General features: G+C 40.1%; 14 protein-coding genes across 15 annotated transcripts; 8 read left to right on the top strand and 6 right to left on the bottom strand.

Annotated features, from left to right (window-relative positions):
- Positions 1–19,758: 19,758 nt before the first annotated feature.
- LOC307262223 (syntaxin-11-like) lies at positions 19,759–21,096 on the top strand (the record flags this gene model as incomplete). Its single annotated transcript, XM_080043019.1, has 2 exons — positions 19,759–20,277; positions 20,734–21,096. 2 exons carry the CDS (start codon positions 19,759–19,761, stop codon positions 21,094–21,096), a joined length of 882 nt encoding a protein of 293 aa, XP_079899145.1.
- A 1,239-nt stretch (positions 21,097–22,335) lies between these two features.
- stx11a (syntaxin 11a) lies at positions 22,336–26,537 on the top strand. The gene is made up of 2 exons (XM_080042932.1): positions 22,336–22,506; positions 23,898–26,537. The coding sequence occupies exon 2, from the start codon at positions 23,903–23,905 to the stop codon at positions 24,779–24,781; it is 879 nt and encodes a 292-aa protein (XP_079899058.1). The 5' UTR covers positions 22,336–22,506; positions 23,898–23,902; the 3' UTR covers positions 24,782–26,537.
- An 806-nt stretch (positions 26,538–27,343) lies between these two features.
- Positions 27,344–34,269, bottom strand: fbxo30a (F-box protein 30a). Its single transcript, XM_080042812.1, has 3 exons — positions 34,118–34,269; positions 30,569–32,655; positions 27,344–30,193 (listed from the first exon to the last, which is right to left on the bottom strand). Exons 2-3 carry the CDS (start codon positions 32,588–32,590, stop codon positions 29,990–29,992), a joined length of 2,226 nt encoding a protein of 741 aa, XP_079898938.1. The 5' UTR covers positions 32,591–32,655; positions 34,118–34,269; the 3' UTR covers positions 27,344–29,989.
- Positions 34,270–35,540: 1,271 nt separating this feature from the next.
- Positions 35,541–41,559, bottom strand: LOC307261644 (uromodulin; the record flags this gene model as incomplete). The annotated part of the gene is made up of 9 exons (XM_080042227.1): positions 35,541–35,716; positions 35,842–35,956; positions 36,706–36,943; positions 37,620–37,714; positions 38,033–38,168; positions 38,269–38,429; positions 40,539–40,643; positions 40,771–40,859; positions 41,514–41,559. The coding sequence occupies 9 exons, from the start codon at positions 41,557–41,559 to the stop codon at positions 35,541–35,543; spliced, it is 1,161 nt and encodes a 386-aa protein (XP_079898353.1).
- Positions 41,560–42,713: 1,154 nt separating this feature from the next.
- shprh (SNF2 histone linker PHD RING helicase) lies at positions 42,714–55,765 on the bottom strand. The gene is made up of 30 exons (XM_080041804.1): positions 55,632–55,765; positions 53,860–54,462; positions 53,615–53,744; positions 53,301–53,519; positions 53,036–53,114; positions 52,802–52,952; positions 52,464–52,566; positions 52,104–52,363; positions 50,984–51,595; positions 49,910–50,161; positions 49,573–49,651; positions 49,240–49,403; positions 48,858–49,114; positions 48,466–48,587; positions 48,126–48,214; positions 47,768–47,860; positions 47,532–47,639; positions 47,262–47,404; positions 47,000–47,173; positions 46,790–46,852; positions 46,480–46,705; positions 46,097–46,234; positions 45,470–45,571; positions 45,273–45,344; positions 44,626–44,814; positions 44,412–44,504; positions 44,233–44,319; positions 43,739–43,917; positions 43,331–43,411; positions 42,714–43,236 (listed from the first exon to the last, which is right to left on the bottom strand). The coding sequence occupies exons 2-30, from the start codon at positions 54,451–54,453 to the stop codon at positions 43,140–43,142; spliced, it is 4,956 nt and encodes a 1,651-aa protein (XP_079897930.1). The 5' UTR covers positions 54,454–54,462; positions 55,632–55,765; the 3' UTR covers positions 42,714–43,139.
- Positions 55,766–58,122: 2,357 nt separating this feature from the next.
- grm1b (glutamate receptor, metabotropic 1b) lies at positions 58,123–75,037 on the top strand (the record flags this gene model as incomplete). Its single annotated transcript, XM_080042139.1, has 8 exons — positions 58,123–58,837; positions 61,279–61,528; positions 65,886–66,121; positions 69,841–70,087; positions 70,728–70,896; positions 71,035–71,161; positions 72,374–73,301; positions 74,182–75,037. The coding sequence occupies 8 exons, from the start codon at positions 58,123–58,125 to the stop codon at positions 75,035–75,037; spliced, it is 3,528 nt and encodes a 1,175-aa protein (XP_079898265.1).
- A 1,892-nt stretch (positions 75,038–76,929) lies between these two features.
- Positions 76,930–79,066, top strand: rab32b (RAB32b, member RAS oncogene family; the record flags this gene model as incomplete). The annotated part of the gene is made up of 3 exons (XM_080042224.1): positions 76,930–77,143; positions 77,759–78,036; positions 78,908–79,066. The coding sequence occupies 3 exons, from the start codon at positions 76,930–76,932 to the stop codon at positions 79,064–79,066; spliced, it is 651 nt and encodes a 216-aa protein (XP_079898350.1).
- Positions 79,067–84,541: 5,475 nt separating this feature from the next.
- On the top strand, positions 84,542–110,526 carry stxbp5b (syntaxin binding protein 5b (tomosyn)). Of its 2 annotated transcripts, XM_080042766.1 has the most exons (29): positions 84,542–85,045; positions 86,414–86,511; positions 90,838–90,919; positions 91,075–91,175; positions 92,717–92,851; positions 94,897–94,960; positions 95,819–95,902; positions 96,710–96,833; positions 97,105–97,183; positions 97,834–97,988; positions 98,112–98,184; positions 98,599–98,746; positions 98,914–98,981; positions 99,103–99,143; positions 100,104–100,324; positions 100,995–101,179; positions 101,573–101,698; positions 101,982–102,133; positions 104,079–104,141; positions 104,255–104,311; positions 104,416–104,463; positions 105,570–105,620; positions 105,870–105,992; positions 106,887–107,126; positions 107,959–108,316; positions 108,585–108,750; positions 109,082–109,193; positions 109,746–109,966; positions 110,383–110,526. In XM_080042766.1, the coding sequence occupies exons 1-29, from the start codon at positions 84,902–84,904 to the stop codon at positions 110,422–110,424; spliced, it is 3,561 nt and encodes a 1,186-aa protein (XP_079898892.1). In that variant the 5' UTR covers positions 84,542–84,901; the 3' UTR covers positions 110,425–110,526. The 2 variants fall into 2 exon arrangements, with proteins under 2 accessions (XP_079898892.1, XP_079898893.1); XM_080042767.1 differs by lacking the exon at positions 105,870–105,992.
- Positions 110,527–115,486: 4,960 nt separating this feature from the next.
- sash1b (SAM and SH3 domain containing 1b) lies at positions 115,487–163,751 on the top strand (the record flags this gene model as incomplete). The annotated part of the gene is made up of 17 exons (XM_080042952.1): positions 115,487–115,924; positions 152,957–153,085; positions 153,609–153,659; positions 154,196–154,245; positions 155,723–155,763; positions 156,050–156,136; positions 156,292–156,404; positions 156,947–157,048; positions 158,231–158,363; positions 159,114–159,517; positions 160,229–160,303; positions 160,405–160,545; positions 160,676–160,808; positions 161,470–161,639; positions 161,727–161,936; positions 162,220–162,370; positions 162,818–163,751. 17 exons carry the CDS (start codon positions 115,487–115,489, stop codon positions 162,973–162,975), a joined length of 2,586 nt encoding a protein of 861 aa, XP_079899078.1. The 3' UTR covers positions 162,976–163,751.
- Positions 163,752–165,673: 1,922 nt separating this feature from the next.
- On the bottom strand, positions 165,674–167,743 carry ddo (D-aspartate oxidase; the record flags this gene model as incomplete). Its single annotated transcript, XM_080042953.1, has 4 exons — positions 167,475–167,743; positions 167,154–167,262; positions 166,864–167,040; positions 165,674–166,235 (listed from the first exon to the last, which is right to left on the bottom strand). The coding sequence occupies exons 1-4, from the start codon at positions 167,644–167,646 to the stop codon at positions 165,674–165,676; spliced, it is 1,020 nt and encodes a 339-aa protein (XP_079899079.1). The 5' UTR covers positions 167,647–167,743.
- Positions 167,744–170,086: 2,343 nt separating this feature from the next.
- zbtb24 (zinc finger and BTB domain containing 24) lies at positions 170,087–173,691 on the top strand. The gene is made up of 7 exons (XM_080042286.1): positions 170,087–170,602; positions 170,891–171,229; positions 171,557–171,724; positions 171,981–172,061; positions 172,153–172,236; positions 172,375–172,456; positions 172,691–173,691. Exons 1-7 carry the CDS (start codon positions 170,104–170,106, stop codon positions 173,511–173,513), a joined length of 2,076 nt encoding a protein of 691 aa, XP_079898412.1. The 5' UTR covers positions 170,087–170,103; the 3' UTR covers positions 173,514–173,691.
- A 3,832-nt stretch (positions 173,692–177,523) lies between these two features.
- foxo3a (forkhead box O3A) lies at positions 177,524–184,878 on the bottom strand. The gene is made up of 2 exons (XM_080042219.1): positions 184,045–184,878; positions 177,524–179,174 (listed from the first exon to the last, which is right to left on the bottom strand). Exons 1-2 carry the CDS (start codon positions 184,603–184,605, stop codon positions 177,879–177,881), a joined length of 1,857 nt encoding a protein of 618 aa, XP_079898345.1. The 5' UTR covers positions 184,606–184,878; the 3' UTR covers positions 177,524–177,878.
- Positions 184,879–185,871: 993 nt separating this feature from the next.
- Positions 185,872–192,460, bottom strand: afg1la (AFG1 like ATPase a; the record flags this gene model as incomplete). The annotated part of the gene is made up of 13 exons (XM_080041975.1): positions 185,872–186,576; positions 187,270–187,380; positions 187,481–187,621; positions 188,112–188,212; positions 188,346–188,416; positions 188,510–188,592; positions 188,694–188,752; positions 189,072–189,171; positions 189,331–189,461; positions 190,717–190,818; positions 190,902–190,953; positions 191,768–191,994; positions 192,325–192,460. 13 exons carry the CDS (start codon positions 192,458–192,460, stop codon positions 186,427–186,429), a joined length of 1,464 nt encoding a protein of 487 aa, XP_079898101.1. The 3' UTR covers positions 185,872–186,426.
- Positions 192,461–197,466: 5,006 nt separating this feature from the next.
- Positions 197,467–200,408, top strand: LOC307261330 (sex comb on midleg-like protein 4; the record flags this gene model as incomplete). Its single annotated transcript, XM_080041838.1, has 7 exons — positions 197,467–197,703; positions 198,164–198,293; positions 198,706–198,906; positions 199,427–199,585; positions 199,674–199,898; positions 200,007–200,155; positions 200,283–200,408. The coding sequence occupies 7 exons, from the start codon at positions 197,467–197,469 to the stop codon at positions 200,406–200,408; spliced, it is 1,227 nt and encodes a 408-aa protein (XP_079897964.1).
- Between the last annotated feature and the right edge of the window lie 3,175 nt (positions 200,409–203,583).

Raw genomic sequence — 203,583 nt, 5'->3', positions numbered from 1 at the left:
GTCACTGCATGCCTTTTTAGAAGATTAACACTTCCAGTTGATGGTTCTCTCAACAGATATCTCTCATCAATCATACTTAATAATATTAATATAATAATCTTAGAAATAAAGAAATGTCTCACCAGTAAATATTGATACATTGTTGGCCTAACATACTGTCAAATAAAATGAGTAAAATACTTTTTCCTAAAGTTTTTCTCCACTGCAGCTCAGTCCAAACCTTTAATGGCTTTTTTTATTTTTTTATATATATTTTTGGGCATTTTTATGCTATATTGATAGTGAAGAGAGACAGAGGTGAAATGGGCAGAGAGGGGAGTGACATGCAGAGAACGACCGTGGGCGGGAATCGAACCCGGGTCTGCTTCTGGGCCCGGCCCGGGGGGGACACCCTACCAACTGTGCTAAGGGCGCCCCTTGAAAACTCTTCTTGAGTGACATCCTATTTGATTGTCCAACCTTGAAAGAAAAAGAATATAACATGATATTAATAACTTAGGAAATTCCAATGAATGTGATACATATGCATAATTTCAATGTAAAAGCAAGTAAGGGTACAAGAATAAAGGCTTACCGGTTAGCGACAAAGAAGTTATGTGGAGTTAATCCCACTCCGTTGACGTGATGCTCGAAGATGCAGTGTCTGTATGCTCAGGTGCAACTGCAAAATCTTCACTTTCACTCTCAATTCCAATTTGTCCGTCTGTTTTGTGCATATCCTGTTGACTTTCTTCTTCATATGTACTTGGATTAGGAGCCATTTCGTCCTCCTGTTCAAGTCCTACCTTTTCCTCATGCTCACTTTCTGTGTGAGGCTTAAGAGGTTCCGCTACCTCAAGATGGGACTCCTCTGTTTCCCCTTGAGTGTAAATTACTTCCTCAGCATCCATCCACACATCCTGGTCAGTTTCTTCTTCTAATTGTTTAACAGGCTCCGCTGCTTTTTCTCCTTGGTCGAATGCTACAGAGAGTACTTGCTGACTCTGGAAAACTGCTCTTTCCTCTGCTTGCATTACTAGTTGTATTGTCTCTGTGGCCTGGACACTGGAGGTTACTCTCTCTGTTGATAATATTTGTTCTTCTAGTTCTATTGTATTGATAGCTTGTGTGCAGACATCCAGCATTATTGGTTTAGCCGTGACTACTTCTTCTGTTGAATCTGTTGAAATGTTTGCTGCTGGTTCGATGATTTCTGTTGCCCAAACAACGACTTTGGTTAGCTCTGCCTCCTTCTGGCTCTCAGCTCTTTGTGTTGGTGTTATTAGCTTCACAGGTTCTACTACCTCCACTGCCTGAACTCCAACCTCAGCCATCTCCGTCAGTTTCACAGTTTCAATTCTCTCTGCTGTAGGCTGTGGGCAATCTAGTGCCTTTGCCTGACCAAACTGGATGTTAAGTTTGAATTCTAAAGAAATACTTGATGGGGACTCAACAGTACCTATGGATGAGATCATTCCAGTGTTTTGGGGGACGATTAATCCAGTGTTACTGGAAGTTACACTCTGACTTTGCGCAATTTCTGTAATTTGTGCTTGCTCATTCATTTCTTTAACATTTAATTCCTCCGATGACAATTTGACCTCTTCTGCTGTGACACGTAATTCCGATATCTCACATTCAGCTTTAGTTTCCTCCAAGTCTTCTTTTTGATCATGGATTTGTGCCTCTAAAGTTTCTGGAAGATCAGGTGTTTGTTTGAGATCTTCGGACATTTGCTGTTCAGTTGCAGAGTTATCAGCAGGCACTTCATAAAGTGTTGTTCCAGTACTATGGTTGGATTCACTTTCAACAAACTCACTCACTTCTGTCACAACATCTGGCTGTTTTGTAACATCTTGTTCCAAGTTCACAACTACTGATTCAGCTACTGTTTCTGGTATATTCTCCTTAACATGCTGACTGACTTCCTTGATGACCACCTTCTTTTCCTCAATCATTAATTCCTCTTCAATCTCTGGAGTTGAGGAGAGATTGTCTACCTTAACCGTTGCATGACAAACATGTATGACTTCTTGGGTTTCAGTTACCCCTATTTCTAGCACTTTGTCTACAATTGTCTCAGCTGATTGTATATCGAAATTGACCACCTGCACTTGAATTCTGTGATTTTCCTTAAACTCTACTGATGGCACCTGCATCACCATGACCACAACGCCTTCCTCATCATCCCTCACTGATGGTGTGAAACTGTTGTCTTCCTCTTTGAACACTCCCTCACTTGCCACTTCTTCTATCAAGGGTTCACAGATGCTTGATGTTTTCTCTATCAAAACATCAGGTATTGCAGCTGAGACCTCTTTGATATTACAAGTGACTAATTGTTCCACTACAGCATAGTCAACTGAAGCAGTCTTTATCTCAGTGCCTGGAAGTTCCCTTTCTACCTCTATTTCAACATTTTCTTGCCCTTCACAGAGATTCCCTTTATTTTTGGGTTCATCTGTAAATGCAGCATCGTCTACACAAGGTGCTGGGGTTTCTTCAGAAAATACAGTTGTTTCTATGACCTGGATATAACTTGCTTCCTCATTAACGGATACATGATCTGCTGTTAATATTTTTAACTCATCTACAACTTCAGTGATGTTGTCTTCCTGTTCAACTAAATGATCTTGCGGGATACTCTCTGTTTTCTGATCCTCTGTTATCTCGAAAGTCTGATCCGGTTGTGTCACAACTTTAGTCCCACTCTCATCTGTAATTGAAAGTTTGGTTTTGGCTGCTTCAACTGGTATTTTTTCTTCTGGCTCAACACTTACTTCAGTTTCCTGTTTGTGTTCATCTGAAACTGTTTCCACTGAAGAAACAGTATCGACAGTATCAATATCAGTTAGAAGTACACTTCCCTCTTTCAGTTCATTTACAACTGTTTCGGCTGCTGGGATGTTCTCTGATATAACTTCCTTTTCAAGTGATTGAAAACTTCCCTCTGAATCCAATATGGAGGCTTGCAAAGTCTCAAATTCTTTTGGTGCTTGAACTTCTTCAGTTTTGCCAGCTGTTTGCAACTCTCCGTTCTGTTCTGGCTCAGTATCGACATCAGTTAGAAGTACACATTCCTCTTTCAGTTCAGTTACAGCTGTTTCAGCTGATGGGATGTTCTCTGATATCACTTCCTTTCCAAGTGATTGAACACTACCCTCTGAATCTAATGTGGAGGCTTGCAGAGCCTCAAATTCTTCTGGTGAACAAACCTCTTCAGTTTTAGCAGCTTTTCGATCTGTTTGCAGCTCTTCTGTCTTTTCTGGCTCTGTATCGACATCAGTTAAAAATACACTATCCTCTTTGAGTTTATTTACAACTGTTTCCACAGCTGGAATATCCTGTATCACCTTTTCAAGAAATTGAACTCTAGCCTCCTCCAAATCTAATGTGGAGGCTTGCATAGTCTCAAATTCTTCTGGTGGTTGAACTTCTTCAGTTTTGCCAGCTGTTTGCAGCTCTTCGTTCTGTTCTGGCTCAGTATCGACATCAGTTAGAAGTACACATTCCTCTTTCAGTTCATTTATAGCTGTTTCAGCTGATGGGATGTTCTCTGATATCACTTCCTTTCCAAGTGATTGAACACTACCCTCTGAATCTAATGTGGAGGCTTGCAGAGCCTGAAATTCTTCTGGTGAACAAACTTCTTCAGTTTCAGCAGCTTTTTGATCTGTTTGCAGCTCTTCTGTCTTTTCTGGCTCTGTATCGACATCAGTTAGAAATACACTATCCTCTTTGAGTTCATTTACAACTGTTTCCACTGCTGGAATATCCTGTATCACCTTTTCATCCACTGCTGGAATATCCTGTATCACCTTTTCAAGAAATTGAACTCTAGCCTCCTCCAAATCTAAAATGGAGGCTTGCAAAGTCTCAAATTCTTCTGGTGGTTGAACTTCTTCAGTTTTGCCAGCTGTTTGCAGCTCTTCGTTCTTTTCTGGCTCAGTATCGACATCAGTTAGAAGTACACGTTCCTCTTTCAGTTCATTTACAGCTGTTTCCACTGCTGGAATATCCTGTATCACCTTTTCAAGTGATGGAACTCTAGCCTCCTCTAAATCTAATGTGGAGGCTTGCAGAGTCTCAAATTCTTCTGGCGGTTTAACTTCTTCAGTTTTGCCAGCTGTTTGTAGCTCTTCGTTCTTTTCTGGCTCAGTATCGACATCAGGTAGAAGAAGACTTTCCTCTTTGATTTCATATACAACTGTGTTGGCTTCTGCAATGTTCTCTGATATCACATCCCTTTCAAGTAATCGGACACTACACTCCTCTGAGTCTAATTTGGAAGCTTGTACAGCCTCTAATTCTTCTGGTGCTTGAACAGCTGTTGGATCTATTTGCAGCTCTTCTTTCTTTTCCGGCTCAGCATTGACACTTTCCTCTTTGAGTTCATATATTTCCACTCCTGGAATATCTTTTGTCACTCTTTCAAGTGATTGAACACTGCCCTCCTCTGAATCTAATGTGGAGGATTGTACAACCTCTAATTCTTCTGATGGATCTGTTTGCAGCTCTTCTTTCTTTTCTGATTCAGTCGTGACATCAGTTAGAACTACACTTTCCTCTTTGAGTTCATATAAAATTGTTTTGGCTGCTGGGATGTTCCCTGATATCACTTCCTTTTCAATTGATTGGACACTAGTGTCCTCTGAATAAGCTTGTCCAGCTGCTATTTCTTGCAACTCCTTTTCCTCTTTTGGTGGTTCATCTTTATCCTCAGCCTGAATTTGATCTTTTGGTAGTTCATCGTTTTCCTCAGCTTGAATTTGATCAGTAATATGTTGCATGATCTGATCTTCTTTTTCTGCCAGAGTTTGGACTTGCTCCTCCTTAGCCCCATCCTTAGTCTCATCAGCAATTGTAGCAACTGTTGAACCTTCATCTAGGACAATGTTATTACCTTCAGGTGATATATCCGCATCTACCTCAGAAACAGATTCAACCAGATGATGCTCCTCATAAGTACTTTGTAATTCTTTTACACTTTCTTCTAGATGTGAAACTTTGACCTTATGTACTTCATCTAAAGTAATTTCAGCAGCACTGTTAAACTCCTCAGTAAGAACTTCAGATATAATCTCTGTTGAAACAGAGTCATTCAGTTCAGATAGGCTCTCTGTTTGGGCTGTAGCTGAAAGTGCATTAACTGTGTCCAGTTCTTCCACATTTAAGCATGTTTCCGATATTTTGTCATAGCTTAGCTCCTCTGAATAAACTTGGACTGCCTTTGGGCTTGTGGAGATGGTTTCAACAACTTGTTGCAGGAGCACATCTGTTTCCTTAACATCGTATTCCGCTGGGACTGGTGTTGTGTTGCCAGATGTTTTAGAAGACTCTGAAGATAACTGAGACACTGCAGAGATCATCTCAGTGTCATCCGTCAGGGTAATGTCTACTGGTTCTGGTGCAGTAATGGCCTCAGATGTAATCTCTATAAAGTCATCTGCTATAGTGTCATCTCTAACTGCCTCATCAGGGACCGAAGCTGGAGTGGCCATGGTTTCTGTAATGATGCCCTCTTCTGGAATGTCACTGAGTTGTTGCTGTTTACTGATACTTTCTGAAAGCTCATCGGGATCTTCATTTGTAGCGGGGATTATAGATATCTGTTTTCTTAAAGCTTCATCATCATCTTGGACTTTAGTTGCGTCAGTTTGCATACTATCACATGGTAGTACTGCTTCAGCCATCTGATCAAAGAGGTCCTTCCATACTTCATTGACTCCTTCCTCATGTATTTGACTTTCTACATCTGCCTGTGTTTGTATGTGAACATCTGTCTCAACTGTATCGAACTCAGACAATGGAACCACAGCTGGTGTTTCAGAGTCTTCATCCTCTGAAGGTACATCCTTATCAGCCTCATCTGAAGATACATGGTCTGGCTTTTCGTTAGACTTCCTCTTTTTTCGCCCTGGTAGAAGTCTCTTTATTGAAAAGGAGGATTCATCTTGAGAGAGTTCACTGTCAGATTTTATATTTTCCTTGCTTTCATCCTCATCCTTGGATTTCCTTTTCGGGGTGACAAGTCTTTTCAAAGATTTCCATGTTGACTCGCCATCGCCCTCTGAAGGACTTTCTGCCTGTTTGGGGGATGAGGCTAAAATGTCATTCTCATTAGAAATGTCTTGTTGTGATTCTACACTATGTTTAGGTCCAATGTCTTCCTTGTTACAGTTATCATTTTGAGGGGTTTCGTCTTCAGAGTCCGATGTTTTTCGGCTTCTTCTCTTTCCAGAGCCACACAAAACAGCTTCCCATGAAACAGATGAGTCTTTCCTTTTTTTACCTTCTTCTGTGCTGTGATCTGATATTTGCTCTCCTTCACTTGGTTTAGGTTCTTCTACTGTAACTGGGATTTCTGTCTCGTCGTTGGTCAAGGAAGGTCTCTTTATGCGCCTTTTCGGAGTCAGGAGCTTTTTAAAGGAAGTCCATGCACTATCCTCCTCTCTTGCTGCCTGTACAGAGGGTTGTGCTGGACCTTCTTCTTTCTGATTCTCAGCTGACTCAGTAGATGACAAGAGGTGATCAGAAACATGTTCTCCAGAGTCCGACAACTTTCCATCACTTGACCTGCTGCCTCTTCGCTTTTTGGATAATTTCTTTAAGCTAGACCCTGAAAGCAGTCTTCTGAGAGGACTTGCTTGAACTTTGTCTTTCTCTTGAGAATTCAGAATTTCAGAGTCAAGGACAATAATTGTTGATCGATCTGTGGTAGGTGGTTTCCCTTCATCGGTTGTCTGAGCTGATGCAGGAAACTGTGTCTCCTCCTTAAGTTCATCTTCTTTATGTTCCGTCTCAATCACAGCTGCCTCAACACCTTGAATAATCTCATCTTTATCCTGTTGTTGGCCAGTTTGTTCAGTTGTCTCTTCTACTTCCCCTTTCCCCATGTTTACTAGTTCTTTCTCAGTTTTAGTCTCATCTTCTGCAGATTTCTTTTTCTTACGCATTCCAGAAAAGATTCCAGTTGTAAAAAATCTCTTCAATGGAGACGCGACCACCTCTTCTTTACAACTAGATTGAGGTGTAAGATGTGGCTCTTCTTCAGGCGTATCTTGGTGGGCCTCTTGTCCTTCATGTGAAGTTGTGTCTGCATGTGCATTAAAAGATTCTTCTTCCACTTTGGTTTCAGTTGTTTTCTCCCCTGCATCTTCTAGAGCGTCATCCGATGTAGCATCTGTCAGGGTAGGACATGTGGTTGAATCATTATCATAATTCTGTTCGGCATTCTCACTTCCAGGTTCATTTGCCATATCCTCAATGTCTTCTGGTCTGTTTGGTTCGTCCTTGTTGTTCTCATCAGTCATATCTGGTGGTATTTCACCTGAGCCCCTCTTTACTGTCAGTTTCAAACCAATGGTACCGAAAAATCTCCTAAAACTTTCATTGATGTCGTTTTGCTTTTCATCTAACTGTATCATTTCCTGAAGTACATCCTCATTATCATCAGCTTTCTGAGTTGATTCCATTTCATTTTTTTCAAAGTTTCCTAATGGTGTTTCTTCTTCTGTAAGTGGCTTTTCTGTTTCTGAAATATCTTCGGCTGGTGAAAGGATAGCTAAACAAGGAAAGAAATGTAAATTGAAACACATTGATTGCAAAAACTCTACAGGACTGACAGCAACATAAAACTATCTGATGAAATCCAACACCTTTTGCATCGGTTTAAATTATGCTCAAATTGTATGCTTATAAACAGTCATTCACAATTATACCCACCCTCAGCAGCAATCTCATCCTCACAGTCACCATTAACTGCTCCTATCGAGTCGTCGGCTTTCCCATTTATCTCAGAGATCTGCCCATTGTTTTGGAGAAGCTAAAATAAAGCACAAAACATTAAATGTATAATGTATATTGGCAAACATTAGATTTAGTGAAAATCATCAGACACTCTAGCCATTTACCATTCTTTAGCAATCAATCTTTTTTATTTTTTAATGGTAATTTCACTCAGCACTAAATATATATTTAAAGCAACAACCATTTGCTCACATGCTTATAGCTGGACAATAACTAAACAAATCCATTAAGAATTTCTGCTCCAAAGTCCTTTTTTCTATACAAACAACAAAGTGTAGTCACTGTTAGATGTGTGTGCTGACGGTTTTACAGCTAACAATCTTAATTGATTGAAAAAATCTCAAATCTGTGAGCCAGATTAGTCGGCCTAAGCAGGGGAAACAAGAACTGCATGTCCTTCAACTAGTGTGGAGTAATACAGTGAATAAATTGCTGTGAGTGTTATGTAGCAGCTGCTAAGAACGGCATTGTTAGATAAATTTCCCACCTAGATATTTTACATGTTTTGAAACTTTATTTAACCTCTTTAGGTTGCTTGAAGCCAAACATTTTCTAATAATGTAACCAAATTGAATGTGTATGGATATGGAATATGGATAATCTGATTATTGATAATTGATAATGAACCAAGAACCAGTTGTTGCTCCCCTAAAAGTAGAGATAAACACTTAAACAGTAAATGTGCAGTATAACATATATGCTAGAGGCTCTAGTCCATAATATGATTATCGATGACTGTTAGCTGATTTTCAGGTCAAAAGTTCATCATGCATGTACCCAGCCATTAGACGATGTAAACAGACATCTCTTTGTTTTCAGACATCCAGAACCAAAATGGTTGAAATGCCCTTATACAGGTAAGTATTAGCCAGTTGAATTTGAGGCAATACAGTCAAACTTTTTGGGTACCTGAAATAACTCTGCAAGCTCTGTGACACAGAATATCGCTCATCAATAATTTTTGCGATTTTTTGGGGGAAAAAGAGAAAATGTCAGATAATTGTACATGATTAAAGTAAAGGTAACTTATTGAAGAAACAGAGTGGAATTGGTAAAACTTTTTTTCCCTTTTCTTCACAAAAGGAAATTATTCATGCTAACAGTGGCATACTTTTCCACCGTCTTGCACCCAACTAATCTACTCACTTCAGTCACAAAGGTCAACAGTGGCATTAAATCAACATAACGCCATGAGTATCGTTCATAAGACAATAATAGCTATTTTAACTCAGTACATCACTGTCTAACAGACGTCCTGCTCTGTTGTACACAAGCAATCGATGTTGCCTGCTGCTGAGTGCAGCAAAGGAGAAATTCCATCTCTCCCTTGGGCCTTTCTTGAGTTCCTCTAGATAAAAGGTCATAATTCCTCTACTCTGTTTCCTTTTTCATCTACAGTAAATGCAAACCATTGGAACAATGAAAACACTGCTTTTAGAAGGTCACTGACAGCTCTTTTAAGACTAGACATTGTTAGCCTCAAACTACCAAAACAAATGTCAACAACCAGAGGGCATTTATTAAAATAAGAAAAGTGGCCCAAAGCAACTTTAAGTCAAATCAGGATTCAGGAAGAAATGTATCATCCATTTATATTGATATGTTTACAAACAGCACCAGGTTGCATTGTCCTGACGACAAAATCCAGCCTCAGCGTTTTATTACCCACAACAACCACCGACTTATTTTGAAAATGTAAGAGGCTTTTAACCAAATGACGTGTAACTGCGACTACTGGAAATCATTCATGAGTAGTTAATGAGGAAACACAATATAGCCTACATAAGTTTGTCCGTAAACGTTAAAGGAGTTATTTGTAGAATGTCAACCGTCTGGAGCTGAAAGAAATAAGATAATACCTTGTCTTCAATATTCTCCTTAGGCTGATCATCATCCACTTTTGTGCTCTCCTCGGTCGCTGCATCCTTTTTGCCCTCCCGTTGCGCAGACTGAGCGTCTCCCATTATCGGAACTGCAGCGCGTCACTATCCGGTATGAGCCGCACAAGTGATGGAAATATCCCAAACATGCACCGAAGGAGCCGAGTCGGTAGCTCCGTGAGAGCGCGCGAGAGACCGTCAGCTCTCAAATGCTGCAGCATGGATGTTGAAAAAGACTTTTTTTTCTTAGCCAAACACCTCCCTGCAGGATCACATGAAGTCTATGAGCCGAGCCTGGTCTGGCCCGGCTCGGCACGCCTCTCGCTGCATCAAAAAAAAAAAAAAAAAAAAAAAATGCAGAGGGGAAAGAGGGGAAACGGCATGTCCCGAGATGACAGAGAGTCAAATAAGGTCCGAGCAACAAGCGTGGACCTTCATCACTGTACATGCTTTCTCAGGGCACAGACATGTTTGAAGCGATGTTGAAATAAGTGCATTAAAGGTTTGACTCGATATTTTCACATTATGCAATGCAGCTGCATCAGATGAGTTGCAAGGTTAATGCAAACTGACTTAAAGAAAGGCTATATGTTAAAAAAAAACTCCTCGCAAATTGGAAGAGACTTAATAATTTTCCTCAAAAATTTAATTACAGGTCTAAACGGGAGCTACTTTATTAAATGTTGCCTACACGCTGCACATTTGCCCATTACTCGGAAAATTGTATCCAGACATTTTAGTTGATCTTATTAAAAGATCAAAAGCAAACTGCATAATAAAGGAACATTGATCATAAATAAAGTTAAAAACTTTTTTTATTAATTTTTTTATTTATCTTTTAGGGGGGAGGTTAGATCTTCATGTTTAGTATGACAAAGTGCGTAAATCTATTATGATGTCTGCTGTTTTAGTTTTTCTGATTAAGGATGCATTTACCAACAACTTATTACCATTTATAACTGTAGAATTGGTGGCCTATTAGAAGGCCATGAGCAATAAGCATTACCAGCCTTTACAATAACATCTTTTATGAGCATACCTTTATAAGAATATAAAGTATAAGTACCTGCACTGGGATTTTTCTCACAACTTGCCAACCCAAAGTAGTTCTTATGAACTAAAAATAAAGCTAATATAGTTAAAACCTATGAGTCCTATGTAGAAAATGTTGGGAATTGTTCAGTATTGTTTAATATTTCTAAATAAAGAGCTGCAAAATTAAACATTAAAGTATGTAAAACATGTAATAGATTGTTGTTGATTTAATAATATGTTGATTGACTTTAACATGACTTCAATATTCAAGATATTTATTTTCATATGGACAGTAAAACAGGCAATTGCACTGACATTTCAATTCTTTCTGGTTGCTCTCTCATAAACACTATAAGATGTTAAAAAAATATATTACAAATATACACTCACCGGCCACTTTATTAGGTACACCTGTTCAGATGCTTATAAAAACAAAAAGCTAATCAGCCAATCACATAGCAGCAATTTAATGCATTTAGGCATTTAGACGTGGTCAAGACAATGTACTGAAGTCTAACCGAACATCAGAATGGGGAAGAAAGGGGGTTTAGGTGACTTTGAACATGGCATGGTTGATGGTGCACGGCAGGATGGATCCATACTTTCATGTTGTTAACGCCAAATTCTGAACCTGCCATCTGAATGTCACAACTAAAATCGAGACTAATCAGACTAGGCATGATCTTTCAATCTTCTATTGTCCAATATTGGTGATGCTGTGAGAATTGTAGCCTCATTTTCCTGTTTTTAGCTGACAGGAGTGGCACCCGGTGGGGTCTTCTGTTGCTGTAGCCCATCTGCTTCAAGGTTGGTCGTGTTTTGTGTTCAGAGATGGTATTCTGCATACCCTGGTTGTAACGAGTGGTTATTTGAGTTACTGTTGCCTTTCTATCATCTCGAACTAGTATGCCCATCCTCCACTGACGTCTGACTTCAACAAGGCATTTTACATCCACACTGCATATTTTTTTCTTTTTCGGACCATTCTCTGTAGGCCCTAGAGATGGTTTAGAGTGAAAATCCCAGTAGATCAGCAGTTTCTGAAATACTCATACCAGCCCTCCTGGCACCCTCGACATTGCCATGTTCAAAGTCACTTAAAACCCCTTTCTTACCCATTCTGTTGCTCAGTTTTAACTGCAATAAGTTGTCCCGTCCAGGTCTACATGCCTAAATGCATTGAGTTGCTGACATGTGATTGGCTGATTAGTTATATGTGTTAACAAGAAAATGAACTGCTGTACCTAATAAAGTGGCCGGTGAGTATACCTGTATAAAAAATAAACGTATGTGCTGTAATGTGCTTCAATATCTTATTAAAGAAAAAAACTTGTTGAATAATTTATGTATTATATTTTTTTAAATGTATAGGTTAATTCAAAGGTTATAGAGGTCCCATAAGTTGTGTCTCTTGTAAATCATTGATTTGATTCAGAGTATATGAGACATCAGGAGGTATGGTGTATGAGACTTGTGCTGTTAGTCACACTGAGACGATAGACGTTTCATGCTTTTCCTCCATGATATGAAAACATTTACAGCACTCAAGGTATATCTGCTGATTAGCCACTGACACTCTGTAATTGCAGCAAAATTGAACCATAACAATCATGAAAGCTAATTGGAGACATTTTTCTTCAAAATGGAAATCAACTGACTGCTAAAATGTAACTCTGGAGCAAACCAGACTTAACGTGATTCGGAGATTAAACTGAGACATGAGGTTAGAATATCATGAGCACAGCATGACAGACAACACACAGGACAGTCTTGACAGGTTTGCTCAACTGCAGGACTTTCAACTTGAAAGTATAGGCTACAATGCTGCTAGAAAAGCTTGCATTGAGCTTGATAACTGGGCTGACTTCAGTCTCTACATTGCATAGGATAGTTTTTTTAAGTCTTCTGTTCAAAACCTTTAAGGAATCTGTGGCTGTTGAGGCATGTATTTGATCAAATTCTTGATTTTGTGATTGATAGACAGATGGGTTACTAGTTCAACACACTAATTAAGTAAGTAAGTTAAAAGGGACTTACCTCCTGACGGGACGCAGTGACTCGATTTCCACTAATTACATGTTAACCTCACAGTGACAACAAGACTATCAAGGCCCCAAAAAGTACTTGTTTTTCTATTTGGGCGTTGTGTTGACCGTGAAGGCCATACATATACAACTTTTGAAACTTCTCGTCATGTTGTTCCAACCATTCATACAAGTTTTTTTTTCATCACCCATAAGTACAGTATGTCCTTATTTGTATCCAATGTTAATTCAGTCAAACTTTTTGTTTTTGTTGAAAAAGCTAATATTACTCCACAATTCCTTTTATAACAACCCCTCCCTGTTGTAATTCCCTGTGTTTTCCAGTCAATAATCAAGGCAAAAAAACAAATTTAGCCATAAAGCCATACACCATGAGTGTGCCAACCTCACGTCGGCACGTTTCTCCAGTAGTCTGCTCCACTTTTGTTTAAACTGAATTATCTAAGAAACTCTAAAGAGAATTGTGTTTGTTACTATGTCCTCCAAATGGGTTTTGATTCCCAGGCAGCCTATGAGTAAAGGCAAAGACTCAAAGTTCTTAGCCCTTACTTTAAAACTGTAAAGTAGTGGAAGGAGTGAAGGAGAAATATATTTATTGTGAACAATATAGTAAGCTTCTAAGAGTCAAACAGCTCAATTGTATAACTTTGTAACTTTGGATTTGGATTTACATAAAGCAACAGTACAGTACGGTAGAAGAAGCTGCTGTCGTCCAGTACATCAGCAGTTTTTTGCATTCCTCGAGAAGGCTGAGGACAGGTTAAGATTTAAAACAAGAGTGTCATGTCATGTTAAGTTGAATTAAAGTGAGACTCTGGGAAATCTAAGGGGCAGAGAAACATCTCTGAACACCGCGTGACATTCTTGTTGATTTGATCAGATGCCCCCGAGACACAGATGCTGTTATGTGAACTTTGGTCTGAAGGCTAGTAAGTTGAATTAATTAGAGTCACGACTTTGGGTAACTAGAAACAGCTGATGTTTGCTCCACCGATTACAGCAACCTAGCTCTGGAGGCCTGATGCAATTTAATCTAATAAAACGCAGGGGGTCTCGATGAGTCAGTCCACATGTTGGGTACATGTCCTTTTCTTGTACCTTCACTTCGGGATATCCAATATCAGCACATAATTATAAAATAATTGAATGATAAATGAGTCTTTTTATGCTTGGCCAAAATGTCTCGCTCTGCAACTAATTATTTGTGGATTATGTTGGAAAAAAGCCAGGACGTATTGGTCGTGTGTGCCACTTTAGTTTAACAATGATCATGTAATTATATTTTTAATTTACACATACTTGGAAAAAATGTCCCCAAAAAATTCAATCTGGCATAGTGAAATGTTGTAAGGCTGTCGGAGGCAAAAATTAGTTAAATTTACAAGTGCACAAACTGGACCTTTGTCCTCAGGTTTAGCATTTTTACAATCCTTGATTAAGAAGAAATTCTTGGCACATTCACAATCGGGTAGTGCTCAACCTCTGATAAAGAGCGAGGAATGTATTCAAGGCAAAGATAGATTTTACCTGATCCCATGCTCGGCTTATGACTAATGAATAGAACATTCAACTAATTCTACTCTATTAAGTGAAAGAAATGTAAAAAATTACATTATTTATCGAAAGATATTAAATCAGGACCAGCTGACTGAAACGGGAAAACTAAATTTAAACTAGGACTTTCAACTCATAATGTTTTTTGGGGGAGTTGCGTTTGGTGCAGGAAGTCATTAATCTAATCAATGAATTTATGGAAAAGAGTGTTTTGATACTCAAAAAATAGAAAGCGTTTCTATCCAAGAACAGTGGACTCATTATTTTCTAACATATTTTGACTGATAAATACTTCACATTCAATAAGATGTAATCATCTGATATCCAAAGTGACTTACAATAAGTGCATTCAACCATGTGGACACAAACCAAAAAATACAAGAATCTCTCAAGTAAGCCAAACTCCATCAAATATGCTAAACTGCTTCAAGTGCTACATTTAGAAGTGTAAAACAGAATTTAAAAAAGCTAATGCACTGCATTTTACAGAAAGAAGGCCTTCTGTTGTAGCACTGACATCTGCTGGACAAAATAAATTATCCACCATTGTACACCGTGTCGAGAGATGAGAAGGGAGCTGCAGGAGTATAGTAAGATCACCACACCCCTATAGAATGTTCTTCATTTTCTTACTGGTAGTCCTAGATGGAAGTCAGAGTATTACATCACACGAGGCAACTGAGCTTAGAACTCTCAGAGACGCAAAAGGCTTTATACATATAGTTATTTGTGTGCAGTGCAGTAGTACTACTCTTCAACGCCTGTAAACAGACTTTGATGAGCAGTTTTGATGGAGCTCCACTTTAAAGTAACTTCTAGCAGCAGGTCACATTCAGGGTGAATACAAGCCTATCACTCTCTCAAAGCTTTTGAGTCCCAATGTGAGAAGAGCCTGTGTAACCAATGGGTGCCATCTGGTGGTGAAAGGTTTAATTAGCTGAAAGGTCACGTGAATTTTTAGCTTTTAGATTTGAAAATGATTTGCAGTCCTTTATGATTCAATCCTTTAACTGGGCTTAATGTTATGGTTTGAGATGTAAATGAAAAATATATATATAATTTTTTTCCTCCTTTTCCTCCTAAACTAGGTTAACTACGTATATGAACATGCAAAGTCATGAGCTAGATTTTCACACTATAGGGGACATAATTGAAACAGAAAGACTAAACTTTACTTGTGGGTGCAGCTTTTATTGTGGTTTTTGGGGTGGATATTTTTACCTTATTCACGCCGTATTCTTTTCTTCTTCAGAATCAAGTGTCACAAACACATTGAAGTGTGTGGAGTGTGCATCTAGAGCTTAGTTACACATCAAATTTGCTTTATTAATCCCCTTTGAGAATTTAAGCCATTGTGACTCAAACTCATGGAGGCCATTGGAAATTATTATTCACATATAAAAAACAAATGCTGGCTGTGGAAATAACTATGTTGCGGAGCCTCCACCTCCTACCCTTCAACCAAACCACTCATGTTTCTGGTTCAAATGTACTTCCACTTTTTTTTTCTGGCAGCATGACTGATAATCAACTGACAGTTTTGGGGGTTTCACGCAACATGCAGAGCCTTTGGCCAGATTACATTTCATGGAACTAAAGGAAATGATTTCTGAGTGTAAAATGAGCAAAGCAAACTGACTCCTATACAAGACTTTGTATCACATGAACACTTCAGTCCCTCCCCTTTGGAAGATAACATGTCTGAAATACTTGCTCTCTATTTTTCCGATGCTTCTGATGTCCACTGTCTTCTGTTCTTGATGTTATCTTGACATTTTGTTTTTCTTCTTTGAGGTCTCAGCTTAACATTAGTATCTTTTCACAAACTCTTCTTAGACATGTATTCATTTAAATATATCAAAATATCTTGAGAAAACAGAAACATGTAAACACAGACAATGACAGTATGATGATCCTCAGGAGGCTTTGTTTGACCTTAGTGTGTTAACGTCACTGTGAGGACTGGGGGGAGGGAGGGTTTGGGACACAGGTGCGGACCAAGGGGTTTCTAAAAGTTATCCCCAGAGGGATAACCACTGAATCGCTAAAGCGAAGAAGGGGAGGGGGAGAAAGCAAAAAGCCACACAGGCTACTTTAAAATACCAAACTAAAGTGAGAACAAAACCATCACTGCCAAGCAGCTGAACGGACAGACAAACACTTCAACAATTATATTCTCTTAAACTCAGAGGGCACTAGGATACAACCTCTCACTACCTCTTAAGGTGAGACAATGAGCAGCACAGAGCACTGGGGTCTCAGGGCATATATAATCTCTTCACACCTGGGTTCAATCAGCCAATCAGTGCACACACACCTGATTGCAGTGAGGAAATCAGTCACCATTCTCACGGAGGCGAAAGATTCCGTGGACTCACAGGGCTGAAATCTACCGTTTCCTCACAGTCACTCCTTGCCTCCATGTGACAAGGTAGGAATGCAGAAAGTTTTGTTTTCTAAAATCCTTTTCCTCTTAAACCGGTGCATAAGCGATGATGGTTTAAAGAAAAAAAAGTTTTAAATCATTCACTCTTCGCAGTTGATCGCTGCCTGTTGGACCTTTTGTGTGATCAGCTTTTGACGCTAAAGGAAAAGAGACTACAATACCAGTAAGGTTAATTACTTCTCTTACGGGTTTACATATATTTATTTGGCTTGTATGAAATGGCATTTTAAGTGACATTTTAGAAGTATAGAAACTGAAAATACTGAACACCCTGACCTGAAACTGAGTTCCCTGAGGTCCTATTATATAAGATATTTTTTGGCATTTTTATGCTTTATTGACAATGTAGAGACAGAGTTGAAATGGGCCAGAGAGGGGAGTGACATGCAGAGCACGACCGCGGGCTGGAATCGAACCCCGGTCCGCTGCTGGCCGAGGCCCATGGGGGGGACGCCCTACCAACCGAGCTAAGGGCGCCCCCTAAACTGAGGCCTTTTTACCTGGACTATTTGTGGATAAGTTTGATAAAAAAAATTGTAAAAATAAATGAACCAGACTTCCTTAAAGTACTGGGTCATAGGTGATTTTTTTGTTCAGGATTACATATTATGTGTACTGTGCTGTTTTTGTTGAATTCCACTTGGAATTTCTAAACTCTAAGTATCCCCACTTACTTAAAATCAAATTCCATACATGTACAGTATAATACATTTAAAACTATACTTTTCTAACTGAAAACTTGTTTGATGAGTCCTGATAGGAAGATTAGATGTCTGGGCAGTTGATGTGCATTCATCTAAGATTACATGATACTGAAGAGGTAGAAAAAAAACTTTACACATGCTACAAATATCGGTGTCAAACGTTTTACATTTTCCAGCTTTTTATTAGACCAATAGCATACGCAAAATATAAGATGAAATGTCTTGTATATCACATTTATATCTATTAGACCAAAATGAGATGTTTGCAAGACCAAAGACAGATTTTTTTCTATTTTCTCCTTCATGTCAATTGTCGCTCCTAAGAAATAAACATGGTTCAAATATCTGTAAATGTTCTTACAGGTTTCTCATTTCTAGAGTCTTAGCTAAAAGGAAAATCAGAGTATAGTGTAGATTAATGAATTATACTCAATACAATACCAACAGTAAGATGCACAACCTAAACTATGTCTCAGTTCATCACATACAAATCAAAGTCACAGTTTGTGTGCATTCTGTAAATGTTCTGTGGTGAGAAAATCAAGCACAGAGATACGTTGTAGATAGGAAACAGGTTTATTTTCAATCAATAAGCGAGAAGACTCCGCGGAGTGGCGCACTAGATCCAACACATGTGATTGTGTAACAAAGAGTGGCAAAGTTTCCTTAAAGTCATGAACTATTTAAGGACATCATAGGAGACAGGAAGGAGACAGGTAGACAGGTTCAAATATACATACTTAAGGAAGCTGGGTGGGGGAAGGCGTCTGACAGTGGTTCGGAGGGGAGACAGGCTGAGAGGCAGACAGTTCTAATGTACATAACTTAACCATAGGAGGAGTTTGAGCATAGGACAATAGAAGAGCAGACAGAGTAATTGTGCATAAGTTAACCATAGGCGTGGCTGTCCGAGTGGTCTGTTGGGTCACTCACATTTGAGGAATCTACATTTCAGTTTACACTAAAACACATTCAATATATACATATATCATTGCACTAAGGTCTAAACAAGTTTATAGCAAATGTTTCCTATTGCATTAATAAGTATTCCAACATTTGAGTCCAGAGATGTATCATATGCAAAAATGCCACCACAGTTCTCACAGGAGTCCCAGTTAAAAGAAAAATGAGTAAAGGTCAAGTTCTCAAATGAGTCCAAAAGGTTTTCTACTTTCATTTTCTAAGTCTTGCTAACGTTCAACAACGTAAACACTAGCAGCAGTGAGAGTTAGCATATTAACAAATAATTCCCTCCATTGAAACTAAAGCTTAGTATTACAGCTAAAACTAAATTTAGCATGAACAGTAACTTGGTGTGTGTGGACTAGTCGCTGGAGAGGTGCCAGTGCTCTTCCTTGGCACTGCTAAGGTGCCCTTGAGCAAGGCACTGAACAGCCGAATAGTCTGGCCTTTTTCCTAATATCATATTTCTCCGATTTTTCCAATGAAAGTCTCTGACTAATCTCATCTCTGTTTCTCTCAAGACATGAATGAGATCAGGGGAAAACAATGACAAGATCTTCTTTGTTATACTTCTCAATTATTGCTAAAAGGATTATCTCAATTCAACTTAATTTGACTTAGACGATCCTACTAATTTGTCTCTTTTTCATCTCTTTGTTGTTCCTAAGGGTCCCTTAAGAGAATTTAATCAGACACGTGATCCCAGAATAAATCAAAAACAAGTACCTCCAGTTAATTTCAAGAGATCAGACTGATCAACAGATAAGCAACATATTATTACCATATCGTTCTGAGCCCGACTGACTGAACATAGGCCTGTTTGAAGTCTTTCGTCACGCTCACAACACTGAACACAAGTATGGGCTTGTTTGTTGCAGCCGATTGCTCTCCTAAATTTCAATTTAGCAACCGGCTGGAGGACTTAGTGAAGCCTTTACCAACTATTGAGCCATATATTTCCCTCAGGCTAAATACAGGTATAAGGGAGTAAATGTTGGAATCATTTCATCAGCTGGCCTGCATGATAATGCTGCTGTATGTCTAAATGAGCAACTTTTTGATAACAAGTTCAGCGTGTCAAGTATTAGTGTCTTACTATAGGGATCTGCATTATGGGAAATGTAGGATTTAGTGTTTTTTTGGAGCTCCTCTGAAATCACATACAATTATAATTTGAACTAAAAAAAATGTTTGGTAACCTTTCGTTCACAAGTCCCCTGACTATATCAAAGTGCAATACTGAACCACTGGATGACCCCAGCCTGGAAATCTGTCCGTTATTTTTCACTCAGTTAAGTAAATCAAAATCTTTTTCTCTTGTTGTCTAATTTGGTCTTTCAGACATGAGAGACCGGCTGACGCACCTCCATCAGGTGCAGACTGACCCAGAGGGTTTCAGCACAGTGGAGTTGGCCACTATTCCTGAGCATGACGAGGCAGCATCAGCATCAGCATCAGCATCACACCCGTACCGAGACCTGGATCTGGATGGAGTCTTACATGAGGCCCAACAGATCCGCCTGGACATCCAGCAGATCCAGAATGACATCAGTGAGCTGAGAGATGTGAACTACCAGGCCTTAAACAAAACCTCACACCCCACTGAAACAAAACGGGACTCCAGTTCAGTCGGGGCGGATATTAAACGCAGAGCAGAAGCTGTGCTGCAGAGGCTACACACTATGAATGCTCTCAGCAGGGAACTGGAGGAGCAGCGAGGCAGCTCTGACCCCACAGCACGCATTGCTCAGACACAGTACCACTGTCTAAGCAACGAGCTGAGAGAGGTGATGTCCAGCTACAACCAGACAGAGATGAGCCATCGGGACGCTTGTAAACAGCAGATCCAGAGGCAGATGGAGGTGATTTTATTGATATTCGATTCATTGATTTGCACACATTAAAGGTGGAGTCAGCAATTCTGGACAATACTTGTTGACAAAATCACATTTTGTCAGACATCAGTGAATAACTCCTCACCATCTGCTACTTGCATGTACTGTATGAACGCTGCAAAAGCCTGGGCTCTGTAAATGGACATGTTGCTGTTTGCGGTAGGCCTGCCTTGTTGACATACCCTGAGTTTACATACCACTTTACAGAGCCTAGGCTGTGTATTAACACCAGTTTTTTTTCAGCAAATACACTACACGGCCAGGTGGCAGGAGATATTCACTGATTTAGACCAAAAATTATTTTGACCAAAAAAAGCATTCTCCAGAATCGCTGATTTAAAGGGAGGACATGTAACTTTTTTTTTAAAAAGGCAAAAAAAGAATAAAAGCTGTTAAATAATTAGAATTATTGCCATTGCCTAGGTGGTGGGCAGGGAGGTCACCAAGGAGGAGCTGGAGGAGATGATGGAGAGCGGGGAGTTGAACGTGTTTGGCGTCCAGCTGGAAGGCAAGACGGCCCGGTCGGCTTTCCTTCAGATCGAGAGCCGTCACAAGGAGCTGCTGGAGCTGGAACAGAGGATCCAGGGCATCCAGGAGCTGTTCCTGGATGTAGCCGTGCTCACACAGGAGCAGGGGGCAGCGGCCGATAGCATCCAGAAAAACGTACAAAACACTGAAGTGACTGTTGAGGATGCCGTCTACCAGCTGGATAGAGCCGTTGCATTAGATAAGAAAAATCCATTCAAGCAGATGTTCTGTTGCTGCTTTCCGTGTTTTAACAATTAGATCTAATGGGGGTTCGGCCAGTGGTTTTTGGATCCATTCCACTGTTCCCTGTGGTTAAAGCTGCGCTATAAAATAAAGGAACAACCCTTTAAGCCCTTGCGTTCAGTTGTCAGCCTCTTAAAAAAAAACTGTGTAGTCCCACCACAAGCTCCATTGAGTAGCAGTTTCTGGAACTTTTGATCATTGTGGAATATAGCAAGACTCTAATTGAACTGAGGGTAAACGTTGTCTGTTGAAGTTAGATATGCATGCCTTGTAGGGCCGCCCAAGACTTTTGGGGTCATAAACTGGATCTGTTTTGTCCACATTGTAATGTGTTGCCACTTCACATTGTGTATTGTAAATATTACAGCTGACCTAAAGTGTCAGTTTCACTGTCTCTGAGATAACTGTTTTGTCACTATTTGTTGGCAAATGTCACAAAAAAATTTCAGTTTTTGTTCAGGTTGCTCATTTTATATTTCCCTATTTATCTCATCTTTATTAAAAATATATTTGAAAGGGACGCCCCCGGAGACCAGGGGGCCCTAAACAGCTCCTTTTATCAATTAATTTGTAGGGCCAGCTCTGACTTGCCCCTATAACTTTTGCAAAAGAAAAATAGAAACTTCTCCATATTCACCAAGGGTATACACGGTGTGATCTAATAAGTACCAACAAAATAACATAGCTGATGGGGCGCCCTTAGCTCAGTTGGTTGGGCGTCCCCCCCCCCCATGGGCCTCGGCCAGCAGCGGACCCGGGTTCCATTCCAGCCCGCGGTCGTTCTCTGCATGTCACTTCCCTCTCTGCCCCATTTCAACTCTGTCTCTGCACTATCAATAAAGCATAAAAATGCCCAAAAAATATCTTAAAAAAAAAAAACATAGCTGATGGTCAGGTAGAAACTTTAGATTTATATGTTTTTATTTTTGTGCAAGTGTCTGAAGGTTTGGTCATGCTGAACATGTTTTTTGTATTGTATGCGTGTGTATATTACATTCTGACAATAAATTGGTCTAAGTTTTTAAGTTGAGTTGAGCTAGAGTTAGGTATTAATATTATACACACAGACCGTGAGAGTGAGGTTGATGGTTCGCCTGCCTCCTTCCTGGAATCAAACCACACATCGGTGAAGTTGCCGAAATGATTGACAGGGAAGAAGGCGTGATCTTCCGCGTTAGAACCTGCTGCATGCAGCACCAGCGGCTCAGTGTCATCATTCAGGCAGTTAGGCCTATTGTTAATGTGTGAGTTTGTGAGGGAGTGCAAGACCTGTGCGTAACACTTGAGTGGCGGTTGACTCCTTTGCATGTTGAAATTTGGTGATATAAAGAAGAGAAAAAGAGGAAATGAGTCTTTCCGTGGTCGACCCTTCTGCTGTAGCAAGTTTCAAGAAGTAGGTCTGTCGGAGGAGGAGAACACTGTAAGGTATGTGCGCTCTGTGTTTTATGTATGCGCTTAAAATGTATTTGGACTGAAATAATAGATGGGCGGATGTGATTCATAGAGTCATAATTCGCCACAGAAGAGACTCTGCACTTGTGACGTTTTCATCTTTCCTCGTGAAGAATTTTCCTTGTCATGGTTACCGATGGTTTGGAGATTATGTAGCTGTGACTTAGTTATCACTTATGTGACTTTGAGCATCAAATCCACCAAAGCCGCGTAAAACGTTTCTATCGATAGGAAATAATGTCTGAAGTCGACGCCCTGGCCTGTAATCAATCTATCTGCGATAGAAACGTCACTGCTGAGGAAGTTCTCTGTCAGTTTCCTCTGGAGGATCTCATACAGATACTGTTAAGAAAGTACATCTAAACTACTAATTAATCAATGTTCTAAATCAAAAGGGGAAACATGTATAAGGATAAAGAGTCATAAACGTCTATTTCAAAATATTCTCTCTTAAATCAATAAGATCCCAAATACAAACATGAACTTGAGCACTTCATGTTTTCCCCTTTGAAACAACAACATAACATTACTTTGAAAAAAATTGCAATATAAACAAAAGCAATACTTCTCATACAATTAATACAGCTCATTCACAAAAGCTAAAATCCCTTCACATAAATGTGATGCATATTCACTATGATTTAAAACGTGTTTTTTATCGAGAGGGTTTTCTCTTGTGGTAAGTTTGATTTTCTCTGAATGAATCTTGATATCTTTCAACCATAGGGCTTCAGAGGAGAACATGTGGCTGATTACTATATAATAATGTTATTATATTTCACAGAATTGTTAATACTGTTGCATTAATGTGTTGTTTAATTGTTGCTGGTCCACTCCACCGAGTTAGGTCTTTTGGTCCACTGGTTCCCAAGCTGAGGGTCTGGCCCTTCCAAAGGGTCAACAAAATATGATATGAAAGTCACATGAAAGTGATATCAATCTTCTCATCTGAGCCTCCTTCAGAAAGCAAATAAGCAAATTCCCCAAAATGTCCTTTTGAAGGCATACTAGTCTGTAAAGAGTTTGTATAGGCGAGAAATGCCCGGATGAGTACTAACTTCCGGTGAGATTTTGTGTATGGATCGATAGGATACTTTTCCTACTCAACCGCCCCACAATGTATTGCGTCTTTTCAAACGGCATGGAAGGTTTTTTCAAAATTCTTTATTGCTTCTGTATACTTCAGTGTAAACGGTCAGACGAACCCCACTTACTCAATCAATTGTTAAGTAGACAGTATGGAGTATATACAGTACATGTTGAGTATGTAGGAGGGAGGACGTTAGTATGGCTTTTCGAACACAGGACTTATCTTCACACTGCACCTTTAAAAATGTCTTAAAATCTCCTGACATCTCTTGCAGGCGAGATGAGGGACCGACTGGCTGAGCTGCAGATTAACCCCTCAACGCCTGCAGGGGAGGAGATCCACCACAACCAAAGCCATGACGATGACACCGATCATCTGGAGCAACAGGCCATTGTGTTCGAGGGAGAGGACGTTATGGACAGAACCTACAAAGAGGCCCAGGCCATGAGGAAGGAGATGCAGCTGTTCCGTCTGGACGTGAGGCGTCTGGGGAAGCAGAACACCAGGTTCCTCACGTCGGTGCGGAGGATCAGCAGCATCAAGCGGGACTCCAACGCGCTGGGACGGGGCATCAAGGCCCGAGGGGAGGCCATCTACGCCCGGCTGGAGAAACTGGGCAAGCTGAGCAAAGAGCTGGAGGAGGAGCACGGGCCTACATCGGCCGTGACTCGAATGGTGCGTTCCCAGTACATTTCACTCACCGCAGCCTTCCACGGCGCCATGACCGAGTACAACGAGGCTGAGATGGTGCAGAGGGACAACTGCAAGACACGCATCCAGAGGCAGGCGGAGATCATGGGCAAGGAGGTGAGCGGGGAGCAGATCGACGAGATGATCGAGACGGGCAAGTGGAACGTCTTCTCGGACAATCTCCTGCTGGAGGGACGGACGGCGCGCTCGGCTCTCAATGAGATCGAGAACAGGCACAAGGAGCTGCTGGAGCTCGAGGCGCGTATCAGGGACATCCACGATCTCTTCTTCCAGATGGCCATGTTAGTGGAGGAGCAGGGCTGCAAGCTGGACAACATAGAAGCAAACGTCTGCGGGACTCAGGACTACGTCGTCAAGGCCACGGCTCACATCAAGCAGGCCGTGAAGTACAAGAAGAACAATCCATGCAAGAAGCTGTTTTGTTGTTGCTTCCCCTGCTGCAATTGAGACAGCATCAGTGTTATATTTTCTTGATTTCATGAGAATAATTGAGATCAGATTGAAAATCAAATCAGCTTTACTATGCAATGATGCCTGTACTATTTGTGCCCTAAGTTGTGTATTTATTTTTGCTCAAATTAAGCGCTGGTTACATTTTTAGGAAGTAGAACCAGCCAAAGTTCACACGTTGAGCTGGTCTAAGAGAAGCCCCTACATTTCAAACCACACGTACACATGCAAATGTCTACAGTGAGATATGGGTGTTACATTTCCTTATTGTTACTGAGAAAAGCTTTGCATGCTTACTGTAAAGCAATAATTTAATGCTGAACTCTGAACTTTTAAAATTCAGCTTACACCTTTGTAATGTTATGTTAGATATTTAAGTTATGTAAATGAATGCCTCATAGTGGCTTCTTTAATATATAAATTGTATACTACTTTTCACAGGCTGGATGTTGCTTCTCTGGAAGCCGGAACTAAAGTAGATCTATTTCTTAGTGAAGCCATTGCCTAACACGTCTTAGGAAACACGGTGAAAACAACACAGCCTCTAATTGTGGTTAGCTGTTGAGGCGAGATAGATTTGGGTGGATTGTGTAAATGTGTGTTACGGACCACCCCCCCTGCCCCGGTGTATAGTTGTCACCATTTATAGGCCACAGCCTTTAGTTTCTAAAGACTTGTTGCTTAACATAAAAGAAAGCTCTCTTTTTATTGCTTCCACTTTTAAACATATGGTGTAATCTTTTTATTGTAGCTTAATTTAATATGCCTGACTATCACCGGGACGCACAATGACACAAGAGGATACCTGAATCAGTGCGTACATGGATGCTCGCTTATATGCGGTGTGGGAACAAAACAAAGGAACGGGAAACTGATCAGACCACTTTCTGTTTGTACAGCAGGCAGCTATCTCATTGTCCTGTGAGAGTAATGATGATAAAATTCAAAAGACCTTTTTTCCCTGTGTGTAGGAGCCATCACCCACTGGGGGATTCCCAGATATCACACAGTTCAAACCGAAGCTGAGAAGCTCTCTGACTGAGACTGTGATCGCACTTCATACTGAACATGAGAGACACCAGTGGGTGTTTGCAGAATGACTGCCTCCCTCTGCTCTGTGTGGAAATGGGTTTCAGGGCTGTAATGATTGCACTTACTGGTGTGGTGTGTTGTGGGCATTTACTGGCATAGTAAAGTAAACACACTGCTGCATCACAAGTTTACTCAGATAGATGTAAATGAGAATGTGACACTGGATGGACATATGTGTTAACCAGGATGGCCGAGTGGTTAAGGCGTTGGACTTAAGATCCAATGGACATATGTCCTCGTGGGTTCGAACCCCACTCCTGGTATAAACAGAAATTTTAATCTGAATATTCCTAAACATGTTAATAGATGAATCTGACGGAACATTCCCCAAATGTACAGTTGTAATCAGTGTCTACTGCCGTCCGGCTGAGCGTGTGCACTGCATGTGTTTGTGCATACCACTGGGAATGATATATCAGGACAGACTTTCACCCTTGTCTGTGACTCAAAAGTTGCGAAATGTTTGCTAATAATAGCTATAGGCCTATGTATATATAGCAATACGTAGATCTTTCAGTCTTATTTGAGTAACAGTCTACTTCCTTTGTAATCTGCTCAGATAAATATAGCAATCTTCCCTTTGCATCTCGCCATTTAATCAAAAGATTTGAAGGCACAATTTGGTCAAGGCATAAACAAAACTGTATTAGAGAAAGGTTTGCTTACATCAGATGTGATGTTCTTAACTAGAGGAACAGTGACCTGTGATTCCAATTCATGTGATTAGGTGTCACATGACCTCATCTTTAGATGATGCTTGAATCGGCCTTTATCCTATTTACTGTAAACTGCATACACAAAAATGACACAAAGTCAAATGCTGATACATCACAATGGAGGGAGTGCGAGAACATGTCTGTCTTGACTGGTAACATTGTTTCGATAGGGTGCTATGCCATCTAGTGGTAATGTTTCAACATTCTGCCATAAAATTGGTCATTGAAGCTTTTCCCTTAAGGTAGTCCTGTCTCCACAAGCCATTATAAATAGTTAATGATTTTAAATTGAGGGAAACATTGATTTGGAGCTGGATGAGTTTGTGAAACGCTATTGGCCCAAAAGGCAATGTTTCAACACTTTAAAATGTTTGCAACTTATTGTTGAATATTTCAATACTTGACACTGATATCAACATAATTGTATCTGTGTCTGTTAGCCCTTTAAATACCCCTAAGGGTGGAGTTGATTTGAGTCCAAGGAAGTTTTGGAAGCTTTTTATTTAACTTTTACTGCATTTTTAAACCTGTACCAGACCAAATGGTCCTTCTCACAGGCTTCGATGTGACAGCTACCTCACAAGAAGTTTTCTGTTGACCCTTTTGTCAGATGTAAACCTATTAATGAGTCAAACAAAACACTGAAGTAGGTGACCCATTTTCATCAGGAACAACTTAACCTTTTGGGCCTGGAATGTACATGATATAATACAAAATGAAATCAAATCAATTTAAAAACAAAGACGTCTTTATTAAAATGATTCAAAAGTCAAACAAATGAAACTGGCATATTGTGGTGAAAAATACACTTCAGCATGAGTGAAAACAAAACTTATAATGCTGACAAAGGTGTTGATATGCTGCAGATGAAAATACATTTGTCTTAATGTTGTATAAACCTCAACAGAGCAAAAGACGGTTCTAATGTCAGGTAATCCATTTCACTATGAGAGCATCTGATCAGATCTGGCTGAATTTCATTACGAGATATTATTTTTTGTACCTAACTGATGCATTGTGCCTGAGAGATACACTGTATACATGTGTTTTTAACAGAACCAACTGATAATTTTTTCAAAGAAGATCAAACTCATGCAAAAAATTAGGGAGTAAAGACAAAGACAAACCCTCATTAGGATTTGAATTTTACAGTACATGCCTTCATGTGCAAATCAATAATTCAAATACAAATCTAAACATTACAGAGAGATTCCTTTTCCCCCCTCAAATAAACGTACCAGTACAAAAAAAAATTAAATAAACCACAAATGGATTGGGACTTATAAGAGTAAAAAGACAGCTTATTTCCATCATTGCTTGGGCTTTACATCAAAATTCAAAAATATAAAAACAACAAAAGCAGTTTTTTTTCAAAGGAATAACCATTTTTTTAACCATTTTTCTATATAACTTTACGAAACATTTCCCACACCAAGGAGCCACATCATCTTCATGTGTTTTTCCAAACTAAAAATAGACTTTAAAAAAGGTGTTCAAGAAGACTGATCCATCCAAAGAGCATTTACGAATTTTTGCTGAGAGCCTATTTTAGTAACTCAGTTTTAAACACGATTGATGAATGGATGACAGACATGAAAGAAATGTAATTTACTAGTCCAGCACTGCAACACACACTGTTATAATACTGAGTGGTACACAAGTCAGTTTCTAAGACCCCACAATGATCAAGTAGCTGACAAGTTGACATGTCCTTCTAAGTCATTTTAATTGAGGAAAAACAATCTACTGCGAGACAAAGCTTCATGCTATAACCCTGAGACGCCATGTAGTGCCAAAAAACATACAACCGTGAAAAATAATGAATAGGAACATAATTAGTGATGCTCATTACTGGAGGGAAACCCGTTATATATTTCTTAACCCTAACCTGCAGGGTTTAATGAGGTCTGACACTGTTACAAAACGTTCTGCTCACTAACCAGTCGCTGATGGATTCTTATATTCACTGAGTACATTCATCATTTTCCTTGCTACATTTTAGATCTTTGTATAAAACAACACACAAACAACTGCTGGTTACTTGTAAAAAAAATAGCTGGTAGAGCAGACAAACCACAGCAAGAAAATGTTTTGCCATTTGGCTGGTGAATAGGGTTACTTCATCCCTCACCCGAATAACATGCCGGCCCCTTACTAAGAGAAAGATGGAGCACCTTTGTTACTGTTGTGACGAGGGCCTGGCCATACCACAAAACACACACAATAATGGTGACATGCTAATGCTGATGATCAAAGGTCAAACCCCAAAGTGAATACAGTATGACCATCCTGTAAAATGGCACACATTGTGCACAGCTACCACAGATGTTTGGTCAGTCTTATTATGTAGAATGAAAGCCATTAAATCCTAAGCATTACACACATGCTCACTCTAGATATCAGGATACGATATAAAACCGTGAGAGATAACTGTAAACTGTTCCAGCTAGAAGCAATGGAGATATCTCAGTGAGACATTCTGAACTTCCTTGTGACAAGAAAATCAAGTGTATCATAAGTTAAGGCTCTACGCTTACCTCCATTGTAGCACAGTACTGACTTTTTGATATAAAAATAAAAAGTTCTACATCAAAAAACCTGATTATTTACACAATGCCAGAGAAGATTTTAGGGCCACACAATTAATCGTAAAAAGAATTGTAATCTAGATTCATATATCTACGCGATCTCATTTCTAAATGATGACAATTATCTTGCTTATATTCCCGTAATGCAATAACGGCACGCAGAATGTTCTCTTCTTTGCTTGAGAACAATTCCAGCTGCTATATAAATGACATTAGGTTACACAATGTAAAACAAAACAAGCTATTAATGTATCATTCAAGCAAACAGATGTTTTTAACTAAAAAGCTTTAAATACGGTGGTTGGTTGTCCATACGGACTGGGTGCTAGGTTTGATTTATTAATATCATATATGCTAAAGCCGTTATTTTACATTTTATTTTATTAGGGTGTCCGTGTATCAGTAAATTATATTTTTTTTATTACAAGAATTGTATGAGAAAATCGTGATACAAATTCTTGAGAAAAATCTTGATTCACATTTAAACGAGAATTGTGCAGCCCTAGTAGATATGAGTACACTGTTAATAACAAATTCATCAGAGCGGAAGGCTAGAAATGTAATTGGCTTGTTCACAGTCCTCATCAGCCTACACTGAAGTATAAATCAGCCCACTACTGGCTTTGCCTTATTTATGGGAGTGATATTTTCCACTGTGGACCGACAGTTTAAAAGGTTCAAAGGAGTTTTCTATCTTTTTTGAGGATGGAAGAGACTTATCTGTAAACACTGGAGTAAATACATGTGTATTTGACTAGTTCTAATGGTCTCAAAAATGTCCAAAAGATGACTCCCTCTTTAGAAGTCCCTTATGCTACTGGTTTGAGAACTGAACGCAAACACCTCCCCTCTTTCGTGAGCTCTCTGGTGAAACACATGCATGGCAGGGGGATCGCCTCTTCTCGCCGAGTGATCTGATTGAACTTGCACTTCTTGAGGTGGTCGGCCATGCTGGAGATGTTGGCAAACTTCCACTCGTTCACTGCACCAAACGCTGTGCTGAATCGCCACACCTGAATGGCACACAATAGAAAATCCATCAATTACTGTGCATGCTGTGACAGTGTATAGGTGCACATTGGTTCGACAAGTAAAACTGGTTGTTAAAAGGTGGAGTCAGCGATTCTGGAGAATGCTTGTTATTATCAAATACTTTTTTTGACATGTTGCTAGCTAAGGTGGGCCCCTTTGTTTACATACCCATGTACATGGCCTAGGGGTTGTGTATTAACACTGGAGATTCTTTCAGTGCACACACAGTAAAGGCAGGGAGTGGATTGTGAAGAGACATTCACTGATTTGCACAAAACATTGTTTTTACAAGCATTCTCCAGAATTGCTGTCTCCACCTTTAAATGTGTTCTTTTACATAGCACAAACAGACTAACCTTGTCTGTGATCTGCCACGAGGGAGAGCCGTCGGCACGTCGTGTCTTCTCCCACAGCAGGACGACCATGCCACGCATCTGCAGCAGACTGGCACACACATCCCTCATGGTGCGAGACACTCTGGACAGTTGGCACAGGCTAAAGCTGTCCAGGAAGCTTGCTACATATTGCAACACTTCAAATGGAAGATTGCTGAACTGATCACACTCAGAGCCAAAGTGGCAGGTGTTTCTTGGGAGACGACCCCCAGTTCTTAAAGGTGTACCGGGCTTAACTCCAAACGAGCCGAGGTGCCTGTCGTGGATGATCCTGAAGCCCTGTACGGACGGGCAGAATCGTCTTTGGGAGTAGGTACAGCCGTAGTAGGCCAAGGGACAGCGATGTTCCATCCAGCCGTTGAGTCCGGCATGAATATCCCCGTGGACATTTTTGAAATGAGACGAGAACTCGTCCCGCCGAAACAGCTGCCCGCACACAAAGGTGAACATGGAGCGCTGCTTTGTTTGGTATCGAGCTACACATTCCAGCACCAGGTCCAGCCTGAGCGTGTGGAAGGGGCTGGGATTGGAAAGCTGCGGGCTGGCGTGATCGCAGGCCGAGGCTGAAGCAATGTCTCCCACCATTGTGTTGGTGGCGAGAATGGCTGAAGGGAAGGAGAATGTCTGAGTACCAAAGTCAATGTGGTAGCCATCCACAAACCTGCTGTCTGAGATTCCCCTGCCTCCTGGAGAGTCCCCGAGGCAGAAGAGCAAAGCTGCTGTGATGAGGTCGATGCCGTGGAGGCCCATGGGGTCATCAGCTACCTCTAGGTCAGACGTGTCCACTGACTTGTCCTCCATCTTTGCTCGAAACAAGTAAGGGTCCGACAGCAGAGCCCGGCGCCCGTTAAATGTAAACATACTTATTCCTCTAAGCACTTCCACAGTCTGTAATTTACGCTCCAAACACCTGTACCGGAGTTCTGTAGGTAAGTGTTGTAAGAAGTTATTCCTCACGTGATCGGACAGCAGGAATGGCATTGGACGTGCAAGTGGTGCAAGCGGTGCTGGTGGAGGCACGGGAGGTTCCATCGCTAAAACCGGCATGTAATCCTGAGGCATCTCTGGCCATGCAAGGTTGGAATTTATCGGCTCCTCGATAATGTCTTCCTTCTCTTCAAAAAACAACTCCACAAAATCGTCCTCTTCTGTCCATCCGATACCATCTACATCTCCATCTGTCCCCACTGCACAGTCCACTCCACCCACTGCTCCGAGCTCACACTCTGAATCAGAGTCGCTCTCTTGCATATCCACATTCTTCCCACCCTCAGCAACATAAACACTACCATGCCTATCACCATTCTCTCCATTGTGGAGCGCTCCATTCTTCTCAGTTTTTTCCCCATTCAAATTTCCAACGATAACACTGAGATCCTTAGAATTAGAGAGGATGTCCAAGGCCACCGCTAGACTCCTGCTGGTCTCCACCGAGGCTCTATACAACTCGTTATAGGGCTCCTCTTCCATTTCCACCGCACCGTTAGCCAACAGTGCCTCCGGTAGACTTGACGCTGTGGCCATTGCCTCACTTTTGTGTTCTTTCTTATCTCCGTTCTTTGACACAGTGGTCGTGACCTTCAAAGACTCCAACAACATCCTCTGATCCTGCAGGGCCAAAGCCATGTCTAGCTGCTCCACCTCATCAACGTCTTTGCTCAAGTTCTCGTAGGACTTGCGATCCGAATAGCTCACGGGCCAGCGATTCCACTCCATAGTACAACATACGATACTCGCCGGGCATGTCTCAAGGTGTTTTGCCATTTTGATCCTCGGAATACTGAACGGGCAGCCGAATCCGCTGTTAAGGCATGGCGGCCGTTCGTATGGACACAGGAGACGGTGTTCGTCCAGTTTGCATGAGTGAAAAACCGCCCCGCAGACGAGAGGGCAGCCGATGAGGTCACAGCAAACGTCCGCCTCCGGTCTCACCATGCATCTTCTGTTGATGCATTTAAGGCAGTGGGAGTGCAGGCTCTCCATTTTCACTGTATAATACTCCTTGGCCAAATGGTTCTGGCAGGGGAATGGGGGTAAAAAGTTCAACCCTGAAACAAAAGTAGGAAAAGAAGAATGAGTTCACAAGCCAAGCATTGGTAATTGTAACAGCCAATAATGTAATAACGGCAGACAACTTAGAAACTGCCATAACATTATAGTTTTTTAGTTCTCAGTGTAATAAAAGCCAACAATAAAAAATGTTTAACACTGCCAATAATGTAGGACCTATTATATTATGGCAAAAATATGTTATGTATTCAGAAAATGTATTAAGTGGCAAGTTACTACATTATCAGTCTTTAACACTAAAAAGTGAAAAATTATAAAGTTATTGACAGTCATTACATTATCAGCCATTATTTGCTTATACAACAACAATGTTTCTAGGTAAGCACATGAAGCAGTTAGCTGGAAGGGAGTGTGGTGCTGGTGTTACATTATCCTACTGACATTAATGCAACTCTCAGACATCACACACTGGAGGTCCCATGCCTTTGAATTTAGTCTCGCACATGTTTATCACTGTGCATACTCAAAACCTTCAAGCTGTTTTGTAACATTTCACAACAGCTCTTATGTTTCACAGTGACACGGGTTCTTCTCAGACTTCAGGCCAACCCTGACCCCTCACCTTTACAGTGAAACTGCGCTTCACTTATAGAGATTGGTGAAATGTAAGACTCAAGAATTCTAACATCTTATGCGAGATGTTTGTCTACCAGACCCAACAGGACCCCCCCACGGGTAAATACTAAATCATTAGCCCCTGGCTTATGCTGGTGGTGTTTTCTGTGGAGGGATTTGTAGCACAATGAATGCTGGCTGAAGGGACAACAAGCAATAATTTAAAGACCCACAAAAATGCTGCAAGTCCAAACTGCAAAGCAAGACAGGAGAGCTATTGTTCGAGCTGCAACAGCCTAAGATAAAATCACAATCAGGTTTAATAACAGGTATGTTCACACATCAAAGGAATTTGCCTTAATCTGATGGTGCAATCAACCAACATCAACATAGAGAACAAAAGGAAAGGCATGTCACATCATATGAACAGTACATTTATAATTCAAAAAAGAGAAATATGTGCAGTTACCTATTTAACAAGGTCCATACAATTGTCAGGCGTGAGTGAGCCAAAATATGTAATAATAATTCTGGATACGTTTTTTAATGTGACATATTGAGGAGATGTATGTACAAATATATTTCGCAAGTATAGCTGGTAGGTTAGCAAACAGCTAAAAACACAAACAACACAGCAACAGCAGGCTTTAATAACTTATTATAACAAGTTGTATTGTTAGTGCAAATAATATCGCCATAGTGTGTTAAACCGTGAGGGGTTATTGTTAAAAATGCACAAAGGAAAGGTGTCAATAACTAAGTCGCAAAACTTTTTAAAAAGTTAAACAAAAGAGCATCAACAACATGGCCAGTTAGCATTAACAGCTACACTTCGTTAGCCTACTCTGTTAGCTCGTTAGCCGCAAGCTTCGAGAAAGTGCTTACCCGAGTTACGGGGGGTTCTTCAGGTAGATCCTTTCAATATTTATTTACTTGTATAAGCCTCGTCGACACCAGCAACATGGAAAATGCAACTACACAAGCCCTGCACGGAAGTTACATGCGTCCAAATGCTGTAAAGATGTGAACTGGCTACAGCTGGTTCCTCGTCTCAGCTGTGAGTCGGCGTTTGTGTTGATCCAGAGAGGCACGCCGCGGCTTGACGTCATCACGTAAACGGGCCGAGTCATATTTTAGGTGTTGTGGAGTGGACGCAGCCCATGAGAGAGCACTGAAATAGACAGGGGGAAAACCCTGACGGACAGTTTAAAATGCAATCACTCCTGAAATCAGTGTCTCTACACATCCTTAAAAGGACTTAAAAGTAATTGAAAAAGTGTATCATTAAATAAGACCTTAATCGGTATTAAGAGGTCTTAAATCAATCTTTTATAAGTCTTAAAAATGCAGAGGCATGGGGATTTGGATTTTATCAACCATTTTTATACAATTACTAGGATCTATTTTTCTTTATGTGTACAAATGTCAGAACAGTGTGGCATGACCCGATGTTGTCACATTTTCAGTAACATTTGCTAACAAATAAAAAATAAACCTACAGGGCCCAGCTGGTTATGGGGATTATTTAATTTTTATTACAAAGAAAACTATACATCTGTGACTTGATTTTAAGATTAACATCTTAGGTTAGAACATAATTGACACATGCACTTGATTTGAACAGGGTGGAGAAAAGTTTGGAAGCCAAAGTAGTAACTAATAATACATTTTACTACCATACAAGTGGAAGTCCAGTATAGTTTAACTTAGACAGTGTAAATTTAACTTAGACATACAAAAGCATTATAAAATGTATTTACAGATCAGTGTATATCAGAAAGTACTCATTTAAAAAAGCCCCTGTCAAAGTGTAATAGATCATAGGAATATTATTCTATTGCTGTGCAAGCAGCATTGCAATACTGTAGCTGATCAAATTGGAAGTAATTGTGACAACTTTATACTGGTTGATAGTTTCAAGCACCACATTTCTAAAAGGATAATCTGCTCTTCACATTCAGGCTTTAAATAAAAAGAGACTACATCTGAACATAGCAGTTGAGTAAAAATAGCCTACCAATATTTACCTCTGAAATGTAGTCAAGTTGAGGTATAAAGCAACATAGAATGGAAATACTCAAGTAAAATACAAATACCTCAAAAGGGTACTTTAGTCCAATGCACTTTTTAACCACTGACGAAAGAAAATCACTCTAGGGAGCCCTTTATTAAGTGGATTTCTTACAATTCAAGACATTTGTTTAAAGAAGAGAACATATGTGTGTGTGTGTGTGTGTGTGTGTGTGTATGTGTGTGTGTGTGTTTTTATGTCCATATCTTTGTTCAGAAGTGTCCCTGATACCATGATTCATGAGGCCACCTCTGAGATGTGGTGAATGTTGGACAGGGTGAGCTGTGCTTCCCGCGCCGGGTAGAAACGTCTGGAGCGAAGCCACAGCCTCCCAAACACTCCTGTGATCAGCAGCAAGACGAGCAGCAGCCCCCCGAGGACAAAGGTCTCCACAGGAGGGACTCCGCCTGGAGCTACACACAAAGGCACAGAGGTGGAACCATACTTTGCACATGAACTGGATGCACTTATCAAGAATTTACACATCTTGCTAGGACATGAATTAGAGAGATAAATTATACAAACAGTAGGAACATACTCAGATTGGGCTTTTCACTTTTGTTTAGTTGTCGTCTGATTGGTCCATAGGACACTGTGTGGGACAGAGGGACGTCTCTCCGTATCCTCAATAGTCCGTCTTCACCGGAGCAGTTCTGTTTGGCAAATACATGAATAAAAAATTAAAGAATGAAGGATAAAATAAGTCTCTATGTCATAGGTCATTTTTTTGTGAAAGGCATGCAAATTTGTTTTCTCTGAAAATGCTAGATTCAGTGTACCATGCTGCATTACGATTCGTCTCTGTTTCTGATTTCCGAACATATCATTGCAATCTGTATGAGAAAGTTGGTCTGTCTTCCCGTAAAATAGAACACTAGTACATTTTCTTTATAAGGCTGTTTTGCATGTCCTTATCTGTGCTTTTTACTCGCACCTAGAACCAACAGTAATTGCAACACTTTATCTAGCAGTCTAATTATGTATAATATTCCTCGGACAGCACAGCATTTGGTGAAAGTGCCTTTAAAACTTTTGCACCTTCATCATGGTGTCAGTTACAGGATCACTTTAAATTGGAATCCCTCATCAGCATGGACCATTATACAAGCAGGATTAAGGACTATTTAACCACAAATAGCACTTGCCGTGTTGCTGAGTACTGGCTGGTTTTAGTTTGTTGTTTATTTTGTAATGTAAAAGTATGTCTTAAATGAAATGAAACTTTTGTGTTATGTTTCTGCTGCTTCCTTGACCAGGACTCCCTTGACAAAGAGATTTTAAATATTGAAGGGAATATTCCTGGTTAAATTAAGGTTAATGAGTGCACATATAGCTTAATTACAAGCTGAAATGCAATTCTGGGCCGACGGGTCTATATTAAGGACATAAGCTGCACATATACTAGGGCTGCTTGTCTGAACTGGCCCGTGACTACCATCATGAGGAACGGCTGTCGCATGAGCTCACTCACAGGCTGGCACAGCCCCATGGTGTTGTGGCAAATCTGGACGTTGCAATGAAGGAAGACATTGGTGTAAGAGGAGCCCACAAACTTGAACATTTGTATCCTGAACGTGGCCTCTGGACCCTGGCCATTCTTCAGCACGCTCAGGGTCTGTTCATTTGACAACACTGGGCAGCTATATGGGGAGAGAGACAAAGAGAGTCAGGGAGGCCTGGAGGTGTCAGCCAGATTTACAGTCTTGTATACTTTAAAAATAGAGGCAAGGAACAGATTTCAACTCATGTGATAAACTTCAAGTCATAAGAAAATAATGTAAACGTTAAATGAATTCACACATCAGAAAGTCAAATTTGTTTGAGTATTTTTCCTCTCTTCCCTCTTGCAGTGTGAAATCATTGTCTGTTTCATTGCTCTGCTGTTGCCAACAGTGCCAAATACTGCCTTGGTTTTCAAGGCCATGCACAGCTGTTGAACTGAAACGCATATGTCTCAGACAGGAGTCACATGACCCGGTCCAGCTCTGAGAGCTGTTGTCTGGCTGGCTCTAAGCAACAAATTCTCTTATTTCAGATTTCAACAGCGCTCCTTCAAGAGGGCTTAGAGCTGTTGGTAAGTGTGGTGAAATAACATTGCAGGAGGGCTTTCCATAAGCAGGTTTCAACATACGATCTATCGAGTTTATGGTGTAAACATATCAATCTCACCCTGTACATTCTTACTCATTTAGCTGCAAGGTGGCATATGGAAAAGAATAAGCTTTGCAAATCCATTATGGGACGTGTATGTTTTTTCCTATTCTACTCATGATACAAAATAAAAGCACTTTTGTTTAAGTTGTTCGCGAGGCAGACCTGTCTCTGATGAAGGTGTACTGAATGTTGCTGTAAGGATCACTAGTTGGCGTAGCCCAGCATCTCTCCATACGCAGCATCAGGTGAGCCGGTATCTATGAGACAGACAGTCCAGTCATTCTTTCATACAATAGGATTTACTTTTGCATACTGGGTCACTAAAATGATGATTCATACTATGTAAACAACAGCTGTACCTAGAGGTCATAACAACGCTGAAGAGAAGAGAAGCAGCACTCATATTACTGTCACAACATATTGCTTAACGTCTTGTAACAACGTGATTAACCTATTCCAAAAATAGCTGTCAATGAGAAAAATATTTGTGTTTTTCAAAGCTCAGCACACAAGCTCATGACTAAAAGACAGTTAACAAAACATAGGGGGGCGTGGGGGGGGGTTTGGCACTTTACCATGAAAACCTTCACAAAGATGTCATCGTCCAGTGTCAGCGAGGGCACAGTGTTCCATCTGTCCTCGAAGGCCTCATCCTTGTACAGTAACATAGACACCGAAAAGTTCCCATCCTCTGTGTTCAGAAAGATGGTTCTGTAGAGAGAAGGGGGGATTTAAAGGGAGCCACATACATGTTAAAAACAGTTTTTTTTTATGGCCCACTCAAATTATATTAAAATATTAAGTACCGTACCTGACGTCAACTCTTATCATGTTGTCACCATTGGGTTGTTTCACCAGATAGTTGATGGGGTAGCGGCAGACAAATGTTATGTTGACGTAGTTTCTCGTGATAATATCGGTATCGTTGTTGTGTATGGTGTTTATGAACATGATGTGAGTATCATCCGAGGACTAAGGAGGAAACAAAAACAGAAAAATACATAATGTCAATGGAAAAGAATCAAGCTAGAGACATACGATTGCTTAGTTCGAAACATTTCTAAAAATCTTATATTATTAATTTTGATTTAAAAAATATTTTTTCTTTTTTGCCAATACAAAAATAGATAACCATTTTGCTTTTTTGTGTGAGAACCGACGCAGAAATCTGAAATGGATGTTGGGTGAATGGGAGCTTGAAGAGAGCTGTCAAATATCAAGAGCATGTGTCTCCTTACATGATACAAACCTTGATACAATCATTACACAACAATGCTCATTCACACTTTTGATTTGATAACAGTATGTTAACTGGGTGAGGGTCCTTGCCAATACAAACCACCTGTTCATTAGTGAAGAGAATTACTTTTATCAGCATTCAGGTAATGCAAAAAAAAATCTTATTTCATTATTGATTAAAAAGCAGATTATTGCCTTGTTTCATTTAATCTGTCAGAAATGATTTAAAATGACTATATTCTAAAGCCCAAGGTGATGTCTTAACAGTCTTAACAGTGAGGGCTTATTTTGTCTGACTAACACTCGTATGTGTGTGATGTATGTGCCTTATGTATGTGTGTGTGTGTGGTCATTGAGGTTCCTTTATGCAACACCTTCCCCAAGCTTTAACCTATCATCCTTTCACACACTGTGCATGTGAATGACACAATTCAACATTAACTACTGTCTGCAGCTGACGTAGGTGACACAATAGAAAGGGGACGAGTGAAAAGGTTGTGTCGGAGGTTTGTCTGGGATCCTGCCGAGTGCAGACGGAGGTGTGGCTTGTGTGGTCACAGTTCGGGATGATCTGCCTTGAGCTCCGACATTTGAGGAACTTTTTACTACCTCTTGGTAAACACACCACACCATCCCACCATAAGGGCCACTGACAGGTCCTCATTTCCCCATACAGGGAGGTTCAGAGTCTCACAAATTCACAACACTCCTTGAAACGTGAAGCAAATGACGCTATGGTGTTCAAATGTAAAAAGTCTGACCTTTTAAACCCAACAATTCAGTCACTTATGACTTCTCTGACGGTCGCATTTGAAAGCACTCAAAGTTCAAGGTGAAAGTGAGATTGACAGCTATGACATTCTTCTCCTTTAGCAACTCATCTAGAGCAGGCTTACTTTTCTTCAGACGCTAACGCAATAAAAACTTGTGAAACTGCTGAGGTGAATTCTGGAGAAATTTTCCTTCCCATAAAAAGCTGCGTTAACCTTTTGCTATCTTTATGGGGGGGGGGGGGGGGGGGGGGGGGGGGGGGGTTCAAATTCAAGGACACTTGTGCAGCGGAGTAGGGATTGAAACTTGGCCAAAGTTTCATGAAATCCATGAGGGTGGGCTGGATTTAAACAATCCGGGTACTAGTTGGCCAGTGATTTGCGGCCCTTCCTATTCAGTGAACATAAACAAATAATCATCATTTCCATGTAAATCCGTAAATGTAGAACTACAGGGCCATTCAGGGTCCCCTTGCTGCTTTGAATAGTGTCCTGTGCTGTTTCACGGGACAAGGAACAACGCCAGCCTTCTTTCTTGACATACGCGCTACTCCCTCCCACGGTCACCCCCCCCCCCCCTTTTCTCTTCACCCCTTTTCTGTCTGGCCTCAGTATATGTGCCTTTCTCTGTCCATCTTATTATACTTGCTATGAGCTAATTCCACAGAGCCTCACAGTCGACATTTACGTCACAACAGACAAAAGTGTTTTATTCAAGGTTATTTTTTCATAGTTATGTAAAGTGCAACCAACCAACTAGAATGGTTCCTTTTTTGGGGGGCACTATAAAGATCCTGATTTAGTGGTAGGGTAGGGGCCAGTTCCTACAACAACCGTAGACATCGTAAAAAGGTAATTTATTTTGATGGGGATCTCATGTTGTCAATAAAGGAGAGGTGTAGTTTGTCTTCATAGCGTTAAAAGCTGGTGTCTTCATCTTTTGTTAAGAGTTGTTCTAAATGTCTGACTTCACGTGCAACATTTGAATAGTTAGACCCTCCGACAAATGCGCTCTAAGAAGAAATCACAGACTTTAATGCAAATGTTGAGCTGAAAAGGTCGAAGGTGATACCATTATAGTCCCGCAGTCTGAGAGATTTGTCTTTATGCTGAAGACGTAGTCGTCGCCGACCTCAACGCCACGGCACTCTGGATCATTTAGATGCAAATCCCAAACCTAAACATGAAACAAGACAAAAAAAATACAAAAAGTACTGTGAGCTGAATCGGACTCTAAAATCGTTTAGGATATCAGTACTTCATTTAGGAAAAATACTCTTGGGGTTTTGTTAATGCTGACTTACATGAAGTGGAGGCTCTTTGTTGAGGAAAAATGCGCTGGGAATAACCACCTCCATATGGTCGTTGGTACAAAAGACAGTTTCATTGAGCTCTAATAGAAAGAAGATAAAAACAGAAATGAATATCTCACAAAAAGTTCTCTTTTAGATAATTTGAAGCGATGTTGATTTTTTAAACTCTCGCTTTTACACTTCAAAGATAGATATTGTAATTACTTTGTGTATCTTCACATATATTAAGTCTCATAGACAATCAATATTTTATACACAGTAAGTCCAGCCACCGATATCTATTTGTCAGCGGTGAAATGTAATATTTATTGAAGTACTGTAGTATTTCCATTTTTTGCTATTGCTAGAGGAAAATATTGCAAATTTCAATCCACTTAATTTAAAGTCACTTGAGAGATTTGACAAAGCTTATGATGAATTCTCAAATTCTTATTTTTGTGGACTACAAAACAGTATAAAAAGTAGTTAAAATCATCTTAGACATTTTATATATTTTTTTTAAATAAGAGCATCTGCTGAATACTTCAAGCTAGCACAGAAAGAAACTTGACTTGATGCATTATATGGTCCCTCTTGAAAGGACGTTGCAGACAGAGAAACCCATGAACCAATTACTACCAATTAAACCATCAATATGATATGTTACTCTCTAATGACTTCTTGAAGGAAAAAAGCAGTTAGTTTAACCCTGGCCCCTTAGTGCAGGTTGTGTGATGTGAGGTGTGCGAGCTCACCCTCCTGCTCCGGCTCCAGATACTCCGCTGAGGTGACCGTCCTCATGGTCAACAGTAACCAGGCAAAAAGCAAACTGGCAGGTGCCATCATCATCTTCCCAGGTCTCTCTCCCTCTTGCTCTCTCTCAGCCACTCCACTACCTTTTGGCTATTGCCTCCAATACTCTGTGAATCTTGTTGGGAAAAACTATTCACCACAACTCGCCTGTCACCGCCAAGACGTAGTGCCCCCCTCTCTTACTCCAGCCTCTCCAAAACGCACAGCTCTAATGAACTGGGAGCCTCCCTCTGGCCTTAAAACACCAGCTTGAATGATGTCCCCAGCAACAATGAGATTCCACACATGAATAGGGGGAACTGAGGGGAGTCCAAGGTAACACGTATGTTACGGCCTACAGCGGCGATGTCCTCTTAGTAAACATCTTACAACTGTTTCTTACTACAGGGCGTCTGGTAACCATGTAAAGAGGAACAACAGCACAGGGCTGGCACTCTTTTGTTGTCTACATCCTTTGTGTGTGGACATTTTAAAATCTTTACTAGTGCGGGAATCCCAGTCAGTCAGGAGGAGATAAAAAAGAAAAAGTCATTACCAGTCAAGGGCAATTGTAGCCACGATGCCAAAGACCTGAGGTTGTATGTGTGTGGTGGAATAGACCATAAAATACTCAGGTATGCAAAGACAACAAAGAAAAGATTATTTTCATCATATTTAAAAGGACATTTGAAGCAGGAGGATGTAATATAAAAGCTGTATATCTGTTACACGTGTCCAGTCAATTTGTCAGCGGTTGCACGAGAAAACGATGAGATAATTGGCGCTATGAGGCGGAAAACCTCTTCACACTTTCCGACTTTTATGAGATGAATTTACAAGATCAGTTTCCAAGACGCTGGATGTTGTGTTTTTTTGTCTTGCAAATAAGGCAGGCGCAAGTGTTAAGGCCGAATTGTGCCGCATTGTTTTAAACAGACAAATGGCTTGAAGAAGATTGTCTGGTAGAAGAAAAATCTCTCAGTTCTGCTCCTGTAAAAAGGTCAATGGCTTCCTTCCTGCTTCCACTTTTACGACACAGAAATAATCCGTAATAAAAAGTACTGGACAAAAAGAGTTGGTCATAACAGAGTGAATGCCCCTACTTTGAAAAAAGTTGTTTATTTCCTAAAAGTTGGGAGAATATCTCAATCACACTGATGGGATCCTAGCATCTGAATTCCTCCATGTTCTACTGTTTTAACTAACATTGTAGTTGTATATAAATGCATATGCTCAATATTATATCAACACAAGCAACGATATTGTACAGTGTAGTCAAATGTGATCATCAAACATGTAGTTGAAGACGTAGGTACTGTGCCAGTCAGTTACAATTATGACAAAAATTGATCCAAGTACACAAATACTCCAAATATTTAAAATTAAATATAGTTAGGAAACATGTAGTATTCTGTCATCAGAGACCGGCTAAAATATCTTTTTGGAAATGCATTCGATAACTTTAGCATAATTGTATAAAAAAAAGGAATGTGCAAAATCGGTGTTCATCCATGATCATTGTGTAAAGAGTGAGCTGTTTTTGCCTGTGAGCTTCAGCAGGTTTCCCCCTCCTCCCAGTGTGTCCAGACTCACTCCAGATGTTCTGTGTCTTCAGTAAATAGATCAGCCAGGTCGGCTACTGTCAGTACTGCAGCCTCCGAGTGCTTCATGGTTGTGCCTGTGTGACTAGAACAACAACAACAAAAGCTTTTATCAGAACTGATTTCAATGGGTTTTAAATACATAAAATTAATATTTGACTGTATTCTGTGGCTCACACCTTTTCTCAGCCGTCTTCAGCATTGCCTGCATTCTCTCCTCAATAGTGGATTTGATTAAGAACCTGTGAACAAATGTTGGCCTGGTGGACAAAAGAAAACAAAAACAACAAAATAATTCAAAACATGTACGAAATAGTGAAGGCATTTCTTTTATATACTATACACTGAATAGAAAACAGCCATGACTGCCGCTTATGGACCCCACCAGGTTACATTTTAACCACAGGTGGAGAAGGTGTGAACCATTTTTACCTCAACAATTTGTCATACAACCTCCAAAGCAAAAACAAATTACTTACTAATATTACTTTCAATGTGTAAAGGTGGAAACATCGACACATCCATATTCTCATGTCTTGGTTAACATACAGGTTTCCACTAACAGACTGAACCTTTCTGTTTCTTACTTGGTCTGGCCGATCCGGTGCACTCTGCCGATGGCCTGGAGTTCATGCGCCGGGTTGAGGATGGGCTCCACCAGCAGAACGTGAGTGGCTTCAATGATGTTCAGACCATTGGAGCCGGTGTGGAGGGGAAGCAGGAGGATGTTGATCTTTTCCTCGTATTTGAAGGAGCAAAGGTTCTCCTGGAAAAATTGGAGTCAATGCACTAGTTACAAGCACACCATCAATCTTTTTTATAGCTGTGTAATTATGGTTTAATCAATATGGAAGCAGATTTGAGTGTTTACCCTACAAACCTTCTGTATGTTTTGTTTTGTTTCTCAATACATGGTGACCAGTTCAAACTCAATCATTCTTAGTTTGTAATAAAATCTAAACACTTTGAGTAATATATAGGGAAGTTTCCTATGATAAGTTAACTGTCCTTGAGCGGTAAACCCTCCTTGTTGAAGTAATGGGGTTTAGCGTGGTGAGCACATCTAGCAGAAAATTCAAACCTGGAATTTGTGAATGCCATTGATTTGAGAGAACTCCATGTTGTTGTCAAACAAGGCCTTCGCAATGATGTCAAGGACGTTCAGCCACTGAAAAGGAAAACATTGGACCAGATTTAGACTCGATATCATCTAAATAAATCAATATCTCAGAGCCCAGGGAGATTTTTTTTTACAGTTACCGTGGAGAAGACGAGGCACTTTGCCCCGGGGTAGGTCACTTGAATCTGCTTCAGTGTTCTCACCACCGCCTCCACTTTGGTAGAGTGGCTTCCCTGTCAAACACAGGAAGTGGAAAATCAAGCTATGGCGTTAATTACAGATAGTAAGGCCTTAACAAAAGCTGTGTTAAATTACAATACCATTCATTACAAGAAAAGAATGTTGTTGGCTGACCTTGACCGGTATTTCCTGGTCCTGGCTGGACGACTCTGCGGTGAACACATAGGAGATCTCAGTGTGGGACGTGGTCTGTCTGCATATGGCGCATTTGATGGCACGCCGCCTCGAGCCTGTGCTGTACTGCTCCAGAATGATCGCAATGCACTCGTTGCAGAAGCAGTGGCCGCAGATCAGTACTGCCCACTGGAAAGGAGGGAGAGAGGTGAGTTGAAGATAGCAAAAGAAGAATACAGTGCTCGGGATTTTTTGCTGGAAAAGTGGTTAACTATATCTGCATTAGACTTAACGGTGGGGTCAGTGATTCTGGAGAATGCTTGTTGTCAAAATCCCTTTTAGTCAAAATCAGTGAATATCTCCTCACCATCCATTACCTGTCCATACTGTGTGTGCACTGGAAAAAAATCCAATTTTAATACACAGCCTAGGCTCTGTAAATGGGTATGTTGCTAGCTATGGTTGGCCCCCCTGGTTTCAATACCCGTTTACAGAGCCTAGGCTTTGTAATAACAATTTATTTTTTCCCCCAGCGCAGACACAGTATGGACAGGTAGTGGACCATGACGAGATATTCACTGATTTTATCAACAAGCGTCCTCCAGAATTGCTGACTCCACCTTTAAGGAACAACATCTAAAGCTCACCTCCTGTCCTAGGGGCCGTGCACAGATGGGACATGGCTCTGGGTTCAGCCCTCCAGTAGACTTGTCCTGGGACTGGAACAAAGGAATGTATGTTATTTGGAGTGAGATTGCATCACACAGTTTGAGATAAACGCCTCTGAATGAGATGGGGAAGAAGAATGAATGCACTTTGTAGTCGCCATCAAATGTAAAATGACCTTCTCCAGATTTGAGAGATAGAGAAACTGGCCGAGCTTCTTTTGGAGTTGAGACTTGGCCACTGCCTGGTCGTTCAAAAGCTTGACTCTGTTCTGCTCCACCTAAAAGCAAAGAGGGCAGGAATGCAATAAAAATAGTTTAGGCAGTATATTAAATCCTTGGAAACCTTGGAATATGCACCGACAAAAACAGAAGAATTGTGCCCATAAAGTGGGTCAGAGGTGCCACTTGAGCTTTGGTGGGTCTGCAGGGTCGAAATATGGCTTTTTCTCAATAGTTTCTTATTTAAGTTATCATGTTTACGTTCTGATTTTTTAGAAAATGTCAAAGGAAGTTCACTTTCTTAGGTGATTAGTCAACCCAATTTGTTACATACATGACAATGCAGGTCATTTTGAAACAATCAACTTAATCACATTACAATATCATTGTAAAGCACTTTGAGCTACATTTCTTGTATGAATGGTGCTTTACAAATAAAGCTTATTATTATAATAATTATTAATCATCAAAATTGCCCCAAACAAAACTCTAAAAGCTATTATTTTTTATTTGAAGAACCTTTTAAAACAGGACAGACTGACATGAACTTGGTGCAGTAACATGGTTTGTCGTCTTCAACTCACCTCATGTGGTTCAATGATGTGCAGCAGTTTGGGCTTAGGTTCATCGGGCAGACGCACACGTAGTCTCTCTGTGGCCATACCCAGCTCATCAATGGCCGACACGTGATTCCTCAGCACCATCCAGTACTCGTGCAGCACCTACGGGAGAGATGACGCTTTCATTCTGGTCTGTTTCTCTTATTGTTCATATTCGCATTTAAAAAGGGATGTGTATTTTGTCTCAACAAAAATAAGTTATTGTCTTCCACAGTCATCATTTTTAATGCAAAAGAGGAGCATTGTGCAGCTTTTTTAATTGCTGGAAAATTAAGTGAGTTTGTGTATGTGTGTGTGTGTGTGTGTGTGTGTGTGTGTGTGTGTGTGTGTGTGTGTGTACTACAAACCTTGTACTCTTTCTTCCAGTTCTCAAACAGTTCCATGAAGGTGTTGCCCTCCTCCACCAGCTCTGGGTCCATGCGTTTCACTTTGGCAAAAGACAAGATGGCCTTCAGAGTGCGCTCCGTCTCGCTAGCTGCCCACAGACCTCTGCTGGTGGTGGGGAGACGGTCGTCCACCATGCCGTCTTCATCTTCGATCATTTCTTCAAAGATGGCCGTTTGACCCTTCACCCTGTCGGAATAATATATTCCTTATTAATCAACTATTTAGTTTGCAAACAGTTTGATTGATACTCTGACAGGTCTCTCTGCTTACGTGTGAGAAAACAGCTTGGACTCATAATCTGTGAAAAGCTCATCTGCTTTGCAAAACACACAACTAAAAGATGGAAGAAATAAGAGGGGAGTATTAGTGATAATAAAGGCACATTTTCATGTTTGCAAGGCTTTTAAATTTGTGTATTTTTCATGGGAAAAATAGGGGGTCATGTTCCTGAAAAAAAGCCAAAAACTGCTGATGCCTTACTTATTGAGGGGCAGTCTCATAGGCCTGAGGTGACAAATGGTGACCTCATCGATCACTTTCTGCGACGCCGGGCCTTCGAGGCTCTTCACAGCGTCTTGCACCGTCTTCTGGGATTTCATCAAATCTTGCATTTGCGTTGCGAGTAGGAACTGCAGACCACAGCCATCACGGAACCTGTGGGATACACCCATTTATCTTTTAGCACCTTTGTGTAAGGGATTTGCCATAACCCTTTTTTAATCTAAATAAATGAATGGCGTACTTGTCTGCCATGGAGAGCTTGTTGGCCTGTTGCTTGTAGCTGCACGTCAGCTCATTCTTGACGCGCGACACCAGATCGTCGTCGTTGGAGCTTCGGATGGCTTTCTGGATGACGTCCAGCCACCACGGAGAATTAAGCTTGACCTTCAGAAAATAAAATGAATTGTGTTAGGTTTTGTATTTATTTTTGATCCCTTTCTCTTTCTATATGTTTAAATGATCATGCACAGTTTGATCTTTATAAATATCAGTTTAATTTCAAAGTTCTCACTTTGCGTTTCAGCTCCTTGATGTTCTGCAGCACCGGCTGGAGACCCTGAAGGGCGTCTGCAACCTCCGAGTCGTATTTGGTCATGTAGTGCTGACGCAGCTGCTCTGCCTGTAGAGACAAGGACAACGATAAGAGCAGCCTACAATGGCATTTTTCTTACAAAAAATAAATAAATAAGAAATGTATTAACAAAACTAACAAGTTTCGAATTCTTATTGGAATGAACGTGTTCTGACCTCCTCACTCAGTCGGTCATCTCTCAGCGTAGGAGGTATCCCAGGATGCTTTGCACTCAGCAGCTCCATCAAATTGTGGGTCGCATGAAGCCTCTGGTTCACCACAATAGTAAAATTGAAACAGGTAATTAGATTTTTTTATAAAAACTCACAACATAGAAACTCTCCATTATGATACATTTAAAGACCTCAAAAGGAACTGTATTTAAAACCTATTGGTATTGTTTAAATGTAATGCTGTCAGTCATTCTACTAGATGTCTATTGAGTGATGAAGGCTGTTTAGGTTCAGAAATGAAACCCTTCATATGTTAATCACAGACATACGAAAGCGACATGAATACGATGAGGCCTTTTACCTGTAATGAATCTGTTTTCAGTCGGCCTTTGTGCTCCTCTGATGAACGAAGCACTTCTCTATACATCTCTGTTGCCTCTAAGAACTCATCTGCGGAAGGGAAATGGAAACGGGGACTATTAGTGACACAATACCTCTGTCTAATGTTGAGTTAATGAGACGCGTAATACAAACCACCACACCACAATATATACACACATATACATATAGCATTGGTGAGACCTGCAGCAACAAAAACCTCTCGATACAAAGCTGAGATCATGGCTCGTGTTTTGTTTGAACTGATTCCCATGGGAAAGCGAGAGCAGACGGAGCACAGGAACAGAGGTGGGGATTAATACCTCTGATGATGTGGATTCCAGCCAGGCCGTTGAGTGCGCACACCAATTGTCTGTGGGCTTCTTCACACTCCACTCGACATTTCTTCTGCAGAGACTTCAGGAGCTCCTCCATCGTCATGGTGCTGGGGAACGGCACAGACAAGCCCCACTCAATGAAAAAAAAACCCTCCAATGCAAATTACACCGAATGGGTCATCTTTAAATAAACAACAAATGCACACTATGTAATTGACAAAAAGGTTGCTGCGGTCTATTACGGCTACTAATGCTGCGATACTCTTTTTAGCCGGGCGGGATTGTTAATTAACCGACACAGCTGCCTTGACATAAAAGCCCTCTCCTCTCGCCTATGAGCTCCTTGAGAACACAATGCCAAGTGTCTGTCTGTCTACCTTTTCTGCAGAGGCAGGAACTCCCCCCTCACCGCCTGTGGATGGCAGCAGGCCTGGCGTAGCCTCAGCAGAGGGTAGAGGATGGTGTGCACGGTGCGACGGTCCAGGCTGCCCAGCTTCAGGCTCCAGTCAGAGATCTTCCTGAGTTTGAGCAGCAGGTCCTGGGAGCAGACCTCATGCTGCCGGTGGTAGAAGTGTCCCTCTACTGGGGAGAAGCGCAGCCAGTGCACCTCCTCCGTCTGAGGGGGAATCTGGATCTGCAAAAACAAAGACAAGATCGTTTAAAACAAACCTTAACTACAAATTATAATGTCTTTGTCTAATGTCTTTTTAAATGGCCATCAGAGATTCTTGTAAAAACATTATGTTTACTTTGTCCTACCTGATCGATAACGTCTTTTTTAGCCGATCGCCACAATATTTGAGCGACCATATAGTAGAGCGGCTCTGTGTTTCCACGGCGATAAGGGCGATAAAGCAGCTGGTCCCACCAGTATTTCACCCAGTACGGGTCAACTCCCAGGAACAGTACAAGGCCATATAGATCTGTACAGAAAAACAACATCAGTGTAGAGACTCAGTTTGTGTTCTTAGGCAGGTTTTGAGAGTTTTGGAACGTTGTTGAAAGTCTTAAGAGAAAAATGACTGAATGGATGGTCTTAATACAGCACTTGAGTTTTTCTTTTTGCTATGTAATGATTTGTTCTGGTATTACCTTCTAAGCCTCTCTGGACAGGAGTGCCACTGACGCACCAGCGGTTAACCGATGCCAGACGTAGAGCCATTTCTGCTGCCTGGATGTAAAATGAGGGGGGACATCATTAAAAGTTTCAATAAGAGGAACTGAAATAAAACCCAATATTAAACACAGTCGCACATCTCTCATGCAACCTATGAATACATTAGATTATATTCACACAGTCCCATAAGTGTGGTCAAGTTCAATATGGTATTATAGAAAACACAAAAATGACCGGTGCGTAAACCCCAAAATGCTGTATTACCCTTTAATGGCCCTAACTGATTGAGTAACTGATCTTCCCTCAACTCACCTTGGCAGTGGGACATTCAACCATCTGAGCCTCGTCCAGACAGATGCGCCACCACTCCACAGCCACCAGGGGACTGGGTACGGCCATGTAACGCTTCTGGTTCCTGAAGCGCCGTCCGTCTTTGCTGTTGCTGTGTGGGATGTCGACGTAGTTGAGCTCTGAGCGCAGCACATCATACGTAGTGATGACCACATCCTGCTGGGCCAGGATATGAGGCTGGATGAACCCATGCTTCTTCACACCCTGATAAACCTAATGTGAAGAAAATCATATTGATCAGCAAACTACCTTAAATTCAACCGTTTTGACAGTGTGTGCTTTTTGTTAAGTAGAAGAAAATTCAAACAGAAAACCACAATTTTGACATAAGAGGATGTGAAAATGAGTTACTAAAGAATAAATCTGCTGCAGAGCGTCACATTTAATTTGCCTTCATCATGTAAAGCTAACACTTGAGATAAAGAGCTTGCATGCAAATAATGTTATCTCTTAATGTGTGACTGTAATCTCAACACATATCAGGATTAGCAAAAGTAAAGTTGAAAATGATTAGCTGTGTTTTTATGGTGCCTACTAACACACCTTTTTAATCTTTGATTTGTAATCCCTCTCCAGAGTGTCAAATACTGAACACTTTTACAAAGCATTGCTACCCACACTTTATGATTAAAAGAGCAACATATTTGGCTTGAACATGCTTGTTTATCTTTGTTCAGATTTAAGACACAGTTTTGCTGATGTAGTTTTGCACTTATTTGGCCCTTAACAAAAGTATTATATATGATGAAAGTTTTGACTGGTAGATCTTGAAATATTTCACAGGATAGGGAAAAACTTGACCTACTGGTGGCGTCAGAGGGGAAATCGAGTGAGTTGGGTCTACTTCAATATTAAATCCACAGCATGAAAATGACCAAGTTGGAGCCCATTAGAGGAAAAACAACATCCCAACATTCGTCAATGCGTGTCTATTTTAAATTACGGAGCTGGTTTTGTGTGACATTTCTACCTTTGTGGATAAAAAATAAAAAAATCCACCAAAAGACTCTAATATATCCATCTCCTTTCTCTCACCAGCACTCTCAGCGAGGAGGACCTGATGTGGCGGTTGATCTCCTCTACCCATTGGTGGCAGATGGAGCTGGGTGAGATGATGAGGGTGGCACCGGTGGAGACAGGCTTCATGGCTACCAGGCAGTGAGGGCAGTAGAACGGTGTGGTTTCAAGGCTTTCTTCTTTGTAGTTGACACAGTGTGCGTGCTGCCACAGCTGGCAGTTCATACACTGGACACGGGCCTTGTAGTCAACAATGCCCAGCTCACCACAGATGCACTCGAAGCGGTAGTCAGCGGTGTTGAAAGGCACGACGGATGCTCTAGTTGGGGTTTCTGGGGTTTCCCTTTCTTCAGGTGTATCATCCATCCCGGGTTCGTCCTTCGTATTTGATTTACTCTTATCCCCAGACGTCTGTGAGGTTGCCGTAGTCGCATCGAGAACTGACTGATCTGCTGATTCGTTCAAACTTTCATCCCATTCCGACTTTGTGTCGTTTTCCTCTGCCACCAGACAGTCGGATGTAAGATCCCTTTCATCATCTGTGAGAGAGTTTTGCAGAGCTGCCTCCGCCTTCTCTTTTGCTCGTCTCTGAAACATTTTCCTGGGCGTGCTCTCTGTGCTTTTGGAAGTCTAAGAAAAAAAGGAGAACAGAAAAAAGTTAAAGCCTCTGGAAACCTAGTCTGAAATAGTAAAATCAATAAATGATATCAAAGTTGGGTGTCTCAATAAGATTGTACAACAATCTGAATGAAAATAATAGTAAATATTATAAAACTTAGTTAAAAAGACCCCTGTTTACCGTCTACACTACACCGCTTTACTGGACTGTGTGGGCGTGGCCATATCTAATGGTCTCCAACAGTCATTGTGTTTATAGAACTTTCGGGTAGAGAACCTCAGTGATTGGTTCCAAATACTGATTGTGTAATAAGAACCAGAGTATAGCCCGCCTCATCTTAACCAACATTATGTAAAAGTTTATCAAACTTAATTGACAATATCTTTCATTTGGATTGATAAATGTCTTACTCTTTTCAGTTGCTTACTATCATGAAATTAACTCCCTATAGCTTTAAATAATACAATGCGGTACAAGTTGGGGCCTAAAACATTCACGTTTGAAGCTAATTGTCCTTACCGACTTGGATGCTCCTGCTAATGTCTTCTTGGTTTCTTTGTACTTCTTCCCGAGTTTAAACGACCCGGCCAAGCCTCGACCTTTCACCCGGTCGACCAGGCCTTCATCTATCAGCTTCACCAGCGTCTTCTTCATGTGGTTGCGGTTCTTTAAAAGGTCATAACCGTAGGTGACACGGATGTAGGTGAAGATAGCATTGACGGAGGCTCCTTTACCCGATCTCATCTCTTTGATTGCAGTGAGGAGCATGACGCGCACGGCTGCACACAAATAATGTAAAGCATCTGAATCAACAACTGTGGTCGCAATAAAAGTGGTGGTGTGTGTGTGTGTGTGTGTGTGTGTGTGTGTGTGACATACTTGGGTAGGATATTTTTATTTTGGGCTGAGCTTCAGACTTGCAGTGGATGACTTTCTTTCTTTCCAGGGGAGGAGGAGGTACGTAATAATTCACCGATTTCCCCTGCAACAACAAAATAGTAGATAAATAATTTAACACATTCACGCACAATGTAGCTGATTAGCTTCTACACAGAAAATATTGGAATAAATAGAACTGTAGATTAAAAAACCTACATCCTACATTACATAAAGATTCTTAAGACTGATAAAAAAATCATCCAATAGTGTAGCTGTAACGAGAAAAGAAGGGAAGTGAAATCGGGTATTTTTGACTATAGCTGGATACTGATCCTTACCACAGGTAGAGTGAGGGCTTCCTGCTCAAGGTTCTGTCTGGGGTGGAACAGGATGAGAGCCAGAACTTCCACTGTCTTACCCAGCCCCATTTCATCAGCCAAGATCCCACCAGGCCACTGCACGCCCGCCAGGGGAAATTCTCGAATTAAGCTGAAAAAGAAAAAAGAAATGCTTTCAGGTATCACAAAAACAAAACAAAAAAATGATTGTTGAACAAAGGATTAAGTTCTCACCAGCCGGTAAAGGGGTTGTAGAACAACTTCTTGCCACACAAAGTGATCAACTCCCGCCAGAGGAAATGCATTGTTTGTTCTGCAAAGAATTGAGATATTTTGACAATGTCAATTACATAGCTATAAATAAGGTTGGTAACAGTAACTCAAAGCAGCATCATTCTGCATTTAAAAAAAGTTTTACATCTCACAAGGAAAAAAGAAAAATGATTTTGACGATGATGTGCAGCAGGATATAAGGGGAGTGATGTACAAAAGTGAGCACCTTTAGGTGAAGTGTTCTTGCATTTCTCTTTCTGCAGCATCCAGTTGACGGCCTGGCTCTGATAGGGTCTGAGAACAGGGATAAGGGCTTTGTGCTGGACGTCATAGGTCACCTCCGGGCTCTGTCTCAGGTGCATGTGTCTCACGTAATCATAAAGCTCCTCCACATTCTGCCTCTCCAGGTCGGTGTCACATTCCTCCTCCTCATTTTCTACATGTTCTACATGGAATAATACAGATCTTGATGAAGTATTATTATTACTACACTACAACATGGATCACAGAATGCATAAGACATTAGGACCAGACACTTACCGGGGATTATAAAATCATAGAAATACTCCATTAGCTTCTGCATTAGCTGATTTGCTTTCTTCATTCGAGAATTTCCCTCGCTGAGGAACTCGGGCATCCCAAGCCCAGTTTCAAGGAAGTAAATCCCCACCTGCCAGACGCAAACAAAACAACAATTGATAGAACAAAATTCCATATATTCAACATTTTGATAGAACTTTAACTTTTAAGCATCCCAACATACGAAGCAGATAACACATTCATACCTTCACTGCCCCCTCCGTTGACTGGTGACAAAGCTGAACCACCCTTCTCTTCTGTAACCAGTCGAGGTCTTCCGGTTGGATCACTCTGAGGCTGCACTCCACCGTGCATGTGTCCCCATCACACTTCCACTGCCCCGGCACCGAGCCCTCACCCTGATCACAGCTGCTGTAGCTCATGCACAGCTGCTCACCCATCCTGTGGAGCACGAACGCTCTCTGTTCACAGTCGGATGGGATCCAGGCTGGCCGAACGCTGAACTCCCCGATAAGAGCCTTCCAGATGTGGCCTAGTTTCAGGGCTGGCTCCACTGCGAGGGCCAGGGAGGCAGAGGTAGAAGTGCTGTCTGATGATGTACCAGGGATCTCCTCCGTTAACGGGACAGAGCCGGTGCAGGCAGCTAAAGGGACGTTCTCTGGGGTCGGGAGAAAGGAGCTGCTGGGGGTTGGGACAAGGGAAACAATGGAGCCAGTCGGAGTTTGGTCATCTGCCTGGATCACTTCATTCTGACGATCCTCTATCATGTTCCAGTTCAGCTTCTTCTTGTCTTCTTCATCCACCCTCACAGGAGGGGCCCTCTTCCTTCGGCTACTCATGGTTGAACTCTACATGAGGAGTTAATTACAAAAAAAGTTTGACTTTAAATTCATTTAAGTTTACATCAGCAGCAATCACTATATGAAAGATATTTTCATTTTCTTAGAGTTAAAAAGTAATTGTTTAACGCAAAACTGAAACTTTCAAATCTAAAATAAATCTGTCCATTGTAAGGCTCAGTGTAGAAACCTATTATTTACTATCTATGGTAGAAACATATGAAAAAATATACAATTATACTGATATATAATTAGTATAATTGTTTTTTAACCTATTGACTGACACCAACATTTCCTTTATATACTGTGGTTAGAGAAAAGTAAGCACCTTAACCTTTCGCCTTCCTACATGAGTCAGATGTGAGAAGTTCAATCTCAGAAATAATTTTTTTCCTTGTCCGATTATCATTTGATTGGATTGGATTTGAACAGACCTGAAGAAGTAAATGTGGTTATACAGTACAGTTGGGTCCAAAAGTCTGAGACCACTAGTCTTAATATTTTTTAATCCTCAAACTGTATTATTCTTTAAGTTTAAGTAGTATTTCCAAGTTAACGTGAAACTATTAGGGATTTTCAATGTGGTTTCAGACATCTGATCGCCACTGTTCAGAAAAAATTAACTCAATAGTTTTGTACAATAGATTTCCCTTGCTTTAATCCTATGGGCCCTTTATCTGGGGACCCTTTGGAGCCCCCCAGACGGGAAACAATGTATCCCAATTAATATGAACTCCAACCCCCCTTTGCACCACAGGGGCTTCTTGTCATATTGTGTATCAGGAGACTAATGCAGGTAGTAATAATGTAGTAGGCATATTAAGCTGTCAGAAATGTGAATGCCAGTTATCGAACAATGTAATCCATTTCAACTCATACTAATGCCAATTCCTGCTCCAAAGCCATGAACAACGAACGTTTAAGTTTAGATTTAAGCAATTTAAGGCTTATATTTTAGCAAGTGCTAGCTGGCTTCTTAGTGTATCAGTTAGTATGCATGTTGGCTAACAAGTGGCTGTCTTAAAATGTTCTCCTTTTTATCGGTAAACGTTTTCGTTGCCCAGGGGAAAAGGCAGCCATGTATGAACAAAACACTTCAAGGCTGTGCTGCGGCGTATTTTATGTTTCCTTTTTTAATCCTGTATCCGTACGAGAGAATAAAAACAATCGGGATTTACTTGTCGAGTCTCCAACAGATCAATATGGTTCCTATCGCCGTATCAGAAGTCGTTTCAGGTCCCAGCAGCAGCAGATAATCAGGCTGAAAGGCTCCGAAACTCACTCAATTCACCGACTCTTGTATTGCTGTTCGCCATTTTTAAATACAGGAAGTGACGCTAGAGCAGAGCGGATGTTTTGAACTTCTTTGACTACATTTTTCATTACGTTCACTTTTTTTTCACTATTAAACATACAAAAAAAGAATACAAAAAAACTACTGCCGTATTTTACAATTTAGTATTTTTCCATACATGTGTTTGCTTTCATTATTTCAATATAATTTAGAACTTTTGATGATATTTAATATTAATATTTTCAAATTGTATTCAGTTTTGCTTAAAAAAAAGTTGTGATCATTGTAATTTTTATTTTATTTAAAATATATTCAAAATTTATCTTAACACAGAATAAATGCATTAATTTACTTATCATTAATCAGCTATTTTTTTATTTCTCCATTTCTGTTTTTATTTAATTCGTTTCTGTTTTAATCCTGTATAGTATTCCCTTTAGGTTTCAAGGCGCATGTATTTTATGGCCTTATTTTTCAATTGTGCTTATTAAACATATTCGTATAGCCTATAAGCCTACACTTAGGCCTACCTATATACATAGGCCTAATTGTACCAAGCGTGTTTGGAACAGTGGTTAAATTTGAGAAAAAAACGGGGTTAAATTCATTGTTTGTGTAGGCTACATCACTAGGTTCATGGTGTAGGCTACTTTTGTATTTTTTCAAATACAATTTAATTGTAATAAGTATGGTGCATGCGCAGTACCAAAAATAGGCCACACGGTGGCAGCAGATCACGATCTTTGTACGACTGCAGCGGTCCAGTGATGGACTTTCCATCACTGGTGTGACCGGCACGACGCAGCTGTACTAATTATGTGAAGTTTGACCTGTCTCTTTACAGTTTTCATTAAGAGAATTAGAAAAACATTCCACTTCACATAAATGTGGAACATTTATGTTAGCTTTTCAGGCGACAATCTCTCCTAAAATGCCTATATTTCCCCCATAAGCACTTGTATATTCTCCATCAGAAAATGCCATTATTAATCGGTGTTACATTGACTAAAAACACCCTCCCGACGCGTAAGAATTGTGGCTCAGAATCAGGGGCACTGCAGTGAGTGTGACCCGCTTTCAGAATGCAGTGAGGAAGAGGAGAAGAAGGGGGCACCTCATGATCAGTGCAGAGAGAGAGAGATAGAGAGCTTCAGTCCCACAGTGTTTTATCGGCAGAAGAGTCCAGTCTGGTTGCTTCAGAACAGATACAGACCTGCTATGTCTCGAATTCGTCTGGTGCAGGTAGGTAAAGTACTGCCAGTTACTACACGCGTTGCTTTGCAGACACGTAGGCGTAGCTATTGTTAACATGCACGGATATTCAGGTTGCTCTATTAATTAAGTCTAACCCCTTTAATTGGAATGCATGTGCATATAGATGACAATGATGGTGATGCATATTATGTTGTCCTGTAAATGACACCGGTTGTAGAGCTGCGACTGAAGAGCTAGAATCAGCTGTCAGAGGGTTACAAAAAAAATTGGGTTCAACTGGAGCACGTCCCAGTGTGTTTAATGTGCTTTGAGGCGTAAAAGTTGAAGTCGCAGGTTGAAATAGATAAGCTTGAATGAACGAGATAAGATGGGACCCGGAGCTACAGCAGAGGCAGCTGTCCGTGGTGCTGGAAACTCAGAAGGTTTGCCTGTTTTCCAGAGAAAACTTTTAATCTCTCAGATGGGGCATTTAGTTTCGTTAAAGCCTTTCTTATATGATCATAGGTGATGTCACTTTTTTGACGGTCCACCATGCACTTTATTGCAATAGGACTCCAATGACACTTGTCTTTTTGCATGCTTTTGATGCAACGTGTGTGTGTGTGTGTGTGTGTATCTGTGTTCACCATCCTTTGCATGAGGGAGGTATTCAATCTTTCAAAATTTTTATAATTATGATGTCACCGGCTTCATTGGGCCACAGCAGTATGACAATATAAATGAGCGTCACATGTAGAGCTGCCTGCAACAAAGATTATTGGTGCATACTACGTATATATGCTGATTAGTTTCTTCATAATTCGATTAATCATGTTGCTATGAAAATGTCAGTGACTGAATAGGACATTCTCAAATGACTTAGATAGATACAAAGAGTGGGGTCAAATCTTCACATTTGAGATGCTGGATGCAGAGGATGGTTTATAGGCCTATTTGTGCTTAAAATCATAACCATTTGTGTGTTGATCAACTCATTGCTTAATCGACTGCAGCCATGGTTGCATGTGTGAAAAACCGGCATTAATACTCCATGTCTCACATGCAGGGTGACAACAGTGAAGGCGAAGCAACTGAATGAACTGTCATGTATCCAAAGGTGGATTGACAACGCTCCATTATGGCCATGTGGACATGATTCTTCATTCAACACCTGTGGCACAATGTTGAATATGATTTACCTGACTGCCATCAGCATTGTGTACCTGCCTGTTCTAGTCTTCGAGGCGTTTGTGTTGTCTAAAAGCAAGTATGAGAGGTCGGTGGTGCCCAGCTCGGCCTCCCGCCTGGTGGCCAGGATGGACGGGGATATTATAATCGGTGCCCTCTTCTCTGTCCACCACCAACCGTCAGCCGAGAAGGTCGCGGAGAGGAAATGTGGAGAAGTCCGCGAGCAGTACGGCATCCAAAGAGTGGAGGCCATGTTCCACACCTTGGATCGGATTAACTCGGACCCAAACCTGCTACCCAACATCACCCTGGGCTGTGAGATCAGGGACTCCTGCTGGCATTCCTCTGTGGCCCTGGAGCAAAGCATCGAGTTCATACGAGACTCTCTCATCTCCATACGGGACGAGAGCGATGGTTCCAGGTGGTGCATAGAGGGGGTGCCTTCCAGTCAGCCGCCCCCAACCAAGAAGCCCATAGCGGGGGTCATCGGGCCGGGGTCTAGCTCAGTCGCTATTCAAGTCCAAAACCTACTGCAACTGTTCAACATCCCACAGATCGCCTATTCTGCCACCAGCATCGACCTGAGTGACAAGACGTTATTCAAGTACTTCCTCAGGGTGGTTCCCTCGGACACTCTTCAGGCTAGGGCCATTTTGGACATCGTCAAGCGATACAACTGGACCTATGTGTCTGCAGTGCACACAGAGGGTAAGACACTGTTTCTTTTTACAGGGGTTCTCAAGTGACTTAGTAATGCACCGACATGAAGATGTGGGACCCAGAAGAGACAGATGAAAAAGTGAATTGTCAAAATTGAAGCTGTTGTAGTACCCGTCTCAAGAGCACTCTTTAAGGTCTCAGTCTTGGAATTGATTGCATTTTTGTCTTGTCATGGTTTGAGATACAGAGAGGACTTGAATTTTATTTCAAGACCACAACTGCAGGCATATCACTCAAAACATACACACATAGAAACAGGATATGGCAATAAAAGAGGTGAATGAAGCAATCTTTATTGTTTGGGATTGTGGATCTTTCAGATCAAGTTGTGGAGTGCCTCAATGTCTCATGCAGTGTGGGACTTGCACTGGTCCTGGTCCTGGTTTCAATACACTCTGGTCTTGGTCATGACTTGAAAATCCAAAAGGAATCCAAACTTCTTGTTTAAAATAATAGTGTAATGCCCCTTTAATGAATCAACAGAATGGTCCTCTTTGTGTTTTCCCTTTCTGTTGAGGCAAAGGTAAGACACAAAGAAGATGTAACAAACCCAGGAGGAAGGAGTTTCCTGGCATAGCACACATTAATTCATCGCTTTGCTCCAAGATTCAGCTGTTGTTTTTTCCCTTGTGAATGACACTTGTAAACTGCTGTTCTGACAGCAGGTAGCTGCAGACAGTTGGTCTCTTGTGTCAGTGGTGTCTTTTGTGAGACTCATCTATATTCATTGGTAAAAATAGAGGGCGAATTCAGAGCAGGAAGAAGAAAATGGTGAAATGTAGAAAAAAATAAAAGCTAAGGCTTACTGCGGGAACACTGGCACGAGCCAAGGATGTTATTAATAAGCCTTGATTGTAAAGAGCATGTCAGAGCAAAAAGTCACAAAAGCGCAAACTGGTTTCGACCTACATTGGATCTTCTTCAGGGCATGACTTAAAAGATAATCAAACAGAATGAACTACTGTGATTCCACATATAGAATCCTAGAGGCTGAACTATGTCAACCAATCATATAGTCATATAGCGTGGGTAAAAAACATATCCTTTTCTTCTATATATGTTACCCTCGTTACTTTTTTTCTTGATTTTCCACAGTAACTTCTGGAGCACTTTGCATTCACCTGGAGTCTGCTAATTCACAACTGAGACCACTTGCGTGTCCTCTCCCAGTGTTAAATAGAAAATGGTGTTTTCTGTAATCCTTCTGAGGAGAACATAGAACTCCTTTTAAAACATCAACGTCCATGAAGAACAACTGCACATTACCAAGACACAAGATTACCTTTTACAGATTTTCCTTTTCTTTTCTTTTCTTTTCTTTTCTTTTCTTTTCTTTTCTTTTCTTTTCTTTTCTTTTCTTTTCTTTTCTTTTCTTTTCTTTTCTTTTCTTTTCTTTTCTTTTCTTTTCTTTCATTTCTCCCTTCAACAGTTTATGCAAGACATTCTCGGTTTTCTTGAAGATAACAACATGATCAACTGATTATGAAAAGTATCCAGCCCTACTGTAGTTGCAACCTGTGTGTGATCTGCATATAAATGTGTTGTTCTTTTTTCTAATTATCTAATTCACAGTCCACGGTCTTCTTATTTAAAAAGATCTGACTGTTGCGTTACTTTTCAACCAATCTTGCACAACACCAACAGACGATAAACTGGAAAAAAAAACATTTTATAAGCGTATAAAAGCTTATGATACGGATTTAAAAAATTAATGTTCAACCCACAGTTTAGAGCAAGAGCAAAATATGACATAAATACTTGAAATGCCTTTAAAGCAGCTGTTGGAATCCCATCTGTGTTTACACTGAGAAAACTGGAGTTTAGTTTGTGATACGCTGATAACAATCCAATCAAAACATGGCAAGCTTTGTGTGTTTACTGTGGAGATCTGTATCTCATGTTGGCAATACAATGAAACAGTGCTTTATACATTTTATTAGCAGTTTCAGAAGCAGACAGATGTCAACCGAAATACTGAATCTTTTTTAATCATTCCAAGGGTTCTTCATTTTCAGTTTTTTTAACCTTTTTATTTATACAGGTATATCCCATTGAGACCGAAGACTCTTTTGCAAGGGAGACCTGTTTTCCTTTCCCACGTTACCATTCACACACACATTCATACACCGATAGCAGGCTAACTATCGACATTCACACATTCATTGATGGTCTAGCACTCCCCTTGTCCTCAGAAACTGCTGCTCATGTCACCGTAACCCAGTTTGCTCTAGTGGCACTGCTCTTGTTTCCATTATAAGAAGTATGGGCACATAACGGGCCACTTAGAAAGCTAGAGGAAGAAGTATTTTCTCAGGAAACTGCTCCCGAGTCAGTTAACCAATTTGTAGAACAGAGTGAAGCCGTCAATCCAAACACATTGATTGTTTCCTGGCCCTCACTAACAGCTCCTCTTTCCTTCTCTCTGTCAGGTAGCTACGGGGAGAGTGGAATGGAGGTGTTCAAGGAGCTGGTGGCGCAGGAAGGCCTCTGCATCGCACACTCTGACAAGATTTACAGCAACGCCGGGGAGAGGCACTTTGACAGGCTGCTGAGGAAGCTACGCGAGCGTCTGCCCAAAGCCCGAGTGGTTGTCTGTTTCTGTGAAGGCATGACGGTCCGAGGGCTGCTCATGGCCATGAGGCGGCTCGGGGTAGCCGGAGAGTTCCTCCTAATTGGCAGGTTTGTTCGCACACATTGTTTGTTTTTACCCACGGGAGCTTCTATTTTTGGATGAAAAAGCAAACAACTTCTCTCTCAAAAAAAAAATGAAAATAATTCTTTCTGTCTTCTTTTATCTTTTTTGAAGTTCAAAGCTTTTTCACACATCAAACTCAGCCGACACAATAGAGATCAGGCTAATTAAAAGTCCAACTCAATAACATCAGAAATATTTGCCATATGATATGAAGATGAATGTAGTTGACAACTGCATTTTAAGTCTCAACAAAATCTCACCTAAACTCCTTTGACAACCGCACCTTCCTCAGAGAATATGTGGTTGGAGGTTCCCAGGTGTAAATGTCGATTTTCAACCTTCCATTTCTCTGAACGTTTTAAGGATTTCTCGTCCTCGTTGCCCTCATAGTTAAGACTGAAAATCCATCCATTCAACCCTAATTATTAAGAGAACTTTACTTCTGACATACGGCAGATAAATAAGAGTGTCTGAGGAGTTTGGTCCATGTACCATGTCTTAAAGTAGAAGTTCATATGACATCTTAAAAAACCATTAAGTTATTCATTTTCAAACTTGAAGACAAAAGTTGACAAAACAGTCTTACTACAAGGACCATTTAGCAGCTGTTATGGAGCTTTTTTTAATTGTAGGTTAGGTAAGGTTAGCTAATGTATTCATACAGCACATTTAAATGACCCACACACGCAAAGTGCTTTATAAATTGCATAATAAGATGATCTATGTCTTGATCAAATATAAATAATAATTCATTTAAAATGTTGTGTGTTATTTTCTGTGTTGAAAAAGTGATGGCACATATCATATTGTTATTTCTTATTGTGAATTTTAGGAGAAATGAGATGAATACTAATAATTGAAACACATGGAAAGATTAAATTAGACGATCATAACTCAACAAAAATGACACCATGATGTGTAGTAATGTAGTTCTACACTTTAATACACTACACTTGGGATGGATGGTACTATACGCAAAGTTCATATGGAAACAAAATGCTCCATTTTTTCCTTCTGGGAGTAGACTTCCTTTTTAAGCCGAAGATGCTTCTTTGAGTCAGTGCTGGGTGATGAATAATGCATCAAGGCATCGAGCTCTCCCCGTCAGATCCCAGGCAGGATAGGCTAATATGGGACAACACCTCCAGTATAAGCTGGGGAATGTGGCGTAGCTTTAGTAAACATCAAAGCACTTACAACCAGGCATTCCCTCTTTGTGGACTCTCAGAACACCTCCAGTCCTGGTATAGGGGTGAGTTGGCAGTGGCAGCACCTGGATCGAGGCTACTATAAGAGCTTGCCGTGGTGAATTTACTGGGGGCGCTTCATTTGATGTGTGGCTGATGAGAAGGAGGCACAATTTGTGTGTGAAAAAAGGAGAGTTTTAAAGCCTTAAACTTGCTCTGAACCCTTCCACTTAAATGTGCACTGCTGCTGAACTAGTCTCCACGGAAGATAAGGAGGGCTTTAGTTTGGGAGAGCAGTGTGTGCGTGCGTGCGTGTGTGTGTGTGTGTGTGTGTGTGTGTGTGTGTGTGTGTGTGTGTGTGTGTGTGTGTGTGTGTGTGTGTGTGTGCGTGCGTGCGCGTGTCTGTGTGTTTTTCTGGGTCAAGGAGGCGACTGAAAAAGGAAAAGTGTTTTTTTTTTCAGTTTTTTTAGAGCAGTGCAGTTAGCGAACACATGCAGTCCTGTGCAATGGGCCAATCGAAATTGCCCGAGGAGCTGGTCATCAGCCATCCATCTTTCTGCTGTGTGGAGGCTGAAAGCAGTGGCTGTTCTCACACCGCAGAACCCACACATCAGACGACAAGGACAGGCAACAACTCAAGACAGACAACTCACTTGATCAACTCTCAAGTGAAGCTCTCTTTGCTTCGGAAAAGATAAAATACGACATCTTTAGGTGTTACGATCTTGTTCTTGGCAAATACTTGACTTCTTATCTTTCATAAAAACATAATTTAGATTAGCATAAATATTCTTAGCTTGTAATTTCACTCAATAATGCCGCCTTAAATTCCTCCCTTAATTAAATGATTCACGGACGTGCGATGTATCAGATTTGTGTTATAAATCTGTGGGCAGTTTGTGTGTGTGTGTGTGTGTGTGTGTGTGTGTGTGTGTGTGTGTGTGTGTGTGTGTGTGTGTGTGTGTCTGACGTCAAAGCTGTAGGTGTTTGGCACTGCAAGTGTTGGACTGGAGGGAGTGTGATGCTGAGTAGCAGATGGTCAGGTACAGTTGACAGTCACAGTGGACGGCCATTGTAAGTCCATTCTTAGAAGTGTCAGCCAAGCCAAAGGTGCTTCATTGGCCTTATTTTTTTCTCTCTTTTTCTCTCTCTTGTTCTTTGTGTGTGCCAAATATGGGTCTGAGGTCAGGTAGCTGATATCTTTGTCTTATGGGTGAACGGCATTTTGTGTCCTAATGATTCTGTTTTTGTAACAAAGATTTAACACCAAAGCCGACTATGTTATTCACAGCAACCATTCAACAGAAAAACTATGCCTTTAAATCACAACGCTTCCATCTAGATCCATGCTTGCACAGTGGTTTACATGCTTATCCGTCTTGATTAGATCCCATGCGGCTTATTGCTGGTATAGAAATAACCAAGCTAAATTAACAACTGAAATGAAGGGAGGTGTTTTTTTTATACATTATTCAATTTTAAAAGAAAGAGCATTTGTCTCATTGGCGGGATCATTTATGTGAAAAGTTCCCATGCAGAAAAGACTTGCAAATAGTCGAGCATGTAAAAAAAACACAACCCTATAAATACAATCTCTGACCAGCAATACAGAATCCCACTTAAAAGCGTGGAGGGAGGGAGGGAGCTTGTTTCTCCCCCAGGCAGATTGCACTGCTACTGTATTAATCTGTGAATTCTCACCGGACTTGTGATTGTCTCTGTGAAGAACGTTTTTCTTTTTTTCTTTTCTTCCTCTTTTGGCAAGTACAGTGACGCCCCTCAGTATGTGCTTGTGTGTGTGCGTGTGTGTGTATGCGTGTGTGTGTGTGTGTGTGTGTGTGTGTGTGTGTGTGTGTGTGTGTGTGTGTGTGTGTGTGTGTGTGTGTGTGTGTGTGTGTGTGTGTGTGTGAGGGAGAATCTTCTTTTCTGCAGTATTCAGCCTGGGGCTCGTTATAGGCTGCATGTAGCTTCAAACGTTGACTTTGTCACAGACTTTTAGTCCTTCAGCTGCATTGTAAAACAACTATTTTCCTTTTGCCAGCTACTGATTACTTTTTGTCACTTTGCAGTCTTATGCAGTTTTTTGTTTTTAATTTGCTTGAGGTTAATTTTAAAATCTGAGTGAAAATATTGTATCTCGACAGCCTTGGCAGCTGTGCTGTTGTCAATCCATTGAACTGATTTTGAAAATGCATGTCAGACAAAAAATAACCCTAACCCTTTACCGACCCCTCAGCCAATACATGGGCATGTAATCCTGTGAGTTACAAGAACGCAGATTGAGCCTCTCATGTATTAACATAACATTGTATTCACAGCAAGTACAGTGACGCCCCTCAGTATGTGTGTGTGCGTGTGTGAAGAACATTCTTGTGAAAAACCCAGAAAAATAGCATTTTGATGAAATCTCCGGAATCCTCAAATACTAATTTGTGCCATGTTTGAGAAAAAAGATGTATTTTGACCTCTTTCCTAAAATGTGACAAGTAAGTTGGTAATTGGAAAAATAAGTCTGCAAGATTAAAGGGAAAAAACACAGAAAAAAAACATAAAAATTGAAAAATCGCCCTACTCAGTGGCCACTCTAGACACATCTAGGGCTTTGCGGATAAATTGTCGGGGTCATCAATCGAGTTGACATGGACTTCTTGCAGAAAAACAAATCAATCAGCCAGTGTTGTACTGCAGATGTTTTGTAGTTATATACAATTTACTTTACTGTTAAAAAGGCCTGCAAAAAGTCTCCTCAAAGTAGGCTGTGTCTCTTAAATGCCAAAAATCATCATTGTTGGTTCTGGTTGCATTGCTGGACCAACCACACCTTTAAAAAATACCCTTTAAGTTTTCAGTGATCATATAACCTGAGTGACACTTAAACTCACCAGTTTTTGTTTGAATTGGAAGATAGAATCGCAACTTGGAAAACACTCCAAATAGCAAATAGAATATTTTGTCATTCGATGTATACGTTTTTAAGGACGGTGATAAAGAAGTAAGTGTTGTAAATGACATACTGGGTTTTTCAAAGGTCGTCAGCTTGATATTTTTCAGGTGAACAGATGCTTAGCTCAGTGACCCGAAGGTAAGGTCAACGCATGAGAGGCACAGACATGGTGCTGGTTCTACTATACTTGACGTGTCTTCCCCTCTGCAGTGACGGCTGGGCGGACAGGGTGGAGGTGGTGGAGGGGTATGAACAGGAGGCAGTGGGCGGCCTCACTGTCAAGCTGCAGTCTGAAGAGGTCTCCTCCTTCGACGAATACTTCCTGAAACTTCGTCTCAGCACAAACACACGCAACCCGTGGTTCCCCGAGTTCTGGCAGTACCGCTTTCAGTGCCGCCTTCCCGGACACCCGCTGGAGAACATGAATTATGCACGAAACTGCTCAGGTAGCTAAAACAATTCCTCATACAAATGTGATGTTTCCTGCAGTTTTTTGTTATTATCTGGTGTACATATTTATGCCAGTGTGCACATCATCAGCCCTGTCTTTTTTGAACCGTTTCTGATGTGTGCAATGCCCAGAGGCACGATGCCAAAAGGCCTCAGTAAACTGGAACACATTCTTCAATTATGTATCAGATTTGCCAGAGGGTAGATTTCTCTCTCCGAGTCTATCCAATAACATTTCTTTTCATATTGTCCATTTTCTGTGACACTTGGCTTTACAGAGGATGATGATCTAGGTAAATTAAACCCTTTTCTTTTCCAAAGGAACAAAATAAATGCATTATTTTTGGTTGCTCGAAACAATGCTCAACAAGCATGTTTTCAAAACATACTTCTTTTCTACATACTCTTCATACGTTTCTTTTAAAAATACATTGACAGAATAAATATATTTACGTTTTCAATCTTCATTTATGAGATTGATGCTCCCTGAAACATCCAGTATTTCAAAAAATGTATTAAAAATGTATTTCAAATTATTCCTATTGATAAACGTAAATATAAAACAATGCATGCAGCAAAACACAAAACTATTTTTATACTTTTCAGTTGACAGCTCCCAACGTCCTTCAAGTAAATTTGTTTTTCTCCCAATGCCTGTATTTGTTTTAATAATTTATTATTTTTCTTCGCAGCGTTTGCACATTATTTATAAGAATAGAGCCTTTCTTCTTTACTATGCACATATCATATCATATCATATTTTGATAGCCGTCATTAGGGTATTAAGTTTGGAGATAGAGTTATTGTTTGCTGTCCTGTCACTTTCTATTGTTTTTATTTTATCGTTTATATTTGTATTTACTTTTTCGGTGTAGAACTCCAAGACGGTGAGTGAATCCCTCTGAATGGAACTGTATTGCTCCTCACTTTGGCAATATACATAGAGGTTGACTGATATTAAGTTTTTATATCACATATTGTGATCATTTAATGGTGTCAGTTTATGTTATCAATATATTTCCCACGTCGAAATGCACTATTAATCTCAGTCAACATCTACTATATGAAGCTATTGGGATGTTTTGAATATATTTTGTCCTACTTTGCAGTGAAAGCCCAACATTTAATTCTGACCCGCTCTCACACCTTTTGTGGCCTGAAACTTATCGTATCAAAAACAGCCCAATAACATTTGAGTGAGATGGTAACTGGCTGATCTGGCTTAAGTTGCATGTAAGAAATAGTGAAGCCATATTGCTACAAATGACTCTTGTATCATATTTGGACGGAGGAGGTTTCAATTGTATGAATCCAGACGTGCAGCTGTAGGTCTTCTGCTTGCATGCTGACATCATGACACCCTTTCATCATAACTTGAAGCTCCCGCATCTCAGCGAAGGAAGGCAAGTGTCAAAGCCAAGGAGCTGTTAAACTAGGTCATCACCAGCGGTTCCACATCGGACGCTCACCCAGCTGCTCACCCCACTCAATTTACTGTTTATGTGTTTGTGTTGGCGTACACAGTCGCTTTCCCAGGGGTCCTTTTATTTAACAACCATTACTTGATTTAACACACGAGGAAAGAAACACCGACAAGCAATAGATGATGGTCATAAAGATTGTCTGCTTCATCTATCATGCGGTTAGATGTTGTCAGGTGCAGCAGTGGCTGAATCTTCTTCAGAGGAAAATAGGTAGCAACTGAGAATGTGAACGAAAAAATATGATTTGGTATGACTTTCTGAATCCTTTAAATAGTTTTATATGCAGCATAATATCTTAGAAGCTCATTATAATATCATTATCATTTTAAAATTGTCCTTGAACCATCTGGCAGTCAATTAAAATATTTAAAGCATACACTCACAGACCACTTAACAACAACACTGACAGTATGACTTGCATTTTTTAATTTTGTATTTTACTTACTGTATTATATTACAGAATTTGAAGAAAACAAAATATTATATATGCTGTATATATGAGCATGATGAATTTAAATTAGAATAAAGTTTTTTTTATCTAAATTCGACAAAGGACAACAGAAACCTGATTGTTTATTATCTCCTATCATTTCAAATGATTATCCCCTCATAGCCTACAGAGCTAACAAGTAGTTATTTAATCTAATCGGAGTTGCCGTATAACATAGAGAGCTGTGTAATTAATTACCATAACTTTTTAAATTATGCATAATAACATTTACCCCATATGAAGACTGTGGGATCACATTTAAAGCTAACAGTGTATGAAACATAATCTCGATGAATAATGGAACTTTCAGTCACTATAATCAAATGTCACGGTCATATTACAATATTATTGCAGCATCCATTAAATCTATTAAACTGTGGTCATGATGGTCCCCTAATTTCCTATATATTCTGTTACATTTGGGCGGGCTGTATCAGTTTCCATCAGATATTACATTAGCAGTTGCTGCATCACACTCCACTACCTTTGCATACAATATGACACAGTGATTTTGGAGCCGATTCAGGGTTTTAGGGACGGATGAAGAGCAAGAGCCTCATTTCCAATTCATCAATTTGCCGTCCTATTAGCGATCATAGACCGCGTTTCACTATTGTAGATTAATATTCATAGGCAGTGATCATTCACTAGCAGAGAGTGCTAATGGTAGAATTTGCTTTACCGCCATGATCATTTTGTAAATGCTCTAAATGTAGACGTGTGAATTACAGTGAGAGGTGTTGCTGCCTAATGAGGATTTTTTATTACAGGGGGTGCACAGTTACAAAGATTTAGATAGATTTGCTACCAAGTACATTTTATGTACTGTATATAGCCCGAACAAACTTGGCTTAAAGAGAGGGCAAAGGAACCTGACAGGTACCCATCCGAGGTGAAGTGCATCCCAACCTTTTGGTTTCACTGCTCAAGAGGGCTTTACAATCAGTACAGCATATCACCTATGAAAGTGCTGATTTTATAAGCTTTGTCTGTGCTCTGGCAAAAGGTGCTTTCCTCCAAGGGAAGGTATATAAAAAGGACTTGCACACATACTTGGTCCACTGTTTAACCTAACTGAATTGAATGCACGGTGTAGCTCTTAGTAATAACAATAAGTTGCCTTCTTACTTTAACACAAAGCAACAACAACAAAAAACTGCTGACTCTGCTTCTAGCTTGCATTGCACTGAACTGATAGGGTGTGTTTTGGACATCAAACACTGTTTGTATCCAAATATGAATTGCTCATTCACTCATCCCATTTTGTCTGAGGAAAAACAAAAAAATACGAACAGAAGACATCAGAGCCAAACTCATGAGAAGAGTTGCTTCAATGATCTGCCTGAGGAAACCCAATCTCAGCGGCGCAGTATTTTAGACCAAATCTAATTGAATCCTGACTCATGAATGCAGAAATGGATAGTCTTGCCATGGTAACAAGGTTCCTTAGAAGCCATTTTTCTGAGGCTTCCAATTCTTTAAAGCAGTTTCCCATGGAGGCAAAGAGGCGTCTAGCTTGCTGCCTTTATTGTAGGGAATAATTACAAGAATTTGTGCATCTGTGAGCACCCTATCACTCCTTTGTAATATGTCACATCATGCCAGTCACACCTGTACAGCACACCTTTAGAGATATTTAGAGAAGGATTCTGACAGCACACAACATGCTACCGCTTGCACCTCCTATAAGGCGTTTCCTTTAAAACGACATATCCTCACCGTTCTCTCTCATGTGGGGCAGGTTATGAAAATCTGGAGGACAATTACGTTCAAGACAGCAAGATGGGCTTCGTCATCAACGCCATCTACGCCATGGCCCACGGTTTGCATGACATGCACACCCACCTCTGCCCAGATCAAGAAGGGCTCTGTGATAACATGATGCCCGTCGATGGAAGCCACCTGCTGGACTTTCTCCTCAAGACGACCTTCACCGGTGTTTCCGGAGAGGACATTTGGTTTGACGAGAACGGCGACTCACCTGGGAGGTAAAAACATACTTGGCCCTTACATTCTTCTAGTAATACTGTATTGTGAAAAGTGTAGCTATTTATTTGTATCAGTGTTGTAGTCATCACCACCTAAGTTGAGACTGAGTCAAGACCCAGATTGGTGCAAGTTCCACACTACATGACACACTTTGTTTTAAATTTGGGAACATGCAAACAATAGACTCTCCTTAACATGAATTTGAAAGTTCCACATTCTCACAAAGACACTCACACAACTCTAATTCAAATTTATTTTTTATTTCTAATACTTTATATATACAGTATGTCCTGACTGGTCTTGAAATAAAATCCTCTTTGTCTGAGACCGAGATTCTGAGATGAAACCGAGACCTCATAAAAGTGGTCTACAACACTGCCTTATTTATACATATTGCATCATGGAAAAGGGTTTACGGTTGAGACCTTTTTGAAATTCCAGGGGGAGTTTGTATTGCAAACCAGAGAGTAAGAGATGAAAGCACCTTAATTCATCACCTGGCAACAAAAAAAAATCCCAGAGTCACTTGGACCAATCAAGACCCTGACAGTTTCCTTGGTGATGAAATATTGCATTTTTGGCAGTAAAACTTTGTTAAGTCCTGTCCTTTTCTAACTTTTCACGTCTATCCACCATCAGGTATGAGATTATGAACTTCCAGCATGTGGAGCCCGGTGTGTACGACTACATCAACATTGGCTCGTGGCATAAGGGGACACTCAGTCTGGATGAGGAAATGCTTCAGATGAACCGCAGTGACATGGTCCGCTCCGTCTGCAGTGAGCCGTGCTCCAAAGGAGAGATCAAGGTGAGGGACAAATCCTGTAGATTCTGTCCTACTGGTGAAATGTTGTTTACACATGTTTTTTTGCAGTCGTAAGTAAGTGATTTAGCCATTAGCTTCATAACTTTTTACAACAACTTTTTTACATGTTTTGACAACCAGGTGATCAGGAAGGGAGAGGTGAGCTGCTGCTGGATCTGCACTGCCTGTAAGGACAACGAGGTGGTCCAGGATGAGTTCACGTGTAAGGCCTGTGAGCTGGGCTGGTGGCCTGACGAGGAACTGGAAGGTATGGATTCTAGTCTTTACTCATCTTCATGTTTGCCTGTGAACTCTCTCACCTGCCTGAAACAGATTAGAAACGCTCCTGTCCTGCTTTTTTAAAGCTAAAGAAATGCCATGTTATACTTACACGTACAAGACAAGTTCGTAGTTCAGAGCTGCGACTGCCTAAAGTCTAACTGTTGCTTTAAATCACCCAAATGGCATTTCTCTGCTAAATCCATTCACTACCGTAACCGTCATCTGATTAGAGCAGAAGAATTGTGTCCTGCACTTGTACCATTTAAATTGAGATTCATGTTGGTTACTTCAGGGGCCACAGGCTGGGTTCCTGTTGCATGATTTAAGCTTTCAGAGATAAAAGGAGATTTTTTTAAAGAGCAATTACAGGCTTTATAGAAAGTTAAGTTCCTCCAAGCTTTTACCACCCTCCTCCACCTGCACAGTTTGTCCTGCTAAAAAATAAAATTTGCAGCGCCATTTCACAAACCTGTCCTGTCCTATTTTCATTGCTTTCCCATGACACCTGAGAGCCATTCATCATCTTCACCGTTTTATCCGACGGCAGCCCTACTTCACTTACCACTCTTCTGGCCCACTTTCAAAGGCCTTCTGTGCTGTTCAAAGACAAGACACTTTTCTAATAGGATCAAAGTGCTGTTTCATTTTTTATTTCTTATCCTCTCCCCCACAAGACCTTTAGCCAAACACGGAGATGAGAAAATGTGGAACACAGGATGGATGACGCAACAATTATTCTTGGGCAGTTTTCTAACCCAAACCCTCTTGCCCTTATATCATAAACAAAAAACAACAAAAAACTTGATTTTCAAAGTGTGTTATTGACGTTAGGCGGAAAGGACATTGGATCCTTGAAAAACGCAGTGATTTACTTTGTCCTGCTGCATTGGCCCCCTTCCTCCGCTGGCTCTAACCCAGCCTGGCCATGGCTGAGTAGAAAGGGGTTTATTTATAGCTGAGCTAAAAACCTACTTTGAGAGTTACTGTATTTTTCTCGGGCTAAAATGCATTTGATTAATCCTAAATGTCAATCTCAAACTTTACATTTAATTATTCTCAAAATCATAGTTGATTTAATCCAAGTGTATCTAGAAATCTCACCACAAAGCTGATGCTGAAATCATGAAAAATATATGAGCTGCTTTTAGCATATTGTTGGCTATGTGTTTATATATTTATTTATTTTCCCCCTGTTCAGGTTGTGAGCCAATCCCTGTGCGCTACTTGGAGTGGAGCAACCCAGAGTCCATTATCCAGGTGGTGTTATCCTGCGTGGGCATCCTGATCACGTCATTCGTTGCCTTCATATTTGTCTTGTACCGGGACACGCCCGTGGTCAAATCCTCCAGCCGTGAGCTCTGCTACATCATCCTGGCCGGGATCTTCCTGGGCTACCTGTGTCCCTTCACCCTCATTGCCCGTCCCACCGTGGTCTCCTGCTACCTCCAGAGGCTGATGGTGGGACTCTCGGCCGCCATGTGCTACTCTGCCCTGGTCACCAAAACCAACCGCATCGCTCGCATTCTGGCCGGCAGCAAGAAGAAGATTTGCACCCGTAAACCGAGATTCATGAGTGCTTGGGCTCAAGTGGTCATCGCCTCCATCTTGGTCAGCGTTCAGCTCACGTTGGAGATCACCCTCATCGTCATGGAGCCTCCAGAACCAATCAAATCCTACCCCAGCATCCGAGAAGTCTTCCTTATCTGCAACACAAGCAACGTGGGCGTGGTGGCCCCTCTGGGCTACAACGGCTTGCTCATCATGAGTTGCACCTATTACGCCTTCAAGACCCGCAACGTGCCCGCCAATTTCAACGAAGCCAAATACATCGCCTTCACCATGTACACCACCTGTATCATCTGGCTGGCGTTTGTGCCCATCTACTTTGGCAGCAACTACAAGATCATCACCACTTCTTTCTCTGTGAGCCTCAGTGTGACTGTGGCCCTGGGCTGTATGTTCACGCCAAAGATGTACATCATCATCGCCAAACCGGAGAGGAACGTGCGCAGTGCATTCACCACCTCTGACGCAGTACGCATGCACGTAGGCGACGGCAAGATCGCCTGTCGAAGCAGCAGCCTGCTCAACATGTTCAAGAGGAAGAAGAACGCTGGAAACGGCAGGTAGGTTCAGTAATTGAGTCTGTGAGTCCTGCTCCTGAGGCACCTCAGGGATGCTGGTTTTACTGTAGGGAACCTGACGTCTCACTGTATTCACTTTCATAGGGACACCTGTTGTAGAGTGTGACGGATGTAGGTCAGTGCTCAATTCACACAGCCATTTCAACCTCTGAACTGATGGTAAAATTAAAACAAGCATCTCTGTGTGCTAAGGGATCACTAATACAGAATACAGGGTTTCTGCAGGGTTCACAAAAATGGTATGAAAGACTTTTTGAGAGTATTTCAATGCTATATAAAATTCAATTTAATGGCATTTTTATGTCCTTAATGATATGAATGCAAACTGGACCCAGATAAGCGTGAAATGGATTAAGCTATTCACTATTAAGTTTGTTTAAATACTTGTTAAATCAACCTTTATGGGTCAGTGACTCTTTTTAGCTGCTTTAGCTGCAGTGTTGACAGTGTTTGCAGTAGACCTGATGGTTCTGATTCACACTCCACAAAAGTAGACTGAAAGCCTTCTGTTTGCACAATTTACTCTTACAAAATCCTATCAATCTTATTTTATCGTTTGTACGTCTGTAACGTCTCCTGACATCTGCAATCAGATACACAAAGTAACTACTGGCTATGGCAGGCTAAAGGAAATATATCAAGTTTTTATTTTAATATTTCAAGACCTGCAGAAGCCCTGAAATATTACTTGAAATAAAATATTATTTTTTTAAGTAAATACTACTTTTTTTTCTTACTCATCTTAATTATTATTTTCATAATTATTTTTTAAATGAACCAGAGATGCTGTTTTTATGCTTTTGTCTCCACTTTTTTTTGGGTCCCTGTGAAGTAACACAAGCCGTCTTTATTTTGTTCATAGTTCTAATGGAAAGTCTGTGTCATGGTCTGAACCAGGTGCAAGACATCCTCCCAAAGGGGATCATATGTGGCACAGACTGTCAGTGCATGTGAAGAGACAGGAGGCCGGTTCCAATCAGATGGCCGTCATCAAACCCTTAACTAACACCTACCAAAACAGAGGCCTGGAGTTCTCAGACCTCAGCACTAAGACACTGTACAATGTGGCAGAGGAGGACGAGAGTGATCCGGTCCGATACAATCCCCCCGCCACTCCCCCCATGATGATGATGGCCCACGGGCAAACTCCTTCTTGTGGGCCTATAAGAGACAAGATGGAACTTTATACCTCCAAACAGCCAAATAGCATTATGCCCCAACAAATCATCGTGGAGTGCCCACGTGTACATGAGGAGACAATGGTTGGTAAATTCAGCAGTGATATCCCCGAGCTCAATGCTATGATAAGCATGCCCGCGGCTGTTAGCGGTGGCATGCCCGTTTATCACCAGGCCCACCTCATCCAGCATGACCCGGTTCTGCCCATGTTCCTGGACCTATTTGACGAGGAACCCACCTCCCCTTTAGAGGAGGAGGAGGAGGAGGAGATGGAGAATGAGCAGTTTGGCCTCCTTCAAGGCTACATGTACAACAACTCCAAGATTCATGATGACGAGGAAGAGGACTTGGTTGGGGTTAAATTAGCCCTGGGGGAACCTCTGGCTCTGATGCCTCCGTCTCCTTTCCGGGATTGCGCCCGCCCTCCACCGAGCCCCTATCCCAATTCACCTGTGTCCGAGTCGATTTTGTGCAACCCCCCTGTGACGTATGCCTCAGTCATCCTCAGAGACTTGAAACAAAGCTCCTCAACTCTGTGAGGACACTCACTAAATGTTACCAGGTGTACTATATTGTAAAGGTAGCCTAATGATCACTTGTGCTGTATACAGTATGATGATATATAAGGAAAAACGTCATTGTGTGGACTAACGATTCATTTTTCACTCTGTAGGTGATAGCTTTTACATAATAAGGGTGAACAACGAGGCGCCACATTTTAAACTTACTTTCGGTGTTGTCTACAATTGTGAAAGAATTTGCCTAATACAGAAATATTTACATGCTAACATAAGCTTTTAGTATTGGCATAGAGCTTGTTCTTATGAGACAAACAACTAAGATTGTCTGTGTATGTATATTTATTAATATGAATAGATTTATTTCATTAATATAGGTCAAGCAGGTGAGTTGTCTGAATTTAAACAGGACAACTTAGTGGGTGGTGAAAATAGTTTGTACTGTATGTAATGCAAAAAAAAACACTATTTGTCAACAATATTTTTTAGAGAATACTGTATGTTTTGTGTTACACATTGTGTATTTTGTGCTTTATAAGGAGACAAAGGAAATGGAGAAGTTTAAAGGAATAGTTCGACATGATTTTTTCTTTCATTTGCTCTCGATGATCGATTCAACTCTAACATCCGTCCGATAAATATAAAGTTACAGCTAGCAGCCCTTAGTTCAGCATAAAGACTGGCTCTGTCCAAATGTGACAATATATCATTTGTTATTTGTAAACTAGTGATTGAACAATGTTTTGTAACGAAAACCAGATTAAATGTTAATTATACGCTTAAAAGGTGCTGGTAGGCAGATTTTGTGAACTTTAGAGAGTGAGGCTATCTGTCCAGTTTTTATGCTAAGCTACTGGATGTTAGCCAACTAATGGCGGAAGATCCATAATTAGGCTACAAATATGAAAGTGGTATCAATATTCTCATCAAATTTTTTGGCAAAAAAGCGAATAAGCTCCTTTTAAAAAGAAACAAAAATGTCGAACTTTTGCTTTAAACTCACAGCAGAATAATAATGCTCTCCTTTGAGGAAATTCAAACGGTGACATTTATACTTGATTGCTTGAAAGCAAACAATTATCTGTGAATTTTCAAACGATACAGCGCTGCCTGCCAAGAAAGTGCACTGACTGTATCACGAATGTAGCAGAGTACAAGTTCAAGTGCCACATTTTCATGAAGATTATTTTGTGTTTTGTTTTGTACATTTATCACATTTCTATGGTCTTCAAATGCAACTTAATCTAGTTTCAGATTTGTATATTTTATAATTAGACATCTGGTTTCATAACTGTATAGATGTGTGTATAAGATTAATGACAAACATGTTTTGTGAGTGTATGAATTGTGTATCATATTTTGGTATTTGGATGATATCAAAATGCATTACAGTATTAGAAAAAATAACTTGTTAGCTGTGTACGCTTCTATTGTTTGGTTGTGTGCATCAGTCAATTTCTTGAATATAAAGATTTTAAGAGCCTATAACAAAACCGTATAATGTGATCAAGTGCTACTGTTACAGTTACATATAATATCCTGGAGAAGCTATTTGCAGATATATACACAGTATAACTTAACTCTGCCATTTTAAACCAATATTTACCGTAGAGTATTTAAAAAGACTATGTTTGATTGGAGTAAAGTAAGTATTTTCTATGCTTTTGGTCTCCTGTTTTTCGTGGTGTCTGGTCTTCTTGTTTATACTCCAATAACTGTTACAAACCAAAGGTCAAAGATTTATGGCTTAAGTTGGAAGGAAGAAATTCAAAACAGGAACACTAAGGAGTTGTCGTAAAAGTCACAAGCGGTGTGGGGAAAATGCAGATAATTAAAAACGTTAGCAATATTTGCAGAATTTGACACAGAGCAGACAGATCATTTCAGCTGTCTCCACGGATGTTGACCACAACATGGCAGAAAGTTCACGGGCACCACGTGAAGACAAGCTGTTCAAGGTTCTAGTCATCGGGGATCTAGGTGTTGGGAAGAGCAGCGTGGTCTTGAGTTACGTTAAGAAACGCTTTGATGAAACATACAAGGCATCCATAGGAGTTGACTTTGCTCTCAAAACAATCGATTGGGATGCAACGACGGTGGTGAGGATGCAGCTTTGGGATATTGCAGGTGAGTGTTCAAGATTATTTAGTCTGTGTTGTAGTTATTATATGGCTTAGAGAGCCAAAGAACACCAGTTTAAAATTTCTAAGTAGCTTTTGCCTACCGGTAATTAGCCTATGGCTTTGTGCCTTAGTCTAGGCCTACTAGGCAAACGCTACCTCCGTCAAGGCATTAAAACTCTGTAAGTGTTACACCAATTGCCAGCCAATCTATGTTGAAAAGTTCAGTTTTTTAAACTCTAATAAATCATGGTGTCATTTGACAAACTGTTGAAATAATGTGTAAGTGTTTTCAGTGCATGGAAAACTGTAGCCTTTTCCCCCAATGTTTTCTTCTCAAATCTATTTTAATCTTAACCAGTGTCCATGGAAACATGACATTTTATTTCAGAAAACAATGGTTGTTAGTGTTTCACTTGCAATTAGATTCACTTGTAGTTAAATCTTTGAGCTATATCTAAATTTGTATTTGATAATTCATGACAAAAAATCAGTAGCATTCATCTTAGTGTTGCAAAAAACTGCAAACCTTTTGTTGAATAATAACTTTGAAAACTCATCTGTGATTCTGACTTGAACACAAGCTGTGGCAAAATACCAATTTATTGTCTCTTCCCTGAAGGCCAGGAGAGATTTAAGAAGATGTCCAGAGTGTACTTCAAAGAGGCGATGGGAGCACTAGTGGTCTTTGACATTACAAAAAGCTCCACCTTGGCGGCTGCCGCAGAGTGGAAGCAGGACCTAGATAGTAAAGTGTGCCTCGACAGCGGCCGTCCGATCCCTGCCGTTCTGCTGGCCAACAAATGTGACAAGAAAGGAAGAGACAGAGAGGTGGTGTCTTCTCTGGACAGCTTCTGTAAAGACAACCGTTTCAAAGGCTGGTTTGAGACCTCTGCAAAGGTGTGTGTGTGTGTGTGTGTGTGTGTGTGTGTGTGTGTGTGTGTGTGTGTGTGTGTGTGTGTGTGTGTTGCATTTCAGTTATCATGGGTGAAGATAATCCTTCTACAGTAGCAGAGAAAAGTAAACATTTCTCAGAGCAATATTGGCTGAATGGAACGGGATAAAGAAAATATTCCCTTTTGCTTTTATTCTTTTGTCCTGATCGCTCTAGTAAAAAAAAAAACACACACATAAATAATGTGTTACCAATGTCCCAGACCCAAAGGGTCCTTTTAATAACTATAGGTTTACAATATGTCACTTGGCTTTTGGTAGTTTAACTGCTCAATTCAATGTTATCCTAAATGCATTGCTTTTGTCCACTGTTTCTGTTGTCTAGCCAAGGTTACTTAGTATTGCTTGCATTCTGTAATTTTACAGTAGACAGTAGTGTAAATATCACTCTTGCTTATCCTAGACTAAACTGTATTTTGTCACTTTGTAAAATGGCTCAGTTTAACTATATTAACATGATAATCTCTTACCTTTCTTCTTTGGTATAACTAACCAACCATTAATTATTTATGTATGTTTTTGCTTTCTTCCATATGTCATGTGTTTATTTTGCATCGCTAAAGCTCCTTTCTGGCTGAGTAAAGCCACTGTGGCTCTCGTGGCTCACGATTAGACTTGCATGAAATCACACTATGCTGCACATGTGTGAACTTTGACCCCGCAGCCATACAGCCTTCTCATAAAAGGTGTTCAAATATTAACACACACAGGAGCCCCTTGCAGCCAAGGTTTCCAACACTGAGCCAGACTTAACTTAACTCAACGCATGCATACACAATGTTCTAAATCATATTTCCCCCCACTTCACCATTTATAGGACAACATCAATATTGATGAGGCAGGTGCCTTCCTTGTCAAACAAATGATGCTCCTCTGCGAAGCTGGCCTCTCCGATGAAGAGCACCAGCACGGGATCAAAGTGAGCCAGGATCCCAGTGAGAGCCAGCCATCCTGCTGCTGGAGACCACAACTCTGAGGCAAAGAGCCAAGCCACGGCAGCAGCTACTGGTTCCTGACCTGTTTTCATCAAGTCATGATTCTGTAGCCAATTTGCTAGTCTATAGCCACTATCTCACGCCGACAACGCCACTCACTTTTTATTTAAAGGTCCACTATGTAACTTTGGATGTGTCGGAGAAGTGAATTTTTTTCTACGTTATATTCTCACAACTGAATAAACAAACTCCTCACAAGAAAGATCCTTGGAACACTGTTTGAGATAAGAAACCTTCCCAAAATATTACTCACTGTTTCACAAACGTATTCTAATCTCACGTCTGGTTCCAGGTGCCTCAAAATGAATTTGTTTCAATTTATGATGATAGAATAATTCAATGCTAAAAATGACATATAGAGAAAATATGTTTTTTGAACTAACTGCAGGCTCTGCAAATGTGGATAAATCTCCCTTCCCTGAAACTGCATAGTGAACCTTTAAGCGGGAGACACTCATACAACAATAACAGGTCCCTACAGTGAGGCAGGAAGTATGTTGCCAAGCATCAAGAACAATGGTATTGATTTAAAAGCAAGGACATTTTTAACAAACTGGATTTCAACCAACTTGTTAAAACAGTCAAGTTCAAGATAGAACACTGTTCCAATCACACTCATGCAAATGAAATTAAAACATGGCATATCATTTTCTAAAAGGTATATTTAAATAAACAGTGTTTGGTGCGTTTTATAGCTGTTACAATTCCACAGCCACCACCAGTTTTATCAGAGAAGCCTGTGATCCTGTGTTACATGTAGCCAGTAACTCCATATTCAAATTTCTGCCTTGCCAGTTCTCTCAATAAATTGTGGACTGTGTGGGCTGCTTCATAAACACCTCCGCGGAGACAATTGAGCTAATCTCTCTGATAATCCACTGCTACAGTCAAGCTAATAAAGAGATCAGAATGACACTCCCCCTGCCACTGAGACTTGCTCGTGATTGACCTACTATAAAAAGAGGCCAGAAACCGACACTTTTTTACATTACAACTGACACTTTTCTTTCAAACCACGGACACTGCAAGAGAGACAACGACCTCTTGAAATTTTTTTGTATATAAAGCTTTTAAGCATTCCTCATTAAAAGGCAATTTATTCAATCCCAGCCTCCGAGTGTAACTTGTCTGTTATGCAACCCATGCATATAATTATCTGTTAATCACTTCACTGGGAGATGGGCTAAGACCCGTGCAGAAGCATCGCAGTCCGGTTTGATATGGCCAATAGCAGAGAAAAGCTATCAGCATGACCTGATTTTGGTGGAGGGGAGGGAAAATATGTGGAAACTGCACCACACTTCTACTGTACGTACAGCGCCCAGAGACGATTGTATTACTGTGAGCCGCATCCAATCACTGATAGACAACGAATATGGACAGACATAATAGTCTGATTCAGTTTTTAACCAAGACACGATTGCTTTTGGAGATTGATGCATTTGCAAGTTCTAAGATACGTTGATGCAGCAAAAAAAACAATCACAGCGAAAGACAATCTAAGATGTAGCACAAGGCGCCCACAGCAATGACTTCTGACAATGATTTTCTGTTCTATTCCAAGACTCTTTACTTGAGTGAAAGTAGCAATTCAACAATATAAACGTTGAAGATGAGTAGTCTACTTAAATAAAACGCAGAATACATAAAACAAACTCATTATTCAGAAGATTGGCCACAGGCAGAGATATATTACTTTATATTAAAGCCAGTATTACTAGTGCTTTAATATGCAAGCAATATTTTAATGCCATACCTGGTCGTGAAGGAGCTGTATTACTTACTCATACGTTTTGTATTTATACTGATATGATACTGTAACTGTTGATACATGCAGTTGTTTAATTTGTGTGACATTTAACTCTGGACTGTAGTGAAGTGTATTATTAAGTAGCATAATTTCGAAATAATCAGTACCATAATACTTTAATGTTCTTATTTAGGTTGCAGTACAATTCACATATACAGTGCTGAATTGGGATGTCCGCCAGTCTCTTGAGTCTCTGAAACTGCAGTGTCTGTATTGATATGTTTGCATGTTTCAATTATTCATTTCTGCTTCTGTGTTTATTCATGAAGTTGGAACAATTGTGGAGCCAGCTGAATGCTTATGAGTTTGAGGTCTGGCTTTATAGGAATCATTTATCTGTGGTACACACTTTTGCCAAAGGTAGACACCTGTGTCCACATGCAATGCAGGGTTCTTATTTTTACACAGCACAAAAAACTTGCCCTAGAAACAGACTGGTTTGCAGTCAGACCGACAGTCAGCTCATTTGTCTTTAATTTAAGTTGCCCTGTCAATAATGGCTTTTAACATATTTTAGAGGGGGGGGGGGGGGGTCAATTTCAAGGGGATCATTTCATTGCTAAAGAAATCCTTGTTTGATCTTGTGTGAAATCTGTGTCGAATAAATCTTCATTCAGAAAGCAACTTGCTTTTAATGCAATTTGTTTACCTGGAGTATTACTAAGTCAGTCTGTATGGTTCAGTGCATTGTCTTGTAGATATTTGCCAAGAGTGAAACCTTGTCCTTTATGATCACTGACATGTTGTGTGTTGCAGGGGGTTATATTTGGACACCAATCTGTCCTGTGCTGTTCTGTAGTTTTACTTTTCAGTGTCCTTGCTTTGTATCTGGGGACCTGCTCTACATCCTGCCGGCAGGTATCTTTACACAGTAGCTTGTGTCAAGCAAATTCAGGTTCTTGCAGGTAGCCTACATCCGGTGCATGTTATTGACTAAACTTCAGTGTGGAAAATTCCCACACTGCTTTGTGATACCAGCAATTGTACACTTTGCTGAACAGATGAGTTGCTACCTAAAAAAGCCAGGATGGTAGTTTACCTCCTGTGGCAAATGTGCCTTAGGGAAAGCCAGGAAAAAAGTAAAACACAACTGCTAATTATGGATAAATGTCCCAGATACTAGAGACCTAAATTCAGGAGTCAAGCAGGGATGCTGGCCCCAATACTTTTCCACATCGGACACAATGGTTCAGCTTCTTAACTTGCTGTTTATAAATATGACAGTACTGAATCTGCAAAGGATCCCATTATTAGTGTATTATTCATTTTGCCCTATATTTTATCTGCCCTTAAGTGCGCATTTTCACCATGGCAACTTCGTTCACATATTCATGATCGCATAAAAATTTCAATCCAGTCAAACCTGTGAATTCAGGAGGTTGATGCAAGTGTGAAGCTGGGTAAGCATCCTCTGCCGTGCCTCTGTCAGTCCATTACTGTCCCCTTTTTTATCATGGCCAATGTTAATTAAGTATTCACTATCAGTGGAGAGCAGACACACAAACACAGAGCTGGTTATTTCACTGCACAGACACACTGTATGATAAACAGACATCCTGGTGCTCTAGCATGAAAAATGGGTGGGACATTTCTGAGTATGTGATTAAAAAAATAAGGCCGGAATGTGAATGAAACTACTTATTTAAAAAAAAGTCACATCCGGTACTCTCAAAACGACCAATCAGGAGCAGGGATCCATATGTTGCTGTCCAGGGTGCTGAATTTTGGCTTTAAGGGGAAAAAATCTCCACCACAATAAAATGCTGTCAGATTGCAGGAATGTACTATGTTGGTGGACTGTGCCATCTAGTGTTCAAAATATGCATGTGCAGAGACTGTTAAAGACCTTAAAGAAAGTGTATGTTTATGACACAGGAATGACCAAACTCATATAGTTTAGATTCAGGACACCTAGGAACTCTTATCAGCAATAGGTTTCAGCTCTCAGATATGTTGATGTAGAAGGAAAACCACAAGAATTAAACAAAATGATCAGGGCTTCTTCTTTGAAAGTACAGTGGGTCAGGAGACAATCTGACAAGCTGTATCTGTGTATATGAATGTTGTTTGGGTTTTCCTTTGTCATATTCTTGTGTGTGTGCTTTGGTTTGAAAGGCTCAATGTGAAATAACTCCCTGACAACACTAAGAAAGGGCATTAAAAGGAATGTCATACTTGGTATTTGTTCATAATAAAGACAAAAAATAAGGGCAACATATGCAACCGAATGCACTGAAAAAGTGCTGGTACCTCTGTGGTTTTGGATAATACATTTGTTGTATTTTGAAAATAGATTCCGTTTTTGCTGTTTATCAGATACTTTTATTGGTCAATTATTGAGGCCTAGTCTTAACCATGTTAACTCCAGCAAGCTATAATACAAATGTCTAGTAAATCACATGTATTAAATCTAACACTGTTTGTATTAACCACGTAGCCTACTAATTGTCCATTGTATGCCTGATTGTATTATTTAAGGAGTGCCACCATCTAAATAAAAAAGAAATCCGTGAATAAATGTCAGCCAATATACATGGGCCTCCTGAGTGACTGATCATAAAGGTGATTATTTAATCAGGTTTTTCATCAAACCAGATTGTCTAGTTTCCTAACTCTCCATGGAGGTAAAATAACCTGGTTTTTCCTCCTCGGGGGAACAAGAGCAAGGAGGAAATACGGCCTATATTTTCCATGCACACACAATAGATTGGAACCTGAACTGGAAACTTAACAATTTACAAAAGGACTATGCCATCCTATCAAATATCTGTGTGAAAGCATTCTGCACAGGAAGGGTTAAAAGCAGTTTTGGATCCAAGAACATGTATTGCTTGAGTTTGTCATAGGCCCAGTGTTATTATTTTATAGTTTTAAGTCTTTATGGTTTTGATAACTGGGCACTACAGCTACTCCTCAGCCAGCAGGGGGCACAAAACACATTTGTCTTGCTCCAGTTATGTTTTATCTCTTTCTCAACACCCACATTTTTGGGGGATTGTAACAAAATAGTATTTTTTTTCCATAATAAAACCAAGTGTATCTCACAGTTAAAATATGATACAGTTTTCATGCATTTTCTTATTTTCACTTTCCATAATATTGTCAATGTGTAGGTGAGTTGTTGTATTGTATTTTTGCTATTTTTGGAGTAATATTTACTGCCACTAATTTAGGTGTTGAGAACTATATTCCCAATAGTGGTTTGGAGATAAATGCAAAATTGACAAGTTCAACTATAATGGTGCTTAAAAAGTGGCAGCCATTTTATCAAAATGTATACTGATGGGCCACTTTGATCCAAAAAACAATACCAAAAAGAAAAATATGAAAAGGCTATTTATTAAGAAAATTTAAAAAATCTATAAGCCTATACATCCACTGTACAAATTAATACAAGAACAAATAAATACAACAAACAATACCGATACAAATAATATATACAATTAATTATTATAATATAACAATACAGCTGTTTTACAAAATACAAATATAAAACATAAAATAATTTTTTTTTTATCTTAAATCCCAATGGAGGTCACTGAATCCTCTGGGTCACATAATCCACCGTAACACTGGCCCCCAGCATCCGGGTGCCCGCAGTGCGCAGACTCAATCCCCGCTGCAGTTCATTACGTTTCCGTAGCCAGGTTTGCTACCCGCTGAGCCCTGTCCGGGGTAAAAACCTACCACAGCTCACGGAAACGATTGATCCCAGTCGAATAACGCCGAAATATTGGCCACATAAATGTTCGGATTAACGCCCGTGTCAGTGAAGGACTGTACGCTGAATCCATGCTCGTGACTGAGGGTTGGTTTTTGGAGAGTGCGCTGGCAACACCCTCCGTAACATGTGAGATGTATACAGAAAGATATTAACTGTACGTTATTTCGGCTAACGAGCTAGCAGCTACCATCCCTTTCCCTACCTCCTCCTTCTCTGTCCAATTTATGCTCGCTTGATTTGTTGTTTCGTTGACAACCGTCTCGTCTGTACCGGAGAGATAAAATGAAGAAGTTTAACATTAGAAAGGTGCTGGACGGATTGGCAGCGGCTTCCTCCTCCTCCTCCTCCTCCAACCAGCCCGGTACTCAAAGGGAAAACGATGTAATCCAGGAGACTCTCCAGTCGGATAATTTTCAGCTTTGCAAGGTGAGTTTTGCTTTCCTTTAATAACCCCTAACTGATTGTTTATGCACACTGACAGTCAAATGACAGCGACAAAACCCTGTCGTTGTTTTCATCTGTCAACTGTCAGTCACCACTGCTCAATGGCATGGAATTAAAATAAAGCAGTCTAAGCATATAGCATTGGCAACACAAAATATGCAGCCCAGATATTAATGCATACCTGTGTGGGGACATTGAAAAGGGAATTAATCGTTGCCTCAAGTCATTGTTTTTATTATTATCATACAGTAGCTGTAAGTCAGCAGGCTGACCTGATCAGCCCTCTGCAGTTTGACAGAGAAGAGAAGACCATTTACATACAGCAGATAGATAGATAGATAGATAGATAGATAGATAGATAGATAGATAGATAGATAGATAGATAGATAGATAGTAAATTAATGCATTGAAAATGTAAAAATAATACAAACACAAGGTAAAACTTACAAGCAACAAAAGAAAAAAATGTGCAGTGAAATTTGATACAATGACGACAATGCTGCAGTCCGTTTTTATATATTAACTATTTTGTGTTTTCCTTGGACAACTTTGCTTTCTAAAGAAGGAATTTGGTTCGAAAAAGACCAGAACTTTCACAGAAACCTGCTTCATTTGTCTAATACAAAATGAATGTAAGTCCCCCGGAACTTTTCAAAACAGGGGAAAAATACTTCCTAGCCTGGCTGGTTGATACAGTGCATTATTTTGTAGCCATGAATATTATATTAATAATCCGTCCATTTAGATCTGGCTAGGAATGTTCCCGCCTGTGTGAAAATGTGTGTTAATATCTTGGAGATCCAGGCCACCAGCTTCTTCCACCCCCACCATTTGGCCCAGTACAGGTCAGGTCCCCAGGTTAGAGAAGCCAGGGCATTACCTGTTACATAATGCTGCCGTAAGCTGCACGCCAAGCTCATGGTTGGCTGGCCAAGGCTTGCAATCCCACTGAAACAATTGAGTTACAGATGCCTGCCGATAACGGGTGTGTGTCTGTGTGCGTGAGTGTGTGTGTGTGTGTGTTGGGATGAAGTGCACTCCTAGGACTGAAAATGTGAGCCTTAGGATGCATAAAATGAATTTATTACTGATGTCTTACAGGATTGAGCCTGCATTGCACACGTCAGGCAAGATACCAGGAAGAAAAAATATCCCAGTCCCCATTTATCTGATTTATTTTGATAATAAGCCTAATTTTCCACATTGATGGATTACATTTCTAGGAGATTATGATGATGCCTTTTTTTTCACCAGTAATGCCAGCTTGACTGTGTGTGTAGCAGAGCAGATGATTGATTAGCTGACTGGAGGTCTCCCTCTCTCTCATATAAATTCTGCTCTTTCCTGCAGACTGTGCGTCATGGCTTCCCCTATCAACCCTCCTCCATGGCTTTTGACCCTGTGCAGAAAATCCTGGCCGTCGGGACTCAGACCGGAGCTTTGAGGCTGTATCCTTTTCTTTTCTTATTTTTATGGGAAAACCAAGAAAGAGCCACACGAGGAAAAGTAAAGCTTAGATGGTTCCAGGGATTTTCAACATCCTCCTCTCCCTTGTGCCCACAGACACACACACACACACATACACACACACACACACATGCGATGACACGCACAAATGCACACACACACGCACACACACACGCACACACACACACACCAACCAACTTCCTGACATCTCTTCCGCAAACATATGACTAAGTCGCCCTTCGGCATTCCACAAACTTTGGGCAATTCGTACAGTTAGTGACCTCTGTCATCCAACACAAAATCAAATAAAATCCCATTCTGCATTGTGGGTAGTGCAGGGATCTGAGGTAAGACACTAGCTCGGCAGCCAGCAGCCTCCTTCTCCTGGAGCACCGGGCTCATTAGCGCTATCTCTGCAGTAGCATGAGCAGCCCCCTCTGCCATATGCCGAGGAGCCGGCCTCATCAACTGTGCTGCCCGGCGTGTGCCAGGATGCCACCTCACGTTTGTGTGTGTATGTGTGTGTTGTCCAGTGATGTTTACAGCGCACACATATGCACACACACGCACGCTCACACGCACGCACGCACGCATGCACACACACATACTCACACTCACACTCACACTCACAGAGTCAGGCTGCTACAGTGCTTTGTGCTGGGAATCAGTTTTGTATTTGTTTGCCTTCAAGGATAAACAAAATAAAATGTTTTTACAGCTAACCAGGCAACTATCATGATTCACAGCAACACATTCCCCCCTGGGTCCCATGCTATTAAAGGTGGAATCAGTGATTCTGGAGAATGCTCGTTGTCACAATCACTTTTTGTCAAAGTCAGTGAATATCTCCTCACAGTCCGCTACCTGTCCGTTCGTGTGTGCGCTGAAAAAAAAAATCCAGTGTTAATACCCAACTTAGGCTCTACAAACTGGTATGATAACAAAGGGTAAACATGGGTGGCCCTCCATTGCTAGCAACATGCCAGTTCACAAAGCCTAGACTGTGTATCAACATTGGATTCTTTTTTTTTTAGAGAGCGCTCACACACACACAGTGGTTACATAGAGATACAGAGATATTCACTGACTTTGACAAAAAGTGATTTTGACAACAAGCATTCTCCAGAATTGCTGACTCGTCCTTTAAACATAGCATGTGATAGTCTAGTCATATCCAAGTTATGCTGTTTACAACATGTCTTCATGGTCAGACTATGTGCTTGAAAAACACAAGATTCCCTTTGTGCACGTATCTTGCATGTGAGGTCCCATCTGCTTTATGTAGAATTTCACTTGAAGTGGCTCCGTTGTCCTCTTTATCCACTCTAGATTAAGAGCGCATCGTTTAGTGTTTACAGGGCAACTCCTTCAGAACACACACACATAAACACACATACACACACACCGCTTTCATGTTGTCCTAATGTGCGAGGTGGAGCTGATGGGATTACTGTCATTCAGGCAATAGGTCCATTTATCAAAAGACAGGCTGCATCGATCCACCTCATTGCCCCCCGAGTTTGGAAACGCCGCCACAGCTCAGTAGACATAAGCTCAATGAGGTGTCTACAAGCAATAAATGTCTGCTTTTACAAGAGCTGTCTTTACTACAGTGTTTTAATCAGTGTTTTACTGTAGGCAGCCCCCCCCCCCCTCCCTGGTCCTATACTAATACCCGCTTTTAAGTTTGGTCACTACAGATTTGCTGTGTGTGTTTTATTTATTTTTTGGGGGAGCCAAAGCAGTTAAAACAGTAATTAAAAATACTTTAAACCACACAGGCTTGGATGTCGACACAGGGAATGTTTTGAACTTTTAAAAGGAAATGTTAAGGTTTGGATGAAATGTTTCACAACATTGAGTGTCAGTTGAATATGTTCTTGTGGATGAGGGATCACGCTAGAAGTCAGATGATTGTTTTTGATAAGATTCCTCTGAAGAGACGATTCTGTGAAAATGATAGGCTTGCCTCACTAACTAGCCTGTAGCTTCCCCCTTCGTTAGCAATGCTTTGAGGTTGACTCTTTTCTTTTTGCATTTGTCAGCTAGCATGATTAAGTTAACTTCCTGTCACGATGATTATCACAAGAAACCCAGCTGATGTTAAAATGCTGCGGTGAACCACAATGTTTTAACCACAGCAGAAATGTTGAGGTAGTGAGGGGGGGGGGGGGTGACTTTAGTGTGTGATGTCTTTAACTGTCAGGATACAAAGCAGAGGGAGCAACACCTTCAAATTCGGTCTCTGATATGATCTCAGATAGTTAAAGGTGTAGTCAATGATTCTTTAGAAAGCTTGTTGTCAAAACTACTTTTTGTCAATATTAGTGAATATCTACTCACTATCCGCTACCTGTCTGTACAATGTGTGGGGCCCAAAAACCTCTGAAACCAACCCAGTTGACAGACTTTTCAAAAGCCTTTGCCTGTGTGTGGCTCACATGAACATAGTAATTGTTTTGACCGTGAAGCGGGAGAGGAAGTAACAACAACAGAAATGCTCTAGTTGCTCACCACGGAGATAACATCTTGTTTTGAGGTTCATCTAAGTAATTTCCTGCTCGTCTAGAGAGACACTTGGCTCAGCACAGCACCGATAACCTACATTGCATCAGAATCAGTCCAGGCTCCAGACTCCCTTTACATTCATGTGATGAGACAATGCACACAGGGAGAAGAATAAAAAACAGGCAATAAAAGCACCTTGTGATAACAGTTGTAAGGCTGTTGAAGTGGTAGTAACGTTGTTACATATTAACATTGTTGCTCATAAGTCTTCAGCTCTGTTCTTATTTATTCACAACCAGAGGCGATGAAACAGGCTTAAAGGTGAAGTCAGCGATTCTGGAGAACGCCTGTTGTCAAAATCAGGGAATATCTATTACAACCTGTTACCTGTCCTTGCAAAAATCCAATGTTAATACACAGCCTAGGCTCTGTAAACAGGCATGTTTCTACCTACGGTGGGCTGTCTTTGCTTACAAACCCTTTGTTTAAGTATCGGTTTACAGAGCCTAGGCTGTGTATTAACAGAATTCTTTCTTTTTTTAACCGCACACATAGTACTGACAGGTAGCAGATCATGAGGACATATTCACTGTTTTTTTTTTCTGACAAAAATTTATTTTGACAACAAGCGTTCTCCAGAATAGCTGACTCCACCTTTCACAACACTTCCTCCTTAGTTGTGGACCTATGGAGACGCGAAACTCATTAATAACTCGGTTAAATGTTCTACAGAACTTGTCAGGGGCCAGGAGCTAAAGCTTGAGAGGAAGGTCACAGCGGGTTGAATGCGAGTTCAGTAGTGGGGAGCTTGTTAGACTTGCCCCAGCCTTAAAGTCTTTGTGTTAGAGTCTTGTGTTTGCCTCAGTCCCTCTGCAGAAGTGATGCCGCACTGTGGAGTCTGTCTCCTTACTACCAACCTCACCTTAGTTTGTTTAAGGCACTAAGGGATTGTTTGATCACAGCTTGGTTAATCCTGCTCACACATATATAACGCCGCGTCAGCTCAAAGTGGATTCAAGTTAGTGAGAACAGCTGTCTGTCTCTTTGGAGCTTTTCTTACTGCGTTATCAAGGCGGTATTGTGAAAAGAAGTGCACCTTTTTGTTGTCTTTGTGTGTGTCTAGAGATTAGATCTTACTGTAGGCTGCTTCCTTCTTCTTTCTGCTCTGTTGTGCATCTCTGTGAAAGTGATTAAAGGCTGGTTTGAAGTAGACAAGCGCTTCCCATCTCATTGTGCTGCTCCTCATTTCTGGGCTGTATTTTTTGGAAGGTATTTTGGAGGTTTCCGCGGTGATGATGCATTACAGTCCTGGTGCCTACGTGGCGCTGCTCCACCGTGGCCACACAGTCTCCCAGTCGGCCATATATGCAATCTTTTTTTTCTTCTTTTTTTTGGCTCCTCTTTTAGTCCACACACAGTTCTAATTGAGGCCCGGCCGGCGTCTACTGTTGGCTGAATGGGTGGCCTTGGCTGTGTGTTTTTTTTTAATGGGCCAGGTTTAGCAGGCTTGAAATTCTCTGGCTTGAACTTCACAGTCCCAACAGAGAGAAGGGAGAGTTATAGTTAATCATATTGCATTCATACTGACTGATGCATTTTTGAATCATTTGGGCAGAATGGTTTTGATTAAAATTGTTTTGTTCCATTATTTTTTACGGTATCGGTTTGGGATTCAAACTGAACAAACCACAATATGCTGGAAAGTGGTCATTACGCACAGATAACCTACTTCCCCGACATTTCTGCATAAACGTCATTGGTATCCATGCAGTTTTTCCTTGACTTGATCCGTCTCTTAGCTTTGGCCGTGCGGGCGTGGAGTGCTACTGTCAGCATGAGAGTGGCGCGGCAGTCATCCAGCTCCAGTTCCTGATCAACGAGGTTTGTTGTCATTGACCTTCTCCCTTGTTTGGTTTTCTCTCCTCGCCCTCCTGACCTTACATGCTTATACAGCCCTATTAGTTGTGTGTTCTCATAATACAGGACCTTATTGGGCATTCTTCTAACCGCTCTTGTTTCTGTCCAATTGGCCACAGGGGGCACTGGTGAGCGCCTTGACTGATGACAGCATTCACCTGTGGAACCTGAGGCAAAAGATCCCTGCTATCCTGCATTCTCTCAAGTTCAACAGGGAGAGGTACGGTACTAGCGTTTTATTCTTTTATCTGCTCCGGTATTTGTGGGCATCTGTCGCTCTGTGAAGCGTGAACAACATTTAGTAAACAGTCCTCACAGCTGGCCGTGTGCTTGTGGGGGGTATAATTAGCAGCGCTGTTACCATCAGGTGCTGACGAGTAATTCATCAGTGTCCTTCAGATTTCCCCTGTTGGAACATTTCCTCATTTCCAGGTATGCTTTGTTTCAAACAATCATCATTTGTTGGCCATTTTCTTTTTTTAAATCTATTAAGTAAACCTGTCAACCCTCACAGCTCATAGCAACTAAACTAAGATTTTTCCAAGTGATTTGGTAGAGACCAAAGCAGAGCTAAAATAATAATATAATGAAAATTAAATTTCTTTGTGTCCCTGGCCCATGTGGCATACAAAATCAATTAACACAGCTTCAATTGGTTAATCTATGTACTTTTCTAATGTGGAAAGATGAGGCAAGAATACATTTGTTTGACAAGTATATTGAAATAATTTAAAAATAATATAATGCAAAAAATGTAAATATTGCACATTCATCAGGTGGCCTGAAATATGACTTCATCTGACTGATTATTAGGATGTGTGTGTCATCCACCATAACCGCTTTGTAAGGCCACAATATGTCAGAGGTTAGCAGTGCAGTTTGTGTCTCTGCCCCCATGTGGCAAAAAAAATCAATGAACACAGCTTTAATTGGTTAATCTGCTTTTGTTATGTAGAAAAATTAGATAGAAATACATTTGCTCAACGTCTATATTCAAAATGTCCATGTTCAGTCAATATCACATACGAAGCATGCACAGATAAACCGTTAACATCTGCCCTGTCCATTGGCTGTTGTGAATCTGTCTGTATGACTGAATGAGTCTTCCCAGCTGTTGAGTGTCGGGGAAATTCTATATTCCGACATGCTGTAATAGAAAACTCACAGAGAATTTAAGAATTTAATTACATTTATAATAAGACAAAACAACAGAGTACAGAGTGTAAAGCTTCAGACCTACACGGTCAGCCCCCGATGGGACTGACTATATCTTTTGGTCAGACAGAGTATTTAAAGGCCCCCTTCAACAACGGGGGTGTCAAACTAACAGATGGTTAATAGAGTAAACAGGTCTCAGGGGTTTATTGTGGTCAGCCACAATAAACCTTAAAATAGTTTAAGCAACTGTTTTGTCAGCACATTCTTAGAGGAAATGCACATGTGTTAAACTCATGTGATATACATATGAAAAACAGATCAATTAGATAGTTACAAATAAATCTGCCCTCACATTGAGAAAAAAACAAAGCAGTGTGTTTACTCAACGCTCTTCCTCCCCCACTGATCTATATATAGTCAGGCTTCATTAGTGTGACACAGAGCAAGGCCTTTGTAATTAGATCTTAGTCACCGGCTACTCCTTCCAGTAGCAGCGGCATGATTAGGGACGAGGGGGTGACTCTTTGATGGGATTGAGACAGCAGATAATGAAAAGCCTTGTTGTGATGGATCCCGCTGTTGTTGTTGTCCCTCTCTTTGCAGAATCACGTACGTGCACCTGCCCTTCCAGAGCAAATGGCTTTACATCGGCACGGAACGAGGAAACATCCACATCGTCAACGTGGAGTCCTTCACTCTCTCAGGCTACGTCATCATGTGGAACAAAGCCATCGAACTGTGAGTCCAAAGTTCTGTATTTTTTCCCTGTTATTTACATACTCTACATACTGGCTCATTTGCATATCTTCTTTGTGCACTTGTGCGAGTTTGACACCCAAGCAGGAAAGTCTGAAAAGAAAAATGCAAAGGAATGTGTTTGCAGAGATACAGTGTGTCTTGTAAGCTGAGAACACTGTAGCTGGGGATCAGCATGAGGGCAGTGTGAGTAGAGCTGCAACGATTAATCGACAAATCGATTATTAAAATAATCGACAACTATTTTGATAATCGATACATTTTAATAAAAAAAATCCAAATTCTCTGATTTCAGCTTCTCAAATGTGAAAATTTTCTGGTTTCTTTAATCCTATTATGACAGTAAACTGAAATATCTTTGTGTTTTGGACATAAAAATACATTTGAGGAAGTCAACATGGGCTTTGGAAAATGTATCAAAATTTTTCACCATTTTCTGATATTTTACGGACCAAAACACTAATCGATTAATAATCGATTAATCGGGAAAATAATCGACAGATTAATCGATTATCAAAATAATCGTTAGTTGCAGCCCTAAGTGTGAGGTGCAGGTGATGAGATTGTGCCATGCCAGAACTTGCGCTCTGAGACTTCTGGAGGTGTTTGCTGCCTGATTTAAACTTAACATCTGTAATAGGAAGTGCCCACTTGATAACCCTGGGGACTTAACCCACTCCCCCTTGTTAACACCCACTGCAATGCAAGGATACTACATGGAGCATTTTATCACATCCTGTGCATAGGCAAATGTTGTGCTGCACTTTCTGCCGGGGTACAGATGTGACATGCAGGTAAAGTTACATTTTGGTGGATGGAAATCAGCGACACACTGACTAGTTACTTTCTACAAGACTTGGTTATGATAGTATTTCCGTACTGGATTCCGTGCTAAAAATAGCACTGAAAATGATGACTATCTTCAGGAAAAACAAAAACACTTTGGCTCGTAGAAGTGGCTCCGTCCATGTCATTTTTACTCATACACCACCAATGAGCCAATTAGCGTGTACGTGAGTGAGGCTACCGGTGAAATCTGATAAATTGCTGTTTTGGATCTGGGAGTTGAAAGTGTCGGAACACCCAAAGTATGCCATCAGCTCGGATGAATGTCGCAGAAACAGACAGTGGAGAAGGGGGAACTATTTACTATTTTCTGTCTGACAGCAAATGATTAAAGAAAATAGTTCTTGGCTGTAGTGTGGAATTTCAAACTTAACTTTCACTCATTTCTCCTGGAAGAAGAGGTGTCTCGATCTATACTTTTCAAGACACTTTCTGCTTCATTTGTGGTTTGCACAACTCACTTTCTAGGCGTCCTGCAGTGGACAGAAACAGCCGGGGGACTTAATGATCATATTTAGCATTGTAGTGCAAAGTCAGCCGTTCAAATCATTATTTTTAGGACGGTCGAACATACTGTCAAAGAGTAACATTTATTCTGCTGAGGAGGATACATTAAAAACCAGTTCTCTACATTAATGGTGTGTCGTGCGGCGATTAGCGGCCTTATTCCTGCCCTGCCCGCCTGTTATTCCCTGCTACTTCTTCTTCTTCTCCTTGACTGTATCGACTCATCAGCAGCAATGAGATCATTAGCCTCTGGAGCCAGACCACAGTCGGAGAGGCAGCAACACTTTCTTTAGGGCCAGACCTTCACTTCCTCCATTGGCCCCCTTTGCTCTGTTGCCACGGCGACGCTGTCTCCACACACTGTAATCTCTCATAGACCCTCATGTGACCCCGCTCTCCCTGTCTATTTGTCCCTCTCATATGCCATGCCTCTCCCTGTGTGGTACACTCACTGATGCACATTTTCATCTTGCAATCTTTTTCTCTCCATTCTGCGTTCAATTTTTAATTTTTTTTGTAGGTCTTCCCTAATTGCCTCAATATATTTCTCTTCCTTTAAAAGCTAGACTGTTTTAGACAACATTAATTACAAGCAGATCAGATAATATTTAAAAATCGTGTTTATATCATGACAATATCTCTCTATCTTTCTTATGTCATTAAAATGTACACAGATCCACCAAGACACACCCAGGGCCTGTCGTGCACATCAGTGATAACCCCATGGACGAAGGAAAGGTAACTGATTGTTGACCACGACAAAGCCTGTAGAAATAAGATAAATCTACCCTTAAAACAAAACTGTACCATCTTTCTTTTTGTTGTCCACTGTTGTTCTTTTAGTTTAGTTTTTTTTCAGTGGCTAACTGCACAAGTGCAAATGACTACGTCAATATGGCTTGTGCAGCTACAATGGAGAATGATGGCAGAACATTTTCGGCTAATTAAAATGTCAATGGTATAAACATTGGATTTTGGTGTCAAAAACCAAAGAGAAAAAAGGTTTTCCTCCTAGTCTAATCATTTACTGAAAAACGTACACAATGTAACACAGACAACGGCAGAAAAGATAGAGATATATGGTAGATACATTTTTAAGTAGCAACAGTTGCATCTGTTAAGTCTTGTGCAGGTGTGTGTTAATGCTGCTTATTTAAACTTTTATGAAATATTTTTTTTTCGGTTTTATTTACTTGAGTTTCTTTCTTTCTCGATATATTACAAATATGTATTAAGCAATAAGGTTTTAAGAAGAGATCATTTCTAATGATTTACTAAATCAACTATCCAAAATAGGTTGAGTAGTTATTTCACGGAAAACATTTTCCGGTTATCAACTAGTGTGTATAAACTCGTCATAGATAGAAGCACAGGTGTTTCCACCTGCAAGACATTTCTGCCTGCTGCACCTCCGCCGGTTAAATAATAATAATTAAGTTAAATAAAGCGTTCCCATTTATTCTTAAAGACGACCATCCTCTGAACAGATACAAGTTGATACAGTGGTTTTAACTCCAGGCTAAGTTACATGTGCATGAGTGTGGTTTGTTTCACACTAATCAGCTGAGCTGTGTTTTGCTTGTCTTGTTATTGCAGCTTCTGATTGGATACGAGTGCGGGGTTGTGGTGATGTGGGATTTGAAATGCAAAAAAGCTGACTACCGCTACAGTTACGATGAGGTAAGGCGTTTTTTTCCTTCCCACTCGATCCTTGTGAGGCTACTAGTTACTGTTTGTCATTCATGTTTTTTAGGATTTAGGATGATATCAGGTGGATCAAATAAAGTAATGTTCTAGATTATTGTTCGAAGTGAGACCTTAGCCAAGTAATGGATTAGTTGGATAAATCTGGTGATAGTCTACATTTCAAATTTCATCTAATGTATGAGATCTCATGAAAAGACCAAAACCAAAAATGAACAGATCCCACCAACAACCATAGCATTCGTTGGCGAAACCTGACATGGTTTCATGCAACAGAGCTCCATTGTTGTCCAAAAGTTGTCCAAATGTCAATAGGTCCATTGATATGTTTAACACACACACACACACACACTGCAGTTTATTTGGAGCCAATACCATATACACCGTCCTATTGTCAAAGATACTTGCTAGTGCAGGAAATCTGTTTCTCCATGTTTGAATCACTTTAGCTAAAACCTACAATGTCCAGCATATTTATGAAATGTATTGTATAAGCCCTATCATTTATTCAATAAAAAAAAAAGTATAAACCATTTTCAAAACCTTATGTCTTCATTATGAATGAATGGGCTTGAGGTTTGAGAGCTACGGTTTTGAGAGATGTTCTCTTGTTTTGGTCTTATCAATGGGATTTGTTGACAATCAGAAAAACATGGAATGAATGATCCATCTCTTATCTTTTTGAATAGGTTACACAAGGAGCTTACTGCAGGGCTATACAATTTGCCTGTACTTTACTTATTGCTCCCACTTTTTAACAATGTGCTACTGTGTGTCTGTCAGGCCATCCACTCCGTCGCCTGGCACCACGAGGGTAAACAGTTTGTTTGCAGCCACTCCGATGGCTCTCTGACCACATGGAATATACGAGCCCCGGCCAAGTTTGCACAGATCATCACGCCACATGGTAGGAACTGTTGTATACACACAGTTGTATATTGTTTATGTTCACACACACACACACACACACACACACACACACACACACACACACAGGCATATTGAATAAAAGCCAACTACATATGTAAAAATAATATAGCTTGAAGTCCTTCCAATATAAGAGGTGTGACAAATGCACACATGGATGGTGTCCATGTGTCGTATCCAAATGTGCATTTGTACACAATATTTACTCTACTTTGCATGCTTTTGTTTGTTTGCCATTTAACCTCTACTAGGAAAGCAACCTAAGGATGGAAAAAAGCCAGAACCATGCAAGCCTATCCTGAAGGTGGAGTACAAAACAACAAGGGCAGGGTAAGTGCCATGGTAGACAGTCCCCACCCATCCTGTGTCTTAAACGACTCCGGGTTGAATCCATATCCTGTACTGAAAGTGGCCTTTCCTGTTATGCTATCACAACAGCACACATCTAACTGGCCAGTCCTGTTGACACTGCCTTTTCTAACGGCAAAGAGGTGTGAAGCTGGTAAAAGGCCCAGCGTAATTAATACGTTCTGACTTGCTTTGTTTTCTTTGGATACATTATTTTGGGTCATTAAAACAATGATTTGTTGTTCCATCGAGGTCACGTTTCAACTATGTTGTCATCACTAGTATTAACACAATTATCATCATCTGAGTAGAACAAACTTGGTCCCTAAGTAAAACGACAAAACTTTTAGACAAAAAGAAGGGCATAAAAAATTAACTATTTCACTGAAGCTGATCTAATTATCCTTTACAGATTTTTTTTCTCAGGTATTAGAGGACAGGGATTAATATAGTTGTGATTATAATTAAAAAAGTAGGCTACTCGATTCATATATGCTCTTGAAATTGGGGCAAAGCGTCTCCGGAAAAAGCACAACGGTAAAAATGTCAAGCCCCTCTTCAGCCGTTTACAACAAACTACAATTTATTGAATACGAAATTACATTGTTTATGTGTGTGTTTCCTGAATTTAGGGACCCGTTCATGATCCTATCTGGAGGCCTGTCTTATGACACAGTGGGGAGGAGAGCCTGTCTGACTGTGATGCACGGAAAGAGCACCGCTGTCCTGGAGATGGACTACCCCATCGTAGACTTCCTGACGCTGTGCGAAACTCCCTATCCAAATGGTGAGCTGTTACACTTCAATCCAGACAAGTTTTTATTCATTTGTGTCACTTCCCTGAAATGACATCATAAGGCTTATTAATTTTTTAATTTTTTTGCTGTTGTTTTTGTTTTGTTTTTTCCAGACGTCCAGGAGCCTTACGCCGTGGTGGTCCTCCTCGAGAAGGACTTAGTCTTAATAGACCTCGGACAGATTGGGTAATTAATGTGCTTTCTAAATATAGTCGAGTAAACATATTTTAGGGTTCGCATCAAACGAACATGGGTTCTGTAGATCAACACACAGTATTAATAATACACAGCATTAAAGAGACCCTGCTAATTATTTAACTCTATTAATTATTTCAGTCAATTCAATCCAACCCTCACCCCTCCCCCTCCCTACCGCTAATCCACAGACAGTGAAGCAAATTACTTTCAGAAATTAAAAACACTTAATACAATAGACCTCAATAAACACAAGACATAATAAAACAAGATGAATCAAAGCATGGATCAATAGAGCAATAAAACAAGCATCTATCACAACTATGCCAAGCAGTGAAGTGTACTCTGTATGAATGAGTCATTCCTAAGTTTTCAAATCAAAGCCATGACACATTGTCTTTGCAGGTATCCAATATTTGAGAATCCATATCCCCTGACCATCCATGAGTCACCGGTGACCTGCGTTGAATACTTTGCCGACTGCCCTGCTGAACTCATCCCTGCACTTTATTCCGTCGGCAGCCGGCAAAAGAGACAAGGCTATAGCAAGAAGGTAAATGACTCCTCTGTGTGTAACCTATGCTTAAAATGCATTGGCCGTTAGTATTGATACTTTGGAGACATATGTATGCTATTAAATTGTTAACACAATTAAAGGAAAGCAAACAAAGAATAACATTTATAACTTAAACATACATTTTGTCCCTTTCTTTTCTAAAGGAATGGCCCCTTAGTGGAGGAAACTGGGGCCAAGGCACCCAGAGTTACCCAGAAATCATAATCACTGGGTAAGTGACTAGTTAATAATCAATTAATTTATTTATTAATTCACTGACCAAACAAAAAATGGCCTTGTCGAAGGGATTAAATTATCTCATATTATTCTTTTTCCTACCAACCAATAAATAGACACGCTGATGGGACGATCAAATTCTGGGACGCTTCTGCGTGTGAGTAGTTTTATTTGTTTTATTTGTAAGGAGCTACATGTGATCCCTTTTGATGCAGGTCTTGTGCCATATTAAGTCAAGAGCTAAGTCGCAAATATGTCAGTCAACATAGTAATAAATAATACACATATCCAAATCATCAGGTCATAAGTCATCAAATTACAATAACGCACTTGACACTGATGTTTGCGTAGACGAAACATTCAAAAGCAAACATGTTTAACTCCTCATTAGCTCAGGTTTGGCATTCAAATCAAAGGTTGCATGCCACACCTGATTCTCATCTTTCAATGCTCTAATCTTGCAAATTCATGCTGTGGAGAATTATTCCGCTAATAATAATGCAATTCAAGACCCTAGGATACAGTGTATTGAAGGGATTTCATTTGTAAGGCTTTTGATCTAGACTTGTGGAAATGTTAGATTTTGCAGTTATGATGGCCATGTATGTATGGTTATGCACCTCCATTCAAAGTTGGTGCATAGGAAAGAATCATGTTGTGCCTTACTAGTTAATAAAGAAAGAATCTATTTTGGCCGTGAATTTACTTTTAGTTGGATTTGATATTTTCTAATCCATTTAAATCTACTTATTAAGCTGAAGTCATTCTTTCCTCTTAGATATGAATGCTAGCTTTTGGTGGTTCTCAGATTTTAGCGGGGCGCAGTCACATTTTCTGGCATTTAGGTTAACACACAATTGATCAATCTTACTATGGCCATGGTAAAGTGCTGTTTATATTGCTATATGATTAAAGCATTTACTGTATATACAGAAGACTGTCATCTGCATAGATAAATACTTCAACTCCACAACACTATTTTTGAGAAATTGTCCATGGAATTGGAATGAATTGTCTTTTGGAATACTGTAAATTAATGACTTAAAACACTATGGGATTCACTGATGCAGCATATCACCATATCTCCCTAACTTCTTTTGTGTCGCTCTTCTCAAAGTTATGCTTCAAGTGCTGTACAAGCTGAAGACTGCCAAGGTTTTTGAGAAGGCTCGCGGTAAGGAAGAGAAGCCCAGTGCAGACATAGTAGACGAGGACCCCTTTGCCATCCAGACCCTGTCCTGGTGTCCCGAGAGCAGGATGCTGTCTGTGGCCGGGGTGTCTGCCCATGTTATCATCTATAGGTTCAGCAAACAAGAGGTCACCACTGAGGTTGTGCAGGTTAGTAAACAATCTATGTCTATGGCAGTGTGTTGTCAGATACATGCAGAATTTTTGCTGTATTTTAATCTTTATTTAAAAAGACTTGGAGGAACTCTTAAATGTGTATGTGCCAGTCAAATTTTTCCTCTGATGGTCAGAAATGACCTGTACCAGCCAACAAGATTATCAGCGAAATTAATGCTATTTTTATATAATTGTTATTAATGCCGTTGCTTGGGTACGCTTCCTTGCAAACTTAGATAAATTGATTTACGGCATGCAGACCAGATCATCCTGTGTTTCCTGAACGGTACTAAAACAAGTTTACTTTGCTTCACCATCGTCATATTACCTTATTAATCTTTCATAGTCACATATAAATACATTACCTCTCCGCAATCCTGCAGTCCCTCTTTCACTCGTTCCCTGATCAAATGCACGCACCACCCTCAAGCACTCTGGCGATGGTGTCGTAAAAACACTACCGTTTTCGTCCAACGGGGGTGCTATGATCAACAAAAACTGAAAGTTCCTCATAAACCACTTTAAGTCTTAGTCTTCAAATGTTAATCTGCCAGCTCAAAGAGTACTATCAATCTAGCTTTTACAATTTTGGGAAGAGAGTTCAGGGGAAAAAATCCAATTCCATTTACAAGCATTTCCATGACATATATCATCTGTCTTTTAGCTTTTGGAGGTGCGGATGCAGTGTGAGTTTAGCGACGGGGACTCCCCTGACCCAGGAGGGGAGCGATCCCCCACCCTGCCCACACCGGGAGCTTCCTCCAGCCCTCAGGAGGGGGAGCCTCCCACACAGCCCTCCACCGGGAACAATGCCTCTGACGGACCCCGGGACAATATACCATGCCTGCAGTATGGACAATTCAGTTTTCTTCTTTTTCATATTATTTTATTTATTCATCATCTGTTTGTTTACAAAACGGTTGACCTGGGATCAGCTATTTAGATCATGAGGTTATCACTGAACTGCTGGCAAGAGCAACTCATTTCAGTTAGGGATGTAGCCATCCATTCTCTCCTTGACTGCTAGTCAACTGCTCAATTCTTCACACATCGGTACACCAGAGGAAATGAATCCTCATTACAAACATATATTTTTTTTAACGATGAAAATGTTTTGACAGTCAAAGCATGGGGAAATAACAATAACATAAAAGTGTCAGTATAGCTTCCCCAAAGGGTGATTTTTCATTCCTGTGTAATGTGTGCAGCCTGCTGTCTCACCCTGCTGTGTGTTTGATGCAGGGTGCGGAGCTCCCCGCTGAAGCAGTCTCCGGGCTACCAGGTGGAGCTGGTGATCCAGCTGGTGTGGGTGAGTGGGGAGCCCCCTCAGCCAATCACCAGCCTGGCTGTCAACTCCTCCTACGGCCTGTAAGTCCACACAGCCGGCAACGCTTGATATTTCGACATGAGATCGCGTCTGTTTAGTGTTTATGCACAATACTCGTCTCTATGGTGGTGGTTATCCCTGTCCAGTAGCTGTGTTTTGCGCTAAATTTGTACGCACCCAGAGACTTTAATTGCATCCTTTCACGCAGAAGGGCAGTAATCATCCATACACTGCAACTGGCTGTATCATGTTAGGATTTAAGATTAAAAATAGCAGCTGAATCCTAACTCCACTGCGTCCCATCATCCCCATTCTGTGTTTCAGTGTGGTGTTTGGGAACAGTAACGGTCTGGCTGTGGTGGACTACCTCCAGAAAGCTCTGCTCCTCAACATGGGCACGACGGAGCTGTACAGCCCGTCTGACCCCTACGTAAGGCAGCCTCGCTCCCCACGCAAATCCAAACAGCCCTCCGGAGGTGAGCCACACTACCAAATGTTTTCACACTCCCCATTTGCTAAGCACTGCCCTCACTTAAAACCCAGTTAGCAGAATGTGCCCCCCTAAAAAAGTCAAGTTCATAACGTAGCTTTCTCTGCATTGATTTGATTCCTTATCAAGATACACTGGTAACATTGTGGACTTACCCACGCACAACAGGACCTACACACATGCATATAGGAGAGATGAGTGAGGAGGATGCCCCATGAGAAGTGCCCCAAGGGGACAATATACATACCAAAAAAAACACTTGATACATTTGTAACTTAGCTGGTATTTCTTTGTGCTGCCAACGCAATCTAAACACTGAGTGACTCAGTTTTAGAGCTGGCCTAGGCAGGCAGGGCTGACACTTGGCAGAAGCATCGATTTCGCAGCGTGAGCGCCGCCCCCTGCAGTAGCTCCTGTCCCTCAACAGGGGGCACCGCTCACAGCTTCTCCATCTGTTCAGTTGGACGGAGCAAAGACCGTGGAGCGTGCATGAGTAGAGCGAGTGTGAGTGAATGATGAATAAGAACTGCTTTAATTATTTCCTTTTAGATTCCTTCGTATTTTCCATCATTTCTTTATTTTAATAATTTTTACTTTGTTTTTGTATCTGCCTTATCATCCTGTTATTTCCTTTTTCAAAATCATTATTTTCAGTCTCAGTGTCCTGGAGCTACATTCCAAACCCTTTTATTTGTGTTTTCTCTTCTTGTCAAATCAAATTTTGTTATTAAGAGCATTTCCATTCATTAAAGGTGGAGTCAGCGATTCTTGAGAATGCTTGTTGTCTAAATCAGTGAATATCTCCTCCTATCCACTACCTGTCCATACTGTGTGTGTGCTGGAAAAATCTAAATGTGTTAATACACAACCTGGTATGTAAACAAAGGGTATGTTAAAAAGGGGGCCCATCGAAAAGCGTTCTCCAGAATCACTGAATCCACATTTTAATGTATCATTTGGAGTGGTCTCTTTCCCAGAGATATATTCTTACGGTTTAATGTCAACTACAAATCGAGCTACAAGCCGCTGAGCCCCGTAACTGTCTTTTTCTGTTGAAGTTACTGTATGATGTCCACTCATTTTACTCATTTTTTTCTGTCTCCCTTTTTCTTTTTTTACTGTCAGTCTCTCAATGTTCTAACGGCGTTCCAACTGGGATCATGTCTCCTTGCATGTCCAGACTTTCTAGACTCTCTAACTTGTATACTCACTCTGTGAAAAAACTACGCTTATCTCGCTCCCGTAAGTCATATTGTGTCAGAATCGACCCCCCAAATAGTATGAGTTCTCTCCTCTCCTCTAAGCCTTTCCCATGGTCCCATAAAGATACACTACCAGATTTTCAATAGAGCACCAACAAAACTGCAAAGCTAAAAGTGGTGGACCTGCAACTATAGGGTCGGTGGTTCGATCCCCAGTCTCCCCGCCACATGTCCAAGTGTCCCTGAGCAAGACACTGAACCCTAAATGTCTCCTGATAGTAGCCAGCACCCTGCGTGGTAGCTGCTGCTATTGGTGTATGAATGTGTGCTCCAGTTGTAAAGTTGCTTTGGATAAAAGCGTCTGCCAAATGACATGTAATGTAATGTAATGTAATGTAATTCACTTTTTTATTAGCAGTGAGCTGGGAAGAAATAAGAAGACTTGAGGGCATAAAATCAGGCAGTGTATCTTTAAACCCTGCCTCCTATTTGACTAGACAAACAACGCTGACACCTTGAGTCAACAGATTTGTGTTAGATTTGTGAAGTCAAGTCAAGTGTTTTGTATTTACTGAACTGTACAGGTAGCTGTCCCCGCCTTTGTTAATATACCCTTTAATTTTTTTTCACTATGTGTGCTTAAGGAATTTACATAGACTTGCTAAGTGTAGTCCAAGAGTAGTGGACTAATTCTGCCATGTTTAATTACAACCTGTGTGCCTCCCACAGCACTCAGTGAATCCAACGATGGCTCCAACACCTCAGAGGACCGCTGCAAATCACCCACTTCAGGTAAGACTCCCTCAAGTCTCAGTGCTATTTAAAAAAAATGACAAAAAAAACATCCCTATTTTATTTTATTTTTTATTTTTTATTTTATATAAATCCATCTTTATCCAATGTAGGATCTACCTCACCTTGCAATTCAGACGATGAGCGAAAGCAGAAATTCATAGAGAAGGGTACTGTATTTTTAAAAGCTGCACTTCACCCTTTAATTTAAGCATTTGAAGAAGAAGAAAATTGCTGTGGTGATCTGATTTGTCTTCTCGAACCTTATTTCCAGTGAAGTGCAAAAGCAGACGCTTTTCCAAGACGGTTGCCAATGACTTTGGTACTGTATCATCCCTGATGTATTCTCTTCTGATTACTCACTCTTTCTCTCTGAATGACAGCGATCTAACCACACTGTGCCTTAATCCTACGTCGATCTGTTGCATCTCGTGCCAATGAAAAGAAAGAAGTGCATTCGAGAAATTTTATTTTACTAATCAAATGGTTTGCGGGTTACATAACTGATTTATGAAATAACTTAACATTCTTCATCTAATGCATGACAGGACGTCTTTTGAAACTTCAGGCGTCAGATTTTCTATGCAGATTTTTGCTAAAAGTGCTCAAGGCTGCTGCCCGCACAACTCTGGATTTAAAATATTATACAAAACAACCAAATTGGCAAAATATTACTTTTTCACTATTTCAAAAGCATAGAAAATCTGCTTCATGCTCTATTCTCTATGGTACTAAAGTCTTAACAGTGAAGTGAATTATTCTTCTTGGATCATAGACACTTGCTGTGTATGTGTTGCTGATTCCAGGATTTCAGCTCAGTGTTTGGCTACCCACTGATTTTTCTCCCTCCTCCTACTCTCTTTGCATAACTCAGTTGTTCACTGAATTGCAATTACTAAATGTCTTGTCTGCCTCTTGCTTTGTTTGAGGTTGCAGGCCCTCTGGTTGTCTGGGATGCCTCTCAGCCTCGTTTTAATATTCTCAGGGTTTCTCTAAGGGTGGTGATGATCCACTGCAAAAGGTTTTGCAACGTCAAAGGTGCCAACTAAAACTAAATAGAAATGTATTTGGAATAAGAATGTTCCCTAGCTTAAAGCAGTGCAGAGTCATGTTGCACAAAGTAAGAATATATGAAAGTTTCACTTTTTAAATTAAATTACGTGAAAAAATAACTTTTCCATGATGTTCTAATTCTTTAGATACGCTTGTACATTTCCTCAATCGTTGTCCTTCAGTATGTATCACCACTCTTAAGAATGACTCAACATCCTAATTTATTGCAATGATTGTACGCTGATGTGCACTGTCTAAACAGTGGCAGATAACTGATATGATAATTATGGGATATTTTGATGAAAAATTTAAAAATCACTTTCTTAGCCATCATTCTTTCCTCCATAAAATAGTAGTATTTGTTTCTGTTTACAGCCAGGATGTCACGGAAAATTAGCTCGTCTGGCGAGCAAAAGCCAGACCTGGGTAAGCCAAAAAAAACTACTAAATCTTAGCTTCTAAGACCCTTCTACATTTTCCCTGCAGGTTTTCCTTTTGTCATTCAAATATTATGCTGCATTGTATGAAGTTTTCAGCTTTAAAATAGTGTCATGTGGAAGTATGGCATGTTGTCCATTAGCACATTGGTGTATACAGTATTTGAGACCCCTGTTGTCTAAGGATGTTGTACCGTCCATTGAGACAAAACACTCTCTCTGTTTGCACTGGGAGTAGAGTTGGGCCTCCTGCGATGGCGCTCTCTCAAGTGTAAGCAGCGTTGTTTTTTAAGTGAAGGCAAGTCGGCGGTCAGGACGAGCCAGAAGAGGGCCTGTAAAACTTTGTCAGAACCCGACTACAGTGAGTGGACTGGCCCGTCCGTGGTCTGACTTGGGCTGTGGTGTGATAATAACTGGTACTAACCCCCGACACTGCTGGGGCTTTTACTGTGACTGGATCGACACTAATCTTCTGACAAATGATTGTTGCAGTCATTTTGAGGGAGCTCAGCTGACTGTGTTCAAAATCTTGCTTTCCTTGTTCACACACACACACACACACACAGCGGGCGGTGCGTTTAGCCTCCCCCCTCTGTGTCACAGATCTTTTTTTTGTGTTTGTGTCGGACTCCCTCATTAGCTTCTTAAAGAGGCTAAAAGCTTGTGTTTCAGCTGCCGTCAGCACAGTAATGAGGCATGAATAATTCTTGCTCCTTAAATACCAATTCTTCCTTGGGAGTCACTGTAGCTAGTACAACACGCATAGCTTATGCATTTTTTTCACATTGAGAATGTTGTTGTCAAATGTAAATGCAAAAAAGGATGCGTCCTGGGATGTTAACAGTGCAAGAACATCTCAATGTGAAAAAGGATCTAATGTGAACTAATCAAAGGGTTTGTTGTTGTTTTTCTGCACTGGGTCCCTTCCATAAATGAGATTAGTATGATTGAGGATGTGCTCCATGGGATAACACTTTACAATAGAGGTACATTCATTAACAGTTAGTTAATGCTTAGTTAAACCTTAATAAGCATTAACTTAGTTTATGCTTAACTGTACCCTTATTGTAAAGTTACCACATATGGTCACAGAACATAGCTCTAACATATCCACATATTTGACCCAGTGGATTTAATGCCAATAACATCTCTAAGTCTCCTGTTTGCACGGAGAAAAGCTTCTTATCCCCTTTTCATTTTGCATAAATCGTTTCCTCATTCTGTGGCTTTTTTGTGCTCGCCTCCCGCTGTCCAGATGCCAAGGATAACTCATTCACCCGCTCGCGTAGTTCAAGTGTAAACAGCATAGACAGGGAATCCCGAGAGGCCATCTCCGCCTTCCACTTCTGTGAGAGTTTCCCCAGGAAGACGGACAGCGTGCTCAGCCCGTGTCTGCTGGTGGGAACCACGCAGGGCGCGGTGATGATGGTGGCCGTCAGCCTGCCGCCCGGCGCAGCCCAGAGGCTGCAGCAACCGGTCGGCATCTCCTCCTGCGGTAAGAGGCTGAACAGAGCTTTATGTTATTCACCAGGTGGGGTTCTGCATGTGACAATGGGCAAGGAAAATGACGGTACATCAGTCAGATCCAAAGCAACAGTACAAGAACTTCTCTCTCATACTAGTCACTTTACAAGTGTTACAAGGACAGTCCTTAACATTCTTTATAGAGCTAGTAGGGTTGGGCGGTATCCAATTTTTGCACGGTTTAACCATAGGGTAATACCTATTTCTATTACTTCAACTGTATCCTGTTTGTTTTAGTTTCTGGCCTAACACTACATTTTACAAGATCACATTGGACTAATCACTAATGCCAATACCTTTGGCAAATCCAAGGTTTTTTTTTCATAATGCCTAAAAAAGTGTTTGTTGTTGCAACATAGTAGTACTGAATGGTTACATTTTCGTCAGACTTTTGAAGAAGAAAAAAAGGCTTTAATATCAGACTTAACTTGTATTTTGTATTCCAAAGAAGGAAAGGTCATGAAGGTTTTTAGGATCATTTTAGTGCACCAAAAATTGTGCGAAGACCTTTCCTTTAACCTTTAAATTCCATGTTGGAATTAATCGAATCAAATGCACCAGGGAGAGCACAGGAGGACAGGAAGAAACTTTGAAGGTTAAGTGGTTAGTGGAAGTGGTTGTACCTATTTCCCATCACAGTTATTGTGCAGATAGTCCATCTGAAGTTATGATGATAATAACTTACAATGCTCGGCTGTCCTCCGTTTGAACTTGAATTAAGGATAGAAGCGCTGAAGATTTTGTGATGAATTGAAGGCGGTCTCCGAAATGAAAACGCCACCTCTGTATTGCGCATTTTTCAGGCACCCTTGTCAGTCTCAAAGGAGGCATTTTGACTATGGCCCTATTGGACTCCACTGGCGCTCTGCTGCCCCCTTCCTACGAGCCTTGGTATGACCCGAACGCCTCAGACGAGGAGAAGGAGAAGAGCCGGAAGCGCAGGCCGGCCTCCCCTCCCTCGTCACAAGAGGGTCAGGATTGCCAGTTTGCCGTGGTGTGCTCTGAGAAACAGGCCAAGGTGGTGGCACTGCCCTCCCAAACCCGCATCTACAAACACAACATCACAGAGGCCTCCTTCGTGCTGAGAGCCGACGTCGTGCAGATGGCCGGCACCAACTGCATCGCCTGTTTCTGTGCTAACGGGCACATCATGACTCTCAGGTTGGTATGATCTCCAGTTGCTTCTGTTGGTATTTGTATTGACTTGAACATATCTGATTGAATCATAAAAATGTATCTAAAGACACAAAAGCTGGGTTTGTATCACCCTGCTTTGATTCACATTTTGAAGTATGGCAGCAGAAAGGATGATGGGAACGCCCTGATTAACGTTCTGTTGTTTTGACAAATGTAAAGATCCTCAAATAGTCTTTTATTTTTTTGTTGCTGACTTTGAAAATACTAAAATATCTTCTTTGTGTCACCATAGTCTGCCCAGTCTAAGGCCTCTACTGGACGTGAACTACCTGCCGCTGACGGATATGCGGATAGCCAGAACGTTCTGCTTCACTAACCTGGGCCAGGCCCTGTACCTCACCTCCCCCACCGAGATTCAGAGGATCACATACAGCCAGGAGACCTGCGATAACCTGCAGGTCAGAGAGTCAAAGGGTTATACTATGAACATTTTATATTTATGCATTTTGCATTTAGATCCCATTTCTAAGTGTGGAAAAAATACTATTATATAAAGGATATAGAAAGAACGCCATTGAGGTCACTAGTGTTACAATGGAGGATTTCAATTGTAACTTTTTATACATCTGAAATTACTTTATTTAATGTCCTTTATTAGCCACTGAATTGGTATGGGACGTCTATAAAAAAGAAGTGGTCTACTAACTATAGGTCGGACTATATTTCCATTGGAATATCGATAAACTATCATTTAAAATAGATATGTTCTGTTGTTTCTGTGTTCCTCAGGAGATGCTCAGTGAGTTATTTACCCCTGTGGAGACACCGGAGGCTCCTAACAGAGGTTTCTTCAAAGGCCTTTTTGGAGGAGGAGCTCAGTCTTTGGACAGGGAGGACCTCTGTGAGTACTAGTAATATTATATGAGTATTAGTATTCAATTTGGATTTTATTCAGCCTAAGAATTTTAAACATTTGCTTACATTTATATATTTATTTACATATATACTGAATAATTATGTGCATTTTTGAATTGTCTTTCATGCTTTTATATTTTAGTATATATATATTTATTTTTTCTATTAATACAGGCAAATATCAGACATGACATTATGATGACAGCACATAACACATAATATAAATGAAAACTAAATAAGTGTAATAAGATTAATAGGATCCCTAACGTTATTCAGAAAACAATTAGAACGTTAATTTAGAAACTAAAATATAGTACGTATGAGCAAATATTCCTCCATTTCATATTGTGATGTGCTACTTTGTAATAATTTGTTGCAATTATTTGTTCCAAAAGACACTGGCTTCACAATGTCTTTTATTTTTAAATACATTTACATCAAAAATTGTTCTTGATTGAGCTTTAAATATAGATATGAAAATCTCTATTTTTAAATGTTGTTAACAAATTATATGGATTCCTCCCTTTGTCTTTGGTAGTTGGTGAAACAGCTTCCGGTAAGGCATCCCGTAGCCTGGCCCAGCACATCCCGGGCCAGGGGAGCCTGGAGGGCATGAAGGGTGCTGCCTCTGGGGTGGTGGGTGACCTGGCCCGCGCCCGCATAGCTCTGGACGAGAGGGGGCAGAAACTGGGCGAGCTGGAGGAACGAACGGCAGCCATGATGTCCAGTGCGGACTCCTTTTCCAAACATGCTCATGATGTAAGCCCTTAACCATTTTGTTAAGTGCCCTTAAAGCTATAGTGCCTGATTTTTTTATAAAAATGAATGTCGGTTACATTCAAGCTATCGGTAAACGAGTTGACCCAAAGTTGATGCAGTATGGCAGCGTTTACTAACTGGTGTCTCCCCTCGACACTGGCGCGGGAGATCATATAAATCCGAAGAAGCGCCAAAAAAAAAAGTCAGATGTTCATCATTTGCTAAGAAAAAACCAGGACGTACAGCAGAAGGAATAAAATCCTTGCACAGTCGCCCAAGGCTTACCTCATTTAGATGCTCCGACAGTGTGTGTAAGAATTCCTCACGCTATAGAAGTAACACACTATAGCTTTAAACATTGCTTTCAATGGTAACTCCTTAATGCTGACTCTCATTTTTCCTTTTTTCCCTTTCAGATGATGCTGAAGTACAAAGATAAGAAGTGGTACCAGCTCTGATGGCAGCGTCGTGTTGAGCAATCGGACTCTGTAATCACGCACACACCAGTATCTCTGAGGAGCTGCAGGTCCCTCTTCTTCTCTTCTCTTCTCTGTTACTCTCCACGGGCGGGTGGGTTGGTGTGTGGGGTGGGAACTCTTGCTTTTATTCTCAGCACAATATCATACACTCTGCATTACCTCAGTCATCTGAGGACTGCCGCGGAGTAGAGACACTGGCCGAACCAACAACGAAACGGGAGAAGAGAAGCCCTTAGGAATCTCTCTTTCCATTTCAACATCCGTCCACAGAACAGGAGAGTGGGGACCATCCATATCCACCAGTCATGCACTCCATATATATCTCATATATATATCCACACAGTCTGCTGTTTATGTTTCGAAAGAGGAAAAAGACAATTCTGCAAAACACGTACTTGTGGTGGCCTGATTGCGATGTTTTTCTTTTCGTTCTCTGCCCTTTACGGTGTCCACCAAACACAGTGGACTTAAAACTAGGAGAAAAAGTCTGATGACCCCTTTGTGCTTCAAATGTAATCAGGTTGACGAAGATTTAAGTTTCTATAGGAGTGATTGAATCAATCTAGGACTTGTCTGTCTAAATTATTTTACGCGTTTGTCCTTCTGTTGGGTCTGTTTTTGACGTATTCTTTGTCTAGAAAGGGCCTTTCAAGCAATTAGAATTGTACACAAATAGACAGAGATGACAAATCTATTGCCTCTCATTGAATAAGGGCTGGTTAGTACACTAGTTCATCAACCACTACTCCTTTAACTGCATTTCACAACCAATGTGTTTTAGGTGGGGTGGACAAAATCACTTTGGTTTGATTTTGAAATTAGATTATTTATTGAAACAGTATAATAGAAAGGAAGTAAAATAAGTTTTAATGTTGGGTATTCAATGTTATTTTTTCCCCCCTTTTGACAATTAAAATGCACTAAAAAGTGCTGAAAATGTTTACCCCCACCAAATGAAGAGTTTACATTGATCTATCAGAATAATGAAGAGTTGATACACTGGAAAAAACCCTGAATGTCTTCTATTCTTCAAAGCTTTCAAGGGGCTGTAGCTGAGTCACGTATGACAAGGATGAAGTGTTGGAGGGCAAGACTAATACTGTCCTCGACATGATAAGCATAAATGTATATTTTGGTTACAATTTTTAAAAAAAAGTTTTGTTGTGACAAAGATTCTATCTGAATACGGTTTATTCTATTTCTTTTTTTGGCATTCTGTCATAGCTGAAGGTGATTTTTATTTAATTTTTTTGTCTTGTCTCTCAATGTGTGGGGAAAAAAGCATGTGTCTCTTACAGCACAATGGAAATGGTAATGCTGTCTTTGTATTCGTAGCTGCCAGTAGAAATGACCAAGCACCACTGAGTGTACGGCACACTGCCATCGATCGGTTACTTTTTTCTCAGAATCACTCACTTCAAAAACAGATTTTCTCTTCTGCCTTTGCCTCATAATGCATATATGCTAACCTCTACCTGTGTGTATGTCTGTGTGAACATACATATATTCAGGAATATGTGTATGGGCGCCAATATGTACAATACTACATAGACACAGTGTATAACAATTGATCTTTGAGGGGTTTGTTTTTGCTTGACAGTGTTTTTTCAATGTAATTAACTAGAATTCTATTGTAATTAAATTGTATTTATTTTTTTCATTTTTTTTTCATGAGGTGCAAGGATATGCTGCTATTTTTTGTCAATGTAGGAGCATTATTTGTTGGTCTTTTTATTTTTTAAAGAGAGACAAGACTTTTGTCAGTCCAGATTGCTGCCAAATGTTGTAAATAACAGGACAGCTGGACACAAATCTGATAGTGCAGGTTCATGCAACGTGACATACTGTATGCTTGTTGCGGCCATGTTCTTTTTTTCCGACACCAAAGAGTTGCTTAATTTCACAAAGTTGTCTTGATTTATTTTTCCCAAATGGTAAGAGTCGGTCTGGATACCTTGGACAGCACTCTTTTAAGTCAAGAAGTCTACTGTGAGTGTGAGTGTTCATGAGTGTGTGTGTTAATGTATGTGTCTGTGTGTGGTCATAGGGGCGAGGGAGTAAATTGGCTTGAGCTTCGTCTCATGGGAATGCCACCGTCATTATCCAAACTGCTGTGTTTAGAGGACGGGCACAGTGAATTTGAAGAGTTTCCTTCCAAAATAAGCTATCCACCAATCAAAATCATGTAAAAACTGACTCATGGAAAGTGGATGCAGACATAAGGTAAAAATGATTAGAAGATTTGATCTATTTTCATAGATTTTAGTATTAAAGTGATCAATTACACCAAAAATGTGTATTTTGGAATTAAAATCTTCATTATTAGCTGGCTGATTTTAATCTCTACTCTTTACTACTGAGAGAAACCCATTTGAGAGAGCAGTTATGTGGCTTTTGCAAATTGTTTTACTTTAAAGTAATTTTGTTAGTATGATTTGTTTTGAGTGTGTTTATTTTTCCTTGTTCCTTTTTTTCTTATTTTCGAAAGGACCAAAACGTGACAGAACCTATATGCTTATGTGTAATTTGCCAATTATGCTGGTTGCTTCACTCTCAGATTTGTTTTCAATGTCAGATTAATGATATTATGATATATATTTATATATTTGAAAACAAATATATACTTTTAATTTCAAAAATCTATTTAAAATCAATACATTTAATGTAATTTTTCGGATAGAATAACTCACATTAATGTGCAAACAATGGTTGTGCATAATTATCCATCATCCAGACATGACAAGAAACTTTTTTTTCTGGTTCTATATTGAACATGCTCATCTCAGAATCCAGCTTTGCTACTGCAGGGGGGTCATCTCCTCTTGGTGGGCCGCTGAGTCTTTCTACAAAGTGTGGCCTCGACTTTGAAGTGCTTCAGTTTGCAACATATATGTCCTGAATGGTCTCTTATTGCACATTGAAGGATGCATGATATTAAGTGTTTACAAACTTGAAACAACCATGTATTATCCCTCTTAGAGATTGTCTGTTTTGGCATTTGTATTTACCACCACCTTGAACAAAACTGTTCTGGTCACACATCAGAAACGTGTCCCACTTTCATTTGATCACGCAAATTGTATGTAAGTGTGAGAGAAAATATATATTTATTTTATTGGTACATCTGTTTATGTTACTGTTTGCTTCATGATAAACTCTTGCTTTCCCTGCGCTGTAGAAATGCAAAGAAATCGAAAGCCAGACTCGCAGCACCGTGCAGGAGAGCTCAAGGGTTTCTCAGTTGGCCATACTTTTCATCCATCTGTCTGTCTTCTGGGAAGAATATCTGTGGAGTTGCAGTATTTTCTCATTGTAGGCAAGTTTTGTACAGTTTTATTAAAACAAATTTCACATGGATGTCTGACTTAATCTGCTGCCACAAACAATTTAGACTGTAGATACAGTATATATATAAATATATATATTATTGTGCAATGGAAAATAAATGGAAAACCAATCATAACATGTTTTGTTGTGTGTTTTCATTTTCATGTTTTCCTGTTTGCTTGCTGACATATAAAAATTCAAACTATGGAAATAAGTGTTCCCCCTCAGGTCAGAGGTCAGTGTCAGCTATGGATTTAAGTCTGTTGCTCAAGAGCCCTTGAACAGATTCCAACTCTGCCTTTTAATCAGTTTCGGCCCATTTTTATTTATTTTTTTTTGGAAAATTATAGTAGATAATGTCTCTCATCTTGATTTTTGTTGGAAAATTCTGAGAAATTAAGAGTGTTTCCAATTTATATTTGATTGAAAGATGAGGCCAGAACGTATCATGCATGGCATCCGGTTTGAGTCCTCATTTTCACTAAATGTGCTTGAAAATACTTTTAAATCCGCCCCAAAATAATAGTTAGTTTATCTGTCTTTCTTTTCAAATATTATTTTTGTATTATTTTATTGTATTTTATTTTGTAATGTATTTGAATACAATTAAAATAATTAATTGAAATAAAATAAACATATGTTTCTTTTATTTCAATTAATATTTTAAATTGTATTGGCGATTCCTACATTTCCCAGAAGCCCCTGCAGGTGGCGCCAGCGTTCGATGAACTCCATTCGTCCAGCGGGGTTAAAAAAAAACTACAGCTTTGACTGAAGCACTGAAGACCAGTATGAGCATCTTTCCTCAGACGGACTGAGCCGGCGGATGGAGCGGGGCTACAGCAAAGTGACATACGGCAAAAGCCAGACAAAGTAAGCCACAACAAGTGCACTCTGAACAAGCGTAGATGAGTGTGCATGTTGTTTTATCTACTAGTGTTTTTATAGAGTTATATCGCTTTACCTTCATTTTGTTTCTTCTTCTCCGTGAGAATGTTTGATGAACATAAGCTTCTCGCGCTGTCTGTAACCGCTGCCATGAATGAGACAAAGAGGATGGATGGAGCGCGAGAGGACGCCAACTGTTAACGTACAGGTTTTTGTTTCCCAACCTTTTTTTTTGCTAGAAGGTAACCTCACAGAAATGTGGTCAACTCGACTTTTCTCACCGCTTAACGTTCACTTAACTATTCCTTCGACATCAGAAAGTAGCTCAACTGGTTTATGTTGCGTCATTTCGTTACAATTAAACCAACCGTTAATGTTAAAGAAGTTGAGTCCGTCTGTCGGACAATCATAGCGCCTTCATGTAGGCTAGATGGTGCTAAGCCATTTCACTTACACGCCCCCACGAGATGTAGAGTGCATGAACCAGTCTTGCTATCGCTACCTACACGTTTTTTGTTGTTGTTGCTCAAGACAACTTCAGCCAGGTTTGGAAAGGTTAAAGGGCAGAACAAGGCGATAGGGCGTTTCTAACATGCACCTTGCTGTCTCCAAACATGTATTCATTGTGTTTTCTATTGCTCTTGCAACTAATAGATGCTCCTAATTTGGAGAATTGAACTGTGGACATTGTGTAAAAGCAGGGAGCTTCATGGACTACAGTGCTGTACCGCCTCTGCACAAACCCCCAGCAGCAGTGTGACTGGAGAAGATGATGTGCACTTGATGTGCACTTAAGATTAACCTCATTTATTGTTCCTGTGTTAAGATGAGCCAAGGGCCAAACCTTGTCCTGGAGTGGCTGGCCAAGCTCCACCTGGCCCAGTATGTGGAGTCCTTCATTGACAATGGATATGACGATTTGGAAGTTTGTAAACAGATTGGGGAGCCGGACCTGGATGCCATAGGTGTCCGCATTGAGTACCACAGAGACAGGCTACTTGCAGCAGTGCAGGACCTAAAATATGAGGAAAAAGAGGAAACACCAGGCTACTATTTCACCTTAGAGCCTCTGGATTCTTCTACTTGCAGCCATTCTTCACAGACATTAGAAATACACCAGGCCTCCTGTCCTGGAAACCACAACCCACGATTCACAGATTGTAATGACTTTGTGACTTATCCCAAACTGAAGCTGAAGGTGCTGATCAGAGATAAACTCTCAAAAGATGGCATCAACCTGGGAGATGCACCATACACTCGAAAGGTAGGCACTTTTTTATTTTATTTATTTTTAATATGTGGATACTAAAAACTGGCTCTTCAAGCACTGTCTCGTGGAATTGAATACGCTTACTTTGTAGTGTTTATGATGCAGTGTGGCTAATTTCTTTGATGGTGCTGACGTGCAGTGATTCTATATTACTCCATGGATACTGTGGTTTCTCTGGCAAGGGTCAACTGAGATTCAGTGTAGTGGTGCTAAATTTCACCTTCTATTAAATACTCAAAACAAAATTTCTTCCTTTTTCATAAGCATCAGCGCAGTGGGTAACAGGTACATAATCAAATGTTGGTTTCTTCATTGGAATGTATGAGTGAGTAGAACAAAATTTCCAGTTTATTCTCATTTTCAATGTACATTCAACATTAAAGTAAAAGTTGGATAAGCATTTTAAAGGTTTCATGTACTCAAATATTTAATAAAAATAGACTTTCACATTTCATACATTTTGACACTCACTTCATCCTTGGAATAGTTTTGAAGTATTATTAACTTATGAACTTACTGCTTGTACAAACTGCAGTTGTTTCATACAATTCCCAGAATGCAATTCCACATTGAAGAAATGGGCATGAAGAATGTTGCATTTAACAGTGGTTTTAAGAGTTTCCTTGAAGACAGTATGATCCTGTGCCATCATCCTGTGCTATAGCATCATTCACACTTCCAAAATAGGTTGTGAAATGAACATTGGCATATAATGGAAGCATATGTGTTAAGCGTCCTTGGTTCCCTTGAATAATACTAAAATAATGTAAATTATTATATAAAATGCAGATTCTTTTGGTACATCTTTCTATTTTATCAGTAGCATCATAATTCTCAGGAATTTTCAGGAGTCCTGTGTGAGCAAAATAGGAATAGCATAATGAGTTGGAGACAGAGTTTAGCCACCCAAGAGAAATTACTTGCATTTACTCAAAGCACAAAATGGTTCTGCAATGCAATCTCATCTATTGATTGAGGTTATGGTGGAATGAGTAATTATTAAAGTATCTCTGCCTCCTAAATCTTTTCTTCCAATAAAGCTAGATTGATTGAATCACAAAAGAAGCCAGTCTCCTTGAAATGTAATTAAACCATACATTTTCAATAATGTTTTAGATATCATAGAATATTTACTGACACACATTGGTAATATGTTTTGTCTTAAAGCTGGGGTATGTGATTTCTGATTGGTCAAAGTTAACATGAGCTGCACACTTTGACCAATCAGAGTGAGGCTCGGATTCTCTGTTCTTATTGGCTGTTGGGACTGTCCATTCACTTTGGCACGACTTTGTTGGTGTAGAGCGTGTCAGGGAGGGACCATAGGGGAGGGACCAAAGAGAACAAGTGGAGCGGTTGAGGTATTTGGATTAAAATCTTTATCCCAACTGCCATTTTCTCCCCAAATCCTCCACCCCAGCTCTAATGGCATGTTGTTGTTGGTTCGATCTACATGTCCTTGAGCAAGACACTGAATATTAATTGCTCCTAATGGTTAGACCGGTTCGTTGCACACGATGCAATCAATCTACCACTAACCATGATGCTGCTCATGTGTGGCCAGTTGTGAAAATACTGTTGATCCTCTAAGGCAATAACATTGCAGGTATTTTTAGTGTTTAAGGTTAATATTTCTCCTTTAAAACAATCTGTTTCAGAGTATGTTGGTTGGACGCCCAGCTGGTAATAGTAGCTATGGCGATGCAAAACATAATCCCTATCCTTTACATTTAATGCATACAAGTTCACAAACAATGTAACCATTGCCTTGCTAAGGTGTGAAGTACTGTGGTTTATGTTCATGATTTTGACATTGCAGCTCAGGTTGCAAGTCTCAAGCAGTTTCATTGTGTTGCTTTGCGTTGTATTGCTTTGGTGTGAACTGGGCTTTAAATGTTAGGTTTCTCCTTTCAGACAATCTGTTTCAAAATACTATATGTTGGTAGGAAGCCCAGCCGGTAATAATAGTAGTAGCTATGGTGATGCAAAACATAAGCCTTATATTTTACATTTAATTCATAGGAGTTCACCTTCACCCTGCCCTGACATCTGCACACACTGGGACAATGGATCAGTCGGCTGTAATGATAGATGGAACCATGGATGACGATATATTTATTGAAAGCATAATCCCATTTTATTTCTAGGGATCTTCTCTGTTCACTGCAGAAACTGTTAATTAATGCAATTGCAGAGGATAGTTATTCTGCTTTGGCACTGACTAAATCCATTCAAGCAGTGATACACTCTAGCTAGACACGGCACATTTGGCTTATTTTCAACAATCTGTCTCTAGCATTGGGAGGTTTGATTTAAAAAATTTGTTTATATCACATACGGCTGATGTAACAGTGCTGGTGAATCTGTTTCAGCTGTATATGGTAACCGACGGTGTGAATGAATCCCTGCCAAGGAACACTCTTTGGACACGTCCCAATATATCTAGGTACAGGTTCTGTTTCTTAGCCAGTGGCGGTTGCCCAAGATAACTTTTAATGCACTTTTCTACCTGTCTTGGGTTTGTGTTTCCTCAGCCGACACAAGCTTAAAACGTTGCTCATCAACAATGAATGAATGTGGTGTGGGAGACTGAACAAGGTGCAGTTTTGCCGTTTTACTCGACTGATCCTTGTGTCATGACATATCAAAGACAATATTTAGCCTGTGAGTGTTTTGTTTATCAGATTAGTTTGTATTTATTGCACATAGAAAATACATAATATATCAATAAACAATGAGGAACAACATACATACAGTGATTGGAAAGTTAAAAAAAATTAAAATAAAACTGAAATGTGCAGGAAGAGCCAAAAAAGAACCATAAGGGAATGTTGGGAGGCCCTGCTAATGTAAGACATTCAACATAAAGAGGAACTAAGCTAAGGAAGGCTTTACACAAGCCTTCCTTTTTTTCAGCCTTATGTGTCCACATCAAAAATAGTGTTTGATTTATTGTATTCTAATAATAGCAATCTAATTCAAAGAGTTTATTTTACCCTTCTGCAGTACCATACCATTAGCTTTAAACTGTACCAACAGTAGGGCTGGGTATCGTCAAGGACTTCGCGATACGATACGTATCACGATACACTGGTCACGATACGATATATCACGATATATTGCGTATCTTGATATATCACGATATATTGCGATATTCCATAAACAAGTTGCCTTGTCAAACATAACAGCACAATATAGTGATAATTGTACAGACAAATGAAGTCAAAACTATTTCATTCACAACTTCCTTTACTATTTTTCTTCCTTTTTTTTGGTTTTGGCAAATTATCAAACACTGCTGCAGCTGCCATAATCAAAATAACAAATCCAATTCACTCTTGTACTAACTGTACAGGACACAATGAAAATGAAAACACATCAGTGTGCTTTTGTGACACAGTGAATCTTAAGTATTTTTATAAACAAAACTGATCTAACTTCAATAGCCAGTATCCTAGAGGCTCAGGCCTGACAGCAGACATGGGTTTGAATCTGACCCGTGGTTGTTTTATTCCCTCTCTGCCCCACTTCATATCTGTATCTCTGCACTGTCAATAAAGCCTTGAAAAGCAAAAAAATAAAAAATAAAAGAAATCATAAAAAAGTTAATACAAAAAAAATCTATATTTTGATATAAAAATCGATACTGATATCGGGAAACTAAGTATCGCGATATATCGATATTTCGATTTTTTTGACAGCCCTAACCAACAGTAGTGTGCGGCAAAGGACAATTTCACAGCCACAAGCATACTGTTCATGAAAGATTCAGAGGCTATAAACTACTAAGTGCAAAGGCACTTTGTGATTCACTTTCAGCCCTTTCGTGGGTTACAGCCAACAATGGCACTGTGGCACAGTTAGATTCACGTTTAGTTATCTTTCTAGAATTCTTTTGATATCAAAGCAACACTAGCTATGTAGTCAGCACAGCGATACTGGAGTTTTAAGTTCTATCCCAGGACAAAACCTATGAAAGATGTTACTGAAAGAGATTGTCTAGCAGCAATGAGATGGTGAATATGCTTAATCTTTACTAGAAGTATAGGTAGTTGATGAATCCTGTATAAAACAAAACTGAGCACCACTAAGAAACATTCATGTTTAACTTTGGTTGTTCAACCTTACACTGTGCTGCTAACATTTGGTGTGTAACCGTGCTAAATTTTTGTAGGAAAAAAGCAAATTTGTTGGCTAATTAAACGTTTTCTCTTCAGAATTTCATCTATTTATACTGTAAATACTGAGTACAAGCTTGATTGGGAGCAGCTCATCAGCAAAGAGAGAAAAGAAAAATTAACAAACTGTGAGACTGGTTGCCTGGATCCGTCTGACCTTTCAGGTTCACCAGTTTGAGTCCATTACACAGTTACAGAATGCAGGTATGTAGGCCAGTACCGTCCATTTTCTGACCAGGAATAGCATATGGGAGCTTCAGGCTAATTCTTTTTTCTTTTTTTGGGTGTTTTCACCTTTGTTTGATAGCTTAGTGTACTGTAGAGTGGAATGGGGAGATAGAGAGGGGGAAAACATGCATACGTCAATGGTATGCAATCTTCCCAATGAGCCACTGGGGTGCCTCTGCCCATTCTTTCTGGTCCAGCAGTACTTCTTTGCTTAAATTTGTACAGATCTGGGCTATTAGATATGTCGTATTTTTCTTTTCCAAAATACTGTACGTTTAAGTGTTACAAAGTTATAGAAATGTAAGTGGAGTTTTTTAAAGAATGTGTTTTGCTTGTACGCACAAATACTTTAGTGCAAACAACAACAAATCCATCTATACGTAATGCAAGTTTAGTTTTCATACAGAAATGAATGGAAACACTGGTTATTTGCCAAAATAAATTAAGAACGGCTTGAATCTAAAACACGGTATACCAGAGAAACTTTTTTAGGTCATTGTTGTACCATACATAACTTGTTTTTCTTTACAGCTGTGTTAACTCACATTGGTTTGTTAATTTGTATTTAATCTAGATGAGGTTAAACAACCATATGACATTTTCTCAGGCTGTATTCAGTGTGCAGTTCATGTATGTCCGTGGTTTGGTAGTGAAATCCGTTCGAAATGAGCATTGTGTCATGGTCTGTCTTTGTCTTGTCTTGTTTTGGTGGTTCCCCATGTTTCCTGTTTTATTTTGGTATGTCTGTCTTGTTCCTCCCCATGTCCTGTCAAGTTTCCCTCCTGTGTGATTACTGCTCCATCCCCTAATGTGATACACCTGTCCCTCGTTGTCTACCCTGTCTTGTGTGTGTGTGTGTATTTAACTCCCTGTGTGTCATTGTTCTGTGTCTTTGCATTGTACCTGTTGGTGAGTCCGTCCCTGTGTTCCATGTGCCTTGCCGTTTTGCCTTTTTGGAGTTTTTGTGTTTTTTGGAAAATAAATGACCTTTATTTGAAACGTCTTGCATTTGGGTCCTGCTTGCCTGCCTGCCTGTCGTCACCGTAACACATTGGCTATTGTGCATGCATGACTTGTTCACACAGGCCCGCAGGACACATTATTGACTTTGAAAGAGAGAAAAAAGCAATGCGATAAAAGCTGGTTAGTTGTAAGTGACCTAAACACTGACCCACTGAGGCATGTTTCACAGAAAGTATATTAGTTTTCAACTAAATAGATGTAACACAAAACACAGAAAAACAATATTCAACGTTAAACAAAAATTCACAAGACATGAGGAGCCGAGAACTTTTCTTTCCCAAGGTAAAACCAAAATAAATAAACATTTCACAGCCACATAACGTTTCTCTGTAGGTGTAAAGGTCTTGTCATCACAATTTAAAGTAGTGTTTCGCGGTGGTTTCGTGTTCTGACAGACCTAAATTGACCTGGTCCCACTGTAGGCATTCCCTCATGGTTGAATGCACCTATTGGAAGTAGGGGTGGGAATCTCTTGGCACCTCATGATTCGATTCGATTCCGAGGTCAACGATTCGATTCAAAATCGATTCTCGATGCAATTTTTTTTTACGTACATACCCATGTGTGATTTTCAAAAATATACTTTTATACACAGTTTGCTAATCACTTCCTACTTTTGTGATGATCATTAAATACAATCAACAGATGAATTACCTTCTCTAATATTGTATTAGAGAAAAAGCTTTTCTTGTCACAAATATGACTTTCTATGACCATTGCAATAATCAATGCAGCTTGCATTTCAACACAATATGGAAGTATGTAAAAACTAAACCGATTCAGTTTAATTTTATTTCTACTCTTGTGAATCATGTTTCTATAGGATTGCTATTCTATTATTTTCTATGTCATTTCAACACATTGTGCAAAAAGTATGGCTTGGAATTCAGCTCTCATACAACAATGTAAACAGACACAAAGCCAGTGCAGGTCATATGGGTTTGCTGCTCTCTGCCCTTTTGTCGCCACTTTTAACAACTCGCACTTGTGTGGTGTGCATGCACAGTGGCGCAGGTAATACTAATATTAAATTCTAGTTAAAAAATATATATATATATTTTGATTTTTTATATATCGATTATTAACTTTTATGAATCGATTCGGAATCGTTCGAGAGAGAATCGCGATTAATCGGAAAATCGAAGTAAAATGAAATGTAATGTAACCTAAGCTTTGAATTTCAACGTAGATGAATGAAAATGCATTCACACAAAAATGACTGACTACACAAAATAGTTGTATGCTACAGTTGGTTACTTCACTTGTTTGCAGCTTCAAAATGTTACAACACAATACATAATTAATGTAAAACAATACAACTCACGCAATGCTTATGTTGCTCATCTGATTTATATGTTCATTGCCAAAGGATACATGGAAAACTTTTCCTAGACTGAGAATTTGCTCACAAAAATTATTGGAATTTGAAGCTTCCATGTTTCCATAGGTGGTGATGGAATTCTCTTTTATGCTGCAGCCTCACTTCTTGATAGTCTAACATGAAACTCTTTTCTTGTGGGAGACACTGCGGGCAAAAATATAGTTTTTTCAAGCACTGGTAAATTTGGAGATTTGTCTATTTTGCCTCTATAACATTTTCTTTCATAATAGTGTCAATAAAAAGGTCAATCAAAAGATAATAGTTCTAATGTAAGTAATCAACTCTCAAAGTTTATGATGATATCTATAAGTTAAAGATGTTACTATATTCACCTGCAGTGTCTCGTTTTAAAATTCCCTTAACTTTCAGTGAGAGTCCATCGAAATGATTAACAAATGATCAGCTTTGTTATTGGACAGCATAGCATACATACGTAATGTTGCTCATCACACCCAGGCCCTGTTGGAAAGGAGTCCCTTAAATAGCTGCCTAACAAAAGCCCTCAATCCCCGGAAGGCCTCATTGCAGTGCCCGGCCTGAACAACAACCTTAGAATGGGGAGCAAACTTAGTTGTTCAGAAGATTTCCCTGTGTTGCCCTGCCATGGTATTGGAGGACAAGTAAAACCAGCAGGGCCCTTTTGACAGAAGAAAAGCCTGTTTGAATGGAACCTGGCAAAATACAAGGTCCGCAGCAGCTGACAGCTGTCGCGTCCTTTGTCACTTTAAGATGTAGACCTGAAAATAACTTTTTTTGTTCATCAAGGTTGGTTTTAAAACACCAGCTAATCCAAGGCAACATTGTGTGGACTCAGTGGAACAACTGTAAAACAAAATAAAACATTTCTAGTTTAATGGTTGAGAACATCAGTTAATTTTTCTGTTTACTTCAGTGCCATCAAGCTATCAGCCAGATGTCATATGTTCACATTAAATAGAATTTCTTTATTAGTGTCACAATGAAATTCCGTGCTTCTGTCATCATTCATTGAGTCTCAGCAGGCTATCTCGCTAGTGTTGCCCTACATAAAGGAATCCAATACATTCCATGTAGTGAGGCACACAGACTTTAACATTGAGGGCAGATAGGCTGAGTTTAGGTCCTGAAATCTGAATTGAGATGTAAAGGAAAAAGTCGCCTCAGTGGAACCCTAATTATCATTCGTCATGAAGTACGGCCCTATGTTTTAAATGGAGCTGTTGCACAAATACAAAATGATCCGAACTAGTTAACATGTATTGTATGTGATAGTTTTGTTAGAGATAACTGTTGAAAGCATTTTCCCAAAATACCACTATGAGGGAATTGAAATCACATTTCAGGTTATAACCCAAGTTCTGGGTTTATTCGCTGAGCTATTTCCACTACTTGCAGGTCGTTATGCTCCAAAGCGCTAGGATCTGGTAGGAATATTATGGCTTCCTGATTGTAAACAAACAGCAAACGCCTAATGTATTAGGCTTATTGAATGATTAAATTTCACATTTGGTTGTTACATCGTATCCTTACCAATCATGTAGTGTATGCCTATTTATGGATTTTACTCATGTTATGTCAGTATATATTATTTTCAAAACACTGGGGCCATTACAGCAATATTGCTGGATTATTGCATTGAAAGTGCAGAGGGGGGTAGGGGTCGAGTAGTACGCACATAGCACTCAAAAGATCAACGTGCCATGAACATGCTCTTTGCTTATGGTTTGGTATTTGGTCAATTCATTTCCGGTTTGTTACTCTGGCAGTAGTATATTCCTTTCAAACACATAGGAACAGTCCGTTCAAAGACAGCTGACATTGTACCAGCACATATCCAGCCACTCCATATTACATCAGTGCTGAGTGATGTCAGAGAAGCATGTATTGTCCACACAGGGAATTCTCTGCTATCCATAATGTAAACCTCTGTGTTAAGCAGGGCATAATGACTGACCTATATTTGTAACATTAAGATTACAATTGTCCATAGTCAGTGAACTCGAGGTTAAGAGGGGATGTAGCTAGTAGCTCATTGTTCTGCTTATATTCCTCTATCCAGTTGATTTTCTTTTCAAATGGCCCTCCGTCCTCATGATGTCTTTAGTATAAATGGTTCAGAATCATCTGGAGGAGGGGCCTTGCCCTGAGAAACCAAGAGACGTGCGTCATGTACATAGTTTGTCTAGCAATCCACCATGCATTTAATAATATGATAGCTCAAGAAGTAAGGCTTGTATGGGTATTTTTTCTCTGAACAGTTTTCTGTGTTGTAGTTTTGTGTAAACATTTTGGGAAGCACCCCTAGTTATTCAAACACTTCTCTTACTAAGAACTTACTTCTCTGTTGCTTCATCCATTGTATAATGATGCTAAGTAGGTCTTTGAAATGATGTGGTGCTCTCTGAATTTGAATCACTCTGTGATAGAGACAGCCTCTTTTGCTTTGTTGCAGACACTCGCATGAGGCATTTTAATTGACAAAGGAAGTTTGATTGAAGTGCTTTTAATTTGTTCGTGCACGTGTGTGTGTGTGTGTGTGTCTGTGTATGTGTGTGTTTAGGATAAGCCCCTTGAGATGTATCATCTCGTTTTCGAGGGGGTCCTCAAAAAAAAGAAAAAAACATACAATACAAATACAATACACAAAACAAACTATTCAAAACAAACACACACAGTACATACACAGGCTCTCACAATTCTCCAAAAATAGCAACAATAAAAATAAATAAATAAACAATAACAAAAACAAATAAATATGTGCATTCAAAAACAAGAGCAAGGTGATTTAAGATAGATAAGCAAATAAATCTTGAAGCGTTGTAAAGAAGTGATTGATCTAAGTGAAAAAGGCAAATTATTCCAGTTCGAAGGGGCTTTAAACTTAAATGCTTGTCTCCCAACTTCTTTAAAAATTCTAGGGACAACAAAAAAAGGTTGTTGAATGTGTCTGAGTGAATATGATGAAGTAAATGGAACTAGATGCTGCTTGAGATAAACAGGATAATCAAAATGAATGCATTTAAAGACAAAAAGCAACCAATGAAAATGTCTCCTCAAGTCAGGGGGAAGCCACTTGAGTCGATCATACATAAAACAACGATGTGTTTAAGGACACCTCAGAACAAATCTACAAATATTATTAAAAGCTACATTTAAAGGCTGTAGATGTGTATCTGCGGTATTCTGATAAATAACATCACCGTAATCAATAATAATAATAATAATAATAATAATAATGAAAAGAAACACACTGACAACGATTATGAAGATATGCGTTGAACCAGAATAATGCCTGTTGGCTAAGACCAATACCATACAGTTTATCAAGCAAAAAATAATGGTTAACCAAATCAAAAGCCTTAGTTAAGTCAATAAATATTGCACCCATCAGATGACCTATATCTAAAGTAGAAAATACATAATTTGAAAATTTGACAAGAGCAGTTGTAGTGGAAAAATTAGAATGAAATCCAGACTGAAAAGGTGATAAAATATTAAACCTATTGATGAATTGTGACAATAAAAAAAAATAAGCTTCTCAAAAATTTTAGCTGTAGTACAAATAATAGAGATTGATCTATAGTTGTTAGGCTCCAACGGATCTCCTCCTTTATACAGCGGCGTAATTTTTCCACATTTCCATACAGAAGGGAATTCGCAAGTAGAAAGGGACAAATTAAATAAATCAGTAAGGGGGAAAATAAGCACATGAGCAGCTAATTTGATAAACTTGGCCTCTAAGCCATCAGCACCAGCAGAACAGCTAGTCTTGAGGCCCGAAATAACTTCCATAACTTCAGTTGGTAGGATAGGTCTAAAACAAAAGGAACCACTAGGCGGATTGCTAACATGATAATTTAAATCGGGCAAATCAAAAGAGTAAGAATTACTAACAGAGGAGAAATTATTATTAAAAAGATTTGAAATAATAAAAGGGTCATGAACAATTTCCCCATTAGCACGGATCTGTGCAGCAGAGGTCTTACTAGAACTGGTAATATTTTTCATTTTGCTCAAACTGTTTTGGGTTACGAAAATTTTGGGCAAAACAATTTCTATAATACGTAACTGTCACCGTCACAAAAACCCCTCTATGAAAAGGCCTAATAAAAAAATTAAAAAAAGTTCTACTGAGCTCAACAAAGGAAGGGAAAATTATTATTTTTCAACCTTAAAGTATTATTCTTAGCATTACTGCCACCACATCATAAGTATTCCCTTCACCAATAGGCTATTAGTTCTACAACCTACTTCTGGTAACATATTAGAACTCAGAAACACGCGTTCACATCTCACATCTGGAAAAACACTGGAAATACCCTGGAAATATTATAGAACCAGACAGGGAGTTTATCTGCAAGATTACAATGAGATCACACACGCGTAAAAATTAAGATAGCGATCATTAAATCAATAGACCCAACAACAAAATAAATATCAGCGTCAGTTCGCACTGAGGCCAATAATGACAGGTGTTCACCCGTTTTTAAGGGAAAATTGTCAATTAGCGCAACAAACACTCAGAAGGACTTCATAGGCGATTCTTCACTGTTTAATTCACCTGTTGATTCCAGATCGCTGATGAAGTCCTCTGCCTCACTGGGAGATAGGAATCTCCTTCTTGATCCCTTGTAATCCACAGACAGCGTAGCAGGAAAAAGACAAAGTTAAAGTCATGATATCCTAGTGACTTGCGAATAACTGTTATATTCTGTTAACAGTATTTGACATGTCATGCACTCCATAACCACTAACTAGACTTCATTAAAGCAGTGTGGACTGGAAATGTATTTTCACATATCATTTGTTTATTAACTTTAGGCAGTCCTAGAGTTTCCTTTGTTGAGTGTCAGTTTTAATGTCATACGATATTCTTTATGCTGCTTTGGAGATTGTTTCACACTTTCAAGAATACAAATAAGAAGAACATTTGAACGTTTTCTGTGTTAGTGTAACTTTAACAAAGTGTCAGATGTATTTCTTGCCACCACATACCCCAACTCAAGAAAAATTAAAAGATACGTTTGTTCATTTGAGGTAACAAAGACACTGACATTCTTGACTTGAGTAGATAAATGTAGAGCTTAGTCTTGGACCTGTTATGGACGTATGTGTATGACTATGTTTTGAGTGTCTCCTTGACCTCAACCTTTCTCTCTCTCCCCGAGTGTTGCTTCACGACCCAGCTCTTTGAGTCATACAACAGTGACCTTGGGCCTAACCATTGCTCTCAGCTGGTCTATTTGTACTGCATGTGCATAATGGGCCATTTCAGCAGGGTAAGTATTTCTCAGTCAGTCAAGCAGAGGAACGTACTGTAGATGCTAGAGGAAGATTTGAGAGCTTCTCCTTCAATGAGATACACTATTACTCGAATGCACACATACACTTGTATGTCCTGTTTTTTATGCGGCAAGTCTTGCATCTTGCATGACTAGATACAATATATTGTAAATGTAACTTATAACGTTAAAGTCCCAAGGTTAAGTTTTAGTTGCACTAAACAGATTCGTACTCCAGCCAATGTATTCATACTGTATATAGTCATTCATGTACACAGTTTTGAGTATTCAGCTTGCAGCTTACATCTGCTTGTAGTTACTACATTTTGTCAAGATTTATTAACCACATTGAGACCAACCAACGTCAAACTAAACTGTCTAGATGCCCTCTGCTCTGCTCACAGTAACCATCATGACGTCTATATCTGAAACATTTAAACACATTTTAGCGTGACAATAAAGCTTTTTTTCCATTCCTCATTAGAGGTATTGCAATTTATTGGCAGTGTATTGAAATATAGGTCATGTGTGGATTGCAGCTTACAGTTTGTTTACATGCTAAGACTCTCACGTTACATTAGTCTCAACTCCAAATGGCACATATTAATAATGTGACTCACTGTAATTTAATGCATTAGGCAAAGGCTGTGGTATTGGTCTATTCTGCATGATTCAGGAAGACAGTGGCTTTTGCTAGGGATAATATTGCCCAGTTAAAATACGATCAAAGGCGTGGAAGGTAAGAAATAAGTTAACAGATGTATTTGCCCTATCAGGCCATTTGGTCTAAAGTGCAAAAGTCAGTAATCAGTTATAAGATACAACAATTGGATATTTATAAATCCATTAGCACTGTTTGGGACTTTGCATGTGATGTATTAAGAAACAAATTAATGGAAGAAAATTTGTTTTCAGTTTGAAATCTAGGGAATTCCTGTTTCTTTGTCCTTTTCTATATTTAGTCCATGTCATCTCTTTTTCACTAAACACTTGAAATTGCTCTAGCTCATTACAAATGCAAAAGGGTTTAAAAACAGAAAACTACATGCAGTAGTAACCATGTTAAATCTCTGTAGACTCTTGGCTTCCAGCTCTTTTTTTTTTTGCAAATCAGCTAGTTGTCTGGAATGAATTATTCAACTTTTATCAGGTCAATTCTAAAACAATAAAAGTAGCTTTTAGTTTTGTTAGCCACTGTAGCATCCATGCTGTCAGATATATCAAACACCTTACACTGTATATTTTATTGAAAACCAACAACATATAACAATGTTTTTTTGTTATTATGTAATACATGTTGTGTTTTGTGGTCTGTCCGTTCTGTGAACAACGCACCCTGGGCTTTTGCTCTGTTAACATATTCACAATCTCAGTTTTATTTTATTATTTTTATTTATTTTTTATTATTATTATATTTAAGCTTCCAACACGATATGCGTGCGGTATATATAAGCCTTTTGTTTAGTTTGTCCTATTTTTCTGTCAACTCTTGCCTTTCCATTCAATTCAATAATATGAAATTCTTTGCAACATTTATCTTAGAGACATTACTAAATCTTACTTACTTTTTTCAAGGGGCTGAAACAACAGGAATATTTTGCCTTAGGACTCACTTGGAAAACATTTTGAACACTTTTGAACTCCATGTTTGGTTACGACCACTGAAACTGGCCATGCGCTGCAGTTACTTTGGGCACATCAACATCAACCAGATTAACAAAACAAGAAGCTCAGCATTCTAAAGTGTACTGAGCTTTGCATCTGGTTTGTCTGACCTCTGACCCAGGCCGTTGAAAGTCCAATCCGACCACTGACAATTCTATATCAATAAAAATATCACCAGGTTTTGCAGGTCTATACATTTTTTTTCCTCAAAAACAGTTTCAGGCTGACTTCTGTGATCAATAACATTTAGGAACCAATTTCAGCGTTCTTATGGATGCAGTTAAATGCTGACTGAAAGCATACAAGACACGTTTATTATTAAGAGTTGAGTTTGTTCATACTGTACTGTACATGTTTTTAATATTTCTGATAACGATTTACAGTAAATTTAAGGCTTCCAATCCATCTGTGTGACATTTTAGCCCTTAAGTGATATCGACTTGAAGGGCCAAGGGATAAGACTTGGGCCACTTGTGCAATGTGCCATGACATGACATTTACGTCCAAGTGAGGAAGTCAGGCTTTATCTTCTTTCTGTTTTCTGTTCTCGGCATGTGCTTTTGTGGCGTACAAATCAAAATAAAGAGCATCAGAAGTGAAGAAAAATGCTGAAGACTTGATGCAATTTGGCGTATTCTGTCTTTTCTCCCACGGCTGTGGGAGAAAAGGCAGAATAGAGCAGAAACTAGAGCAGCGATTTATGATTTCACTTCTTACAACATATTTTGCTGACAGGCTTTTACAGCATTTATATGCTCTAACATTTACATTTTATACTTGTCTGTCTAGTTTTAATTAATTCAGCAGTAGTGTAGGGGTATTTGTAGAGGTGAGGGAATGCATCTTTGCTGGCTCTCCCAATCAGAACAAAGTCACAGAAGTCATACCTTAGTAAACATTCTCAAATACATTTTGGCCTTTCTTATGTAAAACCTACTGTGCAGGGATATACCTTAGTGCGAAGAGGAGTCCCACATCCATTCTAGTTTGTCTGTTTTTCCAGTGACAGTCTGCTGTAGCAGCTTCCCCACTGTGCCTGCTGCTGCTTCCACACACTGGTAATCTGTAGTATAGGAGTTCACAGCTTGGTGTCTATCCAGCTGTGTATTATTGGTTGGATCAGAGCAACATCTTCCAAAGCAAGTGAGCTTTCATTTCGTCAAAACAGCATTGCACCTGACCTTTCAGGAAGGCCATAAGCATCTATGTATAGGGGAAAAGCCAACGGTTGTACTCCTGTAGTGCAGCCAATACTGTATTTCAGATCATGACCCACTTTCCCCTCTTCATTCCCCACAACAGCTAAGACCCTCCTCCCTTATGAATTTCATATGATGAGTCAACTGACACTATTGCATAGATTAAACCACGGCAAGCTGAGTTGCTGAAACATTTGCATAAAATATGGAATGCCTTGTGTATTTACTGCCATGTGAATTGAAGAGGACGCAATAGTTAAATTCATCCCCTTTATCGTGCATTTCGTTTCCTTCGAAAATGTAATGCGCTTGATTTCAGCATACATTATGTATTCACTCCAAGAAATCCAAGTTGTATGGAGCAGCTGTAGCTCGTTCCTGTTTGTTTTTGCCTCAGGTTCAGCCATTAGCCTCCTTTTGTTCGGACTCGGTGGATTATTATAAGTTTATGTGAGCTGTAAATAGTATTTCCACTCAAATGTATATAGGGCAAGTCTAGCTGCTAGATAATTGACAATCTCATGTAAATGATAATGCTTTAATGTAATGTTTTATTGCTTTACTTTTTTTTAAGTAGAATGAAAGTAGGAAATCCCAAAGATCCTCAAATTGGCTATCCAAAGATACTGCCTTCTCTTTTTGCTGTTCGTAGTAGTCATATTTCTGTAAGCAAGAACTTTCCATAGCCTAGATCAGAATTTAGTCGGGCAAACAAAGGTTTCAAATTATTGAACATAATGGGTTGATATGCATGACGTTGATTACTATTTAAAATTGTGTATATTGAGGAAGTCCTAAATATTTAACTGTCATTACCTGACCATGTGGACCTCCAATCAATGTTTAAAACTAACTTTGAATCCACTCATCAAGCGCCTACAAGTATCATATCTTTTACATCTTATCTGAATTCAAGTGGCAACTCTTTGAATAATGGATAGACATATTCCTGCCTCAGTGGCAGTGAAAAGCCTGTTCCACTCATATATATTTTGGGGAGCTGAAAGCGTCTCCTGAGTCCTGGGGTAGTAGATGGCTGTGAGTGAGTGGAGATCTTTGGTGTAATAGTTACTACTACTACGACTTATCCCCAAGGTGAACACTGGGAAGCACAAGGAAAGTGATAACGCTGAAAGAGTATGTTTCTGAAACCATTAGGGTGGGTGTTCTGTTATCAACTGAAAGAATCAGGGCAAACAAAATTGGAGTCACTCTGGGAGGCTAGCTACGCTATTGCCTGTTGTGAAATATTGATCGTCACTTTTAATATCTCTGTGGGACACTAGTGCTGCAATTTGGCTCTGGTCAACATCCTCTCTGCTTGGGTTGAGAGCAGGCAAAGTTTGTGGTTTTTCCGTTTCTCGTTTATGGTGCATAATTGATTGTGTAGTCATGGTGATGCTGGAGAGTTTCGTGGTGCATTTTACTTTTGTTTACTTTTACATTCTCTCTCTTTTTTTTTGGCATATAGCGTCAAACATTTCCACAGCATGTATCTTATCGTAGCTACTGTGTTTGTGTACCATCTTTCCCCGAATGATACAAATTAGAAAATGGTCTTTTTCAAAAGTACACACATGGATAAAGAAACAAATTAAATTAGATTAAAGAGAACTATGAAAGGTTAGGGAGTTGTCTTTCTTTACAGAATAACTAATGATACAGTCATATGAAAAAGTTTGGGAACCCCTCTCAGCCGGCATTATAATTGACTCTGCTTTCACACAAAAAAGATAAAAGTGGTATGTCTTTAATTGACCAGGAACAGCTAAGTACTGGGATGTTTTCCAAACAAAGATTTTTTGAAAAGCAGTATTTGGTTGTATGAAATTACATAAAATGTGAAAAACTGGCTGTGCAAAAATATAGGAACCCTTGTGGTTTTGTTGATTTTAATGCCTGTAACAGCATGTAAAACTGATGACTTTAAACACAAAGTTGGTTGGATTATGTTGTTAAGCCTTGAACCTCATAGAAATGTCTGTTTAATCATGATAAAATGTATTTTAGGTGCCTAAATGCAAGTTGCACTTCTCTTTGACTCTCTGCTGAAGTGAGACAGAATGGGATCATCAAAGCAGCTCCCAAAAGATCTGAAAAACAAAGATTGTTCATTGTCATGGTTTAGGGGAAGGCTACAAGAAGCTTTCCCAAAGGTTTCAATTGTCAATTTCGACTGTAGGGAACGTTGTCAGGAAATGGAAGGACACAGGCATAGTGGCAGTTAAACCCAGGCATGGCAGACCAAGAAAAAAACAGGAGCGGCATAGGTGGAGGATTGTGAGAATGGTTGCACACAACCCACAGATCACCTCCAAAGACCTGCAAGAACATCTGGCTGCAGATTGTGTATCTGTACATCGTTCAACAATTCAGCGCAATTTGCACCAAAACATCTGCTTTTTATAAAGACCAAATAACTTAATTTTTGTCTCATCAGTCCAAAGCATTTTCTTCCAATATGAATCTGGCTTGTCTAAATGAGCTTTTGCATACTCCATGCAACTGTATCTGTGACGTGGGCGCAGAAAGGGCTTCCTTCTCATCACCCGCCCATACAGATGTTTTGGTGCAAATTGCACTGAATTGTAGAACCATGTACAGATACACAATCTGCAGCCAGATGTTCTTGCAGGTCTTTGGAGGTGATCTTTGGGTTGTGTGCAACCATTCTCACAATCCGCCGCATATGCCGCTCTTGTACTTTTCTTGGTCTGCTAGACCTGGGTTTAACTGCAACTGTGCCTGTGTCCTTCCATTCCCTGACAACGTTCCTTACAGTAGAAATTGACAATTGAAACCTTTGGGAAAGCTTCTTGTAGCCTTCCCCTAAACCATGACAATGAATAATCTTTGTTTTTAAGATCTTTTGGGAGCTGTTTTGATGATCGCATTCTGTCTCACTTCTGCAGAGAGTCAAAGAGAAGTGGAACTTGCATTTAGGCACCTAAAACACCTTTTATCATGATTAAACAGACCTTTATATGAGGTGCAAGGCTTAACAACATAATCCAACCAACTTTGTGTTTAAAGTCCTCAGTTTTACATGCTGTTACATGCATTAAAATCAGCAAGACCACAAGGGTTCCCATATTTTTGCACAGCCAGTTTTTCACATTTTATTTAATTTCATAAAACTAAATACTGCTTTTCAAAAAATCTTTGTTTGGAAAACATCCCAGTACTTAGCTGTTCCTGGTAAATTAAAGACATACCACTTTTATCTTTTTTGTGTGAAAGCAGAGTCAATTATAATGCCGGCTGAGAGGGGTTCCCAAACTTTTTCATATGACTGTATGTAAAAACACAATCAGGCCTATGTCGCGTGACAGTGAATCCTTGTTTACATTCTTATGTGTCACTGTTTGTCTTAGTCTTTGTTGGGGGGGGGGGGGGAGATTATTCAAAGGGTTGTTGCTGTTTGTATGCTTAGTGTTTAATCTTAGAGTGGGCCGTTGCACAGCTTGTTGGGGGTTACCAACTGTTCATTCCATGTAAAAGATTAAAATATTAAAGGCTGAAAAGGTCATTTAAACACTAAAGCATGGTTGAGCTGACCTCATGAGATCAAACCAGTCAAACCACTGTTCAAATATGATTTAAGAGTCTATAGTATCACACTCAGGTTCATATGTATAGCAGAAACTCTTTAGATATTTTTCATTGGATTGGATTACAATAGCTATTTTGTTTTGTTTTGTTTATTTAAAACTTCTATAAGGACTAGTTCTTCAGCCCAAATTTTCCATAGACTATGACTTATAAGATTGAGCATGTCTGGAAAACTGAAGCTTTGGCATTAACATTTTCAAAGGAACTTATTCATGTAATAATAAGGTATAAGGTCTTTAATTCTTCTAACTTTGAAAACAATTTTTCTGGGCAGTCAGTGTACATGGTTGTAGTCCAGACCTTCTTAGTTGATTACCAGTCAACAACTACATATGTCTAATTAACAGACCAAAGCATATGAAGCCTTATTCCTGCTAAAGACCCAAATATACCAAAGATAAAGAACAAAAAGGTGTTAGTTGTTTAAAAAAATTAAAAATAAATAAAAGGGAGAGCTAAAGCTATCTACATTAACCTTGAATATCTAACTTGTTATGGAATAACCATAGCAGCAGGTCCAAGTCAAAAAACATAAACCAAGACCGAAAAACCTTAGAAGTGATCAAGAATAAAGTCTTACAATAAGCAGATAAAAACATGCTTATTGTTGGACAACAGTAGTAAGCCACTGAATACTGAAACACTGTTCCTATGCTCCCGTCATCTGAATTGTCTCAGTTCTATCTTTGGGCCATGTCCAGCTCTTCACTTAGGCTGACATTGTGTTTTGATCGCTCAAATTTGCCAGAGGTTGTAGGATGGAGTTTTTTTCAAACAAAAGAAGGAACTACACAGTAGCCATGTCAGCGAGCCCATAGAGCCAGACAGACTATGAGTGTTATAAACATCCCCAGGCGTTTTTGAGCCAAATGGCTTAGTGAAAAGTTAAATGAAATGTATTATAGCTGGATCAACTCATGTTGCATCGCACTCAAGTATGTCAAACATGATAGCTTGCATAAATCCCTGTACCACCACTGCCAACACATTGATATCATACGGCTTACAACATCTACGTAGCTCATTTTGAATGCTACCAGTGAAATTAATGACATTCAGGAGTCTTTGTTACTACTTCAGTTAATTGACAGTTGTCCTGTCCGTGGATAAATGTGTATTTATTTAAATTTTGTAAGAATTGGGTGTTGAAGGTATAAACCAGCGCCTAGAGAACAGACTGCAGGCTCTTATTAAACTGCTCTTCTTATCACGTGTCACTGCTTGCTGCAGCGATGATCAAGCAAGTGTGGAATTAATTGGCTGGATTCAATCAATTAGCATTCGATTAGGGAATTCCCTCTGGCACAGATATCTCACGCTTTGTCTTCTTGTAGCACAGATATGGTTATGAGCTGGAAGTCTTTTTTTTTGCCCTTTTTACGAATGTTTTGTCTAGAAAAAGCAGGACAGAAATGTCATGTTATCTCCACCACAAGTGTGTTTTTTAATGTAGTATTTTATTTGCGTTCACATCCAACATAAAACATAGACACAGTAAGTTTTACTGGATTTAATAATCAAAACCACGGGCATCACATGCAACTGCTATCTGAATATATCGACAATTGATACACAACAGTTTGGTGGTATTGTCATTATTGTAATATTGAAGTTACATTTGGTAATGCCATATGGCAGTTAGACGTAGCTATATTTTGCTCCTGAATGTTGATGTCATATCCTCAGCGTAAGCTACACGTTACAATTTTGTGCCTTGAAGGTGATACAAGCCTGCAGTGTATAACGTGTATCAAAACAATAATGTTCCATGAAAGCCCACACAACAGCAGCATCATGATGCACGTCATTATAGATTGAAAAATAACCATTTTATAGGCTTAATCCCTCAAAACTTAAATGTATATTTCTTAATAATAAAATGACTTGACTAAAAGATGCTATTATTTAGTTTGTTTCTATTGTTAACCAAAACCGACGTTGTATAATGTAAAAGTCCTGGAGTGTAGTTGTACAGAGTGCTGGACATTCGTACTTTCAAGCACTCACTTACATTATAATTTAATTCTGGGACTATTTTGGCCAGGAGAGCTTCACTGAGAACTGCAGAGTTTTTCGCTCTGCATTTCAATCTGATATTGAGTCCATTAGGAACGGTGTGTGCGGTCATATGTCCCAGAGAATGTGTCTGACCCTGATGTGTGATCTGATAATGTCATATCGAACCAGGGAACTATGCGCAACAGTCTTCCTATAAATGTACAGTAAGGTGCGTCACCATGGCAGTATAGCATCATCAAACAATGTGCGGCGATCATGTTGATGGAATGTCACTTCATTATATCATCATAAGTCCGATATTGAAGTTTATGCCAGTGACAGTTCACCTATAGTTTGTCGACATGCATATAGATTCTGTTTCACTTACAAATTATTAAATCTCTGCTGAGAATGTATAAGGATCTTACAGCCATCCCAATACAATGAGGATGTAGAACTGTATTTGGAAATGAAAGCATTATTTTAACAAAAGCAATGATATCCAGAACTTTAAATCCATCTCAACCTCTAACCTATAATTCAGGTAGAGAGGGATTTTTTAAAGCCCTGTGAGAAATAACTTTGTATTATTTTATTTGGGTCAGTAATGATCTAGACACACATTACCTAAATTCACACACTGTGCAAAGAGATCTCAATCAACCATTCTTAATTTTTTTGTTTGAAAATTCTAAACCGCATTGTATCATTCTTCTACCACTACTTCTATTCAAAGACAGTTTGAGCAGTGCATTTTGGGTAGTCATTAGCTCAGTGAACCTCTGTGGGTGGAGTGGGTGTGTGTGTTGTTTTAGGAGCCGTATGGAGTCTGATCTGGCAGACTGACAGGATGCCCATTAGCTATTGCATTCATGTCTAACCCTGGCCTGTCTCGCTGCGCTCTCTGACGCAGACTCCCAGTCATCCAGCCAGACATGACAGCTGTGGTAGATACTGAAGCCTGGGGTTCACCTTTGCACTAGCAGGTTTCAAAAGTTGGCATATCTGCCAGCGTACGCTTGGCTTTCTCTGGGGTTAGTGCAGACAAGCTAAAAAAAAATCCTTATGGCACAATGAGGCCACCATAACAGTACTCCAGGAACTTTGCCCCCATGTCTTGTGGGTTTTAGTTTGGATGAATCACTGGTGAGAGTGGTACTGCCTCCAGTTAAAAGTCTAATGAATATTAAAATAATATTTTTGAAAAGTAGAGACTCATTCATCAAAGTCTAGATTTTCTGCCTGCTGCGCATACCTCTTCTTGACTATTATCCAAGCAGACAGTTTACATTTCGCAAAAAGTTTCCTAAATGTCACGTAGTTATCACTGTCACTGTTATGAACCATTGACATTTAAATTTTAAGTTCAGTGCAAAGGTTGTAGATGGTGGTATGGTTTGGATGTGACCTATTGTCCTCTCCATGTTAGTAAAATGTCACTTTGAGTTGGAAAACACAGTTACAACAAAGCTTAGTGAGAATATCGGCAAAGAACAGATAGGTAAATGATAAAGAATCAGCTCAGGACATTTGGACCTGGGTCAAGTAATGTTTGCAAATACTTCACATTTGCTTTCAGTTTGGTGTATCAGATAGGGCTGGGCCGTGCCTTTGGAGGAAAGTGTTACCAATGCCAGAGGATGTTGCCCTAGTCAGAATACAAAATCAAACCAATTGAGCAGGACATCTCTGGAACCACTGGTTGTGGCAGGACTGCTACTTATTATATCTAATTTTGTAGCCAACAAGTTTATCACTAATTGAAGCTGAACGCTGCCAACAAAGATTTGTTATTTAATCTCCAATAGCACAACATTCACCTGCAACTCATGTAGAGAAATGTAGAGATGTGACTCCACACAATGGTCTAATTTTTGTTTTGGTTGAAATCATAACATTACAATATTTGACTATAGCATGTTTTTATTCTAAATTTAAATGAGTTAACCCAGAAGACTTCCCTGTGAACAATAGGGTAAGCATGCATCTTAGCTATTGATGCCTCACAGTTTTAATTGTGTTGAGTACTTGATTCCTCAAGTGTGTTGCATGCCACGCACTTGCAGTGATTCTTGGAAGAAATCTTGTTTGTGCCCTATGAACCAGTGTCGGCCTGCAGGCATGATCTGTTTGTGTCTCAGATCCATTGCGTGGAATATTTAACTCTCAAATGTGCTTTTATGTTACATTCCTAATGCGCTTAGATGTCTGAACATATTACTCAGCCTAATGTGGATCTGTGTCACTTGATCACATTGTTGAAATTTGGATGACTTGAACTTTAAAATTGCAGTCTTCAAATCCTTTCTTAATGAAACACTGCAGTAAACAAGGGAGAGGTCAGAGCCACTGACATTTAGCTTTCAGCTTTTGAGAGTTCCTCCCGAGAATCATCCTTGCAGAAAAATTGATTCAAAGTGCAATACATTTTACATGGATGACATGAGGCAAGGACAGAGCAAGACAGGTTTAACCATGGATGAAAATTAGAGAAGTAAAAGGATAACTTCCTGGCTTGGCTCTTCATTGCTTGGGTATTTATTGTAGTTTCCCACAATGGGATTTTGACATAGAAAATTGCCTTTATTCTTTTTTAGGTAATAATGAAAGTTGTTTTATGCATTACCTTCTAGGGGTCTTGGGGTTATCCCCACAACCACTAGAGATTCAATTCTCTAGTCTTTTAGATACGAAGATTGATCCGTGTCTCAAGCAGGCCTGCCGTGTGTTCCCCGTGCCTGGGACAAGATTATATACATTGTCAAGGAGGTTATGTCTGTCTGATGCACTGCACTGTATCCATTATTCAGGCAGTTTTCTCTGATGCCTATTAGATGTTATCACGTAATTGTCTACATGGTAGCCAATAAAGTCTTTATGAGATAAGTGACTGTGTTCATCTATTATCTCATTAGCTTTGTAAAAGGACATATTTATGGCTTGTCCCATATAAATATGACGCACTCGATTTAACACAATTACATTTTATTGAGCTATAGAACTTGTTTTGTTCTTTATTCTGCTTCCTTTGTTCTTTGGAGAAGACGGAGTAACACCCATGCACCTTAAATTAATCTCATGTGTAATGTACACGGTATGTAGATGCTTTCTTACTGTAGGCTATTCCATAGTTTGTCCATAGAAAGTTTCATCAGATATTTTGTATGTGTCACCCATCTATTTTCGTTTAGTTTGTTTATTTCGAACATGTGAAAAAACTGAAATAAAAGAAAATAGTAAACAGAAAAAAATCAAAATCAAACAAAATGAACCAGCAAAATTTCTAACCAATTTAACATGTCCAAAAAAGGAGTAGTAAGTATTCATGTTCAATATACATATTTTTAGTGTCAGTATTTTAATATTTATAACATCATGTGTGTAACGGCTGGACAGGGAGGACACAGGCGCAGAGACAGTACCAGTTTAAGAGGGTTTATTTAGAAGGAATCTGGGGTTTTGGGCCGGGCTCTGGAGTGGCTGACAGACATGGGGGTCCAGGGGAAGTGCCAAGGGGAGAATCCGGGGAGACGAGCAGAGGCAGGCAAGAGCAGGCAGGCAGGCAGAGGGGTCCAGGGAGGGAGAGCTGGCTGACGAGGGCTGGAAGACTGTGGCAAAAAAGAACAGAATTTAGCAACAAGTATATGAAGAGCAGTTGATTGTTGATTGATGGCAGCTGTGAATGCTGGTAACTGACTCCAGCACACCTGACTCCAACCCTGCAATTACACCAGAACACAGACAAGGGTAAAGGTGAAAAAACAACACAAGGGCTTGAGGCCCAAGCAGGATCATGACAATGTGTCTATAGCAAGAAAACACCACTATGTTATTAAAATCTAAAATCTAATCTAACCCTAACCCAAGTCTAAGTAGAAATTCTTACATTATGCGTGAAAATGTTATGTTTGATGTATCAGTCTGTGAAAGACGGATATCCCTGAAGGACAAACATTTGCCAGTGGGTTAAGCAGCTTTAGTCTTACTATGGTGTCGTCTTTTTGTCCTTCGGAAAGTTCTAACTGTCTCTTTTCTTTTTCTATATTCCATGTGATTGCACCTGGAGGACTTCAGTAGATTTGTGCTGACGTCCTTTTGGTCATTTCCTGGAACGGACATTACTTGCTCTTACTCCCAGAAATATGCGTCATGTCCATCATGTGTTTTCTGTCTCTCTCTCTTTCTTTATATGACTAAATACAAAATAATATTACATCTTCCAAAACAACAAAGAAAATTAAACCACGACAACCATAAAAAGAGTAAAAAGGTTTCATGACCTACTAGAGTGGATTTACATTTAATTGTCAAGTTGTTGGTACAAATAGCCAAAACCAATGCAGTATTAATACAAACGTTATTTTAATGAATCCTATCCTTAAAAAGTAAATGGTTCATGACGTTTTTGTTGAAATCATTTTGAGACAGTTGATCATTCAACTTTATTTTTTCCCCTTACATTTCCCCCTACATCTTTCGAAAAGGATAGTGTTTGGATCTTGGCCGCAAATGAGAACCGTTCAACTGGATACCCTCTTACAATCTAGTTACAATCTGAAGTTAACATCTAACGACCACAAACAAGAGTCACCTTCACTGCTTGAGCTAATAATGCCCAGTCGACTGCATGCACTCTGTATTTTCAGCTTGGCTGGCAAATTTAGCATCTGTGTCAGCATTGTGCGTCATTTCCACATTTCAAACAACCGTGGTAATTCACTCCGAGCTACATAGAAAGCAGTCATATTTGACACTTTGCCATATCTTTGATGTCTTGATGTATCTGAAAAGATGGTTATTTTTATTTTATTTTTTTAAACAAGTGAAAGTTTTAGTGCTTTTCACCTTTGTTTTATCACAAATATACCATATAATTGTTTAGAACAATAAGAACTGTACATTTAAAAAATGGTACTCAACACATCCTCCATGCAAAAAACTAAATGTTCAGGTCGTTAAAAAAAAAGTTGAAGCCTCACAACCTTTATAACTGATTAGTGGAAAGATGTGGGTACATGCAGCAATTACTGCCATGAGTTACATTGTTCTGTTTAATTTGGATCGGACAACATAATTTAAGCTTGATATGACAATGTGCCATTATGAACAGCTGCTCCCTCATACCTACAAAGGCTCCAGTCAGTTGTGCTTTTTGTGTGTATCTGTGTGTTTTTTTTGGCTGCTCTCCCTGCTTTGGCTTGTGCCAAATCAATAATTAGCAAGCCTTTCCACATAGCTGCTTTAGTAGAATTAAACAGATTAACGACTGGAATAAAGACTGGAAATCAAATGTGCTCAGCTGAGCTCCATGTCAAATAAAAAAACAAGTCTTACCACTGCGGTATTGCCTTTTCTAACAATATTCTTAGTTAGTATTTATTTTGAATGGCATGGTATGACTGTAGCTTCAAGCTGAATATATTATAAGATAAAGTGTCATATGTAGGGTTTTCTACCAACTATATTGGTTCGATTCGGTAACATTAGCTCTTTCGGTTACTTTACTTTAAATGTAGTAACAATGTAATTTCAGTTTCAAAAAATAAATCCAAACTTCTTAATTTCAACATTGTTATTTATTGAGAACATTGTTATTTATTTAGAACGTATAACACACCACACTAAAACAAAACCATCCCTGCCTCCCTCTCCCTTCCCAAAACCGGCCTCTACAACCTCCAACCTGTCAGTCTGTCTCCACCAGGGCATAGCGTGAGAACACAGTTGGCTTGGAGGAAGGACATGTGATAACCTTCCCTTAGTTTAGGAGTTGTGGCAGAGAGGTTATTTTAGTAGGTTTGGGGAAAATGGGGGGAAATAGTAGTTTAAAAGTTTTATGGTCACCATTGTCCTGAATGTTGAATTGTTATAACGCTATGCGATCGGTACACTTAAACGCACAGAGTTCTGTTCCCAACCCATATGTGAGTAAGTTGTATCTCTTGATGAAGTATGACAGAATATACTAGTATGAGCAGCATCATGCTATCAGTGCATGGCCAATTTTAAAAGTGAACAACTTACTCAACCATTTAGATTTCCCCACAAATAAATACACTGCCAAATTCATCGAAGACGATCAGAGGAATGCATTTAAACAAGGAGTGTGTCTGCAAGCTGATTTACAGCCTTATACTTTAAGGATAGAACACAATGTAAGTTATTTTCAAAAGGTACATTTATACAGTCCAGTTATTGTTCTAAATATCGAAACACTTTCTAACACATCACCTTGCCCTGATGTATGTCACACATTGTCAAGGAGTGACTCGGTAAAAGCCTGAGTCTAAACTATTCTAAAAGTTTCATCACCACTTAGCATTTGTCCTCGTTGCTCTCTTGTCTTGTCTCATATCTTCCTCGCCTTCGTCTTGGCCTTCGTTTCACCTCTGGAGTAAGTAGGCTTTTACTAAACCACAGTACGCCATTTATATCAATCATCTATTTTTACTATGCACATTCAATATCAAAATGCATAGTTGCGTTATTTAGAACCTCTTCGAATGTTATTTATGACATAATGCAGTATAATGCCTCTTTTCATGCATCGTAGCGCAAATGGAAGCATCCGATTTTAGACCGGAGTGGAAAGCAGACCGGGTGACAATGGAGAAAAGACATTAGACCTAAGAGAGAGAGAGAGAGAGAGATTACGGCAAACAATGGGAAGGAAAAGTGACAAGGGAATGTAAAAAATAAGGATGTTGAAAGAACACATGCAGGGATGATGCAGTGATTAAAGTAAAGGGGTAGCCTGTGGGGACAAAAGGTTGGATTGAGGCTTTCAATTAAGAAAAAAGATTCATAGGCCATCGAAGCTTGAAATTCCTCTATGGGGATGAGGGCCAGATTTGGATGAGCTTTCGAAAAGAACTAGCCTGCTCCACAGGGACATGTCCCAAAAGGAAATGGATCCAACTACTTTAACAAATGCCATTAGTTTTTCACGTGTCTAACGGTAGATTATCTGTTGGAGAATGCTTGTTGTCAGAATCAGTGAATATCTCCTGAGTCCTCACAATCAGCTACCTGTCCTTACTGTGTGTGTGTGCTGAGCTTTTCATTATTCTGTATGGTCTGTATACTGTAAGTAATGGGGGAAGACAACATCATTATATCCATTAGTTTAAATTGCATTTGGAGCCACTGTATACATGTAATGTGTGATTGTATACACTACTGCAGGGAGACAGATTTTAATACATGACTTTAATTATTGAATATTTTATTCCTGAGTGCTCATGCTCCACTTTAAGCATTCTGCATTATTAAAGAGTGTGATATTGTTACAACGTGGCCCCTTATTTCTTTTAAATGCACTTCAGAATTTTTTTTTTAATGCTCCATCAAGAGCATTTCAGTGATCAGTTACATTCAGTGATAGGGACATGTGCACAGTGACTGCCTGAGAATAGTCTCTTCTAATGATAGATTACATAAACATAAAATGTACTTGTGCCTTTATTTGATGCAAAACTGTAGTGAAATCCCTCTGCGGAAAACTAACAATGCACAGTTAAAAAAACATTGTACAAAACTGCTCTTCTATTCTACAAGTCCATGCTGTTTTTATTGCCATTAAACTTAAATGAGGCACATTGATCGAAAAATGTGGTAAGATGTTAAAACACTTGGCCTGATGTCGACCTCAAGAAAAGGGCCAAATATTGAGTCAGGGATCAATTCCAATGAGAGATTATGCATATTTAATTACCATGTAAATTTTCTTGACCTTAAAGAAGTGATCCCTGATTAAAGCGTGGAATATAAGTGAGAAAAATTCCAGCAGAATTATTGTATATCTGTATTTTAGTACTGTTAGCCAGTATATTAAGGATAGGGGGTAATTATTTGAGCCTTAAGGGACCAAGGTTTATTAGCTCCAATACTATAAGCAGATCAAGAATCTGACAAAGCAAAGATGTCAAACACTTAAAAGCGAGACCTCTCTTTGATGCGTTGAACGAGTTTTCATGTTCATTAAAGATCCTCATGCAATTCTTATGATGTTTGAACATGCTTGGCTAGCTGCGGTTAGCATCCATTAATGGATGTAGTGGCTATTAGGTGGATGTCCTTGGAATGGCAGAAAAGCAGAGTGAACATGTGAGAGTTTAGAGTAGGAGGCAAATTGAGTTGGACAGGAGATGTTGTCATCAGGTCTGTTGCGATGTGTGCGTCTGTCAAAAGGGGCATGTACAATCAGTGAGCGTGGTCTCCTGAACGTTTGTGTGGTACCTACATTGTCACAGTGTTAAGGTTCAGTTCTCTGAGAAACTGATTTCCCAGAAGAGGATTTGCCTGACAATTTTCCTGGTTATCTGATTAGACAGCAGGGCAAAGTGTTGTCAAGAACATATAGTAAGTAGGTAATCAGGAATACCCATTAAAAAGAGAACATTTTGTTGTGCAATTGCAACCTTTAGCTAAAATGAAAAGTGAAACAACAGTTACTGCTGGGTTAAGATCCAGTTTGATATCTGGTGTGTACCACTGTTTCTGAATTCAGCCTATCTGCTTATAAAGATCTAATGAGACCCAATTGTTAACCATTACACAATAGTCACTTCTCAGGGAACTGCCTAGTCTGTCTCTGCTCTTCATTTAAAGGTAACCTACTATGTGAAACATACTTTTTCATGTTTTTCCACCATTAATATGGGTCCCTGATATGTCGGGAGACTCCCAAAGTATGAGAAAAAACAACCCAATCTTTTTTTCTCCACCTCCACCTTTCTGAAAACATATATTCAAAAACCCCAATCGGAGTAGAAACCCAAATTACAATTTTGAACCTGGAAATGAGCACAATATGTGACCTTTAACTTATTTAATTCACAGTGCATTCATGTCAATGTCTCCTCTGCATGATTTTTTCCCTTGGAAACTTGTTTCAAAAGAGAAATGTCTAGAGGGTATTTTCTTTCCTGATTGGACAGACTCACTTGTTTTTCACACCATGTAGAATGACCTCACTATGGGGCGCCATGATCTTGCATTGCATGATTGACAGCTGCTCCTGCGTTGGGTCTCACAGGAGGATCAGTGGATGCTTGTGGTCTTTAGAGGGGTTAAACTGACGAACCGATAATGCAGCTGTAAGACGGGGTGAAATGATTTCAGCACCTCTGAATTAAACATGGTCCAATAGATATGAACAATCTATAGGCTGCATCACTAGGAACCTAGAACCATCCCCTAGCCTTTTCACAACTGAGCAATACACATGATCTTTCTAAGTGTGAATTTTGTATATTTTTCAAAGGGGGTCTCCTCCGTATTTGAATTAAACATACTTCAGTCAGCTGCCACAATTTAAGCAACACACTTCCAACTTCCATCCAGTAGGGATTTAATACAAACAGAATTTTCATCCAATTTCACTTTTTTAAAAGTGATTTGATCTTTGAACTGTTGAATAACACATGCTCCAAGGAACAGGATGGATCTATAAAACTGCTTAAAAACCAGCAGGGATCCTAAAAAAAAGTCCACATTATAGGCCTACATATTTCCAAAAATGTGAATTGCTTTTTGGAGGCTGTACTGTCCTGCATTTTTATTTCATCTCTGGGTATTTAGCTAACTGTTGGAAATCCTGATCAGATTTGGGCTGCGGACAAAAGGTTTCCCCCTGTCTGCCCTTTTAATCTACTTAAGAGATTCACTTTCATATTTTTTTTAATCTGAATCCTTGGCTGCTGTCCCTCGGTGTCAGGAATATTTTATCATTGATGCACAAAGAAGAGAACAATGTAGCTTCGAATCAACCACTTTTTCATGACATCTACTACAGTGATCAATCTTTTTAGTAAACAATGAGAACAAGAGCTGTTTTTTCTGTTTTAAAATAAAGAAAATACAACAGGGTATTCAATACAAAAGCAAGAATACATTTAAACAAAGGAAGGCCGTTTCTGGGAGATATATCTCCCACTTTTTCCAGTGCATCTGCCTTGTGAAATACGTGTTTGTAGCCATTTTATTTACCTTTTATTCAGTATGAGATCAAGACAAAGCTCCTATGCATTGAGGTTGGGGTTTCATCGCCGTCTGCAGTGCGAGATATTTGCTTAGTGACTGACGAGATGAAAAGTGGTAGCCTAGCTGTGTGATTCAGACCTTGCTAAGGCAGTTCATACCCATACCAGGTATTTTATATTCACTGTGTGTATCTGTGACTGACAGCATGCATGTCATAGTGCGACCTGTCTCATCAGACCCTCATTTGGGATTTTCTTGTAGGGGGCCCCGGGGATTTGGAACAGTTAGAAGTCTCCTACACACTCACGCACACATTTCCTAGATGTATCACATATCATTGCTGATATGTTCAGACATCTCTGTGTACTGCTTTTATTTTCTAAAACATAAAATGTTTTCAGTTTTTTCACCCAAAGACGCTTTCTAAATGGCAAACAGCATTCTCTCCTTGTTGTATTTCAACACCTAACACACAATAAATTGGTGTGAGTACAGATAGCTTGGTATGTATTTTGAGGATTTAACTTAATTGAACTCCCTGGAGAGAAATGTAACATTGCAACAGCATATAACTGGACTAGAGAGGTCAGCAGTGTGATAAAAATACATTCAAAATATCTAAATGTATGTCATTGGAAGAAATTATTATTTTTTCTTTTATACAGAACATCAGTTGAGCCAGGTTTTACTTTTCTGTAGTTGGAATGGCAGCCCATTTGAAAACCTGGTGATTACAGTTTCATTGATATCACTTAAAGTTCTGTTAAATTATTTCATGGCTTTCCGTGGTTTGAGATTGATCGTTAGTCACATTACCTCACTGGGTAAACTGTAACATGCAATCATTCACCGGTTGGTGTCCTGAAGGTTTTTTCTCAGAACTGGACTTGAATTTAGAGTTTGTCTTTCTCATCCCTGGAGAGCTTCCCATTGTTTTGCCTCATTCACCCATTCACACACACACACACACTCAAACACTGATGGCAATGCAATGTTATACTGAGGCCATCGTCTATAAGATCATTTACGCTTGTCTTTCCACCGACATACATTCATTTTGTCTCTTGGGAACAGAGAGATGTCCTCTGGGATCAAAGCTCAGATGAGCGCTTAGGCACTCCAGGTCGACACAGACGTTGACGGTGATAGGAAAGGAGCGGGCAGACGGAAAGGAATGGCAGCTGTCTCCCGCTCCGACTGCGCTCCGAGGTGACGAGCAGCCCGCCGCTGTGTAGCCAGGCAGAAAACTGGCCTTTCTGGCATGAGCTGCCTCAACCCTTTGGCACATTGTGCAGGACGCAGCTCTCCACCATCTCTTCCATCCATATGCAGCACAGCATAATCTACACAGCGCCTTGCCGTAGATCTGAAAGTTGTATTGTTACCTCCTGGTGGCTCTGCAGTCAGTGGTCAGTCACTAAAGATGAAGATAAAAGGTGGGGTCAGTGATTCTGGAGAACTCTTGTCAAAAAACACGTATTGTCAAAATTTGTGAATGGTGCCCCATGATCCGGTACATGTCCGTACTATGTGTGTGCTGAAAAAAAAATACAGTGTCTGGCATTTTGCTAGCTGGGGATGGGCCCCTTTTGTTTACATACAACATTTTTTTTGTGCACATAGTACGGACAGGTAGTGGACCGTGAGGAGATATTCACTGATTCTGACAAAAAAAGGTTTTGACAACAAGCGTTCTCCAGAATGGCTGACTCCACCTTTGAAGGTAGTTGGGCCATGATTAAACAAATGCTGAGTGTTATTTCTCTTGACTTCATTTCACTGACTAATGTTGCAAGCAAACGAGGTCACCACCCTCACAATGCCTTAAGGATATACAAAGATGCGTTTTGTTGACGTAAAACACTACAGCTGGTAGCAGCAGAGTAACATATAATCTCTGCTTCTTCTGAATCTGCATACACTTCTACTGCAAAGCTCAGTTGCAAATTGACTCTATTATCTTAAAGTGTATATGTGCACTGACAATTTTTACAAAATTAGAGTTTGTTTAGGTTAAGAGGAAATACTAAATTTCCACTTGATATTTTCATGGCTTTTCAAAGCACTATCATAACCTTCAGCTCTCCATCATGGTCAAATCAAAAAGGCAACTGAAAGATGTTAATGTAGTGTTAATATTTGCTGCCCCCTGCTGGTACTCATACTGTCGGTGTCAAAAATGGCAGTAAGTCCTCTCAAGTCTGATTAACATTTAGACATGCTTGTTTGGGTTATATGTACCTTCTTATGAGTAATATGTGCTATATTAATGTTATTACTTTTATGAGATATAGAGACGTGAAGATAGGAGTGAATAAGCCCTTCACATCAATTAAGGTGTTACTGAGCTTATTAAAGTGTAACTTACCTCATTGACACTATACAGTATTTAACATACTTCTACTAGGATGCTCTTTTGTATTGTTGTGTTTATTTATGTCACATACAATGTGTTTTTGCAGCCCTTGGAAGTGCATTTGGGACTAAAACATTTTTATTTTAAGAGGCCCCCTGTTTTTTTGTGTCTCATGCAAGTACAGTAGGACACACAAGTGCTTAAGCACACAAATATGGTGAGGCGCATGTTGTCCGCTGTCACTGTAACAGTGTTTAGGCGTTTGCAAATTTTGTATAAAATGCATTTAACACGTTATAAATAAGGGTATGCATAATAGAGTCATTCAAAAAAAATTAACATAACTTTTGGTTGCAGTGAAAACACAACAGGGTACCCTTTTTTTAATTACTATTTTGTTAGAAAAATATATGTATGCAGAAAAATCTTAAATAATAATATTTGCAAAGACATTAAAATGTCATCAGACTTCTACATGTATAAGGCTGTGGTCAAGAGGAAACCTCTATATCAGCAAAGGGAAACATATGTAAGAAATATTAAAAAAAATGTATAAAGCCAATAAGGCATGACACATCACTTCTAACTCCTTTGCAGACATAAACATGCTGGCCTGGCACACACACATACACTCTCGCACACTCTGAAGTGGTGATTTATTTGAACATGTGATTCAGCCAGTCCCTGTGGCCCGCAGCTGGAGAGATCAGCGGGCCCCACCCAGCAGCACCAGCGTCACATGTGGTTGAAACTCCCCCCAAACCTCCCCTCAACCGATCTCTGTTCTCTGCATGCCGGACACCCCTCCCCTTCACTCCAGGATGTATTGTCCCCCACTCACTGAGCTCAGTTCAGTTTCAAAACTCACAGCAGACTGGTGGAACTGAAGAGCAACTTTTGCTGGGTAGCTTTACTGTTGGCAGCCAGATGCCCGTTTGTGGTGAGTGTATTTTTGTGTTTGCACTGGAATGTAGGCCTATGGTTAGAGTTGATAGTTTCCTGTAGATCAAGTGGAGGAAATTAAATTGATATATAAGTTGAGCCTAGACAACTTAGTGTGTGCATCTTTACCTTTTACCTTGTTTGCTGTTATAGTTGGTCAATGAAGACTTTCATTTGGTACAAAAAAGCTTTAACAAGTCTGTGCTTGTTCTCATGATCTTTTGAAACATAACTCAAAAGCCAATACACATTTCAAGACAATTACAATAGCCTTTTATACTCAGATGATTGTAACATTACAATCTTTGCTGGAATCAAATCATACAGCGACATTTTATCAAAACCAAGTAGTTGGATTAATTGACAGATAAATGATAAGGCTGTATCAAGTGCATGTGTTGAATAAGGAGTTCCTTCTTTAACGTGGGTTAAATCTTTTCAAAAATAAGGATCAAATTGGATATAGACAGACATTTCTCAAGTGGATTTTGTTTTAGTTCAAGCCTTGTTTGACATAAACGCTGCTCTGCTTCATCAGTCAAAAATGTGATATAGTATGGAATATACTCAAACCTACTGTGAGTAAACCTAAATTTACTCTTTTGACATTTATTCAGAGAAGTTGTTATTCACAGAAAATGATGCTTAACGATCTTATCTGAATCCTATGATACTCTTGGTATTCATTAATGAAGCAAGACTCTCCTTCAACATCCCATTAAAGCAAGATTAAGTGATGAGTGAAAGTGAGATTATATGCCGATACTTTGCGAACAATGTCTGGTTGAGACAAAACAGAAGAACTTTAAAAATATTCATTAGACACTCGTGGCCCTGGGGGCACGTGGATCTTTTGTGTCTGCCTATGAGAGATGCTCAGCTCCTGAGAAATGTGACACCGCACTCTCCTTTTCAAGCCTCTGTGGTCGATGTCTCATGCTGCAATTTTGGCTTTCAGACCATTAATTTGGAGACGGAGGGAAATATACAGCACACTGGAAATACTTTCCCAAAACTATCAATTTGTTAGAATTTACAGTACGAGAATGGAACTCGTATTGTTTGTTTTATTTAACATTCATTTTTTCTTCATTTTTCTCTGTATACTTAAAGGTGGAGTCAGCGATTCTGGAGAACCCTTGTTGTCAAAATGACTGTCAAAATCAGTGAATAATATCTCCTCAATGGGCTCCCTGATATATATAAAAAAAAAAAAAGGTCTTAAAACACAGCCTAGGCACAATAAACCGGTATGTAAACAAAGGGGACACACTGTAGCTAGCAACATTCCCAGTTTACAGAGCTTAGGCTGTGTATTAACTCCAGATTTGTTTTCAGCGCGCACACACAGCGTGCAGTATTGACAGGTAGTGTATCGTGAGGAGATATTCCCTGATTTTGAAAAAAGTGATTTTGACCAACAAGCGTTCTTCAGAATTGCTGACTCCACCTTTTAAGCTGTGTTTACATTCATCTGTAACGGGGATGCATTCATGCACCATGTCTAATAAACACTCGAGGCAATACGATATCATGTGGCAGTGTCACAATAGGCTGTTTATGTGTATCAGTGGCAGTCCCAGGCAGAAGAGCGACTGCAGCCAGGCACAGTGCGGAGCTTCTCAATTGGCTTAAGCCTTGTTTCTTGACTGTATGAAAAGCAGCCAGATTTTCAGGCCGTGTTCGACCCGGGGGCATGTCATTTACCAAATGAATGGCCCTATTTTCTGGACAGTTGAGCCAGTCACAGCCTATCATGCATGAGACAAGTGAGCCCACAGTATTACTTTCCCCTGCTGAGTACTGTATGCAGGGGGCACATTTGCATACCTTAAGGGTATAGCATGAGTGAGACATAATAATAATAACAACAATAATGATCATGCGTGAAGCAGTTTTTTGGACATACTGGATCTCAGTTCTGGTGATTAGACACAGCTTTTGTTTGTCTGTCCAGTGTTAACTCATGACTAGGCCCTATGACATCTTTGGTCACGTTGCTAGCATCTTTTTAGAATTGATATGCCGTATTATCTTTGGTTATTTGTCTTTTGAATCATGCTCTTTCACGTCTCTTCAGTGAAGGGAAGGAGTGAATACATCTATCTTTCACTAAGCAGCAAAGACGGTAATAACATGACCACTTTTAGCCTAAAAACTCATGATTGATTAATTAAATATTATAATTAGTTTCCCCATTTTATTCAGATCCAGCACACCTGGGGAAAGTGCACATATTTGTTTTAGATGTTAAAATAATATATGAATCTGAAAACTTTGTCTACTATGTTTGTATACAACGAAATCCAGGCGGCATTGTGCACATGTATTAGAATTGGTTGCCTATGAATATTATACTTCGGAGAAAATAAACACTTAGAGAGATGGGGCTGCAGACTGCACTGACTCCACCTTTGTAATTGAGTTGGTTGCTCAATATGTTTTTTTGATTGGTCTTCATTAAAGTAGACCTATTAATCAAATGTGACTTTATTGCGAAACTGTTTAAATTATCTAGTTAAAATGCATCTTTTGTCCAGAACTATGGCTAACAAGGAAACCAGCTCCTAAGTGTTTATTCAATCGGTCAATAGGTCATATAAAACTCAGCAAAAAAGTGTCTTATTTGTCTTTTTTCCCACATGTCCAAAGGCACATAACATTAGGTTGCACAATTGTAGGAAACTAAAAGGGGTTACATCCAGGAGGCTGTGCTCCGTGCCAAGACAAAGACTCATCCGATTGAGTGGTTCTACCTCTTGTGATTTACGGTAGACCGAACCGTGGCCTCTTGAGTCCACTCCTGATGGACTGTGAGAGCGAGTGAGAGTCTAGGCTACGTCACACAGAGCTTCCTCTAGCCAAGGGGTGGTGGTGGGGGGGTCAGGTCTAAGTAAGGGAAAGGGTCAGTGGGAAGGAAGATAGCAAACTGGTAGAGAAAGAGGCAATATCACAGCTGGACGTCTCTGATGCTTTGACCCTCCTGGTGCTTTATCTAGAAGTGTATCCTGGCTTGTTTGTTTTGCCCGTGACCATATACAGCTTGAAACAATGGCTTTAATCACGACAGTGGTCAGTGTCTACAGTCTTTGCCTGCTGTTTGGCATCTTGCTCAACCTCTGCGGGGTGTCGTTTTCCTCCTCTGGTCTGTGGTGATATCTGAGTGGGTGTTTGAATGATCCCTTTATCTCTCCCTCAGGATGGCTCTGTGGGGAACCTTGATGACCTCGCTCAGGAGTATTCTCGGTATTACGGCACCTCCCTCAGTGACGTGTGTGAACGGATGGAGGAGCTACGGAAACGCAGAGTAGTGCAAGACGCAGAGATGGTAAGCTGTCATATCAATATTTTTTATCATCATTTAAGACATTCATTGGCTCTTTGAAAAAATCTTATATCTCAGCATAAAAATATTGAGGTTCTTTCTGTGACCAGCCACGCTGTCTTTTAAAGGAATCGTTAGATATGTTGGGGAATAAATAAAAATAGCTGAGAGAAAGATGGGAAGATTGACCCCCAGCTTAGCATTAAGACACAGCTGCTCTAGAATCCGCCTCTGGAGTGCATATTAAAAATATCCCTTTTGTCACATTGAACAATTTATTTACTGGTGCGGTAAATAAATGTCAAAAAAATCAATCTAAAAGAATGTTCCAACATAAGAGATACAGATATGTTTAAAAACCTGTTAGCAGTCCCGCAATCGTAGAAGTCATGACCGATGACACATAACTGCTAACTGGTTGCATAATGTGGGCTGGCCAATTCGGTAAAGCTGAATATTATTTCTATTTCTGTGTTATGATGACAGTATAATTTACTCCACCACTTTGGTCGCTTGTGTGTTTCAGGAAAAGGTTGAGTCAGTGGCCACATCACTGCAGCTCCGCTCTCAGATCCAGGTGAGTGTCCAGCTCTGTGTGTGTCAGACCCCAGGAGAAGGACACTTCCTACTACGTGCGTCAGCAGACACGCTGATAACAGGCCGTGACAATTGCCTTGTCATGGTTATCACAAGCTTAACCAAAGTGGGAGTCTAGAAAGTATAATTTGACTAAGAGGGATGCCGAGAGTTGGCCTTGAGTGTCCTCGAATGTTGAGGAATAGATGTCAAAACATGGTGAAGTGTGACTAGTGGCATGTTTTGGGTTTTGTTGACACTAAATTACAAGATTTGCATTTTAAATGTGCAACAGTTTACAACTAAACAAATGCCTGAAATTCCTCTTTTGTTACACCTTAATTGCAGTTCCTACAGTCCTTTTCTTCATAGAAATCTACATTTTATGAAGAAAGATCACATAATTTTAAATCACAAGTTCCTTGAATCTATTCTTATCTAGTCCTTTTATCTAAGTTAAGAAAAGAAGCTAAAACTCAAATGTGATCTTTTAAAAGCATCTCAGTAAGTTGAAGCATTGTCTATTTTCTTCTTAAGGAATCCCTTGGACTCACCAGTACCAACTCCACTCCAGAGACTGAGAGAAGGTAAAAATGAAAATCCACAGCTTTAGTATATAATGTATGTGCAGATATTCTTGACTAGGTGAGGTGCTGGGGTGAAGCATCAGTTAGAACAGGGACAGGCTGAACTGTGATGAATTACTGGCCCTGTATTATCTCAATGTGACCCTGTGGACACGAGCCTTTCCTCTGTTTCCTGGTGCCCTCCAGTCATATTTATGAAGCATTTCTGTGTCACCTTCAAACTTCCTTCCTTCCCTCCATTGTTTTCTTTTGAAGGATTTTATAGATTAGTCATATTCTTTAGTCATTGGAAAGCTGAAAATGATGAAAGAATTGGGTGATGACTAAGACTTGATGATTAAGCTTAAACAGACAGAACCTTCTAAATAAAGAAATGTTATCATAATAAAGACCAGGCCTGTGTCATTAAGAACCTGGACAGAGACAAAATGTATTTCTATAAATCATGTATTCAGACACAGGAAATGCACAACGCCCCCTAGTGGGACAAACAGCACAAAATAATGCTGGTTTATTATACTATCTATGGAGGAAACTGAGGGCTGCCAGTATCAGTAACACATTTTGATGACTAACACACCATTATTTTTTTCCTATTCAGTGCGTTTCTCATATGCTCCCTCTTTAAAACAAGATTCAACTTGGATTTTTTGCATTGGGTGTGTCTTTATGCAATGTTTATGTTTATTTGTAGGGTTTATGTGTAATAGGACAAGGTTATAAACCACATATTTTCAGAGTCAGGGGAAATAAAAATCAATTACATTTATATTTCATTTTGGGTTGTAAATACATTATTTGGATCAAGTGGAAAATATGATACTACTATCTAATTTACAGAATCAAAATGTACTGTTCTGATCTGTGTACAAACTCGTACACTGACCTAAAACCGGCAACAAGTGTCAACTGAGAGAGTGAGACCGATATAGACACCAAACAGCCCACAAAGATGAAGAGTGAAAGACACACAGACAGACACAGACAGACAGACAAACATAGAGAGAGAGAGAGAGAGAGAGAGAGACACAGAGAGAGAGAGAAAGAGGGAGAAGGGAGGGTGAAAGTGTGCAGGGAATGCAGAGGCCACGTTAGCGCTGCTGCTGCTGCAAAACCCTGAGTGGACATGAAAAAGGCTGTATTGTTCCTGCGATGGCCGTAGAGCACTGACCTCTGTTCATCAGCCGAGAGCAGCCAGTCTTTCTCATCTGTTTTGACTACTTTGATTTCCCTTCACTAAGATGCTAGTGTCATGAGGGACAGTGTGCTTTTGTGAGCTTTTTTTTTTTTTTTTTTTTTTTTTTTTTTTTATCTGACGCAAGTGGAGAGGATAGAGAGACATGGTAAAGGAGATGGTGGGATAACAGGGAAAATGAAGAAAATAACATTGGAAAACAGGTACTGTTCTGTTCAGGGCTTTTTCCCCCCTCCCCATTTGAAGTTTTTGAATTAAGTAAATGTCTTGTTTGATTTTCAGGTTTCCTGTGCAAAAATCTAGCTCTGATGATGGATCAGGAGGTAAGTTGAAATTTAGTTTGAATATTAATGTGACTTAGTGGTCCTAAGAATCCAGCATAATTGTTTAATATTAGTTATGACAATGTAGAGTGAAGCTTTCTTTTTTTCAATACTACAATGTTCAAGTCAAAATGTTGTAATCTAAGCCAAAATCTAATTGTTTGATATCTGTTTATTTAGTAGCTGTGATAAAGTTTGACTACATTTAACTATTCACTTCATGGTGATGCCTGTTTGTATTTATGTTTCTCTATACTAAATTAAACTGAATCGTTGTTCTGTATAGGAAAATGTGATGGAAAGAAAAAGAGCAAGTCTTTTTGGACGGGTTTTCGAAAGTCACAGAAAGGAGTGGTGCGTCAGATTTCAAAAGGTATGTTAAATCAAGCACACAAAAAATCCAAAAAGGAAATCATCAACATTTTGAAGTTGTATTCAAAAGCATTTGCACGTCTTTTTGTTATTTGACAGTTAGTTGTCAGTTGTGTTTAGTCCTGCCAGCTGACATTCCTACCCTTTACCTGACAGGTGATGACGTAGGTTTTGTGGCCAGTGAGGTCACCATGAGTGACGAGGAGCGAATCCAGCTGATGATGATGGTGAAGGAGAATATGATCTCTATAGAGGAAGCCCTGGCACGGGTATGATGTCATACATTCCAAAGATTTCCACTTTACTGGCATGTTAAAGTTAGAGTTGCTGAGTTTTTCACCTTTTACTCAACTTTTAAGAGTTTACTTATGAAAAGGGAATTTTGTCACTAATCAAATAGGTCAAATATATAGTTAGACCAAGACTTTCAGGCATGACCTTTGAACATCAAATAAAACAATTTCAGTTGGATTCATTATAAAATGTTATGTTCCACCAATAGATTTCAAAAGGGTATTATTGAATTGTAACAAAAACTCTGTGCAAATCTGAATACATCTGTAAAAAGATTCAAATGAACTATCTAGGCACTTGTTTCTGATCAAGTTAACATTAACACTTTCATCTTTGTGACAGTAATACAATTCTTACGGTCAATGCATGATTTCATCTGCAAAAAGAAAATAATGCATTTCTTCAATTTCTTTAATGTGTGCCGGCATCAGGGATAAATGGCAAATCAACTTGTGGATTAATGTAGTCTAGGTATGCACTATTTGCTAACATCATTGACTAACATCTTTTGTTGCAGTTGAAGGAGTTTGAGACACAAAACAGACAGACGTGCAGGTCTGAACCCACAGAATGGACCGACCCATCCAGTCCCGCCACAGATGAGTCGTTCAACTTCAACGTAAGTCTATTAAGCTTGCAGCAAGTCTGAGCTTGCAGCAAGTCTTCATTGCTTTTTAATGCTGAATCACAACCACAGTGCAGTGTGTTGTGCATGTGGGCCTCCGATCTAGCAGTGCCAAGGCTGCGGAGCTGTTGACAGCGCCTCTCTCTGTCCCCCTGTCCCTGTACGGGCGGTGAACCGGGGCCCCTCTAAAGCCCTGCAGCTCAGGCCCTTCTCCCCACTGCAGGCCACTGGGCGGACTTCTATTCATCGCAGTCAAAGCGCTAACCCCCTATTGTGCTGCAATGAGCGGGTGGATTCAGCACAAGGCCATGTTATGCAGGCCACAGCTCTTTTATGCACGGATGGGGTGATTAGGGGGCTCAGGTTCAGGGCACATTTTTCAGATTTTGTCTGGATGGCCTGACTATTTTGTCTTTTCTGTGGGTGGGTGTGTGTTGTCACTTTCTATTTCTGTGTGTGTGATAGTTGCTAGTCTGTTGCTCCCTGCCCTGTACTTTCTTTTTTATTTCATAGACAAACTGTACTTACATTATGTCAGTTGTATATTTGAATAGGCTCTTATTTGTCGTTGTGTATTCCGAGGTGTACGTGCATACCGCTCGTGTTTTGGTCCGCAGATCAAACCTAAATAAATAACCCGAGTCTTCAAATGTACCACTGACTTTTTCACTAACCATTCGTTTCATATATAGGTTGAGGTGATTTCCAAGCAGCTTGTCTTTTGTTTTTCCCACGAATAGAAAAACCTTTTTTAGTTTGTTGTAACACAGAGCAAATGGGCCAGCTGTTTGCAAAGGCCTCAATGTGGTTTCCTACCACATATTTATATTAAGCTACACATGTTTCTACAGAAGGCCCAGCAGGTACTTGCAGCAGCATCTGCAACATGTACAGTTTTACATGCCTTTTTAATTTCATACGAACGTTTCTAGAAATCGAAAACAATAGTTTCAAATATACTTTGGTATTTGTGAGCTCACGTACTACAGTGTAAATATAGCAAAAGTGTCACTATCAAGTAACATCTCCATTCTTATCAATAATAGTGGGCATTACAACGGATAAGTCTACTGTGAACCGAACCATCTTGTTATTTTACAGTAACTGCAAAGCTCTTTTGTAGGACTAAACGTTACTTTTTTTTATATCTAAATGTATACTGGTCTCTCCTAACAGGCTTGTGACCTGTCAGACAATGAGCAAGAAGAATCTGTGACGTTCAGGAGACTCCATAAACTCGTCAACTCAACTCGGAAAGTGAAGAAGAAGCTGATCAGAATCGACGAGTCCAAAAGGCCTGGATCTGAGGGTACTAAAACCACTATAACTATATAAGACTTCATCTCATAGAGCCAGAGTCGATGTGGCAGCCATCATAGTTATTCAGTTTTAGTGGAAACTCCTGACTTGTCTGCCTTCTCAATGTTCAAGTATGTGACACAGAAGTGCAGTTTTTATGCAGGTAAAATCCTTGAATATGTTTCTGCACTGTATATGCAACCAATATGTAAAAGCTGTATCTGTTCTCAGTTAGAACATTCCTGTGTACAAAGAAAAAATGGTGGGACCTGGGACACCACAATACTAATTTTGACACAGTATCTAGAAAATATAATTCATTTTACTGGATCTAATTACTATTTGATAAGCGATTGTACTGCAATAACATTACTTAACATGTTTTTCCTTTTATATACAGTCTATGGTTTTCACTGGTTGTGTAATCTGAGGGAATATATGTTTAGAAGAAAACCTGTTCCACATTTCTTTCAACGTGCTTTTTGTTACTTTTGACAATTTGCATGCTATAACATGAACTTTATACTATCCATGGTGGGTCAGTATGTTATTTGTAGGCTAGCAAAGCCTCTGAAACAGCTTGTAGACTAAGGGAAAGTTAACATAGCATAAATAAACATTATTACTGGGGACAAAACTGTTTTAGCTGGACTGGCAGCTACGGCATCAATTGAATGATCCCCTAAATGCTAAGATAGATAGTCAGTTGATTTTGTCTAGTATTTTAACCTTGCTCCAATCCTTTCTTTCTACCCCATAGAGAGCCTAAACATAGACAGTCTTCCATGTGGAGATGCCAGCACGGCACTGTACTGCGGTGTGCAGAAGAAGCCCTCCGTTTGCCCCATGGACTCCCTGGCTTCAGCTCTGCGGGAACAACTCTCCAATGACCGGGACTCTGACAGCCTGACCACCTCCCCCTCCTCTAGCAGCTTGGACACCTGCAGCAGCCAGAAGATCTTCCAGGCCTTTGGGAAGCAGAGTGAAAGCCCCAGTCATCAGGGCACAGGTGTAGGAGCGGAGGTGAGGGAGGCAGGAGACGGCAGCGCCTCTTCATATTCCGAGACGGAGGTTTGCAACAACAACGAGGAGCTAAAAATCGCTCGCTCAGTGACCGAGGGAGAGCTGCGTCACCGGATCCTCAGCCCGCTCACCAGCCATGGCGTGAGTACAGAGGAGCCATTGTTGTTGGGAGAGATTTTGTTATTTAGCAAACGATGGCAATTTTTTGAAGCTACTGAACTGAATTAATACTTTTCCGTGCCCATCCTTCCACCCCTTTTGATTACGCAACAAAAACACGATTCATTTCGATTAGCTTTCTAGCTAGAGCTTTATATAAACTGTAACACTCTCACTCAATTACCCACATTCCAGCTCACAGATGGCCATTCAAACAGGAAGTTCTGTATGCCTGAAAACATTATGACGGATAATCAAGTCTCGGACTGATCAAACATAATATATAATCTTCTATTCTTATCTTCATTTGGTCCTTTCTTCTACACTGATACCTGTGGTTTCTTCAGTGATAGAGAACATCCTTTTTCTATCATTTTCTTCCTGATTTGAGGTTCCATCATTAGTCTGTAGTTCTGTCTAAATTGCGGTATTTGTCTATACTAGGATCTGTGGTTACCTGACTCACCACACGATCTTAAAAGCCCCGGTTTACAAAGAAATTGTAGTATAAGTGATGGACAGAACTGGCAGCTGAACAGGTGCTCGAGGTGCATTTCCTATATTTGTGGTTAGATGCATGCTCTAAAAACACTCTGTAACCAGCAAGGAAAACTCCCCACTTCACCTACATGTCTGTTACTCTGCCTTTACATATCCTGTCATTTATTTATTTTTTCTTTTGTTTTTTTACAGAGAGCTTGTAGCTTTGGAGGATTTGACCTGACCAACCGCTTAGGCCCCACGCCCATCTGTGAAAATGATAACCCTGTATGTAACTGTCATTATTTCTGAATTTCCATAGACTGAACCAATAGCTATACCTATTTGTTAATTTGCCCTGTTATCTGCTTTTTTTGTATGTAAATTAGAATAAAGACGGAGGTGGTTTGAGGGATCCCATTAAGTCTCCGGTAACCTCTCGTATTTCCCTGGGTAAAAAAGTCAAGTCTGTGAGAGAAACAATGAGAAAACACATATCAAAGAGATACCACAGTTCACTGTCTGAACAGGTATGTGCTCTCAGTATGAAACATTACAGCAAGTGTTACTGTTGTACCTTTTCTTTATATCCAATGTTGTGAGGATGGTAGAGCACAGAAAATCACATTTAATTTTTTTTTTGTCTTTTCTGTGTCATAGTCAAGCCCAGACCGCCTCTCCATCTGCCCAAACTCGCCTCACACGGACTGCGACTCTTTGGAGAAACCCAAACTGAAGCCAGGGGGGTCCGTGGAAAGCCTGAGGAGTTCCCTCAGCGGACAAAGTTCCATGAGTAAGTCTTGTGTTTTTACAGTGTGTGCCTGCGCCAGAGTGGGGCTACTGGGTGTAGTAAAGGCCTTGGAACGCCAGATGTGTGGTGTTTTTCAGTAGAAAGTGTTTCAAGGACAATTAATCGCCTTTGACATAGACTAAACTTTCTGGTCTGACTGTATTTGCTCGGAAAACAGAGTAACATCTGCCACTTCAGTCACATTAAAAAACAATAAAAAATATTTTTCCTAGACTAACACACCTGTGTAGTTTTGTGGATAGGCATGGGCATGAGTAGTGATTAGTGCAGATTACTAATTTTTCAAAATCTATTTTAAGAACGCAAGTGTCTGCAGGAATAACAATAACAATGCACGGCAATAAAGCCTACCGAACGCTTAATACTTATTGTCTAACAAAACAAACAAACAAAATGAAGTCACCAAAATAAATACGGTGGCAAGTAAATTAAATAGTATAATTTAAAGAAATATGTAATTGAACTCTTCAAAACAGCATAAATAGGTTTAAATCCATCCACAAAGCTTACTGCTCAGTCCGTGGCTCATTATTCCCAAAACATTGCACCGTACAGTGCAATTTTTAACCAATCGAATTAATTTGAAATGTATTACTCATGCCCATCTCTCTATGACTCATCTGTGTGTCTGTGGCTTGTGTAGGTGGTCAGACCGTGGGCACCACTGACTCCTCCAACAGCAACAGAGAGAGTGTGAAGTCTGAGGACGGGGAGGAGGACGAGCTGCCGTACCGCGGACCCTTCTGTGGACGAGCTCTAGTTCATACTGACTTCACCCCCAGTCCCTACGACACAGACTCACTCAAACTTAAAGTATGACCATTAATCTACCAAAGTAAACAACAAATAAGCACAAGCTAATATCTCAGTAACTCATGCTCCACTGGTCGTCTCTTTCAGATTGGAGACGTCATCGACATCATTAGCAAGCCTCCGATGGGCACATGGATGGGGATGCTCAGCGGGAAAGTCGGCACCTTCAAGTTCATCTATGTGGACGTCCTGAATGAAGAGGTGGAGGTGAAGCCCAAGAAGACGCACAGGAGGAGGAAGGCCCGGCAACCCAAACCCACCTCTGTAGAGGAGCTCCTGGATCGCATTAACCTCAGAGTAAAAAAAGCTTACTACACTACATTATCAAAGGCTTTCAATTCTTTATAGATTATGAACATAAATCTAAAGCCAATAGACGGTTAGCTTAGCTTAGCAGAAAGACTGGAAACAGGAGGTAAAAGCTAGTAGCAACCGTATTAGGAAACTTCTCACAAGCTAATTTCTCATTTACAGGTCAAAGTACTTTTGAGCAGTTCTGAATTCAACCGATGTGCATGTTTAAATAAACTTCTATATATTTTGACTGATCTTTTTGTATTGTATTCTCACTTCTCCAAAGGAGCATCTTCCCACCTTCCTGTTTAACGGCTATGAGGATCTGGACACGTTCAAGTTGCTGGAGGAGGAAGACCTGGACGAGCTGAACATCAGAGACGCCCAGCATCGCGCTGTGCTGCTCACTGCTGTGGAGCTGCTGCAGGAGTATGATGGTGGGTCAGCTAATCTACAGCCTTATATCCCACCTGAGCACTATGCATTACATTTAGCTGACGCTTTTATCCATAGTGCCTTCCAATAAGTGCGTTCAACCATGAAGGTACTTCTGAAGAGATGTGTTTTCAGCCTGTGGCGGACACATGACTCGTAACACATAAGTTTAGTAAAGTAGACGGAGAGACACATTTCATAATATTTATACAGGATTTAAATATTGAAGTATACAAAAAGTTTAATATTTCTCTACATTTTACAATTGTTGACTCGAAATTGTAGCTCTATACTTACTATTTTAGACTTTTATTCTGCCCATAATTTTAAAGAATCTGTTCTGCTCCTGCCCTCCTATAAGGCAATCCATGCAGAAAACACATGCAATTTTCTCTTGAGATCATAAGATGTGACGGTCTGCCCTCTGTTGGTGGCTTTGTGCCTTGCAGGAAGCAGTGACCCAGAGCGCAGCAGTCAGTCCGGAGGCTCCCAGGAGAAGCTGCTGGTTGAAAGGCGCGGCCTAACGGAAGACTCACCGCGGGACTCTGGCTGCTACGAGAGCAACGAGAACCTGGAGAACGGTAATGACAGCCTGAGCCGCCCCTGAACACTGTCGCCCTCCTCTGCCTCATCCTTCACTAGAAAGACTTCTAGAGGTCTTCAGTTCTTCTCCAAGCTCCAAGCCTCAACATTCAGCCTTCATGCTCTTCTGGAAAGACTCTGCTATATCATTTACTTATGCTGCATTTTTTTTTCAAGCATCTTCTTCTTCCAGTCATACTTTCTTCTGTTTCTGCATTATTGAAGCAAACAGTCTTACAGTCACTTTTTTGTCTGTTCATTGCTTCTGAGAATTGACATTACTTGCCTTTCTTTACAAGTACTAGATTCCATAAAAAACAATCCATTCACAGTATAATACAGGGTTCCTAACAAGATGTAAGATACATTTCTAGTCCCATCATAACACTAAACTGAGCACCTTTTAAAGACATTTTTCACACCCTTGAGCAAACTATCCGTGGAGCTGCTTGTAGGTCTACTCACAAATAGAACTGCAGCTGTGAGTTGGGTGGTGTTTCTTTGCGTTTGCTGAAAACTGTTGAACCGACGTGTGGTAACATTAAAATAGTTAAAAAATAAAAACTTTCTCAGTAATTGCAGTACATACTAACTGTGAATGCTTGCCTTACTTATTGATATATGAATAAAGCAAGCATTTGTGCTTTACTGTAAATGAGGGTTCTTTTGAATGTCAAAATATTACATGGTTAGAGGACTGTCAGATCAGCCACACTACTTGTACAGTGTATTTCTCTCAAGATTTAGCTGTTTGTATATTTTTTCAAGTAAAATATAATGTTGCACCATATTTTAACATGTGCCTGAAAACTGCATAATGCAGAAGAATTAAAATATTTACTAAATAGTATAATTATACTTGTTAAAATATGGCATTTTGTATAATTGTAAATGCACTAAAATGCAGACTTAGGACAACCTTTAAAATGGTTTAACACACTTAAAAAGACAAAGTTAAACTCATTCTAACACACACAGGTTGAGGGTCTGAGTATTTTCTGAGGTTTGCTTCTGTCACAGTTGAGCGTGAGGAATAAATTGCTCCATGCTTTACCAGACTTGATTGCTTGCTTCTTTTCTTTCATTCATCATTCATTCGTAGCACACATTTAGAATTTTGTGTTGAACGCATTCTCTTCTTGGGCTTTTCTTTCACAATAGCCGCTCTTTTCCAAAAATTGTCTGCTCTGCTGCTGTTCTACGGTGAAGTCAAAAAAATATTCCACGTGAAAGGCACCTGCATGATCCGCACACACTCCACTTGTTTATTTCAGGAAGGGACAAAAAGACATCTTCGTCCATGAGCAGGTCCTCCTCCGGTTTTGAGTCAAGCCACCTCCCGTCCCCAGAGTATCCTGCCCTGCCCCAGACCCTGACATCCAACAGATCTATTAACACATCATGTCAGGGTAAACCAGCATGCCAGCAAATGGAAAAAACTCAAAAACAGTGTGAGGTTGTGTCTCCGTCCCAATTGTCAACCACATCATACAATGCTGTCGGCAGCATTTCAAACGCACACACAGAATACGTGTTTGCTCCTATCCCACACAAAGAGCCTCCACTATCAGAGACTGCTGCCTGCTTTGACAACCACACCACCCACGTCCTGCCAGAGCACAACAACAGGAGTCTTTCAATTTCAGCCAATTCCGCGGCCCGCCGGCTGAAAATGCAAAGAAATAAAAAGACATCCACAAACTCGGTGAATCTGGGTTCCCTCATTGAAGAAAGACTCTAAACATCATCTAACTGCAGGGTAACGATCTCAAAATGGAACCATTTTCTGACAAGGTATTGCCCTCCAGAAGAACAGAGAAATTTCGCCTTTAACGTTAAACAAATCTTAATTTTGGATTATGAGCTGCTTAAAATCATTTATTTTATCTTACAAATACTGTTTTGAAAATGTAACCTTGGACTTGTAGCATGCCATGAAACTTGTACATGGGGTACATTTGTTTCCACAATAGCCAGAAAATAAATTCAGCGGTCACTGTTTCTTTAGGAGGTTAACGTGGATTACGCGAACAACGGAATCTTTTCTAATCTTTTTCCTAACAAACAGTCTAGAATCATTCATCTCTCAGGAAACCTTCCTCAAGTTTAAGATATGTTACTTATCTATTTAAACATTAGCAAATCTGGTTAGAGTTTGGTCGATATGAAACACACCACTATTTCAGAGGTTTCATAAACGGTAACGCTTGGCAATGAGTGGCCATCCCACATCAATATTAAAATAAGTAAAATAATATTTGACTACGTCCCCTTTATCATGATATCTATCAGCAGTTTAAAAGAGAACAGAGGGATAATTTGCACATTTTGGAAACTTAATTATATGTGAAGTGTTAGCAATCGAAGCCTTTTTCTGAAATGTAAACATGAATTAGTGTATTTCACATCAGTTTTACATTATGTAAGGTCTGTTTCCTGTTAATTAATTTAATTAAATAAATAATAATTGTTTAGACAATGTAAAAATGCTAACACTGTTAATCATCATCTGTTTACCGTCACGTCAATCAATGTAATGTTTGAATTAAATTAATCTCTGACAGTACAGTAGATCTCTGCACTCAAAGGCAACTGTTATTGGCACCAAGTTAATTTATTCAAGTTAACTTTAGTGATTTAAGGTAAATCTCCCTGCAAGTGTTATTTATTTTTCAAAGTAATTTCAGCACATTGCAGAAAAACTGGATTTTTTATATTTCCGTTCACAGTTTCGCCTTTAGGGGCATATCTTGAAGGCACTGCCTGACCAGCCCCAGTGCATCCAGGGCGGTCCCCCAGGCGTAGGTGACTCCAGAGCCTCCGTGGCCATAGTTGTGGACCACGGGCACGCTGCGAGCCCCCTGCATCTTCACCAGCTCCCTCTCCACCCGCGGGTTCTTCCTGCTTGGCCTCAGTCCGACCCACTCTTCGAGAATTTTGGCGTTTCTAAGCGACGGTTCCAGCCCACTGCAGCGTTCAAGAATGCTCTTTGTGTTTCCTTGGTCAACTTCTAGTCGCCAGTCCTCCGTCTGCCTCGTGCCGCCTATGGTGACGCCATGTATCCCGGGGTAAATGTAGGTCATTCCGTCACTGTCCCTGATGAAGTGCTGCAGCCAGGGGGCCTCCATCTTGAGCACCTGGCCTCTGACAGGGTAAACCTGGTCGTCACCCACCAGCGTCTTAGAGCCCAGGCCGGTGCAGTTGACAATGATATCGTAGCTGTGGCTCAGTTCCTCAAGACTGGTCACCTTCCTCTGTTCCACTTGGCCTCCAGCTTGTCTGAACCTTTACAAAGAAGAAATATGAAGACAGTATGTTGGTAAATGGAGGTATTAAACAGTTTTGCTCTTCCTCTCTGGAATTGAAAGATACATTGAACTGAAAATGTAATAAGTAATAATCTGAAACCGTGATGAATGAAATAGCTTAATAAAGAGACTTTGTAAGGTTTATGAAACTCTTGTTTTTTCTCTGATGATCATACATGACCTGTAAAGGTAAACGAGACCATCAACGAAAACAAAACTATTTGTATATGGTTATTACTAATGCCTTTGCTTGGGTATGAATTACCGCAAACTAACGATAAATCGATGTTTGGAAGGCAGACAGGAACATCCTGTGTTTCCCAAATGGTACTAAATCAAAGTTTACTTAACTATACCATCGTCATACAGTATTACCAGTTTTAATCTTACATAGTCACAAATAAATACATAACCTTAAAGGGATGCATCCTGCCGTCTCTCTTTCACTCCCTTCCTAAACAAATTCATGGCACGAATGCGCACAGAAATGTTTAGGACAGCAGGTACTGGTGTCTTAAAAACAAAACCGCTTTTGTCCAATAGGGGCTGCTAGAATCAACAAAAACTAAAAGTTCCTCGTAGCCACTTTCATAAATAAGACAAACCTCTTTTCGAGCCATGGCAGGTAGTCGGAGCATTCACATTTTACGCTGGTGAACGCATGGCCAAACTTGTGCTCCGGAAATCTTTTCAATTCAACGTCAGTCATGAATCGAAAGCCGATCACTAGCTCTGACCAGAAAGGACTCTTCTCGGCTGGAACTTCCCTGAAAATTTGCCAACTGGAATAAAAAAATACTACAAAATCACTGAAAGCAAAAATAACTATTTTAAGAGTGTCCTGGTTAAGTATTTGACCCAATTTCATAGCACTATATAAACAGTTGTTAGTTACCCAGAGCTCAGCATTACTCCAGCTTCCGGTGAGTGTTGGGATAGAGCAATGGCCAACAGGTGATCAAAGCCGTCCTTGAACCAGCGCTTTTGCCTTTCCAAGGGAATATCTGAAAGAAGAATACAGTAAAAACTGTAATTTTCAACAATAACAACTAATGTTTTCTGTGTATGTACATACAAAGGAGAGGGGGGGGGGGTAAATATGCACTACAAACTATTTTCACATTAATAAAATTTTACTGACTGCACTGCATAACATTTTAAAATAGCTGACAGTTATAATGCATTTTCTAATAGAAAGAGGGAGGCAGTTGCATACCTGGATACTTTGAAGCAAACAGAAAGCCAGCAGCTCCATCGCTGGTGGTGTCGGGACTGAACTTCTCCCCCAGCAGAGTGACGGAGCAGGAGGGAAGAGTCTCAGCGATGCAGACGGCTGTGGAGAAGCCAACAACACCTGCTCCCACCACTGCAACCCTAACATTGGTCATCCTATCCAGGCCCTGTGTCTGAAACTGGAGGTAGAAGTTAGTGGTGTGTCAAATGCTGCCTAGTTGCTTCAAGACAATCTTGCATATAGGAGTGTAAGTGTAACCACAGCTTTTAGCGTTAACGCTTAACTTAACTGACTGCTTAGTCCAAAGATCAGTAAAACAAAGGCCTACCTCAGATGGCTGACCTTCAGTTTATTATGTCTTACATAAGAGACACTGTAAACCACAAACGGCCTTAAAGGTGGAGTCAGCGATTCTGGAGAACGATTGTTTAATCAGTGAATACCTCCTCACGTCAGTTACCTGTCTGTACTGTGAGTTTGCTGAAAAACAATCTGGTGTTACAGCCTAAACAAAGGGGGCCCACTGTAGCTGGCACCATACCAGTTTACAGAGCCTAGTCTGTGTGTTAACAAAGCCTAAGCAGCAGTCATGAGGAGGTAGCCTATTCACTTAGTGGGCTGCATTCACTGATTTTGACAAGCGTTCTCCAGAATCGCTGACTCCTTAAGTAGCCTGAAAACTTTTCTTTAAAGTAAAAATATGTAACATTTTGTTGACATTTTGTTTCTATTCAACAATTATCCAAGAGTATGGACCTATGTTTCTTCTTCCTCATTGTTGTTATACTATTTGAATATTTAATGTGAAAAGGCCATTGATTAAAAAACTAAATTCAGATCTGATCTAACAGTGGAAAAGTCAGGCATCTCAAATTGAACAATGGTATTGTTCATTGCAGCCTACACATTTATGAAAAATGTACTTAAAAGTACTCCTCATGCAGCAGAATGTCCCTTTTATTGTATCATAATTTTTACTGATGCATAGGCCTACATGAGTGAAGAAGCATTTTAGTGTTGCAGCACATTTAAACCACTCTATAAACAGTTTGATCTAAACTAGTGCATCATAAAGTCATCATTTGCAATAAGTAAAATCTGAGTACTATACTTGTATAAAATAAATATTCTGTAGTGGAGTACCATATCTCCCTATATAAACTACTTGTGCTCTATTTTAAAGCAGAATTAAAAAATTTAAATAATCAAGCCTAACAACTGAACATCAGAGGATACATGTTTATGTTGATCATCTTATGGCGTGAATCCGAAAGAATGATCTGATCAGTTCATAATGAAACACTTTTTTCAAAAAAATATTGGAAGTTTAGGTGCAGATTCTTTCGAGGAGTGCAGTCTGCCATGAAGGACTAGGCCTACAACACAAGGTCGTTTAGATAATGAACATTATGGTTTAATCGACCCCTTTTTCTAAGTGCAGAGAGAATTTAAAGTCATCAACTAGAACTTGAAGGCTATATTATGTTACATATGTATGCTACTGGACAGTAGGTAGGCTACACTACAGGTTTTTAGATAATATTTGCGTGTATACTAAAAATAAAACTCCTTCGCCTACCAGTAGTGGAAAATACTCTGCTTCTATACCTGCTGCACTCTTTTTGTCAATTATTGTTTCTTCTGATTTTGAAGGACGCGCAGGTCATGAACAAGTGTCTCTTCAGGAACGACAACGGAATATTTAAATGCACAAAAATCCACTATTAGTTGGTTTTCTAATAGCCGGTTTGTACAGATAATGTATCCTACATAGCTTTAAATAACAGGTTTGAAACAGGTCCGAACCGGTGTCACGCAGTGCACACAACCATTCGATCTATACGACAAGAGACAGTGCGCAGTCCGTAAGCACGTGAAATCCAGAGCGTCTGTAAATCAGCTTGAGCGTGAGTCTCGTCGAGTCCCCAAATCTCGCGACGCCTTCCTGCAAGTCCTGGCCTGGCCCACGACAGAAGGTAAGGTCCTAAAAGATCACTATTTTGAATTACCCCGCGGTCTGTGTGCGTGTAAACAAATCTGTTAGTGAAATGTATTAGGTTTAACACATTATTTCAGTCTCAAACCTTGCTGTTTTATTCTAGCTGTGGTCTGTTTCTATATCACACCCGGAGCATTGTTAGATACCATGTAAGTTAGCTAGCTTGCTAGCCTGCAAGTTGTTCACTGCACAGGGCTTATCTGTAGTTTGTGGGGAAGGATACTATCTATGGGGAGGATCGATAATAAACTCTATATGTGGGGGGAAAACCATAGATAGTATATAAAACTTAACTAACTAAACGCACAATAAACACCAAAAGCCAAAGTAAGACATGATATGACAAAACATGAGCATATAACAGGGGTTCTGTGGGTTTGTAAAGAAAGGGAGTATAATCAAAGTGGGCCCACTTTGTTTACATACCAGTTTACAGTTTGTTTTGCACAGATTTTTGTTTCAGCGCAGACACAGTATGGACAGGTAGCAGATTGTGAGAAGATATTCACTGATTTTGACAAAGTGATTTGTCAACAAACATTCTCCAGAATTACCTAGTATGCCAACATAATTGCTTTTCATTGCCCACAGGAACAGAAGTTTGTGGAGAAAATGGCTCATAATGGACCAACCAGGACGTCCCCTCTCATGGCCATCCATTCAGATTCACATAAACAGAGCATTCTGAGCAAATTCAACACGCTCAGGAAGAAAGATCTACTGTGTGACATCACTCTCGTGGTGGAAGACGTGAACTTCAAGGCACACAAAGCTCTGCTGGCGGCGAGCAGCGACTACTTCTCATCTATGTTCACGGCATTAGACCAGATCTCAGGTCAGTGCACCTACAAACTGGATGGGATGGCTGCGGAGATGTTTAGAGCCGTGCTGGAGTTCATATACAGCGCCCAGGTGTGTGTGGAGGAGAGCACCACGGAGCAGCTTCTGGCCACTGCTAGTCTAATGCAGATAAACGACCTCGTCAAGGTGCTAACTGAACTCAAACGAGATGAAAGGGTAAAGCCAGACGTAGCCCAAGCGCCCGATATGCCGAAACGCAAAAGAGGACGGCCCAAGAAAGTCCTTGATGTGCCTGTACCAGAGCTGGAGGGTAGGGCTGTGCTATTAATTGTATATCAAACGCAATTACAATTTTGAATTCAAACAGTTATGTAAAAAAGATAATCAATGTTTACAAGATTATGTTTTTAAAGTCAAGGCAAGCCTTTAAGCAAGGTCTTGTTTTTATCTTACTTTTGAACTACATTTGGAAATCCACTGTTAAAAAGACGGCTTTAAAATACATGATGTTTACAAAGTCAATGTAATTGTATTGTTAAAAATCATGAACGCAATATTATTCAAATTAATTGCGATCATGATATTTGCTATTATCCAGCAGCCCAACAGGAGGGGAGAAGTGCCCCATGTGAGAGCCCAGAGGAGGCCCAGGCTGGAGGTACAGGCTGTGACGGAGTGGAAACTGAATCACAACCTGAAGACGCTGACACAGATTTTAACCCAGGAGCAAAACAACACAGCCGGCAGAGCAAGCGCAAGATCAGGCCGCCCGTGAAATACAAAAGCTACAAGGTGGGAGGCGACATGACGGAGAGCAAAGAGCCTCAGAAGAGAGGCAGGAAGAGGAAATATCCCATCGCTGAGGTCCGGTGTGAGGACTGTGGCAAAGCGTTCAAAAACGAGCTTTTTCTAAAGATACACCGGAGGACTCATACAGGTAATCAGGCTGCACTATTAGCAATTGTGTTATAGGCATACTAGGTCATTCTGGAGAATGTTTGTTGAAAAATCACTTTTTGTCAGAATCAGTGAATATCTCCTCACAATCTGCTACCCGTCTGTACTGTGTGCGCTGGAAAAAAATACACAGCCTAGGCTCTGTAAACTGGTTTGTAAACAAAGGGAATGCTAAAATGTGGGCCGCAATTTTTTTCCCCAAGAATTTATATCATGATAAAACGCATGTGCAAGTGTAAAATTCAACACAATAACTATACTGACAGTGACTATTTAATTCTTCAATGTATTTCCTTGTTTCCCCCAGGAGAGAAGCCTTTTCGATGCCTTGTTTGTGGGAAAGGTTTTACCCAGAAGCACACTATGCTGGTTCACCAGCGTATGCACACTGGAGAGAAGCCGTTTGTTTGCTCCATCTGCTCCAAAGCGCTCTCCACCAAGAACTCCTTACAAGAACACATGAACCTCCATGAAGGTTAGTGCCGCTGCTGCTAGTTCTTCATTTGCTATACTTTCGGCTCACACCCCTATGTATAATATGTTCTTATGATTACCCCTCTCCCATCTTTAATAGGAAATCCACCTTTAATTTGTTTAAAAGTTATGTTCTGTAAAGATAAATTAGTCTTAAATTTGACATTTCAATAAGCTATTTTCAGGAATCCAAACGATATTGGTGAATCTATCTAACTGTTCTTTCAATCATTTCTCTTTTCCTGCCTCCTCAATAGAGAAATCGTTCAGCTGTGATAAATGTGGAAAGACTTTCACTCAGAAGAGGCAACTGAGAAGCCATTACAGACTTCATACAGGTGAGAATTACGTTGTTTCAGCAACAGCAGATTCATTCTAATGTAGTCACTCTTATGGCTTAATAATGTTTTCTCAATTTTTTAATTACAGGCAAATCATTTCCCGAATGTGCTCAGTGTCACCACAAGTTTATGGACACGGCTCAGCTGAAAAAGCACCTGAGAACTCATACAGGTAAAGTCAGACAAGGCGTCAATTAGCACATCTGCAAAGCATATCTGAGACGTTACAACTAATATTTACATGTAAATAATTCTACCAAAGTGTGGAAGCACTTTGACTGCTGATGACTAATTAATAATTTCCTTACAGGTGAGAAGCCTTTCACCTGTGAGATTTGTGGAAAATGTTTTACAGCCAAGAGCACACTGCAGACTCATATCAGAATCCACAGGTAAGAAATATATTTTAGACCAGATGCATGAACAAACAAACAAACAAAGTTCCTGAACAATATATAGAAAACATAAGTTAACATTTAACAGGTCTATTGAATCCATCAAAAGATAAACATTCACGAAAATCATTTTTAAAATATGTATTATTTACTTGATGATTATTCAGTTCAACATCAGCAACCCCTTCATGGTAAAAACAATGATTCAAATCAAAGTTTCCTTTCTTGCAGAGGTGAGAAGCCGTACGACTGCAGCGTCTGCAACAAGTCCTTCTCTGACCCGAGCGCCCGCCGCCGCCACGTGGCCTCTCACTCGGGGAAGAAACCCTTCACCTGCTCCTGCTGTAGCCTCTCATTCACCCGCCTGGACAACCTGAAAACACACACCAAATCACACAACAAGGAAAGAGCCACATGTACTGAACCCTCGTCGGACACAGCAGCGGTTACAGACACTGCCATAGCGCCATCAGAAGAGGTGCGTAACATCCTACAGTACCAGTTGCCCTCAGGTTCGGAGCAGGAGATCCAACTGGTTGTGGACAATATTAACTTTGTTCCGGGCCAGGACCAAGAGATCAGCATTATAACCACTGGGGAGGGGCAGACCACAGAAGCAGCCCACTCCAGACTCACTCTCCTCACTCCAAATGTACATAATGTACAGAATGTAGCGCTGGTCGCTCAGGGCAACATGGTAGACCAAAGCCCTCACATTCAGACTATAAACATGCTGGAGGGCCACATGACACAGCAGCCAGAGCACATGCATGTCATAACTCTGAGTAAAGAGGCGATGGAGCATCTACAAATAGCACAAAGACCTGTACAGCAACTTCAAGTTATGCACCCACCACCACAGATACCTCAAGGCCAGGGGGGCAGGGAACAACACAGTCAGGCTATCCACATCAGTAGTCAAAGCAGCCAGCCCATCTCCATCAGTCAGACCAGTGAACAGATCTCCAGCCATCACATCCAGGGACAGACCTTTCAAATCCAGGCTGGGACCGTGTCCTACCTATACACCACAGGGCTGCAGCAGGACAGCTGAGAGACGCTGCCCAATACAAGCTGATAAAGCAGCTATGGTATACAAAAAGAATGGATCATCAAAGTTATAAAAGAGTATGATTATGTTTTACTGCAAATTATATATATGTTGAAATTGTCCTTCAACCATTGAAACAATAGTGTAATTTTTGTTTTAAGATGTCCCACTGCAGGTGAATAAGGTCAAATGTTTAACTTGTAGATATCATGAAATGTTGCCAGTTGATTACTTACATTAAAACAATTATTGTTTTGTATTAATTTTTTTCTGAAATGTTTGAATAAATATGCACATTTGGCTTTATCTAATGTAGTGCAGCACCTGTTGAAGAAGTGTTATTTTTCATACATTTTAATGTGCACAACAAACACATTTATTCAAATTCATGCATTCAAAAAACTGCTTGTGGACTTTTTACCGTTAGGAAGTTGTGAATGGTGTGAACAGAGTGCAGGTGGCAGACGAGCCAGCGAAGGTAGATGGTAGAAGATAGATTTTCATATTCACAGAAGCATGAACACAAAGAAACCCTCTCTTGTGGTGTTCAACAATACAATAATAATTACCCTGATTTCCAAGTGCCAAAATGTTTCATATTTGTATACTGAACAGAAAGGATAATTTCTGAACAGAAAGGATAATTTCTTGAATTGTCTTCCACCTGTCACCTTGTAATGAGGATAGAGTTTCTCCATGACGCTGGTGTGGCCGCAGAATCTCTTCCATCTCAGCATCAGCTGGTATTTGATCCAAGTGATAGGATTTGTCTGTAAAGAACTGCAGACAAATACATACAAAGAAAATATTGGCTTAAGTGACCTTTCTCTTAATTCTATTAATTACTGCATTCCTATTTTACTGTATATTGAAGCTATTTTCTATGCCCTCACCTGGTGCTGTGGCGGAGGCAGACTGTCAGCTGTGTATTCTAAACTCAGGCAACTGTCCAGCTCTCTGTGCATGATATCAGCCTGAGACTGGACTGGCGAAGCCTCAGCCACCTGCAGCCAGAGGGTAAAAACAAGTTTGGTGTTTAAAGTTGACACTGTCACTACTTATCTGGAGGCTATAAAAGTTTTTAATGACCTAGATATTGACAAATTCATTAATTTTCATTTGCCCTCAGACTGTCCCTGATAAAAAAAAATAAAAGATGAATATTTCAATCCCACCTGAAGTGCTCTCTTCAGTGCATGTTCCCTTTCCACACGGACAAAGGAAATATCCTTTGGAGGTGGAACAGAACTGAAACAAAGCTCTAAATGATTATTATTAAAAAAAGAAGCTCTTGGCCAAACAGCAGTTAATGAGAGACTATTTAAGGTTTGAAAGAAAAAATTATAAAATCTATATACATTTTAAAAACTTGATTCCTCAGCATTAAAAATGCTATTTTCAATTCAACACACTTGAGGTTTTAGCTATTGTAAGCAACTAACCGTATAGTTGACCCTTCTGGATCAGTTTGCAGATTTTACTCTACAACTCTACTTAGTGGAGGGGGGCCTTATATCATACAATATATACAGTTTAAAACAGGCACTATCAAGGATTATCCGACACATAAATTGATCACAACTATCATCCACACCTGTAACATTTGGAGGGCACTGCTCTGGGAAATCCATTCTCTCCCATTTCCGCCCTGAGTGCAGAGAGTTGGTGTGACAGCTCTGCCTCCACCTGCTCCACTTTAACAGAGGAGGACACTCTGTACACATCACACATATTCTCTATGTATAGGATCGACAGATATAGAAAAACTAGAAAATCCAACCGCTTTAAAACATTTTAAACACAAAGTACACTTCCTTAGGTCCTGCTAAATCTCAGCCTCCCAATGCTGCTTTGTTGTGGTGTTTCCATGGAGACAAACACCATGAGGCCAGCTATCGATCTCTCCCATTTCCTGTCCTTCATCTGGACTCAGTGACTGTATTTGATCTGTAGAGGGCTCTAACCTCACATACACTGGAGCCCTCCTTCAGTTAGAATATAATGCCAATGCTGTTAGTGATTCTAAACATTTTAACACACAATACAGTCCGTTGATATAAATTGACGCACAGTGCACTAGTTGTTGAGCAGCAGCTTTGTAATGTAATCATCATGCATTCAAACACCTTGAGTTAATCTCAGCATGTCCATTCCTCTCGGATACAGTGGTGGGATTGGTTCTTAGCTCATGACGTGATTACCCAATAGGAAATCACCTCGGCTGTGCCTGCAGAGTTAAGTCTGCAGCTGTGCAATTCCTCCAGAGACAGAAAAAAGGGAATATTAAAAAACAAAGCAGATTTTCAGTGGTTCTTTAAGCTTTATTTACATGCACCATCTCTGATACAACCAAGATAGGAATTTGAATAAGGACTGGCAATGTCAACTTCATGTCTTTTTTTTGTAGGAGCAATAGGAAGAAATGTAGTGAGTTGGAATATTGGCAGTGAGAGTTACTCAAAATTAATGTAGAAAGAAAATTAAGCTTCAAGTCAGTATTTTTTCTTAAAATTAATACAATAATGATATTTGGAAGTACATGTGTGCAGAACTAATTTTTTTGTAAAATCAAAAATTAAGCAAATGGAATTTAACTAATGTCAGTTCTGTTCAACAGGGCGTAACATATTTTTTCAGTAACTCTAAATGGAGGACACTTTTTTCAGGCACCATTTGCCCTTCATCGTAGGTACTGATCAATACCCGATTGAAGCGGTCAAAATGTTCAGACCATCAAAGCAAAAGTGCTTTTACACAGCTGTACCATGTGTCATGTGGAAAAGCATACAACATATTCACGTATGGAAAATAAAATAAATATAATTTCAATTCAAAACAAAGACAAATTCAGTGAAAATTGGATGATAAAAAAAAAAAAGGAAAGTTCATCCTGATGTTCCTACAGAAACTGTGCTGATTTTTTTTGTTCAACCCTCATAGCACTGGTTACCTTGTATTTATACACTGTATATCCTCTTTATTCCACTTATGTAAATGCAGAAATATTTTGGCAATACTTAAAACACTGTGTTTTCTTCTTCAAAATGGCAAAACAAATGTCTCTTTAGATACTACACGTCATCCTCTCATGGAGTTGGAAACACCATTTCTCCCCAGCACCTGCTATAGCGCTGATAACAAAGGGGAGGCTACTCATGCTGCCCCATCTGCTGCAGCCACTCCCTGGTATCTTCTTATTTATAGCACCAAGAACTCCTCTGAATTAACAAACACCTAAATATTTGTAATAGCCAAGTGCTGTGGAGTCTCTAAGTCTGGGTATTGTTTAATCAGAGTAGTTCTAAGTGTTGTTAAGTAATGTTAATGGCATCAGCTACGGCTAAACTGTGTTGCTTGCAATACACGGTCCTTAACCTCTGTATAGGGACTGGAGCAGTTCTTCCAATATTGCAGTACGTGGAAGTGGAAGAGGAGGGGGAGATGGAAGATGTTGAAAAAGGGGGATCTGCAGCAAAAACACCATATAATCAAGACTTCAGTAATGCACCTCTTCAGAAGGAATGGAATTCACAGTTATGTCACTAAAATCACAGGGTAAAATTGACTAAATAAAAAGAAAACATTACTTACAAAAAAAAGAAAAACACACACAATGTAGATCAGTTCACATCTTGATAACATATTAACCTCTACAGATTGATATTTGGTGCGTGGTACTGTGCATCAATTTTTTTTTTTGGGGGGGGGGCTTTTCATAAAGACATTTTTAAATCGTTTAGTCCGTTTAGGCTATGTCTTAGTTCAAAGAAATGTAAAAATAAGAATAAAAAAAAACATGTCAAGTATCCTCCACTGAAACGTAATAATGTAACATTCTCTGCAGCTTTTTCTGTAAACAGACTGTCATTTCACAACAGGCTGACAGCTGGTTTGGCAAAATGTTGGTTTAGGTATGAAAGGGTTTGAAAGAGGAGAGAGAGATAGAGAGAGCAGGGTGAAACACAATTTATCTTCAGTTCCATGTATCACTTTGTGATACCGTAATCAGTAATTCCCTGAGACTAACACGAGTTGATGCTTTTCATATGTTTTTAACAAAATGTCCTGTACTTCCATTCCAGTCAATACTGTTGTTCACACCGGCCAGGCATGGATCTTTTTAAAGATTTGTTTTTCTTCTCCTCAGTGAAGACACCATTGTGTGTCTCAGACACTTAAGAATACAGTACCAAACATAATGCCTCACGTTAGAAATAATGGAAAAAAATACTACATGAATACACTTTTACATAATTTCTTCCCTCTAGTTGCACAATGCAGGACAATGAACCCCGATTTACATTTTCCCCATACATCTTTTTTTGTTCTTATTAATTTTTTACCCACACTAAGCTATGAGGTAGCCTCTTAGCTCGGGACCCAGCTGTGCGGGGAGGTCTGCTTGGAGCTGGAAAAGCTTCCTGAATTCCTGTTGCCGTTCTGGGTGGCGGCGAGGCGAGAGTCGAAGCTGAGGTCCAGGCAGTCTGCATCCATCAGTTCATTGCGGATGATGGCATCCATGTCACACTCCAGGCTTCCATTGAACACGTCCAGGTCCAGGTCGCCGGGCAACCCAGGGCCCAGCTGCATAGAGGCGTTCTTACTGGGAGACTTCAGGTGCGGCGGTTGCTTGGCCACAGCTAGGCCTGCGTCGTTTTCCGAGGTTGACAAGCCAGCTTGCCAACCAGGCACTGAAGAGCTTTGGGCCTGACCGACGGGGCTGGTATGGGTAACCAGCATGTGGTCTTTGCGGAGCAGCAATGCGTTTCGTCTGGAGTTCTGCAGAGCGATGGCGGTGCTGGCCTGGGACATCAGCGGGTCGGACTGGGTCAGCAGCACGTTGCCGGGACCGTGGGCGTCCAGGCTCAGCAGGTCCTGCAGGTCGCTGAAGTGCGGCACACAGGAGAAGGTTGTCTGCTTGTTCTCCTGGATGGTCTGCATGGGCGACTGGCGCAGGCTGGTGATGGACGGAGGGCTGAACAGAGGGCTGGGCCCGTAGCCGGCGGAGGGGCTAGCCAGACTGCTACCAGAGCAGCTGAAGGTAAACACTGAGCTAACCCCCTGACCGTTGGCACCGCTGTCTTCCTCTCCAGGAGGAGGCTGCTGGGACGCGGTCAGGCTGATATTGTCTAAGAGGTCGTCCATCAGGTTGTCAGACAGCCCGTCGTTGAGGTTCATGGTGCCTGCCAGGTCAGAGAGGCCTGTGGGGCCCGTGGAGGGGGACATGCTGCTGGGGCTGGAGTATAGCATGGGGGAGAGGGGAGAGTCGTCGTCAGGCACCTCGTCCAGCTCCAGGTTGGCCAGGATGGGGGAGAGGCGGCCGCTGATGGTGCTGGCGTTGGAATTGGTCCGGGAGCGGAAGTCTGTCCAGGCGTCCAGCTCGTCACTGCTGCGGGAGGTGGGGCTTCCTGTCCACTTGGAGAGGCTGGAGATGCTCTCAGAGCTGCCTTCCTGAGCCGCCTGCAGAGAGGCTTTCTTCTTGGTGGCGCGTCCCCGGGCTCCTTTGATGTACTTGCTGTTGTCCATGGAGACGGCCCGTCGTCTGGGAGCTTTGCCACCCTTCCCGCCTTCGGGGTTGACCATCCACCAGGAGCTTTTCCCCGTGCCCTCATTCTGGACTTTCACAAAGCGACTGTGGAGGGACAGATTGTGTCGGATGGAATTCTGCAAAAAAAAAAGAAAAAAAAGGAAAACATTTATAAAGCCAAATATAGCCACAATATATGAAAAATGATGTGAACGATTCAGTTATTTTTTAGGTTATTTTTGTTGCTTTTATTTTGCTTTTAGTAAGGCTGGATACAGGTATGTCAAACACATAAAATTCACAGTTACTATTACAACCAAAGAACAATACCAACGCTAGTGTCTTCCAAGAGACACTACTTCTTTGCGCCTCACACTGTGACCTATTTCTGGCAGCTCGGAAAGGTCCTAAGGATTTCCCTGGAGATTTTCCCAACCATGGACAAAATTAAACAGCTGGAGCCAGTGGGACCGGCCTCGCTCTATATCACTGCAGTAACAGAACGGAGAAAACCCTCTCTAGTCTCTGGGAGAGGGTCCAGCGTAATCATCTTAAACTTGAAATAACTTGAATAAACCAAGGTCCTATTTAAATCCATCTATCAGAAGATTAAACCAATCAAACACTAAACAAGCTTAACACAGTCAAAGTACAGCTGCACAGTACATAGGGTCTTTACAATATGGATCCTATTTAAGGCAGCTGTGAAGGAAGTCCGGCTTGGTGATGACATATATATTTATCACAAATGATCACAGGCCACTGTATGTATTCCTCAGAGTTAAACGAGTCAATGGGAGAACTCACTGACGTCAAAATTTCCAGCAAAGCCTTTCGCTTAAAGCCAATTAAAGGATTAGACAAACTACTAGTAAATACTTTCATCAAGTAAAAACTCATTGCGCTTTTTATTTCTTATTTTCCAACCACCGTACCTTAGCCGGGAAAGGTTAGGAGCTTTAGGTTATCACAAATAATCTCACACTTAGACCAAAGTATTGTGTTTCTCGTCTTTCTTGACGACAAATCCCATGAAAAGACCAAAACAAACAATACACTAATCTGTCTCACAATATTTTGAGAAAACCCTACTCCGTGGCCCGTTGAGGGTCTTAAAAGAAGTAGGTCAACATTTTGGGAAAGTTGCTGTGTTGAGAGTTATACGGGAAGATTGACACCACTCTAATGTCTGTACTGGTTAATATCAAGCCACAGCCGGTAGCCGGTTAGCTAGCAACTTGCTAACAGCTAGCCATAGTTCTGTGCAAAGGTAACAAAATCCAACAACAAGCATTTATAAAAAGTTCACTAACTAAAATATATAATACCGGTAGTATCTTGTTTCTGTTATATCAGTACACCAAGGGTAAAACAAGACATGCTGTGGACACTCACTGACAGAGCCAGTCTAATGGTATCAAATCTTAATGCTAAGCTAAGTTAAAGGCCTACTTCACTGGTTGGAATATGAAGGTGTATTGAACTCGGAGATCCTATTTAGTATAAATGTGCAAAAAAAATGTAATCGGATCATCTTAGCCTGAGAAAAGGCAGAAAGAGTGTTTTATGGTCTCACTGTCTAACCCTACAGTTTCCTTCTTGTGACATCACAGTAAGGGTTAGGATTAACAGTACAGCTGGGCCAAGGGAAGACTAAGGGAAGACTGAGGGAAGAAAAACCTCATTCATTATATTATAATAGTTATTTTATAATGATAGAACGCTGGTTCCGTATGGGTGAAGTATTCCTTTAAGGAGCTGCTGCTAAGTTAAGGAGGTAGATTCATGCAAGTATCAATATCTAAATCTTGGCAAAACAAAAATGCTTAAAATCATATTTCCCACTACCAACAGGTCTTATATTTTAGAAAAGGCTTAATAAGTTCCCAAGTGCAGTCTTTAGCAAATGTAACTCTAACACGAGTTGTTGAAGACTACCACAAAATAATAAAAAATTGTAAGTATTATAAAGCTGCAGGATGGTTTATTTGTGAAATTAAAAATAAATCAAAGTTTCTATGTTCTTCTTAAAAAAGGAACATGTCAACAATGTGGCTCACTGATGTGTTTAAATAGTTTTATGGAAATCAATGGAGCTCTATGCCACAGAGGAATAATAATCTATGTAGGCTACATCAGGCTTAGGCTCCACAGACATTTCTTATTAGTAGGATCGAATAATTACTGGTTTTGATCTTTTCGTGGGATTAGTTGATAATAAGAACAGAAATAGAATATCACCAGACTTAACCTTTAACCCGACCTCATTTTGCATCAGTGGGCTTTAACCACCAAACCCCCCACTTTTCCTCATCAGATGTTAAGTGTCCATTTCCATTAGCAGGGCTTATAACCAGAAGGCCGGTGGGTTGATAATTAAAACGTAGATAAACATCTGATTGTTTGATGGTGAGCGAGCGCCAAGAAGATGAAGAGGAGCTACAGAGGAGTCTAAATGTCACAGCAGTGCAGGTGTCCATAAAACACACACAATGGGAGCACAGTGCCAGACCAAAAATAGATGTTTCTGAGTCCAATATTGCTTTATAAGACTGGTCTGAATTTAATTTCTAGTTTCATAATTTCTATTTTGTTTTTCCTTCAAGATCTTAATTGTAGAGTTGTTATCTTTGAAAACGGAGACACTAGCCTAGCAATTGATCACCCAATGCAATGACCGACAAGGGGTGGACACAATAAAAGCAACAGCTGTCCAGTTCAGTCTAATGAAATCCAATACAGCAGCCCTGGAATAAACAAATAAACCCTTGTGACACTTCATATCTGGTCGAGCCTGTCAGAGAGGTTCTGAATCAACTCTGAGGTAATTTACGAGGCCGTAAATTAAAGTGTTGCTGTTTTGGATTGTATTGTATTACAGCAGAGGGGCAAAATAGCCTTCTACACTTTGAAATACAACACAGTGCAGTCCGATAATAAATAATCTACAACATGAAAAAAATGACTTTTCTATAAAGCTGCAAAAAGGTTATTTATTACACAGCTGTTGGATTTCAATAAGTTTTGATACACAGCCTGGGTATGTTTTTATCGTCTCTTCTTCCTGTATACAGCTAGTTAAGGGCTGCTGTTAAACAGTGTTCCTGAACTATATTGAGTAAAACACATTACTATTGTTGTATGTTGGGTGATAAAACGTGTCTGTGTGAAATGTAGCAGCTCAAATCAAAATACACGCTTCATCTAACCAAACGATCTAGTGGACGTTACTGTGGGGTTATTTTAAGTTTCAGGGACTGAATGTTTGAAGCAGCGATATACAGTAAGAGAACATACAGCGGTCAGAAGAAAAACACAAGTATATAAATCACAAAGAGCAAACTCCTGGCCGCCCCTCCCCCATGCAGTCAGAGCAGCGCTGCAGCAGTAGCACCCTTTGAGCAGAAGCCTCGTTCTGAGCGGGGACTGGAGCCACGCCAGTTCAGCCAGGGCCACATCCAAAGAGAAAACACTGAGCTTCTCTCACACTGCTACACATTGACCTACATCATTTATAGTCAGCTGATTGATTCTTGGGCCCAGGCCACATGAACAAAAAAAAAACAAGTGTGGTGGTGGCACACACAGCGGGGTCGAGCCGCTGGCTGGTCATCTCAATATACAGCAGGCTGAATATTGTGCTTTGATTCACAACAGAGGAGGGACATATTAAACCTCATGTTGCAGCTGAAACTGGTATTGAGAAGAAGTGTGACAGTTACTTGTGTTGGGAGACATTTTGCTCACAGATTTGCTTGTGCAGATGACAAACCTTAAGCTGATTGCTGAATGTCACACACAGCCACAAAGCATCTCTTAGGAACTGCTGATGTCAGCCCTTTTGAAACCCTCACGTTAACCCTTTCCTCTGCTAAACCCAATATATTTACTGCCTCTGCTGCTAAATGCCTCTGTTGGCAATGAAACAAGCGTCCAAATAAACATGAATGAAAACTAACCGCCCCCACTAATCTCCAGCAAATGATTCTGTACAGATTAGAATCAGTTTGTTCCACTAACCGTGATCTCCCATCAACGCGTCACCTCAAAGGAACAATATGGACTGGTGACTGAAAATTTTCCCTAATGACAATATTCCCGGGAATGGACCCTGTATCCATCTCCGGCATCATCCACAGTTGTACAGGATTACAAACCTATTTCCAGAGTTTTTCTAACCCCCCACTACCACAGCCACCACTACCACTACGACTACCATCCCCTCATCTAAATCCTGCAAAGCTCAAAGCTTTCATCAGACTTGATTCCATGACAGATGAATTGGTTTTCCAGGCCGAACTAATCCTTAAAATCAAACAGAAGCAGGAGCTCGTATAAGAAGAAGCCCCTCTGCTGCAGTGTGTGAGCAGTTTGTCTGAAAGTGAAATTGACTTTGCATGGCTTCTTTTGAATCATCACTTTCATACACCCACTACCTTGTTTTGTACGGGTTTAGTGCGTACTGTGATATTCTTCTGTTTTCTTAGGGGCAAAACTAGTTGTGTCTGGAATTGAATGCACACACCATTACAGCTGCAACCTTTATATTTTGACAGCCACTTGTCATCGCATGTCATTTGACACCATGTGCTTGTCAGGCAGCCACACATTTAGCAACTCCCTGTTGATTATTGATTATCTATACTGTCTTTTAAATGCAATATCTTTTCATTTTGAAAATGTGGCTGTCTGTTCTCACTTTTTGTTTTATCATCTCTTAAACGCAATTTCTATATTCTCTCATGTCTTATTTTGTTATGTATTTTTAAGTCCCTGTATAGTCATTTGAATTGCCTTGAGTCTGAATTGTGTTTTAGAAATAAACTTGCCTTATTGCCTATAGGTCCTACCGACACCCAACTATATAGCCTAAAATCCTCCTCTGTATAGTGGTGTCTGCTGAACCCTTTTCTACATGAACAACAGCTGTGTTGGATTGTGTGTCTTTACATGACCACAGCATGGTCTTTGTTATGATGGTAGCAGCAGCATGTTGTCACAGCTCACCTTCCATCCTGCAGAGCTATTGCTGTCGCCTTTGTCCTTGAAATATGGCACAGACCTCACCATCCAGTCATATATTTGGGACAAGGTCAACCTGTTCTCGGGGGAGCTCTCGATGGCTTGTGTAATGAGATCTGCATAGGAGTAGTTGCCCCAGGCGTTCCTGCGGGCGGAGGACTTCCTCAGTTGCTGCGAGGCAGAGCAGCCCAGCCCAGCCGCTGCGGGGGTGTGCTGCCCGGGGGAAGGCGAGCCATCGACGACCTCCTCTCTACGAGGGCCCCGCTGGACCTCCACGGGCTGGGAGACAGCTCTGCTCGGCTCACTGACACCATTACAGCCGTCTTTCTGAGCGTCGCTGCTGCTGCCTCCCTCCTCGTCGTCATCTTCTTCTTCGGGGATTACGTCAGTGTCATTGGTGCCAGGTTTGCCCGCACCAGACTCCGGACGGGGCAGGGGCCAAGTGCAGGATCGCGGCCGCTTTTGGGGCTCGAAATCCGGATCTATCTCCACGTTTGAGGGAAGGGGGTCGTTGATGCCGTTGCGCGGTGCCTCATCATCAGCCATGTTTCTCTCGCAATATCTCGGTCGCTGCACAAAGGGTTATAAAATCACTCAGGTCGCATTCCATCAATGTTGTGTGTGCGCGTCAGAGGCAGTTTGTATTTACTATGCACGGTATGCAAATGTCCAGCAGCCTGCAGCCCAGTCCTCCCAGCACGTGTCCGTCTTTCTGTCTAGCACACAGAGCTGATCAGACAAGCTTTAACAAAACATTGCCTTTTTTCCTTCTTTATCGTGCACAGTAGCCCACACCCTGGCCAACGTGCATTGCAATTTCTCCAAATGTTGAGTGAAAGAAACGAAGAGTCTCCAATCGGCGTTCCTTTACAACAAGCGTCCGTGTCCAGCGCCGCGAACCAGCCAAAAAAAGGAAAAAAATTACTACACCGACCGACTTAATGCCAGCACATCAGCTTTATCTCCCCGCACACAGCAGCTGCCATCTTGACCATTTCCGACCTTTCCACAAGTTCTGTATCATCCGTGCAGAGAGCTGCCAGTCGCCTGCTGCTGTCCAGATACAATCAAGGCGGAGTTGAGATTGCTTTGCGAAGGCCCCGAAGGTTTTTTTCTCTTCTTAAAAAAGGGGGGGTTAGCCTATTGGAGAAATATGGTGAGGTTCAAATCCGTCCTCTCAACAGTTAAAGAAGAAATACAGATGCATTGTGGCATCTTTGAACGAGCCAGCACGGCGTCCTCCTCCGTGTGGCCAGCAGCCTGCAAACACACTTCATTCAATCTGCTGCTACTGCTCCGCTGCGGTTAGTGCAAACGCTCCGAGTCAGAGAGAGAAGCACGCACACGCACGCGCACACACACACACGATCCAGCCCCCTGGACTGCAATGAAATTAAAGAGACAGTATGGAAACGTCCTCAGGCCAGTGACATCACTGTGTACAGATTACTGTATATTTGACCAGCAATTACTAAAGCTGAAATGATGCAGTAATTTGACTTAAATGTTTACTTATGAATTACTAATATTAATATGGTGGAAGCCACAATAGCAAACACAGCCTGTTACAAAGCCCTCCCCCCCATTTTATGTAATAACATTATGAATACATATACATCCTATATGTAGGCTATTTATTATTGCACTTTTTAGTTTGTGCAGGAGATAAACAGTGTCTTTGTTTGTTTTACTTAGTGTTTCAATAAAGAAAAGATTCATGTATATCAGGCAAAAAGTTTAAACCTCAAATAAATCCAAACACTTGAACCGTTGATCATTTAATTTATGGAATCAGATATATAAATATGAAGTGCCCTGGAGGTAATATGCAAACCAAAACACTTAATGTGACCCATGTTCAGCTGTCTTTTACATATGCCAAATGAAAATACTGATGAATTGGAGTCAAGTGCACATGCCTTTTCTGTTGCCACTGTATTCACACTTGCATTAGAATCATATACAAGTCATTAAAATGCATACTATTCATATATACATTATATTTTCATTACCATTGTGTAACTAAACGAGAAAAAAAGTTAAAAAGTCCCTTAAATCTTCATAACAGTCCTTTAGGAATCCATTTCTAAAAGATTTCTAAAAAACAATTAAATACAGTTGGACCGTTGTATGATACTTTGTTAAAAGTAATATGATACTATGAAGTTTACCTTAAAAATGATCTATAAAGTGCAAAGTCACAATAACATCATAAAAAGGCCTTAAGATTTCAATAAATATTCTCTGTGCAGCGTTTGTACACATAGAGTTGAGCAGTCCTATTGGAGGAGTTGTGTTCAGTCCGGAGCTGCTTTTGGCAGTGTTGAACAGTTTACGGAGCATATGCTGGCTTCGTAACATGACCGATTATTTCTCCGGTTTATCCTTTGATTTCAAGCTTCTGTCGCCTTCAACCCAATACTCTTCTGTCTGCATCTCTGTGAGTCGAGACACCGTTCTCTGGAAGGCAAACCTCTCCTCTTCTCCACTGAAGATGGACAGACTGCTGGCCTCATCCTGTTAAATAAAAGGGTAAGAAATTAAAAAGGTCTTTATATGTGGTTATATATGGCAAATTCACATAAAAAGGCATTATTCAAGTGGCTATATGAGTTCTTACAACAATATTTATCTTTGGTCTTCAGTTAAGAGACCTTAGACCATCCAGTTTTTTATTTACATTTTTAATATTCTGATCCTGAAGAAACAACATTTACCTTTCATAAATTACTTTTGGGGCTTTTCTGCCTTTAATTGTTTTTCATGGTCGTTAAGTACCAGGAAAACGACTCTTGATGCAAGTTTTATTTTTATTTCCTGTTCGTTTATATATTATATATCGCAAAAAATCTCAAGAGATTTCAATAAAATGTGGTGGAAGGAAAAGGAAAAATCTGTGGATCCATGGATTTCTTAACGACGAGAGACTAATATACTTACTTTTGAAAATAAAATATTCTGACCAATTTATCACACAATTGTTCATAACTATGTATACTCTAAAGCCGTTCAAAAATCACTGTTGGTTTTCTATTATAAATGAGATGATTGTGAATTCTCAACAGTGGTATAAGTCCAGTAATAAAGTGCACACAACATAGTGGACTGACTGACCTTCCGCCTCTTCCACCCTCATTAATAACCTCTACGACTGACACACCCGACATGAAAAACTGGTTTAGGTGTGAGAGCAGATTCGCAGATTTTTACCCTTTTCAGCCCCAGATCGTCCATCAGAATGTGGCTCTCGTCGTGACCGTTATCACCGTTGGTTACAAAGATATCCTCCAGCGTGTAGTCTGCTAGAATCACCACCCGCACCTGAAAACCCAGGATGAAATGAGAAGAAAACTCCCTAGAACAGAAGAGCTAAAGTCTGCTGTTGTATTAAGGTGTGCGTGTAGCTTAACGGCAGTGTCACCTTGTGTTCATAGAGGTTGTCCACCAGCGTTATGAGCCGCCGGGCTTGAGTTTTCTTGTTCAGCGTCAGCAGAGGAATGTGTCGGATAAAGATGGTGTCAAACAGCCTGGAAAACTCCAGGTAGTCACTGGCCCCTAAAGGCTGAAAGGTTAACACACAAACACAGGATGTCACAATATATAGTTTGTATTTATTAAGCCTTAAAAAAAATGACTTCTGTGTCACGTCTCTGGTTTCAGTAGCTGTAAAATTTCCATTTCCTGGGTTTAAATAAACCCACCCTCTGTCTGTTGTTTACTAGTAACCTGTGGCTTTGTTTGTATTTTCCATGTCTCTGGGTTTCTTTCAGTAGCTACAGAGCAACATGTGAGTAAATCATTAAAACATTTAGTTCATTGAAGAACTGTCCAAACCTGTTTAAATCTGGATTTTTTTTAATTGATGCAACTATACAGCACATTCAAAGAACACAGTACTTTCTTTAAGGCGACATCAGTGTTTCTAACTATGTAACTTATCTTACATCAACATTGATCCATATATGTCTCAATCTGTATTTGTATCTGTAATTAATACACACTTTTGTTCACTCTGCATACGTTTACAGGGAAAAAAGGTTTGATAGACTTACTCTGTCACACAGCTCCTCAAACGTACAGTCTGCGATGGTCCCACATGCTTTGCTCAGATGCACTTTCCTGTTGTTCACAATCAGTAGTCTTGGTCGGGTTACTGTGGAGAACGACAGTACATTAATTACATCATACGATATGAAAGAAAGAATGACATTTCTGTAGTGATACAGATCAAACTATGACAAAGTAACACAGATCTAAGTTAAAATGTCACTTGAAAGTCTACTCACTGTCATTTTGCTTGAAGGCCAGCTCATCAAACATCTTGTCTAGTGTTGCTTCTACATCAGGTTCACTGGAGCTGCGAGAAAAGTTAGAGGGAAACATTCAAAACATTCAGACAGAGCAAATAAATCAAAATATTTCCCATAATGTCTGACGATTATATTCTTACAGAAAGTAAAGTTTTCCAGCAGACGGTCTGTTCCTTCTGCGGTAATCCACCCCGGAATCTAAGCGAAGAGTTTCACAATGTTTCTGCACGTTAGAGAAAAGAAAAATATACAGGTGAATTTAAAATTAAAGATTACAATTTTTAACAATAAGCTTGTCTCTTCAATACACATCCCCTTTCTTACCTGCAACACAGCAATAAAAGGAACAAAGTTGACTCTCTGCAGGCCGTTTTTATACAAGTCTGAGGGAAAAGAGTGGGCCATGAGTCTTAAAAAAAATTAAAATTTAATTACACTTTTAAAAGTACAGTGACATTAAAAGAGTTGCTTAATTAGTGATGCAGTCTCATAAGAAAACATGTCAACATCTTGACTAATCAATATGGGGATTTTGTCAGTAATAAAAAAAATGGATTACAAATGATGAGTAGAGATCCAGGATCATGCTATGGAGTCCAATCAAAGTGGTGTTGACGCACAGTTACCACAGAAAAGTATTGATTATTGATCACAAACAAACAGACACAATCAAACAAACGTGTTAGGACCCTTGTTCCTTACCTTCAGGGGGACGATTAGAGGTGGCCACAACAACGACACCTTTCAGAAACAGATTCTCAAATAGCTGCTTGAGAATCATGGCATCAGCGATGTCAGTGACCTGAAATGCGTGATACAGAGAAATCATGTTTGAGTGAAGCATAAAACAAACACGGTTAAGGTTAAACAATACACACACAAAAACTCATTATAAATGATCAACTATTTTTTTTAATTTAAATATTTTTTTAAAGGTCCCCCAACATTGAAAGATGATCACCTGAAACTCATCAAAGCACAGAAGACAAGCCTCCTCACTGATCTCCTCGGCCACCGGCGCAATGGGGTCGTAGGACTTGGCCATTTTTCCTGCTTTCCTCTTTGGCATGCTCTGTTTCAGCCGATGGATCCCTGAAGACCAGAAAAAGAGCAAAAATTAGTCTGTATAAAAAGTACAAGTACAAATGAATAGAAACAGATGCGTGACCGTAAAAAACAAAGCACCACTTTTACTGAATGTAACGTGTCAGCTTTTTAGTTTAGAGTGAAACTGTTCTCAAAACGCAAGGAAGTAAAACTGGTTTAATAAGGAATGTGTACCTTTCAAAATGCTAAAAAAAATTAAGTGAGAGCCATGTGCTATATATTTCAGATTTTCAGTTCATACTTGTATTCAACTTTGACTTGAGATTTGGGAAAGAAAGAATAGGGTTTTTACTGGACACTTTGAAAAGTGCTATGTCAGCAGTGTGCACATATAGCACAACATGTAAGCAGAGCTTTAAATTGAACAAAACGGAAATGTGCTGAGTAAAACAGGAAATGTAAGCACAGTCCAACGACCACAGCAACGCGTTCTCCTACGGGCTATGAACACAGCATGTTGTGAAGTGTTTCACACGCGTTTTGAGTTTCCCAAAAAAGATGCAGTAGCTCAAATTTAACCCATCTTAAACATGTATATAACCTTTCAGAATGAAAGGCTGGCAGTATAGATAGAGGCATGCTTTTATAAATGTCTATATGTGAAGTAAAATTAGAGCTGTTGGTGCATATGAGAGTTACAAAATCAACAAAATTTTGCTTCAAACACCAACATCTATACAAGACTGCACATTGTCATGGATGCAAATCACAGTGCACAGAGCAGCTGGTTCAGTGCTGGAACCACAAACAAGCGATTTAATGAATTGAATCAACAAGTGAATGCATGATTGAATATGAGTAGGCCAAGAGACAGTGACAACAATTGTTGCAAATGTTCTAAATTCCAACACATGAAATTAAAGACAAAAATATGGCATACCTCTGGCAAAGTTATTACTTTGGCAGGATGTCCACTGGAACCTTTATTAAAGCTATGCTAAAAAACTGGTCAACAAGAATGACATCACCTCATAAGAACCACCACATAAGGTAATAGAACAGATGGTATATCCTGATTATTCTGAATATTGGGATATATGTCTTTGTAGTTTTTCTCACTCCATTGCACACATTTCATCCGCCTTTTAAGATATTGGACACTTCATCCACTTTTCTTAGTCATTCATTTATTTGCAGTTTACTTATTTGCCCCCTGGTGGCTGTAAGTTGCAAAGAAAGTCAAAAAATTAGACACAAATCAGACACTGCATCCTTGGTTTTAAACCTGACTCGTACTCACTTTTATGGACGTCCAACATAAAGCCGTGGAAATGGACCCTCTTTTTCTTTTCAGTCTCGACATAGTCATAGAACATGTCCATCACCATTGTTTTCCCCGTGCCTGAGACAGTCAAGAGCATGTGAGTCAAGGGGAAAATGCCAGAGAAATTTGAATTTATGTTTGTAACACTGCGTCTCTCTTACCAACATCGCCAAAGATGTAGTAACCTTTTGGAGGCTTCGGTTTTGTGAAAAACTGAAAGACAATACAATACAATACACAATACAATATTAATTAAAGCAAAACATACTGTACAAATCACAAATCCGCATGTAAAGACTTGTAAAGCCATCAGTCTTATTCCTTGTGATTTGTTCTGAGCTTGTTAATCTCCTCATTTGTACCCATTAACAGGTTGAGTAAACTGAGAAAGAGGCTGCATTACTATGCAGCAAAGTGTCAATACTGAGTGTTGCATGCATTATCATCATTATTATTAAAGAGTATATAATCCCCTAATATTTCAGTTTAGGTCCTTTGAAGATCTGTGGAATTCATACTTTTGAGAGAAAAAAAGGCCCAAAATATGAGCTGATACATTTATTTTTTGTTAATTGATCTCTATAAATAAAGTGACAGTGTGGATGTATTATTTTGCAGAGTGTCATGCATTTCTTTGTCGGCAGACAGATGTCAGCATAACACCTGTGCTCTTAAGTAAGATTGTCTGTGAGAACTTGGGTTTAGGAGTTGGAGGGTGGTCAGTTCATGGGGCCATTCTATGTGTGTTGGCTGGTAACTGGAGAGGTGCCAGAAAGATAATCTGCTGGGCACTGCTGAGGTGACCCTTGAGCAATGCACCAATCATCACTATGTATAGGGTTTGTTTGTGAAAGTGTGAGTAAAAAAATAGTAACGCAGTGAACATTGTGTATAATAACAGTGACAATTGTATTTTCCAAGGAGGATTATAAAGTAGCCTATGTCTTGTTCTTATTCTAAAGATAAATTAAATTAAATTAATACAATTATGAAAACATAATTATTCACGGGGTGTTTCCCTCCAAACCTTGGAGAAGAAGGTTGTCGGTTGGTTGCTGTATCCTCTCAGTTTTTTGTGCAGCTGGTCCAGAGTCTGCAGCACCGCTTTCTGGTGCTCGTCCTCCCGCACTGTCCCGTCTCTTATCAGCCCGCTGTAGTGATCCAGAGGCCCGCTGAAACGGCTCTCCTCCACCGCCACCGCCTGCTGCTGCTGCTGCTGCTGCTGCTGCTGCTTCTGGGGTTTCAACGAGTAACCTTTAATACGAATTATAACAAAAACAGCTTAATGAGCTTTTTCTTTTTACATTACAGACAATATCAACGAAAAAAATATTGTTTATTGATGCGGATGTGGACAAAGAGCAAAGGTTAGAAGAAGTGACAGCTGACAGCGCAGAAACACAACAAGGTAAGATTGAACACAAGGTCAAATATTGATATTAAAATCAGGTGAACTTGAGAGAAAAAAAAATTCAAAGTAGAGCTGTGTTCGTCGACTTTTCAGTTGAATTATCTTTACTACACGGAACAGACACCTTTCTTTCACCGTCTACGTCAACACGACTCACCAAAAATTGGTCTCACCTCGTCTGCAGAGCTCCGGTAAACAATTAAGAGATTTAAAAAGCTTTCCGGGAGAATAACGCTCCGTTAAAAGAAACCTCAAGCCCACTGAAGCTGAGGGTGACATCTTTGCCGACAGCGGTATGCACACCGCCATCTTGGATTCAAATATTGTCAATGTAACTTTGTTAACAAACCAAAAAAAGCACTGACGCGTTTCCTCATATCAGCCAGCAGGGGGCGAAGTTTCCTCCAGTTCATGGTCATCTAATTTATAATAATATAATATTGTGTCCCAAATTAATGTTTATTGACGTACTACAAAATGCAATATTTTAGATCACCAAGCAATAGAAATAGATATAATGATTAAATGAATAACTATAAATAACTGAATGAATAAATAAGTAGGCCTAAATGAGAAATAAATAAATAAGTTCAAAAAATTGTAAAACATAAAGATAAAATCATAATGAGCTGTGTGTTATGCCTATAACAATAGGCTACAATTGTGCTTTACACAGGAGATTTAAATAACATAGGGATGAAACGATATCTATGAATATGATTTTTTAAGGAGATAAATAAAATAGACGGTAAAACAAGAACAAGCTAAACTTGAATACAACAGATTAAACAGGAGAATGAATTAAGCTCAGTGCAGGATTGTCCCAAACTTTATTATAACACTGCTTATTTTACTTATTGTACTGTATTTTTTCTGTATTCTATTCATTTGATTATGTGTTTTGTGTTTAGAGCTGAAATTATATGTCTAGTTAGTTGAACTAGCTACAGAAAAGGAATCTGCACAATTATCATACATGTTTAAATCAATAATGGAGAGAGTATGATGAATCTCTGGTTCAAGCTTCTTACATGTGATGAATTGCAGATTTTTTAAATTGTATACGACTGTGAACTGAATCTTTATTCTGAAATATCATAAATCAAAATAATGTTATTAAAAATAAAGACAGTTTAATGCAAACATTCATTAGTTGCAGTCTTAATCCTACTCTTACCAAATACCTGGTAAGATAATATAGATGTATGACTGTACCCTCTCTGTGAGAGACCTACTGAAGCACCCATGTGTATAAGAGGAAAAAATAAATACTGGTTTTGATTAAGGCTAAATTTATAAGTTATACATGTGTCATGAAGTATTTGAAAATGGAAGCACTGCAATAAAATATTGCGTTGTCTTGCAGGAGAAAAAGTGGCCGCAGAGAAACTGCATATGCAAATCATAGAACTGAAAGTACAATGATTGCTTTTGGGGGTGGGGGGACTGTGGAGTGTTTCCACTCACTAACACAAGAATATTAAAAATTATTTGGAAAAGGCAGTAATGAAAATAAACTAGTTACATTATATACACATGAAAAAATATACTACAACAAGGGCATATATGCATTAAGACATAAGCAAAATATATGATAGTAGAAGGATGCAACAAATAAAGATATTTTTTTGTTGATAAAATATTTCTTAAAATATTGTTGTATATGAAAAATGCCTGTTATTATTTCCCACGGTTTAAAAGTTTTGATTTTATGCTTAAAAAAAGGCTAAAAACATAGACTAATCATTGCTCTAAATGTAGCCTACTATGATTCATTTGGACAAAATGAGTGCATACAATTTTTGACAAACAATAACCCAATAAATACACAACTGGAAATCCTCTGCAACAATATAGGGAAATAATCTTGTCATAATTAACACCAGAAACTCTCCATCTCTCAGTCTAATTTTACCTCCTCAGCACCGAGCCGACCAAACATGGCAGACAACCATCAGGGTGTTATAGGGCTTACAGGCGTGTTGCCATGACAACAGAGCAGCCTTCCTCCCTCTCGCTCTCATCCCCCCAGTCTCCCTTTAACACACACACACACACACGCACACACACACACACACACACACACACACACACACACACACACACACACACACACACACACACACACACACACACACACACACACAGTCCCTCTCTCGCTCTCTTTCTCTCTCTCTGTCTGTCTGTCTCTGCTGTACACACACACACACACACACACACACACACACACACACACACACACACACACACACACACACACACACACACACACACACATACATAGGCTACAGTATTACAGTGGAATCCGCCTTGCTTTCAGACCCGGGCTCTGCTTTTGGAAACCAGAAAGAAAATATAGGCTATAGGAAGCCCGGCGAGGCGCGTAGGGACACTCCACATCTGTTTTGGATGGTGAGTGCACGCTTGTTTACACACTGAATCCTTTGAGAAATATCCTCAAAATGAGGTCAATTTTGCAGATTTAAATTGCTGTTTTTCTACACAGCCTACAGCTTATTTCTTGCTGTGGTGCAGCGCTGGAGATGTGCCACATGTTTCCATCACTCTTAGCTTCTTTTTTCATTTATATATTCATTCCCTTTTCCTTCTTAAAGATTAGGGTGGACGCTGTCATCGTAATGGTAATTCATAGCTGGGTCGCCATGGTGAAGTCAATTCTCCCCCTCCCTCGGCCACTGCTGAATGCATTAGTCTAATGAGATGTCTGCAGCCTGTGTGCCGAGCAGCAGCAGTAGAGGCAGCGGTGGTAGCAGTGGTGGTGGTGGTGTGTGTGTGTGTGTGTGCGTGTGTGTTAGCAGTGCTGTGCGTTAACCAAAAGGGAACAAGGAAAAACGCCACACACAGCAATAGCAGGATGGCTTTTTCCCCTGCTGCATTGTTAGGAATTTAGCTTCATATTCACCTTTAAGGCTCCCTGGGATTTAAAACAAAAGGGCTCGGCTCTTGGGCTTTCACAATAGGAGACAGCAGGTAATAGACACTTCCCCCCCATCTCTCTCTCTCTCTCTCTCTCTCTCTCTCTCTCTCTCTCTCTCTCTCTCTCTCTCTCTCTCTCTCTCTCTCTCTCTCTCTCTCTCTCTCTATCTCTCTCTCTCTCTCCCTATCGCAGGTTTATTGCTGTGTTATCAGTGCAGGATCGAGCTGCTGTTTCCTCCCTAGCTTGTGCATGGCTGCCTTTTGTGTAGCATAGTTATTATGATGTTGCTCTGCTAAATGCTGCATCGCTCAGCTCAGTATTACATGTCCCTATATCTCACAGAAATGTTGATTGTTATGTGGTTGTGTCTCTTATATCAAGTGTCTTGAGATCTTGTGAAATTAGACCAATGAACTTGCAAAGATTTTGAATGTTTGCAGTGCACCCTTTCCAGTGAGGGGATGTTGCTGTTGTACACAGGGCCGGCGGTAGCCAGGGGCCAGGGTGGGCCGTGCCCACCCAATGTATCGGACGGACCTGTTCATTCGCTGTCCAATAAAATGTCAAATAAAATTCAGACAATTAATTAATACTAAAGAATATACCATTACCATGCATTGCTTCTAATTGTATTATTGGGTGGGCAGGACAGCCTGCCTCAAAGTTACCCACCCGCTTATAGTGGTCACTGGTCAGCAGAGCTGGCCCGAGGCATAAGCGAAATGGGCGGTTGCTTAGGGTCCCGAGTGCCAGGGGGGCCACCCCAATTTTTTTTAGTTTTTTAGTTTGTGTGTTTTATATCAACATCATATTATGTAAATGTGATTATCATACAATAAAAGGAATACAATGTTTTGGTAGATAGTTAATAGCTTAATAATTGAATCAGTTCATCTGGGAGGTAATCCGAGGTTAACTGATCACGTCACGTTCAAGTCCATGGCATGCACAGTGTGTATTGAGTTTATTTTAAAATATTTGAAAATGGGGCTGCCCTCAGTTGCCCATGCACTGTGTATAGTCTATAGCCTATTTCAGCCTCGTCTGTGGAAAAAAAGATAACTGGACAACAGAGTTCTTCTGCTTCGTTCCTCTCACTGCATTTAAATTAATTCATCATATCACAGAAAAATATGTCCCGTAAAAGAAAAAGAGCACCAAGCCCATCCCAGAGGACCCTGCATAATATTTGATTTAAAATTTATATTTCTATGGAAAATCCATGTGTCTTTCTTCAATAGCTTCTAATTCATCCGACCCAGTGTCTCCAAATTATTTGTTCACACAAAATTCCTCAGATTTAGCCTCTTAATTTTCCTCTCAAAGTGCACCAGATTCATGCATTTCACTTTAAAAAGGTAAAAAAAAATCTCCCGGGGGACATACCCCCGGACCCCACTAGCAGGGACGTGACGTCGGCTGGCTACTATTTTCACCCAGCTGGACATCAGAGCCAATAGTGGAAAGACTATATATCTATATAGTGTGTATAGTATATAGCTCTGGACTACCACCATCCAGGTTGCCCAGTCCCAAAGCTTTCTCTTCAATCAGCTCAGGCTGCCTACAGTTAATACTGCGATTAAAAAATATATATATACATTAGTTGTATATAATGTATATTATATGTTATTCATAAACATTTTGGAGAAAAAAGATGCAAGAATCAAATCTCCCACACAGCAACATTCAAAGTTTATTTGCATATAGTGTTCTACACAATTCACAGTAAATGTGCCAAAAAGCAGACACAGAGATCTTACAAGGGCAAAAAATGTCTGCGCGCGCTCGCATCTTCGGTCTCTCTGCCCAGTGTGCCCACCTAAAATATCTACAGGCCCACCCTAATCTAACTGTCTAGAACCGGGCCTGGTTGTACATCTTTGCCAAGCCATTCCTGCTTCCTCTGTATGTTTGCTCTAAAATAAATGTATGTAAATGCTGCTATCTTATGGTCACCGAGGAGGATGGTATATTTTTACAGGAAGGCTTTTTTTATAATCATTCTGAGGTTATCCAAGAATTTGGTCCATATTCTTTTAACAGACCATATGGTCACATTTTTATAATTCCTTGTGATTTTATCCTGACTGTATTTTACCTTGTCATGTAAAGCAGCTCAGGTTCTGTGCTAAATGTTTTATGGAGTTGTAATGTCTTTTTTTTATTTTGATTGTGCAAGCACAAATCACTTTGTGACTCTGATTTGAAACGTACTAAATAGAATAGAATAGAATAGAATAGAATAGAATAGAATAGAATAGAATAGAATAGTCATTATTATTATATTAAATGTGCAAGTAGCAAAGTTCATGTTCCTTTTGCATCTACATAAGCTTGTGGGCTCAACGCTTGCTTCCTTTGTCTCCAGCTCCAAATGAGTGTACCTGCGGCAACGGCACAGAATTCAGACGGCAACAACAGTAACAGTGAGATGCAATCAGCTGCAGTGGCGCCCTCCTTCATCCCCAGCCAGTCGGGGAAGATACCGGGCAGGAAGAGAGGGAGACCCCCACTCCGCAATGTCCCCAAGATGGATTTCCCCAACCGTTACCCCGAGTCGCTGCCTCCGCTCAAAGTGCCCAAGAAGAGGGGGAGAAAGCCTGGCTTGAAGGTCAGGGGATGAGATGTTTGTGTGTGTGTGTGTTTGTGTGTGTGTGTGTGTGTGTGTGTGTGTGTGTGTGTGTGTGTGTGTGTGTGTATGTGTGTGTGTGTGTGTGTGTGTGTGTGTGTGTGTGTGTGTGTGTGTGTGTGGATGCAGAAGAGTTGTGTTTAAAAATGCATGTGTACACAGAATAAACAGGCTCCATGCCCTTCAGGTTCTTTGTGGGACCCCAGTGTCACATCTGTGTCCGCTGTAGTCAAATAGTATTGAAATATTTCTCTCAGAAGGGGAAGTATGTATGTAAATATTTTATTCACAAACACACACGCAGCGCAAAGACTACAGCTTTGTATGGATTTGGCATCCCGATTATTCCACCATGCCCCTCCCTGCACAACTTGCAAAAGCGTAAATAAACGTAATGCCTGAAATAAACAGAGGAATTAAGAAAAACTTCTGAACTGTGCAGCTCAAACCTCGGATGGTGATGACGCCGTTGGCCATCTCTCCACCCAGCAGCACCCCGGAGCCTGACATGAGCTCCATTCCTCAGGATGCTGCCACCATCCCCCACTCTGCCACGCCACAGGTGCTTACAGGTAGGACCAACCACACTCAAGAAGTCAATTTAATAAGCATTAATCACACTTTCGCCTTTACAATCAAGTCTATACTTGCTTGAAGGTGGAGTCAGCGATTCTGGAGAATGCCTCTAGCTAAAATCTCTTTTTGTCAAAATCAGGGAATATCTCCTGATCCGCTACCTGTCTGTAATGTGTGTGCACTGAAAATAAATCCAGTGTTAATAAAAAGCCATGTAAACAGGCATGTTGCTAGCTAAAGGTAGGTCACTTTTGTTTATAAACCAGTTTACAGAGCCTAGGCTGTGTATTTAAACCACACGCGTTCTCAAGAATCACTGTCTCCAATGTCATCATCATTTAAGTGTCATATTTTTCCTCCTTTCTTTCCTTACTAAAACCGTCTCCACCTGTGTATTCCCTCTACCAGTCTGTATCTACATCAACAAACAGGCCAACACGGGTCCCAACCTGGACAGGAAAAAGATCCAGCAGCTCCCAGACCACTTTGGACCGGACCGGCCCTCCGTGGTGCTACAGCAGGCGGTCCAAGGCTGCATCGACAGCGCCTTCCAGCAGAAAACAGTCTTCACCCTCCTCACACAGGGCTACGGCGGAGAAAAGATATCAGGTGTTGTAAAGAGACCTCCCTCAGGTGTTGCTTTCTATATGTTCAATAGCTTTTTTCCTTGTTTTTTATTTAACTGCTAAACCTAAGGGTGGTGCTGAGTCACTAACATGCATTAGTAAGTCTTTCAGGCGAGACACAGCAGGCAAGCACTGGTCAATTTTGAGATTTTTGGCTATTTTGCTTCCATAACATGTCTTCTTTCATACAAGTATGAATAAAAGGTCCAAAATGTACATTTATATGTTTATATTACTATACGTTGTCCGTTTGTTTCTATGTATTTCTCCTATACAACTATCTTTAACATCCATTATTTAATTTTTTTTTCAATACTCTGAACCAAAAATCTCAACTTCTTAAGCACTTAAATCAACTAAACGTTACATGATAATTGTTAGCACTATTCTGAAAGTAAATGTACCCTATTCACCTGCAGTGTCTTGCCTTGCGTGCCTAAAGTGATTAATTGCATCTAAACCATGATGTTGTTTCAAGCTGTCCCCTTGATTTTCTCCTCCAGCCACGTTTGACGGGAAGCAGCACCTGCTCAGCCTCCCCGTGGTGAACAGCATTGACTATGTGCTCCGCTTCCTGAAGAAGCTCTGCCGCAGCTTGCACTGTGAAAACCTCTTCAGCGATCAGCCCATTACCGTGCACAGCAGCTCCTACCAGTCGGATGGTACTGCTTAATGCTGTCTATTTGAAGCCACTGTACTGCTACAAATGCATTCTTTGAGCTAATTTAAACTCTGATCTTGTCTTTTAAGCAGAACAATCCATGGCAGAGGACTACCACTTAGACCAGTCTGATGGCAAACGCTACTCTGTGGACCCCGGAGATTCTGCTTTCAATTCCATAAGCTCTTCCTACACGCCAAAACCTTCGTACGGGTTTCGCTCGTCGCAGCAGTTCTCCAACGGCTCGGCCTCTATGAGCATGTGCCGGCAGCCGGCCACCAGCCCAAACACATTCCCAGACAGCAACAGGACAGGTGAGAAGTCAAGTAAGTTCAGAGTACAAAAACCAAGATTGCTTGAATAGTTTATTTCTCTAAAATACGAAAAAAGTAAAAGCTCCTCTCTTTCTTTTGCTCTTCCAGGAGGTTATAATGCATCTTCAGATTCCCAAGAGTCCAAGGCTCCACCCAATAAAGACCCAACCACCTGGTCTGTGGAGGATGTAGTCTGGTTCATCAGGGACGCAGACCCCCAGGCTCTGGGCCCCCATTCGGACGTCTTTAGGAAACATGTAAGTTTGTTTTTCCATTGTGTTTATCAACATGCTGCCTTATTTTGCTGCTGAAAATGAACAACCACCTTATTTAATAAACTATTTCTTGCTGATTCGACACTAACTTTTCTTCTGCGTCTTTCAGGAGATCGATGGAAACGCTTTGTTGCTCCTGAAGAGCGACATGATCATGAAGTACCTCGGACTGAAGCTGGGGCCGGCCTTGAAGCTTTGCTACCACATCGACAAACTAAAGCAGACTAAGTTCTGAAAACCTTCTACAATACATTTCCCGCCCATTGAATCCAACAGTACATTTAAATGAGGGTCATAACTAGGGAGGTCCAGGTCTGTGAGCCAATAGGAAGAGAGTAGAGTGTGTTGTCACTTCCTTTTGTTCCACCAAAGAATAAAAGCAAATAGGCTCCTACTTTTACAGTAAATTTAACTCTCAGAATGAGACGGTAACAGTACAGTGACTTCTTTGTATAAAATATGACACAAGTTCAATACAAACCTAAGAAAAACACACAAATGAATGAATTTGTCCTTTATGAAGATGATTGTAACTAACAATAGAATGGTGAAAAGCTTCTCCAACAAGCTAAGGTCACTTGCAATTTACGCAACTTCTGCAAGATTGTATTTCACCGCTGACACACTACAAGAAAAGGGATCTAGCTCTTCACTGAAAACATGTGCCTGCTGTGGCTGAAAACAAACAGAGCCGTGGGAGCGAACCAGAACAGAGAAGTTATGGCCACACATATAAACAATGCAGTATGAAGCTCAGTAAATCCAAATGAAGCTGTAGATGCCAGCGATAATTCTCTGTTGGTGAATCACTACAAGAAAAGTCTTTATTCTAGTCAAATAAAGGTCTTGAGCAGAGAAACTATGAATGTTCAAATCTGGTTAAAAACAGAGGCAAACCTAACTCTCTTCTCATTGGCTCACAGACCCGGGGCAGTGGGACCCTTTTGTTGCATTTTACTGAGGTTTCCATGATGTCATGTTATAATAATAACACATTCCCCTATCTCTCTACTCTCTCTTAGTTACATTCTCTACTTTTGGCACAGATTTTGGACAAAAATAAGCATCCGTCACACACAAGTTCAGTCAGTGAAGCAAGGCCAGTGTAAGACATTTTGCCTCACAAACCTTCATGAGCAGCACATCTGTCTGCTGCATGCAGATTTCATTATATATATATAAATATTCATAATCTGACAAGAAATATATAACGGAAAACACTTCATACTTTAAGAAGCTCTCACTTTGTCAAATCTCACCATAAAGATCATGTTTACTTGTGTTCGTTTACCAAGCTAAAAACATATGTATAACTGTACTGCAAAGCAGGTGCGTTAATATTACATTGCTGTTTTGATTGAGAGATTTATCATTTTGATACTATTTTCTCACATTACTGTGCAACAAAAAAGTAATGTTCCCATTGGGTTTTTCATTATTTTTTATTATAATTTTAATATAAAAAATAAAATAAAACAGTGTAACCTAAACAAAACATAGCCTACAAAGTCAGAAGCTCTCTTGTTAGTATATAAAAGAAAAATGAGAGCATTGTCAAGGTGATATATTTATGTTGGGATATGCAAGATTGTTACAATGCCAATTATTTCATAGGCTCTTCATGTCTACTCATACGAATGTTTTTTTTAAATTCATATGTTTCTATGTTTTTATTAAGCATCAGTGTCGATACAGAAGTTGTCGAAACACAATAAAAACACTTAAATGTTACACTGAAAAAACCTGAACCTCCATGTACATGGGTATATAATATAGTATTGCTTTTGTATACCACTTTTGGTGTACAGTATGCATCCTTTTTTAATCAATTAACCTTTGTAAGTGAATGCTGCTGTAAAGATATTACATGTAAGCCATGCCTAGTGAGATCAAGCTGCGGTGTTTTATTTTGAAAATCATTACGAATAAGAGTTTCAGAGAAAGCTGAGTGGGTCGGTGCTCTATGCTGGTGCTAAAGTTATCAATGTATTTAAACTGTTTGCCTTTGTGTTTGTGAGATGTAAAGGAAATCTTATGTGTATACTGTACTGTATGTGACCATTAAATTAAGTAATCAGAGATCTGTGTGTATGTGTTACAGACTTTTATTTGATTCATATTAGCATCAACTCTGTTTTGTTTCTTACCTAAGAACTTTTTCAAGGACCCAGATTTGGATGTGGGTCCACACATATGAGAATAACTGTGGCTGGGAGCCTTGTATGTGCTTTAAAAGCACACGATTTAACAAAGGTGACCTAAATCTGTGGCTCCCAAACTATCCTCCCAATAAACAGTCTAAATTCTTTACTGTTTTGCCTACAAATTAACATACTTATTCTCTTATTACAGGTAGTTATCGGAATGTAAGATTTTATTGTGAGCCGAGACAAATAACAATTCACAACATGTTGATTGTGGTGAATTTAATGTCCTATATTGATTTTCTGATTTGTTTTTAAATGCCTCAAGGGGGCACTGCATCTATCCAGTCCTAAATCCTAAACCTGTTACCCTGGCTTAAGGCTCCAGTTGCTAGTTGTATCCCCCATAAGAAAATAAAAAATAAATTAATACAATTATTTGGGGCCTGTTTAGTAGTAGGATTTTTGTCATTTCTGGCTCAATGTGCTTGCGATTGTGATGTGCTGGGCCCTTATTAACCCTTTGTTCCTCGCCTCTGTCTTTGCTTTGTGGTTTGCTGTGTAACAAATTCATTCAGGAATACTCTAAGATATAACTAAGCACAATGTCATCTGAAACAACAACGTTATTAAAGGAAAAGTTGGGGGACAATTAAGGAAATATACTTAGTTGATTGTCTTGCCGTGTTGGATAAGATGATTGATAACAACTTGGAAGTATGTCCAGTAAATGTGAAGTTAAAGCAAGCGGCAGTAAGCGTAGCTTAGCATAAAGACTGGAAACAAATGGAAACAGCTAGCCTCGTTCTATCCAAATGTGGAAAATCCTCATAACAGCACGTCTCAAGCTCACTAATGAACATTGTGTGTTTAGCTAATCTATACAAAAACCGAAGTGTAGAAACGACAAGTTGTGGTATTTACTGGGGTTACGTTCTGGACTATTTTCTGGTTTGTTATCCTTAGACAGAGCCAGGACAGCTGTTTCCCCCTGTTTCCAGTCTTTATGCTAAGCTACGCTAACTGCCTGCAGGCTGTGGATTCTTAATAAATGTCCAGATGTGTCAATAATGTATTCTTACTCTGGGAAATACAGCAAAATGTCAAACTACCTTGTTAAGACCCCTATTGTGACAATGTGTTGTGCTTTTGTAGTCAGTATTCCTTCATCCCCAAACATTAATTGGTTACACTGATTCAAATTGCATGAACATGTTGCCACACAGTCAGTCATAGCCACTTCAAAGTATTTCTTCTGTGAATTTG

Source organism: Ammodytes marinus (genome assembly GCF_949987685.1).
Source record: "Ammodytes marinus genome assembly, chromosome: 15".
Taxonomy (NCBI): Eukaryota; Metazoa; Chordata; class Actinopteri; order Uranoscopiformes; family Ammodytidae; genus Ammodytes; species Ammodytes marinus.
Note: the sequence above shows the minus strand (reverse complement) of the source record. Positions and strands in the feature narration are given on the sequence as shown.

Excerpts from the sequence above, each read along its gene's own strand:
- stx11a (XM_080042932.1), top strand. The coding sequence starts at position 23,903 with ATGAGGGACCGACTGGCTGAGCTGCAGATTAACCCCTCAACGCCTGCA.
- fbxo30a (XM_080042812.1), bottom strand. The coding sequence starts at position 32,590 with ATGGAGAGCCTGCACTCCCACTGCCTTAAATGCATCAACAGAAGATGC. Across the intron at positions 30,194-30,568 it reads CGTGGCAGATCACAGACAAG|GTGTGGCGATTCAGCACAGC; the intron begins GTTAGTCTGTTT and ends TGTGCCATTCAG.
- shprh (XM_080041804.1), bottom strand. The coding sequence starts at position 54,453 with ATGAGTAGCCGAAGGAAGAGGGCCCCTCCTGTGAGGGTGGATGAAGAA. Across the intron at positions 48,215-48,465 it reads TGGAATCCACATCATCAGAG|ATGAGTTCTTAGAGGCAACA; the intron begins GTATTAATCCCC and ends TCCCTTCCGCAG. Across the intron at positions 47,405-47,531 it reads TCAAGGAGCTGAAACGCAAA|GTCAAGCTTAATTCTCCGTG; the intron begins GTGAGAACTTTG and ends TATTTTCTGAAG.
- stxbp5b (XM_080042766.1), top strand. The coding sequence starts at position 84,902 with ATGAAGAAGTTTAACATTAGAAAGGTGCTGGACGGATTGGCAGCGGCT. Across the intron at positions 86,512-90,837 it reads CAGACCGGAGCTTTGAGGCT|CTTTGGCCGTGCGGGCGTGG; the intron begins GTATCCTTTTCT and ends TCCGTCTCTTAG. Across the intron at positions 102,134-104,078 it reads ATCCAAACAGCCCTCCGGAG|CACTCAGTGAATCCAACGAT; the intron begins GTGAGCCACACT and ends TGCCTCCCACAG.
- zbtb24 (XM_080042286.1), top strand. The coding sequence starts at position 170,104 with ATGGCTCATAATGGACCAACCAGGACGTCCCCTCTCATGGCCATCCAT. Across the intron at positions 170,603-170,890 it reads GCCTGTACCAGAGCTGGAGG|CAGCCCAACAGGAGGGGAGA; the intron begins GTAGGGCTGTGC and ends GCTATTATCCAG. Across the intron at positions 172,062-172,152 it reads CCATTACAGACTTCATACAG|GCAAATCATTTCCCGAATGT; the intron begins GTGAGAATTACG and ends TTTTAATTACAG.
- foxo3a (XM_080042219.1), bottom strand. The coding sequence starts at position 184,605 with ATGGCTGATGATGAGGCACCGCGCAACGGCATCAACGACCCCCTTCCC. Across the intron at positions 179,175-184,044 it reads ATAGCTCTGCAGGATGGAAG|AATTCCATCCGACACAATCT; the intron begins GTGAGCTGTGAC and ends TTTTTTTTGCAG.